Genomic DNA, 288,358 nt, shown 5'->3' on the forward strand with positions numbered 1-288,358 from the left:
CTGTTATATCATTAGTTTTAGTTAGAAGTATTTTCTGGTCAAATTTGTGCTTTTCAGAGCGCTAGAAGCACTATTTTGCCAGTTAAGGTCTACTAAGCTGTATTTCAGTCAAAAATGGTTTCTCAAGTGAAATTGTACTCAAATTGTGTGAATTCTACCTAATTATAGTATTGAAACATGGTTTCAGCTGTTATATCATTAGTTTTAGTTAGAAGTATTTTCTGGTCAAATTTGTGCTTTTCAGAGCGCTAGAAGCACTATTTTGCCAGTTAAGGTCTACTAAGCTGTATTTCAGTCAAAAATGGTTTCTCAAGTGAAATTGTACTCAAATTGTGTGAATTCTACCTAATTATAGTATTGAAACATGGTTTCAGCTGTTATATCATTAGTTTTAGTTAGAAGTATTTTCTGGTCAAATTTGTGCTTTTCAGAGCGAAAGACGCTGTTTTTTGCCAGTTAAGGTCTACTAAGCTGTATTTCAGTCAAAAATGGTTTCTCAAGTGAAATTGTACTCAAATTGTGTGAATTCTACCTAATTATAGTATTGAAACATGGTTTCAGCTGTTATATCATTAGTTTTAGTTAGAAGTATTTTCTGGTCAAATTTGTGCTTTTCAGAGCGCTAGAAGCACTATTTTTGCCAGTTAAGGTCTACTAAGCTGTATTTCAGTCAAAAATGGTTTCTCAAGTGAAATTGTACTCAAATTGTGTGAATTCTACCTAATTATAGTATTGAAACATGGTTTCAGCTGTTATATCATTAGTTTTAGTTAGAAGTATTTTCTGGTCAAATTTGTGCTTTTCAGAGCGCTAGAAGCACTATTTTGCCAGTTAAGGTCTACTAAGCTGTATTTCAGTCAAAATGGTTTCTCAAGTGAAATTGTACTCAAATTGTGTGAATTCTACCTAATTATAGTATTGAAACATGGTTTCAGCTGTTATATCATAGTTTTAGTTAGAAGTATTTTCTGGCCAAATATGTGCTTTTCAGAGCGCTAGAAGCACTATTTCGCCAGTTAAGGTCTACTAAGCTGTATTTCAGTCAAAAATGGTTTCTCAAGTGAAATTGTACTCAAATTGTGTGAATTCTACCTAATTATAGTATTGAAACATGGTTTCAGCTGTTATATCATTAGTTTTAGTTAGAAGTATTTTCTGGCCAAATATGTGCTTTTCAGAGCGCTAGAAGCACTATTTTGCCAGTTAAGGTCTACTAAGCTGTATTTCAGTCAAAAATGGTTTCTCAAGTGAAATTGTACTCAAATTGTGTGAATTCTACCTAATTATAGTATTGAAACATGGTTTCAGCTGTTATATCATTAGTTTTAGTTAGAAGTATTTTCTGGCCAAATATGTGCTTTTCAGAGCGCTAGAAGCACTATTTTGCCAGTTAAGGTCTACTAAGCTGTATTTCAGTCAAAAATGGTTTCTCAAGTGAAATTGTACTCAAATTTTGTGAATTCTACCTAATTATAGTATTGAAACATGGTTTCAGCTGTTATATCATTAGTTTTAGTTAGAAGTATTTTCTGGTCAAATTTGTGCTTTTCAGAGCGAAAGACGCTGTTTTTTGCACTGATGACAGACAAAGCTGTATTTCAGTCAAAAAGTGTTTCTCAAGTGAAATTGTACTCAAATTGTGTGAATTCTACCTAATTATAGTATTAAAACATGGTTTCAGCTGTTATATCATTAGTTTTAGTTAGAAGTATTTTCTGGCCAAATATGTGCTTTTCAGAGCGCTAGAAGCACTATTTTGCCAGTTTAGGTTTACTAAGCTGTATTTCAGTCAAAAATGATTTCTCAAGTGAAATTGTACTCAAATTGTGTGAATTCTACCTAGTTATAATATTGAAACATGGTTTCAGCTGTTATATCATCAGTTTTAGTTAGAAGTATTTTCTGGCCAAATATGTGCTGTTCAGAGCGCTAGGAGCACTATTTTGCCAGTTAAGGTCTACTAAGCTGTATTTCAGTCAAAAATGGTTTCTCAAGTGAAATTGTACTCAAATTGTGTGAATTCTACCTAATTACAGTATTGACACATGGTTTCAGCTGTTATATCATTAGTTTTAGCTAGAAGTATTTTCTGGTCAAATTTGTGCTTTTCAGAGCGAAAGACGCTGTTTTTTGCACTGATGATACCCAAAGCTGTATTTCATTCAAAAATGGTTTCTCAAGTGAAATTGTACTCAAATTGTGTGAATTCTACCTAGTTATAGTATTGAAACATGGTTTCAGCTGTTATATCATTAGTTTTAGTTAGAAGTATTTTCTGGCCAAATATGTGCTTTTCAGAGCGCTCGAAGCACTATTTTGCCAGTTAAGGTCTACTAAGCTGTATTTCAGTCAAAAATGGTTTCTCAAGTGAAATTGTACTCAAATTGTGTGAATTCAAGTATTGAAACATGGTTTCAGCTGTTATATCATCAGTTTTAGTTAGAAGTATTTTCTTGTCAAATGTGTGCTTTTCAGAGCGAAAGACGCAGTTTTTCACTGCGGTCAAGCCAGCCGTGGTTCGCGTTTGCTTGGTCAAATCAGCCGCACGTTGTTTTCTAGTGCGCGAATATACGAACATTTACGGTAATCGTAATGACACCGCTCTAAAGAGCTGCTGGTAGTGACAGTGGGGCAGACTGAAGTCATACAGTCAGACCCGTGAAAATTAAGATACTTTTACAGTAATTATTCCCGGTAATATAATGAAGGTATCACGGAGGTTTGCGTCCGGATTTCAAAGTAAAGGACGAAAGGAAAAACGTAAGGATATTTCACCCAACTTTGACGTGGAATAAAAAGCTTATTTTCCATAAGTAGTCCATGATTCATAAACTACTGAACTCAGTACTTCATAGACTACTTGCATGCATAATATGAAGTACTTTTACTGTGTACTTTTTGAGTAATCCTCTGTCAAATTCCATTACAGAGGACGAGAATAAGGACATTTCACCCAACTTTGACGAGGAATAAAAAGGTTATTTTCAATAAGTAGTCTATGATTCATAAACTGCTGAACTTAGTACTTCATAGACTACGTTCATGCTGAATATCAAGTACAATTACTGTGTACTTTTTGAGTAATCCTCTGTCAAAGTCCTTAACAGAGGACATGATTGAGTACATTTCACCCAACTTTGACGTTAAATAAAAAGGTTATTTTCCATAAGTAGTGTATGATTCATATACTGCTGAACTTAGTACCTCCCAGAATACCTTCATGCTGAATATCATGTACTTTTACTGTGTACCTTTTGAGTAATCCTCTGTCAAAGTCCTTAACAGAGGACACGATTAAGGACATTTCACCCAACTTTGATGTGGAATAAAAAGCTTATTTTCCAAAAGTAGTCTATGATTCATAAACTGCTGAACTCAGTACTTCCTAGACTACTTGCATGCATGATATGAAGTACTTTTACTGTGTACTTTTTGAGTAATTAGCCAGAAGTATTTTCTGCCAATATTGAGCTCCTCAGACGGCTAGAAGGTTGTTTTGTGCCTTCACAGTGGAATATGTAACATTTCGCTCCAAAATGCTTTTTCAAGTTTGATTCCTCTCCAAATGTATGAACTGTATCTAATTGCAGAATGGCAAGCATGATTTGAGTTGTTCTGTCATTTGTTTCAGTCAGGAACCTTTGTTTGTCAAAAATGAGGTTTTCAGAGCTGTCAAAGCCTTTCCTAGCCACATGCACCGCAGTGAGCTATAATTCAATGAGAGCTTCTTTTTCAAGTCAGATTGTGCTTAAAGTGTCTGAAATTCATACAATTATGGCATTGCAGACATGATTTCACTTGCTCTGTCATTTGTTTCAGTCAGAGCTCTTTGCCCGTCAGTATGAGCTTTCCAAAGCGAGGCGAGCCTGATTTGGGCCTTTACGATGGAATATGTAATATTTCGCTTCCAAACTGCTTTTGCAAGTCAGATTCTACTCCAAATGTAAGAACTTTATCTAATTGTAGCATGGCAAGCATAATTCGAGTTGTTCTGTCATTCGTTTCAGTCAGGAGCTTTTGTTTGTTGAATGTGAAGCGTCACATTTGACATGCAAACAAGCTACCTGAAATCTCACTTTAAAAAGCAGTAAGTGAAATATTACTTAATCTATGAAAACAGGCTTATATAGCCCTGAAAGCCTCAAAATGGAGAGGAAAGACTTCTGACTGAATCGAATGATGGAACAACTGAAAACATGTTTGCAATATTGTAATTAGGTGAAGTTGAGACATTTTGAACAAAATCTCACTTGAAAAGCATTTTTCAGTGAAGTATTACTTAATCTATCATAAAGGGCAAAACAAGCTTCTACCACTTTGAAAGCCTCAAAATTGAGAGGAAAGACTTCTGACTGAAATGAATGATGGAACAACTGAAAACACGTTTGCAACACTTTAAGTAGTCAAAGTCTTTACATCCTGCATGGAAATTCCTTTGAAATGACTTTTGAGAGAAATACCACTTTCTTTATTATCATGGGCAAAGAGAAGCTTCTATCCCCCTTAAAATTGAGAGGAAAGACTTGTGACCGAAACGAATGATGGAACAACTGAAAATATGTTTTCAATATTGTAATTAGGTAAAGATGATACATTTTGAGTAGAATCTCACTTGAAAAAGCATGTTTGAGTGAAATATTAGTTAGTCTATTATTGCGGGTCCTCCTCTTCACCAGCTTCAGTGTAGGTCTTAGATGTTTTCCTTTCACTCCAAGCATTCCAAAAACCCACTTCTTGCACCTCCAACTGTTAGATATTCTCCCACGACCATACTGTAAATATAACAAGTCAACTCTTTAACACTTCACCATTAGCATCATTCTGCAATAGTGATACAGCTTGGTGCCACAAGCTTACCATTTTTATTTACCACTTTGATCACTGGCCAGGTGAATTACTTAAAGGGTGTTCAGTCCAGTCAAAATAAGCAATATAAACGTCTTTGTACTGCACTTTATTAGTCTTTACCAGAATGCTGAGCAAATTTTTTTTTTGTTTTTGTTTTTTTAAAAACACACCTCCTATTAACAAGTATCACTCTTCACACGCACTACTACAACACATTCTAATTTGGACCAAAATCTAGATAGATTTCTTTTGAGTTTGCGTAAATGCTACTGTTCCAAGCAGGCACAGAGTTTGGTAATGGCTGGTCTGTGCTGCCAGGTGATGTGACCACAACTGTTTTACTTTGTAGACTCACCACTTTGTACTACACAGTTCAAATTTTTGTGCAAACTCAAAATTATAAACTCGATAACTTGAAATTATAATCTCTCACATAAATAACGCATCTTGTCAGTGTTGTGCCATGACATGTCAAAAATGCTGTTGTGGAAATTTTCTGCTCTTGGTGAAGAATGAAATAGAGACTTCTTGCCGGCCGACAAAGTTTTATTTTCTTTGCAAAGAAAAGGTCAATCAACATGCGAGCGGTTCAAAATGAAAAAAGACCCTGAACATCAGGAAACTTGAACATTTATGCCTGAGGAAAAACCCACCCCTTGGGTGTGTTTTACATCCTTTGTCTGTTGTGGGGTCGGCCCCCTACTCAGAATGTCTTTTCACACTCTTGTCTTTCACAGGTATCAGCACCGACATCCTGGAGTGTGATTGAGAGGTCTAATCAACACAATTTAAAATACAAAAGGGTTTGAGTATATCATGAGAAAGTGAGAGGTTGGGTGTCTCCGAAACTTGAAATGCAATTACAAGGTCTAGACATTAAAATACACAAATGGGTAGCAAACAAAGATATCTGATACCTTGGGGGAAAGCAGGGTGTGGAGGCATCTCAAGTAAAAAGGGAATATTAAAATTTACCACTACACTTCCCCCTTTTGATTATTCGTTAATCACAACATGCTTTTCTTTGCCCCAGGATTCTTTCATGTGACCCTGTAGCACAACATTTGCTGTAAGGGGTTTTGCTTGCCATCTGGCTGTTAGAGCCTGACAAACCCAACAGTCACCAGGAATTTTCAACTCTTTTTTGTGTAAAAGAGCTAGGGCACATGCGCTGTTGCCGTTGCATTGTCTGAGGGCTTGTTGCACTGTGTCATCTTTGGAGTCAGTGATGCTTAAATTATCCAGATGATAATTGTCTGTCTCAGAGGTCGCTGGAGTCATCTTAACATCTGACAGTATGTTAAGTGAGGTGTCATATGAGTGTGGTGGCTCATTGACTAGGACTCTGAGTTGTCTGTACATATCAGTGTTTGGATATTCAATTCCACACCAATATGTGCCCCCATCAGTGGTTTTGACATCAGAGATGGTGATTTGGACTCCGTTGGAGCGCGGTATTTTCGTTATTGTGAAGCGGGGGTCTCTGTTTGAAGCAAGGTTTTCATTGGTGGCAGTTACCACCAGATGCCAATCACGCGGGCTACAAGGGTCTCTGCATAAATATTTTTCATAATTGGCATAATATGCATGAACTTGTCCTGATCGCCAAATTTCAGGATAAGCAGTGCAGGTGAATGTTGTATTTTGTCCTTTGGTCAGAGTGACAGTCTTGGCGGGTTTGTAGGTGTAAGCTTCTGTCAGCATCACTGACCATGAAAGGAACAGGATCAGGTGGTGCATGATGTAGTTAGAAGAAAAGGGTTCTGTGTGTCTAATTGGTGTTTGTTGAATTCACGGAGTTATCCCTCGTGTTGTCCTCACATTGTTCGTTCTCGTGTCGTTTGGGTTGGCAGCTGAGTCCCTCTGTTGGGTCGGGGACCTTCCTGCAGTGGCTGGCGTGTATCCACGTTGTTCTTTCAGCAATCTTCACAGCGGTGTTGTCAGGAGTACTTGGAATGGACCTCGCCAGTGTTTGGAATGCCAATGTTTCCTTCTCAGGTCCTTTATCACCACCCAGTCAGCAGGCTGGAAGTCATGGAGCGATATGGAAGCTGGCGGTGGAAGGGCTGACTTCACCTGCTGAGAGACTTGAGAGAGAGTGAAAGATAAGTTTTTGCAATATTGTAACATATCATCTTCACATAGGCCAGTGAAGGGGAGTGGCCTGGATACAGGCTCCACTCCCAAAGATGGAGGTCTGCCGAAAAGAATTTCAAAAGGACTCATGTTTGCTCTGGATCTTTTCCTCATTCTCATGTGTGTTAGGACAATAGGCAGAGCTTTTGTTCATGGCAGTCCCGTTTCCTCACAACATTTTGCTAATTTGGATTTCAGAGTACCATTTTCTCGTTCAACAGCACCTCCACTGGCAGGATGGTATGCACAATGTTGTCTAAGGTCAATGGCAAGAAATTCACTGATTTGGGTGATTGCAGAATTGACAAAGTGTGTACCATTATCGCTACTCAGTTTGGTTGGCATTCCCCATCTAGGAATGATTTCTGTTAAGTGGTAGCAAAAGCTTTGTTGACTGTTTTGGTGTTTTGCTGGAAATACTTCAACCCATTTTGACCACATGTCAACCATCACTAAGCAGTACTTCTTCCCTTCTGCTGGTGACAGTTCTATGAAATCCATCATCAAATGTTCAAATGGTCTATTTGGTGGTGGATGAGCGGCGTGTGTGATTGTTTTGGTTTTACCTGTATTGTGTGTTGCACAAACCATACATGATTGACAAAACTTCTGCGCATAGGCTGAAAAACCTTTGGTGAACCAATGTCGGGTTATGGTATCCAACATCCCCCCTTTTGACAACTGGTCCAATCCATGTGTCAACTTTGCAAAGTGAGGAAAGAAATGTTTAGGTAGACATGGTTTGTTATCGGGCCCTTGCCACACTGCTTCTTTCTGTGTGGCACCGCATCGTTTCCACAGCGATTTTTCTTCTGGTGTGGCAAAGGTCTGTAATGCTTCGAGGGAGCTGGGTATGGAGGCTGGAGTTGAAACAAACAAAGGATTAAGGATAATGGGTTGGAGTGCTGCTCTTTTTGCAGCCACATCAGCTCTTGCGTTTCCTAGGGAGATAGGGTCAGAGTTGTTAGTATGAGCAAGACATTTACAAACAGCAATTGAGGTTGGGAGCAAAATGGCATCTAGAAGAGCTGCAACTTTGTCATGATTGAGAATGGGTTTTCCGTCAGATTTTAAGAATTGTCTGTGTTTCCACAGAGTGCCAAAATCGTGTACAACACCAAATGCATATCTGGAGTCAGTGTAAATAGCTACGTTTTTTTTGCTTGCCAGTTTGCATGCCTCTGTCAATGCTATCAGTTCTGCCGCTTGTGCAGAGTAGTGGGAAGGGAGTGAATCTGAGACAAGAGTTTCATGGTTAGTGACAACAGCAAATCCTACTCTGTTGCAACCGGTTTGTGGGTCACGTGAGGCAGATCCATCTACAAAAACAACCAAATCAGGGTTAATTAATGGAGTTTCTTGTAGATCTGGTCTTGGAGTGCAAACCTGTTGGAGGACAGCAACACAATTATGTTCCTGTCCGTCGTCGGGCGCAGGGAGGAGAGTGGCAGGGTTTAAAACATTGCATCTTTTAACAGTGATGTTAGACATTTCTAAAAGCACAGTGTTATATCTGAGCCATCTTGCTGTGGAGAGGTGTTTTTTGTTCAAGTAAAATCATGGACACAGCATGTGGGACCAGGAGGGTTACATCAGAGTAACCCACAATGTCTCTGGATGCCATAACTGCCTTTTCTGCAGCAGCAACAGCTCTGAGACATCTTGGGAGGCCTGCAGCCACAGGATCCAGTTTTGAAGAAAAATAAGCTACGGGACGTAGTTTATTTCCGTGATCCTGTAACAAAACAGAAGTCATGCATCCATTTTTTTCATCTACTGTTTGAGTAGACGGCCTGGTAGGGTCAGGTAGTCCCAAAGTTGGAGTGGTCTGTAAGGCAAGTTTTAGTTCGGTGAAAGATTGTTCTGCTTCAGGAGTCCATGTGAGCTTATCTTGTGACTGCAAACTATTGCCATGAATGAGGGAGGCGAGTGGAGCCTCAAGAATGTCATAGTTTAAAATGAACTGTCGACAATAAGAGCACATTCCAAGAAATGACATCATTTTTTTTTTTGTGAAGATTTTTTGGAAGATTCTGAATTGCATCTACTCTGTTTGGTGAAAGAGTTTTTCCTTCAGAAGTGATGACAACTAAGAAAAAAACTTTTTCCTGGACAAATTGTAGTTTCGACAAGCTGGCTTTGTGACCACTTTTAGCCAGATGTTTCAAGAGTTTGACTGTGTTGGCTTCGCATTGTTCCTTGGTTGGACTGCAGATCATAAGGTCGTCAACATACTGTAGTAAAGCATTATCTGGAGAGAGAACAAGAGATTCAAGACTTTGTTTGAGAGCTTCATTGTAGATGGTGGGACTCTCACAATATCCTTGACACAAGCGAGTGAATGTGTAGCATTGTCCATTGAAGTTGAAAGCAAACCAAAATTTACTTTCTGGGTGGACTGGAACACTGAAGAAAGCATTAGAAAGATCCACCACTGAAAAGAATTTCGCAGTTGGGGGAACTTGAGACAAGATGGTGTAAGGATTTGGAACATTTGGAGCTCTGGGTTGGACTGCTGCATTAACTGCTTGCAGATCTTGAACAAAACGCCATTCTGTTGGTTGATTCTTATCTCTGATTTTTTTGACAGGGAACAAAGGTGTGCGCACTGGAGAGTCATCACAGGGGATAATTACTCCTGCTGCTTTAAGGGACTCAAAAACTGGCGTTATGCCATCGATGGCTTCTTGTTTTAGTGGATATTGAGTCTTGCAAGGTCTAAAGTCAGATTTTGGAGTTATGACAACAGGTTCACAGTTTTTGATGAGGCCAACATCATACTTATTAACAGCCCACAGTGTCTTATGGACTTCCTGTAGGGCGGTGATAGCTGCAGCTTGTTCTTCAGACAAAAAAGAAAACGATTTAGAAGTGCTTTCAGGTACCAGCTGGATTGTTTTCGTAGTGTGCACAACAGATGTTAAACCTTTACAATAACACTGCAGTGTTGGTGAAAAAAAAATAGATCGATCACATGTCTTTTGCCAATCGGCTGCGCGCTGACATGATTTTATGAATGGGCCCAAATCTTCCCAGTTATCTGATGTGTGTTTTGCAAGTGTTATGTGTGGGACTGAATCAGTTATGGTGTACATGTTTGATTGAGCTGATGTGAGAGAGATTGATACAGCACATCTGTGTTGTGTCAAATATATGTGTGAGAGTTTAAGCTTGTCAAATCTCTCTCTCAGCCAGCTTTCCTCAAATGGCTCATCAGGTTCTGGTGACACATGAGAGGTACAATGCAGATCCTCTGGTGTCATGAAATCAGTTGCAGTTGTTAAAACTGTTTTTTTAGCTTCTGTGACTAATTCAGAAGAGACTGCAATTTCTATTGATATGCATAGAGCAAATTTGAATTTTGGTGAACAAGGGAGTGTGAAAGACTTGGTTCCAAATCGGATAGTCTGTGAACTTTCACACCTTCTGAGGTTGAGATTAGGCAAAGGCCTAATTTGCACATTAAATCTCTGCCCATGAGATTAATGGGACAGACTTCAGAGAGTAAAAATGCATGTTTGAAATTTGTATGTGGTCCGTCCTCACATTTAAGTGGGACAGTGATGTTCTCTGTGAATGTTTGACCTGATGAACCAACAGAATATACATGTTTTCCACTCAGTCTTGGTTTTGTAGTGAGTTCCAGAGCTCTTATCACAGAATGTGTGGCTCCTGAATCAACTAAGAATACAACATTTTGTTCAGCAATAGTCAATGTATGTTTGGGAAACCTTTTGAAATGATCAGATGTGTATTGAACATATGTTAAAGCAATTGTGTCTGAGCTCCCAATAGATTGTGTGTTAATCTGCTCAATATGTGTGTGTGAGTGTGGTGCGGTACCTCCTTCTGGTTTCACATGTTGGTTGAGCTCATCAGCAGGAGTCCATCGCTCGCCGACAACCCCCCACCACCGTCAGTCTGATGTCTGTGGGATTGATGATCTTGATATGGGACATTCACGTTTCCAATGTCCAGATTGTCCACAGTGGTAACAGACGTCATTGGGATGTTTTCTTGCAGATCTGTTAGCATCGTTTTTCCAGTTGTTGTCTTGGGTGTGTATTCTTTGTCTGCGTTCACGGTGTGGTTGCCTGTAGTCTCGGACTGTGTTATACATGGTCATTGCTGCCATGTGAAGTTCCTTTTGAGTTGTCTCTTCTTTTTTCTTTTTCTTATGGAGTAATTGGTCAGAGGCATGTGTGGCATGTCTGCGAAGTTCTGACAGGCGTGCATCATTCCAACCAATGCAGGAGTTTTTAACAGCTAAGGCAATGTCTGGTTTTAGTCCGTTTAAGAAACAGTTGCAGAGATGAATTTACCACACATCTGGAGTATTACTTGATTCATCACATGTAAGGCCACTATATGTGTTGAATACTTCCGTTAGGCGAGTGAGGTATTCGTCAGGATTTTCATCATCTTTTTGTTTGCATGCGGTGATCTTCTCCATGTTAATTTTTACAGGGAAGGCTTGAATGAATGTGTCACAGAGAAGTTGGACAATATTTCTATAATGGGCATTAGACTCATCTTCCCAGGTGATGTGTTTGCAGCGGATATCTGCATTTGGGAATTTTCCAGATATCTTTTGCCAATCCGTTGGTTTCATTTTGGTGATTAGGAGTCTTTTTAGCAAATACTTTACCGGATGCTGTAGGATTGAGCAGATGTTGAGAGGCTGCTGTGATGTCAGCAGAAGTCCATGCACGGAAAACCAATGTTGCACCTTCTGGTCCAGAAACTTCAACCATAGGCATGTTGAAGGCTGCATCTTGATTCGGATGACGTAGTCTATGTGCGATTGGAGAAGGTGGTTTGTCTGAAGAATTTTTTGTTTGAACAGGCACATCAGGATGAGCTGCTCCCGAACTTGTTTGTTGTGTCATGCTGAAGGGATCTGTTCCTCTTCTCTCGTCGGTTGTTGTAGAGCTGTATGGTGGTGGAGCTGAAGGATGGGAGGGTGGGTTGTTGTCGAGGTCTGGGTCCAGCTTCAAAGCCGCCAACTGTGGAAACAAAGAGGAAGAAACCTGCAAGTCTGATGTTCTTTGTGTGTGTAAATCTTGCTTTTCATTGGTTTCAGTTCTTTCGTGTGGCAAAGGAAGTTGTTTCTGCATTATTCTCCTATTTCTTGCATCTGCTTCCGTTTTCCAAATCTGTAAACATTCTCTTTGATCTTCTATAGTTTCCAATTTTTTTACAGATAATTTCTTTTTCCTTCTCATGTCTAGTTCTATTTTCTTTAGTTTTTCCTCTAATACTTATATAGTTTTTAAACTGAGAGATCCCCCTATTGGGAATCCAAACTCAGCTGTCCAGACATTTAAATATTTTAGAGTTTTATCCCCATATTTCTTTCTCATTATATCCACAATTGCACCCTCTGGAGGTCCCGTCTCAACAGAGCCTTTACTCCCCATCCAGCTGTGGAGGTCGTGCACGGCAATTTCAATACAGACGTCTCCGTAAGGACCACTTCGTTACATATATCAGTATAATAAAATATTAATATAACCCGCACAAGTGATAAAAGCGAAACCCAAAGTATATAAACTTTGATCCCTGAGTCATAGACTCAGACACAATTGTGGATAAAACTAAAATTAGAAATATTATGTCAAATTAAATCCAAAATTTTAAGAGAAAAGGAGTTAGAATGTCAATATTTCAATGCTCACCAGATAGATTTCGCTGACTTATTGTTCGCAGAATTCCAGCAGTGACAATCCGGGGCGTCTGCAGTCAGTCCTCCCTTCTCAGAAGAGATTATTGAGGTTGGAGGCTGGAAAGCTTTTCTCTTCCAGGAAGGCTTGTCACTGTCTGCGTTTCGTCCCAGACGATCACCTGAGGAATCCCACTTCTGACACCAAATTGTTGTGGAATAGAGACTTTTTCCCGGCCGACAAAGTTTTATTTTCTTTGCAAAGAAAAGGTCAATCAACATGCGAGCGGTTCAAAATGAAAAAAGACCCTGAACATCAGGAAACTTGAACATTTATGCCTGAGGAAAAACCCACCCCTTTGGTGTGTTTTACATCCTTTGTCTGCTGTGGGGTCGGCCCCCTACTCAGAATGTCTTTTCACACTCTTGTCTTTCACAGGTATCAGCACTGACATCCTGGAGTGTGATTGAGAGGTCTAATCAACACAATTTAAAATACAAAAGGATTTGAGTATATCATGAGAAAGGAGAGGTTGGGTGTCTCCGAAACTTGAAATGCAATTACAAGGTCTAGACATTAAAATACACAAATGGGTAGCAAACAAAGAGATCTGATACCTTGGGGGAAAGCAGGGTTTGGAGGCATCTCAAGTTAAAAGGGAATATTAAATACTAAGAACTCTAAACAAGATTGCATGTAAGAAGATGGGGCTGAGATCACATTTGTCGTAAGTAGTCTGCAGCACTGGAAAACCCAGATACTGTAGCCTTAACCTTGAGTCTAAACAAATGTACTTTGTTATTGTCACAATAACATTGATTTTGTATTTTAGGAGCTGCGAGGTCGAGGGGAGGCGAGGGGGGGGGGGGGGGGGGGGACGGAGGGACAGACAGACAGACACACACACACACAGTTTGCCTTGCCATGTAACCATTAACTTTAGCTAGTCCCCAACATTTTAATACAGCAACATTACAACACCATAAATACATTTTAAAAAACATACAAACATAGCAAACATAACACATTGTCACATCAAGGGTAAAGGGAGGGAAACTAAAAAGGCTTAAGAGATAGGAGTTGGAAAGCGAGCTTTATGTAAGGCTGAATGCAAAAACCAAGTGAGCCAGGTACAAAAACAGTCAAAAGAGGGACAAAAGGCAAAGTAGCAAAAAATAAGCAAGATAAAGTACAACTAAGAAGCAAAGTTCAAATCAAAAAAGCAAAACTCAAAACCAAGACATACCACAAGGGGACCGGAAACAGGCAGGAGCATGAACAGGAGCATGAACAAAGGCAAATGCAAACAGATGCAATGAACGGACAAGGAGTGCAGGGCAGTCACAGACTAAATACACAGACACCAACGACAAGACGAGGAACAGGTGAGGAGATACAGGAGGAAGGAGGCCAGTTGAGGTAACGAGGGGCAGGAGCACAGAGGAAAAAACATAGAGGGGAAAATACTACAGACAGAGGGAGACAGAGGGAAGAACATAGGAGACACTTACAGTACACAGTGGGGCATGGAAAATCAAAACATAAGACACGATACAAAGACATGGAAATCAAATACAAGAAACCACAAGACAAAACCAGGCACAAGAACACAACACGAAGAACATGAATGTGGAGTCATGACAGTACCCCCCCCAATACTGGCAGGTATCGGGCGGACCTCCGACGGAGGAGCAGGCACAGGACTCAGCCGGGCCTCCGACCAAGGAGCAGGCACAGAATAGCAGGGATAGGCGCCGTCTGGACCGCCGGCTCAGGACCACTGGCAGGTGTCGACCGGGCCGCCGACTGAGGACCACTGGCAGGTGTCAACCGGGCCGCCGACTGAGGACCACTGGCAGGTGTCGACTGGGCCGCTGACGAAGCAGCAGGAACAGTTGTCAGCCATGCCATTAAAGGGGATGAACCAGCAGGCGTTGGCTGGGCAGCCGACACTGGACCTGGGGCTCAAGCTGAGGCATGGGCTGGTAGCTGGGCTGTGGCTGAGACATGGGCTAAGGCCGGAGCTGAGGCATGGGTTTGGGCTGGTCCCTTGGCTGTGGCTGAGGCATGGGCTGGGGCTCCAGAGCCTGACTTCAGGGAGCCAGAACGCAGACGGGCTCGTCGCTTTCTTGGTGGGGGCACTTTGTAGGCAAGGCGGGTTCCCAAGAAAGGAAACATTTTAGATCGGGCAGGCTCTGAGGCAGACCAAAGGCTAACAGGCTGGTGGCTAGCCACTGACTGAGAGTCCAAGCTATAGAGGTTGGCAACCTGTGGCGCAAGTATCGGCGGTGCAACCGTGCAGCTGCACCAGGGCCCAGACGCCGTCAGGGGCCCATGAAGGAAGAAAAAACAAAAACAAAAAAAAACAGCTGTCCAGAATTGCCACAGGCCCTGTTTTTGTGAATGAGATATCTAGGGGCGGGTCGGTAAGGTAACGCTGAGTAGCCGTGATGCCTGTCAGTCATGATGAGTTGCGTCTCATCACCTCTCTGATGTGTCTGCAGCTGAGCACTGTGACGCATGTCTCTCTCCCTAGGCCGGGAGAGTCACATACCGTGAAATGCCACATAATAGTCGGGGCGTTTATTTGTTTCAATCACTTAACAGATCAGGCGTTTATTTGGGACCAGGTGGCAATGTGGGACAGGCATTTAATTCCTTTCTCTCAAAAATCTGGGATGAAAATGTCAGAAACTTTGCAAGTGAAGTTGTTGCGGCTGAGGAAACTCCTCATCTCGGCCGTCACTCATGGTGGCCTACATTTGTTTCGCCATCAATCATTTTGCGGGACACTCTCTCGTGGCGTGCTCGTTTGCTGATAACTCATCCCCGCATGTTTATCTCCAGCTCCTCACTAGCCTTCTTCCTTCCTCCAGCAGGCAGCCTGGCCCTGTTGCTGTCCTCCTCAGACAGACGCTGAAGCTCCATTTGACTTTTTCGCCAATCTCTCACTCTTTTGGGGTCGACAGAGAAACGTCTAGTCGAGCAGGAATAAATAAATAAAAATAAAATAAAAAACGGCCGTCCACCGGCCCATTATTGATCGGTCCGCCTGGAAAAATCGTGGTAATCCCGATAACCAGTCCACCCCTGCAATAGCAGTTGTCTCCAGTGGCTGTGGACCCAAATGCAGTTACTCACAGGACAAGGATATAGGGGAAACAAAAAGCGAGCTTTATTTAAAGTTGAATGCAAAAACCAAGGGAGCCAGGTACAAAAACAGTCAAAGGGGGACATAAGGCAATGTAGCAAAGAACCAGCAAGACAAAGTACAACCAAGAAGCAAAGTTCAAATCAAAAAAGCAAAACTCAAAACCAAGACATACCACGAGGGAGGAGCATGAACAAAGGCAAATGCAAACAGATGCAATGAACGGACAAGGAGTGCAGGGCAGACACAAGCTGTGTCTCAATTCAGGGTCTGCACACTTCGAGTGCGCATTTGAAGTGCAATTATGTCATTATACCGCGGCGAAGGGTGTCCCAATTCGAAGTGTTCTCATAATGCACCCCACAAATGCGCACTCCTTTTACCTGTTTTTCGAGTGTTCACCGCTACTACACTTCGTGGTCCGGCATATCCCAAGATTCATCGCGCGCCCGAAGAGAAGAAATAAATAAATAATGGCGATCTCAAGTGGCGCAGATCTCGTAAGTATTGGGTTTATACTTGGTTTTTACTCCTTTGAACATCCAACGCCAGATATGTTAAACTTCAAGGGACATTAAAACCTCCACATTTCAGTTAAAATACGTTGGTAATGCTCAGCTTGATCCCTTTGGAAGTAAAGCCTTAAAAGCCTTCACTTTCAAACGTAAGACGTTCAGAGGTTGACTTGTATTTTATATCTTATTGTGACTGTGGAGATGTTATAGACTATTTTTACTTCATGTACATAAATGGACCAAGATGAACAGATTTAGATCAGGCTGCTTTATTTCAGACCATAACACTGTAAAGTCTAGTTAAACGTTAGAACTGAATAAAGAGCTAAGTTTAGGATTATCCTCGATAATTAGGATATTATTATCCTCGATGATGATTATATATTTTTTGCTGTATTAGATCTCTTTTGTCTGTTGACGTAACACAAAACGTCTTTTACATTTCATTGTGTTTTAGGGAGCAAACAGAGAGGAGGAAGAGGAGGAGGGAGGATGAAGGAGGACATGAGGCTGCAGAGAGGATGGAGAGGCTCTTCTCTGCTCCAGAGGACAATCCTTACATTATAGCTGTTGTTATTTAGTTAATGTATGGGTTCTTTTTATATTATTTGTTCATAGTTGTTCATTTTATATAATTCATGAAATAAAATATTGTTCTATTGTTACATGTTGTCTATTCCATTCAGTATTTACAGCTTAAGTACAATTTATAACAGCAAACGGCATCAAGTGCTACTTTTAAGGGACAACAAGGGATTTAATGTTTCCTTTTATTATTAAGGTCTTAACATTTACAACTATTTACAAAATGACAGCATAAATAACTATTTACAGATTATTATTCACTATTAACAAAAACAATTATTATTGAAAACAATATTAAAACAGTTACAGATGATGGACAGTAACAGGCTGAGCAGGAGTCCCTGCAGTGCTGCTGGGCAGTGGATGGTGTCAGTGGGACATCATCTGGGTCGGTACTCAGGGTGTTTGGGGGTCCAGTCTCCTCTGTCCACCACATTGTCCATCAACTGGGTCTGCAGTTCTGACTTGATCGACAGCTGCCATGTCATTAAGAATGTTTTAAGAAAGAGGCAATTTCAATTATAATAACTAGAAACATTTGCAATTCCTACGAAAATACAGTGTGAATGCTAAAAGCTGAAGTGATTTCGGAAATCTGCTGAATATACTGCCGAAAATGCATAAAACTCTAAGGTTGAATGGGCGGGAATTTGCAGAAAATGTTGAATTTTTCAAAAGCTGAAAAGGCACAAAGGCTGAAAAGAAATAGGCTGAATGGGCTCACAAATTTGAACATTTTCATAGCTCAACAATCTCTCTAGTTGAACATAAAGATGAATATTTGAAAAAGCTGAAAAGTAAGAGGGCTGAAAGACCTTCAAAAGGTGAGGAGTTTGATAGCTGGACAGTTTCTCCAGCTGAATATAAAGCTGAATGTATGAACAAGCTGAAAAGGCAGAAAGATGACTATTTGAAAAAGCTGAAAAGACTTGAAAGCTGAATATCTGAAAAGCTGAAAAAGCTGAAAAGTAAGACCGCAGGAAAAGCTTTAAAAGGTGAACATTTTGATAGCTGAACAGTTTATCTAGCTGCACATAAAGCTGAACATTTGAAAAAGCTGAAAAGGCAGAAAGGCTGAAAAGTAATTGGCTGAATAGGCTTTAAAAGTTTAACATTTCTAGAGTTGAACATAAATCTGAATAATTGAAAGGGTAGAAAAGGCCTGAAACCGGGATATTAAATAAGCTGAAAAGGCTTAAAAGCTGAAAATTAAGATGGCAGGAAAGAGCTTAAAAAGGTTTACAGTTTCTCTGGCTGCAAATATGCTGGAGCAGTTGCAGACTTAAAGTTGAAAATGTCCCATAAGAATGGGGCAGAAGGATGAATGAAAAGGCAGAAGGATGAATATTGAAAACGTGAAGAGTTTGATATCTGAAGAGTTTCTCCAGGTAAACATGAAGCTGACTGTATGAGGAAGCTGAAACAGCAGAAAGATGATTATTTTGAAAAACTGAAAAGGCAGAAAAGCTGTAAAGTAAGAGGGCTGAAAGAGCTTAAAAGGGTGAAAAAAGGCTGAAAGGGGGCTGAATGATTTTAAAAAGTTGAACATTTTGATTGCTGAAGAGTTGAATGTTTGAAGGAGCTGAAAAGGCAGAAAGATGAATATCTAAAAAGGCTGAAAAGCTGTAGAGAAAGAGGGATGAAAGAGCCTGAAGAGGTGAAAAAAGGTTGAAAAGGAGAAAAGTTAAAGGCAGAAAAAGCTTAAAATGGCTGCACACATGGTGGAGCAGGAGCAGAACCAAAGATTAAAATGTCCACATTAGAATGAATGGGAAAATGCCTCCCAAACCCCAGCGATTTTTGAAAAAACTGTAACGTTATCACCAAAATATTTATATATTATAAAGTTGGAGGGGAAATTTAGGCAGGAGCAGAGCCAAAGATTAAAATGTCCCCATTAGAATGAATGGGAAAATGCCTCCCAAACCCCAGCGATTTTTGAAAAAACTGTAACGTTATCACCAAAATATTTATATATTATAAAGTTGGAGGGGAAATTTAGGCAGGAGCAGAGCCAAAGATTAAAATGTCCCCATTAGAATGAATGGGAAAATGCCTCCAAAATCCCTGCGATTTTTAAAAAAACTGTAACCGTTATCACCAAAATATTTATATATTAGAAAGTTGGAATGGTGTCTGTTGCTAAAAAGAAAGATGACCATTTTAAAAAGCTGAAAAGGCAGAAAAGCTTTGGAGGAATAAAAGAGTTCATAAAGTTTAACATTTTCATAGCTGAATATGAAGCGGAATGTTTGAAGGAGTTGAAAAGGCAGGAAGAAGAATATTTTAAAAAGCTGACAGGGCAGAAAAACTTAAGGGGGCTAAAAGAGTTGAAAAAGTTGAATATTTTAACTGCTGAACATGAAGTTGAATGTTTGAAGGAGCTGAAAATACAGAAAAATGAATGTCTGAAAAGGCTAGAAAGCTGTAGAGTAAGAGGGCGGAAAGATCTTAAAAAGGTGAAAAAAAAGACTGAAAAGGCCAAAAAGTTGTAGAGTAAGAGGGCAGAAAGAGGTTAAAAAGGTGAAAAAAGGCTGAAAGGAAAGAAGTTAAAGGCCGAAAGAGCTTAAAATGGCTGCAGACATGCTGCATCAGGAGCAGAAACAAAGACGAAAATGTCCCCATAAGGAATGAATGGGAAAATGCCTCCCAAACTCCTGCGATTTTTGGGAAAACTGTTATAGTTATTAATGCTTGCAGCATTCACACTAATAATAAGAAGAGACACGAGCAATAACAATAGTGGACACCTATAGCTCTGCTATAGAGGTGTCCATAGTGGGCTGGCAAGCACAGCTCACTAATAATGCTGACTCAGCATTCACACTAATAAATCATTACAACAAACAAAACTATCTACCAAACACTTTAAATAGTAATAACGCCTTTAAAATTTAAATAAAACCCTAAGTGGCGATCAGCAGTTTATATGTCAGCATTAACATAATGTATGTGTATGTTAATTACCCCAAATTGTTAGCTAGCGTATAATGATAATTTTGATAACATTACTGTGGGTTCAATAACAGGTTTACCTCTCCAGGGTCCTCTCAGCCGGAGATAAACCAGAGCCGCTTCTCCTCTTCCTCCACACGCAGGAGGATTGAAAAGGAAATCAGGAATTCCTGAGGTTCAAACAGATCTGACAGTCAAATTTTACTCTTCTTGTCACTTTCGAGGACCTGGGCTGCAGAAATAGTGACGTACGAGTAGAGGCGGGAACACCTGGTGACGCAACCAGGAAATGCTGCAAAGGGTAGACTGTCCCATTTCACAACAGGCTGACGCGGCCTGCAGGGCGCACCTAAGTACACTCTCTTGGTGAGACCGCAAAGGGCGGGTCCTTGAAGTGTGCAGACCCTGAATTGAGACACGTCTACAGACTAAATACACAGACACTAACGACAAGACGAGGAACAGGTGAGGAGATAGAGGAGGGAGGAGGCCAGGTGAGATAACGAGGGGGAGGAGCACAGAGGAAAAAACCTGGAGGGAAAAATACTACAGACAGAGGGAGACAGAGGGAAGAACATCGGAGACACTTAAAGGACACAGTGGGGCATGGAAAATCAAAACATAAGACACAACAAGACACAATACAAAGACATGGAAATCAAATACAAGAAGCCACAAGAAAAAACCAGGCACAAGAACACGACACAAAGAACATGAATCTGGAGTCATGACATACATATCAAAAATATTGAATATCGTAAACAAATAGCTGTATAAAGTCAGGAAGAAAACAATAACTGAGTGCAATGTATATTGGACACACAAACTGAAAATAATATTGTTTTTTTTGGTGTTCACATGGAAGTTAGTAGGGATGATACATACATACATACATATAAACATCTGATGAGTTGTGTTTCTTCTTCAGCTTTATCTTGTTTTGACATCACCTGCATCTAATTTTCTTTTTGAAAAGCTTTTTTTTTTTTCTGTAACCATTTAATTCACTTGGACGTCCTCCTTGTAGTTGGCTTTCCCGGACTTAAAAACAATATTTTACTTTCCAGAGTCGTGTCTAAATGTTGGGTTTGCTAATCTACTTCTGAACCTGTGCAAGTATCAGTAACAATACCTGCAATTTCAGAGTCATGTGTAAACCTAACCAATCAGAGGCACTCATGCCTAAACCTATTCAACCAGAGACAGAGTAGGGGCGAGGAGGAGGAGGAGGAGGATGAGCACGGCAGCCTACCATCAAGCATGGAATCCTTCCTTCTGCAAAGAGAGAAGAGAAACAAAGAGAAAGCTTCAGAGGCCTCAGTATGACGAAGATGAAAATATTGGTATGTAGAACACGTTAATTTTGCTAATTTGGTGACGGACAAGTACTTTATAAATTCATGTTAACACAAAATTCCTGTAACCTTAGCTAACAAGCAAGTATAAGCTAGCCAGGTTAACTAAGTAGTTAGAATGTTGTAATGGTTATTCTGCTTGTAAAGGCTAACGTTAGCTATAAAAGTTAATTGTCACTTCTCTTTTATAAGGGATAATGTTGTCACTGTACCTCAGCTTTGTAATGCCTGACAGGCATTGGTTATCGTGAATAAATTATTTAGGCTAAGTTTACATTATAATTATCGTATTCCCTAATGTTAGCTTATACATTTTAGTAGAAAACCCAGTAGACAAAGTTACTGAGGGATGTTACTAACTAACGTTATACTAACTTTAGGTTACAGTTCTGAAATATTTTTTCTAAAAAATGTACTCTTGAAGGTTACCACATTAATACCATAACCACATTCATGAACAGAACACCTATAATTATAAATCTAAAATGAATAGGTTTAACGTTAACTATCATTTGGATTTTAATTGGAAACTGTAAGTTTACGGATATTTTACAAGTATACTTAAGATAGAGATAGGTAAGAAACGTGTTGAGGTAAAGTGTAATTATATCTCAGATGAAATAACTTGAGACATATTGTAATTAGTTACAAATACATGTATATGTTGGTGGATGACGTGACATGGCAGTTTTGCTGTCTTCAGTGTCAAACGTATGAATAAAAAATATATTTGCCAAAAATCTTCTCAATATTGTGCAGAACATTATGCTTTGTGTGAACATACTTTAAAACAGTTCATCACTCAATTTTTTTTAGAATTTTCAACCAAACATAACAAAACTCATATGGTGTGACTGTCCGGCACTTGTTTCTCAAAGTGCGAACTTGAATAAAACTAAGAAAAATAAATGCAAGAATTCTCAAAAAAATACAGAAAACTAATACAGATGTCTATTCGTGAGCCTACTCAAAGAGAAATGTTATGCTGTGACATGTCTGCTTGTCATGCCATATGTTTTGATTGTCACACCATATGATATGAATTGTAATTTCCTGTATAACAACAAATAACAAAATCTAATGTATGTTTTGTCCTTTTAAACATTTATTTAGCTCCATCATTACATAAAAGCTGTAATTATCCACAATCGATTGTGTTTAGTTTAGCTTTATTCTGTGATACAGATTTCTAGTTAATCAGACAGACACAGCAGACCCCTTCACATAAACCTTAGAAGTTTTTTTCATTTATTTTCTATTATGTTTACGTTCACCACACTACTGGAAGCTTGGACGCAGTACAGTAGTTTTGAACTAGACGAGGTGCGTCTACGGATTGTCTCTCGACGAATGGACAGCTGTGTCACCGCTGTCACAGAAACCTGGCTGGACGACAATATCCCGGATGCAGCGGTGGAGTTAACGGGGCGCTCTCTGTTCCGGGGCGGACAGGACTGCGGCTTCAGGTAAGAGCAGAGGTGGTGGTGTGGCGCTGTATGTGCACAATGCCTGGTGTACAACCACACACACCGTCGGCACATTCTGCTCTCCTGATTTGGAATATCTGGCGGTAAAATGCAGACCCTTCAAGCTGGTGAAAGAACTCTCGTCTATTGTGATTGTAGCCGTCTACATAGTACATACCACCGCGGGCTAATGCTAAGTTAGCATTGGAGGAGGTATACTGCCTGACCAGCGGGCAGATGAACGCCAACCCGGAGGCGGCTGTGATTGTGGCGGGAGACTTCAACCATGTTGAACTGAAGGCTGTGTTTCCCAAATTCAACAAATACATAAACTTTCCAACTAGAGACAATAACACCCTGGACCAAGTGTACAGCAATATTCATGGAGCTTACAAGGCTGCAGCGGCTCCACACCTGGGCATGTCAGACCACATCTCTGTGGAGCTGATCCCTGCCTACAAGACTCTGGCCTGCAGAACCAAACCGAACATCAGGGCAGTACAGGTCTGGACTGAGGAGGCCTCCTCTGCTCTCTAGGACTGCTTCAAGCACACAGACTGGAGCGTGTTCGGGGAAGGGGCAGACCTGGAGGAGAACACGTCCTCTGTACTGCCCTACATCCAGTTCTGCACTGATGCTGTCCTCCCCGTGAAGACCATCAAAGAGTTTCCTAACCAGAAACCATGGTTTGACTGCTGAAAGCCTGTGATGCCGCCTACAGGTCTGGAGATAGGCTGACCTACAGCAGGGCTCAGTCAGAACTGCGACGTGGAATTAAGCAGGCCAAGCTCCGGTACAAGCAGCGCATTGAAGAACACTTCAATGACAACAACCCCCGGAACATGTGGAGAGGCATCAGGACCATGACGGACTACAAACACAGCAGTCAGCTGGCCAGCCGCGACCCCACCCTGCCTGACACCCTAAACAGCTTCTTTGCCCTCTTTGACACGTCGAGCAGCAGAGAGGCCACACATCTCCCCCGGCCAGAAGAGCAGCACCAGCCCCTCGTCCTGCAGCAACACCAGGTGAAGTCCACCCTGAGGAGGATCAACACCCGGAAAGCCACAGGCCCGTATAAGGTGTCAGGCCAGGCTCTGAGAACGTGTGCTGACCAGCTGGCAGGAGTGTTCCTGGACATTTTCAACCTGTCCCTGCAGCTGGCTATGGTTCCTGTGTGCCTCAAGTCCTCCATCATCACACTGGTACCCAAGAAGACATCCATCACCTGCCTGAATGATTACTGGCCGATCGCTCTGACCCCGGTAATCATGAAGTGCTTCGAGCGGATCCATCTGAGGCACATCAGAGACATCATCCCTGCCGACCTGGACAGCCTTCAGTTTGCATACAGAGGGAACCGGTCAACAGAGGATGCTGCCTCCATCACCCTGCACACAGCCCTGACTCACCTGCAGCATCCCAACACCTACGTCAGGATGCTATTCGTGGACTTCAGCTCAGCTTTTAACACCGTCATCCCAGACAAGCTGGCGCTGAAGCTACGTGAGGTGGGTCTGCCTGCGTCTCTTTGCCACTGGATCAGAGACTTCCTCACCAACAGGCCACAGGTGGTGAGAATAGGGGACATGACATCGTCCTCTCTGGTCCTCAACACAGAGAGCAGTTGTGTGCTCAGCCCAGCCCTCTTCACCCTGTTTACACACGACTGCACTGCCATCCACCCCACAAACTCAGTTGTGAAGTTCGCGGACGACACTACAGTAGAGGGTCTCATCTTGGACGACAACGAGACCCACTACAGAGAGGAGACCCAGCACCTCACTCAGTGGTGTTCAGCCAACAACCTGGTGCCGAACACAGGGAAGACCAAGGGGGTCATTGTGGACTTCAGGAGGTCCAGGAAGACTGATCACGCCCCCCTTCTCATAGAAGGAGAAGTGGTGGAGCATGTGGACAACATCAAGTTTCTGGGCCTCCACATCACATTTGACCCCTCTTGGTCCACAAACACCTCCCACCTGGTGAAGAAGGCACAACAAAGACTCTTCTTCCTCAGGAAGCTAAAACATGCTGGACTCTCCTCTCGGCTGCTCGTTAACTTCTACAGGGCCACCATTGAAAGCATCCTCTGCCTCAGTGTGACAGTGTGGTATGGCAGCTGCACAGCACTGGAGAGGAAACAACTGGCACGGGTGGTAAGAACTGCTCAGGGCATTGTGGGCTGCCCCCTTCCAGACCTGGACTCTGTATATGCAGGCCGGGTCACGAAGAGGGCCAGATCCATCGCCACGGACCCCAGCCACCCGGACCACAAACTGATTGTACCGCTACCATCAGGCAAGCGGTACAGAAAAGTACGGACTACAACAAACAGACTAAGGGACAGCTTCTTCCCCAGAGCTGTCAGAGCCATCACCCCCTGCAGCCTCCCTCACACACCTCACCACCCCTCAGACACTCACACACAGACACTTCCCCCGACAGCAATACACATACACCCATCTCCCCCTGCAGCCATACAAGGGCATACAAACACACACACCCCCCCACAGTCACACACACTTTCCCCCCCATGCTGCCACACCCAAGCATCCCCACCATGAACAAGAGACAATCACCTGCACTCGCACTTGCCACCTTCACCCTATACTGCTGCTCTGCTGTTTGCCATGTCACGTCACACCACCACCACACTCTTGCATGTCACGTCACACCACTACAATATGGCATGTCAAATCACACCACCACACTCTGGCATGTCATGTCACACCATCATACTCTGGCATGTCCCGTCAAACCAGCACATTCTGCCATGTCATGTCACACCACCACACTCTGGCATGTCACGTCACACCCCCAAACTCTGACATTTAAAATCACACCACCACACTCTGCCATGGCACGTCAAACCACCACATTCTTCCATGTCACATCACACCACATCACTCTGGCATGTCCCGTCAAACCACCACAGTCTGCCATGTCAAATCACACCTCCACATTCTGGCATGTCATGTCACACCACCACACCACACTCCGCCATGTCACATCACACCACCACACTCTGCCATGTCATGTCACACCACCAAACTCTGGTATGTCCTGTCAAACCATCACACCACCACAGTCTGCCATGTCACGTCACACCACCACCACACTCTTGCATGTCACATCACACCACTACAATCTGCCATGGCATGTCACACCACCGCACTCTGCCATGTCACGTCAAACCAATCTGCCATGTCACTTAATACCACCTTATTCTGCCATGTCATGTTACATCATCAAATGACACTCTGATATGTCATGTCACAACACCAAAATCTGCCATGGCACGTCACACCACCGCACTCTGGCATGTCATGTCAAACCACCACATTCTGAAATGTCATGTCACACCACCACACTCTGGCATGTCATGTAAAACCACCACACTCTGCCATGGCACGTCAAACCACCACACTCTGCTATGTCATATCACACCACATCACTCTGGCATGTCCCGTCAAACCACCACAGTCTGCCATGTCAAATCACACCTCCACATTCTGGCATGTCATGTCACACCACCACACCACACTCCGCCATGTCACATCACACCACCACACTCTGCCATGTCACGTCACACCACCAAACTCTGGTATGTCATGTCACACCACCACACCACCACAGTCTGCCATGTCACGTCACACCACCACCACACTCTTGCATGTCACATCACACCACCAAAATCTGCCGTGGCACAACACCAAAATCTGCAATGGCACGTCACACCACCACACTCTGGCATGTCATGTCAAACCACCACATTCTGAAATGTCATGTCACACCACCAAACTCTAACATGTCACGTCACACCACCACACTCTGGTATGTTCCGTCAAACCAGCACATTCTGCCATGTCATGTCACACCACCACACTCTGCTATGTCACGTCACACCCCCACACTCTGGCATTTTAATCACACCACCACATTCTGGCATGTCATGTCACACCACCACACCACCACAGTCTGCCATGTCACGTCACACCACCACCACACTCTTGCATGTCACATCACACCACTACAATCTGCCATGGCATGTCACACCACCGCACTCTGCCATGTCACGTCAAACCAATCTGCCATGTCACTTAATACCACCTTATTCTGCCATGTCATGTTACATCAACAAATGACACTCTGATATGTCATGTCACAACACCAAAATCTGCCATGGCACGTCACACCACCGCACTCTGGCATGTCATGTCAAACCACCACATTCTGAAATGTCATGTCACACCACCACACTCTGGCATGTCATGTAAAACCACCACACTCTGCCATGGCACGTCAAACCACCACACTCTGCTATGTCATATCACACCACATCACTCTGGCATGTCATGTCACACCACCACACCACACTCCGCCATGTCACATCACACCACCACACTCTGCCATGTCACGTCACACCACCAAACTCTGGTATGTCATGTCACACCACCACACCACCACAGTCTGCCATGTCACGTCACACCACCACCACACTCTTGCATGTCACATCACACCACCAAAATCTGCCGTGGCACAACACCAAAATCTGCAATGGCACGTCACACCACCACACTCTGGCATGTCATGTCAAACCACCACATTCTGAAATGTCATGTCACACCACCACACTCTAACATGTCACGTCACACCACCACACTCTGGTATGTTCCGTCAAACCAGCACATTCTGCCATGTCATGTCACACCACCACACTCTGCTATGTCACGTCACACCCCCACACTCTGGCATTTTAATCACACCACCATACTCTGGCATGTCAAGTCAAACCACCACACTCTGCCATGTCACGTCAAACCATCACACTCTGCCATGTCACATCATACCACATCACTCTGGCATGTCCCGTCAAACCACCACAGTCTGCCATGTCAAATCACACCTCCACATTCTGGCATGTCATGTCACACCACCACACCACACTCCGCCATATCACATCACACCACAACACTCTGCCATGTCAGGTCACACCACCAAACTCTGGTATGTCCTGTCAAACCATCACACTCTGCCATGTCACGTCACACCACCACATTCTGGCATGTCATGTCACACCACCACACCACACCACCACAGTCTGCCATGTCACGTCACACCACCACCACGCTCTTGCATGTCACATTACACCACTACAATCGGCCATGGCATGTCACACCACCGCACTCTGCCATGTCACGTCAAACCAATCTGGCATATCACTTAATACCACCTTATTCTGCCATGTCATGTAACACCAACAAATGACACTCTGATATGTCATGTCACAACACCAAAATCTGCCATATCATGTCAAACCACCACATTCTGAAATGTCATTTTACACCACCACACTCTGGCATGTCATGTCAAACCACCACACTCTGCCATGGCACGTCAAACCAGTACACTCTGCCATGTCACATCACACCACATCACTCTGGCATGTCCCGTCAAACCAGTACACTCTGCCATGTCACATCACACCACCACACTCTGCCATGTCACGTCACACCACCAAACTCTGGTATGTCGTGTCAAACCATCACACTCTGCCATGTCACGTCACAACACCACATTCTGGCATGTCATGTCACACCACCACACCACCACAGTCTGCCATGTCACGTCACACCACCACCACACTCTTGCATGTCACATCACACCACTACAATCTGCCATGGCATGTCACACCACCGCACTCTGCCATGTCACGTCAAACCAATCTGGCATGTCACTTAATACCACCTTATTCTGCCATGTCATGTTACACCAGGGGTGGGCAATTAATTTTTTTTATCGGGAACCGCATGAGCAACCCGAGCACTGCTGGAGGGCCACATCGACAATATTTCAATTAAATTTTGCTCAATATTATTTTTGATATACCGTAAGATAAATAATAATAATTATAATAATAATAATAATTTCATTTAACCTAACTTAACTTTATACAAAAGCAGATTGCTTTTGATGGTTTTATTTAAACTCCTAATCCTTAAATATTTATATTAGGCTATGTGAAATTGAAATAAGAAAACAATAACAATCATTGAATCACTGCAATTTATATTTAACTTGTTCACACTTTAACTTTGTTCCACAAACAAGGAAAAACAACAAACAACTTCACAAGTTTATAAAAATACAGCAATACAACAAGCAATAACTTGTTATGTTTTCCACCTCATTTTACCTCTTCAGTGCGAATAATCCAGTCTGTTCTGGGCTTGAACAAGGGCATTGAAATCTGGCTGAATGTCTGAGGTGGCTATGCGAAGGACAGCTGAGAGGTGCTCATCAGTGATAGAGGATCTGTGTTTGGATTTGTTGAACTTCATCACTGAAAATGTCTGTTCACAAACATAGGTGGATCCAAAGAGGACCAGAATCCTCTGAGCATGCCTCCTCAGGTGTGGAAAGTTCTCCTCTTTGAGGGAGGAGTAAAAGTCCAGCAGTGAGACTGACCTGAAGTGCTCTACCAGAAGTAGGTCAGACTGCAGGTCAATGAGCTCCATCTGAACATCGCTTGGTGCATTTTCACACTGCAGTTGAAGGGAGAAGAAACCATGTGCATTTCACTCTCAAGAGTTTTGAAATCTTGAAATCGCCTCGAAAACTCTCCATGCAGTGCTTCTAACTTGCTTGAGTACTTGTGGAGGTGATCAGCTGATCTTGTGGCTTCCTTTAGTGTTGGCAAGTGGGTCAGAATGTTGTCCTTCACTTGGCTTGAGAGAAGCTGTAACTTTCTCATGAAAGCCGTCACTGCACTGTACATCTCATGCACAAAAAGGCCCTTGCACTGCAGTTTGACATTCAGTTCGTTCATGAGTGCAGTCACATCCACAGCGAATCCGAGGTCTGCCACCCAGTCTTCATCTGAAAGTTCTGGGATGTCATGTCCTTTTTTCTCACAGAAATTCTGAATCTGGTCTCTCAGGTCCCAGACACTTTTCAGTACTTTGCCCAGGCTGAGCCACCTGATGTTGCTGTGGTAGCTTATGTCACCATGTTCACTCTCATTTTCCTCCAAAAGTGCAACAAATTGTCTATGATTTAACGCTCTCGCTCTGATAAAGTTAACTGTTTTAGTTACAGCATCAACAACATGGTTAATTTTTAACACTGTCTTACACAACACTTCCTGATGTATAATATAATGCAAAAATGTCAATTTCTGCACAGGGTTAATTTCTGTCACTTTATCCTGCATCCTCTTTAAAAGTCCAACATTTTTCCCCGTCAGATTTGGACAACCATCTGTTGTCACACCTGCCAGCTTGTCCCATTTCAGTCCTAACGTGTCCAAACACGCATTTACCTCTGTGAACAAGTCATTACCTGTGGTTGTCCCTTTAATTGACTGCATGGCTGCCAGCTCCTCCGTGATTTGAAAGTATGCAGTTATCCCACGTAAGAAGATGAGCAGCTGGGCGGTGTCACGTACATCGCAGCTCTCATCCAAAGCCAGAGAAAAACAGTCAAAGTCGGCCGCTCTGTTCTTCAGCTGAAGCTCCAAGTTTCCAGCGATGGCCTCAACCCGCCTCGTTACTGTGCGTCGGGAGAGTGACACGTTCTCAAATGCGGCCTTCTTCTCCGGGCATATCAGTGCAACAGAGTCCAATAAGCACTCCTTAATAAATTCTCCGTCAGAAAACGCCTTACTTTTTCTGGCGATTTTGTGAGAAATGACGAAACTTGTCCTGACGGCTGCATTTCTGGTGGTGTGAAGTTTAGTAAAAAGTCCTTGTTGGGTTTGCAGTTTTACCATTAACGCATCAGCCTCCCTAGCGTGCTCTTCATCAGACAGATTCCGGTATTTATCCTCGTGCTTCGTCATGTAGTGGCGATTCAAATTATAATCTTTAAACACAGCAACCTGTGTACCACAAATTAAGCACACGGCTTTACCTTTAATTTCTTTAAAGAAATACTTGGCAGTCCATGTCTTGTGAGAAGACGGCATTCGTCATCAACTTTTCTTTTTTTAGCATGCGGACATCTCGGGGGTAACCGGGCATCACTTGTCGCTGTGCACCTTCACTGACAATTACGCATGCGCATACGTCCACACGGAAGTAATACAAATAACACTTTTCAAAACAAAAGCAGCACCGTTGTATTGCACACTCGACATAGGTACTTTTTTAAATTTATTTTGTAATTTATGATTGGCCTCACGCGGGCCGGACAGGGACGCACAAAGGGCCGGATGTGGCCCGCGGGCCGTAAGATGCCCAGGTCTGTGTTACACCAACAAATGACACACTGATATGTCATGTCACAACACCAAAATCTGCCATAGCACGTCACACCACCACAATCTGGCATGTCATGTCAAACCACCACATTCTGAAATGTCATGTCACACCACCACACTCTTGCATGTCATGTCACATCACTACAATCTGGCATGTCAAATCACACCACCACACTCTTGCATGTCCCATCAAACCAGCACATTCTGCCATGTCATGTCACACCACCACACTCTGGCATGTCACATCACACCCCCACACTCTGGCATGTAAAATCACACCACCACACTCTGGCATGTCACGTCAAACCACCAGACTATACCATGGCACGTCAAACCACCACACTCTGCCATGGCACGTCAAACCACCACATTCTTCCATGTCACATCACACCACATCACTCTGGCATGTCCCGTCAAACCACCACAGTCTGCCATGTCAAATCACACCTCCACATTCTGGCATGTCATGTCACACCACCACACCACACTCCGCCATGTCATGTCACACCACACCACCACATTCTGGCATGTCATGTCACACCAACAAAATCTTCCAAGGTACGTCACACCACCACACTCTGCCATGTCACGTCAAACCACTACACCCTGGCATGTCAGTTCACACCACCACAATCTGGCATGTCACATAACACCACCACACTCTGCTATGTCTCGTCCCACCTCCACATTCTGGCATGTTACTTCAAACCACCTCACTCTGGCATGTCAAATCACACCACCTTATTCTGCCATGTCACGTTACACCAACAAATGGCACTCTGATATGTCATGTCACACCAACAAAATCTGCCAAGGCACGTCACACCACCACACTCTGCCGTGTCACGTCACACCACCACACTCTGGCATGTCCTGTCAAACCAGCACATTCTGAAATTTCATGTCACGCCTCCACACTCTGGCATGTCACGTCAAACCACTACACTCTGGCATGTCAGGTCACACCACCACACTCTGGCATGTCACATAACACCACCACACTCTGCTATGTCTTGTCCCACCTTCACATTCTGGCATGTTACTTCAAACCACCTCACTCTGGCATGTCAAATCACACCACCACATTCTGGCATGTCACGTCACACCACTGCACTCTGCCATGTCAATGTCACACCAATCTGGCATGTCACTTAGTCTCCTTATTCTGCCATGTCATGTTACACCAACACACGACACTCTGATATGTCATGTCACACCATCACACTCTGGAATGTCACGTCTAGGGCTGCTCGATTATGGCAAAAATCATAATCACGATTATTATTAATGAGTTTGACCTGAAAAACAAGAAAAATGCCAATAAATAACAGAAAAATATATCAATGAAATGAATTGAATAATATGTAAAAATAAAAAATAAACACTATCGCAGTGTGGCTCGACCATAGGTCCACTGTGGTGGCTAAATATAACGCTGTTGACACTTCTCTTGTAAACCTTTCCGCGACATTCGTCATAAAGGGCAGGCAGCGCAATTCTGCTTATATGGTGATGTGATGATAACACATACCGCTTGTCCAATGTGTTAATCAGTTTATTGAACCCCGGGTCGCTGACGGTGTTGATAGGGCACATGCCTTTGGCAATCATGTATGTGACGGCATCCGTTATTTCTTTATGCCTGTGGGAGCTGGGTGGATATGAGGTGGCATTGTAACGTGTGTCCTTAACTGAGGACTGTGTGGCGGTGGCAGGAGTCGAGGAGCTTTTCATTTTTGAGTTTTTTTGTTCCTTCACTACTTGGTCATGTATAACTGTGTGTGGAGTTTAAATGGTTAAATAAATTGGTCGTGTTCCCTTGAGGTGCAGACACGGTCGTGCGACATATCTTGCACAATATCTTCGTTTGTTCCGATTCAGACTCCTCGAAACTGAAGTGTTTCAACACCACAGAATTCGCTTTACCTTTCTTTCCGACCAAAGGCTGCATTTCTGCCATCTACTACCGTCTTCTTCTGCATGTTTTTTCAAAACACACATCGGCAACACGCACCGGCGGAGCTGACAGCGATCATTTTCAGGCGGGGGGCGGAGCTGAGTGCACAGGTGGAGATGGAAGGGTTCGCTGCATTTACCACGCAAGTCACGGCTTGCGGCAGAATGATCGTTTTATTACGATTATCTTGTTTTCATGATCGAGGGAAGCCAAAATCGAAATCGAAATTGAAATTCACACCACCATACTCTGGCATGTCACCTCACACAACCACTCTCAGGCTTGTCACGTTGTGATGTGACATGCTACACTCCGGCACACCCCCATACTCTGGCATGTCATGTAACACCACCACACCACACTCTGCCATGTCATGTCACACCACAACACTCTGCCATGTCATGTCACACCACCACACTTTGTCATGTCACGTTAGACCACCACACTCTGGCATGTCACCTCAAACAACCACACTCAGGCTTGTCACGTCACACCATCACACTCAGGCATGTCATGTCACACCACCACACTCTGACATGTCAGGTCATACCACCATACTCTGGAATGTCACATCAAACCACCACACTCTGCCATCTCACGTCAAACCAATCTGGCATGTCACTTAATCCCACCTTATTCTGCCATGTGATGTTACACCAACAAATGACACTCTTATATGTCATGTCACAACACCAAAATCGGCCATGGCAAGTCACACCACCACACTCTGGCGTGTCCTGTCAAACCACCATATTCGGAAATGTCAAGTCACACCACCGCATTCTACCATGTCTTGTCAAACCACCACACTCTGCCATGGCACGTCAAAACACCACACTCTGCCATGTCACATCACACCACATCACTCTGGCATGTCCCGTCAAACCACCACAGTCTGCCATGTCACATCACACCTCCACATTCTGGCATGTCATGTCACACCACACCACCACATTCTGGCAGGACACGTCACACCACCACAGTCTGCCATGTCACGTCACACCACCACCACACTCTTGCATGTCACATCACACCACTACAATCTGCCATGGCATGTCACACCACCACACTCTGGCATTTCACGTCACACCACCGCACTCTGCCATGTCACGTCAAACCAATCTGGTATGTCACTTAATACCACCTTATTCTGCCATGTCATGATACACCAACAAATGACACTCTGATATGTCTTGTTACAACACCAAAATCTGCCATGGCACGTCACACCACCACACTCTGGCATGTCAAATCACACCACCACACTCTGGCATGTCATGTCACACAACCACACTCTGCCATGGCACGTCACAACACCACACTCTGCCATGTCCCGACAAACAAACTCACTCTGGCATGTCAAATCACACTTCAATATTCTGGCATGTTACATCACACAACCACACTCTGCTATGTCACATCACACCACCACACTCTGTCATGTCATGTCACACCACCACACTGTGCCATGGCACGTCACACCACCACACTCTGCCATGTCACATCAGACCACCACACTCTGCCATGTCACGTCACACTTCAACATTGTGGCATGTCACGTCACACTTCAACATTGTGGCATGTCACGTCATACCACCTCACTCTGGCATGTCACTTAATACCACCTAATTCTGCCATGTCATGTCACACCACCACACTCTGGCATGTCACGTCACCCCACCACACCACATTCTTCCATGTCACGTCACACCAGCACACTCTGCCATGTCACATCAGACCACCACACTCTGCCATGTCACGTCACACTTCAACATTGTGGCATGTCACGTCACACTTCAACATTGTGGCATGTCATGTCATACCACCTCACTCTGGCATGTCACTTAATACCACCTAATTCTGCCATGTCATGTCACACCACCACACTCTGGCATGTCACGTCACCCCACCACACCACATTCTTCCATGTCACGTCACACCAGCACACTCTGCATGTCACATCACACCTACACACTCTACCATGTCACTTCACACCACCAAACTCTGTCATGTCCTGTCAAACCAGCACAGTCTGAAATGTGCTTTGTCATGTCACGTAACATCAGCACACTCTGGCATGTCACATTACACGACCACACTCTGGCATGTCATGTCACAACACCATACTCTGGCATTTCACGTAACACCACCGCTCTCTGCAATGTCAGGTCACACCAATCTGGCATGTCACTGAATACAACCTTATTCTGCCATGTCATGTTACACCAACACATGGCACTCTGATATGTCATGTCACACCACCAAAATCTGCCATGCTACATCACACCTCCACATTCTGGCATGTCATGTCACACCACCACACCACACTCTGCCATGTCACGTCACACCACCACACTCTGGCATGTTACGTCACACCACCTCACTCTGGCATGTCAAATCACACCACCACAGTGGCAAGTCACGTCACACCACCAATCTTTGCCATGGCACGTCAAACCACCAGACTCTGCCATGTCACATCACACCACTATACTCTGGTATGTCAAATAACACCACCACACTCTGGCATGTGACGTCACACCACCACACTCTGCCATGTCACGTTACACGACCACACTCTGGCATGTCATGTCACACCACCATACTCTGCCATGTCATGTCACACCAATCTGGCATGTCACTTAATACCACCTTATTCTGCCATGTCATGTTACACCAACACACCGCACTCTGCCATGTCACGTCACACCAATCTGGCATGTCACTGAATACCACCTTATTCTGCCATGTCATGTTACACCAACACATGGCACTCTGATATGTCATGTCACACCAACACTATCTGCCATGGCACGTCACACAACCACACTCTGCCATGTCACGTCACACCACCACACTCTGGCATGTTACGTCACACCACCTCACTCTGGCATGTCAAATCACACCACCACAGTGGCAAGTCACGTCACACCACCAATCTTTGCCATGGCACGTCAAACCACCAGACTCTGCCATGTCACATCACACCACTATACTCTGGTATGTCAAATAACACCACCACACTCTGGCATGTGACGTCACACCACCACACTCTGGCATGTGACGTCACACCACCACACTCTGCCATGTCACGTTACACCACCACACTCTGGCATGTCATGTCACACCACCATACTCTGCCATGTCATGTCACACCAATCTGGCATGTCACTTAATACCACCTTATTCTGCCATGTCATGTTACACCAACACACCACACTCTGATATGTCATGTCACACCACCAAAATCTGCCATGCTACATCACACCTCCACATTCTGGCATGTCATGTCACACCACCACACCACACTCTGCCATGTCACGTCACACCACCACACTCTGGCATGCTACGTCACACCACCTCACTCTGGCATGTCAAATCACACCACCACAGTGGCAAGTCACGTCACACCACCAATCTTTGCCATGGCACGTCAAACCACCAGACTCTGCCATGTCACATCACACCACTATACTCTGGTATGTCAAATAACACCACCACACTCTGGCATGTGACGTCACACCACCACGCTCTGCCATGTCACGTTACACGACCACACTCTGGCATGTCATGTCACACCACCATACTCTGCCATGTCATGTCACACCAATCTGGCATGTCACTTAATACCACCTTATTCTGCCATGTCATGTTACACCAACACACCGCACTCTGCCATGTCACGTCACACCAATCTGGCATGTCACTGAATACCACCTTATTCTGCCATGTCATGTTACACCAACACATGGCACTCTGATATGTCATGTCACACCAACACTATCTGCCATGGCACGTCACACAACCACACTCTGCCATGTCACGTCACACCACCACACTCTGGCATGTTACGTCACACCACCTCACTCTGGCATGTCAAATCACACCACCACAGTGGCAAGTCACGTCACACCACCAATCTTTGCCATGGCACGTCAAACCACCAGACTCTGCCATGTCACATCACACCACTATACTCTGGTATGTCAAATAACACCACCACACTCTGGCATGTGACGTCACACCACCACACTCTGCCATGTCACGTTACACGACCACACTCTGGCATGTCATGTCACACCACCATACTCTGCCATGTCATGTCACACCAATCTGGAATGTCACTTAATACCACCTTATTCTGCCATGTCATGTTACACCAACACACCGCACTCTGCCATGTCACGTCACACCAATCTGGCATGTCACTGAATACCACCTTATTCTGCCATGTCATGTTACACCAACACATGGCACTCTGATATGTCATGTCACACCAACACTATCTGCCATGGCACGTCACACAACCACACTCTGCCATGTCACGTCACACCACCACACTCTGGCATGTTACATTCACACCACCTCACTCTGGCATGTCAAATCACACCACCACAGTGGCAAGTCACGTCACACCACCAATCTTTGCCATGGCACGTCAAACCACCAGACTCTGCCATGTCACATCACACCACTATACTCTGGTATGTCAAATAACACCACCACACTCTGGCATGTGACGTCACACCACCACACTCTGGCATGTCACGTCACACCACCACACTCTGCCATGTCACGTCACACCACCACACTCTGGCATGTCATGTCACACCACCATACTCTGCCATGTCATGTCACACCAATCTGGCATGTCACTTAATACCACCTTATTCTGCCATGTCATGTTACACCAACACACCACACTCTGATATGTCATGTCACACCACCACACTCTGCCATGCTACATCACACCACCACATTCTGGCATGTCATGTCACACCACCACACCACACTCTGCCATGTCACGTCACACCACCACACTCTGGCATGCTACGTCACACCACCTCACTCTGGCATGTCAAATCACACCACCACAGTGGCAAGTCACGTCACACCACCAATCTTTGCCATGGCACGTCAAACCACCAGACTCTGCCATGTCACATCACACCACTATACTCTGGTATGTCAAATAACACCACCACACTCTGGCATGTGACGTCACACCACCACGCTCTGCCATGTCACGTTACACGACCACACTCTGGCATGTCATGTCACACCCACCATACTCTGCCATGTCATGTCACACCAATCTGGCATGTCACTTAATACCACCTTATTCTGCCATGTCATGTTACACCAACACACCGCACTCTGCCATGTCACGTCACACCAATCTGGCATGTCACTGAATACCACCTTATTCTGCCATGTCATGTTACACCAACACATGGCACTCTGATATGTCATGTCACACCAACACTATCTGCCATGGCACGTCACACAACCACACTCTGCCATGTCACGTCACACCACCACACTCTGGCATGTTACGTCACACCACCTCACTCTGGCATGTCAAATCACACCACCACAGTGGCAAGTCACGTCACACCACCAATCTTTGCCATGGCACGTCAAACCACCAGACTCTGCCATGTCACATCACACCACTATACTCTGGTATGTCAAATAACACCACCACACTCTGGCATGTGACGTCACACCACCACACTCTGCCATGTCACGTTACACGACCACACTCTGGCATGTCATGTCACACCACCATACTCTGCCATGTCATGTCACACCAATCTGGAATGTCACTTAATACCACCTTATTCTGCCATGTCATGTTACACCAACACACCGCACTCTGCCATGTCACGTCACACCAATCTGGCATGTCACTGAATACCACCTTATTCTGCCATGTCATGTTACACCAACACACCGCACTCTGCCATGTCACGTCACACCAATCTGGCATGTCACTGAATACCACCTTATTCTGCCATGTCATGTTACACCAACACATGGCACTCTGATATGTCATGTCACACCAACACTATCTGCCATGGCACGTCACACAACCACACTCTGCCATGTCACGTCACACCACCACACTCTGGCATGTTACGTCACACCACCTCACTCTGTCATGTCAAATCACACCACCACAGTGGCAAGTCACGTCACACCACCAATCTTTGCCATGGCACGTCAAACCACCAGACTCTGCCATGTCACATCACACCACTATACTCTGGTATGTCAAATAACACCACCACACTCTGGCATGTGACGTCACACCACCACACTCTGCCATGTCACGTTACACGACCACACTCTGGCATGTCATGTCACACCACCATACTCTGCCATGTCATGTCACACCAATCTGGCATGTCACTTAATACCACCTTATTCTGCCATGTCATGTTACACCAACACACCGCACTCTGCCATGTCACGTCACACCAATCTGGCATGTCACTGAATACCACCTTATTCTGCCATGTCATGTTACACCAACACATGGCACTCTGATATGTCATGTCACACCAACACTATCTGCCATGGCACGTCACACAACCACACTCTGCCATGTCACGTCACACCACCACACTCTGCCATGTTACGTCACACCACCTCACTCTGGCATGTCAAATCACACCACCACAGTGGCAAGTCACGTCACACCACCAATCTTTGCCATGGCACGTCAAACCACCAGACTCTGCCATGTCACATCACACCACTATACTCTGGTATGTCAAATAACACCACCACACTCTGGCATGTGACGTCACACCACCACACTCTGGCATGTCACGTCACACCACCACACTCTGCCATGTCACGTTACACGACCACACTCTGGCATGTCATGTCACACCACCATACTCTGCCATGTCATGTCACACCAATCTGGCATGTCACTTAATACCACCTTATTCTGCCATGTCATGTTACACCAACACACCGCACTCTGCCATGTCACGTCACACCAATCTGGCATGTCACTGAATACCACCTTATTCTGCCATGTCATGTTACACCAACACATGGCACTCTGATATGTCATGTCACACCAACACTATCTGCCATGGCACGTCACACAACCACACTCTGCCATGTCACGTCACACCACCACACTCTGGCATGTTACGTCACACCACCTCACTCTGGCATGTCAAATCACACCACCACAGTGGCAAGTCACGTCACACCACCAATCTTTGCCATGGCACGTCAAACCACCAGACTCTGCCATGTCACATCACACCACTATACACTGGTATGTCAAATAACACCACCACACTCTGGCATGTGACGTCACACCACCACACTCTGCCATGTCACGTTACACGACCATACTCTGCCATGTCATGTCACACCAATCTGGCATGTCACTTAATACCACCTTATTCTGCCATGTCATGTTACACCAACACACCACACTCTGATATGTCATGTCACACCACCAAAATCTGCCATGCTACATCACACCTCCACATTCTGGCATGTCATGTCACACCACCACACCACACTCTGCCATGTCACGTCACACCACCACAGTCTGGCATGCTACGTCACACCACCTCACTCTGGCATGTCAAATCACACCACCACAGTGGCAAGTCACGTCACACCACCAATCTTTGCCATGGCACGTCAAACCACCAGACTCTGCCATTTCACATCACACCACTATACTCTGGTATGTCAAATAACACCACCACACTCTGGCATGTGACGTCACACCTCCACACTCTGCCATGTCACGTTACACGACCACACTCTGGCATGTCATGTCACACCACCATACTCTGCCATGTCACGTCACACCAATCTGGCATGTCACTGAATACCACCTTATTCTGCCATGTCATGTTACACCACCACATTCTGGCATGTCCTGTCAAACCACCACACTCTGCCATGTCACGTCACACCTCCACATTCTGGCATGTCACGGAACACCACCACACTGGCATGTCAAATAACACTACCACACTCTGGCATGTGACGTCACACCACCACACTCTGCCATGTCACGTTACACCAACACACCACACTCTGATATGTCATGTCACACCACCAAAATCTGCCATGCTACATCACACCTCCACATTCTGGCATGTCACGTCACACCACTCCATTCTATGGCAGTAGAATCGTTTCAAAAAGCGTGCGCACCTATCAACTGATCGTGTGACTTGCGCCTGCTTTGACGCCTGTGCAGCAAGCCGCGCCTGACGTGTAATGTAGTTTCCTAATTGACTTATAAGGGGCCCCCGTTCACGCGCACGTTCACGCGTGATGACTGCTTCACGCCGGTAATCACACGACGCGTAGTGCCTACGCATAACATTCATGCGTCTTTATGCAAACGCACGTGTTAACGTTCGCATTAAGATGACTGAACATTTTTTTCACCGCTTACGCGTACGCGGAAATGACGTGCGCAAACTCTGTCACACGTAACAAGAAGCTGCGTACGTATGAAGCAGCGTGTGCACGTCTGTTTGTCACTGTTTGACAAATGTTGTTAGGCGCTCACACGTGCGTGCGGTCACAGACTGTGATGCTTCGCAGCCGGAAGTTGATCTGCACCGTGCGCACCAGTCCGCGTACATGAACGCCTCGCGTAGTTGTTCTGTGTTCCATTTTCATCCAGTAGATGGTGCAATCGATCCAATGCGAGATACAGACATATAGGCTTTTGCATGACATGATTCATTTAAACTCCAGAGTGAGGGGACAGCCCTCCATTCCGACACACCCTTCCATTGCAAAACAGCCCCACTCCGAAACACCGCTTATCCTAAATTGATTTTCAAGTTTACATTACTTCCTACATCAAACACTGCCGTCCGCTCACCGGCTGCACCCACACAACTCATTGTTTTTTTTATAGCTAATAGGCCTATGTCACTATCTTCATTTATTTATTAATGTGTTTAAATAATAAAAAAAAAATCTTCTTCTTCTTCTTCTTCTTCTTTTGAATTTGCGGCAGGAAAAGTATGGCTCACTGCTGCCTCCCCTGGTTGATTAAAATGAAAAGGCCAACTACGTGAGGCGTTCATGTACGCGAAGTGGTGTGCACGCTGCAGAACAACTTCCGGCTGCGAAGCATCAGAGTCGGCGAGCGCACGTACGTGTGAACGCCTAAAAACATTTGTCAAACAGTGACAGACAGACGTGCGCACGCTGCTTCATACGTACGCAGCTTTTTGGTACGCGTGAAATACAATATGCACGTAACAACGCACGAACGCACGCACACATAACAAAATAATCATGCGTGCGTGCGTGCGTTGCTGCGTGTCTCTCTAATTGTATTGACATCGATTTACCGCCATATACATTCTGCCATGTCATGTCACATCACCAGACTCTGGCATGTCAAGTCATACCACCACATCACATTCTGCCATGTGACGTCACACCACCACACTCTGGCATGTTACGTCACACCACCTCACTCTGGCATGTCAAATCACACCATCACACTGGCATGTCACGTCACACCACCAATCTTTGCCATGGCACGTCAAACCACCAGACTCTGCCATGTCACATCACACCACTATACTCTGGTATGTCAAATAACACCACCACACTCTGGCATGTGACGTCACACCACCACACTCTGCCATGTCACGTTTCACGACCACACTCTGGCATGTCATGTCACACCACCATACTCTGCCATGTCATGTCACACCAATCTGACATGTCACTTAATACCACCTTATTCTGCCATGTCATGTTACACCAACACACCACACTCTGATATGTCATGTCACACCACCAAAATCTGCCATGCTACATAACACCTCCACATTCTGGCATGTCATGTCACACCACCACCACACCACACTCTGCCATGTCACATCACACCACCACACTCTGGCATGTCCTGTCAAACCAGCACATTCTGAAATGTCATGTCACACCACCACACTCTGCCATGTCACATCACACCACCACACTCTGGCATGTCCTGTCAAACCAGCACATTCTGAAATGTCATGTCACACCACCACACTCTGGCATGTCACGTCAAACCCCCACACTCTGGCATGTCACGTCACACCACTACATTCTGCCATGTCAAGTCACACCACCAGACTCTGGCATGTAAAGTCACACCACCAGACTCTGGCATGTCACATCACACCACCACACTCTGCCATGGACATCACACCACCACACTCTGCCATGTCACGTCACACCACTACACTCTGGCATGTCAGGTCACACCACCACACTCTGGCATTTCATGTCACACCACCACCATTGAGGAGGACAACAGATGATACATTTTTTTTGGCAGGTGTGATGTATATTCCAAGTGTAAGGAGTTTTGGCGCATGTTTTAAATGGCTCCACATGAGTGGCAGCCTGTTGCAGCAACGACATGAACCTATTCTTCAATAGGTTTGACCAGACACCCACCCCTCCCCCAGCCCAGTCATCTCTGCGGCCCCCCACCACCTCTTTCATCCCCCCTCTTACTGCCCCATTCTCACCTCTACCTCCCTTTCCACAACCACAGAACTACTCAGTTACCTGCGAGTTTCCGTGCATTTCAAAAGTAATCATGAAGAGGTCACGGCGAAGTGTGGCATGGGACCATTTTGATTGAAAAAATGACTAAGTTCACTGCCAACACTGCAAAGCTGTGTATAAGTACAACTCGTCCATGACTCAAATGAAGTACCACTTGAACAACCCGCATCCAACCCTGGTTAGTGGTGGTGCATCTTGGTCTCAGTCTCAACCTAGCATCAACTCTGTGTTAGCCCGGACATGGAGGAGCTGTGATGCACAACAAGCAGAGAAAATTACCAAAAGGATCTGCAAGTTCATTGAGATGGATATGCTGCCCTTAAATACTGTTGAGGGCAAAGGTTTTCAAAAACTGATAAACTTATTGGAACCAGCATATCACATTCCGTCACGACATACCATCACCAGACTGATAGAAACTCACTTCGAAGAATGGAAGCAAGAGCAGTTAAAAGAATTGAGCACAGCTGAAAGAGTTGCTCTTACCACTGACTGCTGGACCACTTTAAAAGCTGAGAGCTACATCACATCGCCTGCCACTACATCACTGATGACTTTCAAATGAACTCAGCGGTCCTGCTAACAAAAAGCCTGCCAGGCTGACCACCTCACTGAGAAAATGAATGAAGCTGTAGAGCAATGGGGACTTGAAGACCGAGTTATTGCATGCGTTCATGACAACGCGGCCAATATTGCTGCTTCCAACAGTCCCACCAGAGTGAACTGGATTTCCATTGCCTGCTTTGCACACACACTCCAGTTAGCCATAAATTACGGATTTGCACTGTAGAGCGGCTATCCCACAGGCTGTGGGAGACGAGGAGCCTGCGTTGTCTGACACAGACGAGGGGAACGCAAACACTGGAGTCGCGGCCTCTCAGTCCCAGTAGGTCTCTGCTATGACACAACTCCTTGGGGAGTACCACTCAATGCAAGTCTGGCATCGAAGCAGAACTTCGAAACTTTCTAAGGGGGGGGGTTCCCCACCCCTGGTTTGCACCCCTACAGACTGGTGGAAAGTGAATGAAATAATTTTCCCCAGGCTTGCCAAGTTAGAACGGAGGTACCTGTGCATCACGGCAATGTTAGTCCCCTCAGAGCGGGTGTTTTCGGCGGCTGGACTGACGGTCACCAGGCTGCGGTTGCGTCTGACCCCAGAGCATGTTAACATGCTCATCTTTCTCAACAAAAATCAGTAGACTGGTGCTGAAGTTGTATGTAAGTTACTGGTTACTTTTTATGAAGCTTTGTTAATAAGCTTAATTTATTGTTAGCTACGCTAATCTCTCTGACCCTCTTTCTCGACTCGGTGCCTTTTTTGATAGTTTTGAGTTATTATATATTTTTGGTTAAGTCATTGTTTAACATGTTTTTTAAAATATTATTATCATTATTATTATTATTATTATTATTATTATTGTTGTTGTTTTTGAAAAAAAAAAAAAAACAAGGGTCAGTTGTGTTTATGAGCACTGGCTGCTAGCTGCAGGCTCCGCTGCTTTAGAGCACAGCAGCGCATATCTTCAAGTGTAAACACTGAACAGATCCTGTTTAACTGCCACAAGAGTTGTTTATCTTGTAATAAAGATCTCAATGAGGAAAACATGCCGTGTTTTTGTATTTTCATTGCATTTTGAATATAGCCTATGAATAGTGAATTTTAATATAAAAATATTAATGACTAATTGAAAATTGATCATTAATTCTCCCGACGATCGATTAAGACAATTTAATCGAAAGCCCATCCCTAGACCTGAAAGCTACTGAAATGACATGTCCCTATGCAAAGTGAATGGGATGGGTTGAATGTGAAAAAACAAAAAACTGGAACCTCAGGGGCACAAAGCCTGATCAGTTTCAAGGGTCCTCAAATCCACAGGTCCACAGCCATGGACAGAGGGTCAGCACAGACAACAGGAGAGGTTATGAAACAAAATATTGAGGACCAAGGTGCCTTCGGGCCTAGACAGACCCTGACTTGAAAGAGAAATTGTTTGGTTTGATAATGTTGCCTAAATAGAGCTGCAATAAAATCTTTATTTGACAACTATGTATGCTTCTATGTTTGCCTTTGACTTTGTGTATTGTTTCACCACAAAAAAAAAAAGGTTAACTACTCACCTGTCCTCAACACCAGGGCTGGAGTCAGGAGGTACTTACCAACTTCATCCAGTAGGAGTCCTCCTTTCACCACAATTGAGTTCTTTCACCTCCCATTTTCTTTCACCTCCCAGGCCTGCAAAGGCCTCACAGGCCAGTCTGCAGGCCTAAAAACAAAAAACAGAAACAGAAAAACAAATCATGTACATTAAATGTGGTCAGACAATGTTATTTCCGAAAACATAATTTTTTGTGTTCTATGGGCACTCAACTACACAGTTGCACTCATGCACAATCCGATGGCACTCGTTTGTACTATGGGAAGCGTAGGCACGCGAAAACTACTCCTCCAAACCTAAACTAGCCAGATGCCTGGGGCCTGCGTATCTTGCTGACTCCCCCTTCACAACAGGCAGATTTGATCCACTTCAGTTTTCAAATACTCCAGCACCTCCCATACGTCAATCCTGACCTCTGACCCTAACCCTAAAACCTCACATCTAACCCTAACCTGAACCTCACCCCGATCCTAACCTAACTCCCTAAATCCCTAACCCTAACGGGCTGAACGCTTTTAACCCACCAGAAGACACCCATTTGCAAAATACAACAGGTTCTCAGCCTCCAGAAGCGCAAGGGCGCACAGGGCTCTGCAACTTCCTCTCCCTCAACGTACGCACTACCACCTAAACCGCAACATCCCACACGTAACGCAACAAAGGTGATTATTTACCGGACTGCGTCGGATAACCCACTGCTCACAGACCCCCAGTCACACTGCCTGACCTGCCAGTCATAAACTTTGACCTAACATATGACGACAGCAGTACTCCAACGTAGTTAGCACCGAGAATGAGGTGATCCTCCCGGATCCTTCTCAAGAGGTAGGCTCGCGCGCACCAACATCCACAGGCAAAGTGGCACCTCAGCCTGCACGTTCCTTTCCAGCTAACGGGTAGCAAACCGCAGACAGTGCTAAATACGTCACCGCTACAGGTCTCATTAAATGAAAAAAACAAACAAAAAAACAATCAACCTTCCCCTCTACTGCTATCCTTACTCCTTATAAAATACAGCGCACCGAGCCCACAGTGCACCCACACACCCACCGCACGGTACAGGATTGGCAGTTACAAATTGAAAAAGCAAACATCATTATCGGTGACTCCAACCTGGCATGCATTCCAGTTTTCACTGACTCCAAATTCCAAATAGAGAGCTTCCCTGGAGCCACCTGGATGCACATAACTGCACTGCTGTGCAAGCTGAGTTTACAGCAACAGGTGGAAAGAATCATCCTCTCAGTGGGCTTAAATAACTGCCTGTGAGAACAAACACAATTAACCACGTTTAAACAAATGCAACAACTGGTGGCAACAGCCACAACAATTTTCCTGCTGGCAACAATTCTGGTCCCTCTCATTCACTTTTCAGAGCGACTACACGTCAACCAAGTAAATATAAAAAAACGAATAAAAGAACTTAATATAAAAAAACAGTTTAAATTTGAATACCTACAATGCATCGAGAGGACCAGTGGTGCTGCTAGCTGCCCCCCCCCCGAAGAAAAAAACAGGGTGGGGGTGGTTGATCAGGGCTTGGTACTGTTGTGGAGTCTACAGACCTGCTGGCTTGCTGGGGTTGATGTGTGCCTGAACTGCTTGTAGATGGTTGCTCATCGTCTCCTCTTGGCCACTTGCTCCTCCTTGTATGTGTCTTAGCATTGACCCTGCATTAATTTAGAAATACAAAGAAAAAGGATCAGAATAGAAAGAGACAAAATATTTAAACTAAGAATCTTATAGCAAAAAAATTATAATCATTTAAAACTGAAAGCATACAGCCAAGGAGCTCTCTTGGCTGCATGTGTGTTTGCGTGTGTCAGAGATTGATGTTCTTATGTGGGTGTGTGTGAGTGAGAATGCTTAACAGCTTGAAAATGTCAACTACTAGTCTTTAAACGATAGACCTAATATGAACTCTTTCATCATTTCAGAGGACAGAGAAGGTAAACAGTAATATACAGGTCCTGAAATAGATTTATCTGAAACACCTTAAATCTCATGTGTTTTGTTTATATCTATTACCAACTCAACATACATATCTGATGCATATGTATTCACAGGAAACAGCACCAGTGACTACAAAGAGAGCATTTTCTTTGCTTACTTTTGCACATAACGCATATCCTGCGTGTGTAGTGCATGACAGCTGTGTTGCTTGTGTATTCTTATTCTCTATGTCTATGACAAATTCTACAGAGAGCTCTCTTTATTACTTATTTATCAACTATGTGATAAATCTTATCTAATCTAATATTAAAGCATGATAGAATAAGTTGCAATATTGCACATAATTCAACAATAAAGTTTGCTTTGCTTATCATTCATATAGTAATAAGGAATAAGAGCAAAATGATACAACTTACACAAGACTACATTTCTGAATCTTAAACATTATTTTACCCAGATTTAATAGAACTTAAATATGGTTACGAGAGCATTTTGTCTACTACAAAAGTTTTTCTATTTCACTGCTAGATATCGTCCATGCCTTTGCATCCTGACATAAATGCTATCAAAACACCAGTTAATTTTGTCATGTAGCTTCTGTCACTGCATGAAAAGTGGGATTTAAACGCCCGGAAATCTCCCTAATTTTCGGCAGTTAACGACAATTTACAGCCTGCGAACGTCGCGTTCATCTGTGCCACATACTGACGGAAACAAGGGAGGGCGGCAAGATGGCGGACTGAGCGGTCGCATGTCACGAGCTCGCACACAAAACTCCTCCAAACTCATCTTATTGAAATTATATCCCCCCTGAATGTACTTTTTAAAGTCTGTAAGTAGTCTTTCAGTAAAAACGACCATAAAATGTCTCAGCAAGAGCCTAAAAAGAACTTTTCATAACGCTCCCAAATGAGGGACCACGTATGCCTCACAGGATTTGATGGACACCAACAACAGCGGGGACAAACGGTTGTTAGAGGAAGACGGTGAGTCCTGTCCTTCTACCCCGTCCAAAGGAGCTCATACTCGGAAAATATCAAAACCAAATGAAGACGAAGTCTCAAACTCCACAATACTTGCAGCAATTAACACACTGGTGGCGAGATTTGACACACAAGAACAAAGGTTTGAGGAATTTGGCATGCAGCTAAAACAGAACTGTGCGATGATGACTAGCTTGACCAGAGCATCTAACTTTAATGCCGCAGAGGTCAAAGATTGTAAGACAAGAGTCTCTGTGCTGGAAAACGAAGTGGAGCACCTGAGTGCAGTAAATGCTGAAATACAGGAAAAAGCAAGTGAACAAGACAGATATAAACGGAGATGGAACCTAAGAATCAGAGGGATGAAAGAAAAGATGAACGAAGACACCAGGAAAGACGTGATTCAACTACTGTGCAAGATAGCCCCTCAATGTGAGAAAAACATGGAGGACATTGTGGACACAGTTCATCGGATCGGCAGGAAGACGGAAAACAAAACACGACAAATCATCATCCAGTTTACAAGACGACAACACTGAGACGCGTTTTGGAAACTGACGAAGGAATCCAGGGTCTGTACTGAGGCAGGAATCAGGTTTATGGAGGATCTCACAAAGGAGGACAGAATGGCCAGAGAAGCTCTCTGGCCCCGCATCGACCAGGCGAGGAAGAATGGAGAAAAAGCCTACTTCCGCGGTCCCTTTGGATTTATAAACGGTCGCCGCATCCAAGCTGAAGATAAACACTAAACTTCTGACATACCTACAATGAACAGGTATACAGGGGGAATTTTTTAGACTGCTCCTTCTGGTCGAACCAGTGGGGAGACAAAATACTGTTTAGTCATGGATCAAACAAGGGCATGTGAGCGGAGTGGAGCATGGAGCGAAGCGTGCGAAATATAGTCGGAGCACAGAGCGGGTTTTAATCCAAAGGCCAGAGCGATGGTTCCGTTTTGCTCCAGTTCTGTTCCGATACCGCTCTCCATGAGTCTAGGGCACAAGTCCATACTCATGTGTGCCTTCAAGGGCTAGCCTACATCAGAGGTCATTCGTTGAGAGATGGAGTTTGTAAAATATTTCGAAAAGCATGCAGACAGGTCATATAGGTGCAGCGTCAGGAATTGCTCCCTCTCTTAAATTTGAGCGAGCGTGGAGCGATTTCACTGGAGCTGAATGAAATTTTAGGTGAGGGGAGAGCGGTCTTTGAGGGAGCTGTCTGTTATGACTTTGAGCGATGGAAGCGAAGGAGCAAACACCCACATAAGCGGGGAGCGGAAATTCTTGCCGCTCAGCTCCGCTCACATGCTCTGTCCGCAGGTGTTGCTATTTGCTTTAATAAATGTCCAGGAAATGTGATAACGCACAAAGCAGATGAGCAAGGCCATTGGTTGGCAGCTGTTCTAAATATTGAAGGCTGTTGTATTATTATAATGAACGTTTATGGCTATAATAACACTAGTCAGAATAGACTTTTACTATAAATCAATATAAAAACTGTTACAACACAAATTTAATTTTGCTCGGAGGTGACCTGATGATTGGCTGGACAGATGTCCCTCAAAATTTACAGATTATCATTTTAATACACTATTTCTTGAATTTTGCAATACACATTCTCTAATTGACGTATGGAGAAGCAAAAATGTAATGGTTAAACAGTTCTCATGGGTAAAACCCAATGGAAGTTATATGTCAAGAATTGATTTATGGTTATCTACACTGGATATTGCTGAATATGTTTCAGAGGTCTCTATGTCAAGTGCACCACTAACAGATCACTGCTCATTATATCTGGAACTGAAACCAAAATCAAGTCCTGATAAAAGAAATATTAATTGGAAATTTAATGCAGACTTACTAAAATCTGAACACTATTGTAAAAAAATCAAAGAATTACTATTAGTGATAAATTTGACACAACTATTGGGAGTTATATTAATAGATGGGAATCTTTCAAATATAAAGTTAGGCAATTCTCTATCAAATTTGGTAAACAAAGAAGCAAAGATATACAAGAACAAGAACTTTACTTAGTTCAAGAAATTGATAAATGCTGTAAAATGTCACCAATGTCAGATGCAGATATGTCTAACTTTATGATTCTCCAATCAAAATTGAATGATTTATACCTAAGAAGAGCCCACGGCGCATTCATAAGATCCAGGGCAAAACGGACGGAAGAGGGGGAAAAAAATACTACTTATTTCTGTGCACTAGAAAAAAGAAGACAAGAGAGGAATGCTATTAATGCTCTTATGATTAATAACTCAGAGTGTACAGATCATAAACTGATATCTGAGGAAGTACACAGATTGTATTCAGTTTTATATACCTCTTCAGATTCCAGAGAAAGTTCCATTGCTCTTTTTGAGAATATAAAAACCCACCTTCCTCCTCTTAATATTGACTTTGTTGAGATGTGTGATTCTGAAATTGAAATGTGGGAACTGGAAAAAGTAGATAAAAACATTTCAGTTGGAAAAGCTCCAGGACAGGATGGACTAACCACAAATTTTTACAAATTTTTCTGGCAAGATATCAAGAGCTGTTATTTTACGCCTTTCGGGAATATTTTATGAATAAGGTCATGATGCCTACTATGAAACAAGGATTAATAACACTCATCCCTAAACCCGGAAAGGACAAAAAACTTATAGATAATCTATAAACTATAAACTAACTATTCGCTCATATCTTTGCCAACAGGTTAAAAGAATGTTTGCCTCATGTCATTAGTGAATCCCAATCTGGTTTCCTTAGAGCACGTTCAATTCACAACAACATTAGATTAGTACTAGACTTATTAGACTATGCAGACAAGATTGAAGATGATGGTTTAATTCTGTTTTTAGACTTCTGTCAAGCATTCGATACAGTTGAACATGGCTTTATGATGGATAAATTGAAATATTTTGGTTTTGGTGAATGCAATGTTCTACAATGACATAAATAGTGCTGTAATACTACCAACATGTAAAAGATTTACAGTGAAAAGGGGAATCCGTCAAGGCTGTCCGATGACGATACGACTCTTCTTAAAAAATGCAACACAGATACCAGAGGTTCTAAAGGTAATCTAGGGATGTAACGGTATGAAAATTTCACACCGCGGTAATAGTGACCAAAATTATCACGGTTATCGGTATACCACGGTATTTTTTAAAATGTCTTCAAAATGTTGAAAAAACATTGATAAATTGAAATAATTTCATCAACATTTATATTTAAATATATTTATCATATATTAAAATTGTCCAAATCCAAAACCTTAACAAAACACTGCAAAATCAACATTAAATAATTATAAAAGAATGTATCAAAACTGTGCAAAATAGGTCATTGGCTTTTTATGATGAGGCAGCCTGTTTTTGAAACGTGTCCTTTAATGTATGCATTACAGAGGTAAAATGAGTTGTAGTGGCATTAGCACTCGATTGGCCAGCAGACCCTCAAAATGTCATTTTTAATTATTACTGTCACTGTTACTTAATATTAAGGGGGCAACCAACAGATCACAAAACTCACAATTTAGATCATATCACTTTTGTGAGGAACAGGTTGGATAATTTTTTTAGATCAAAACAAAAAGGATTATTGTTGTTAAATTAAGCAATATAATATCACTTCAGCGCTGCTTGCGGGTTAGGTGAAGTGGTAAAGTACTCAGAGCCTCTCCCTATGATTGCGGGTTAGGGTTAGTGCTGACCGCATCACTGTCGTGCTCAAATGACGTTAAAGCACACCCTCGAGGGTAATATTACGATTATACAACTAATATAGTTGTTAGTTATGACAAATATGATGTATAATCAAAAAATATCCATGTTGATGGACATTTTGCTCTCAAATTTTAAAGAGCCGTTTCTCAATATGCGTTCTTCTCCGTACTTCTCTGTACTTCTGTTCTTGTGGACTTCAGAAACATCATCAGCGTCGGACCAAGTACCGTTCCAATTCAAAGTCCGCATCGGGCCAAGTACGGTCAAATACCCCGGATACGTTCTTGCCCCGCCCATTTCATCGAGGATGCATCGGTGGAAACTTTTGTGGACCTTGGACAGTTACGTATCCCAGAAGGCACTTCGTCATAGCAATGGCAGAGGAGAGGACCAACAACTGTAAGTTACAAGTTTTACACGTTTACTGATTTAGGGTCACGAAATGTAAGCTTTATTTTTTTTGTAGGAGAATGTAATTGTTATAAGTGCAAATTAGTGCTGTGATCGATTCATTACTGCGGCACGTAGTTTTTGCTTCGACGTGGTAGCCCCGCTAACAGCTATTGTACTCCGCTAGCTGCTAGCAAATTGGCCCAAGTGCTTAGCATTAATTTTAATTTAATTTAATTATTTGTAGGATAGTCCCTTAAGATGAATCATCTTGTTTTCAAGGGAGTCCTTAACATGTATACAGACAATAACAAGACAAAAAATTCAGCATTACATTACATTACTGAACATACAGGAGTAGGACAGAACATTACAACAAAACAATACATTACAAGACGATAACATCCACATAATACACTCTTGACCCAAACCGTTCCCTGCCCCCCCAGTCCGTCTAGATTCACATTTATACATGGGTGGTATTATATACCACTCTTTTTATAAAACACCATCATCATATCCAGTACATTCGTATATACCGTGTCAATGAGATGTATTGTATCCACAATTAACCAAAGATCAAAAATTATCAGTAATTTGTTAGAAACAAGAACAGGGTTTTTGTAGATGAATAAAAAGGGATTTCCTAAAGAGATGAAAAGAAGTGATAGATTTTAGAAAATTAGGCAATGTATTCCAATCTGATGGAGCTTTAATTGAAAGGAAAATCGACCAATTTCCTTCTGAATTCTCGGAACAATAAAAAAAACAGCTGTCAGTATGGCGTAGATAGTGCTGTGACCTATAGGGTGTCAAATATTGTTTTAAGTATGGAGGGTATTTATAATAAATACATTTGAAAATGAACTACGGCTGTAATCAGCGGGGTAACATTACTGCTACCCCGCTGATTACAGCCGTGTCCCGGCGTGACCCTCTGAAATCAGCCGCCCGCTGGTTCTGTATCATTGTAGTGGTACAACGTGACCGTTCACTTTGCATTTAATGGGCAAGTGTCTGAAACGAAATACTTTAGGTTTTATGATACCGGATTAATTGGTCTGTCTGGGAGGCGAGGGTTTTATTTAAGTTTTATATTTTATTTAACCTAAAGCACTTGTTGCCGACCAAAACGTGTAACGTTTTTCGCTCATACTCCCTGTTGTTCCCTATTAGTTTGACGACTTAAACACATCAGGGGTGTAAAATAAACGGTATTGTGCATTAAATCTGTTGACTGTAATTTCGTTCAAGGGACAGCTGAGGAGACCCGGGCCCTCATAAGTGGCGCGGAGAGAATGAGGCCCTCTTCACGGGGCGTAAAAATTCAGCCAGGACGGGATGGGAGTGAGTATAATATTTTCATCATTGCCTGTGTATCTGGGGAAGGGTTCGAATTTGCCGGTCTTAAACCATATTATGGAGGGAGTATGCCATTAAATATATTTATGTATTTTCCAAGGGACTTTGTCACAGTCAGTGGCCTGGCAATAACCGCCAAACAGGCCAAGAAAAAGTGGAACAACTTGAAGGACAAGTACAAGGTACCAATTATATATTTGCGTTTAAAATGTGATGGATTCTGTTGGATTTTTCTGTTTTTTTTTTAAATTACTAGATTTTAATTTCTCAGGTCGTAAATTAAACCAAACAAAGACTTTCAGTGTCACATTGTAATGATGAATAACTGACTTATAGGAGTTAAAAGACCCGCCAACAGGCAAAGGGGTAGAGGCCGGGAGTGTGACCGCTGCCACCTGGCAGTGGTACAGCCTAATGAACGCTGCACTCCAGGGGCAGCATGCTGTCAATCTGCCCCTGGTTGTTGCCAGTGCCACACCAGGTGGCGTGGTCAGCACCCCGGCCTCCACCTCTACTGCAGAGGAAGAGGCAGGAGAGGACGTGATAGAGGAGAGGAGGCCAAGAAGAAAGAGGAAGAGAGAGAGTCAATTGATGGACTTTTTAAAAGAACGAGCAGAGAGAGAGGATGAGAGAGAGAGAGAGGCATTGGTGAGGGAGGAGGAGAGGGAGAGGGCAGCAGCGGACAGGGCTGAGAGATACCTCTCACTGTTTGAGAGACTTGTTAATAAGTTTTAATTGTAATACTTGTTATTCTGTTCTTGTTATTACATTTTGAAATGTTTAAAATGTGTTTAAGACAATTCATATTTTAAGAGATACTGTACATACTCACAACAAAAACAAAATATTAGTGTGTAATTATTTACATTTATCCAAAAAAGAACACTGGATAGACAACATATATATTATTATTTACAGTTGTGTTTAAATTAGAATGAACCAAACCAATACAAAAAAATGAAACAAAACCGATGACATTGAAAAGAATAAATACCAATAGTTATTTACAGTTATTTCATTGAATTTAAATTTGGGCAAACCAGAAAAAAAATATGTACATCATATTGACATAGTTTTTACATATTTACACCTATACAAATCCATATTAATCTGATTTACACAATATATACATTGATATCTGATCATATTTACATATTTACACACTCCCAGGTGAACATGACTACATCTAGAGAGAGAGAATGAATATTTACTCTCTAGATGTAGTCATGTTCACCCAGACATGCAGGCAGATCCTGAGGAGCAGAGAGCTGGGCTGCCAGATGCCTTCGGACCTCCCTCCCTGACAGGCCCCTTTCGTCCCCCTCTGCATTGCCCGGGCCATCTCCGCCATCTGGGACCTCCGCCATCTCTCCCTCATCCTGCTCCTGCTCCTCCTCCAGGATATCATGGGCTGCCACACAGATGTTGTGGAGGACGCAGCAGGCACCAACCACCTTTGGGGCGAACACAGGCCGGATCTCCAAGGCCCTCAGAAAAATTGAGCGCCATCTTGTCTTGAGGATGCCAAAGGTGCGCTCAATGACATTCCTTGCCCTTGCATGGTGCCTGTTGTAGCGGGCTTCAACTTGACCTGTTCAAATTCAGAAAGAAATTACTGTGTGTGTGTCTATGTGTGTTTTCTTACTTGCTACAGGCTGGCGATACGGGGTCATGATGGCAACAGGGCGCTGCAGGCATGGGTACCCTCCATCTCCCAGCAGGAAGTACCCAGTGGGTGGGTACAGGGCCTGGCTGTACATGGGTGACCTTCGGAGGACGAGTGCATCATGCACTGACCCTGGCTGTCCAATGAACACATCCAGGAAAGAGCCTTTGGCATCACACATTCCCTGGAGGATAATGGATGGGAACAGCTTCCTGTTTATGTAGCTTCTTTTCTGAGGCTCTGCAGGAGGAACAATCCTGATATGGCACCCGTCGATGGCACCAGCAGCAGCCCGCCGGCTTCACCTCAGCCCCAGAAAAGAATGTGGCCAGGATAGACCTCTGGTCATTCAGCTGTGTATACATACGCACAGGGCCTTGGTCCTGTATCAGAGGAAATATACATTTTAGAATTCATTATTATTTATTATTATGATATTGTATGACATTATCTATTATTATGAAGTCTCTTTTTAATCATGTATTTATTATGAATTCCCATTTTAATCTATTTATTATTATTATGGTTTTGTATTTCATATTTATTGAAAATGTATTTATTAAATTGTGTTCACAATGTCAAATGTCCCACCCTGTCAATCAAATGCCTTAAAGACATTTATATTAAGTTTGTTTCACTCCATATTCAGTTGCTTTATTTCCCGTTTGAAAACCATTACAAATGTTGTACAAGATCTTTCAGATTGAATATCAACATCTTCATGTTTGAGTGCTAAGACAGAGGGCAGGTAAGTGTGTAGGGCATAGGCTGAGGGTTATTATTGAACTAGTAAAAGTAGTTAATTATGGGTTAATGTGACAAGGACCACATACAATCAACAAACTGATAGACTTGAAACATTATATAGTGAAGTGAATAAACCTATATGGTGTTGTAGTTTAACATAATTAACACTAATTCTCAAAAGGCTTATGTAATTTTTTTAAAATTAGGACTAAATAGAGTATGGTGACTCAAACTAACCAATTCAGAGAGGCATGCCAGGATGGCACGCCTCCTCTCCGTCCTTCCCCGAATGGCGGCTCTCCTCTGGCGGATGCTCCTCCTCAAATGACCCGCTTCCTCTTCCGCTTCCTCGTACATCCCCCCGGCGATGATAGCAGTGACCAACTGCGCCATGTCGTCAATTGGACAACGTATGGTAATAGTAACAACAACAGTAACAATAACAACAATTAAATCTAAATATTTCGCTCTCTTTCTCTGCTGCGTCACTGCTCTCCACTACAACAATAAACCCCACAATATTTTCCCGCGTCTCGGCCTTTATATAGGCACTTTTCTGAAATTCTATATTCATATTCGTATAAAAAGAAAACACTATATCATATCCACATATAATATATAATAAAATATACAAATGAAACAGAGTTGTTCTTTATTGTTTTTTTTTTTATTTTAACCAGTGAAAATAACCGGAAGTTGAAATGCCGAAACCAGCGAAGAGTACGTACGTACGTCAAGTACGTTCCTGTTCCAATTGCAGAAAGACTGTCCTCCTGTTCTCCCGTCCTTCCGTCCCCCAGGAGTTCGCTCTTCCAACTGAACTCCACAAGTCCATACTCCCAGAGTTCACAAGTTCGAACTTGGCGTACTTGGTATTGAGAAACAGTCAAGGTTTTTGCGAGTGTGCGTCGCGTTTCCATGGAAACACATGGGGTCTGACTAATAACTGAAACAAAATCAGCCCCGTCAATAGACTCGTGTAATGGAACGTAGTTTACCACTCCAGCAAATAATCCAACCCTTAGTAACGACCTAGCAACAGAAGGATTTTCTAGTCCCAGATGAGCGAACTCTGAGCTGACGCTAATGTTTTATCGCGGTCTCGGAATTTCCCGAACTAAATCAATACTGCACAGATAAACAGAAAATGCTTATTTTTATCGGCCAAGTTATAACATCGCCCTGATCATTTGCGGGACACTCTCGTGGCGTGCCCGTTTGCTGATAACTCATCCCCGCATGTTTATCTCAGGCTCCTCGCTAGGCTTCTTCCTCCCTCCAGCAGGCAACCTGGCCCTGTTGCTGTCCTCCTCGGACAGCTCCGTTTTATTTTATCGCCAGTCTCTCACTCTCTTGGGGTCGACAGAGAAACGTCTAGCGGCTGCTTCTCCCGACTTTTCCTCTGCATATTTTACGGCAGAAAGAATTTCAAGCCGTACTTTTTATTTTTTTTGCTCCAGCTCTGACAGTTACTATGTTGCCATGGAGATGGATACACAGACTTGGTGGAGTAATATGTTGAGTAATGAGTCAGGCGTGCTGTCATGCTGATTTGAGCATGGTCAAAATGTCTTGTTGACCAATCAGATTGCTTGGTTGGAACTACTTGTTGTATAATGAATTAGGGTTGTCACGATACCAGAATTTCAGTAGTTGATACCAATACCTGTGAATTTCCACGATTCTCGACACTAATTTGATACCACGAATTTAATTCTCCAAACAAGTCGGAGTGCCTGTCTTTGAGGTGTTTGGCCAGGTTTGACCTGCTTCCTCCTTTCGTTTGAAAACTTCTGAGGCATTGTTTGCATGTCGGCTTATTTGAGTCTAGAATTGCTCCGTATTTATCCACTTCGAATGCAAAATATTTCCACACGCAACTCTTAGTACCTGTCTTGTCAACGAGCCGACGTGTTGTGCTTTCACTCTCACTTGCTGAAGCCATTTTTTTCTAAGACGGCAGGTTTTCTTCTTCAGCGCCGCTGACTGCTCTGTGCTGCTCATATGCGTATACTGCCCCCGTCAGTCCCGCCAAGAATCGACACAGCTCGCCAAGTGAAAAGTTGTATATTCGGTTCTGACGGTACCAGAAAAAAGCAAGTATCGAATTATTTTTTCCGTGTCGGCATCGAATTGGTATCGAAGTATCGGTTCTTGTGACAACCCTATAATGAATTATGAATACTCTATTTTGGCTCTTATCTCTATCTATATTCACCATTTTATATTATTCTTCATATACAGTCTATTCTACAAATAATCCACAAGTATTATATATTTCTGATATTACTTATATATTGGCTGGCTGTCTCTCTGTCTGCCTGCTCGTCTGTTGTCAATGGACTCGGTCAATCTGATTGGTCATATGGTTGCTGAGCCACAGGTAGACGCTGCTCCAGTGAACCGAGCTGAGATGAAAGTCAGTCATCTCAATCAGTTTGTGTTCACTAACTCAGTCCACCCAGTACGTGTTTGTGTCATAAACGCTAAGTTTAAAATGAGCTCAGGTACAACATGTGCCATTGTTGGTTGCCACAACAATTCATGAAAATTGAAGGTTATTTCAGAAACGTTTTGTGTAGAACATAAACAACTTAGACAAATTTGTCCGTGCCCTGCAACCAACACGCCATGCTGAGGAAGGAGGAATGGAGACTAGCGTGGCTCGCGGCTTTGACACTAAAATAAATATTTGGGTTTATGAATATCTTCCACAGAATAGCTGCTGCATGACTGCATGACCATGACCCAGCAATGCATGAGCAGCCACCTGTCTCCACCACTTCACTTTCCTTCAGCATTGCTGTATGTTTAGCTTGATTGACACTCTGGCTGGGCGCTACTGCTGCCTTCAGAAATATAAACTTGCTGTGTTTCTTCAAGAGTACTTTCCTTATTTTGTTACTGTGCAGGTAGTTGTATGCTTTTGTAACTACGTAATTCTCCAGCGCCAACACCTTCAGAAAATATAAGATAATTAACTATGTCGATGTAACGGAAAAGAAAACGGACGGGAACGGAACGGATGTAGCCAACGTCGGGCCGTTGCTTTATGTCATCTGCCCACTCCGTGAGAACTGACGGGTGAGGCACTGTCCTCAACTTTTTAAAACATCTGTACTGTGTATCCACCTCCGTTTTTTGTCCATTTTGTTGCTTTCATTGTGTTAAAAGCCAGTTTTTAGAGCAAGCATGACAGCTACATTAGCGTAAACACGAGTTCAACCGGAAGAGCATAGCCGACTACCGCTATGAACCATGGGTAAACTCCTAGATCCCTTGCACGCTGTAATGATGTCAGTTAAAAACCCCTCGTGGGGGGGGCACTCATGTGATTGGCTGTAAAGGAGTGAGACATTTGTGAATCGGAGTCGCGCTAGATGAGTCTCAAAAATCTGCACACAAATGCAGCGAGGTTTACAAATTAAAAGCACTGAGACAAATGCGCGTTTGACAATCTATATCACAATATATATGTATTTGATGAAAATTGCAAATAACTGACGATTTGTACATTTGTGAATTTTTATTGCACATATTTAAAACAAGAAATATTTGTGTGCGCATCACAAACATGTTTACAAATCTAATTTTTATACGTGAATTTTTTTTTTACTTACATATGGATTGAAGCATATTTGTGTGTGCATTGAAAATGCATTTGTGTATTGAGTCATATACACAACTCCCCAAATACATTTGTGAGTCCTTTTTTGTGCATTTATTCCTTTATGTGTGCATTTATCCATTATGAGACTGTTCTGGCTCCATATTCAACTTCTTTTAAAACATTCAGAACCCATGAAATTATAGAAATACTTATACATTTTAATATCTTAGTTATTTCAAAATATTTCATGCAAATTTTAACTTCTTAACAACTAGCATTTTATCTTTAACTTGTTCCCAGGAGAGAGAGAGAGAGAGAGAAAAAAGGATAAATAATCTTTTTTACATAACATTGGCCATTGCTAAATGACATACACAGTAATTAATCTAGCATACTTTCATTAAATAACTCAGTTCAAGCTAAAATTTAAGGGTCTATAATTGGGCTATACTGAGGCCCCGTCCAGACGACGCTCTTCGGCAAAAACGCACACGTATTGCATCGTTTTGGCCGATCGTCCATACGGATCCTGAAAACGCAGTGCCTGAAAATGCACTTTTTTGAAAACGGGGGCCCGTTGCACAAAAGTAGGATTAAGACATCCAGGATAAGTGACTGAGCTGAGCTCAATGAATCCAAAACAAGAGCGTCCAGGCTTAATTGGTTGCACAAAGACCAAGCCAGGATGAGCAGACACAGATTCATCAAGCCAGGTGAAACCAATCCTGGATAAGTGCGCGCTCACAGCTCCCTCAAATAGACCCCGCCACCGATCACAGATTCACTTTCTTGCAACTTACAAGCCTTGTAGTTGAGTGTGAGTCGCAGCAGCAGTTCGACCTCATTAACGGTCCACACAAACGATTCTGGTTTCCTTCCACTAGCCATTTTCATCTTCCTGTTGTGTTTCGGTTTCTCCTTCTGTTTACAGCGCGGAAGCTTATTGCGCATGCTCCGTGTCTTCTTCCCCATTTTTGGTGAATGTCAAGTGCCACCTAGAGGCCTGGAATATTAACTACAGCGTTTTCGGTCGTTTTCAGTGGATCCGTGTGGACGCAAATATTCTTGAAACGATGCTGAGGAAGACGGAGGGAAAAAAGATCGTTTTCGCCGGTCTGGACGGCCCCTGAGCCTCATCTATTCATATCAGATATTTTCTTAAAATGAAACCTTTTTAGAAAAAGGTCACCTGGGGTAAAACTCCCCCTGCTACCCTGATTTGCATTTGTATAGCTCACAGCCTTTTCATTTACATGCTAAAGCCTCCCCTAGAATCAGGGGGAGGGGGGTCATGGGGGGACAACTGCCAAGCAAGGCCCACGTCAATTTCCAAAAATTCACGGCAGTTTTCGGTGTTGCCTGCAAATTGCCGTGTGCAGTCGCAAACCTGAAATTCCACGTCAATCTACAGTGCTGCATACTGACGAAAATCCCACTTTTCATGCAGTGTGTCACATTCAGATGTAGCTAAGCTAGCTGTAGCAGTAACACTAAAAGTCTGAGTTCTTCAGACTTAAGATTATCAAGCCATTTTCTGTCCCACTGCACATCCGACACCTCACCTAATTTGTGTGAGAGACTGTAGCCTGCATTCTGCTGAATTCTACTGAATGACAATCCTAAAGATGGTTGTGGGTTTATTATGCATTGCAAACGCCATAATATGCATTCTCAAATTACACTATGCTAGGTAAACTTTGCTAAATGCCTGGGTAAAGACTATTAATCGCACGTTACACAGTAATAAATAGTCTGAAGCAAGAAGAATTGTTAGCTTACCTTGTGCACTGACTGTTAACTGTTACTGAGAAAGTATTGACCACCGTCACGGCAAATCCTACTCACTGCAGCTCTGCATCAATATTTGGGGAATTATTAGGTCGACTTTAAAAAGTGAAATCTACAGTTAATAAGCGGTTCAGATGACGTGCCAAATCACGGATCAACTTCGTTCCGTTATACCACTATGGTCAGTTTACATTAGTGACAACAGCAAATTAGACAGAGCAAACTCGACATGCACCCAGCGGGCACCTTGAGGTCAATCTGACGTTGAAAATTGGTCTAGATTTTGACTACCATCATAAATAGCCTACAGGAGCTTTGACATCCTTATGGTTGTAAAGAGGTTCAACAAAGGGATCGATCCCACATCGGGTTACTGCGTTATATATTGTAAGTCAAAATATTTGACATCAAACCAACGTTGCTGCTCAATACCTGACATCAAATTGGCGTTGATTTGATATCTAGAAATATGGCATTGAATAGATGTCAAATTGATGTCCCAATAAAAATGCTGTGAATTTGGGTGTGGGTTTTTTTTATGATTTAGGGATGACAGACAAAAGACTGTCAATCTGCAACTATTAAACTTTCAATCTAAATATTCAATGGACAAAATACATCTAAACTGACATCAGCTGAAGTCACTCACATTTGCCCCATGGGACGGGAAAAAAAATGAATGGGTGTCAATTTTCTGGTCCGAGTCATTGGAGTCCAGATATGTTGTTTGTGGATTTATTTTTTTCTTTGCACAAAAAAACTGCACTTTAAGGGTATTAATCTTATTAATAATATTAATTCATAATAACATTTTGATTAATGTATTATATTATGATCCATTAATTAAATAAATAATTATAAAATATTAAATACAAATAATATATTGATATAAGAAAAAATAAACAAAACATTTATTGTTTTATGTTATTTATCTAATAATATATAATATAATAGTTCAATATTAATCAATTGATATTGTTAATTAAGTGTTCTAATTAACATCATTTTTTTTTTAAATGTATTATATTTTAATACATTCATAAAAAATATATATAAATCATGAAATGCAGGGATCGTCCGGAGTCGAATGTGCGAACAGCACTATGTGTCTGTGTCAAGTGCACAGTGCACAGATATCAGCCATCTCATTTGACAAATCACCTCGGATACAGATGACAGGCACACAGGAGGACTCTGATTGGACAGTTGTGATTGCATCTATTTTTGGCCTTGATATAAACCACTGGTCCGGCCCGGCGCTGCTGTTCGATACCCTTTGACCTCATCGTAGGTAAGTACGTGTCATATCTGACATTAGCATACTGAACTAGTTAATAAAAGTTGATTTTATTGCAGCTAGGTATTACTATCTCTCTCATGATCACAATTACTCGGAAAAATAAATGTAATTGTTTATGGTCGGTCTGTTTAAGCAATATTAATCCGGAGGTACTCTGCTGTGGATTACCGAGTAACGTTAGTGGAGCTGTTAGCTCAGCTCCGAGTAGCCATAACGGCCGTTAGCTCCCGGTGTGAGCTAACGGCGCTACTCGGCTCTGCTATATAAAACATTAGGCCGCACTCTAAGCTAACAGCGGTGACTTTGCTTTTTGGCCTTTGTTGTGTCGCGGCGCGAACGATAGCCATTTTCTCTCCCGGTGCGAGCTAGCAGCGCTACTCGGCTGGTAACTGTTATCTAAAACATTAGGCCGCGCTCTAAGCTAACAGTGGTGACTTTGCTTTTTGGCCTTTGTTCTGTCGCGGCGCGAACGATAGCCATTTTCTCTCCCGGCGCAAGCTACCGGTGCTACTCGGCTCTGGTAACTGTTGTCAAAAACATTAGGCTGCGCTCCAAGCTAACAGCAGTGACTGTTTTTTTTGGCCTTTTGTTCTGTCGCGGCGCGAACGGTAGCCATTTTGTCTCCCGGTGCGAACTGTACTGTCATGCATAGATCCTTTACACAGGTCCTATTTTTAATAGGAGACATTACACACTCAATTTTGGGATTTAAAAAAAATGAATTCTTTTTTTTTTGTTTTTTCATTAGTACATTAACACAAGCTGAAAGCTTTATTTCTTATCTATCTACTTATTCAGTTAGTGGCTAGTATTTAATACTCCCTTCTGTCCGCCAACACGTTTCTCCTTGTGTTTGTTTGTCTGTGATAAAATCTGATTACCTGTGGGGTTTACAGCCTGCCTTGATTAAATAGAAAAGGAAGCATTTTCATACATGACTATTTTTGCTTTTGGTAGCCTAATAAATGTGCATTCAGATGTTAAAATCCTGTACATTTGATGCAGTTAATGTCATTTTTACTTGTGTGGTATATATATTGTCATAGTATGCTATTATTTAGTTTATCAGAATATTAATTTTTCGCGTCATAAGATTTCTTGGTCAATTGGGTCATTCATGTGAATCACTAGAACCAGAGTTTTTTGGGGGGTGGGGGGGGGGCCTAGGCTTTTTTTTTGTTGTAGCTTTCCATTGTTTTTCGTCACGGGGCAAAGCACACAGCCCACTCTTGCTATTTCCTGTTGGGGAATTGTCTAGTTATTCATCCTCCCGCTCTTTTTTCGGCACTTTACTCGTGCTGCGCCGTTGAGCAAAAAATATATCAAATATGCGGCTTGATCGGACTCGGTATGCTATTATTTTTCTCTCAAATATTAATTCTTCGTTGTAAGACTATAAATAGATAGATCTTTATTGTCATTCAAAATGCACACCGCACAGGTGCACATATGAATGAAATTTCATTGCAAATGGCTCAAAATAGCAACACTTTTTGCACACATGCATAAAATGGTAATGGGTCAAAGGTGGAAACAGTGTTTGCTGCAAAAGACATTATGAGCTTGTAGATCTGCTATTTTCAAAACAATTTTGAAACTGTTCAGTTTTGATTTTTATATCTCCTGCAGCTCCTGGTCTGGCCACCAGCCCATCACGGTCGAGTTCCACAACTTTATGAGACCCCGCCTACATTATTCCTGGTGAGCCTACTGGTATGATCATCTATCTATCTGTCATCTATCAGCTATCTATCATCATCGATCTATTATCTATCAGCTATCTATCATCTGTCATCTATCTATTTATCTATCATCAGCTATCTATCATCATATATCTATCCAAAGTTGTCCCTTTCAAATAACGCACGTGTGTGCATATTTAAATATAATGTATGGATAATTATTTCCTCAGACAACTCAAATGATGAAGATGGTGGAGCCGGCGTTCGTGAAAATGTTAGTCCTGTTCTTTATCTGTTAATCCTGGAAGACTGGTCAACAGCCAATAGTGTGCCACCCCCCAAGTCCCAAAAGAACAATCACAGCCCTTGATTTTAAATGATTTAGGCATTCCCAATGTTTACCTTGTTTCTGTTTGTCTGTGGAGTTTATATTTCATCATTGGATGTAGTTTAATGTGGTTTAATGTGTGAAAATGTCTTTCTGGTATGGTGTTGGTTCATTTGTGAAAGTTACAAGTATCACAGTGAAGAGTTTTGCTTCCTTGTTTTTGACACTCCACTCACAGCAACAGAAACATATTGTATGAATAAGTAAAAAGTTGGTATACTTCCACGTAACCTGGCCTGACATTTACGTTTTTTTGTTTTGTTTTTTCTTTTCTATGTTTTTGTAAAACTTTTATATAATCAGACTCCAGGAATAATGGCAGCAGTGGAACTGAGGTTAATGGGGATCACAATAAAGTAATAACCTCGATTTAATAGCATTTATGTGTATGTGTTTGACAGAGTCCTTACAAATAAGATCATGGCAGGACTGGACGGTGGTGGGGGCAAGGGTGCCTTTAGAAGAATGATCCTTTGGAAGGTCATGATTGGTAAGTAGAATTTCTTTTTTTGCACGACCTAGGATTTTGACATACCGTATTGACCCGAATATAGGACGACCCTGATTATAAGACGACCCCTCTTTTCAAGACTTCAGAAAAAGACTCTGATAACCAAAATTTGTTTCTCAATAACAAACTCACATACCCTCCTGTCAATCTCTTGGAAGCGGCCGCTTAGAGGACCACGATAAGCTTTTCTCTTACTGTTAGCGTTTTCAGACGATCTTTTTGGACCCGCCATCTTCGGACGTTACACTCCGTAACTCCATATTTCTTGGCTGGCTGACAATTGTTTGGCACCTCCGCTGCATTGATCCCCATTATCTTAAAATTAGCATCATAGCTCCGCCTCAGATGTCTGTAAACTTGCCCCACTTTTGATCCACTTTGCTCCGTAAAATCACAGCGTCTCTCCATTTTTCATCTCCTGTCACTTCTTCTCCGCTGTGATTGACAGATAACCGCAGCCACAGTGTCAGTGACGTCTCTACAATAAGCTGGCGCCCTCTGCTGTTGCGGTCGTGTAGCGATCCAGACAACTATCAGCATGTGTCAACGGTTAGACCCCGATTATAAGACGACCCCACTTTTTTACATAATTTTCATGGAAAAAAAAAAAACCTCGTCTTATATTCGGGTCAATACGGTACTTGCCATATGTTGCTGAAATAAGTTATTTTGATAAATGTTTGATCCTCAAACAAAAAACTGACTTTACTCAACACTTGTAAAATGTCCTTTTTTCAGATGCCATTCAGAAGTCGCAGCCTGGAGCCAGTGAGGCTGCCATTGAGTTATGGATGGGGACCCATCTGCGGTCAGCGCCTGATCGAAAAGGTGGTGGTGGCCGCAAGACCACTGAACCTGATGCATAGGCGCACTGATTTGTTGGTATTGTTTTGATATTGTTATTTGTTGAAGTTATTTGCAAAAGTATACAATAAAATGTTTTGTTCATACATGTACGCTTGATCATTGAGAGAGAATCCCATGTGGGAAACTATTGTAGTTCAGTTTTTAATCCTGATGAAGATCCTGTGAGACCAAGTCTAGATTAAGCCAATTCTGTTTGCAATACAAGATGGTGTGTGTGGGATCTTTCCATCTGTGCATTTTAATTTTCTTTTTTTTCCACAAAAGCTTGACATTGAAACGATGTCAAAATAACATCAATATCATTATTTGGCTGAAAGTTTAAAGAACTTTAACATTGAAACGATGTCAAAATAACATCAATATCATTATTTGGCTGAAAGTTTAAAGAACTTTAACATTGAAACGATGTCAAAATAACATCAATATCATTATTTGGCTGAAAGTTTAAAGAACTTTAACATTGAAACGATGTCAAAATAACATCAATATCATGATTTGGCTGAAGGTTTAAAGAACTTTAACATTGAAACAATGTCAAAATAACATCAATATCATTATTTGGCTGAAAGTTTAAAGAACTTTAACATTGAAACAATGTCAAAATAACATCAATATCATTATTTGGCTGAAAGTTTAAAGAACTTTAACATTGAAACAATGTCAAAATAACATCAATTTCATCATTATTTGACATCAATCAAATTGATGTCAAAGTTTGACATCATGTTGATTTACGTTTTTGACCAAATCAGGATGTAATTTTGATATCAATGTTTGATGTCATCTTGATGTTATATTTACATCAGATGCCCGCTGGGCACATACATCATGCAACCGAGCTTAAGGTAAACTTACCTTGCATTTGCTGAACAGTTGCGGGTGATGATCGTAAAGTCAAAGTGAGTAAATTGGAAGTGTTGCCGCCCCTCGCATCAACTTTGTTCTCGAAGCTTCTGCAGCTGTCCCTGAGCATTCTTATAATAACCAAAAGACGCCCAGACTGCAGATTTGGTTCTCTTTGAAGGTGGAAAAATGCTGTGAGGGCCGCTACTATCATGTCCTCCCTCCGCCATGTCTTCTTCACTACATAACAAACGTACCTTGTACGTTGCGCATGCGCCTCGAGTTTTCCACACCGTGTTTACCGACCGCGGCGGTTACCATGGTAATTAAAACTTAAACGGTAACCTTCACCGTCGAGAATTTTACCATGGTTTACCATGCCACTGCATGACTGACTGCTGCCGCTAAGCTAGCCCTAAACAACTAGCGTTATGTCATAAACGCTAAGTTGTTTTTTAAAATGAGCTCAGGTACCTCACGTCCCTCAAATAGACCCCGCCACCGATCACAGATTCACTTTCTTGCAACTTACAAGCCTTGTAGTTGAGTGTGAGTCGCAGCAGCAGTTCGACCTCATTAATGGTCCACACAAACGATTCTGGTTTCCTTGCACTAGCCATTTTCATCTTCCTGTTGTGTTTCGGTTTCTCCTTCTGTTTACAGCGCGGAAGCTTATTGCGCATGCTTCGTGTCTTCTTCCCGTTTTTGGTGAATGTCAAGCGCCACCTAGAGGCCTGGAATATGAACTACAGCGTTTTCGGTCGTTTTCAGTGGATCCGTGTGGACGCAAATATTCTTGAAACGATGCTGAGGAAGACGGAGGGAAAAAAGATCGTTTTCGCCCGTCTGGACGGCCCCTGAGCCTCATCTATTCATATCAGATATTTTCTTAAAATGAAACCTTTTTAGAAAAAGGTCACCTGGGGTAAAACTCCCCCTGCTACCCTGATTTGCATTTGTATAGCTCACAGCCTTTTCATTTACATGCTAAAGCCTCCCCTAGAATCAGGGGGAGGGGGGTCATGGGGGGACAACTGCCAAGCAAGGCCCACGTCAATTTTCCAAAAATTCACGGCAGTTTTCGGTGTTGCCTGCAAATTGCCGTGTGCAGTCGCAAACCTGAAATTCCACGTCAATCTACAGTGCTGCATACTGACGAAAATCCCACTTTTCATGCAGTGTGTCACATTCAGATGTAGCTAAGCTAGCTGTAGCAGTAACACTAAAAGTCTGAGTTCTTCAGACTTAAGATTATCAAGCCATTTTCTGTCCCACTGCACATCCGACACCTCACCTAATTTGTGTGAGAGACTGTAGCCTACATTCTGCTGAATTCTACTGAATGACAATCCTAAAGATGGTTGTGGGTTTATTATGCATTGCAAACACCATAATATGCATTCTCAAATTACACTATGCTAGGTAAACTTTGCTAAATGCCTGGGTAAAGACTATTAATCGCACGTTACACAGTAATAAATAGTCTGAAGCAAGAGGAATTGTTAGCTTACCTTGTGCACTGACTGTTACTGAGAAAGTATTGACCACCGTCTAGGCAAAAAAAAATTAGAATTAAAAATAAAAAATAAACTACTGCTCTGCTCAATATCTAAAAGACAGGTGGAACTCGAAAAATTAGAATATCGTGCAAAAGTTAATTTATGTCACACCGCGGTGAGGGATGTCCTGTCTTGGTTTTTTTTGTCTTGTGAATTTCATGTTTTATTTTGAAAAGTAACTCTCCTCTCGTTTCAGGTCACTTGCCCTTCCTCTTGTGTCACCGGTCTGGCGTCTTCCCTGATCCCTGATTGTTTCCACCTGTGCTCCCTCCCCTCATGTGTATATAGTCTTTGTCTTTCCCTGTCTTCGTTGCCAGAGTATTTCGTTCGTTTTCGTCGAGTACGTCCAGCCCATCTCACAGCCTTGATCATAGCCTTGTATTTTGAGAAAGTTAAGTATTGTCAAGTTTTGTTTTTTGCATATAGTTTTCCTCTGTGGTAGAGTGATTTTGAGTTGGATATCATTTGGTCAGAATTTTGGTTCGTTGTTAGTTAAGTTTCATAGCGTTTGCTTTTCCTCCTGTTGGAGTGTTTTCCGTTCTTTAAAATTTCTCAGCCTTATTTAGAGTAGACTAATTTTCATAGCCTGTGTGCCTTCCTCCTTCGGGAGCGACTTTTAGTTTGAGTAATTTTTATAAACTTCTAGTTTCTTAAGATCAGTGTAGTTATCTCCTTTTTCTCCTACGGGAGCTTCTTTTGTTCTTGTTGTGTTTTTTTAGTGTGGTCCGTTGGACCTATAGTGTTCACAGCCTGTTCTGTTATCACTCTGTCTACAGAGGAACTGTATTAAAAAATAAAGCCTGTCTGTACTACTGCCTTCCTGCATCTGAGTCCTCAGTTTCTGCCAAGCCTGACAATTTATTTTAGTAATTCAACTTAAAAAGTGAAACTAAAATATAGACTCATTACATTCAAAGTGAGATATTTCAAGCCTTTATTTGTTATAATTTTGATGATTACGGCTTACAGCTTATAAAAAAAAACAAATTCAAAATCTCAGAAAATTAGAATTTTGCATGAAATCAATGGAAAAAAAATAAATACAGAAATGTCGGCCCTCTGAAAAGTATAGTCATGTATATGTACTCAGTTCTTGGTTTGGGCCTTTTGCATGAATTACTGCCTAAATGCCGCGTGGCATGGATGCTATCAGCCTGTGGCACTGCTGAGGTGTTATGGAAGACCAGGACGCTTCAATAGCGGCCTTCAGCTCTTCTGCATTGTTCGGTCTCATATCTCTAATCTTTCTCTTGGCAATGCCCCATAGATTCTCTATGGGGTTCAGGTCAGGCAAGTTTGCTGGCCACTCAAGCACAGCAATCCCATGGTCATTGAACCAGGTTTTGGTACTTTTAGCAGTGGGAGCAGGTGCCAAGTCCTGCTGGAAAATGAAGTCAGCATCTCCATAAAGCTTGTCTGCTGAAGGAAGCATGAAGTGCTCTAAAATGTCCTGGTAGATGGCTGCATTGACTCTGGACTTAATAAAGCACAATGGACCAACACCAGCATGATGACATGGCTCCCCAGATCAACACAGACTGTGGAAACTTCACACTGGACTTCAAGCATCTTGGATTGTGTGCCTCTCCACTCTTCCTCCAGACTCTGGGACCATGGTTTCCAAATGAGATGCAAAATTGCTCTCATCAGAAAAGAGGACTTTGGACCACTGAGCAATAGACCAGTTTTGTTTTTTCTTTAGCCCAGGTAAGACGCTTCTGACGTTGTTTGTTGTTCAGGAGCGGCTTGACAAGAGGAATACGACATTTGAAGTCCATGTCCAGGATCTGTCTGTGTGTGGTGTCTCTTGATGCAGTAACTCCTTTCCAGGCTGCAGTCATCCCTGCTGCTTGTACACCTTTTTTTCCACACTTTTCCCTTCCACTTAACTTTCTATTAATGTGCTTTGATACAGCACTTTGAGAGCATCCAATTACTTTTGCAATTACCTTTTGAGGCTTTCCCTCCTTGTAAAGGGTGTCAATGATGGTTTTCTGCACAACTGTCAGGTCAGCAGTCTTCCCCCATGATTGTGAATTCTACTGAGACCATTTAAAGGCTCAGGAACCCTTTGCAGGTGTTTTGGATTAATTAGCTGATTAGAGTGTGACACTTTGAGCTTACAATATTTAACCTTTTCACAATATTAAATTTTTTTTTTAATTTTTAATTTGGGGTTTTCATAAACTGTAAACCGCAATCATCAAAATTATAACAAATAAAGGCTTGAAATATCTCACTTTGCATGTAATGAGTCTATATATTTCACTTTTTAAGTTGAATTACTAAAATAAATTAACTTTTGCACGATATTCTAATTTTTCGCGTTTCACCTGTAAAGTAACAGCTAGCTGGCGTCAGTTACTTGTAAAACGCATAGATAATGTTTAACAGTAAAATCTCAGTTTAGCTTGCACCTAACTTATCACATATTTGAGTTTGCTAACATTAGCATTCCACAATAACGTCAGCTAGTTCGAGGTGTATGCTGGGCTAACCGTCACATTAGCAGCACATTTCCCTTATTTAAGAATGATTAAACATGGATTTACCTGCAAGTGATGCACGGGCATCATCTCGCAGTTTCTTCCTCTCTCTTTTCTCTGCTCCTGACTCCTGCTGTCTTTTCGCTGTCAAACTTTGTCAGGCACAATCCAACAGACCACTGGGGGTCTTGGGAAGTTGAGTGTGTGTGTGTGTGTTGGGGGTGGGGGGCACCATCATTACTTGCTTGAGCAATTAAATATATCTCTTGTTCTGCCTGTTTTGTGATATACATGCCTAAAAAGTGCCTAATATTTCTATACTGAAAATAAAATCGGCATTATGATTATTATGAATATGATGATTTTTAATTAGGCTATTTTTGGTGGCCCCTCAGCACTTGGTGCCCTACGCACAGCACGTAATGCGCGTGGTGGGAGCGGCGATGCTGAGTATAACATCTGTTTTATAAAGCATAGCCAAATTTACTTTGGCCCATCCAAAACTTTATTTGAATCTTCTGAACTCTTAAATCTTAATTTATAGTTTCACTTAAAAAAAAAAAAAAAAGGGTTTAGTGATTTACTAAAACAGCTGGCCACTGTGGTGGATTAATCCACATTTTTTACTTTGGTGAGTTTTTGGACCAGCGTGAAAGTGAAAGCAGGATTGATTCAAATCAAACTACAGTGTGTGAGTTCATGTTAATGAAGAAACATGTCATCCAGTACAACAATGTGGCTCCCTGATGTGTTATATAACCGTTTTGGCTCAACAATGGAGCACTGTGGAACAAAGACAGAGAATGTATCAGGCTTTGAATACACACACAATACCAGTTAGTATGAAACTTTCATTGATGATTTTGATCCGCACATGGGATTTGTTGACACTCTCCCTACCAGCAATGTTTGTCCTCCTGGGTGCTACTCAGCACGTGCAGTTTTAACCCTACCCCTGATCTCTTGCAGTGCTGACTGGATCCTGACCTGTTAATCAACTGTTTCAGACTAAGGAGAAGAGGACAATATTACACAAAAAAATTATAGTTGACAATATATTCTTTTAATTTCCTCTCTGGTACGCTATGGGTTAATTCTTAGTGCCCAGAGTAAATACTTGGTATTTCTTGTGTGTTTTAATTAGCGATGAGTGCTGCTTCTGCCTGCAGCGTCAAAATCAATAGTTCTCTACCAACGCATTATGACTGAAGCCCAAAATGATTATGGGGTGTGTGTGTGTGTGCACGCGCGTACACATGTGTGTTTGTGTGTGTCAGAGATTGATGTTCTTATGTGGGTGTGTGTGAGTGAGAATGCTTAACAGCTTGAAAATGTCAACTACTAGTCTTTAAACGACAGACCTAATATGAACTCTTAAATCATTTCAGAGGACAGAGGAGGTATACAGTAATTTACAGGTCGTGAAATAGATTTATCTGAAATAATGTGTTTTGTTTGTATCTATTACCAACTCAACATACATATCTGATGCATATGTATTCACAGGAAACAGCACCAGTGACTACAAAGAGAGCATTTTCTTTGCTCACTTATGCACATATAACACATATCCTGCATGTGTAGTGCATGACAGCTGTGTTGCTTAACTGCTACGGTTCGAATGTGAATCTGTTCACACAGGCAGCACAGCGCCTGCCTGCCCTATCTGTTTTCATGTAGTTTGCCTTTGATAATTATTAATAAAAATTATGACATGAAACTGCTCTTCTGTTGTGTGTATTCTTATCATGTCTATGACATTTTCTACAGATACAGACATTAAAACTGTATTGAAACACTGGTATGATGTTGATATGGGCTGTGTTTCCCCAGTTAGAGAGGCAGCAGCACAACTTGAAACCAAGTCCCTCCAGGAATTTGCAACGGTGACAATTAAAGCAAATTCAACCATTCAGCAATCCTGCAATTTAGTCCAGTCACTTTTCCACGAATCTGAACAATTATCATAGTTTCCTGTAAGTTCACCAATCATTACAGTCCCCAAAGTAAAATGTTGAGCTTTAGATGTATGTTACCAAACTCACTTCCTTGTTTCTGGTTAAAAAGATTCAGACATGTACCACACAAAAGTGTTTGGTCATGCCAGGAAGCTCCCAATAAACTGTTTGCAGCATATGCAGTGTTGTGGTGGAACACAAACAAAATTCATTGATTGACAAACATGTCCTATGACTCTTAAAATAACCTGCTGGGGGTGATCATCTTGTCCTGGGCATGTACAAGACTGAAGGTGCCAAAGCATCAGTTATTTATCGGAAAAGTGCTGGAAAAGATTATACTAAAGAGTCTTGTTGTTTCGCAGAGGATGTCAGTTGAGCAGCTGACCCTTCTGTGTGGCCCGGCACATGTCTGTAAAGACCGCCAAAAGAATGTGGTTACATGCGGCCCAGACCACCTACTCATGTAGTCGGATGAGTGAGCTGTCCAACTGTGATCACATCACTCAGGATGGATGTTGATACCAGGTCTGAGCAGGGCCAATGTCACTTTGTACGGCACAAAAAAAAAAGGTGAAGATTTACAGTATTACCCAAATTGTTCACATCACAAAGCATTCTACAACAGGTCACTTGAATGTACAAAAAAATTAGCTCAAGGAGCTTTAATCTACATAACACATTGGTCCATGATAAAGTATCTAAAATCTAATTGTAGATTTACCTATGGATGTGCATGGTCCCAGAAGATCCAAAAGTAATATCATGTTTTACATTACATTTTTTTACTTTTATATCAGATTTTCTGATCTGTCATCTAGCACCAGCAAGAGACCTAAATATGCACATTTAATTCCCCAGAGGATAAGCCATTGCTGATACAGCAATTGTCCTATAGTTCCAATCTCTGGCTTAAATGTAATCATTGTACACCTATCACTTTCAGAGCAAGTGCATGTATCCAAACAAATAAAGCTAGTAGACATTCTTTGTATACATCTTTTATTGTTGCACACACCAATCTCTTCAATACTTGCATGAAGAACACAAAAGGAAAAGCCCCTCATATTTACTCATAATGAGCCAAATAAGCACCAAAACATCATGGCAGACAGGGGCTTTTCACAGATGTTTAAACATAGGCAAGCAATCCTTGAGATTTGTAAGCAATACTTTAACATTCAAGCATACAAACATGAAATGTAAAACAATGTTGTTTGTTAGTTGAATCTAAGTTCAAGAAAGTACCAAGCTCTTAGAGGATGATTTTCAGAGAAGCTTGAAATGTCAAGGCTTTGTAGATAATGATAAACATTTTTTTTATTAAAATCTGATACCAAGGTTAAAATTTAGGAAATGTTTCGTATGTGGTCATGAAATTCACAATAAAGGGAACAACAAAGAAAAGAAGCTTTAAGATAAATACTAGCCTACCTGTCCCTGTTACCTAAACATTGAAAGAACTGGTAAATGCTGGGGACAGAAATCAGAATTTGATTGAACATCAACAGGATGTTAATGTTCGTACACTGTAGCTTCACTTGAAGTGAACATTCATTTATAATATTGTATAAAGACTAAAATACTTTACATTATTTTATTATTTGGAATTTCCAAAGCACTGATGTGAGATTTCAGACATCCATGTCCACTTTCTACATAGTGTGATTGGTCCTGAAGTTTGGTCACTCTTATAATATAACAACATTTTTCATTGGATTGTCTTACTGTAGCTTAAACAGAATAATGAGGATGAGATTCTGCATCCCGAAGTTTCCCTTAGGGAGTGACAAAATAAAAGCCATCCATCAGCAGAACAAGCTGAAGGATCCACCCAGAGACAACCCACCAGGCACAGGAGCCCATGCAATCTCCACACAGAAAGGCCCCAGCCAGTCGGCAGGTTCCAATCTGCAACTGTTCTCGCTGTTAGGTGACAGTGCTGACGGCTTCACCACCGTGCAAAAACAATATTTACATTTATTCTCAGTAAAATCTTTACATCCACTATGTGAGTTGTCTGAGTGAACTATATTTTCAGAGTAAAATGTATGGGCATAATATATTTTGTGTATTGTGCTGTTTTATCCCCACCCAGTTCACCCTGAAATATCATTTGCAGCATGAACGCATAGTATGAAAATACAATTAATATACACTGAGCAATGTACCATTTGCTTTATCAAGACATACAATAACATCAAAATATATTTTAAAGGCATCTCAGCAAAAAGACCTGTCTCACATATACTTTCAGTTTACTGTCAGTACATTATTAGCTTTTATATAATATAGATTTTGCAAGTCTATCCACTTGTCATATGTGTGTTGAAAGATTATTGGTCACTCTCTCTTCCAATCTGAAGAACCTTCTTGCTACACTGCAAAGGATGAGATGCAAAACAACCCAGTCCTTGTGTGTAAAGATGCATTGAAATATTCAGCTGAAGCAAATATGAGGTTAGCTTCCTCCAGTCAGTGATCCTTGCTGAGCCACAGAAAAGGATATTTCTGATGTTCATTGTTGCTGCTGTTTTTTTGTTGGTATTGTCAAAGTCTGTTTCCCCATCAATTTGTGGTTCCCCCGGCAAAAATCATTATTTTAATAATTACAATTGATCAAGAAACTACGAGTAATATGAAAGGTGTCGGTCAGAGTGATAAATAAACCCTTTTGCCAGAATAAATGTTGGCAAAGTACGTTTCTGCAAAACCGCCGAGAAGTTTAAACTTTATACTTCTTTATGTTGCAACTTTACATTACTGTACGTTAGTTTGAAGAAATTTTCTTGGTTTACAAAAACATCACAAACACAGCTGGAGATGTCACGTGGTTTCAATGAAAACAACTGGTTTTGTCGCTCATCAACAATGTCTCCTTACAAATATCGAGTAGTTCCATACTTACAAATGTTGAAACGCAGGCATGTACTATGGTCACTGACTTAGTAGGCTTGTCGCCTGTAACTCCACCGTTATCACTTTCACATTGAAAGTGATGAAAGTCAAGTAATAAACTTGTAATAAGCACATATTGTAGACGTGTATGTAGACATGTACAAATTTGAACCCTTCTGTGGCTTTCATAAATGTTAACTGCCTATAATTTATCCCAGCAGTTTCCATCAGCAGTATATGACATTTTAAGATCTATAAGCTCATGGTTTGGTTTTATGTTAAACTTTGTTTTGGTTAAGTTTCACTACATGGCTTGTTTCTGCTGTCCCCAAGTGATAAAAAAGCCCTTCTATTAATGCATCTTTTCTCTACCCAACCTAACCCAACAAGACAGTACCCTCAACGCACACTCGGCTCACATTAGTATCAGCTGAACTGAACTTTTTCAATCTACATACAGCGTATGAGTAGTTTATTATAGTATGATATATTATAGTATATTATAGTATGAGTATTATATAGATAAGGCCAAAACAGTAATAAAATAAGTTTAAAATTCATTATTCCTCCACTGGCAGTTTTTTAAGCTTCTGTGCTTCTAGATTGGACCTTTTGAAATAGTTCTTCAGTAGGCAAGGGATTATCAAGTATGAGGCATGCAGTTGTAATAAATTACTGCATGACGCATAAACTAATAACCTGGGTTTGCTCCTGTAAAGTGCGTTTTTTGTGATACCCGCAACAATCAGAAATGGTTTGTCCATTTATACCACCACTACTTGCCATAGTTCAAAATACTGGTATTGTTTATTCATATGTTGGTTTAAATAGAAAGTGAGCATTGGTACTATCTTTGTCAACCTTGAAATAAACATTACTACTCCAACAAGTAGTAGAAGTAGTAGAAGTTGTAGCCTTATGTGAGCTGAAACCAGCAATATTCCAGCTATTAGCCTTGTTTCACAAGTGAAAGGGCATTTCAAATTTGATATTTTTAAATAATGCCATCTAGCCAGAATCAAGTGTTATCTATGTTTATGGTACAGTATGCAGAATCCATAAAGAACTAATACACACAGTAGTGTGTATTAGTTCTTTATGGATTTTGTCTAAACTAGTGAGGCAAAACAAACATTCTCATCACCTTGCTGGTTTCGCCAAAAGCATCACAAAAGCAGAGAATTTAGGTAATTTCACAACATGAAATGCACAATTGCAACACTGCATCTAACTTGAATGAGTATAGCATTGACAATTTATGTCCATATATGGCAAACCATTGACTAGTTCCTCTTCATTCGTTTTTTGTGAACTCGCCTGCCTCCCAGCGCACAGCCATGGCACTCTTGCGTCTTCCTCCTGTGTAGACCTCTGGAAACTGAGAAAGACAGTTGATTGTTTATCTGCTTTCAAAGCTCTTCCTCCACCTCCTCATCCACCTCCTCCTTTTTCACTTTCACCTTCTTTGTCAGGTTATTAGACTGAAGGTTGGAAAAGCACAGATTTCATGGTAATATTGGTGTTCAGAATTAGCAAGCTGCATTTTGCAACAATACTTAAAATCGAATAGATGCATGAAATTCAAATGAAAAATACATGTGATGGTCATATTTTCATCAAGCATATTAAAAGATGTATGCAACATTTTTTTAAATTGATGATTGTTTCTGTAAAATAGGATTTTTAAAAATGCTTGAGCTGGAGCTTACTCTGTGATCACAGGATAAAGCAGAGCGATCCATCCTGTAGACTGTTTTCATTGGGGATGATGGAGAGGACTTGCACTTCACTGGGACATCAACTAACAGAAAAGACAAAAGATCAACATTAGATTATAGATATACAAATGAAGTGAACTTAATGTTGTAAATAATGTATTGGTCAGTATTTTGCTGACATACCTGAATTGTCAAATGCCAAAGTGTCCATGTGATCTGACAGCATCCTTTCTGTATTGAGCCTGTCTTTGCCATACAGATTTGCCCTCTCTTTCCTCAGTTCTTCCTCCCTCTGCTTAACTATCTTGATCTCTTCATCCACCAGTGATATTGAGCTTCTTGAACGCAACTTGAAAAAGGGGTTGTTTAGGAACATTTTTTCCTGGGGCTGCTCACAGGACTTGTTGAGGGAAAACTCTGAGGCACTGCGAATAATCAGATTGGATGTCTCTAAGATGATGACATTTGAGCTGTTGTCCTCAGAGTGCCAGTCGCCAGCCAGAGCTGCAACGTTGTCCTTGCCATGTCGGGGGCTGGAGCTGAAATCAGTGCTGGGGTCGAGAATGATAACGTTGTTTGCTGACACTTCATCTTTCAGTGGTTCCTTAGTGGGTGAGGAGGTGATAATGAATGATGGTGTGAGTGGAGAGCTTATGGACCTGGGGATACTTCGTGATGGAGCACAATCAGTTGATTTGCCCATCCTGGAGAAGCCCCTCTCTCTTCTAAAATTTTCCTCCCTCTCCATTGATAAGCGAATTTCCCTGTCAACTGGTGTTTCTGGGTCATCGCAAGGAGACCTGTAATTGGAATCATCCAGGCCAGAATCCTCTGAGCAAGGGCTGAATTGGGTTTGAGGATAATCCCCAACTAGATTCAAGTTGTCAAAAACATGGGTCTTTTTCTGGGGTCTTTCAATATTCCGGACTGGTGTGTACATGAAGCTATGGCTGCCATGGAAGCTAGGCTGCTTGGTTGTAGGTAAAACAATCTTATTCATGGTTTGCGCCTCCATTTCCTTCCACTGCTTACGAGCCAGTTGGAAATCAACATGTTCTGTGCTAACATTCTCGCTCCTGGTTTCCTGTATCACACAGAAGTCTTTAGGTAGCTTCTTGTTTTGATCGACATTGATGTGCTGTTGGTGGGAGGTATGGTTGTGATTTGAATCTTTGCTATTTTCACCCTCATCTTCAGAGATTTTAGACAAACCTTGAAGGCCTAAAGGGTTATATTTAACCTCTTGTGGAGCAGTAGGACAGGAAATTATATCCTCTGGTTGCCCCAGAACTTCTTCCACTGGAACCTGAAAACAGACTTCTTCTAAATTGTTGTCTGATTTTTCAAGGTCTGTTGCCTCAACTTTCTGCACAAAGAGCTCCTGGGCACTCAGTTGAAGACTGTCTAAATATGAGTCATCATCTTCTTTATTTATAGATGAGGAGAATATTGTTCGCCATTTTTCATCTGCCTCACTATCTGAGGAAGTCGCTGCAATCTCAACTCTCAGGCACTCTTCAATTTCATCAGGGTCGAGATCATGGTAGGACTCATTGGACGCATCTGACATTGCCTCTTCTCTAATAAGCTGCTCTAATATCGTCTCCTCTGTAATGTGTGATTCAAATAGGATGGCATGAGCTTCTGGCTCTTCCTCTGTGGCTATAACAAGATTTTGATAGCCATAATTTTCAGGATTTAGTTCATTATCCTCAGCATCAGGCTCTGGCTCAGGGTATAACTCCAGCTCAGGGTTGTGGTCCAGCTCAGGGTTCAGGTCGGCTTCAGGGTCTTGTTCTGGCTCAGGGTAGTTATCCAGCTCAGGGTCTCTCTCTGGATCAGGGTATTGGTCTCGTTCACCATCTTGTTCTGGCTCAAGGTATTTCTCTGGTTCAGCGTCCTGCTCTGGCTCAGGATACTGCTCTGGCTCTGGGACTAGCTCTTGCTCAGGATCTTGTTCTGGCGTGTCCTGCCTCTTACGTTGTGCCTCATTCTCATAAACACTGTCAGCACTGGAGAGTGTGTCAGACACAGATGAGGTGATTGATTCATTCCTATTGAGCTCCTCGTGCCCTTGTTCTAATATCAAAGCTTCCCTCTGATCCTGACATGGCATTTCAGTGCTTAAACTGGTCTCAGCACAGTCAGGCTTGTCATTCACAATTGTGTCAGTTGGCGGGGCATTGAATAATTTGTCAAGCACTGTTTTTTCCCCTGGGGATTCTGATGTGTATGTTTCTGTACAAACTTGCGCTTCATCTGCACTGAAATCCTTCCCCTGCTCAGGTGAATCAGCCACAGCGACCTCCACTTCATAGTCCATTGGCAGCTCTGATTGTTCAGTGGTTTCCATGGTGACGGAGAAAGAGTTGTGATTCTCAGTTGTGCTGCAGCCTTCGTTCAGTTCTTTTCCATCTGCCTCTGAGGTAGCTTTCTGAGAAAAGACAGAATAAGAAAAATAAAGGGTTAGTTTGGACCTTTGCTGAACATATAGCTGAGCAGAGCACTACTGTGCATAGGAACAGCTTTTGACAGTGTCCTTTCTTCCCCTTGGAATATTTTGCACCATTTAATCTAGTCTTTCTCCAGTGTCACCCTTCATTTACAACGTATTTTCATTTCCCCAGTGACGAGCGTATTCATTGAATCAGCCTGTGTGACCCCTCCAAACCTGCCCAAAAAAACAGAAAAAAAAACCCAGCAACATAAGTCGATACAACTGTGAATGATTAGACTGGGGATTTTATCTGTTGAGATAATTTGCTTCAATACAGAACTCATCACACTAATTCTTTCAAACTGGACTAGCTCAATAACACTTCATGATATTATTGTGAATGTAATCACACCAATGTGACTTTGGCAAATCCTCCTGTACAAGCCTTGAAGTGCAATAAGCACACTGACGTTGTCCATGAACAGCACTTAAATGTGTGCCAGGCGAGAAAACACTTTCAGATGTATCAGATCTGTGGAAGGACTAGGGTGATGAAGAAGATCGTTGTGGCATGTGTGAGTGTGTGTGTGTGTGTGTGTGTATTGTTGGGAGGGTTGTTTGTTCGTTGCTGTGACGAGTGAATGTTATCTAAGTGGGTTATGTGCAGAACGAGAGGAGGCACATCAAAAGGAAGCTGAATTAGATAGCATTATAGCTGTACTTATGTAAGATTGCAGAGCTGGGTCTGCCTCCCACACACTGCTCGAGTGTCCCTGCACGATGAATAGCTGAACCCCACAATTGCTGTGTTCACACATGCACACACATACATCTCGATTACTATTACAATTCACTGCAGGATCCATCACTAACTATATACATTCCTTGACTTTTTAAGACACAATCCCTTAATGCCACTTACTGTTGCCACCTCTCTGTGGGTAACTGTGACTACAAAAATGCTTCATCAACATCTATTTTAGTTAAACATTTGATCCAAGTACACCTTCAGTTGTACTCCCCACTTTAGCCCTATAAACCATCTGCAAATCATCAACAGTGAGATAGGTTGAAATTTACAGGTGCTGCTGCTATAATAGCATCAGGAACTGTGTCTTTATTAAAGGAGGAGTTGTATTTGTAATTTGTCCCAGCTCCAACAAAGCAGTGTCACAGTTTCACTAAATTTATGGTGTCTGAAGGCAGCTTTGACAGAGTGATACTTCTCATAAAAGCCAGCTTTTTGTGTGTTTTAGTTTTGGCTGAATATACTTTTAGGCTTCTTCATCCCACAATAACCACTCAAGAAGGTATGGGGGTATGGAGTAACACAGGTAAGTGAAAAAAAAGAAGTAGTGGACACCTGCTGTTCTTTCTTATAAATCAAACTCTGGAAAAATAAATGAACATGCAAATGGTCAAACAGGCATTTTGTCAAAGTGGTTATCTCTTTGATATTTTTAATATCATTTTGTGGATGTCAGCTCCAAACATATTGGGTTTTACTGAAGATGAAACCTTTTTTTCTTTCATTTTCTAAGTGTGTTAGTGGTAGTGATGGAACATGTCACTAGGGTTGCCCCATTGATTACATTTTCCCATTGACCGATAAGCTTGTGACACTGGTATTTGTTTTGTTTTGTCTTGTTTTTTTACAAGACAAGACAATCACTATCGGTAGAGGGCTGTGTTTATGGGCATAGAATACTGCTATAAATCGCGCGCAAGCAATAAAACATCCGCGTTCCCAGGCGTTCCCAGGCCAGCCGAGTGACAAAGTCACGTGTCCTGGGTCTTCCTTGGGGTCTCTTCCCGGTGGGGCATGCCAGGAACACCTCCCGAGCAAGGTGTCGAGGGGGCATCTGATACAGATGCCCGAGCCACCTCAGCTGGCTCCTCCCAATGTGGAGGAGCAGCGGCTCTACTCCGAGCTCCTCCCGGGTGGCAGAGCTCCTCGCCCTATCTCTAAGGGAGCGCCCTGCCACCCTGCGGAGGAAACTCATTTAGGCCACTTGTATCCGGGATCTTATTCTTTCGGTCACAACCCAAAGTTCATGACCATAGGTGAGGGTAGTAACCTCGATTGACCGGTAAATCGAGAGCTTCGCCTTCCGGCTCAGCTCTCTCTTCACCAGATCGATACAATGACCACATTACTGCGGCCGCTGCACCGATCCGCCTGTAAATCTCGCGCTCCATCCTTCCCTCACTCGTGAACAAGACCCCAAGATACTTGAACTCCTCCACTTGAGGCAAGAACTCTCCTCCAACCCGCAGGGAGCAAGCCACCTTTCTCAAGTCGAGAACCATGGCCTCAGACTTGGAGGTGCTGATTTTCATCCCAGCTGCTTCACACTCGGCTGCAAACCGCCCCAGGACATGCTGTCCACACTTGGCCTGCCGGTACCCATCAGCTGCCTTAGGAGTCCCCCGGGCCAACCAGGCTCGGTAGGACTCCTCCTTCTGCTTGACAGCTTCCCTTTCTTCCGGTGTCCACCACCGGGTTCGGGGATTGCCGCCACGACAGGCACCGGAGACCTTATGGCCACAGCTTCGAACAGCCGCGTCAGCAATGGAAGCAGAGAATATGGTCCATTCTCAATGTCCCCAGTCTCCCTCGGGATCTGGTCAAAGCTCTCCTGGAGGTGGGATTTGAAGACCTCCCTGACAGAGGGTTCCGGCAGACGTTCCCAGCAGACCCTCACAATACGTTTGGGTCTGCCAAGTCTGTCCAGCTTCCTCCCCTGCCAGCGGATCCAACTCACCACCAGGTGGTGGTCAGTTGACAGCTCAGCCCCTCTCTTCACTCGAGTGTCCAAGACATACGGCCGAAGGTCAGTTGACACAACCACAAAGTCTACCATTGACCTCTGGCCTAGGGTGTCCTGGTGCCACGTGCACTGATGGACACCCTTATGCTTGAACATAGTGTTTGTTATGGACAAACTGTGACTAGCACAGAAGTCCAACAACAAAACACTACTCGGGTTCAGATAGGGGATGCAGTTCCTCCCAATCACACCCTCCAGAAGTCACCGTCTGGGGATTGGGTCGTCGGGGCCACCGCCCATGACCGCCACCCAAATCACATAGCACCGGCCCCTTCTGAACCCTCCTGCAGGTGATGAACCTACTGGAGGGCGGGCCCACGTCACTCTTTCGGGCTGAGCCCGGCTGGGTCCCGCGGGCAAAGACCCGGCCACCAGGCGCTCGCCTGCGAGCCCCAACCCCAGGCCTGTCTCCAGGGTGGGGCCCTGGTAATGCCATTCCGGGCGACGTGAATGACCTTGTTTTTATATCTGTCATCAGGGGCATTGGAACTGCTCTGACCTGTCACATCTTAATTAAAACATAGCAAATGTATCTAAATATAGCCTATTCATCCAACCACTCTGTCTCCTAGAAATCAGGTTAATATTTGACTTTTATTACAAGAGACTAAAAAGACTTTTTTTTCACATTTCACATTTTGTTCGAGGCAACAGGTTTTTGAGCAACTATTTTACTATAAAAAACTGCCTCAAAATAATTTTAATGTTACGTGACTTGTAAAAGAGTCTAAGATGTTTGGGCTTCTCTGCCCCTCTATTGCTTCTCTCTTCACTATGTAACCTCGGTGAGCCGGTATGATCACATTGTGTAACACTGTGCATAACACAGCACCAATTATCAGTGATTATAGTGAAAACGGATCATATTTGACTGAAAAATGATTTCTGGTTTTCCCTCCGATGTTCTCCGACTGCTTCGCCTCAACCCTCTGTGATTTACAGAGATTCCTGAAAGCAACCTGATGCTACAAGTTAGGTTTGCTAGCTGACTCTGCCTCGAGCTCTGCCGGGGAGTGTTTACACCGCTATCACAGCAACTGTGTACCACAGAGAAGGGGGTTTTCAGGTCCGTTCAGCCCCAGGTTCCAAAATGGGCACCAGAACCGACTGGGTGAGCGGCTTATGAAACTGGTCTCAGTAGCCTCTATGGACACAATAAGAAAGGTCAAAAGACCAAAGTGGATGTTGACAGAGGAAAAGAGAGAGAAAAAGGAACACTGACCAAGTGAGTGGTTCTGGTAACGTCACCTTTTTGGCTGCCACATGGCAAAAATACCTGAGCATGCATGTTTAATATGTATGATTTCCAGACATAACATCATTATGACTTTCTGGGTTTTCTTCATAGTTAGCGCGTAACACTATCTTACATTTGACAAATTGTTACAGCGTGTCACTATAGCCACAGAAATGTTTAAAAATGCTATAGCCACTACTAGTGCATATCATATTATGAGATCTTGATATTTTGGAAGAAAACAGAAGAACATTTTAAGTATCATTATTTTTGAGGGATGTGTTGTTAAAGTGTCCGACAAAAATTAAGCCAGCATTATGTTTCCTTCAAAAAGTATCTTGAGTTAAAAATGTTATGTATGTGATCATAATTTCTAGGAAACAGGTTTTGCAGCCAGGGGACCTAAAGTAGGTCAGTAACGAGGTGACAGTAAAGGGTTAAGAAATTGTCCTCCAGGTCTGCTTACATCATTGTTCATTATGAAAGTGTAATCCATATGCATCTGCTCTAATCTGTTTCTACACAATTATCATCTTTTCTAGAAATTCTATAAACATATGAGTAATTGCATCTGCTAAATTGTTTTATAGAGAGCCCAGACAGTTTCTTTGTTGTCTTTTTCTTACTTAAAAACATTTGTTTTTGTCTTTTGGCACTGATCATTCTCTTGGTATTTTTTTGGGGAGATGGTATAGTTTGATTATCCTTTCTTATTTGGTAAAGAGGGGATTGTTTTATCTGATACTGTATTCAACCTAATATTAAATGGTGATGTTTGTGGGATTGTCTATATTGATACATGCTTTGGTTTTGCTGAAAACAGCAACAGCCCCTGTGGTCAAAAACAAAAAACACACGTGCCCATAATGTGCAAAACTGACACAATAGGGGTAGGTAGCAACATTGTTTGAACCTCAAGGCTACTGACCATGCTGCTGTATTCCATGAGTTTGTTAGAATCAAATATCAAAACACCTTAATGGAGAAAGATATGTTCATTATTATGATTTGCATTGTAAATACTACAGTGCACTCTGATGTCTATACCCACAATTAGGTGTTGGTATTTTGATCGAATGTAACTACCCCATAGTTAGGGGAAAGCAGGTCTTTTCAGTGTACTGTATCACAAAAATGTGCAGCAAGCACATGTTTGTTACAATTATTTAATCAAATATTTGGTACTACTTCTGGGAGAACAAGAGGTCCAGGCCTGGGCAACTCAGCGTCAGTCTCACTTAGGGCTCACTGTAGCCCCATTTTTTTTTTCCTCATATAAATTGCCAAAGACAGTTAGAATCACTATGTTACTTTTGTTTGGTCGTGTAACGTTGCTTTGTGGGAAATTTCTCTGTATTAAGTTGAGTAAGGGACCTGTGTAGTTAACGACGGACCGATCGACACGCCCCCGATACGCGAAGCTGGTTTATCAGTTCACACTGGTTCGGTTCTCCAAAAATACGGCCCTGACACTACCTCCAGAGGCGTATCAGGGCCGAAGTGAAATTCCAACCCTCGCTGCCTCCGAGAGATTCAGACTGAAGACGGAGGCGGGGAATTGGCATACTAAATAGCCCAATAGCCAGTGTGAATGGGGCTTGTGTCAACATTCGGTGAACACACTGAACATGCAGTGCTCTCACAGTGAACGGAGAAAGGATCTGAGAAGGTCTCAGTATCAACCATTGCTGTACAGCTGATCAGTGACTAAGTGCTCAAATAAAGTGACAGATGAATGGATTTTTTTCAGTTCAATTCCTTCCCCCAGAAGTTTCTCTCTTTTAAACAAAATGTTCACAGGCACTACATGACATTGGTGCCCAACTCTGTGGAAGGCTCTGATTTAATCAACCTCACCCTGCATCTGATGTCATGTGCTCCTGCTGCCAAGTGTCAGTCCAGCAGCTCACCAGGGCCTGTGGGCTCTTTTCACTCACAAGCTCAGAGTATTTAAAAGGATACCCAAACGTCAAATACTGGCAGGGCCGGTCGACAGACAGACAAAGTTTCTAATCCTCTTTCTCCTCATCTCTCTTTGGAACAGTCACAGTAGGCACATTCCTTTCAGGAAGTCTGCTCCTGCATAATGTGACCAAGCAGAGTTGCACCAGTGACTGGCATCAGTGTTTTAGCTGCAGTGTCTGTTGTGACAATGGTTTAATCACCTGCAAATCAACATAGTCATCTTAGTGTGTGAACTATTACAGCAGAATGAAACAGTAACAGTACGGAAACAGACTTAAACTTCATTGTTACCTAATTACGTTGACTGGCAACCTGTCTTGTGTGGTACACATAGAAGCTGCAGGGCAGTATTTCAAGAGCGAAACTACTCACATTTTTCTTTTTCACGTAATCCATTTGTCAAAAACAGGTCTTGAACCAGTGGTTCCTAAACAGAGGGGCACATAACCAGGGGGCAAATTTTTTATTACATCGTTTTGGTTTTGGGGAGTGGTTTATCCATTGGATCAAAACACTATACACCTCACCAAAAGCTACTGTCACCACAAACAGGATCACGTCACACAGCTTCACACTCCACCGGGGCACCAGACAAGGATGCCCACTCTCTCCATTTTTATTTGCTATCTTCATAGAACCACTTACTGCCGCTATACATCAAAACAACATCATCAAAGGAGTTGACACCACAAACCACCACCACAAAATAAGCCTTTTTGGAGATGATGTTTTATTGTACTTACAGGACCCATTACCGTCACTAACAGAAACCTTTAATCTTATTAACATATTTTGAAAAATCTCCAACTACACAATAAACTGGATGAAATCCACTATACTTCGACAATTAGAAGATGCTTGGGATTCTGCAGGACCAAACTTATCACTTCCTCTTCACACTGGCAAAAAAAGGTATCACACATCTCTGCCATCTTTTTAATAATAATCAGCTTATAGATTTAAAGGACCTCATACAGATTTACGGGATTGATATACATCAATTTTTAAATTACTCACAACTCAAATCCATACTCAAATCAAAAATTAAAATAAATGACAACCAACTTAAACCCCCGGAAATAATTGGCAACATAATTCTATTTAGGAATTTAAATAAATTAACCTCCAAACTCTACAAACTTATATTAGTATCAGATGATTCAATAACACTCCCTCACTCCCTCACTGGAATGCTGACTTGAACATCTCATCTCTCCCAGATTTTTGGACTGATATGAATAAAAATACATTTTCTATGACATCCAATACAAACTTTCAGTTAATCCAATACAAAACCATCCACCGAACACATATCACACAATATAAAATGCACCAAATGGGACTAGCAACCACAGACATCTGCTCACAATGCACAACAGGAACAATAGAAAATTACTTTCACGCGCTTTTGGCTTGCCAACCGGTTCACTCTTTCTGGAACTCTGTCACAAAAAACCTCTCCACCATACTGGACTGCAGAATCCCTTCATCCCCACAGCTCTGCCTACTAGGAGACACTTTAACAATCACCATACCAAACAAATACAAAAACAGCTTGCTCATCTCTTTCACTGTCGAGAAAACAATTCTCCTAAATTAGAAATCAAAAAACCCAATAAACATCTTCTCTTGGAACACATCTCTATGGAAAAAAATCACTGCTTACAATAACAACAAAATAACAACTTTTACAGAAAGATGGTCCCCATTCCTCTCCTCGATGGGCCTATAACTGCACCGGTACTGCACACATTCCTGACACCCCAAAACACATCACAATTTAACACACACACACACACACACACACACACACACACACACACACACACTCATATTTATCCATTTATCCGTGTGCCATATATCTCTTTTGCTCTTCCTCTATTATTAATACGGTTACTACTACTATATTATCAATATTTAGATATTTATATGAATAAGACTGTGGTAATTATTACTATTATTATGCTCATTTTGTTGATTGTGTTTATTAATATTATTAGTATGACTGAATACTATAATTGTGATTGTTGTTACTGACTTTACTGTCATTGCTATTATTACCATGTCATGTATATCATATCTCTTAATTTTTTTGGATGTATTTATTATTATTATTATTATTATTATTATTATTATTTTACTCCTCAGCGGGCAGACCTCCTCCCAGGGGTCTGGAAGTTGCCCAGACCAGGAAGTGGCACAGGAGGTTAGATTTGCAACGGGCCAGCCGCTATCTTCGGGTTTGGCTGTGGACCAAGGCACAATCAAAAAAATTATAAATAAATAAACAATAAAAAAAAACAACAACAAAAACAAAAAAGGGGGGGGGGCTTTCACTGCCACCTTGCCTGTCTCCCGCTGCGGCTACCGACTGGGCTACTTGGGACTGGCTGGGGGGCCCCCTCGCTTGCCTTCCTGATCCCCTGGACCGACCTCACCCCTCACTGCAATATATTATCATCAACTTAATATAAATTATTAATTATAATCCCATCAATTAATCCTATGAGAGTCATTGTCATGATATATTGCTTGCATTAGGTTTTATTCACATATATTATGTTCACATATATATTATGTTAATATCCTGTTCTATATTACATCATGATATATTATATTATAATTTTGCCCTGTATTACATTATCATACCTCACATTATCTCTTCAGACTAGATTAGGTTAAATCATACTGCATTCCTTATTATAATATCTCGTATTAGACTATACCGACTTATCTTATCTCAGATTATCTAATTACATTATATTAGGTTAAATTATATGACAATGTACTATGTTAATATATCTCAGATCATGTTGCATACTATTACTACTTATTTAACTTATTTTTTTTCTTTCACTTTTTCTTTCCTCCTCCTTCTCTTTCTTATTTATACACTTTACTATATTTACTTATTTATTTTTATTGAATCATCTATCTATGCCATATAACATATGTTTATAATACCTTACTATCTGCCTCTCAGCCACTTGCACGCATGCACACACACACTCACTCACACACACACACACACACACGCACACACACACACACCTATACTACCTATATACATATCATCATAACATGTTGTTTTCTGTTGTTATCTGTACTGTATGTCCACTGTCTGTATTCGTTGATCCTCGTGGTGTGATGTACTTGTCCCCTTATGTCACCTTGTCTTTCACATAATTTCACCAATAAAGAAAAAAAAAAAAAAGGAGCATGTTAAAGAAGGAAGGGACATGATGTGAACAAATGCTGCAATGGTGGTTTCAGTTATGGTATATGCACTGGAATATATTTTCAGCCAACTTTAACTGATCAACAAATGAGTGAATGCTTTTATCATAACAAGTCTAGCTGCCACAGCATCTCCATGCCATTTACTTTCACATCAAGTGTGTTCAGAAACTGATTTTGCTTGATAAATGAACATGACATTCATTCTGTACTGTAAACGCATTCATCCATCTTAGGTTTCATGACAAAATTATCAATCTAATTTGTTCAGACCACAGTATGGTGTGTTCCTTGCTCACATTACAGAAAGAGTTAAATACATTTGTCCACCTCACTCACACACATGCGCACACAGACAGACAGACAGACACACACACACACACACACGAACATGTAGCAAACAGTGCTATGGTAACCATTAACAGTCCTGGCACTTACTGAACTGCTCAGCTGAAAAGGCTGAATACAAACTTCTTACCAAACCATCTTGTCATTTTTTGGAAAAATCAGTCAACTCTTTGTCACATGTGTAATGACTGGAATGTCACTGGAATGACTTTGGAATTTACTTTGCAAGCAGATGCAACTGTGGTTGTGAAGATAAAGATCACATCACAAGATTCTGTATGAAATTATTCCCACATATCCCTTTTGGTATTATCACAAGGACACTGACAAGTTTTTCACAAAAAATGTATTTGCCTGTTACTATCTATCACGGAATGAGGTAATAGGATGATTGAGCCTATGGCCCACTGATGAAAAATGTACACTTGGTGTCGGTGGCGACTTTCCAGAAAATATCACGAGGCGCACAGTTAGTGGCGCGTTAAGCCAGCAGTGATTGGTCAGCCAGAGAGAGCAGGTAGTTTGCATTCTATAACTTGAACAAGTTAGCCTACATACAGGAGTGGTCACACAGTTAATCAGAGAGGCAAGGTAAAACCGAGGAGATTTGTCAGTCATCTGGCTTGACCTGGCAAACGCCTATGGATCCATCCCTCATAAACTGGTGACAAAAGCCTTGACGACCCACCAAGTTCCACAGAAAATCCCAGAACTTAAACAGGACTAATACAGCAGTTTTAGCATGAGATTCACCTCTGGAGCAATAACATCTGCATTGGCACCGCCTAGAGAAAGGCATCATCACTGGTTGTACCACATCAATGACGCTGTTTGCTCTGGCGATGACTATGCTCGTCAACGCAACGGAAGTGGAATGTAGGCCAGATCTGGCATTCGCCAACCGCCGATTCGAGCTTTCATGGATGATCTGATGGTCACAGCAACATCAGTGTCAGGATGCTGCTGGCTCATGGGTGAGAATGACATTCAAGCCAGCCAAATGCAGGTCCTTGGTCCTGAGGAAGGAGAGAGAGGAGGGCAAGCACCACTTCCACTTAGATGGACTCTCAATTCCATCGATGTCAGGGAAGCCTGTGAAGAGCCTAAGGAAGATCTTCAAACGCCAGTCTGAGAGAGACAGCAGTGATCCAGTCAACGCATGCAGAGCTGAAAACCTGGCAATCAATATATACAAGGCATGGATATATCAACATGGCATCCAGCCAAGACTTCTGTGGCCAGTATGATGTACCAAGTCCCAATAACAACAGTGGAGGGCTTTGAGTGAAACATCAGCCAGTTCCTGTGCAGGTAGCTTGGTCTGCCAAAGACTCTGAGCTGTATTGTTCTGTATGGGCATACTAACAACCTGCAGCTTCCTTTCTCTGGCCTGACAGAGGAATTCAAAGTCACAAGAGCCAGGGAGGTGCTACTTTACAGCGACACACCTGACACCAGAGTCTTCTCTGCAGGCATAGGGTTGGTTGGTTAGGGTGGTTAGAACTAGAAGGAAGGACCAACTGGAACCATGCATCGACTTGGAAGATCACCTGGTCAGAGCTTTGGAAGTCAGAACCAGGAAGACTCAAGTTCCTGATTCAGTCAGTGTATGATGTCCTCCCGACTCCATCAAACTTGCATTGCTGGGGGCTTGCAGAAACACCAGCATGTCCACTGTGCCCTGCAAGAGGCGCACATCTTAAGCTGCTGCCCAAAAGCCCTGGGAGAGGGGAGGTACAGATGGTGCCATGACCAGATGCTGAAGGCAGTAGCTGACGTCATCTGCGCTGGAATCCAGCAGAGTAGATACCAGCCCCCAGGAAGGCCAGCAAAACGTCCCAACTGGGCTGTTATCACCAGCGTGTGACTGGCAGCTGAAGGTGGACCTTGGGAGGCAGTTGAAGGAAGTTCCCAGAGCACATCACAAGCACAACACTCAGGCCAGATATGGTCCTAACATCCGAGAGTTCAAAACAAGTGGTGCTGGTGGAACTAACAGTCCCTTGGGAAGACCAGATTGAGGTGGCCTACAAGCGGAAGAAGGCAAAGTATTTTGAGCTGGTAGAGGCCTGTGGGCTAAATGATTGGAGGGCCCGCTGTGAGCCAATCGAGGTTGGTTGTAGGGGATTTCCAGGGCAGAGCCTGCACCGGACACTCAGGCTCCTTGGCATCAGGGTGTTACAGAAGAGGAAAGCCACCAAATACATCAACGAGGCAGCAGAGAATGCCTTTAGGTGGCTGTGGATCAAGAGGGGCGATACATGGTGTAGTGCGCTACTTGGACAGAAGTCAGGGACTGATCAACCCTGGCTGGGTCGCCCAGGCGAGGGTGTCTGATGATCCAAGACCCGAAACACCCTGTGACCCTGGGTTCATCACTGAGGATGTGTCCAAGCTGCACCATTCAAGGTTTCTAGTCTAATGTTAGATAATGAAAAAGTATGTATAAGTATGTTACTTATATAGCAACCATATTTATTTAGTTTAATAGTAAGTGTTATAATTACTGTCTCAGAAGACATCACTCCCTTTTTGCTTTCATATGATGTTGTTATGGAGGCTTGGCAAAGCTGCCAACAGCCAACTGACTGTCACACAGGCGACACTGGATTTCTAGGAAGCAGTGAGGCCCAAAAATACACCTGCAAATCCAGCAGTGCAATACTTTTTTATGACTAAACTTAATGAAATCACAACCATTTCACAACAGTAATGACAATCCAAAAGTCTAATGTGTCATAGTATGACCAAGCTGCTGCAATTTGTGATGTTGGCAGTGAGGTGTTGTTGCAATCTTGTGCATGGGTGAAATACAATTTCAAAAACGTTTTGCCAAACACAAAATAGTCCTGTGAGGTCTGATTAATGAAACTTATCAATAATTTATCTGCATTAAGACTTGAAACTTCTTGATGGCCAACAAACAGAGCCACACCCCCTTCTCCCAGAAAAGTGTTGCAATTACAAATGTTTTGGTACACACATGTTTATTTCTTTTCAGTCCATTGGGACAAAAGCAGTAGAAAAAAGCCAAATTTGACATCACTTTACACAAAACTCCAAAAATTGACTGGACAAAAGTATAACGTATACATACATATGTAAAGTGGCATCACAGTTAAAGTTAAACTTTTAAATAAAATATTTATAATATTAAATAATCTTAATTTCCTAGCTGTAGATAAATTCCAAAGCAAAACTGATATATCCTTTTCTCTTCTACCCAAATGAGCATAGCTATACCTATACATGTAGATCATCCACACAGAAATCATATCAAGACAGCATCCAATTAAAACAGACAGATGGAACAAACTTCATACACACGACTACACAGACCATACAGTGACGCTTTGTTAGAGTGGTAACTGAGTGAAATCCAACTCTGCTGGTGTTGTGTGTGAACAGTGTTAAACTGACACAAACACACGCACGCACGCATGCGCGCGCGCACACACACACACACACACGCACACACTGGACTACTGGCAGAACTGTCATTGAGATGAGGCTGAGAGTGGAGATGAAGCCTCCTCAGGCCATTTGCTAATGACAGACACAGTATGTGTCAGTTCCCTTCAAAAGTGTGTGTCCCGTCTATGCAGTGAAACCATAACATAGCCTGTATAAAATCATGAAAACTACTGTTTAGACACTTTTGTAATCTAGTAAATGCCTGCACATGTAATGATATTCACATTGACAGGCTACAATGCCAGTTTTCATGATAATATAACAGTCAAAAGTAAAAGTAAAGGGCTTACATGTTGTTTGTCATTACGCCATGAAACTGTTTCATGATTCATATGTATCATTTTCTTATCTGCTACCTGTAAACATAGCTTTAGCTAGGTTTAGGAAGTGAAATTACTTGGTAAAGGTTACAGGAAGAGATTGTGAACAATTGCAATTGTTATAGATTTTTCAATTGTTTTATAGGGTGCTGCTGTCTGTATTGGAAGATGTTCATATATTTTTCCTACTCCCAGTCCAGAGGACAATTCTCATCCTCATGAGGCTGTCCTCTGTGCAACAGGCAAACAGCAGGGCAGCTTTTACAGCCAGCGCACAGACACAGAGACCCTGCTCTGATTCCAAGGACCTCAGAAGTCTGGTTAAACTTCACTTCCATAGATGTGGACAATGCTTTTTACAAGTGCAAACAGTCTTTTGCAATTTGAGGGCAAAAACACAAGCAATCCACAGACTGCACCACATACAGATATAGGAATGAAGCTCAGAGTTTATCTCCCACTTCCCCATCCACCTCAGGTGTGTTGACTGCACAAACATGTAAATGATTGAAAGTAATCATTAACTCCTGATTTTTTTATCTATCCACCTGTTTCCTCGGAAGCCTATGGGGGCTGCCATGACAGATAACTACTTCAGCCGACGGTTTTCTGTTTCCGGTTGCCTTGCAACTGCATGACTGACCGCTGCCGCTAAGCTAGCCCTTAACTACTAGCGTTAGGTCATAAGTGCTAAATTGTTTTTAAAATGAGCTCAGGTACAACATGTGCCATTGTTGGTTGCCACAACAATTCATAAAAATTGAAGTTTTTTTCAGAAATGTCTCGTGTAGTACATCAACAACTCAGACAAACTTGTCCGTGCCCGGTGCCCTACACGCCATGCTGAGGAAGGAGGAACAGAGACTAGCGCGGCTCGCGGCTTTGACACTAAAATAAATATTTGGGTTTCTGAATATCTTCCACAGTATAGCTGCTGCATGACTGCATGACTTCCCTAACCCGGCAATGCACGAGCAGCCGCCTGTCTCCACGACTCCACTTTCCTTCAGCATTATCCACGCTGTATGTTTAGCTTGATTGACATTCTGGCTGGGTGCTACTGCTAGCTTCAGAAATATAAACTCGCTGTGTTTCTTCAACGGTTCGTTTTCTTTTTCCCCGCTTTTTCCATGAGGGTCGGGGATGTTGCCGCTTTTTATCCCCCTGAGGGGTTGCGGGGCTTAATGGGGCCAAATCCAGTTCTACTCACACCCTGAATGAGTCGCCAGCTCATTGCAGGACCCTTACTGATGGCAGTGGCTGCCACACAAGGTGCCATCTGCACATCAGGAGCAATTCTGGGGTTCAGTATCTTGCTCAAGGATACTTCGGCATGTAGCTCAGTCCCACCGCCCCAACGGTACTTTCCCTATTTTGTTACTGTGCAAGTAGTTGTATGCTTCTGTGCATTTGTAACTGCGTAATTCTCCGCCGTCAACACTTTCAGTAAATATAAGATAAGCATTAGCCCGACGTTAGCTACATCGACATATGCTAACGTCGGGCTAATGCCGGGCTAATGCTTCATGTCATCTGCCCACTCCGTGAGAACTGACGGGTGAGACACTGTGAGAACTGTCCTCACGACTTATCAAAACATCTGTACTGTGTATCCACCTCCGATTTTTATCCATTCTGTCGCTCTCTTTGTGTTAAAAGCCATGAACCATGGGTGAACTCACGAAGTCAGGAATAAGGTGGATAAGTATGGGTGCATTCAAGCCAGGCAGATCAAGCCAGACAGAAAGTCAGGCAGCTGAATGGCATCCGGTCAATTTTCAAAATAAAACACTCCATACCAACTCAGGATTTAAAGTACAACAAAGTTTTGTAACATTAACAATAAACACATTTAAAACAGACAAATAACCAAACAATTTAATGTAACGGTGTAATGGTTGCCGGTGTCACGGTAAACCATGGTAAAATTCCCGACGGTGAAGGTTACCGTTTAAGTTTTAATTACCATGGTAACCGCCGCGGTCGGTAACCATTGTAAAAACTCAAGGCTCATGTGCAGCGTGCAACGTGCGTTTGTTATTGTCATTAATGTAAACTGACCAGATAATGGTATAAAAGAACGATGTTGATCCGTGATTTGGCACGGTATCTGAACCGCTTATTAACTGTAGATTTCACTTTTTAAAGTCGACCTAATAATTCCCCAAATATTATTGCAGAGCTGCAGTGAGTAGGATTTGACACAAACACGTACTGGGTGGACTGAGTTAGTGAACACAAACTGACTGAGATGACTGACTTTCATCTCAGCTCCGTTCACTGGAGCAGCGTCTACCTGTGGCTCAGCAACCATCTGACCAATCAGACTGACCGAGTCCATTGACAACAGACGAGCAGATTTAAATATAAATCTTGATGAAATTATTTCAATTTATCAATGTTTTTTCAACATTTTGAAGACATTTTAAAAAATACCGTGGTATATCGATAACCGTGATAATTTTGGTCACTATTACCGCGGTGTGAAATTTTCATACCGTTACATCCCTACTACAAACCCTACTTTATCACAGTACAAGCTAAAAAATGACAATGATAAAATGAGCACATGGAGGACGGAACAAAACATCAGGTAACAAAAAGGTGCACAGTGGAACCAAGGGGTAAGTCGCCTAATAAGACTGCTAACACTGGCTGGCGAGACTAAACAAGCAAGGAGTAACTTAGCAGCTGAACTCTTGCAAGAGTTAGTGTTTGCTGTCCTGACACCGGCCATCATCACTTGGAGCCTGGTACAGTTATCTGCTGTCAGAGGTTACTTTGGCAACAAGGAAAGCCTTCTGTTCATCAGGACACCCTATAAATCACAGAGGCTTCAGAAAGAGCAGCTGAAGGATATAAGAGGGAGAACCAGAAAAATGACTGTCTGCATAAAATATGATCCAGCTCCATCCGAAAAATCATTGAATAAAACTAGAAAAATTGCAATTCCTGTGAAAATACAGTGTGAATGCTAATGGCTGAAGCGATTTCGGGAATCTGCTGAATGTACTGGAAAATGCATATAATTATGAGAACGGTCAAGAATTTGCAGAAAAAGCTGAATTTTTAAAAAGCTGAATAGGCAAAAAAGCTGAAAGGTTTTAGGCTGATGGAGCTTGAAAAGGTGAAAAAAAGCTGTAGAGTAAGAGGGCTGGAAGAGGTTAAAAAGGTGAAAAAGGGCTAAAAAGGTGAAAAGTTGTAAAGTAAGCGGGCTGCAAGAGGTTAAAATGGTGAAACAAGGCTAAAAAGGTGAAAAGTTAAAGGCGGAAAGAGCTTAAAAAGGTGAAAAAAGGATGAAAAGATGTAGAGTAAGTGCGACGAAAAAACTTAAAAAGGTGAAAAAGGATGAAAAGCTGTAGAGTAAGAGGGCCGAAAAAGCTTAAAAAGGTGAAAAAAGGATGAAAAAGTAAAAAAGTTAAAGGGTGAAAGAGATTCAAATGGCTGCACATACGCTGGAGCAGGAGCAACCATGGAGCAAGCCAACAAGATTTCCTACATTTCTGTGTATATATTGTCTATGTAAATAAAAGGTGTGGGATCCAAATCCAGCTGAAGAGAATTCTTTCTCCTGATTTTACAGCTGCTCTCCACTCTAGCGATGATGTCACGCACTCTAGCTCACGCACTACACACGCATTCTTCAGATACACATGCTGCAGAAGTAGCAGAGACAGAGATGAAAATGTCCCCATAAGAATGAATGGGAAAACGCCTCCCAAACCCCTGCGATTTTTGAAAAAACTGTAATGGTTATTGTCAAAATATTTAAATGTAGATTAACAGGAGACATTGCTGAACGCACTCATGTTGTTCATATTTCTGTAGAGTGTATAATTAGGGCAAAAAAGCGAGAGACAAAACAGGTACGTCTGCTCTCCTCCAGAAATGTAGCATCAAAATTAACGTTGCGGCTTATGGGGGAGCTGCTGGAGTGCTTGTCGCTCTCGGGCTTCTAAATCCAAAACTGTAAGTCCTACATCTGAAATAAGACCATCAGCTGAAAGCCAACAAGATTTCCTACATTTGCATGCATATATTGTCTATGTGAAGTAAAAGATGTGGGATCCAAATCAAGCTGAATAGAATTTTTCTTCTGTTTTTCCAGCTGCTCTACACTCTGAGGTGCGGCAGTTGATGATGTCACGCACTCTGGCTGACGCAATACACACCCATTATAAAATCAGAAGACGGGTTAAAAATCCTTAAAACTAAAACTGTGATTATTTCAAAACCATAAAAGATTTTTAGAAACGGAATACATCGCCAATAGTTCAAGATCTTGTGACTCTTCTGAAGTTGGAATGGTGTCTCCACAGAGGAAAATTTTACTGCTCAAAGCTTGCTCCTTTATGGCTATGGAGCCGTAAAGGAGCTCAATGAGAGTTCTCATTTCAGTCTCGTTGTAGTCTTTTTTTGGTCTCAAACATTTCTCATTTGTTTCTCCTAAAATTCCTTAGGAGCAATAGTTGAGACTTGTGACTTTTACTGCTCAAAGCTTGCTCCTTTCCAGCAGTGGGGAGACAAAACTGAGATTTCTCGTTTGTTTCTCCTAAAATTCCTTAGGAGCAACAGGTGAGACTTGACAGCTAGCAACAGGAGCCTTGCTTGAGACATGACGGAGCTTTATTTGAGGCTTCCTTTGGAGACAAAAATAAGCAATACTGGAGCTATTTAAACAACAATAACAAACCCACCTGGAGGAAAATTTTACTGCTCAAAGCTTGCTCCTTTCCAGCATGGGGGAGAATAAACTGAGATTTATCGTTTATTTCTCCTAAAATTCAGTAGGTGCAATAGGTGAGACATGACAGCTAACAACAGGAGCCTTACTTGAGTCATGGCAGAGCTTTATTTGAGACCTCCTTTGAAAACAAAACAGAGCAATACTGGAGCTATTCTGGAGCATATTTATCGACACTTTTGAAAACGTTGAAAAAAGGCCTTTATTCAAATCACCATCTTTAGTATACAACACAGCAACACTTTATAAAGCACAGTTTGCACAGAATCATGATAACATTTAACAATTCTGACAAAAGTGATCTCTTCAGAAAAAAATGCAGATTGCCTTAACCAACCTGTAACAACTGAGTATTTCAGCTGGTAGTGTAAAGACAGTTTATTAATGTGTCTCTTCTCAGTGAAACTTCTTAAAAGAAGTGTCTAACAGTGTTCCACACAGCTGCACAACAATGCAGAGCATTTCATTACTTTAGTCTTTCAGCAGTATTTGTGTATGAGGACTTATTTAACCATGATCACCTCACCAAATGCCTTCTCAACCGATGCCCATCCATCCCATGTGCCATAGTGCATGATATACCTGCAAGAATGACAGAAAGCCCAGACTACAAATAAATTCCCTTAACATACCATAATAGCAAACTATCAAATATAAACTAATTACTGCATTATGGGGAGGACAGTCCATGACCACTCTTTGCATTGCACTTATTTAACCATCATGTGGTATTTTATAAGGTAAGTGCGCTGGATTCAGAAATTAATAACAAAATAACATTTATTTTTGCAATTTTGGACTCATTACTGAATATGAAAAGAATGAATAAAACACAGATTGAGAGGAGCATGGCAGATCTGCCACCTGCTGACCCAGATCTGAATAGTTGTGTGTATGGGTGAATAATTAATGATACAGCATTTTAAAACAAAACATGATAAAGTCCTGTGGGGTGAATACACACATGAAAAATAAACATACAACAAAATAAGCAATGTACTTACTTGGCCAAGTTGTCATATTATTTTGAATTTCTGTTTAATGTACCACAATTCAAATAGCTTGGTTGCTGTCCACATTAGTTGCATTTGTGTTTGTATTGAGTAATGGTACATGTTGCTCAGGTGAATGACATGAGGAAAGAAGTATGTGGTGAAGGGATGATGAAATCCATGAAGGTTGGGCCTAAATATCTATGTTTTTAAACCCACCCAACCTGAATCTCTTCACAGCGGCAAGCTAGAAAGCTAGCTGCTGATGGCTCTAAGTCAGAGCACTGGCAGCCAAGATAGGTCAAACGACTGCAACCCTGTTGCTAGACAGGAATTATCATTCAAAAGGTAGAGGAGACGTATTTGCCAAACCACAAAATGAAACACAAGGAAAAGAGTGGTTGACACTGAAAGCACTACCGACCCACCACCACCCCAAAACAGTCAAACTAGGGGAAACACTGGTTTTAAAAATGTAAAACTGTGCATTACCATTTTGGTCATCCTTGGGTGAGCCAGGGTCTGGCTGATATCATCTTCAGTGGGTAGTGCAGTCTTTTGGCTCTTTTTTTTTGTTCCTGCTGAACATTTCTTTCTGTGAAATACATCAAAGTACATTCTTTTTTTTTTTTTTAATGTGGCTCTAAGTAAACTTAAACTTTACATTATATTTACTAAGTACTTGCAGCAAATCCTACATTAATATCATGTAGTGCACAGAAACGTTGCCCAGCCACAAAAAAATTTAAATAACTGTTTTAAAAAAAGGAAAAAAGAAAAAAAGACTTGTTTATTTATTAAAATTGTTCCCATTTAATTGTTTAGAGAGTCTGTCCCTGCTAAATCAGTATGATCTGGCAATGATGGCAAAAAGTATTAGGGGTTTGCGTAATAACAAGCATTAAAATTTCAAAATTGAAATTACAACATATTTAATATTTTGAGATGTATCATTTCTCTCACTCCTATAAGTCTGTTATCATTTTTCAGGTAAATGATGTTCTGAAAGCACTGTACAAACAGTACCATTATTTCTCCCGAAGTGGAGGGATCAGTATACCTGGCTGAACCATCGCAACGGCGTATGTAACGCTGTTACTGTGATGATAAATGACACTTAAATATTGAATCTGTGTCTATAATAACCACACCCTGACATGTAAATGTGACATCTGTCTTGATTCATTTAATTTAACTTAAAATATGGACAACTGACTGCATAATACATGAATCAGAAACAGAAATGCTTTACAGCAGCTCCCAAGTCAAGAATATGCAGAAAAATTGTAGTAGTAATAATAATAATAATAATAAACTATATATATGCTGCATATTCATAGAAGCCTACTGCAACTGTACTTTTTTTTTTACCATTAAATGTTATTTTATACATTATCATATTCTATAATGTTCTGTCATGGAGTACATCACTTCACTGCTAACAGAAAAGAAAGCAACTCACTGCCAGTTGCAGCTTCTTATCGTGATCTGCAGTCTTTCAGTGCGTTTACATGCACAGCTTAGTCAGATTAGAGCCATAGTTCGACTATGCTGCTCAATCGGACAACTGCAATTATTCGAGTATACATGCCGGTGAGAAAATCGAATTACTGCCGAAAGCATGTCATACCCCGGTACGCTAGGTGGCGCTGTGCCCATTTCAATTAGTGGTAACGGCCTCTTTACGTCACCAGCTGCCTCGGCATTCAAGAAAGATGGCGTACGAAGAGCGAGACGAAGCTACATCTTTGTACACTTCGTATATGGTGTACATGATAATTACACAAACTAGATGCACAATGGCGCTCTTTCTTGCGGTGATTTCGGAGGAAATACGCCGCCGCCGCCGCCGTCCATCTACTTCCGGCTCACGGCCTCGGGGAAAAATCTCGCACCTGCGCAGAACGCAAAATCCGATCCGATCCGCTGGAAACTTATACATGCAGGAGTTAATGCGACTTTCAATCGAATAATCTACGTGGTGCAATTCGACTATGAGAAATCCGATCCGGTCCGATTTTAGTCAGACTAAGGTGTATACATGCATCTTAAAAATCCGATCATAGTCAGACTAACGCAGTAATTCGGTTTTCTTGAGTGTCATGTAAACACACTGTTTGTTAATTTTTTGTCTCCGTGATTGTTATTATTAGTACCCATCAAAAATCACAGTTACATGTCAGGATGTGGTTATTATAGACATATTCAATATCTAACTGTCATGTATCATCACAGTAACAGCGTTACATACATTAGCAGCTGTAAACACATAAAAACATTATAAAACACATCATGTGGTCCCCTTTAACAGCTGGGTGGAGGTGTATATTTTGGTAAATAACCGCCGGTTCCAAATAAATGCCGAGTCTAATTTATTTTGAAAAAACATCAAGGAAGAAGACGTGACCACTGACACTGCACGTTTTTCTTCTTCGCCTTTTTCACGTGTTGTGCCCAGAAGGATGCCAGAGAATTCACAGAGAAGCTGGCGAAGTTTGTGACATTTTCATCCCGGATTTTTGTGAGGAGGGAATTAAATGCCTGTCCCAAATAAACGCCTGGTATGTTAAGTGATTGAAACAAATAAACGCCTGGCTATTATTTGGTATCTTACGTTTGTTCCCGCATCATCAGCACGAGCTGAACAATAAATCTAACACAGCAAGAGAGGCGGGACTTAAGGCAGAACAGCCAATCATCAGCTGGTCAGTCCCAAAGCCGGTGTCATGTTTGAAGCAGCAACAGGAGAAGGAGGGGAGGGGAGGCAGCTGTAGCGAGCTCAAACTAGAGCGGCCAGAGACACTGAGCGACTGTAGTGAGGCGTTTGTGCAAAACTGTGGATAAACGGCAGTAAAAGTGTGGGTGTTGAACCCTCTCACCGGGAAAAGTGTGGTAAAACACCCACATCCTCCACAGCCTTTGCCTGAAACTGCCGACATACTTCACAATACATTACGCCATCGCGGTGGTTCAGCCAGGTATACTGATCCCTCCATCTCGGGAGAAATCCCCTTTTCCTCCTCTCGGACTCGTAGCACTCCTTCGCCGTCATTTCTCCGAATAACTTTCCCGCTGTCACTCTAAGCATTTCCCGCATGCATTCTAGTGAATCACGATTGTCGTACGGGCAGTGACTGGCCAATCGGGCCAGTGACTGACCAATCGACATGCCCTGCACCTACTTTTACTGGCCCCGGGCCAGCGGGCCATGGGTTATGTCGAACCCTGGGTGAAAAGAGCGATTGGACTGTGTTACCTCATCTATTCAGCTCAACCTCAGCAGACTGAAGAGACCACTCAACGACTTTTCCTTGGGTTCACAGCACAGCAGATTGTTTAGCAGCGCAGCACATCTGTTGAATAATTAAAAAAACACCACAACGTTACTGGTGGTGATCTGCTGTACAGCTCCTTGCCCTACACATTAAAAATGAATTAGCTGAAAATTGAAAAAGCTGGGGTTGTTTAGCGCGCTAGCTACCTACACATAGGTACTGAGCTGTGTCAGTCAAAATCTAACTAGCCAATGGGGACGCTCTGCTGAAAAGGCCCGCCTACCCAAGAGGTTTGTGCCAAAACTGCAAACAAAAAGTCAGGGAGCACAAACGAGAAAGAGCTGCAGAGAGAGCGCAAAGCTGAGAGTCAGCGCAAAAGTCTGAGTGGAGAGAGACCAGCAGAGGGAACCGTAAACAAAATAATGCATTATTAGAAGAGTAAAAGACCAGTTTAACAATTATTTGATTGCAAGTTCTAAGTTTTATGCTCTCTCAAATTCCTGTTTTTGTTTGACATTTAAGAAGTTTTGTTTGTTTCTTTTGGCAAAAATCTAATTCCATATAATTCCCCCCTATAACCGGACTACTATAGCTAATGTTGCTGATGCTAACAAGTTCATAGTCATAAGATTGTTTGATGCTAACATTAGCTAACGCGCTAACGTTATGATATGCAGACACGTTTTTGCCGAGGGAATCATAACCAGCATGAACACTTGCCCTCTAAATGTTCAATTCACTCAAATTACATTAATAATGTAGCTTACCTTCTTTTTCCAGGTCCATATGTGTGTTTTGTTTTCGCTCCCAGCTGTCTTTCTGTATAGCGAGTCTTCAAAATCAACCAGCCAGTCACAATGCAGACTGTGTGATGGACAACGCTGCTGTCCCATGAGATAGTGTGCACATCATCCAGGGTTCACAGGTCACATCTTGTTGCCATGTCTGTTGTGATGAGGAACTATATACATTGAGGAATAGTGTTTACAGCTGCCAATGTATGTAACGCTGTTATTGTGATGATACACAACAGTTAAATATTTGATATGTATCTATAATAACCACATCCTGACATGTAAATGTGACATCTGTCTACCATACTGACAACTTGGTTAACTTTAAAGATATATATAAAGTACAACTGACTGAATAATATATGATTCAGAATCAGAAATACTTTATTGATCCCTGACAGGAAATTGCTTGTGTTACAGCTGCTCTCATTCAAAGTCAAGAATATGCAGAAAATAAATTAAAAAATCCCCAAATGATAAATAAATAAAACAAATAATAATAATAATAATAATAGCAATAATAAAAACTATATATGCTGCATATTTATAAGAGTAGCCTACTGCAAATTTAGTTGTTTTGTAACCATGAAATGTTACTATTAGTAAATCTATTAGTATGTGTGTGAATGTGTAAATGAGTAGAAGGTGGCTTTATAAAGTTCAATCCATTGACTTGTCATAGTTCACAGGGCTGAGCTGCCGCCTCCAATATGGCGGCAAAGTTGACGTATTGCAGCAGCCGGCCAACCGACTCAATGAGGCGTCTATGTATATATGTCTATGGTGATGAGTGTCAGACACAAAAGTGAAAGTCATCAGGAGATGAAAATATACAAGGGTTTTATGTTGATATTATACTGTGTTGAGATAGTATCTTTATTGTGCTCCAGCCACCAATAGTTTGATTTGACAGTATAAAATAGACCTAATACATGACATTTAAAGGGTTTGTTTTGTGGTCTGTGAAACAAAGTTGCAATGATACAAAAATAGGCTATTGCAGACCTGAATAATGCACCCATAGAGTGGGAATCCACTGGTATGCATGTTAGGAAAATGGCTAACATTTTAAGTCTGGATGAAACTTCAGTGAGCACTTGCAGAGAGTTGTTTATTTGCTCTAAGGTGAGGTCAACCTGAGATACATGAATTGAGGAGACTGGGATGAGAGTAGATCGATTTCATAAAGAGACCTCCCTGATGTCATTGCGTGAGATCAAAAAGAGACACAAGACTTGAGACAATCTGAGACTTCATTGGGAGCTTGATGAGATCTCCTTTGAAACTTACAGGGAGCCCAAGTTGAGATTTTGTGCACCTGTTTGATCAACCTGAGATACATGAATTGAGGAGACTGGGACGAGAATAGATCAATTTCATAAAAAGACCTCTCTGATGTCTCTGCCTGAGACCAAACAGAGACACAAGAGTTGAGACATATTGGAACTTCATTGAGAATTTGATGAGATCTCCTTTGAAACTTACAGGAGCCCAAGTGGAAGTTTTGTGCACTTGTTTGATCAACCTGAGACACATGAATTGAGGAGACTGGGATAAGAGTAGATAGAGTTCATAAAGAGACCTCTCTGATGTCTCTGCTTGAGATCAAAAAGAGACACAAGAGTTTAGTCAATCTGAGACTTCATTGGGAGCTTGATGAGATCTCCTTTGAAACTTACAGGGAGCCTAAGTTGAAATTTTGTGCACCTGTTTGATCAACCTGAGATACATGAATTGAGGAGACTGGGACGAGAATAGATCGATTTCATAAAGAGACCTCTCTGATGTCTCTGCCTGAGATCAAACAGAGACACAAGAGTTGAGAAATCCTGAAACTTCATTGAGCTTGATGAGATCTCTTTTGAAACTTACATGGAGCCCAAGTTGAGATTTTGTGCACCTGTTTGATCAACCTGAGATACATGAATTGAGGAGACTGGGATGAGAGTAGATCGATTTCATAAAGAGACCTCTCTGATGTCTCTGCCTGTGATCAAATAGAGATACAAGAGTTGACATAATTTGAGACTTCATTGAGAGCTTGATGAGATCTCCTTTGAAACTTGTAGGGAGCCCACGTTGAGATTTTGTGCACCTGTTTCTCAGGAGAAAATACTGAGAAACAGGAGAAATCAGCCACAGCCTCACTTTGGTCTCACATAGATCTCATAGTTGTCTAGGAGAAATGAATGAGACAATACTGAGATCTCTTTTCCAATTTTCGTTTCCTCTTGGTCTAGCTCAAGGTATGAAGGACAAGAAAAGGTTGAAAGTCGATGAGTTTTGCAGAGGATTTGAAGATTTTCTCATTTACTTCAATGATAAAGTTTTGTTGGAAAAAGCTGAATTTCTGAAAAAGTTGAAAGGTTAAAAAGCTGGAAAGTGCAAGGTTAAAGAGCTTGAAAAGCTGAACATTTTAATAGTTGAACAGTTTCTATAGCTGAAGGTATGCTGAAGTTGTAGCAGAATGAAATTTGAAAAAAATCCCCATAAAGATGAATGAGAAATTTTTGCAGAAAAAGCTGAATATTTCCAAAAGTATAAAAGATAGAAACGAGAAAAATACACGCCATCATGTCCTTAACAGGCTGAACATTTTGATATTCAAATTGTTTCAATAGCTCAAGATTTGTAGGAGAAGAAGCGTGCTGAATAACTTATGGAAGCAGGAATAATAAACTAGAAAAAATCGTATTTCCTACGAAATTACAGTGTGAATGCTAAAAGCTGAAGTGATTTCGAAAATCTGCTGAATGTACTGCTGAAAATGCATAAAACTATAGGTTGAATGGCTGAGAATTTGCAGAAAAAGACGAATTTTCAAAAGCTGAAAAGGCAGAAAGGCTTAAAAGTAATAGGTTGAATGGGCTAACAAAGGTGAACATTTTCATAGCTGAACAGTTTATCTAGCTGAATGTGAAGCTGAATGTATGAAAAAGCTGAAAATGCAGAAAGATGAATATTTGAAAAAGCTGAAAAGGCAGAAAGGCTGAAAAGTGATGGGCTGAATAGGCTTTAAATGTTGAACATTTCTAGAGTTGAACATAAATCTGAATATTTGAAAGGGTTGAAAAGGCCTGAAAGCGGAATATTGAATAAGCTGAAAAGGCTTAAAAGCTGGAAAGTAAGAGAGCTGAAAGAGCTTAAAAAGGTGAACAGTTTGATAGCTGAATAGTTTCTCTAGCTGAATATAAAGCTGAATGATTGAAGGAGCTGAAAAGGCAGAAAGATGAATATCTGAAAAGGCTGAAAAGACTGAAAAAAATTAACATCTTGGTAGCTGAACATCAAGCTGAATGTTTGAAGGAGCTGAAATGGCAGAAAGATGAATATCTGAAAAGGCTGGAGAGTATGAGGGCTGGGAGAGCATAAAAAGTTAAAGATAAACATTTTGATAGCTGAACAGTTTCTTTAGCTGCTCATATAACTGAATGTATGGAAAAAGCTGAAAAGCCAGAAGGATGAATATTTTAAAAAGTTAAAAAGAGGGCTGAAAGAGTTCCAAAAGTTGAACATTTTGATTGCTGAACATGAAGTTGAATGTTTGAAGGAGTTGAAAAGGCAGAGAGATGAATATCTAAAAAGGCTGAAAAGCTGTAGAGTAAGGGGGCTGAAAGAGCTTAAAAAGGTGAATAAATAATAATAATAATGATAATAATAGATTTAATTTATATAGCGCCTTTCAGGTTACCCAAGGACACTTAACAAAGCGGAACAAACATATATGAAAACAAACAAAGCAAAGAATAAATGGAGCGCCTGTCAGTCAGTACGGAGGGAACAGCCGCACAGCAGTCAATACCGCTGTCTGCACCGCAGGGAACAGCACCCTCGGTCTAGATGTGAACTTGCGTCTGGAGGCTCCATGCACACAGCGGGGTGCGACGCAGGAGACCCAGAGATCCAGTCCCAGCGACGGAGACCAGGGCGAGGCGACAGCAGAAGTTCAGGAGCTCCTGCGCTGAACACCCGCAGACCCCACCAGCAACGGCGGAGCAGCGACCATCCAACATCGCCGCGAGCCGGGAGAGACCACAGCAGCAGAGGAGAGTGACAACGGAGCCAGGTGGTGAATAACCCCATGGTTGTGGTGGAGGGAGGACCAGCGGAGCAGTGATGGACAACCCACAGAACATCAAGTACATCTGCTTATAAGTTAGCGCCAGTGACGGACTGGGAACAAAAAACGGCCCTGGCATTTTCACCCACCAGCGGCCCACCAGCAGCGGGGGGGGGGAGGGGGGGCGTATGCGCAACTTTTGACGCATGTAAATAACACAAACTTTTGATAGCCCCAGTGATGGTGAACGTAAATTCCCATGCTATAAACAACTCAATAATAATAATAAAACAAATCAATAAATCATCAGAGCCAACCACTCCATAATAAAAACGTGTCTTACCATCACGAGGTTATCCATGTCTACCTCTTCATCCTCCTCCTGCTCATAATCCTGTCCTGTCTTGTTCCCTGGTGTGCTGGCTCAGCTGTGTCGCTAACATTAGTGCTAGCATTATAAGCGCTAGTGCTAGTTGAAGCTGCACTTGATCTTAAAAACAAATCAGTCAGTTTGCAGCATTTTTCACCGTCAGCCAACAGTGCCCTCTGAGATTTCTCTCTTTTTCTCCGCTCCCCCCTTGTGTCGCTTGATACCTCAATTCATTTTTTTGTTAGCATAATCTCAGTCAACTTCCAACTTCCAACAACAACCACGCAGACGGTCTACTCGATTCAATCTTGAAATTCCCAGATTTTCATTTTAACTTTTGCAAACAAATAATCAAATAAAAAAATACAGGTAGATTTGTTTTATTTCAAACCATGCATGTTTTTGAACATCTGAATAAGACATTTTGTTACAAAACAATGCAGACTGATATAAAAGTTTGTGAATGTAGAAGGCAACCATGACTGTGATATAGAGACTCGTATGTGGCATATGAATAGCTGTAGTGATAGCTGTAGTGTTAGGTACGAAGGAATTGGAGAATTTGGCTTTCATTTAGCATATGAACTTTATTGACACATGAAAGGGGGCTGGGAGAAACGATCTTGGGGCTGCTCTCTGATTGGTCGGCTAGCCGGCCCAAACGGCCCACGAGGACCAACGGCTCCTCTGGCATCTGCCCTAATTCCAGATTACCAGTCCGTCACTGGTTAGTGCTGTTATGCTGATCGTGAGGCTAACAGCTGATCAGCAGAGAAAGTGAGTCCATGGAGCCAATTCTTCAGGTGTGCAGGCTTCAAAGGTAGTAGCACAGCCTCAGAGCTTGTAAAGACAACTTGGCTTTCTTCTTTTAACAGAAAAAAGCCGTTTTGTCACGGATCGAGAAGTGGCGATATTCATGCCAGCGTCCTCTCGCATCCGGGTTGCCATCAATAAAGGCTGAAAAGGCTAAAAAGCTGTAGAGAAAGAGGGATGAAAGAGCTTGAAGAGGCGAAAAAAAGGTTGAAAAGGAGAAGTTAAAGGCAGAAAGAGCTTAAAATGGCTGCACACATAGTGGAGCAGGAGCAGAGCCAAAGATGAAAATGTCCCCATTAAAATGAATGGGAAAATGCCTCCCAAACCCCTGCCATTTTTGAAAAAAACTGTAATGGTTATCACCAAAGTATTTTTATAGTATAAAGTTGGAATGGTGTCTGTAGCTCAAAAGGAAGATGAATATTTTAAAAAGCTGAAAAGGCAGAAAAGCTTAGGAGGGATAAAAGAGTTCATAAAGTTTAACATTTTCATAGCTGAATATGAAGCGGAATGTTTGAAGGAGTTGAAAAGGCAGGAAGAAGAATATTTTAAAAAGCTGACAGGGCAGAAAAACTTAAGGGGGCTAAAAGAGGTGAAAAAGTTGAATATTTTAATTGCTGAACATGAAGTTGAATGTTTGAAGGAGCTGAAAATACAGAAAAGTGAATGTCTGAAAAGGCTAGAAAGCTGTAGAGTAAGAGGGTGCAAAGATCTTAAAAAGGTGGAAAAAAAGACTGAAAAGGCCAAAAAGTTGTAGAGTAAGAGGGCAGAAAGAGCTGAAAAAGGTGAAAAAAGGCTGGAAGGTGAAAAGTTAAGCCTGGTTTATGCTTCTGCGTCGCGGCGACGGCGTAGCTACGTCGTCGACCCTACGCCGTCATTGAGCATTCATAGTTCTGCGTCGAGGGGACGCGTTGTTCCGCCAAGCGGCTAGGGGGGTGTGGCTGTGTCTTTGTTTGGTTTCGGGGGGTTCATATCGGATTCCTTGGTTTTCTTCCGGTCAGACAGTAAACAATGGCAACTAAGATGGAGTGGGTGTTTTTGGAGATAGAGCTCGTGGATATTGAACAACAAATGCGGTGGCGGTGTTGTTATACTGTTGACCGGAAAAGCAACTGCCGGAAATCACGTTCTGAGCGGACCAATCACAGTCCTTACCGTTCGCGTCTCGACGCGTCGATGTGACGCGTAGTCAGGATTTTTTGGAGGTGCACGTCAGGCTACGGCGTAGGGTCCGCGTAGGGGTCTGCGTCGACGACGTAGCTACGCCGTCGCATTGACACAGAAGCATAAATCAGGCTTTAGTCAGAAAGACCTTAAAATGGCTGTAGACATGCTGCAGCAGGAGCAGAGACAAAGACGAAAATGTCCCCATTAGGAATGAATGGGAAAACGCCTCCCAAACTCCTGCGATTTTTGAAAAAACTATGATGGTTATCACCAAAATATTTGTATGTTGAGTTAGAGGAGGAGTTGCTGAACGCGGTCATGTCGTTTATATTTCTGGAGAGTGTAAAATGAGGGCAGGAGAGCGATAGACAAAACAGGTACCTTCTGCTCTTCTCCAGAAAATTAGGCTCAAAATTAACATTGCAGCTTATGGACAAGCAGCTGGAGTGCTTGATGCTCTCGGGCTTCTCAATCCAAAACCGTAAGTCCCACATCTGAAATGTGACCATCAGCTGAAAGCCAAAATTTCCTACATTTCTATGCATATATTGTCTATGTCAAGTAAAAGATGCAGGATCCAAATCAAGCTGAAGATATTTTTTTCCCATTTTTGGAGCTGCTATACACTCTGGGGTGTGGCAGTTGATGATGTCACGCACTCTAGCTGACACAATACACACCCATTATAAACTCAGAAGACAGGCTAAAAATCCGTACTAAATACTAACTACTAAAACTGCGACATTTTTAACAAGATTTTTAAAAACTGAATACATCGCCAATAGTTCAAGGTTTTGTGGCTCATTTAAAGTTGGAATGGTGTCTCTAGCTCAAGGTATAAGGGAGACAAGAAAAAAAAGCTGAAAAGTACAAGACTGAAAGAGCTAAACATTTTAATAGTGGAATGGTTTCAATAGCTGAATGTACGCTGAAGTTATAGCAGAATTGAATTTGAAAAATTCCCCATAAGGATGAATGGGAAAAATGCATTAAAAGCTTAATATTTCCAAAAGTATAATAGATAGAAAACAATACACACCATCATGTCCTTAAAAAGAACGTGCTGCCGAAAATGCACAAAACTATAAGAATGTTGAAAAAAGGCGAAAAGCTGTAGATTAAGAGGGCAGGAAGATGTTAAAATGGTGAAAGAAGCCAAAAAAGGTGAAAAGTTATGGGCTGAAAGAGCTTAAATAGGTGAAAAAAGGATGAAAGGGATGAAAAGCTGTAGGGTAAGAGGGCTGGAAGAGGTTAAAAAGGGGAAAAGAATATGAAAATCTGTAGATTAAAAGGGCTGGAAGATGTTAAAATGGTGAAAAAAAGGTGAAAAGCTGTAGAGTAAGCAGGCTAGAAGAGGTAAAAATTGTGAAGAAGGCAAAAAATTTGAAAAGTGAAAGGCTGACGAGGCTTAAAAAGGTTAAAAAAGGATGAAAAGCTGTAGAGTAAGAGGACCGAAAAAGTTAAAAAAAGGTGAAAAAGGATGAAAAGCTGTAGAGTAAGAGGGCTGGAAGAGGTTAAATAGGTGAAAATATGTGAAAAGCTGTAGAGCTAGAGGGCTGGAAATGGTTAAAAGGTGAAAAAATATGAAAAGCTGTAGAGTAAGAGGGCTGGAAGAGGTTAAAAAGGTGAAAAAAGGATGAAAATGTAAAAAAGTCAAAGGGTGAAAGAGCTTAAAATGGCTGCACATACGCTGGAGCAGGAGCAACCATGGAGCAAGCCAACAAGATTTCCTACATTTCTATGTATATATTGTCTATGTCAAGTAAAAGATGTGGAATCCAAATCCAGCTGAAGAGAATTCTTTCTCCAGATTTTCCAGCTGCTCTACACTGTAGAAATGATGTCACGCATTCTGGCTCACGCAATACACACGTATTCTTCGGATACACACGCTGGAGAAATAGCAGAGACAGAGATCAATGAATGAGTGTGAAAACGCCTCCCAAACCCCTGCGATTTTTGAGAAAACCGTAATGGTTATGGCCGAAATATTTGTATGTTGAGTGAGAGGAGACATGGCTGAACTCGGTCATGTTGTTTTTATTTCGGTCGAGTGAGAAATGAGGGCACAGGAACGAGAGACAAATCAGGTACCGTCTGCTCTCGGCCAGAAATTTAGCCTCAAAATTAACATTGTGGCTTATGGGCCAGGTTCTTCAGTTCGTGTCGCTCTCGGGCTTCTAAATCCAAAACCGTAAGTCCCACAACTGAAATAAGACCACCAGCTGACACCCAACAAGATTTCCTACATTTTTATGCATATATTGTCTATGTCAAGTAAAAGGTGTGGGATCAAAATCAAGCTGAAGACAATTTCTTCTCCCATTCTTTGAGCGGCTCCACACTCTAGCGATGATGTCACGCACTCTAGCTGACGTAATACACACCCATTATAAAATCAGAAGAGGAGCTAAAATTTCTTAAAACTAAAACTGCGACTATTTCAAAACCGTACAAGATTTTAAAAAACTGAATACATCGCCAATAGTTCAAGGTCTTGAGACTGTTTTAAAGTCAACGTATGAGGAACAAGATGAGGTTGAAAGTCGATGAGTTTTGAAGAGGATTTGAAGCTTTTCCCATTTGATTCAATGTTAAAATTTTTGGGGAAAAAGCTGAATTTCTGAAAAAGTTGAAAAGTTAAAAAATTGAGAAGTGCAAGTTTAAAAGAGCTTGAAAAGCTGACTCAGCATTCACACTAATAACTTTAATAAATTCCGGAAGAACAATGAAGGCATTCACACTAATTACAGAAGAACAATAAATTCCAAAAGAACAATAGTGTGAATGCCTTTAGCATTCACACTGATAATAATAAATTCCAGAAGAACAACAATTTTTAATTATTATCTCTGGTTTGTTCAAGCTTACATAAGCACATGTGAGATTTTGTTTTTACGGTGTGGAGACATCAGATACGTATAAATAGCATATATTTGGAATTGTAGTCAGACAGGTGCACAATGTGACCGTGGATGTGATCTAAAAAGGTTAAAAAAGGGATTTTTTTTAGCTCAATTTCTTTTAAAATTCTCTTTCTATCAAACTTTTATTTGGCTGTCACAAGTCTGTATACATTAAATTTGGTTTAGCATTTTTTTGTTGATTTAAAACTGAGAGTGATATAGGGTTATCAAGTTTGATATTAGATTAGGCTTGATTAAATTCAAGGGGACTGCTGGGCCTTGGCAGAGCGTTCTATGGAGCTTTCTGGTGAATTAACACTCGGATTGAGTGTCCACTTCTCTGGAAATGATGAGTCTCTAAGTTCAGTGAGGAGCAGTTGCGATGTTTTGCTCTTTATAAAATGTCACGTTGAGGTTGTGGGTTTGTGCCTGCATCATCGTTTTTCATCTTCCAAATGCAAGGCCTGATAACTTAATGAAAAAGGGAATAATTAGTTCAAATCCCAGAGAAAGAGGGACATTGAAATTAAGTGCCTCTTGAATTAGCGGTATGGAGTCAATGTAACATCAGTGGAAGCTTGAAATGTGGAAAGGTTTCTTACAGCCTTTGTGAAAGTCTTTCTCCAGTGATGTACAGAGGAAATAATACTATCCAGCATGTTATCAATGTTAGGGCTGCACGATATTGGAAAAAACTGACATTGCAACATTGCGATTTTTTTTTTTACCTTGCGATATAAAAAAATATGATATCCCAGGGAGGTGGGATTTGAACCAGCGACCTTCCAATCACTGGTCCACCAGCTCTACCCACTGAGCTGTTTAAAAACTGTGAAAGACACTGTTGCATTGGGTTTAATTACCATAAAAACACACACTGCACTTTATTATGACTCGATCTCAAAATACACTGACCTGCTGCCTAACCCTAACCCTAACTCTATTTTGCAGTGAGCTGTTTTAATGATTTACTACTCAACAAGAACTAATGGGCTTGGCACTTTGTACCACAGGCAGAGAGGGAAGTCAGAGTAGTGCTTTGATTCCAGTCGGCAGGTCTCTATGAGCTTGGGCGTGTTGTGGCTTGAACCACAAACATTGTCTAAAATTGTCTTGACCAGTTTTAGCGTCCATGTCGGGGCCATAATGACACAATGTGTCTAGTGGAGATGGGAAACAGACCAGCAAATTGTTGGTTTGGGCTCTTCCAATAGGATTTAATGTCATAGATCCTATTGATGCTTTTAATGACAAAAACTTACATTACTTTAGCCTTTATAACTAGATACAATTGATTGCCATGTTGTGGTGCCTAAGTGCCGATTATCAGGATTGTGGTTCTTATGGAGGCCTCTACAGTGCCCATAAAATCCAGATTAGGGACACCCCAAAGAGCATTATCCTGCTTATACTATGGTCACTTACCAAAGGAACAAGACTTGCTAGCTATCCAGCTATCTGTTCATCACCAAATCAATATCGAGATTTCCATGAAATCACAAATCACAGCCACAAGCTTTAAGTATTTGAATAGCAAATGGAATATGAGATGATAACTTTTGTTCAGAAGGATGGTCTTGGGTAATTCTTGGAGCATACATGTTACAAGCACCATACTGTGGTGCTCACAGGATGGGGCACTAAAGGAATACAGTGCATCATCCTAAATAAAATATTCAGATTACATATCAGAGTCTGAAGATTCACAAGAAAGTGAAGATTCACTTTCTTGTGAAACTTCAAATAATCAGGATTCTTTAACTTGTCTCTTTTTTTTCCAATATAGTGGAGGCCTTCAGTCGCTGAACGTTATTAACATTAATGATCATGATACACATTTATGCTGCTCTTCCTGAAAACCCTTGAATCTGGAAACGTCAATTGTTGAACTTCATGGGATATATTGGAAATATACTGGAGGTGGCATTGTGTTGGGTGCATAATAATGTATACATGCATAATAAAAATGTAACAAACCCAAAGGGCGCATTTCACAAATTACCAAAAGAAAAAAACAGACAGATATCCCCTGACCTGGACAAATGCAGCTATAGCTATCTGTATGGCTAGATACTCATAAGGAAATAAAATGTTGTCATTCAGATCAGCCGACCCTTTTTAAATATTACAAAATTAGTAACTAGCTCATCAGTATCTTGATAAATTGAAGATATTATTTCATCAACACGTAAATATCTACTCCATACAAGGACAGTTTATCCTCACCGTTTATTCACACACTGTAAGCACATCTCTCCCCCAAACACACACACCCACACACACACACACACACACACACACACACACACGGACGGACTACTGCAGCTAGTCTATACACAACATATCATCAACCCAATAACTGTGCTCTGCTGGGAGGCTTGCCACATCCCTCCATCCACATCAATACCAACACATGATGTGATTTCCATTTTAGCAGCCTCAGTAGATAATGCAGTGTGGATCTATACTCTAAAACAAAGGACAATCGTTGTAAACTTTTGTTTGCGTGTGTGTGTTTTAGTAGACCTACCTGAGACAGTGTAGCGGGCTAATGCAGAGGGCTCTGCTCTGTTTCTGTGTGCAGCCTCACACTGGCAGCTCTGCTAGCTTCTGCTGCTTCTGATTGGACAGCTGGTGGAAGGGGGGTGTACTGAGGACAGCCAATACTTGAGCTCTCTCTGATGAACAGACACTCAGGCAGAGAGGAGCTCATCTAGTGCTCATGCAGGGATTTTATCCCACAGCGGGACTGATTTGAACCACCTGCTTATTTCTCTGCCTGCAGGAAGAACTTTAAAAGCCTGAATGTATTTATTTTTTTTTAAATAACACCTTCATTCACATATTTCATCAAAGAGGGTCCGTGTATCTTTTGGTCATTCGATTTTCCTTTCAGAAACGGGTATTAAAAAACAAAAAAATAGTGGTTATTTGATTTTCGTTTTAGAATATAAAAATTGAAATTGAAATACAAGGCGTTTTTCTTTTTCATGGTCAAAAAAGGATGAGCGAAATTATAAAAATGATTCGATTTTCATTTTCTATTTCATATAACAAAAAATAACATTAGTAGAAAACAGAAACGGAAAAAAGGCCTGTTTATTCATATTCTGAGACCAGATGTTGTCATTTACAGGACGGTGCTGTGTAGAAGAAACAGTAAGCTAGAAGGCTACTGCGGGGTAATCTACCGTGGCAGTATGGAACTGCGGTCAAGCCAGCCGTCACCCCGATCTCAGTGGTCAAATCAGCCGCACTTAAATTTCGAGTGTACAAGTATTCTCAGCATTATGGTAAATACGGAGAAACAGCGTATTTACTTTCGGTTTTCAAAATAAAGGTATTAAGAACAGTAAGCTATAATTCGAACCTACATTTAAAATAAAATATGTTACATTATAGTGTTTTATGAGCCCATGATGAAAAAAAACCCAGTTAATATCAAGTATCTTTACTGCACTAGTGTAGAGACATGCCAAAATAAAAGTCCCATATTTATGCCTCCAGTTTGCATATTTGACCATATTTGAGGTGATGTAAAAACAAATTGCTCAATATTTCTTGGCTACTGATGGTACATTTGACATCTACGCATCTAAGACTACCACTATACTTGATATCAAGCATTTTTACTGCACCAATGTGGAGAAATTCAACAATCAAATTCCCCATTTGTACCTCCAAGTGGCATATTTTCATATATTTGACGTACTGTAAAAACGCTTTGCTCAAAAATTCCTGGCTATGGGTGATATATCTGACTAATACACAAGTGTTCTTACAGTAGCTCAAATATGGTCAAATATGCAATCTCCAGGCATAAAAGGCGCCTATAAATAAAATGCATTATTATTTATTATTTTTATAAATATGGGACTTTTATTTTTGAATTTCTCCTTGATAAAGTATAGTTGTAGTCTTATATGTGTAGATGTCAAATATCAAGGAAATATTGAGCAAAGTGTTTTTACAGTAGCTCAAATATATGAAAATATGGAATCTGCAGGTATAAATATGGGACATTTATTGTTGAATTTAACCACATTGGTGCAGTAAAAATGCTTGATATCAAGTATGTGTGTAGTCTTATATGTGTAAAAGTCAAGTATACCATCCATAGCCAGGAATTATTGAGCAAAGTGTTTTTACAGCACCTCAAATATGGTCAAATATGCAAACTGGAGGCATAAATATGGGACTTTTATTTTGGCATTTTTCACACGGGTGCAGTAAAGATACCTGATATTAAGTGTTTTTTATTCATCATGGGGTCATGAAACACCTTAATGTAACACATTTTATTAAATGTAGGTTCGAATTATAGCTTACTGTTCTTAATAGCTTTATTTTGAAAACCGAAAGTCCGCATTTACCATAATGCTGAGAATACTTGTACACTCAAAATTTAAGTGCGGCTGATTTGGCCACGGAGATCGGGGTGACGGCTGGCTTGACAGCAGTTCCATGTCCATGTGTCACGGTAGATTGCCCCGCCGTAGCCTACTAGTCTACTGTTTCTTCTACACAGCACCGTCCTGTAAATGACGACATCCGGTCTCAGAATATGAATAAACAGACCTTTTTTCCGTTTCTGTTTTCTAGTGATTTTTTTTTTTTGTTATATGAAATAGAAAATGAAAATCGAATCATTTTTATAATTTCGCTAATCCCTTTTTGACCATGAAAAAGAAAAACGCCTTGTATTTCAATTTTAATTTTTATATTCTAAAACGAAAATCAAATAACCACTAGTTTTTTGTTTTTTAATATCCGTTTCTTGAAAGGAAAACTGAATGACCAAACCCAGATAGCATACGGATGTGGGCCACTTCAGGCAATGACCCGGCACCATAGGCATTCTTCTGGCCCAGACAAAGCAGATGTGAACCTAAACTGGCCCACATAGTTAATGCTACATTTGGCCCAAATATCACAAAACAAATATGGCCCATCTTCGGCAAATATGTGGCAGAGTAGGCAATGGTTATTCTGTAAGTGAACCAAGGCTGGTCCACATGTGGTTCAGCACACGTGGCCCACCTTTGTTGAAATGTATTTGGGCCGGTTTTGCCCGAAATATGGCTGGTTGGCATCCACTGATCTGGATGTGAGCCTAAAGTGGCCCACATATAAGGTAGCACACGTGGCCCACCTCTGTTGAAACATATTTGAGCCAGTTTTGGCCGAAATATGGCAAGTTGGCATCCACTGATCTGGATGTGAGCCTAAAGTGGCCCACATATAAGGTAGCACACGTGGCCCACCTCTGTTGAAACATATTTGGGCCAGTTTTGGCCCAAATATGGCAAGTTGGCATCAACTGATCTGGATGTAAACCTAAAGTGGCCCACATATAAGGTAGCACACGTGGCCCACCTTTGTTGAAACATATTTGGGCCAGTTTTGGCCGAAATATGCCAAGTTGGCATCGACTGATCTGGATGTAAGCCTAAAGTGGCCCACATATAAGGTAGCACACGTGGCCCAGCTACGTTAAAACATATTTGTGCCAGTTTTGGCCAAAATATGGCACAATCAACATTAGATGATCTGGACCTGAGCCTAAAGTGGCCCGCATATATGTTGCTATACTGACGTTAGGTAATGTCAGTATGTAAATATATAGGTGCCAGGAGCTGGCTATGGAGGTGGGTGAGAGGAGAATTTTAGCTAAGCCAATGTCTATCATGTACAACACCCTTCATCCCCATGTGCAGGACAAGCCGTCTGTTGCACCCATGATACAAGGAAAAACACCACTGTTCATAAAATATAGTACATCTGAGAGAAAAAAAGATATTACAACACAACAAGCGGATAGATAATTCTGGGAGTCGTTACAGAGTCTGATTAGTCGGACAAGTCTGACACTCTTTAATACCAGCAGGAATTAGCCAACATATAGTAGGCCTAGTCAAGTTTAACTTTTTTCTCTTAGTGCAATATATTTATATATCATCTCTCATATCTAAGAGTATAAATCATGTGCCTTGTTTGATGAATTTGTTGTTTGTTAATGAAACTTTCTCTGATATGGGATCAATAAAATCTTTTTTTGTCTGAGATGTTGAATCTTACAGGTCGTCATTGCAAAAGAGAACTAGTTCTCAGTTGACTCACCTGGATAAACGAAGGTTAAATAAATTAAATAATTCATAAAAAAATAAATGTTAAGTCTTACAATAACGTAATGACCAACAATGTCTTTCAGTGTTTTCTCTGATTTGAGTATATGCACTAAATGCACAACATGAATGCACATAAAAAAATAAGCTTCAGCTCATAAACAACTGTAAACCCGAACGTTCAAAGTAATTAAACATATTAAGTACTGTATACTCGAAGCTTTAGAAAAAGTTCTACTAACTTAATTATGTCAAGTTGGTGTAAAGTGTTTTTGGATTAAATGGAGCTATTTTGTGGATAAGTATGCATAACTTAAAAACATCACTTATGCAAAACGTAATAGAATTAAGTAAAAACATGCTAAGAATGATAAAGTCCTGTTATTTATATTGTTTTAAATAGGGGTGATTTAAAAATAAACTCAATTTATATAGCACATGCTAAAACACAATAAAATCGATCATAACAAATAAATTGCAATCATAGCCTATTAAAACAGTAACAATTTGATTGGGGCAAATGGTCTGAAATGCATTTGACATTAGTGGGAGACAAAAAATGTATTTTATTGAATTTTCTGTATTTTTATTGGCATCAGTTTGATGTAGCCTATATATATTTTTTATTTCTACTTAAGTGTTGTGCAGCTGCATCGATAATTTTTTATTCCGAGTTAATTTCTGATTCACCCTCCGAAGCAGAAGGCGGCGCTGATGCGCACACTACGCTGATTCCTTACCGCTCTTTGAAAAAACACAGAAGAAGAAAAGTTTGACTGTTGCAGAGACGGTTGGCGCCGGCTGGAAGCGACAGGAGGCAGAAAGCTCGACCTACTCGGCAGCAGTCAGGACTTACTGTAAGTGTTGAATGTTAATATTTATTCACTTTTACTTATTTAACTCCATGGATTGTAATAAAGTAATTTTACAGCAGAGGCAAAACTCCGCTAGCCACCATGGTGCTAACTAGCGAACCAATTACAATGAATGTAATGGTTAGCTGCTAGAACAAGCTAGCACATTACATTAACATTAACTTTAACACAGCTAACATTAGCTAATCTAGGTTACAACCTGATCTCTCAGAGGATCCAAGCTCACAAACAGTATATTTTGATATGTGATGAATGTATTTCCCATCATTGTATCTCTCTGTTCCAGTTTCAAGAAGTTAAGACAGAGTTAAGGAAGATAACTGGAGATATGATAAAGATACCAGGTAATCCAATGAATGAATTCTTATATCAACCACAACTCCCCCCTCTCTAAATAACAATAACTTTATTTTTTTTTTCTCAGACAATGTTTTAATGTGGTAACCCTAAATCATACGCACTCCCGCATACACATATCATCGTTTATTCTTCTTGCCAATTTGGTCAAAATAAAACTTTTTGCCGTCTTCAATTCAACAAGCCATCAATGTGTTCTGTTCATACATACCATCTTCCTAATTGATATTTAACCTTTTGCACTGCACAGATATTATTTTACTTAACAAAAAGAAAGATGATTGGTCTAAAGAGTCAAAAATTTAAATCAAGATTTGTCTTAAAAACTTGTTAAAAACTAAAAGTTTACTTGAGCTATTTTCCATCTATAGATGTTATATAAAACAAATTGTTTTGAGGAAAACATGTTGTCATTTTAAAGCAGTGATAGCTGTAGTCCGTGATAATATTTTGATAAGCTAATAGTAATTAACTTGTTATATTAAGTAGTAAGTGTAAGCAATTCTGTTTTAAAAGTTTTAGATGGTGGTCTAAACTTTATCATCTCTTTCTTTGCCTTTTAGGTTGCTGGTTCCAAAATGATCTGGACGTGTAAGTTGTGCGCAGCTTCTTTCACCTCCAAAATACAGTTATTTAGATACTACAGGCTGCAGCACAGCCATTATTACAGAATCAGCCCTCTTCCACATCTCTATACTGATTGCATTTGTACATTTCCCCCTCATTAGAAAGATGATGGAGACCACATTTTCCCTACGCCTACAGACCATAGTGATGTCCTGTCCAGCAGTGACCAAGCTCATGGACCTCTGGCCTGCTCTCAAAATAGAATCTGAGGTAATATGGATCAGCTCTCTTTTTTAAAGTGAAAATTGTGGTTCTTACTCATTTGGCCGCTATTTTCTGCTTCATAAATGTGTGCTAGATTCTTCAAATTGAACTGTTTTTTTTAAGTGACGTTGCTGTATTCTCCTGCTGTTATTTCGATGTAGTTGTATGCAGAGGGTGTGTTTGATGAAGCTGCTTTACTCCAGCTCACTTTGCTTGTTATCAATCCCATCTTTCATTTTTGTCTGAACAGAATGAGGTTGAGCAAGCAGATATTGGGTCAGTGATCAGACATCATATCAACTATAGCTTCAGATTAATTGTAAATAAAAACAGACTATGGATTTAAGTTTTGAAAGACATCAACACAATACTGTATAACTTTTATATCATTTTACAGGGCCATTTTTGTTTGGTCTCCTGATAACGTTTTGTGTTTTGTACTTCACTGCCACCATATTCAGTAACCACAGTACTGCTTTACTGAGTCAACAAAATATGTTTTTTTGTGTGTATTTCTTCAAGGGCCACAAGAAGATGAGCCATGATGTTGGACCCAGGCAAGATTTTTTTAGAGCTTCTCCACTGTTCCACCTTTTTCAGTGGTTCCACTGATTTGGCCTGAATTTTGTTTTGTTGTGTCACAGGTTAAAAAAAAATTAAAAAATCATAGTCCTCTTCTGTTCACCAGTTGTTTCTCATGTCTGCTCATTTCTTCAATTCTTCAGTAGGTTTCTTCATCTTAGACCCCCCGATGAGTCCCAACAAGGCTGGACTTGTCACCATTCAACACAGTATCTGGGGGTACCAGAATGGCATGTAGCCACAAATTCAGACCAGTTCTGGTTTATTGTATTTGTTCATATTTGACATAAAACTTTATTATGGTTTGGTTGTGACTCCTTATGTGTGCAGGCTAGACAAGTTCATAGACTGTAAACCAGTTCTGGTTAAGTCTGAGAGCCCATTTGAGTGAGTTCTAATGTATATGGTCAGCTCTTGGTTGATATAGCAAAATTCTTCTGGTCCATATCTGGCCCACACCTGACATGTTCATCCGGCCCACATACCACATGGAATGATCGCACTTGGGCGCTCTGCTTCTGTTTGCCAAAAGTGGGCAACAACCAAACCAACACACTGCCAGATGTCAGCCAAGAAGAGACCCAATAAACCAGCACTCACCCAAATGTGGGCCACTGTGCATTTTTACTCTGGCCCACCTACCACATGGAATCATGACACTTGAGTGGTCAGCCTAGTCATAACGCTACATAGCATTATGACTAGGCTGTGGGTCATATCTGGGAAACAAGTGTGGACCACTCAAGTGTCATGATTCCATGTGGTAGGTGGGCCAGAATAAAAATGCACAGTGGCCCACATTCGGTTGAGTGCTAGGTTATATGGTCTGTTTTTGGTTGACATCTGGCATTGTGATGGCTTGGTTGTGGCCCATTTTTGGCAAACATAAGCGGAGCGCCCAAGTGCCATCATTCCATGCGGTATGTGGGCCGGATGAACATGTCAGGTGTGGGCCAGATATGGGCCTTAACAATTTTGCTATCTGGCCCACATTTGGTTGAGTGCTGGTTTATATGGTCTGTTTTTGGCTGACATCTGGCATTGTGATGGCTCGGTTGTGGCCCACTTTTGGCAAACAGAAGCGGAGCGCCCAAGTGCCATCATTCCATGCGGTATGTGGGCCGAATGAACATGTCAGGTGTGGGCCAGATACGGGCCAGAAGAATTTTGCTATCTGGGAAAGATACACGGACCAAAGAGTTGGGGTTACAGATTCAATCAGTGTGTGTTTTTACCTGCTGCTTGAAACAGAAAAAATTGATTTCATTTATGTCTCATAAAATAACCTGTATGTAAACACCTGTTAATTTGGCAATGGCTTTATGTTACTGTCATGTGTTTTGAATTGTCAACACACACTTCTCTTTAATGACACTGAGGCTCAGCACAACAACAAATCTCACAACAAGAACACTTGATATGCATCTAAAATTTTGGCTGTGTTACAAGAGATGATGTACCCCCAACGCTGACATTGACATTTTTTTTACTCTTTGTCACTCATTTTATTACGGCCTGAAACAAAAAAAAAAAACACACGTAGAATAACAGCATGTATCACTGTTAATAAACAGAGTTTTAGAGGTGGTTGAGTTTGAGGTAGAAAGCAGCTCATACATTTTAAGACATGTAGTCGACTAATGCCTTTTACGTCTAATCAAAGACAAGTGATCAACAGTTTAGTCCAAGTTGACTTATGCTGCTCTGACCTGGTCGACAATACAGCAGTGAAGTGAACTCACTTACAAGAAATGGGTTAGAAAAATTGTAAATGTTTCAATGCTTTCACTGGGAGAATTTTAAACTTAAAATTTTTGTTCATTTGGGGGCAGTATTAACATCAACATAAAGCATTAATATACAACTTTTCAATTTCCCCTTCTTCTCATGTTTCGCTGTGGTATTACTGTTGGTGCAGATGTCACAAACACATCATTAGAATGGCTACTGCTAGCAGCCGGCTGTTGACCTAAGGAAAAAACAACTGTAAGATCACCAATTTGACCAAGGAACCCTGATCTCAGTACTATGAAAAGGCAGAGGCATGGCAAGGTTTTCCTCACTTGAAATGAGGGTCTAAGGACAGAAAATCACTGTATAGAAGGTAAAGTACATTTTTTTTAATTTATTTATTTATTTATTTTTATTGGTGAAATTAGGTGAAAGACAAGGTGACATGGGGGACAGGTACATCACACCACGAGGATCAACAAATACAGATAGCGGACATACAGTACAGATAACAACAAAAAGCAACATAAAGTTATTATGATATGTATAGAGGAAATATAGGTGTGCGTGTGCGTGTGTGTGAGTGTGCATGCATGCAAGTGGCTGAGAGGCAGATAGTATGGTATTATAAACATATGTAGGTATAGACAGATGATACAATAAGAATAAGTAAGTAAATAAAGTACAAATAAGAAAAGAGAAGGAGGAGGAAAGTAAAATTGAAGGAACAAAAAAATAGATAAATGATAAATGAGTTAAATAAGTAGTAATAGTATGCAACATGATATGAGATATATTGACATAGTGCAGTGTCATATAATTTAACCTTATATAATGTAATTAGATAATTTGAGATAAGATAAGACAGTATAATGTAATATGAGATATTATAACAAGAAATGCAGTATATTATAACCTAATATAGTCTGAAGAGATAATGTGAGGTATGATAATGTAATACAGGGCAAGTAATGTAATATATCATGCTGTAATACAGGATTACATAATATATATGTGAACATAACATATGTGAACATACCCTAATGCAAGCAATATATCATGACAATGACTATCATAAGATTAATTGTTGGGATTATAATAAATAAATTATATTATGTCGATGATAATATATTGCAGTGAGGGGTGAATTTGGACCAGGGTATCAGGGAGGCAAGCCCCTAGCTGGTCCCCAGTAGCCCAGTTGGTAGCCCAAGCGGGAGACAGGCGAGGCGGTAGTGAAAAGGCTCCCCCCCCCTTTTTGTATCGTCTTATCTGTTGTTGTTGTTGTTGTTGTTGTTGTTCTTTTTTATTTATTGATTTATTTGTTTAGACTGTACCTTGGGCCGCTGCCGAACCCAAAGGTAGCCGCTGACCCGTTGCAAATCTAAACTCCTTTGCCAATTCCTGGTCTGGGCAACTTCCAGACCCTTGGGAGGAAGTCTGCCCGCTGAGGAGTGGGTTGTTTGTTTGTTTTGTTTGATTATTTGTTTTGAACGGGGGGGGGGGATGTGAGGTAGGACCCAACCACCCAGCCCCACCTGCCCTCACCGAGGTACCGCCCTGCCTCAAGAGAACCAGACAAGAAGCCCCCGCCCACCTCCACCTTCAACCAATGCAGTCCGGCCCCGCCCTTTCTCTTTGATTTATTATACAAATGTCATTGTCATGATTATTGTTAAAAAAGAAACCACAATAATAATAATAAATAATAATAATAATAATAATAATGATAATAAATAAGTACAACACAATCAACAAAGTGAGCATAATATTAGTAATAGTTAGCACAGTCATATTCATGTTAATAATGAAAATATTGACAATGTAGTAATAATAATAGTATTAATAATAGAGGAAGAGCAAAAGAGATTTATGGCACACACGAATAAATGGATAAATAGTAGTGTGTTTGTTTGTGTGTGTGTGTGCGTGTGTGCGTGTGTGTGCGTGTGTGTGTGTGTGTGTGTGTGTGTTAAATTGTGATGTGTTTTGAGGTGTCAGGAATGTGCGCGGTACTGGTGCAGCTATAGGCCCATCGAGGAGAGGAATGGGGACCATCTGTCTGTAAAAGCTGTTATTTTGTTGTTATTGTAAGCAGTTATTTTTTCCATGGAGATGTGTTCCAAGAGAAGATTGATCCAGTGATTGATGTTTATTGAGTTTTTTGATTTCCAATTTAGGAGAATTGTTTTCTTAGCGACAGTAAAAGAGATGAGCAAGCTATTCTTGTATTTGTTTGGTATGGTGATTGTTGAAGTGTCTCCTAGTAGGTAGAGTTGTGGGGATGAAGGGATTCTGCAGTCCAGTATGGTGGAAAGTTTTTTTGTGACAGAGTTCCAGAAAGAGTGAACCGGTTGGCAAGCCCAGAGTGCATGAAAGTAGTTATCTATTGTTCCTGTTGTGCATTGTGAACAGATGTCTGTGGTTGCTAGTCCCATTTTGTGCATTTTATATTGTGTGATATGTGTTCGGTGGATGGTTTTGTATTGGATTAACTGAAGGTTTGTATTAGATGTCATCGAAAATGTATTTTTATTCATATCTGTCCAACAATCTGATGAGGGAGAGATGTTCAAGTCCGCGTTCCAGTGAGCTATTGGGAGTGTTAAGGAATCATCTGATGCTAATAATAGTTTGTAGAGTTTGGAGGTTAGTTTATTTAAATTCCTAAATAGAATTATGTTGTCAATTATTTCCAGGGGTTCAAGTTGGTTGTCAATTATATTAATTTTGGATTTGAGTATGGATTTGAGTTGTGAGTAATTTAAAAATTGATGTCTGTCAATCCCGCAGTTCTCTATGAGGTCCTTGAAATCTATAAGCCGATTGTTGTTAAAAAGGTGGCGGAGATGTGTGATACCTTTTAGTGCCCATGTGTGATAGTGAAGAGGATTGTTGAGGAGTTGAAAATCAGGGTTGTGCCACATTGATGTGTACTTACACGGTGCTGTAGTGGATTTGAAGATCTTGATGACTTTCCACCAGGCTGTCAGAGTTGTGGAGATTACTGTGTTTTTGAAGCAGGGGTGTCGTTTGATGGTTGTATTTAGAAATGGTAGATCTGAGAGTGCAATGTTTTGGCAATAGTGCTGTTCTAGGTCTGACCATGAGGTATTGTGGTTGGTTTGGTGGATCCATTTTGCAATATATTGTGTTTGATTTGCGAGGTAGTCAAAGTAAAAGTTTGGTGCATCTAGTCCGCCTTGGGATTTGTTTTGTTTTGTAAAGTGGATAATTTAATTTTTGCTTTTTTATTTTTCCAGTAGAAATGAGTGGTGATAGAGTCAATAGATTTGAACTATTTGTCTGTCGGTATGATGGGTAGCATTGAGAAGAAGTAATTGATGTGGGGGAGGATTTTCATTTTGACTGTGGCTATTCGTCCGAATAGAGATAGTGGTAGATTCATCCAGCGCTGGAGATCATCTTCTATTGTTTTTAATAATGGATTGTAGTTGAGATGAAACAACTCTGACAGCCTGGGGGAAATGTCAATACCTAGATATCTAATATTCCCAGTGTGAAGGTAAAGTACATTACGGCAATGTGATTGGGATTTTTGGTGATATGAATAAATTGATTAGATAGTGCTTGAGTTAAACACCCGGTTTTATTAACAGGTAGGCAGGTCTTTGGGGTTATAGTAGAAACGGTATCCTTTTTTTAATCATCTCGACTCCCACTCGTATGGGGAAACACAGAACAATGAAGGAACAGACTTTGACACAACACCAGAGCAGACACTTTTCATTCGTGCTTTATAGATGAGCTCACACTTTCCAGGTACTCTGCCCTTGTGTTATGCCCTGATGCCCCAAAACAGCCCCTCTATATGGACTGCCGCTAAATGCAAAGTCCAACAGCTTTGCCAAAGTAATAGCATAAAATAGACAGACAGGCAAGCAATTATATTACGTTGTTGTTGATCTATGATCGGCATTATTAAAGAATAGGGGTTGATGAGTGTCCAGGCAGTTCCAGTCTCTATCAAAGTGGACTAAACTGACCCACACAACTACCTTTTTAAATGTCTTGGTCATTTTCTGTCAATGAGATACTTTATTCAGTAGTTTTCTAATCCGTTGTTTTACACTGTTTCCAAAGTTCATTATCAAAAGGTAGGTCAGCTCAATTTATGTGAATCACTCCATTCTAAAAGCAGGTGTTGGGCCGTATTCCTTTTCACAATAAAAACAGTAATAACAACTTTGAAATGGCACTTTTTTGATTCACTTTGAACTACAGGCATTATCAGCTTATGTTCAGTAACATCATTAAATAACCAGTGATGGACACAGAAGTACCAGTATTGACTGGCCGGCTCTCACGGCTTACCATTTTTATCCTCTCTGTGGACGGCCTAAAGCCACAGATGTCTTCTTTGTCTGTCCTTTATTCTTAAATCAAAATCATAAATCAAATCATAACTTTTAGGATTTATTTTTTTTTTTTTCACGTTAATGCATCAAAGCAGGGTTGTTACTGGCTGTTTTCTGTTAAGCTCAGGCACCTTTACAGCATCTGTCTTCACCCAAAGGGAGGCTGGGTTGTTCTTGTTACACTAAAATGATGTATGGCTGATCTCATCTATGCTGCCTTCATTCAAGTTTTGAGTTTCAAGCAACACGCCACAATGAGATCAGCCCGAACAAGTCTGTGGCCTAACTGTGTGCATAGTTACTCTTCACTATTACAGAATGGGCACATCAGGCCATTATACAGTAAGGTTGACACTGGCATAAAATTAACAGTCGTACCCCTTCTTCTGGCCTATGTTGGTTCACAGGTTAAACCATGCAAAAAAGGTACAAAACTGCAGTAACATAAGTTGACATTATGGGTTGTGGTTTTAGCGATGAAACACACTTAGCATACACAAACATAAATTCCTTTTGCATCTACCTCAATTGCATAAAACCACTTATTTGGTGCGCTTCTGGGCAAGAAAACTAAATACTGTATTTCAGATGAAACATGCCAAAACCTGTTGGTCAAAACATGTGACATGTGAACAACAGGTGGATGCTGGGTTTGGATTAAAGGCTAGTGGTCGTCCTTCTGCCTTCACTTAGAACCTCTACATCCAGTGAGGTGTACAGTCTTTCTGCCCTTTTTGACAATCTGTGTCACAGCTTGGACTGCTAATCCTAGCATAGAACAATTTTGCAAAAAAAGTCTGAACCTCAGGCAGATTTTTGCAGAATACCCTTCAACTAGGCAAGTATAGCAATTCTATCATGCTAAACTTGTTTCTTACTGATAGTCAGCGTGGGTTTCTTTTAATTGTGACCACCTTAACCTTAACCAAGTAGTGATTTTAACAGAGACCAATTTTGATTGTCAGCCATGGTAATCCTTTCACTTGTTTGAATGTTATGATAAGTGTCTGTTTGATTTATGTAGCCTAATAATGTATGTTGTCGGCAGACCTTTTTATTCATTCTTAGCCATATTTATGAATAGCATAAGTTGTGTCCTGTTTTCTTAGTACTGATAGAAGACAGCTGTATATTTGTAATTTCCTTTCAGATGGATAGCCCCGTGTTGTGGAGTATTATTTGCATATTTGAAAGGCAACACAAAGTTGAATCTGCATATACTATATGTAAAATTTGTGTGTCAGCCAAAATCTGTTATATCTTGATATAAAAAGCATAAAACACTCTGCCCACTTTTGTAGCTTCTGTCTGGCAACAATGACAAATTTAGATTGAGGGTTTTTCCAAATAAACAGCAAAAAGACAGGTTTTACTTTTTTAAACAGAAAATAGACAAGTTTTACTTTATTTGACCTGAACATATTTGTTGCTGACATTTTTCTTTTCTTTTGCGCTGTTGCTTCAGCAAAGCGTCTTCTCTCCAAATGTCAGGCTCCCCCGCCCGTGCTGGACACGCAAATGCTCTCCCTCCCACACACCAAACACACACACACACACACACACACACATACTCTGATCAAAAGCCCCACAAATGTAGGACCATGTGCCAGTAATCTATGCAACTGAAGTTTAACTTTTTCATGTTGTGTATTCAGCTACAGCCATGGTAATAATATTAACAAAACACAACTTTGTAAACATATTCACCTTTTTTGGTGAAACTATCTCAACTCTCAGTTGTTTATGGAATATTATTAATATCATTGTTATTATTGTTGTTATTAATATTATTTGTTGCTCAGGTAAGTTAATCAGCTAATTGCTGCTATAAGTATAGTTGCCGTTAGTTATATGCTCTACTAAACATGGCCAATAAAAGTATTATAAAAGTCTAAACTCTGCATTTCTTACTGACGTTCTGAAGTGTAAATTCAGGTAACACTTGAAATCACAGATGGTTTTGATTTAAATGGCTGTGACCAATTTGACCTGAAACATAAAATATGTTTATTTAATACAACATAATATATTTTTTTAAATGTTGACCTAGGATGCAATAAACAGCTAAGGGTCTTCCAGTTAGATTTACCCCATCTTAAGTTTTTAATAAATTGTTAACAGTGTAATAAATACATTTCATTAAGGCATCATAAACATTTAAAAGAATAAGCATCTGAAAGATTTGTTGAATTTACTTCTATTTCCAAACTTTAATAATCTGTAAATCACAAAAATGTTTAAAATAATTGACTTTTGAAAGACTTATTGATTTTCTTGCCCATTTTACATTTTTGTATGAATTACAAACTTTTCAATTTCAAATATCTGTATAAATTGTAAACTTCTCCATGTAGAATTCTGTATGCGTCTCTTAAGAGAGTCTGTTAACATTTGAAATAAATGAGAAAAGTTAACTTTCATAAATTTCTTTTCAAATATGTTTTGACACCATACTGGAAAAAATAAGTTACGAAGAAGATGAACTTCTGTTGCTGAGATTCCCTCATGTGCATGTGCTTACAGAGGTCCGTCTGTCTGCAGCTAGGTGCTCTGATGAGATGGAGTTAAGATGGTACTCATGCTCACAGACTGTTTTAAACAAGACAGTGCTTATCTAGCCTCTCAATCAAGGGTTGGCTACAAACTATAGACTAATACAAAATTGAAAACAATGGATTTATATTAACTATTGACTATAGCTTATAGGTTTGTGTTAACATTGTGTAGCCAAAGCTGTGAAATATAGTTTATTGAGAGGACTGGACTAATCAGGCAACAGAGGCAAAAATCGGTGTTCTATTTCACTATTCTCTCCAATTTATATATTATACAATTTCTCTGTTATGTCCATCTCATTTTTGAGATAGCCTCTTAACTTTGCTCTTCAAGTGCACCAAATTGATGTATTTACCTTTGAAAAAAATCATCAACAATGAATTGTGTTATTTCTCAATGATGGACTTGCATGCAGTTAACAGTGCATGTGCATTCCTGTCTCCTGTCCTGTCAGAAAAGTAATTTCACACAGTGGTTATGTACTCTCTTTGGGAAAATGGAAAAAGACAAACACACTGAATTGAATTTTAGTGACAGTAATAACAATAGATGGCCGTGAGTTTCTCACTTTTCAGGTTTTTGTCTTGCATAAGAAATTGCTGTTATATAACTGTATCCTTTAAGCATGACGTCTAAGGTGCCACCTTGTTTTTTCCACCCTCCTCCATGTTCCCATAATGCCACAGAGAGAAGCACAGAGGGAGAGAAAGCAACCAAGGACAACTGTTTTACATGAGGAACAGAACAACACTGAGTCCACTCAGCTGTCAGTCCTTGTGTCCAAGCTGATAAAAAGATTCAAAGCAAATCCTGTTGTCCTGGCTTTATACAGAACAGCTTAGACATACTTGCATACATCTCTTTATAAGAATATTCATCTGCCCTAGAGGTGTTATTTAATCATTCATTAATTTTACAAGACATACATTAAACAAATGTTATGCTCATATTTAATGACTATCAAATTGATCTCAGTTTAAATGACAGTCAGCGCTCAGTTATGTTATGGACCATTCCAAAACTGGAGGACATTTTACATCCCACCCATGAAATTTCAACTAATACATTTACAAAATACAAAATCAAGCACTTGCTGTGTAACTTTTACTTGTCCAGAGACCAACTCTAAATAAACTGGGAGAAAAAATAATTTAAAAATATTTTTTAAAATACCAAATAAGTCTGGAGCACCCCCTAATATGCTATTTTTCTCTTGTCCCACACCCTTGGTGACCAAATTGAACTCAAATATAAACTGTCAGAATGACATTTTAATCTACTTTCTTTTAGTGTTGCACGGTTAACCGATACTAGAAGGGTACCGCGCTACCCAGCCGTTAAAAACAATACTTTTTCACGTTTTATTAGTATCCGTACTTTGTGCGACAGCGTGTCTGTGTGCAGCTTCTCTCTGCTTCCTCCTCACTGCCTGCTAGAGTTCTTAACGGGCCTGAAAATTACGACCCGACCCGGCCCGGCCCGCGGGTGTTTAAGCCCGAATCCCGACGCAGCCAGACACACCAGCATGATTTGTCTGCCCAAACCCGGCCCGAACCCGACCCCCCGCGCGCCTGTATTGTTTTCCTCATACACTTGTTATCGTAACTTTACGCAGCTGCGTCAGGTCTGCATCTGCCCCTCCCTGTGAAGCAGGCAGCCAGACTTACTCTTCACCACACGTGAACAGCGATGATTCACAGAACTAACAATATATAATTTACAACCTGCAAGAAATGTGTTTTATGAAATGTGTTTTATAGAAAAGAAAGCCCGAGGCCCAACCCGACCCGGCTCATCTGCATATTTTTCCGGCCCGAACCCGGCCCGAACCTGCGGGTCCGGTCGGGTTTGTCGGGCCGGCCCGACCCGTTGAGAACTCTACTGCCTGCAGCCAGAGTGGGCGTGGTTTCCCGATGACAGACAGTCACAGAGCAGAGCGAGACAGACGTGTTGGCTCCCTTGGTCATTGCGGATTTAAAGCATCGTTTACAGACGGGCTTTGTGGGGTCCGTGGGCTTGCCCTTACTGTCGGCAACGTAAGCCGTGCGTCTGCTTTTTCAACAAGCCTAGGACGGTCGGCAGGAGCACTCATGCCACTTTCAGCTGACAGACATGCGGACTTGTTCGAAGAGTTCAAAGAGCTGCAGGTTAGCGATAGATAACATAACGTTAAATATCCCCTGGATGTAAGTCAAGCGAACTTTTTTTGTGACAAGTGAACTTTTTTTACCATCAGAGTTGCACGAGGCAGTCAGGGGTAAAGTTAACTGTTTAGCAGTCGATGTGGTTCCACACATCTCTGTATGCAAATGCAACGTTCACACTGGTAACATGAACGTTGCGCTGGTGTTCACAAGTATGCTGATCAACAACACCACTTCTGAATTATCTATTTTAAGTCAATAAGTACTAGTAATATAATCATAGCATGTACATTTTTGTCAGTAATTTATATTATATATTCTAATTTATATTATTAGAAAATGGTCTGATTAGAGCATAGACCTTCAACAGGTCTTGGTCATTTGTGTTTTTTTCTACGACAAGCACTGACCTTTCATTGGAAAATCAGATTATTTAATAATCTCTGAGAGCAAACAAGACAAATGACCAAAACAAGAAGACACTTGTCTTCTTGGATACAGAAGCTATAAAGCTCAGCAGCTTTTACAATAATATATATTCTTATTTTGACTTTTGAAGTGTTTTAATTAATAAAAAGAAATAAATCATTTTAACTTCCATATTCTGTCATCTGATCTTTTATTTACAGTATTGACCCGAATGTAGGACGACCCTGATTATAAGATGACCCCTCTTTTCAAGACTAATCTTCAGAAAAAGACTCTGACAACCAAAAATATGTTTCCCAATAACAAACTCACAATACCCTCCTGTCAATCTCTTGGAAGCGGCCGCTTAGAGGACCACGATAAGCTTTTCTCTTACTGTTAGCGTTTTCAGATGGTCTTTTTGGACCCGCCATCTTCGGACATTACACTCCATAACTCCATATTTCTTGGCTGGCTGACAGTTGTTTGGCGCCTCCGCTGCATTGATCACCATTATCTTAAAATTAGCATCATAGCTCTGCCTCAGATGTCTGTTAACTTGCCCCACTTTTGATCCACTTTGCTCCGTAAAATCACAGCGTCTCTCCATTTTTCATCTCCTGTCACTTCTTCTCCGCTGTGATTGACAGATAACCCCAGCCACAGTGTCAGTGACGTCTCTACAATAAGCTGGCGCCCTCTGCCATTGCGGTCGTGTAGCGACCCAGACAACTATCAGCATGTGTCAACGGTTAGACCCCGATTATAAGACGACCCCACTTTTTCCACATAATTTTCACTGAAAAAAAAACCTTGTCCTATATTCGGGTCAATACAGTAATTACTTTTGATGATGTTTTAGTTTTCCTCCGTGGTATCATTTCAGTATCGGTATCGAGATATTTTAGGCAGGTATCGTACCGAAGTCATAATTTTGGTATCGTGACAATACTACTTTCATTTGTATTGTTTTGTTCATAGATGTCTCTTGTGGATGAGGAAACATCTTTTTAATAAAACATAATGTTTTAAATAAGTATTATTATGCAAGAAACCCGTGTCCCACAACTTGCATGCAACCCTGTTACCTTAATCATCAAACAGTTTCCCCAACAGCATGGGTAGAGCAAAGGAATGTCCTCTCTTATTTTCATATGTTTATAACACTGTCGGCCTTGCTTGAATGTCTCACTTTACCTCATGCAACCCTGTTATGCATAATTCCAGAATAATATAAATACTGAATATAAATACATGTAGTACAAAAAAAAATCATGTTATGCCTGAGATGAGCTAATAAAGCTTTTTATAGTTTAATGCCTATTATTGATGAATATGTAACAGAAAATTGTCAAATAGAAGGTTAATTTTTGGAAAATTCCAAAGCCCAAATGTCCTCCAATACTGGAATGACCCTTATAGTCTTAACATGTACAAAAACACTCACCACTTGTTGATGAGAAAATCTTTTTAATCAGAGGGGAGCTAATAGCACACAGGTCGGTTAGTTTACACTGTTACAGCAGAAACCCCAAGCCTTCAATACAGCTTTATTTAAAAGCCCTAAAAACCTTTGAACCATTTGAAATTTAAGGCACAACTTTAAAAAAGTCACAATTCAAGAATGTTTCTCAGTTGTAACAAATGGCTTTATAAATGGTAAATGCATTATTTACTTATTATGTGGGCAACATTCCTCTTACTGACATGACATTCTGACCAAAGCGCTGCTCGGGTGGTATGTTTTTCCTGTTTTCTGTTTTTATTTCCAAATTTGACTTGAGCCTCACAGTTAATGTAACCTGCAGCACTTTGTGTTAGACAGTTGTTATCATGGTTACAACTTGCCTGTGTAACCTGAGTAGAGACATGTATGGTTTTGATGACCGTGAAAAGGCATTGTTCTACACATAGATATACACTAATAATAATAATACTAGAAAATACATGCATTTATTTTTTATTTTGATTATGCATGCATTCATACGAAACTGGAGTTATATGCATAATGACATGACTGAACCCATTTTTCTAAATTAAATTTTAGCCCCGTTGTGACAGTATGGTAATGGTTTCATCTATCCACCATACTGACTCGTGGGATTTTCCCCCTTTTAGCCACAAAGCATTGGTGAGGCCAGACAATGATATTGGGTGAAAAGAACTGGCTCACATTTGGTGCTCCAGTTAAACCCACAGGTGTCGGATGGTCTTGACTTTGCACAGTGGCCATTGTCATGTTGAAACAGGAAAGAACAAAAACTGTTGACACAAAGTTAGAAGAACACAAGGTAACTATAATCATCATTTATCATTGGTAAATGTATAGCTAAATACATTTTAATTAACAGTTAATTCATACTTAATAATGATTAAATGCTTTAGTTAATAATGGCCACCAAATAATGTTTATAGATAACCTAACACAGTTTTATTGAACATTTACAAAGGATTTTTCACATCAGTTGCAACTTTGCAATAAACAGTTGCTCAATAAATGGTTTCTAAAACATGTCATTAGCCCCATTCACACTGGCTTTTGGGTGCGGCTTTAGTACGCTAATTCCCTGCCTCAGTCTCAGTGTGAATCTCTCGGAGGCGGCGAGGGGTGAAATTTCACTCCGGCCCTGATGAGCCTCTGGAGCTAGTATCAGGGCCGTATTATTGGAGAACCGAACCAGTGTGAACAGATAAGCCGGCTTCGCGGAGCGAGGGCGTGTCGAACGGACGGTCAGTTAACTACACAGGTCCTTCACTCAAAGCAGCGTTACATGACCAAACAAAAGTAACGTAGTAACTGTAACTGTCTTTGGCAAATTATATGAGGGAAAAAAATGTTGGGAAACTAGCAGAGGTGAGCTGCAGCAATGGTGAGTCTGGAGGGAAAGTTAACGTTTTCAAAGTGGAAGTACAAACACTACTTTAATCTCTTTTGTCTAAGTTCGCTGTAAGCAACTCTAATCTAATGAAGCATCTCTGAACGGAACACGCTTCTACAAAACTAGGGGCCAAAAACACGTTGACACTGTTGATGATGACAGCAGGCCAGGTGTGGCTAACGTGAGCTCCGCTAACAAAGAAGGACACGGAGCTGTCCAAGCAGCTACAGCTGGATTTTTCTGCTCCAGCTTCACAAAAACTTGACACAGACTGAACTGAATGCAATGATAGGCAGGTATGTTGTTGAGAACATGCTCCTGTTATCAACAGCTGACTCAGACTCCTTCAGAGCACTCACTGGCAAAAATATCGGGGAGAAAAAGGTGCCGGTCCACCATGCAGAAAGACATTTTCTAAATACATGGATGCCGAGTACGCTAAAATGAATGCAGAGCTCAAAAGGGGGAATAATTAAAAGTAATGCAATGGTTACTTTTCCTGGTAACTAGTTACTTTTATAGTGGAGTAATTCCGTTACTAACTCAGTTACTTTTTGAAAGAAGTAACTGGTAACTATAACTAATTACTTTTTTTAAAGTAACGTGCCCAACACTGCTCCCGAGAGTAAGGGAGTTAGATAGACAGGGAGGACACGGGGGGACACCTTGAACGTCATCATCATGACGTGTACCGCCACGCCTCTTTAGGAGCCGCAGCGCTGGCTTTCTGTGTGAATTCACTCAGTTCGTCTATAAGGCGGAGCTGCTTCGCTCTGTGTGAATCACGATCGGCGGAAAATTGGCGAACGGTGGCAGCAGGTTTCATGCGTTTTCTCCTGTGTGAATGGGGCTAGTATCAGGGCCGTATTATTGGAGAACCGAACCAGTGTGAACTGATAAGCCAGCTTCACGTATTGGGGGCGTGTCGATCGAACCGTCGTTAACTACACTCTCGGAGGCATCAAGGACTGAAATTTCTTTCCGGACCTGATACGCCTCTGGAGGTAGTATCAGGGCCGTATTGTTGGAGAACCAAACCAGTAGCCCCATTCACACTGACCAGTAGCCCCATTCACACTGACCCATTCACACAGGCTTTAGTACGTCTAGTTTAGTGCGTCTTCTCCTGTGTGAATGGGGCATTGTTTGTCAACATTAAAAAAACGACTTACTCAATTAATTGAATATAAACCTAATACTATTTTTTATTGTGGTTTTTATTAGTATACACATATTACAAGTGTGAGTGAATACTGTTTTATAAAATATTTTTTAAAAAGTGATACATTTCTTTCTTTCTTTGACTAAACTAGGAGAAGCAGACCCAGACCAAAATCAAAAGTATAGTTCAGTGATGAGGAATTAATAAAGATGACGTTTGGTTTGCAAGGTCGGTTGATTTACGGTATATCACCTTAAAGCATAACTATCTGCTGCAGTGGCACCAAAAGCAATTTATTAACATTGACAGTATCAGACTTGAGGACTGAGTATAGAGTGAGTCATTATTGATTGTAAGTTTAGCTACAAGGTTTACATTTTAAAGGTTGTGAGTCAGTCATTTGATTCAATGAGCCATCAGGCATGTTATATACTTCAGTAAGGCATTGATAAATGCTTAGTCAACCACAATCATATATTAATGTATGTATGTGGTCTAGCTGTTTTTCCAAGGGGTCTTCCTTAAGTATTAAAAAAATAAAACAATTATACTGGAGGAGGTCAGATGGTAGCAAAAAGGGACTCGATTTCTGGCAACCTGCAAAGTCTTCAAAATGGCTTAATACTAGCCTATAAAGCATACAGGAAGTTTCATTTACCATTAATACATCTATTTTGCATTACATTTTACAGTGGCTTTAGAGCATTACAACTACACTGGTCAGGCTTTGACCATCTCAGTGTCAATGTTAATATGTGTGTAATGAAACTAAATTGCCAGGAGGTGGCATTAAAGCCTTCTGAATCACCAATGTTTGTGGCTGGGACCTGTTTCCATCAATCAGGGCAAGGCACGGAAATGTCAAGCTAAGGCTTTTTGCAACAAAAAGGAAAAAGCTGTTGTCTTCTTGTTGCATAAGAACTGCATGTGGAGTAAGCCTGAGAAGCACTATAGGTTGGATTAGCAGAAGGTTATGCATTTACACACACAAGAGTCCATACCTATGAACCATGGAAATACATAAAAGAAGTAGGAAGAAAGGAAGCAGAGGGACAAAAACAGCTGATTAATTACCTAAATTCTGTTCAAACATCTATTCAAACAACTTCTTCAATGACCCAGTTTCTCAGCAACAGGTGAGGTTCGCTCTTATCTTCCTATTGAGCAGAGCTTCATCTTTTCCAATTGATGCTGCCTGTGTTTTCAGACTCATCCATCCCCTGTCCCTGGAGTCAGGGACTGTGCTTTCCAGGCTTGTGGATGAATGTTGGCTTGTGGAGCCCTAACTCATTACAGTTTGTGTAGGCGTCTTCAATAATGTCTCTGCATCCTGTTACCTTGGCGATACCAGCTTTGGGTTGGAAGACTTTGCTCTTGTATCCCTCAGGGTGGTATGAGAGACACTCCCCCATGTCACTTTCCTTTGTAACATACAGGGCCTCATCGTCATCATTGTCATCGCTGTTGCCTATGATTACCAGCTCAGCCTGGATGTCTTCTTCCTCCTCATCACCAGTGTTTTCATAGCCCATGAATATCATGGTGACAGGTTCTGATTGTAGCTCCTCTGGCAGAGTGTTGACAAGGTTCATACTGTCTGTTAAGGCATCAGGATCAACTTCAGACTTGTGGCTAGCTAGTGAAATACTCTGGCTTTCTACAGCCCTGTGGATTGGTTGTATGGGTGCTGGCATTCCTTCTGACTGAGCTTTGACTGATACAAGAGCTGCTGGTTTTGGAGTGTTTACATCAGTCTTGCTGTTGGTGAGTCCATGTGGAGTTTTGGTACCAAAGAGGGGCTGTGGAATTAGATGCCTGTCACTGTTGAATTGTCCCGGAATGTGGGAGTAATTCCGCTTGGTTTCCTCTCCAGGTGTTTGGACTCTTGACGTGGAGTCTTGTTGGTTTAAATTAGGACTAGGTGTTTTGCTTTGGTTTTTCCATCCCTCAAGATAGTGGCTTCTTTGGTTTTCTTCTCTGCAAAATTGATTCCCGAGTGAAATATCTCCCAGGAAGGGGCTGGAGCCTGGTGTTGGGGTTTGCCACTGTGTTTTATTTGGTGTCCTGGGTGTTGAAGACCTACTGCTCCCTGTGTAGGGTATAGAGTAGACAGGCTGATGGTACTGCACCTCAGTGGGAAAGTTCTTATCTGTGGCCTGAAGCAGCAGCTCCTCTAACTCTGTGGGTGTCATCTCACCAACTGCACCATTCAGCATTTTGCCTCCATCTGGGTTCAGTGCATACACAGACTTGTGGCCATCATCATACACCTTCAGCCCCTTATCCTGGATGGTTTCTGGGGTGATGGTTGCTGTAGAGACCACCTGACTTTTGCCTGTTCTTTTATCATGTTCAACGCTAATCTCCATTGCAAACGTAGCTGGAATGAAGAAAAGACTTAGATGAAGGCTTTTTTACAACGATGAGGAAATAACTGCGCTTCAATTATGTTTCTTTTCCGTGAACATTTCTTGATGTTCTCATTTTATATAAGGTAGAAATACAGCCTGCTTGGTAAACTGTCATAATGCTGTCTTACTTAATGATTTGCTTATACACTGTGTTTTAATTAATATCCTGGACATACTTTAGTTTGCTCTTTTAAGACAAATGCACAACTATTCCTGGTTGTGTAAATGTGTACGTATCAGCCTCACCTTTACTGCGTTGACTCAGATGAAGATAATACTGTCAAAATGGAAATCTGTTTGCACCACTGAAGGCTAGAAATCACTCCAGTGCTCTAGCTTTTTTCCCTCTGATGAAAACATTTCTTTCTCTGATGTATGATTTCAACAAAGTTCCAAAATGGCAGGCAGGGTAATGTTCTGTTCTCACAGTGGAATCTAATTGCTACATAATTTGTGTCATGGTGAAATCTGAAATTCCAGCCTTTTAAGTAGCATAATGGAACCGTCAGAACAGCTGGTCTTAAACAGACAGCTTTGCCTCAGAAACACAAAATGGAAGTCTGCATAACAGAAACAGAATGAGCTGTGAAATTGCTGGGGAGCATCCAGAAGTCACCCACCATTTTGAAATAACCTTATTTTCTATTCTGGTTTCTTTCATATTTTCAACAGATTGTCCAGACAGTTCTATGATCAGTCAGCAAAGCAGGCACTTTTTAAATGCTCTAGTTATATGATGTACCTTTCTTTGGTTCTTCACTACCAGGGTCACATATAGGTGGGGTTTTTGCTGGTGAAAGTGGGATGAATGACACCATATCTGGCAAAGGTTGGGTCACATGATGTGTCAAATCTGAGGAGAAAATACACCATTTACTGTTTAAGGATCTTGTTATACCATGAGGTCAAACCATCATTATATTAGTGGTTATGATCAGTTATAGTTTAATAACAAGATAACAAATTTTGCGAATGGTGTGTTTTTTAAGCCCTCTATTCCAAGACAATATTGTAATATAATTTAAGATTTTATTATAAATAAGGCTTTTTGTGACGTGACGTGACGTGACGTGACGTGACGTTACGTGATGTACACGATGCAAGTAAAGTTACGTATATAATGCAGGTTTGTCGCAACTGAAAATTTAAAAAAAAGTTTTTCTAAACTTAACCAAACTGTAAGTGTACAAGAATGCTGCAACAGTCATGTTGTTTTTGGAATGGTGCTATATGTCATTTGGGGGGTCGTTAGCCCTCAACCTATTTAGCCATTTAGGAATTAGGATGTGTTGTCTATACTGTGTGTTTAGCAAAGAGCTGGAGACAGGACATGGTTAGCCTAGCTTAGCATAAATTCTAGAAGCAGAGGGAACCAGCTGGGCTGGCTCTTTCAAAAGTTCAAAATTACACCTACAGAACCTCTAAAGCTCACTGAGGTACATGTATTTTGTCCATGAATAGAGACATAAAACTGACAATTTGTGCTGGCAAATGTAATTAAGTTTTGCTTTGTATATGAATTAAACAAACATATTAGTGAGCTGTAGAGATGTTGGATGTGTTATTCATTTTAAACAGAACCAAACTAACCATTCCCCTTGCTTACATACTTTGTCTCGCCTAAGCAAATCCTGACTCCAGCTACTTAACACACAGATATGAGGTTGATATCAGAGCTAAAGAAATACGGCTCCGAAATGAAAAAGATGCTTGATATGGAAATTGACAATCTATATTCAGAAATGCAAATCTTGGAAGACAGGATCAAGGCAAGCTCAGAGAGTGCAGCTGTAAGGCCTAATACTCTTTCTTTAGATAGTTTCAAATGCCTTTTGTTCAATGTTCTGCAGTCTGAATGTGATCGTAATTTATGATCATGTAATGTATGTTTATTCATGTGTTTTGTTATCAGGGCGTCATTGGAAAAAAGAGCTTGCTCTCAATTGACCTTCCCTGAATAAATAAGGGTTCAATCAATCAAAAGAATAATTGTGGCTGGATTACCAGTGGAAGATGGTCAAAATATTCTTGCTAGAGCTGAGCAGCTATTGAGGGAAGGCCTAGGTAATGGGGCTCACATTGCAGATGCAGTGTGACTAACCGGGAGAGGTCAACCAGTGCAGGTGAAGGTCGAATGTGCATCCGCAGAGGTGAATTTTTTTTTTTTGCCAAACACATTAATTAAAAGAGCACTCTAGTTACTGAAAAGTATACAGTACCTAGGTTCGTCCAAATCACACAATGATCAGCTGTTAAACTTGACACAGTCAAGGACTCAGCAACCCGGCTAAGAGAAGTCCCCACCTATAGAGATAACTTCGTCACAGGAAGTGGTTAGCTTTACAAGATTGGAGAATATGGAAAAATGGACTGAGCTGAGATATGATTGAGGCAACTGTGAAAGACAGAGTGCATGGAACAGGAGAGATGATCCTGAACACCAGGAGAGACTGAAAGGACGGACTAGGAGAAAGGACCAAGACAGGTGCGAAAGGCAAGACAAGTGCTCTGGGAATGCGAGATGAATGACTGCTTTTGGAGAGAGGCTCAGGTGAGCTGTAACAGAAGAAATGAGAGACCTGGGAGAGATTACTATGAGGCGGAGAGCGCACGAATAACCCTCACAGCCTACAGTTAAGAGTTCAGTCTTTTCAGTCTTTTACAATCGATCTTGGATCTTTAGGCCTCTGGAGACTTGGCTTATGTTGGATGAGCTTTTTTTTTTTTTAATAAAGAGGGTAGATAATGAATTGAATTTTTGAGCAACTTATTTCTGAATGCAATCATAACATATTGGATCTGAATTATATTAAGACAACTGCATTTATTTTGGCATAAGAGGCATAAAAAACTTGTAACCACCAGATACTCATAATTTGATATTTCAAGAAAACTGGATCTAGTAGAGAAAATGGCCTGCAGAAAATTGCTACCATACGGTATATCATGATCTCAAAATAATGGCCTATAAAACAAGTTTTAATTCAAGCCATAAAGGTTAAAAAGGTTATAAAAACAATAGATTAAACTGACTATTTAAATCAGTAACGGTAATGGTTTAAAATATTGTGTTAGTTTTCCTTACAGACAACAAACAAACAAAATGCTACAAAAGTGATTACCTGACTGGAACGCCGCATTTATCTCCTACATGTGAAGACAGAGTAGTTGAATGTCAAAGTGGTGGGAGAGGCAGGAAGACAACATCACAGCTCTGATAATGTTGTTAACATCTGCAGTCACAGTTATTTCATTGTATCTTTGCGTTTTAATACAGGGAGCAACCAGAAAGCATATTAATGCATATTAGTCCTTGTACACTGCACACCCACCATGTGAGCAATCCATTTACCTGCCACCTTATTCACTCAAAGCAGCCCATTGTGAACCAAAGCACACCCACACAGTCCTTACTGAGTGCATCTTGTTAGATACAAGCAGAGATTAAAGGAAGAGCCAAAGGCAGCATGAAGTAAGTAAAGAACAATTATTTAAATTCAATATTGCTTTCATCGAAAGCACTTGAACCTATTTACTATGTTAAAATTATACCTCTTATTACTCACACCTTGGGCAATGATAACTTTCGATAACCCTGTAGAACACTGAAAAACTACAATGTCCAGTATGTAGTGCTTTGGCTATACATGAGGATGGTTATGGCTTAAGGTTATACACACAGTTTTTATTTCGTCAACTTTTTGACATTTCTTCATAAAGCATAGTGCAGAATAATCAGAGCAGTAATGCTTGGAGCACTTGCACGTGTGTAAAAGCAGTAAGCACAATGTCTTATATTTCCTTAATGTATACATCAGAATCAGAATCAGAAATCCTTTAATGTCCCTCAAATGGGGACATTTGTTTATCCCAGCAGCCAAACGACAGAATATTACAAAGACAAAACCAATAGCAAAAATAGACAATATACTTAAAAAGGTAAGAAATAGAATAGATGTATATACATATAAACATGATATAGTACAAAATTAACAGCAGTGAATTCTTATCCACAAATACAAAAAATATGGGTGTTTATCTAATTACCAGAACAGAAATTAGTTTTGTACAGTCTAATTGCACAGTGCAGGGTTAGGTCTATAGGGAGTAGTGCTGGGTGTACAGTCTAACAGTAGAAGGAAGGAAGGACCTTCGATACCTCTCCTTCACACACTTAGGGGCCATCCACATGGAAACGCTTTTGTGTGTAAATGCGCATGTTTTTCATCGTTTTGGCCTATGGTCCAAATAGATCCTGTAAACACTGTGCAGATTGTGGAGGACAAGGAGGCCATACCAGTTTTACTTCTTGGTGACCCTGCCTACCCTCGGCTGCCTTACTTGCAACTTCAATGTTCCAGTGGTGGCTCCACACCTCAAGAACAATACTTGGGTCTAGGTTTGTGTAGGGCACACATGGTCATCGAGTGTGCTTTTGGTCGCCTCAAAGCCAGATTTGCTGCACTGAAAAGGCCTATGGACATCAATCTGCAGGATCTGCCCCATGTCATTTACACTTGCTTTTTTCTCCACAACTTTTGTGAAGACAGTAAGGAGACTGTGCCTGGTCACTCTGTGTTGGGAAAAATACAATGTGATAACGACTTGCAGCTGTCTATACAACGCAACAACTACATCACAGACTGTAATGAGGGAGAGGAAAAGAGAGTGAGAAGAGTGCTCACAAAGTACCTTGGCCCTTAACATAAGACTGGCCAAGACTGTGAATAGTTTAATGATTGTCATTTTTAAAGTGTTAATAATTCATAAGTATTAATAATGTGTGCCTAGTGAAAATAAACAAATGACTGTAATCACTTTCATAAAAAACTTTTGTTTTAATTAAAATGCAAAGTTTTTTAAAATGTGCAAATGTAACAAATAAAGGTCCTTGTGCAAATGTAACAAATAACCCTGTCAGGACACACACACACACACACACACACACACACACACGTGAACTATATACAAAGACACCATAAATGTCCGCAAAGTGCAACAGGGCAGCAAAGTTTAGCACAGTGCAGTCACTCCATGTCGTTTTGCAGCAGTGCTCTTCTGAATGAACAGTTGGTTTCATTCTCTGGGCTGCGTGTTGGTGTAGGTGTGTATCGTCCAGGTTGGTATGCAGGCTGATTGGGTGTAGGTGTGTGCAGAAAGGCTGGTGTAGTGGGGTGTGGTGTTGTATGAATGTATGATGGTGGGTACCCATGGAACTGTCCGCTGCTGCTGTGGAGGTGTACAAACTGGGGTCTGAGCAGCAATTCCCTCATCAGGGAAAAGCCATCCTGTATGGTGCTGGTTATATATGCAATGTTTGTGTTGATCTGTGCCATGTTCTCTGAGTTAATTCTTGCTGACTTCTCAGTCAACTCCAACATCCTCCTCTTGATTTTGAGATCCTCCTCTGCTGGGTCAGCCTGAGCTTTCCTCTTTAGTAGGTCCCCTCTGTGGCTGTCCAGCTTGGCCTAGAATAAAGCAGAGCAGAATTACATTATTATTGGGCAAAACAAGTTCAGGCCAAAACTATGTTGTGAATTAGGTACTAAAGCAACACACCTACACACAAATATATATCCGTCCTAATGCCCACAACAAACAGCACTGTAGCATACTGTAGCATATAGCTAGCTAAGCTTAAAATCATGAGCCTACCTGGAGCAAATCCCAGCGCTGCTTCACAACTGCGGGAGGAAGACAGTCAAGAGATTCTGTTGAATTTGGTGATGCAGGCATCTCCTCTGTTGGTGTCGAGGGCTGTGACGACGACTCCACCAGGTCACCTGTCTCGATGCTTGAATCCATGGAGCACGTAGTGGGCGACCCACCCCAGATCTCCTGGTAAAGCTCATAAAATAGCATAACCACCTGTCCTTGGCTACTTCAAAGTCCTGTGTCCATGGCTGTCTGTATTTGCCACAAATATCTTTTAACTTTGTGGCGACCTGGGTTTTCGAAATGTCCATGGAATCGTGAGGGAAGTCCTCTGTTGACTCCCTCGGATACTGTGCCTGAAATGCATTGATCAAGTCCATATATTTAGACTGGCAAGACTCCCAGTCAACTTACTCGCCTTGTAGTCGAGTGTGAGTAGCAGCAGCAGTTTGACCACATTACCGGTCCACACAAACAATTCTGGCTTCCTTGCACTAGCCATTTTCGTCTTCTTCTTGTTGTGTTTGGTTTCTCCTTCTGTTTTCTTCCTTTCTTCCGTCTGTTTGTATAGTGCACAAGCTTTATGTGCATGCTTCGTCTCTTCTTCTTAAGCGCGAACCCGACGCAGCCCGACACACCAACATGAATTGTCTGCCCGAACTGGGCCCGAACCTGACCCCCCGCGTGCCTGCATTGTTTTCCTCATACACTTGTTATCGCAACTTTACGCAGCGGCGTCAGGTCTGCATCTGCCCCTCCCCATGAAGCAGGCAGCCAGACTTACTCTTCATCACACGTGAACAGCGATGATTCACAGAACAATATATAATTTACAACCTGCAAGAAATGTGTTTTATGAAATGTGTTTTATAAAAAAGGAAGCCCGAGGCCCGACCCGACCCGGCTCGGCTCATTTGCGTATTTTTTTGGCCCGAACCTGGCCCGAACCTGCGGGTCCGGTCGGGTTTGTCGGGCCGGGCCGACCCGTTGAGAATTCTATTGGGACCAATGCAACACTTCCTGTTTGGAACCAAATCTGCAGGAAGTTGTTATTTAATAACTTGCCTATTCGTTGGACTATCAAAATTCTTTGAATACCTTTTTGTCAGGAGGGTCCACAAGTTTTGTGCAAATCAGTAAAATCGCCTGGGAGGAGTTTGACAAAGTAGGTTTTCAACATTTTGCAAATTTGGAATTTGGAAATTCAGAACGACATTAGATTATAAAATTTTTCGCCAGGTGTGACTTATATTCCAAGTTTGGTGAGTTTTGGGGTATGTTCTGGCAGTGAAAAATGCGATCATTTTGGACAAAGAAAAAAAATAACAATGACGAGAAAAACAATAGGGACCTCGCAGGTCGTTACCTGCTCGGGCCCTTAATAATAAAGAATCATTCGAAAAACAATAGGGACCTTGCAGGTTCCCTGCTCGAGCCCTAACATTAAAGAATCATTTGAAAAACAATAGGGACCTTGCAGTCTCCCTGCTTGGGCTCTAAAAATGCTATAACTAAATAGGCAACACACCGCAGATAAGAGACAAGTATGCATGTAATTAGGCCTACTCCAATTGGCTATTTATTATGGAAATAATTTAAACAAAGATAAAAAAGTTTAGTTTACATTTATTCACTTGATGAGGGAGGACAGCACTTTTGCTTTGAATTCGATGAGTCTGGGCCCTGGCATCTTGAAGCTTAGTCATGGTTCGGTCTGACAGCACAGCAGCAACAGCCCACCGCTGCCCCACCAGTCGATCAAACATCTCGCACACAGAGTTCCACCGTGTTTTACACGACTGGAAAAGCCGGTGAGTTGCGAGGCCCATTTGTTTCTGTTTCTTTTGCAGTGCATTGGTTGCTGCGGTGCTGTGATTGAAAAGGCTAACAAGTTTACTAGCGGCTGATATTACCCGATATACAGCGCAAATCCGTCATTTATGGTCAACTGGAGTGTCTGTGCAAAACAGGCAACGGTTGTTGGCATCAACAATATTGGCCGCGTTGTCATGAACGCATGCAATAACTCGGTCTTCAAGTCCCCATTGCTCTACCTCTTGATTTATTTTCTCAGCGAGGTGGTCAGCTGTATACCGGCCTGGCAGGCTTTCTGTGAGCAGGACCACTGAGTTCACTCATCACTGAGTTGGTGATGGTACGTCGTGATGGAATGTGACATGCTGGTTCCAATAAGTTTATCATTTTCGTAAACCTTCGCCTCAACAATACTTAAGGGCAGCATATCAATCTCAATGAACTTGCAGATCCTTTGGGTAATTTTCTCTGCTCCTTGTGCATCGCAGCTCCTTCGTGTCCGTGCTAACACCAAGTTGATGCTAGGTTGAGACTGAGAGCAGGAGAGCAGGATGCACCACCACTAACCAGGGTCGGATGTGCGTTGTTCAAGTGGTACATCATTTGAGTTGTGGATGAGTTGTACTTATACACAGCTTCGCAGTGTTGGCAGTGAACTAAGTCATTTTTCAAATCAAAATGGTGATTAGTTTTGAAATACATGGAAACTCACAGGTAACTGAGTAGGCCTGTGGTGTTTTTTTCAAATATTGCCCTGTGTGGTAAAATGTTAAATGCTGCCACATAGTGAAATTCATTTCATTCCTCAAGACTCACACTACTCAACAGAACCTGCATTAGTTTTATTAATAAAAAATTAATGTCATCGACGACATTCTTAAAGATCAGTTAATCGAGAGTTGATGAATCATGCCCATCCCTAGTGAGGACGAAGGCTGTTTTCTGAACTCTCGGTCAGGAGGGCTGACCGTCGTGGTGATTTTTTTTCATCACAAACACTCGGTGAGTTAAAGTTTTTTGCTGGTGACAGACACAATTTTTCGGGCAGAAATGTGAGAGGAGCTGGTAGGACAGGCGGGAGGACAGACGCTTCTCCAGGTACACCTGCAGATTTTTTTTCCTCATTGCCAAAGACAGTTATAACGTTACCTTTGTTTGCTTCTGTAATGTTGCTTTGTGGGACATTTCTCTTTATTAAGTTGAGTGAGGGACCTGTGCAGTTAACAGACCATCCGATAGACACGCCCTCCATACGCACAGCCTGCTCATCCATTAACACTGGTTCAGTTTGCCAATACTGTGTCTCTGATACTATAAGATGAGTATCACATACAGAAGTTATTGAAATGTTACATAAATAAAATGTTTAATAAAAAAAAAAAAAATCAAGGTTTGTATCAAATCGTGGGTCAAAAATCATGATACAAACTGAATCGTGAGTTTGGTGTATCGTTACAGCCCTAATTAACATGCACACATATTACCAGAATATGCAAGTGGTCATGTAAAAAGTACTATGCAATATGTTTTATCTGATAAAAGCTATTATTCGGATTATGAAAAATCCAATAAATACACCTAGCCCAGTATTCAATTTTATTGGCGCAAATATACAGTTAATCTGGTTTCTTTTGTTCTTTTACATCTGCGCATGTGTAAAAACATAAAAGAAACCGGATGTTGTTAAAACCCAAATTCAGAGTGGATGCAGATGAGATCTGCCTATATTTTCAGCAGCTACTGAGATTGTACAACGCTACTGCTACTTGCAATTTTAGAGGTAGCAGCCTGCATTGTCATCTTGCAGGGGGGCCGGGTTCATGACATCCCTCATCAGGTCACACAGTTTGAAAAATGCTCTTCGCGACATTCTGAAATTCTTCTTCATTTGTGATCTGAAAATTCCTTTAACACCACTGTCTCCCAACAGTGCCTGATCCAACACGCATCCAGCCAGTGAAAAAACTGTTTTACATCATGTTCTTGAAAAGAAATTCAACTAATTGACTGAATCATGTAAACCCATTTTTTGCATTATCGCATTACTAAAGTGCATGTAAACAGGACAAATCACATTATCATTATCACCTGATCAAGTTATCAGATTATTGTGAACATGTAAACGGGCTCAATGCAAAGTGGAAAGTTAAATCATGGGTGGTCAACAAAAATCTGATTTTCAGAATCTGCTAAAGGTTCAATACTAATGAGATTCAGAACATTAATGTAGCAGCAAACAACTATTTGATATGTAGAGATATGAGTACTGAACAGAAAATGAGGTCACACTCCCTCTGTTTGTGTTGAAGTTTCTGCTTCTTTTATTCTGATCATGGTCAAATTTGATCAGAACTGCCTTGTTTTGCAATTTGATCTAAGTTCTGTGAGCAGTGTGTCTTCAGATGCCTTCTTCTTTTGTCCACTTTATTGAGTTTTATTACATGCACATTTATTTTTTCATATGTTGGTTCCTTTTTCACGATATCTCATGTCTCAAGGTTTTACATTTTACATTAAAGTTACCATCAGATTTTATGTTTTGGTGATTGAATCAGCTTCTACAGAGACATGTGTTCTACAGAGCATGAGTGAGGCTGCACATTAAACTTAGAATTATATTGTAACAATGTGACTGAAGAACAAATGTGATAGCTGAAAGAAGTGATGTGACCTTGATCAGCAAGAGAGAGCATGTGTTTTCTGCCTCTGTATGTATGCGAAGGGCAAGCGTCAGTACTTCATCAACACAGCTGTCAGGAGTATTATTTCAAAAATACAGACTCGTGTCTTGTTGGGCACTATTCTCACATCAGGAATCAGCCAATGATGTTTGTTAAAAGACAAGGATTATTAGATCTCATCATGCTTCACTGGCTTGAGGTGAAAAGTTGCATGTTGTATCAGCATTAGTCAGTTAGCAACAAAGTGAAAGAGCCAGCAAAGTAAACACCATTTTCAGCCAGCCAGTTTCCGGAGCCTACCTTGATAATGTCCTCAGCTGTCCTCTCCACCTCTTTTAACCGCTTCAGAACTACTTCTTCATTGGCAGAGATGTTGAGCTCTTCTGTTTCCAATGCCTCAATCTCCTTCTCTATTCTGTACAAGACAGTAATGAACAGTGTTAATTAGTGGGATAAGCACTGAGCTGCAGTGTTTTCAGCATTTCATAACTTTATCTGCCTGCCTTGACTATGTCTGTCATTGTCTTTTATTTTCATCATGTGAAGTGCCTTTGGGTACCTTTAAAGGCAGAACAATTAAAATTATAATTAGTATCATTATTTGCAGCAGCAGCTAGAGAGTCCTTGAATAATAAAGCAAGCACAACACATGTACTCCAGGGCTTTTTTTTTTTTTTTCCCCCAACCATGGTAGGCTGGGTAATTCTGCTGTGTTTGCTTAAATGATATTTCCAATTTCTGGATGAGCTAGGGAGTCTTAAAGTGATAGCTTGGGTCTTTGGATGTGGTGTTTTTGTATGAGTTTCCTTTTCCTGCACTAGATGACGTCATCTCGCTACCGGTGGGGAATATCTGTGTATGCTATATTTTGAACATTTTGACGTTTAAGGTAGCCATTTAACAGACTTTTCCTTTTTACGATAGAACGATAGATAGACAATAGATAGAACGATAGAACGATAGATAGATAGATAGATAGATAGATAGAATTACTTTAATGAGTCCAGACAGGGAAATTATTTTGTTACAGCTGTAGTGGGTCCGCAAATAAAACACTTTGTACATAACATAAATAGAAGGCAATATATACATAGTGTATATATACACAATGCACAGTGTGCTATAAACAATAACAATATATACAACAAAACAAAATATGCATAATATATTATAAACATTAATAATTTATACAAACAGTAGAGAGACCAGAGTTTTCTGTCAGGCATAGGTGAGAGAGTTAATTGTATAAAGTGATGGCTTGTGACAGGAAAGATTTCCTGTATTTATTGCTACGACAGCGAAGCAGAAGCAGCCTTCCGAAGAAGGTGCTCCACTGTCTGACCAGTGTGAGTTGGAGAGGGTGGAGAGGATTATCCATGATGGATAACAGTTTTTTCAGTGTCCTCCTCTCCACCACAGCCTCCAGAGTGTCCTGTTTGCAGCCAATCACAGAGCCAGCCTTCCTGATCAGTTTGTTGAGTCTGTTGGTGTCCCTGGCTCCGATGCTGCACATCAGGTACAACAGGTACACAGGTATTCCACCTGTGCATAGAAATACAATGTTGTATTTTTTAAGGGAATATAGTGCCACAGGAAAAGGCTGTTTATGGGCAACGTTAAGTACCAAAAATGTTAAAAATATAGTGTACACTTAAATGGCTTTATGTATTTTAGGAAGGACCTAATTCAGGTTGCTAAAACACATTTTGTTGCTGGTATGGTTTCAGCAATACAAAGCCCTTCTTCCTGCCAGAGCTGCCTCTCCACGAGTGAGCTGAGTACAACCTCTCATCTAAAGACCCAAATCCCATTACGCCTCTATGCTGATCATTTATGATCATCTGATAGATTGACATTGCTAAATTTGTCATTCCAACTCGTATCTTCAATTAAATCAGTGTAATTTACTTGACATCATACAACACAGCGATGCATTGTGAAATGAAAGTGTAAACTCCTTTTTGCTGCACAAACATAAGACATATATACAGTTACTTACATATATACATTGTTATGTTATGTAAGTGTGAATGTAAACAGCAGCAACATGATGTTGATGATAATATGGTCAGCATCTTCATATCAAAAGTTAAAAATCAGGGACTCTCCATCCACTGTGACTGCATGTGAGCACCATGCACCAATGATGAAAACACAGAGTCCACCTCTCCTCATCCCACTGTAGTGTAACGCTCTGTCAGCTCAGAACACATAACGCCTGTCAAGAACAGCAGCTTGATCCACGATGCTGTGCTGGAGACATGTCTCTGTAATGATGTGGAAACAACAGTCTCTAATTGTTTGAACATCCTGGGTCCCATTTATTTCATTTTCCTGTGACTTTGCATTAGCCAGGAGCAGCATGACTTTTTAAGACCTTTTTAAGACCACTTTGAACAAAATTGAAGACCTACACGAAGCACAAAAAGGAAGGAAAAATAAAGTCCCCAAATTACTTTTAAAAATAGCTTAATGTATTGCCATTCACAGAGCAACTCAAACAATTAAGAATGGAGTGAGCGTGTCAGGGTTATTATAGTTTTTACATTTTATTAGTTTTTATTTTAATTTGTTTTTTTCTGTTTGCTTTTTATTTCAGTTTAGTTATAATTTGCTAACAAGTGATTAAGTAGCTTTAGTTTTTATCTGGGAATTTAATTTAGTTAACTATACTAACTGTGGTTGTTTGCGTGTGTGTGTATATATGTATAAATATATTTATTATGTACACACACACACGCACAAGTGTTACTAAATGACACACACTTTTCTTTAAAAAACTGTCCACACACACGTGCGCGCGGTGTTCAAAATCCAAAGCACCTCCGCTTTCAGCGTCAGAGTTGAGCCGAAGAAGGTCTGAATGTCCCTTGACTGTGAGACGGCAGAGGCAGTGCAGAGTTTGGGTTGAGCAGGACTGGACAACTTGGACCGGAAACTGGTGACAAAGGCGTACAGAAGTGTGTGATAGCGTGACTTCGCTGGAGACTTCTAGAAGCTAACTGGTCCGATTTTGTGAGTGACACCAGCGCTTTCACACCAAATGTGCCCAAGTTGAGGGTCCTCTTGCAGAGCGTACACTGCACTTCAGATTAATTATTTTACGGCTTTTAACCAACTGAATTCTGGTTTATCAAGCCAACACTTGTTAAATATATACTTTCACATAATTGTGGCAGGTTCCGCAGTCGAAGTCTTTCCAGAACTGGTGAAGTGGGCGGCAATAAATTCCGACCGGGCTGTTGACAAAATGCTGCTTACGTTCCTGGATACTTCAGACAGAAGCACAACACATGGCGCTAACTGTGAATCTCACCAACACATTTCCCCGAAACAAAAACAGAAAAACAGAAAAGGCGACGACGGGAGCTGTAAATGAACGTACATATCGTCGCTGTCGGGCGGAAACCTCCTATGTCCACATTTGGTCAATTTCATTTTTTTTCACAGAACGATATTATTGGTCATTCCCACGTGGGCCTGTTATTTTCACAAATTATTAACCAATCTAAAGTGTTGAAAATAGCAGGAGAGCAAATCTCTTAACTCCATTGGACACTTCAACTGTCGGAAAAGTCTCGTAACTCCACCCACCTCTTCCTCTACTCTTATACCACTCCGTGGGAGCTTTGCGGCATTATGTATTATTTTCTCAAGATGGAAAGTCGCAACGCTCAGCAACAGGGCTATAAACTAGCAGTCACCACTCGCCAAATGCATCTAAAATACTCCCCAGGCAACTTAATTTTGGAGGGATACATGCCACGGGGTGGGTAAATGTTCGTTTAAATGTTGGTCGTGCTCTTGCAATAAATTATGCATGATATAGCAAAACATTGTAGTAGCTGTAAAGTGATCAATTATGACGATAGCAAACGTTAGTGCTAAACCGGTGATTTGTTGTGTGTTGCACTGAAATAGCCCCCCCCGACGTCACCGCTGTAGAAAATAGTTCCCCTCAGAAGCAACGTAGCGTGCACGTCACCGCTCTTTAAAAGTTTGGCGCAGTGACCGTGATTCAAGCACAGCACTGTGGCGGCACATTCCCGGTGTGACTGAACCAAAGAGGAAAAACACAGAGGAGTTAGGTGGAAAGGAAGGTGACAAAGAAGGCGAAACATCGACGAAAAAAGTGAGGAAGTTCAGTGAGAAGTGGAAGACTGACAGGGAATGGCTTCAGTACGACGACTCGACGGGTGTCATGTTTTGCTCCTTTAAACACTTTCTCTGCAGATTCCTGGAGGGACTAGTTAGCCAACTTGTTGATTGAAATCTTCCCATGGTTTTGTTTCTGACAAGGATGATGATTCTAAGCACAAAAAATGCCTGCTGTTGACCTCGTTAGCCACTAGGTTTTGTCATCATTTTTGGTGAGATAGCTAATGTGATTTTCATGGGGCAAAACACTAGAGCGTCCAAGACGGTCATTTTGACCATTTTCAAATTCATATGTGCAATAACTTTGCTGAATGAAAAAATGCAGTACTGCTGTTACATGACTTTTTCTAAAAGTGTCTGTATTTTAATTTAGAATAGTTTTTATAAAAATTACACAAAAGACAAAGAAAGCATGATAATATTTGACCTATTTCAGCCAAAAGCGGATCCTGCCCGACACACATCCTTTTGAAGGGTTTCATTGTTGCATTTTAGCGGGGTTTGTCTCTATTGTCTCTAACTTTGTTAGCGGTCTCAAGCCGTGCTACTTTGCGAATTAACTTGTAAGTTAATTATTCTGTAGTTGTATTATATAGCTTGGTCGGCTCCATGGGCAAATAACAACGGGAGTTCTCCCTCCTCCGTGAAACAGCGAGTGGAGCTGTTGAACAAGCAGGTGCTGAAATGATGCGACTCTGACTATGTAACAGTGAAAGCGGAGGAAGAATGTCTGCATCCTCAGCACCGTACAGATATGACACCAACTGTCAAAAACAACATGATAATTTAATGTACTATGTCAGGATTGTAGTTTACAATGTCAAGGCATACCGTCATGTTCATCACTCACCTATTTCGGCCAAAAGCGGATCCTGCCAGACACACATCCTTTCGCAGGGTGTCATTGTTCGTAGGGTTTGCTGCTTTCTTTGTCTCCATTGTCTATTAAGCAAGCTATGGCTTCCTGCCTCGTTATCATACGTAAACATGCCATATAACCTAGGGAAAGAATTGTTTGACCTTCATTCATTTTATTTTTTGCAGAAACCATTTCTGTGTCCTTAAAGGAACTCTGTAAGAAGGCCAATGTGCCATATGACCAGGCAAGGGCCCTAATAGAGAGTGAGAGCTCTGATGGAGAGAGTGTAGAGAGAGAGAGAGGAAGCAACAGTGGTGGAGGCTACAGTGATGCATGCTGGTAGAGTGAATTTCTGAGAGATAACCATGATTTCACATGCCAGAATGGATGAGTTTTATGTAGATGGATTTCACAACAATTTGTTAAAAGAATTATTCAAACTAACTATACCATGTGTTTGAAAAGATTTCTCTGTTGGTCTGGAGGGAGAGGAAAGCTCATTGCTGGATCCAGAGCAGGTGCTGTTTGACACGGGTAGGTTAGATGATTTTCTACAATTTCTCATTAAATTGGATAAGTTACTTCAACTATACAGTAGGGGTGTCAACATCTACACATGTTAACGGGTACACGGATATCAAATCATAACCGTTTCGAAAAATCAATAACCGTTTACACGTCTTTTTTTTTTTCCTCCTCCTCGTTCATTTCTCACCAATATATATAGTATTTTTAGGGGTGATAATGTTGCCTGAAAGCTTCAGATAATAACATTAACTAACTATACACTTAAATGTTCCCACTAGTGCAGTTATCCTAATAGATGAATAATAGATACATAATAGATGAATGGGGCACATAATAGATGAATGGGGCACAATGTTACGTTGATATGAAAAAAAAAAAACCCACAGCCACAGCCAGTGTCGAGTCACTTCAAGTTGACTCGGGAACGCGATGGCGGCCGTCAACAAGCGGAGCACTGTGTGGCAGTTTTTTGAACAAACTGCCAGTGGAAATCAAGTTGAGTGTGGGCTATGTGGGATCCATGCGAAACCACCTGCGATGGAAACACATGAACAAGTTGGAGGGAGAGACTGCTGCTGGCATCGGTGCTACCGCTAGCGGTTCACAGGCTAGCATGAGGGATTATACATACAACAAGTCGAAGAAATGTGACAAGGCACAGAGTGAACATATCAGCAACTTAATAGCTGAAATGGTAACTCATTTTACTTTCTGTCATAAGTAGGCCTAAGCCTTAAAATGTTAAATGAAGTTCTGTGATTTATCTGTTATGTTGGCTATAATTTAGTACCTATTTGAAGTGGGTATACAAGAATACGTTTTTGTCTGATGACTACTGGAATGGCTTGGATTTAATGGGATTAGGAGGTGTTTGAATGGAGACAGAACCCTCTATTGGTTATATAGCGCAACTGCGATAGAAAGAGATCATAAATCTTCGACATGTAACCGGGTACACGTTGGTTAGAAGTAGGGCTGAGCGATATGGACAAAATTTCATATCTCAATATTCATGCCAGATATCTCGATATAGATACGATATGACTACGGGTTCGGTGAAAACCAAGCATTTTCCAGAAAAATAAAGAGATTATTTTAAGCCATATACAAATGGTTGATAGAGAAATCTTTACCAAATAATCACAAACTCACTACAGAGACAAATATATTTGAAGTAACAACAGTAAAGGGAGGGAGAAGATCAAACGAACTATGTGCATTTTTACAAGATGAACGATGACATCCTAATCTGGAGAGAAAGAGTGAGAGTGAAGATCGAGACTCAGCAGCTTCAGGTTATCGCTGGTAAAGTACCAGTGGAATTTAGAATGACTAAGAAGTCAGAGAATTAATGGATCAAAACAGAGTAGACGGCAGCTATACGGTCTCAAATCCACAGAGCGAGCAACGGCAGCGTCCGCTCCTGCTGCCCCAGCCAGCCCCCACACATACACACCTGCCGCCTGCAGCCGTGTGAGAGGACACAGAGCCGGCTCTGCTGCAGGGGAGCCGCAGACTGATGACTCTGAGCAGCAGGAGAATTACAATGTAATATATTTCTCGCCTTTCCTCTGATGATCTGAATAAGTAGTTAAATTTGTTGCTAGTCGCTTTTCAGAAATAAAGTCGCTAAGATGTCTGAAAAGTCGCTAAACTAGCTAGAAAGTCGCCAAGTTGTGTGTGCGTCTCAGTCTCCGTCTCCCTCACGCCCGCCCTCGTATGTTTGTCATTGGTTGGCTTCAGCTGTCGATCCACAGCAAGCATGAAATAAGGTTTGTGGTTGGCTGGCCTTAGCGGTGCATTCAAGGGCAATCGTAAAAAAGATGTTTGTTGTGACTGCCAGAGCTGTACGTGCAGGGCGAGCGGGGTAATCTATATCGTTTATATCGTTGCTTTTTCGATATTAATATCTTGAATGTTCATATCTAGATATAGATACGATAACGATATATCATTCAGCCCTAGTTAGAAGACCCGTTTATATGGCGGACTAAACCTGACATAAGCATAAATAAATAAATGCATAAATTGATAAATAAATACATAAATAAATAAATGTTGAAATAAATGAATGAATAAATAAATGCATGAATAAATATATAAATAAATACAGGAATAAATAAATAAATAAATAAATAAATAAATGTATAAATAAATAAATGCATAAATAAATGAATAAATAAATAAATGCCTAAATAAATGTATAAATAAATAAAAGTTTAAATAAAAGAATTAATGCTTTTTATTTATTTCTACATTTCTGTTCACTTACATTTATTTATTTCTATATTTCTGTGTCCATATGTTAATGAGGAGGTAGGAGGTCCTAACCTCAGTCAAGAGCATGATTGGTCAAATCGGAGAGCCAGACAAAAGCAAACGATTCCTGATCCCAAGCCTTGCTCTCTGTAACGTTGTAAACCAGCTCCAGTTAGCTTAATGGCCTCGACCGGTGTGACAGGTTAACTGGCGTTCATTTTAACTTGCGAGGGTCCCAGATGTGCTGGTGGTGTGGTTTGAGAATCCTGTCTGGAGAGGGGTCCTCAGCCATGTCCGCTAACCAACTTTTGGATGATTTATGCTCTGTAGCGCTCGTCTAGCAGTGGTTTGCAGGTCGCAGCCCCGGCATCTCCGTGTGGATAGATGTGTTCAAGCCACGTCAAAATGAATACACATATACATGACTAAGAGCGATGAGCAGAATGTTTTTCCTGGTTAGCGGACATGGCTGAGGACCCCTCTCCAGACGGGATTCTCAAACCACACCACCAGCACACCTGGGACCCTCGCAAGTTAAAATGAACACCAGTAAAATTCATTACTAAACCAGAGCTACATGACCAAACGTCAACAACTGCAGCTAACAGTTAGCTGAGTGGGCTTGCTGATAGCCAGCAACATTTCTGTACAGTGTACAGGAATCACCGCCGCTAGTAAGGCAGAAGTAGTAGACCCTCATCGAGCACACTCCTGTAACCAATCATGCTCTTGACTGAGGTTAGGACCTCCTACTTCATTAACATAAGGACACAGAAATACAGAAATAAATACATGTAGGTGAACAGAAATGTAGAAATAAATAAAAAGCATTAATTCTTTTATTTATACTTTTATTTATTTATTTATGCATTTATTTATGCATTTATTTATGTATTCATTTATGTATGCATTTATTTATTTATTTACGCATTTATTTATTTATACATTTATTTATTTATTTCAGCATTTATTTATTTATTCGTTTATTTCAGCATTTATTTATTCATACATTTATTTATTTATTTCAGCATTTATTCATTCATTCATTTATTTCAGCATTTATTTATTTATTTATTTATGTATTTATTTATTTATTTATGCATTTATTCATTTATGTATACTTATGTCAGGTTTAGTCCTCCATACATTTACACGTGTAGAAAAAGTTGTAAACATTCACACCCCTACTATACAGTAGCACGGGAGAAGGGGGGCTGAAAATTCCCGAAGATCAAATTCCTTTTTTTACGGGTCAGCGGGCAGAGAAGACGTGTCTGCAAAGGTATGTTTTTGTCTACCCTAGGCATAGGCGAGTGGTCTGCCCTTAACTGGGCAAAGGAGGGACACACACAATCAGACATGGAAGGACAGACACACAGCAATGCACGTCCGAGTCACCAACTCCGAAACACAACCTCAGACAGCCACACAGTCACCCCACTCCATTCAGACCGCCTGAAGATCAAAGAGCTGAAATTCAAACACCTCCAAGACCTGAAGGAAGTCATCCCAAAGGATTTTCACAATTTGCTTCACTAGCTTAATGTAGGATGATAATGATTTAATCTGTGTTAAACTATGATCAGTTATATCAGTTATCAGTTGTCAGTTATTGATGTATTTTAAATATCTGCTGTTAATATTAGTCGGCTTATTATTACTATTATAATTGTTAAACTATGATCAGTTATATCAGTTGTCAGTTATTGATGTATTTTAAATATCTGCTGTTACTATTAGTAGGCCTATTATTACTATTATTATTGTTAAACTATGATCAGTTATATCAGTTATTGATGCATTTTAAATATCTGCTGTTACTATTAGTAGTCTTATTATTACTATTATTATTATTATACATGTTCATTTAAGTTTTAAAATGTATCTAATATAATACTTGAATTTAATGTTTTGGGGACCGCCATTAAATTGTATTTATTATTGTTTTACTGTCTCAAAGTTCAGCTGTTAGGCCTACTTCTAGACTATGCCTCTCTTGGCAATGCGCATGTAAAATATTTTTTATTTATGGGCCATCTACTGTCTACTTTGGATAACTCTGTTTTTCAGACAATAGTGAGTGAAAATAGTTAGGTAAGATGCATTTGAGTAGGTCTGTTTTGTTAAAAATTGATAGCTGTAATGCGTGGGGCAGAAGGAAGCCCGTGAGCCACGGAGGTAAGTTTACGTGCAGATTAATTTCCGCCTATTAAACAGGCTGGTCAGCTCATTGTTTTTTGTATTGCATTACTCATAGCTCTTAAACATTTAAAATAGCAGTAAGGAAGATGTATGTAACCGCAGTTGTTAGCTTTGGTTAACCAATAAAGCCTTTTCTGTTGTCAAAAGGCCCAACGCGACCGCCGACTTAGTTTGCATGCAGATTAATTTCCACCTATTAGACAGCCTAGTCAGCGTATCATTTTATTGTGGTATTGCATCACTCATAGTTCTTAAACCTTTAAAACAGCGTTTAGGAAGATGTATGTAACCACAATCATTAGCTTTGATTAGTTCTTGAAGCCCACTCTCTTGTCAAAAGGCCCAACGCGACCGCAGACTTTGATGAACACCGCTGGCAGCAGCGACGTCTGTGTCCATACCATTCTTATCAATGATAGCATTACCTCCTATCTCCCTGCGCCCAAGTCATAAACCTCGTATATCCGATTAAACATGATTTGGGGGAGATGTTGTGTTAATGTTGATACACAACAGTATATGATAGCAATATAAGGTATAATACGTACGGAAGCCCTAAACGGCCATGCATTCATATATTTTATTTCCTCCGTTTTCCCGTGATAACAAGTTAATTTCCTCCGTTTTCCCGAGATAACGGGATAATTTTCTCGAGATCTCGTGATAACGAAACTTTGTTTTACCCAGATAACGAGTTAATTTTCTCAGATTTCCCGAGATAACGGGATAATTTTCTCGAGATCTCGTGATAACAAAACTTTGTTTTCCTGAGATAACACACCTTCGGACACACCGTAAGAGCTTGTACCCTTTATCAGCCAGGTGCACAGTAAATCATTTCATCACGTTCAGCAAAAATCATGCAGTCACATCTCAAACACGCACACACACGATTCACAGGAACACAGATGTTCTCGGTTCACAGCGACACGCTTTCAAAATAAAAGTTCCGCATTTAGTGTCAAAAATAATAAATCAAATAATAACCTGGTTTCAAAGAATATCAGTTAACTAAATGAAAACAAGATGTTCTTATTAACAATTATCACATTAAAGGTCATTAACAGTCGTTACACTAACTGACTGACTCATTCACACACACACACGCACATACACACACACCTTTTTATATCGTTATCTCGGGAAAACAAAGTTTGGTTATCTCGAGATCTCGACAAAAATTATCCTGTTATCTCGGGAAAACAAATCAAATTATCTTGTTATCACGAGAAAAAAAGTTTCGTTATCTCGAGATCTCGAGAAAATTATCTCGTTATCTCGGGGAAACGGAGGAAATTAAATCGTCATCACGGGAAAACGGAGGAAATAAAATGTATGAATGAATGGCCGTTTAGGGCTTCCGTAAATAAGAACTTTAACGATAGAATGTTTACTAACTCAAAAAATATGCTGTTTTTTAAATTTCCTGAAAAACAATGGCTATGGAGATGCAAGGATTCTGCCCAACAGCGACGATATTTAAGACCTGACTAAATGTAATTTAAGACCCATGTGCAAAATATGGACGTATTTAAGACTTTTTAAGGCCTTAATTTTAGATATACGAATTTAAGACTTTTAAAGACTTTTTAAGAATGCGAGGACACCCTAACCCAACACTCTATGGAAGCAAATTTGTACCATAATTCAAATTAAAATGCATTTACAGAAATGCTTTTTCGTTTTCAGAATGTAGCTGCATTTTTTGACTCATAAATAAAATTAGTAATAAATCATCCAAATTGCATTTTCATTTTCTTCTTCAAGACTGCTCATTTTGTACCTTAATTCAAATGATAAAGAAAAGGACATTTAAGATTTAATATTCAAAAGATGGCCAAGCAAATAGGTACCAAAATTCAATTCGAAATGTCAAATTTGAAAATTAAAATGCATTAGCAGAAATGCTTTTTCATTTCAAAGTCAGAGCTGCATTTTTTGACTCATAAATAAAATTAGTAATAAATTATCCAGATTGCATTTTCATTTTTCTTCTTCAAAACTGCTCATTTTGTTACACAAAGACAAAGAAATCTGCTTTTTCGTTTTGAAGCCCTCCCCCCGCAAAAAAAGGTCCAAAATTCAATTTAAATTCGCATCCCAAGCAGCGCAGGAGAGTGACGTCAGCGGCCTCTCTTCTTCTTCAGCCCCCAGTCTGACCAACCGTGCTACGCTACGGGGTGGCGGTGTGCTTATTCGACACTGGAGCAAGAAAAGGGGCAAGAGGAGAGTGTGAAGGCTGTGTTAGTAGCATAGACTGTGATACATGTTTTCATAAACAGCGGGGAAATCACCACCATGTCCAGTTCTGTACTGCGGTCAAGCCAGCCATGGTTCGCGTTTGCTTGGTTAAATCAGCCCCACATTTTTTTTCCAGTGCGAAATTCTCTTATCATTTACGGTGATCGTAATGAAGCCGCTCTGAAGAGCTGCTGGCAGTGACGGTGGGTCAGACTGCAGACTCGCAGTCAGACCCATGAAACACACACGGTACTTTACAGTCAGTATTCCCGGTAATAAACTGAAGGTATCAGCGCTGGACCGTACGTCGACGTCGCCCCCATATTGGATGTGGCAGCTCAGCCCCGTGAACTAATACAAGTCAATGGAGTGAACTTTATAAAGCTTCTTCTACAAAGTGCTATAAGCCAGACAATTGGACTCGAGTCATAGAGACTCAAATTTGACGACTTGCAACTGGACTCGGACTTAAGGGTAAAAACTTGAGACTCGACTTGACTCGGAAGACATGACTTCAGACTCGACTCGACTTGAGACAAGCTGACTCGGACGACTTGTAGCATGTTGTTCTTTCAGGCTATGTTTTTTTTTCCATGGGATATCATTCTGAAATGACCGGCAGGGCGGTCGTGAGCGTCAACATTATGCCACTCACCAGAGCAGTCATGAACGCCACGCTATAGGTTCACACTTTTATTGATTGATTGATTGGAGACAGGCATGTGAAGCGAGAGCACAAGCACGCAAGCAGCCAAACACTCTGATCAGTATGCACGCACAGTGCGGTTGTTTCTAGCTAGCTAGCTAATAATGGCGACTGCCCCCGACCCTGATGTAGCCAGTTCTGCTGCAGTTCGCATATAAAAACTTCCACTCCGATGGAAAAAGGAGGAACGCTCAATGCAAGATATGCGACGCTAAAATCAACGACAAAGAGCGAACGACGTCAAACTTTATCCGCCACTTAAAGACAGCGCATGAAGCCAAGTAAGTGAAACCAAGCTAACACTATTCGAAGTGTGTGCGCGTGCATGTGTGTGTGTGTTGGTGATATGTCGGTCGATGGTGTTTTGAACATTGTTGCTAATAAGACAAACAATTTCACTCACCACTGTCGCGAACGTTGATATGGGCTACTGTGACTTGACTTGACAACCTTGTGACTCGACTCGACTTGACATAACCTTGTGACTCGACTTGACTTGACTTGCCCACAACAGAAAAACTTGAGACTTGCACCAAATGACTTGCTACTTGCTTCGGACTCGGATCGGAGGGACTCGTACAGTTGTCTGCTATAAGCTAATGTCTCTCTCTCTCCCACACCCACGCACCTGCAGCGGGTCACAAAATCACCGGCCGCTTTATAGCCTGGAGCCCCGCCTTTCCGAAACGCCGCTGTTCCGAACATAGACTTCAATTCATCGTAATGGCGGGGTTTCCCTTTTTTTCAAAGACCCCGCTATTCCGAAAAGTCTATGTGGCTGATTAACCGCAAAACAAGCCTACTTCATATTAATGAGACAACGCTCATTATGCTTCAGCTGGACAAATGGCTATGTTGAATTGAAATTACTTTATCATGCTAAATATCCGAAGTTGTATGAAAATTGCTCCAATGCGTTATACCGATCTTCGAGCATATTCAGACACAGCCTGATATGGGTTCTGAGCAAAGGAATGTCTGTTTTCTCTCCCGGTCTGTTGTCAGCAGGAGCGGGGGCTGCAGGCTCGCGCCTGGGTGAAGTGGGCTCAAGCCAGAGTTCAGCCGAGAGAGAAAACATGTGTATTTCTTTTGCTCTGTGGGAGATCTCCCACAACAGAGTGGATGAGAAACCAAGGAGGACAGATCTGCCCAGCAAACATCAGAACGTAGAGTGCAGCTTACTTTGTCTGTCACCTGGTTCAGCACCCTGGACAGCTGCCTGCGTAATTGGATGTGGGAATTTGATGCATTTGAAGCCGCGTCATTTGACTGTTTAGAAACATCATATATAGCCTAATAACATTGTTTCGAGTCGTAAACAGTTCTGTAAGTGGAAGAAATAAGAATCAATTAGGCTATTAGTGTTAGTCCTTTTTAAAGTTGTGTTACAGTCGCACAGCTGGAGACCGCCAACAAAGTTAGAGACAAGAGAGACAATGAATGATATCCCGCGAAATGATGTGCAGTCAATATGACCGCTTATGGCTGAAATAGGTAAAACAAATCATATTTTCCTTTCCTTTTGTGTAATTTATATAAAAACTTTTCTCAATTAAAATACAAACACTTTTAGAAAAATGGTTAGAAGTCTGTAATGTTTGCATTTCTTTACATCGCAGATTGATAACTTAATTGTGATAATGTTCAAAGTTATTATTATTATTATTATTATTTCACATAAACACACACACAGCAAGTATAATGGTACTGTGCTAGTTATTCTTTTCGTGGTTCTTGGTACTTGGAGCAATATTGTTGTTGTGGCATTCATGGCAATAAAGCGAATTTGAAATGAATTGAATTAATAAACCTTTAGATTCTTGCCTATAGACTGATAAGTGTTGTGTTTACAAATGAGCAATACATCCAGATTTCTTGAGATTTGTATTGTCAATGGGAATTTAAATTTAAATGTCAGGCGATGTTTTCTTCATGGAAATTATTTTTCGGGCAAACAATTATAAGAGAGAGAGGGAGCGCGGACGGGGGATCCGTTGTGTGACAGCGGAGCGGAGGGTCAGCAGCTGGATTTTGCACGCACGGTCAGTAGTATTAGTAGGTGTTTGAGGTTTATTACGTTTGCGGACATTATTACATTCAATGTAATAATGTAACAGCCTTTGCGTGCCCACAGTTTGCGTGTGTAGGCCCGTGGTCATGATAATCCGTCTATGGCTATAAGAGATGGATACACAATCAATTTCATGTAGTTTTTATTGAATCAAAAATACATAGGTAGCCTATTGTCTTCTCTTCTGCTTTTTTTTTTTTTTTTTTTTTTCCAAAGACAAACTGAGCAGCACTGCTCAATCCACTCAATCCGCTCCAGCTCCACCCGCCCGGCGCTCCTCCGAGTGCCGACAGGACTGCCAGCTCTCCGGCGCCCCGGAGCGTGGCTTCCCCGTGCACACCCCCTCCTGATCTGACTTTGTCCGTGTTACAATAAACACTCCATGCATCCAGCTACAGCCTCCTGTCCGCTTCTGGGTCTCACCTTTGCTAAAGACACCTAACATTAACAGATCAAAACAGAGTAAACGGCAGCTATCCGATATCAGATCCACGCTCCTGCCTGCCCCAGCCAGCCCCCACACACCGGCCTGTCGCCTGCGCAGCCGCGCGGGAGGGGACAGGAGAGACCTCGGCGCTGCTGCAGAGGAGCCGTGGACTGCGATGACTCTGAGCAGCATGTGAATTACAACAGAATCTATTTCTCGCCTTTCCCCCGATGATCTGAATAAGTCGCTAAATTTGTCGCTAGTCGCTTTTTCGAAATAATGTCGCTTAGAGGGTCTGAAAAGTCGCTAAGTCCAGCGAGACAGTTGGCAACACTGAAGAAGAGCGGCCGCTGACGTCACTCTCCTGCGCCGCTTGGGATTGCGAATTCAAATTGAATTTTGGACCTTTTTTGCGGGGGGAGGGCTTCAAAACGAAAAGCAGTTTTCTTTGTCTTTGTGTAACAAAATGAGCAGTTTTGAAGAAGAAAATGAAAATGCAATTTGGATGATTTATTACTAATTTTATTTATGAGTCAAAAAATGCAGCTCTGACTTTGAAATGAAAAAGCATTTCTGCTGATGCATTTTAATTTTCAAATTTGACATTTCGAATTGAATTTTGGTACCTATTTGCTTGGCCATCTTTTGAATATTAAATCTTAAATGTCCTTTTCTTTATCATTTGAATTAAGTTACAAAATGAGCAGTCTTGAAGAAGAAAATGAAAACGCATTTTGGATGATTTATTACTAATTTTATTTATGAGTCAAAAAATGCAGCTACATTCTGAAAATGAAAAAGCATTTCTGTAAATGCATTTTAATTTGAATTATGGTACAAATTTGCTTCCATAACACTCTTCCCTCCTGTGGCCGGTCAGGTTGAGTGGTTGAAAAATACCATAGATAGACAGAATTACTTTAATGATCCCAGACTGGGAAATTATTTATTGTCCATGTCCACTGCTCTTAATTCAAAACCAGCCCTTACATCTTCACTGCTGATTAATATATTTTTTTCATTAGTAAATACTTTGTAGAAAGCCTACCTCAGCTGGATTGCTTTCTACAACCATTTTAGTACATTCAAACAAATGGGCTCTCTGTTATCATTTATGATGCGATCCAGACAGGAGAGGTTTTCCCACTCCCAAGGAGAAACAGTTTTTAACAATACAAGCTAATGGTAGTTTATACTCTGGTAGTATTACTAAGGCCAAAAGGACAATTGACACACCAGTGTATATCCTTCTCTTGGAAAAATAGTCTCTAAAAATTATAAGTGTCTAAAGAAATCAATATCTGATGAATTAAATAGATGGTCTGCATTATCAATTCCCCTCTCTACACGTATATCAGTGGTTAAGTCCTATATACTTCCCAAGGTTAATTTCTATGCAAATATGCTACATTTACCCCCACCAGCTGGATTTTGGGAGAAGATACAGGGGCTGACATTTAAATTCATATGGCAAAATCAGCACCCAAGAATTAGTGGGTCTATGCTTCAGAAGAGTAGGTCCTCCGGAGGGCTCTCAGTACCTAATTTTGAAATGTATTTTCTATCCTTTGTGCTGAGATCTGTATCAAGGTGGTTTGACAAAAATGCAGACATACCTTGGGTGAACATAGAGAATCACACTGTATCCCCATATACGCTTAAAGATGTTCTATTCTCGGGCTTCTCCACAAAATTCTGTCAGAACAAATTTGGATCAATTATTGCAAACTCAATTCTAGTTTGGAATAACATAGCCAAATCAGTTAAATGGCACTTAGATTTTTAGAAATGATTTATTACTTATAGGTTGTAAACCAATCATTTTCTCCCCCTGAGTTCATAGTTTGTCGGATATGTATAATGAAGATTGTCTTAGGTCATTTCATGAACTTAGACAAATCTATAATTTGCCTGGCACCTCTTTCTTTTTCTATCTACAGTTGCGCACTGCAATGCGTACATACGGTGTCCAATGGAATCAAACCCTATCAATTCATCCCCTAATGCATCTCCTGAACACTTCAAAAGTTAAAAAAGGTTTTGTGTCTCGAATATATAATGAGTTACAAGGAAGACTATCTGGACCCACAGGCAATGTTCTTGTCTGGAATATAGATACTAAAGATTTTGGGCTCAGTATCAACAGGCAGAGAGTGTGGAGTAATATTCCACTAACATCCTGTAACTGTAATCATCAGTTAGGGAGGGGAGGGAGGAGGGAGAGGAGAGAAGGAGGAAAAAGAAAAGAAAATATATAAACAAACAAAAAAAACCTCATGAATGTGTCTATGTACTGCTGATGTTGTGTGTTTTGTTTTGTTTTGTTTATTTATCATTTCTTGTAACCGCCCATAACCAATGTCACCCCCCGAGATAAGGGTGCGGGTAATGGGTCTGGATGAATGGAGATGTAATGAAATAAAATGAAATTTAAAAACTGATCACAAAAAAAATTCTATCTGCACCAGCTCTGACTCAAGCAAATCGGACTTTGAGTCTGAGTTGTTCACTCAACATGTTACCGTCTCAAACAATGAAATGAGTAGACTGCTGAAGGAGGAGACTCATCATTGGTTGACCAACCGTAGCCACGCATGTCTCCTCTTTTCATAAAACCAACAGTAAACAACTCTTTCTTTGCTTCTTCAGCCGCGGGCTTTCCAGTTTCTATTTTAATTTGACAACCAAGTTTCGACGCCAACTGAGTTTATAACTTTGCTATTAGTTTTATATAACCTTGCGTATTTTCTCGAATGAAGAAGTAGAACAATAGAACTGAAGTAATATTTTCCCATCAACCAGCTCAGATCAAAATTGACAGTCTGTCTATACTACAATTAATGGGCTGCTTCCAGTGAGACATCTGCTGTCGGACCTCCACCGCCATGAAGAGACTTGGCAGAGCACTTAAATTGAACCACACTTCGGCTGTGTCCCAATTCAGGGGCAGCATCCTTCGGAGTGCGCATTTGAAATGCAATAACGTCACAACAACGCGCAAAGGCTGTCCCAAATCAACACTTCCCACAAATGCTGCCTGCTTTTCCCTCTTCCTGGAGGACACACGGCTACTATCCTTTAGGCTATAAATTGCCCAAGATTCATTGCGTGCCCAAAGAGAAGAAAGAAAGAAATAATGGCGACCTCAAGTGGCGCAAATCTTGCATTTAAATATAAGTATTGGGTCTATACTCGTTTTTTCTCATTTGATCATCAAACGCGATGTGTTAAATGTCAAGGGACGCGTTCAGAGGTTGACATATCTTATATCTTATTGTGACTGTGGAGATGTTCTAGACTCGTTTTACTTCATACACATAAATGGACCAAGATGAACAGATTTAGATCAGGCTGTGATCCCCATAAAGTTTAGTTAAACGTTTGTAATAACAGCTAAGTTTATGATTATCCTTATGATGATCATATATTTTTTTGCTGGATTAGAACCCTTTTGTCTGTTGATGTAACACAAAACATCTTTTACATTTCATTGTGTTTTTTTTAGGGAGCAAACAGAGAACTTCATCACTGTCCGAGGTCAGAACCAACATTTGTTCACAGGGCAAAACATTCCGCCGCGGCTGGATGGAAGTAAGGCAATAATAAATCCTGATGTCACTTTTTGAAAATCTTCGCATCTCTGTGTTAATGTGGACTTGTGTTTACTTTTCCTTTTGCTTCTCTCTGTGTTCAGAACAGTTCTGGAAACAATGGGCCTGCAGGAGAAGGTCGAGCCCAGCAGGCCAGAAACAAGTGGGACCATTTAAAGAACAAGTACAAAGTAGCTGCAGGTCTGAATGATGATGTGGAAACTAAATTATCTTTGTTTTACCCATGCAAGTTAATACATAATTTGCTGAAAATTGCTGACGTGATTGATTTCCACAGCCTTAGGATTGCTAATATCCAGGGACAGGAGAGAGGGTCAGGGGGAGGCCCAGCGCTGCTACTGGGTCCTGGTTTGTCCGCATGGATGAGGTCTTAGGACAGAGGCCTTCCACTGCCTCCATCCCTGAGGACACACCAGGGCCAAGTGACCAGGAGGAGGAAGATGACGACAATGATGAGGAGGAGAGCCAGCCAAGACCAAGGAGGAAGAGGAGGAGGGAAGATGAAGGATGACATGAGGCTGCTGAGCGGATGGAGTGGCTCTTCTCTGCTCCAGAGGACAATCATTACATTATTTCTGTTGGTATTTAGTTGTGTATGTATGAGTTCTTTTTGAATTATTTGTTCGTAAGTGTTCATTTGATATAATTCATGAAATAAAATATTGTTCTATTGTTACACGGTATCCATTTCATTCTGTATTTACAGCTTAAGTACAATTTATAACAGCAAACAGCATCAGGTGCTACTTTTCAGGGACAACAAGGGATTGAATGTTTTCTTTTATAATGAAGGTCTTAACATTTACAACTATTTACAAAATTACAGCATAAATAACTATATGCAGAGTATTATTAACTATTAACAAAAACAATAATTATTAAAAACAATATTAAAAGAGTTTCAGATGATGTACAGTAACAGGCTGAGCAGGACTCCCTGGCAGTGCTGCTGGGCTGGATATGATGCCACAATAAAGACCCTGGTGTCAGTAGGACATCAACTGGGTTGGCAGTTCTGACTCGATCAACGGCTGCAATGTCATTAAGAATTTCTTGAGAAAGAGGTCATTTCATAACACAATTATAATTATAATAAATCATTACAACAAACGAACCTATCTACCAAACACTTTAAATAGGAATAAAGCCTTTAAAATCCAAATAAAACCATATGTGGCGATCAACAGTTTATATGCCAGCATTAACGTAATGTATCGGTATGTTAATTACCCCAAACTGTTAGCTAGCTAATAATGATAATAATGAAAACGTTACTGTGGGTTCAATAACAGATTTACCTCTCCACGGTCATACCTGAGATTAACCAGCTGGTTCTCCTCTTCCTCCACATGGAGGAGGCTTAATAAGAAAATCAGGAATTCCAGTAGCTCAAACATATTTGACAGTCAAACTTTACTCTTCTTGTCACTTTCACAGACCTGGGCTGCATAAATCGTGACGTACGGGTAAGGACGGGAACATCTGATGACCGAACCAGGAAATGCTCCGAAGGCTAGACCGTCCCATTTAACAACGGCTGACGCGGCCTGCTGGTCTCTCCGAAGGACCCATCCTTTGCGGGCAGCGAAGGTTGGGTCCTTGAAGGATGCTGCCCCTGAATAGAGCTGAACAGTGAGGTTCCAGAAGTGAAAATGCCATTCATATTCTGCATAGAGATTTTGATTATTGGCCATAATGTCGTAACCACCCAAAGTAGAGTTACCAGGAGCTATCAGATTGTGAAACGGTGGTATATGATCCTGTAGAAGCCACAAGTCCGTATGATATCAATCTTGTTTTAAGAAAAACACGTTTTATTCGCGATGTCATGGAAAAGTACTACACTACCCACAATCCCATAGAGTAACAGCGACGTCTCTGATTGGTGGAGCTCGCTGTTACCATGGAAATGTTAACCAAACCCGCAAATTTCATGTTCGCTAGCTACCACTGAACTCTACTATCATTTACCACAGAGCTACCATGATTTCATTTTCTGAATTACTGCGTTTTTTTAGAGATGAGAAGAAAAGTGTTGAAAGGGGTGAAAATCACTACAAGTCAGGGCTTGTACTGGAGTGTAGTGTTTGTGAAGGCCAGCTTGTGGGTTCTGTCAGGGCCAATATGAAAGACAAGAGGTACAGGGTTGTGGTGAGTTTTGCAGGCTGTCTTGTTAGCTAAAGTAGCTAACATGAGTCTACATGAAACTACATGAGTCGTACTAATCATGTTGTTATCATGCAGCTGTGAATAAAAGAAAAAAATACAATTATATAGTATGGCAAATTACATGTCTAGCTACCAAGTTAATGCTGATAACAAAAACTTATGGAAAGTTAGAAAAGGGAGAGAAAAATAATAAGAAAAGTACACTTAATATAAAAACTAGTATAGTATGCTTTTATAATATAAACAATAAGAGAAGTAATTAGGAAGAACAGTATGCCCCCTTCTCAATATTCATGTTCACACTACATACACTTTATTGCCCTTTCTATCAAGAGGTAACTGTGGGTATGCACATTTTATTGATTATGTATTAATTATTGTATTCTTTTGTAAGTCAAATCACATCAAATGCTACTCATTGTGTTGAAGTAGCTGTGAGTGGGATTTTTTAAAAAGCCTTTCTCTTCCTCTTTACAGGTGTGCACCAGTGACTCTGGAGTCATCAACTCAACCTCCTGTGATTTTCCCCGTGGGATGTACAAGTGCAGCCACTCTGCTGCTTGCAGTAACCCCGGATGACTGCAAGTGGCTGCTCAGTCAATTCCAGGGCCGTTTCACTGGGATTTCCTGGCTGCTCACTCCTGAGCCTGAAATCCCGCAGGAACCTCTGCTCCACTTCTCCTCTGACTACATCATAGCCACCCACAAAACCTGGGTAATGATGGCATCATTGCAGCTATGAAGATGTCAGTGGAGCAGCTAATGGCCATCCAGACAGCAACAGTGGGGCAGAAGGACAACCACCTCTGGCACGCTCTAAGGAAAGGTCGGCTATCAGCTAGCAACTTTGGAAGTGTGCTGATGGCAAAGCGTGTCACCCCTTCCCTCATTTCCAAGCTGTGTGTGAATCAGGACCTGCATGGAGTACAGGCTGTACAGTGGGGTATAGCCAATGAGCAGGAAGAAGCCACAGGCATGAAGGTCAGAGGGTCTGGTTTGTGGCTGGCTGACTCTGGGATCCTGGGTGCCTCCCCTGATGGTCTGGTGGGTGACACAGACATCATTGAGGTGAAGTGCCCATTCCAGTGGAGGGACCATACTGTCGAGGAAGCTGTGCAGGAGAAGTCCTTCTACCTTTATCTGGAGGAAGGTGGCGCCTACCGCCTGAAGGAAGATCACCACTACTGGCACCAAGTGCAGGGGCAGCTTCACCTCTCTGGGAAGACCACCTGCTACTTCACCATCTGGACACCCAAGCAGTGTGTTATCATACCCATCTCCCGTGATGACTTATGGCAGCCTAATTTGGGGATCTTGGAGCCGTTCTACAGGGATCACATGCTTCCACAGCTTGTGTAGGACTGTGAATGGACTAAACCATTGTTTGTAAATAGTTTATAATAGTTAATCATATCTGAGATCAGTTCACCTTTGTTCCTCCTTGAGGCTTTTCTACATTGTTCAATTTTTATTTTTTCTACAGCTCAATCTATGATCATCCTGCAGTTGCAATACATCTGGAACGAAGAGGGTAAGCTTGAAAGGTTTTTCTCCCGATTTGGCACAGCGGTCATGATGTCCTTGAACCACAACTCATGGAGAACATAGATGAATGTAAGTACAACATTTGTCACACAAGTGGAGCTACACTGGAAGAGCTGAGCCAGATGCAAGTTGGTGTAGTTATGACGGAGCTTCCTGAGAGTCTATTTTTCTACCTTCCAGCCAGCATAATAAACAATGGACTCTTTAAATCTCCTTGTATAACCAACGAAGATGTTGAAGATGCTTCTGTCTGGGAGGCCAGTTTCCATTCTAGGGACCTTCTCATCACGTGTTGATGCAGAGTACCTGAATCGTTGACATTTGGGTGTCGGCACACTCTCCTCCGCAGGCAGACTGCCCTCCACGGGCAGACTCTCCTCCATGGGCAGACTGCCCTCCACGAACAGACTCTCCTCCACTGGCGGACTCTCCTCCATGGGCAGACTGCCCTCCACGAGCAGACTCTCCTCCACTGGCGGACTGCCCACCACGAACAGACTCTCCTCCACTGGCGGACTCTCCTCCACGGGCAGACTACCCTCCACGAGCAGACTCTCCTCCACTGGCGGACTGCCCACCATGAACAGACTCTCCTCCACTGGTGGACTGCCCACCATGAACAGACTCTCCTCCACTGGTGGACTCTCCTCCACGGGCAGACTGCCCTCCACGAGCAGACTCTCCTCCACTGGCGGACTGCCCACCACGAACAGACTCTCCTCCACTGGCGGACTGCCCACCACGAACAGACTCTCCTCCACTGGCGGACTGCCCACCACGAACAGACTCTCCTCCACTGGCAGACTGCCCTCCATGAGCAGACTCTCCTCCACTGGCAGACTCCCATCCACAGGTGGTCTGATAGAAGAAAATAATAATTTTACATCTGGTGTTATATACAGGGGGTAGGCATGATATAGTTAACATATATTTTTATAAATACAATTATATAGTATAGCAAATTACTTATCTAGCTACCAAGTTAATGTTGATAACAGCAGACTTGTGGAAAGTTAGCGAGTTGTTAGAGCTATAGATGAAATGTCCATGATGAAAAATATGACTAATTGTTATCAGTGCTTATAGTAATTTGGGTAGTATAAGGGCTAAGAATAAATAATGTTTAATGAATATGTAACTGGCAAATGTTTTTATGGCAACCTTAATAACACGAATAGGACAATAAATATACTGTAACTTAACGTTAATTAAATTACGAAATAACGGTACTAGCTAACGTACCTAGCTAGCTGCTTATCCTATGCAGCTGTGACTAACTCATGTAAAATTAGCATAACGTTAACTACGTAAATGTAACTGGATCAAGAATTCACATTTATTAAAAATGAATAACGCTAACGTTGTTACCTTATATATCTGATCCAATGCTTCCTCGCCGACACACTGGTGGGGAAACGGTGGAACCGGCATTGATGGCGCTGACTGCAGTCAGGAACACTGTACCATGTCGATGAAAAACTATGCACTAAACTAACGTTATACTATACTATACACTAACAGTTATATGAAACACTATATATACACACACAAACAACTACAATATATTACAACACTATTATTAACAATATAAACACTATAATAATGACAAAGGTTAAGCTAAAGAAGAAGCGCACTAAACTATCGTTGGGTTGGAAGTCGTTGGAAGGGATGAGCAGAAGAGTGTTGAAAGGGTTCACCCGCGGGTTCGGTAAACATTTCTATGGTAACAGCGAGCTCCACCAATCAGAGATGTCGCTGTTACATTCGCGATGGTTTATGGGATGAGTAGCTCCTTTACTCTTAAGACAAATATGTACACAGTCTTGTACCTTTGCTTTTTTCTCAGTTTTCCAAAAAAGTTTTTGCGCCAAATTAAATGTTTTATGGTCACGATTCATCTCCTAGCTGATTGGCTTGGTTCCAGGCCTAAAACTCTTCATATAAGGATTTTATGAAACGTCAATGGAGTAAATGAATGGCAAATTCACTTCCGGAACCGCAGCCGTTAAAAAAGTGGGCGGTCACTGTTGAGCTCTATTGGGACACAGCTAGCGTTTCTGGGACCAGAACACCCAGAGTTCACCGTGAGGGGGTTCCATCCATCGCATCCAGTGCTTTGGTTATGACCAAGTTCTCAGCTCCGGACTGGCTAATCCACCCTCATAGCGGCTCATGACTTGGTTGATGTCAAAATAATATAATAATAATTATTTATATTATTTATGTTCAATTATCTATTGTTATTATAACTTATTTTCCTTCAGTATTAGTTATTAGAATCCATAGTGGACAGATTATTTCCTTCACCATTCCCCTTTTCGCCATTCAATTCATTATCATAATTTTGACTGCTCTTATACGGTTAATATTCATGTCTGGTAACCATTTCATTTACTCATTTGTGTTGATATTAAGTTCCATCCATCCATCCATTATCGTCCGCTTATCCGGGGCCGGGTCACGGGGGCAGCTGCCTGAGCAGGGACGCCCAGACTTCCCTCTCCCCGGACACTGCCTCCAGCTCTTCCGGGAGGATCCCAAGGCGTTCCCAGGCCAGCTGAGTGATATAGTCACACCAGCGTGTCCTGGGTCTTCCCCAGGGTCTCCTCCCGGCGGGACATGCCAGGAACACCTCCCGAGGGAGGCGTCCTGTGGGCATCCGAAACAGATGCCCGAGCCACCTCAGCTGGCTCCTCTCGATGTGGAGGAGCAGTGGCTCTACTCCGAGCTCCTCCCGGGTGACAGAGCTCTTCACTCTATCTCTAAGGGAGCGCCCTGCCACCCTGCGGAGGAAACTCATTTCGGCCGCTTGTATCTGGGATCTTATTCTTTCGGTCATGACCCAAAGTTCATGGCCATAGGTGAGGGTCGGAACGTAGATTGACTGGTAAATCGAGAGCTTCGCCTTTCGGCTCAGCTCTCTCTTTACCACGACAGACCGATACAACGACCGCATTACTGCGGCCGCTGCACCGATCCGCCTGTAAATCTCACGCTCCATCCTTCCCTCACTCGTGAACAAGACCCCAAGATACTTAAACTCCTCCACTTGAGGCAGGAACTCTCCTCCCACCTGGAGGGAGCAAGCCACCTTTTTCCGGTCGAGAACCATGGCCTCGGATTTGGAGGTGCTGATTCTCATCCCAGCCGCTTCACACTCGGCTGCAAACCGCCCCAGGACATGCTGGAGGTCCTGGCTCGAAGGAGCCAACAAGACCACATCATCCGCGAAAAGCAGAGATGAGATCCAGTGGCTCCCGAACCAGATCCCCTCCGGCCCGTGGCTGCGCCTAGAAATTCTGTCCATAAAAATAATGAACAGAACCGGTGACAAAGGGCAGCCCTGCCGGAGTCCAACATGCACTGGGAGCAGGTCTGACTTACTGCCGGCAATGCGAACCAAGCTCCTGCTCCGGTCGTACAGGGACCGTATTGATATTAAGTTAATAAACAGATTTATTTTGACCCAGTCATTGTTCTGGGTACAGAACGGAGATCTATTTTATCAAGAATTCACACTTAGGATGTTTTACTGATAACTTGAGAAATTATTGATTTGATTTAAATTTACCTCTTCGGAGGTGGTGCCCATAAAGCAAGTGCAGTAGTATTGAAATTCTGCTACATGTTTCAGCGATAAAGTAAAAAAAAATAAATCAATTAACAAATAAAAATTTAGTGAAAGTTGAATGCTTTACTGCCTGACATTATCCTTTTGGACACAGTGTTAATACTTTCACTAGCTGTGGGATGGAGCCAGGTCTCTGTCAAGATGTGGGCACAACAGTCTCTGACTTCCATTTTAGGAGTTAGCATCCATTTTATTATTCTGTAACTGGACAGCCAGGAGTAGGCTGGGTAGTGAGAAAGCTTTAGGTCCAAACCTATCCTGGCTTTCTTCCTGGGGCTGGGCAGGTGTTGTGGACAGTGATTGTCTCAAGGTGTGCTTTGATTTCAAACAAAAATTTTAATGTAAAAATGTAAAAGATTGAGGTTTTATAGAGGCTTTTGTCCATGGTTATGCAATTTTTGTTTATTTGAATTGCTTATTTAGTTATATTTTACTCTGTTCATATGTTTTTAAAACCTGTCACGAAAAAAATAGGATTTTAAAAATCTTTCTGTGGTTTATCTTCCGATTTTTGTCTGAGACTGTAGGTAGTATTTTACTGTCAGTCACAGAGGGGTCAAGGTTCAGAGTCCATCCTGTGTGATTATGGGTTGTTTGAGGTAGGGTTTTTGTCCACAGATTGCCTGTGTGACTCGAGTCGGACAGAGACAGACCCTGGTCCAGCTCAGCAGACAGAACTCCCAGAAGCAGCACTAAAGGGATGGCCAAACAGGGTAAGTTTAGTCTAATCATGCTCATCAACACATATTAGAAGACCATTTTCTCCCCTTCAGAGAGCAGGTAGAGTCTGGGGAGTAATTCTAAGCAGATGAGTAACCTAAATATATATCTGATATACTGTATGTGCTCTGAATGTGTATGCTCTGTAAATTAGATTATGTCTATGTTAGTGACTGTTTATTCAAGCTTCACAATACCTGACAACAATGAAAGTTGAATTCGGGTTCAATTTACAAGATTTTTCATCAGTACATAGAATTGTCATCAGTGATCGAAGCATGGAACTCCTGTTATATGATACCATTTGGTCATTACGGGTTATATATGGGATACTGGTAAAGTTCCACACTTTGATGACAAAGAGAGCTCACCAGGCAAAGCTAGAGGTAACAGAGGTAATGTCATGCTAATTTTCAGGTTCATACTTTTATTTGGGGGTAGGGTTAGTAGTAGAATAGGCTTACATACTTGAATTTTCTAAGAACACATTCTTTTTCTCATATGGTGTATTGCTGCAGCATTTTCTTATTTCTTTTCATACAACAGTATTGTGTTAAACTGGGACAAAGTGGGAGTTTGAAATTATAACCAGGTGTTGAATGTTAGTTATTATTCCTAAAGGGGTGGGTAGAGCCTCTTAGTTTGAAGATTAAGGGCCACTGACCTAGCTGCTGTATTTGACAAGATGTAGGCCTTTCAGACAGAAAACAACAATGGAATCCTATTTACTGCACAAAGTTGCTTTGATTGTACAGAGTGGGAGGTATCTGAATGTCCAAAATATAGACAGATGTATGGAAGTAGTCACATCCTATATTAATATCTGCGTAGAGAGCAATTCCCACAAAACAAACACAAATACATGCATCTAATAAACCTTGTGCTCCAGCCAATATAATAAAGCTTCTGATTGTAAAAGAACTGGCATTAACTATAAATGAACGACAGTTGTAGGGGTGGGAAAAATAATCGATTCTTAGATGAATCGCGATTCGGACGTGGAAGATTCCGAATCGATTCACAAAGGTCAAAAATTGATTTACACGTTAATTGACAATGTAATGTTGACAGAATGCAAGAGGCGGAACTCGGAAGTGCGAAAGTGCAGTGCCTGGACAGTCGACGGCGTGCACACAACAAAAAACATGGGATGTGTCGTGAATGTCTGTACACACAAACAACTCATGGATGGAACAGTCTGAGGCATTTGTTCATGCCGAGTGGCTTTGAGAACAGCGTGGAGACCGCTGTTAGCTGTTGGCTGTTGGCTGTTAGCTGTGGCTTTGAGTGCACAGCGTCCAGGTTAACTTGTGACAGCTGTAACTATCAGGTATTTCTGTCATCCCGCACTGCGTGCAAATGGTTACTTAAAGCCACCGTTCCCAGCCGCATACATCGTTATTAAGCTGAATCCAAGTCGATGTGAAATTGTACACTGTCATTCAGCCCGCACAGTATGTTGAAATCCAGCCCGAATGCAGCGTGAGGTCAGTCTGCTTTGGCAATGTGTGAGATGTCCAGATCAACCTGTGATACAAACACCTGTATCGACCGTAGACCAGCTGCAGCTGTATTAATGTACTACCTGTATGCTGCTACAGGAACACTTTTCTTTTCCTTTTGGTTCTTTGCAAAGCTGGATGTTTGCTAGCAAATGTAACCTTCCAGTTGACTGGCCACATTTCTTTCATTTGTTTTAATAATTAAATATATTGGAAGTAAATGAAGTATGGATCATTATAAATTCTTTGCTTTGAAAGTACCAAGTAGTCACACAGTGAGAAAAAAGTAGGAAGTGATTAGCAAACTCAGATTTAATTATTATTATTTTTTTTAAATCATGCATGGAAATAATAAATAAAAAGATTGCTGCATCAAGATGCATCAAGAATCGGTTTAGAATCGAAACGTTGACCTCTGAATCGGAATCGAATCGAATCATCAGGTGCCAAGTGATTCCCACCCCTAGACAGTTGCACAAAAAAAGGAATTCTAAGAGAAATACAATCGTGAATAAACCAAGTAAAGATGGACAATGAAGCTAAAGAAGAAAGAGATAAAGAAAATTGACCTGAAGTCACCATCTCTGCACAAATGGTAGATTTTCCACGTTTGATTGGAACACTGGAGGAAGTACGATGCACCCTCTCCAAAGGGAATTTTAGAAAATCCATTATAATGCAGTGTGTGGCAGAGGAGCATTCTGTTTATATACTTCATTCTTCACATCTGAGTTAAACCTGAGTGTCTTCAAAGTATGTTATTAATTGCTTTTGCAGCAACCTATTTTCTCCACTGGGTTGACTAGTATCACTCTCTCACACTTTGTCTTTACATGCTTCAATGCACATGAACTATACTTTCACCCTCGTGCTTCTGTAGTTCTGTCAGCTCTCTGTTGTCAGCCTGTTGTGTCCAGTGTGGGATGTACTTTAGGATTTATTGCAGCTTCAAGGTACTTTCAGGTTACCTGACAATGTTGCTCTGCAGCTGATCACTCTGCTGCTGTTCGTCATGAGCCTGAAGCCTTAAGGCCTCCTGTTCCTCCTCTGACTGCTGACTCAGACCATCCATTAGCCACTGCTCCCTCAGGGATTTCTTCTGTCAAAAAAACACCCCAACATACAGGAACCACAGTTTCAGCTTTCAACAGTGTTTAGAGTTCTATACATGTATTTTGAGTCATGTTTATGTTATGTCTTTCCTGTTACCCCTCAGCCTCAATGCCAATCTGTTTCCAAAAACTCTGCACAATTCCTGACTACATCATTCCCCACCTCTCCCCAGATTACTCAAATTTCTATCCTTCATTAAGAATAACACTTCAGTACACTGTAAGGGCAGAGTTCCACAGTTTGAATGATCATATTAATTTATAAAGGTTAAAAACTTTAATCATGTGTCACCATATAAATGGTGATACATCTCCCTTAGTTCTTCTTTCAGCGTGTTTTAATGACATTTCTCTAAACTCAGACTTCTTACCTTTCCAGTTCTACCCTTTAATTGGCAGAGGTTCGAACTGCAGCTGTAGGAAGGCTGCAATCTCTATCAGGGGCTATAAATAACTGAAAATGTTCCTTTAACCCTAGCCTTTAAAAATGTACATCAATCTAACTTAAAGCTGTAAAGGACAGAACACTTTGTCACAAGTGCTTTGATACTCATATTATAGTTATATGTATCTATAATAAAGAGTATGGAGTCACTTCAATTGGACTGCAAGCACACACTCTCCCTCTTATTCACACACACACACAAACCCACACACAGACACATGCGCGCGCGCACACACACGCACACACACACACACACACACACACACACACACACACACACACACACACACACACACACACACACACACACACACACACAAATACCCTACATCTACCCTACATCATAATGTGTATGATTTAAAAAGAACATGTCAGACATCCACAGACATGGATAGAATTTCTCTAGAGGTCACCTTAAAAACATAAATGGAGCTCTATTCTGTTGGTTCTGCTTATTTTGTTGGTAACTGTTGTGTGATCTAATGCACTGCAATACACACCACCAGTAACTGCAACATCAGTAACACATGCAGAAACACATGCTTGTTGGATCAACACCTCCTTGCTGTCAGTTAATATTGGATTCTTTCTGCTCCCTGCTGGTCATTTAACTGCTTAATACAGCTTTAAAGACTTAGGTTGAAACATTGTAGTTCCTGTGGGCAATTTGGAGCATTTTACTGTCCCCCTTGCTCTTCTTTTACTGAAAATATTCAGTCCACATGTCTGTTTATACTCAGAAACAAGGATTGTGGGCCAGAAGAGATTGCTTTAGAGTGAATAAAGCTGTTTGTAGAATTAGAAAAATATTAGATATTATATATCACTCCTGCAGGGGGATTCAAGTTATTATTTTTGATATTGAGATCTGACATTGTTCATGGATTGTGTTTGAGTTTGTACAGAAGTGAAACAGGGATTGCTGCAGGGTTGTAAGTTCTGAGAAAGTAAATTAAATCGCAAAACTCTCATCCATGAGTTCAACCAGGGAGACTTTCTTCACACATGTCTACTCTATTATGTTCTTCATCAGATGGAACAACTGCACTTTGACACTTTTTCTCCTTGATGTTAGTTTTCTGTTATAACAGTAAATATTACCTTTATATACTGGAGTTTTAGTTTCTCCTCTTCTATCTGTCTCCTTTTCGTGGCGATGTTCTCCTGGATTCTTCTTTTGTCCTGAGGGGGGAAAACAAACACACATTTGCAATCATGTGCACATTTGACAGCATGGAAACTATTCCATCTGTTGTCTCCATTTGCTGACACTTCAACCTTGAGCTGACAGCTGGACACCAAGAGCTAAAATAGCTATCTAAAAAGCAAGTCAACTTTCATGACCTCACCCAACCTACCTGTTGTTTGTTTGTGTTTGTGTTTGTGTGTGTGTGTGTGTGTGTGTGCGTGTGTGCGCTAATAGGCACTTCTTGTGGGAAAGAAAAGTTATCTTAAATAGAATTAGAATTAGATTATTAATCAGTGGGACATTTCAAGTGATTTCCTAATGGACACACACTGTGTAAATGTTCTGCCACAGGCAAACACACTGCTCAGCTTTAACCTCAGCATCAAAACACAAGTGTGTTGGTTCCTCAATGTCTCCCTGACAGGGGTCACTATAAACTAAAATAGCCACTGGATCTTGGATCAGTGTGGCACTAAATCCCAGTGAAAGGGGATCGCCTGCTGACGTCTGCTGATATTTATAGTCCTGTCTCTGTCTGCCTTTGACTTAAAGCCAGTGATATCACTGGCCTGAAATGTCCAAACCATTAAAACCATTTCACAGAGACAAGTTGCACCATGATAATTAGAGGCTTACCAATCAAATGACAATGTTACCTATCACCTTTTTCACCCACTTATGAGATAGGTGCAATTTCATGGGGTGGGGTGTGTTTGTGTGTGTGTGTATTTGTGTGTGTGTGTGCGTGTGCGTGTGTTGGGGGGGGGGGCATAAGCTGGCACAGGCTATTAGGACAATATAAACACACTTGCAAAGCTTACTGTATAACAAGCCAAGAGCAGACAACGGTTTGCAGAGCTGTTGAAAAATAAGAGCAATGCAATTTAACATGTGTACTGTCAAATGATGAATTTGGGAGGTACGTTTTTAAGCAGTGCTTTAATGCTGACTTGCTAATTAGCTAGCCTACACTTTTCCCTAAACGGATTCTTATTTGGTTTCTCATTCAGCATTAAGGTGATGTCGGACATTATCCTAAAACACCTATCCCAGTCTGAAAGTAAATTCAAAGCTGTTTTTGAACCATTTGTACAGGTACAGGCATGGTTTTTGGCTCTTTTGAAAGGTTACAGCCAAAAACTGTGTCAGTGCTTCTGTTATTAATCTCAAGGAGTTTTGAACACACTGAATTTGTATTTATTTTACTCACCTGAATTTTTTAATGCTAAAATGAGCCTGCAGATGAGCTGTAACTGCCCCTCCTTTTGGCTGGAACCATTGGTCCACAATATATAGCCTTTAAATTCAAGTAATTCCAATTTAATAACAATATCACTGAAAATGAAATTTTTTCTCAGATAGCCTGTTTGCTTGTTTTTTTTTTGTTTGTTTTTTTTGTACCTTGCTAACTGTTGACCTATTTCTCTCTAAAAATGATTTTGGTAACATATTATGGAATACTGTTTAGCTGTAAAATAAGAGTTTGTAAACAGGAAGCAGCCACCATATTGTTGATATACTGTGAAACCCAACACTGAAACATCTCTGATCAAACTATATGTTCATTGTCTATTTCAGTCCTAAAATGTTTTTAGAAATATATAAAAAATATTTTAGTGTACTGTTTAGATGTAATACTGTGAAAATACTGTTTCCGCTTGTAAAATGGACAGCCAAAACCAAGCACAGCCTAATTTACAGTACATTACATCAACTCGAGTGTTTATGGGTCCAATGCTGCACAGTGCATTCTGATTGTTGCAGATTTTACCCCTTGAGCAAAAGTGAACAACACCAGAGATGGCCCTTTGCATTGCATCTTATTACTGCAGAGACAGTCCACTTCTAAGAAAAGTGGTGAAATACTTATTTAAATGACCACCATTTTTTCTTTATGTTCTTTTTTATTGGTATTAACGTCGTTATACTACCGATAACCTGCACATCTACTGCCAGAACTCTGAAGGTTTTCTTCCACAGCTCTGTCATCCTTCAACTACACACCCCCACTTTTTATTTGCAGACTCTCCTTGGAAATGGCTCCTGTGCTGCACCATGGGATGTTACTCAGACTTAACATCATAATACTGTGAAAGGCATCTTCTGCAGAAGAAATTGCATGTTCCTCTGTGTCTTTCTGCACTGGAACCACATTTGAGTTGGCTTTGTTCACTGCTTTTTGAAGGGTTTTCTAATGGTTCATACAGTTTATTTATTTTATTTATTTCATTATTTTACAATTTGATAATTTAAATTTCAATACACCAAGTTCATTATTAAAATACCCTTCACACAGCTCTCTTTACCGACATGCAGCTCAGCACATTCAACATAAAATGATGTGACCAAAACACTTGATACACATCCCAGATTGACATGACTTCATCCTGGTGAGCTGAAAACCTCTCTCACTCTAATTTTTCCATACAATTACAAAACAGTGTCAGAATTTCATGAAAGGTTTTGAATGTTTTGAACACCCTCAGCTGCTCTGATGCCTCTCTCATTGGTTGCTGTGATCCAACTCAGAAAGTATGGATGTAATCATCCAGATTTTACATTGTAAATATCAAACATGTTTGATATTATCGGGGCAGTTCTGATGAGTCAGTGAGCAGTTCAGGAGGCTTAAGACTGGATCTGTAAACCCATCACATTACCAGTTAATCTGTGCTAAACAGCACTGCACCCATTGAATGTTGATTTGAAAATGTTTAAGTGAAGAAGACCCTCCACCTAATAAGAGACACAATGATAGAAATAACACATCAAAAAGAGTAGTTCATGTCAGAAAAGCAGCTCTCAACATGTGAAACAGTAATTATTTGTTAATAAATTAAATTATTTGTCTCCTAGCTTTCTCCATTTTACTCCCAAAAGCACCACGATGGTCCTTACCGTGATGGCCTGGAGCCTCTCCTTCAGCAGGTCAGCCTCCTCCATGATGGCCTACAAGACACACAGAGTGCATGACAGTGAATCATCTAGAGCAGGAAGTGAGAGGGAAAGACAAAATCGAAATAGTGTTTCAATAAAGATTAAATCTTCAACCTCAGTAACAGAAGTCTATATTTTTTACGACCTTTCGTGCACAGCTGTGTAAATACAGAGACAAGTGAAAAATAACAAATAAAAGAATAGCACCATAATACATGCCAATAATAACACACTATTCCCATTTGTAATTGTTAATAGTGACCAAATTAATTAATACTAAATAAAAAGTGTATTTTCTATGTAAACCAAGGACACTTTAAATAAATGTAGGGGGTCTAGAAAAAAAACATTATATTCAAGTATGCAGAGGGCAGGTATTGCATCAGTGGTATCAGCTTGAACTATTTTGTGTGTATAATGTACATCTGCGTATATGTTTGTGTTTGTGTGCGTGTGAGTGCCAATGTACGGAGCCCTGGAGGTGACATGGATGGGTTTTTTTTTTTTATCTCGTGAGTGCGACTTACTATCTCGCACGCGCGTCTTACTGTACCTTGCGCGCCTGACTTACTATCTCGCGTGCGCGACTTACTGTATCTCACACGTGCAAGATATTAATTCAAGCGCATTTTGACATAATCAAACAGTGCAGTTGGTTAAATGCAGGCTTATTATCATGGATCGAGACCATCTCAGAATTTTAATTGATTAATCAATTAATTAAAGTTAATAAAGTGTCTTATTGTTGTTGTGTAACGGTAAGAGGTACATGTAACAGGTATTTTGATAATCCACGATGAGTGTCCAGGTGTTTTAATAGCTATTTCAATGGCTATTAGGCTAGCCATGATGGAGGAGTTGTAAAGGTAATAGTAGTTTGGTTTTGCTTTGTTTTTGGTATTGCTCTTTATACCACAAGGGGGCGCTGTTGTGTAAGACAGGTCATAATTAACACGCTGCATGTAGAGAGGTCAGAGTGCAACAACATGGCGACTCTGTACGATACAATGCTGCTACTGAGAACAATGTTACAGTATAAGTTGTTGAAGTAAACGGCACTTGTTCATGATTCCAGCGTCCCATCATTGTTGAGTTAACACCACAACGTTCACTTCATTCAATCTTATTCTGTCAATCAACAGAATAAGAAATAGCATGTCTGTGTCAGATATCTGATGAGGAATGGTACAGTGACTGTAGGGAATGTACCATGGCTATGTTGGGGCTACAGTATTTGTCACATATATTGCACAGCAGTAAATCCGGAGTCAGAGTGCCACTGCATCTTACTTACTATCTCGCGAGTGCAAGTTATTATCTCGCATGCGCCAGTTACCATCTCGCGTGCACGAGATACAGCAAGTCGCACGTGCGTGATAGTAACTGGCGCGTGCGAGATAGTAAATCGCACGCGTGAGATAGTAACTGGCGCGTGCGAGATAATAAGTCGCACTCGCGAGATAAAAAAAACCCTATCCATGTCACCTACAGAGCTCCGTACAATTGTCTTGAAATAAGGCTGAAATTATAGAGCTGGATTATGAAATGGAATATGCTTTAAGGATGTAGGCCTTTGTCTTGTAGAAGTTTAAGAAATTTAAAGTCATTATTATTAAACTGTGTTTGCCTTTAAAGTGACATTCACTATTGTGACTGGAAATATACATATGAAATGTCCTGTAAAGGGTCAACTGCATAATGGGTGAAAGTTGAACTTGGGACAGTTTCTGTCAACAGTGTTTTACTGCTGTACATTTTAACCCACAACATGGAATTACATATATTAGCCTTGATAGGGAGAGAGACAGAATAAGAAATAGCATGTCTGTGTCAGATATCTGATGAGGAATGGCACAGTGACTGTAGGGAATGTACCATGGCTATGTTGGGGCTACAGTATTTGTCACATATATTGCACAGCAGTAAATCCGAAGAGAACAGAATGATCACTGAAGGTTAAGATGCACCTGGCCCTCTACAGAGAAAGGACAGTAATATCTCACAGTGTTATTTGAAAATAGTCCACGTGGCTCAAATCCACAGCAACGTGAGGGAGGAATCAGCAAGACACACTGTCTGCAGTAATGTACTGTAAGATAAAGAGACGCAGAAAGGCAAAACCCTGACTTACTTTGAGCTACTATGAAGAAAGAATGAGTGAGAAAAGGAAGGAATGTGGAAAGATTTAAAAGACTAAATGGAATGAAACAGGAAATGGAAACAACTGAAGAAAGTGGTTGAGTGGGAAAGATAGCGAACAAAACAACCTGACTAGTAATAAACTGTTAAACATGTTTAAAGAACAGAAAAATCTAATGTGACACTGAAGAGAGTTCTATTATTTCATGTGACATTCTCCTGCAGCCAGTCTCCCATGAATTCATAGCTTGTTGATTAAGATGTGATTGAATGTTTCTGAATTATTAATATTCTCCAGAGGGCTGACCATTTTCACTGGCCTGTTAACACATCAACAGCTAGCATACAGTTTAGCTCCAGCGCAATTAGTAGGGTGTATAGGTACACTTCTTCAGTTTCAAGGCTGGTCAAATAGGAAACTGGTGTATGAAACCAGAACAGTGACACTGAACCATTGCATCAAAAATAAAAACTGTAGTTGAAAACAAAACCTGAATTGTACCAAAAGACACATTACGTTGAAAAAAAAACAAAAAAAACATATATTAAATGTTATTTTTTAATATTTTGATATCTTTTTAATGTGAGTCGTTTTTTTGCTCATAGATAGCTGACTTTAGCTAACATCAGAACTTTTTCTAGCAGAGCTCTGTAATGGAAATTCGGTCGCACTTTACAGTACGTTAATAAGACGTAATGGGCCGTACTTTGTATCAAATTAGACAAAACAAGACGCCAATAAGACGTAAAAAGCTTTACTTTGCATCAAATTATACAAAACAAGACGCTAATAAGACGTAACAAGCTTTACTTTGTAATACAAAGTACAAAGTACGGCCCGTTACGTCTTATTAACGTACTGTAAAATTAAGTGCGATTGGAAATTCTAACTAAGCTTGGCTCTTTTGTTCACATTCTAATAAGTAGCATTGTCTTTAAGATCACATGTCTGGTAGGCAGACCAGAATAAGCAGAAAGAACAGAACAATGGTAGATTCAAGTACACTCATGTAAGTGATTCCTATATGCCAGGGTCAGAGAGACATTTCCTCATTAGTATGCTGATATGCAAATCGCACTCTACTTGCCCCTCCCCTCCACGCCAAAACAGTGACAGAAAGTTGACACTGAAAATCAGTCACGTTGAAAAAATACTGATATCATAAAAATCCTGTCACTAAAAAAAAAAAAAAAACCATAAAGGAAAAATCTGAAGATTGTCATTGAAAAACACATTGAAGTCAATACCAATACCTGTGTTTTATTTTTAAATGTAAACCCAAGGAGCTGCTTGTTGATTTTGAAAAATGGAGGTAAATAACGCTGAATAACAGGGAATTATTAAAACTATATTGGATGGACCATGAAGGGCTTGAAGTTGTGGTTGAGTTGGTGAGGGAAGCAATAACGTCCCCAACCAACTGAAACAATCCAATAACGCCAGAGTTAAAATGTTTGGCAACACTCCGGTATTTGGCTACGGGGAAAATGCAGCTCTTCGCACGGGACTAGTATTACCTGGGGACCTCAAGTGATTTAGAAATTACCCCACCACGTCCGTGTTTCGTGCGGCACATTCGCACAGGATAATCAAAGTCTGTGTTTTAACTCTAATTTACATTATCCTCCGGGTCGATCACACCGGAGCCCTTGCTGGAGCAGCACAACGGTTAGATATGGATATTCTTAATATAATAACTGGTGAGCCTGTTGAAAGATGGAAAAATGTTCCTTACCGCATGCTGCCATGCGTGTAATCCATCTAATCATCTTTCGAGATTTCGCTCTTCTGATGAGCCTCCTGAACTTGCACCCAAAATGCTGTCAAAACTTTAATTTATAATTCCCAACGCAGCCTCCATAATTCTCGACCGGGAAAAAGGCAGAAAAAAGGTGTGGAAAACACAAAAAACCTTAAGAAAAACAAAAAACGACCCCAAATCACAGAGAAGCCGATTCGCACAGGACTAATATTATCAAATGACCTCTGTGTTTGGTGAAATATGGTAGGTAATTCACGGTGGAATTTTTACTTTACAAATTACGGACATGGCAGATTCGCACGGGATTAGACGACACCATCAGACCTCAATGACTATCGACCAGTGGCCCTCACATCTTACGTCATGAAGGTGCTGGAGAGACTGGTTTTGGCCAACCTGAGGCCGCAGGTGAGAGCCCTGCTAGACCCTCTGCAATTTGCTTACCAGCCCCACTTGGGAGTTGATGACGCTGTCATCTTCCTGCTGCAACGAGCCCATTCGCACCTGGATGGTGGAGGAGGCACTGTGAGAATCACATTCTTTGATTTCTCTAGTGCTTTTAACACCATTCAGCCACTGCTACTGGGGGAGAAGCTGCGGGTGATGGGTGTAGACGACACAATGATCTCCTGGATTACTGACTACCTGACAGGCAGGCCACAGTTTGTCCGTATGGGCAGTGTTCTGTCTGATGCGGTGGTTAGTGATACAGGAGCTCCACAGGGGACTGTACTGTCTCCTTTCCTGTTCACCTTATACACCACTGACTTTCAGTACAACACCGGGTCGTGTCACCTGCAAAAGTATTCTGACGACTCGGCTGTTGTTGGGTGTATAAGTGAGGGACAGGAGGAGGAGTACAGAGCACTGGTAGACAACTTTGTGGAGTGGACTGGACAGAATCACCTGCGGCTGAACATCAGCAAGACCAGAGAGATGGTGATAGATTTCAGGAAGAAGAGGAAGACGGCTTTCCAACCTCTGTGCATTCTGGGAAAGGATGTGGAGGCGGTGGAGGATTACAAGTACCTGGGTGTTACCATCAACCACAGACTGGACTGGAGATCTAACACTGAAGCTGTTTACAAGAAGGGGATGAGCAGACTTTACTTCCTGAGGAAGCTGAGATCCTTCAACGTGTGCAGCAAGATGTTGGAGATCTTTTATCAGTCTGTGGTGGCCAGTGTACTTTTCTTTGCTGTGGTTTGTTGGGGAAGCAGCATTGGAGCCAGCGACACCAACAGACTCAACAAACTGATCAGGAAGGCTGGCTCTGTGATTGGCTGCAAACAGGACACTCTGGAGGCTGTGGTGGAGAGGAGGACACTGAAAAAACTGTTATCCATCATGGATAATCCTCTCCACCCTCTCCAACTCACACTGGTCAGACAGCGGAGCACCTTCTCCGGAAGACTGCTTCAGCTTCGCTGTCGAAGCAACAGATACAGGAAATCTTTCCTGCCACAATCCATCACTTTATATAATAACTCTCTCACCTCTGCCTGACAGAGAACTCTGGTCTCTCTACTGTTTTGTTGTATATATTATTATTGTTATAGTATATTTTGCATATTTTGTGTTATTGTATATATTATTATTGTTTATAGCACACTGTGCACTGTATATATACACTATGTATATATTGGATTCTATTTATGTGTTTTAAGTGTTTTATTTGCTGACCCACTACTGCTGTAACAAAATAATTTCCCAGTCTGGGATCATTAAAGTAATTCTATTCTATTCTATTCTATTCTATTAAGATCACAGACGACCTCCGCAATTATTACAAATTATTGGAGGTCCCCACGTTTTACTAGTCCCGTGCGAATAGGGCTTTTGTCAATCGGAAAAAGTTGCATTCCATCAATACACAAATTGTCTTTGACACACGTTACAATATACTGGACATTGTTGCGAAATGGCCCGGATCAACACACGATTCCCGAATTTTAATGGAGAGTGGTTTGACGCAGCTTTTCGAGGGGGGGGGGGGGGGGGCAATTAATTCTCCTCATAAATAAATTTCTTTATCCAATATCTTTTCATAGGCTTTGTCATGGGCTTGTAGGCAACTTCCTTATTTTCACTTCATGCACTGCGTAGCCTAAATGACTTTTCAATGGGCTGCCCTGTCACTCAACAACCAATCACCGTTGTCACCGCTTCTAAGTGCGTCCTTATAAAATGACGTCATCCATAGCAACAGAGAGTTACTTTTAGTTTAGGAGTTCACTGTTTTCATAACTAAAAGTAGGTCTCAGCGGCTTTGTGAATTACTTTTAAGAAACGACTCCTACATAAAAACTTTTAGTCCGATTTAGGAGTACTCCTAACGTTAAGATAAAAGTCTTTGTGAATACGGGCCCAGATCATCATCAGTGGAGCTGAGGTGGAGCAGGTGACATGTATAGATTTCCTTGGGTTTACCATCACTGAGACCCTATGTTGGTCATGATGGATGAGGGTACACTGAATTAAAGAGGCCTTGTGGACTATTCTAGTTTGGTATGCATTAATATGCACACCATTGTCAAGACAAAAAAATTCTGTACCTTGCCATGCCCTTGAATGGAAAAACATCTGTGCCTTGTCTCTATGGCCTGAGTGGTTTCTCACGGCTCAGCTTGGCTATAGTTTCCCCACTTGTGTCTTTTAAAGGCCTGTATACCCAGTACAGCAATGTCCAAACTCAGAAAGCTGGAGGAAAGCTTTTACTCCAAATAGTGAGGGATACTACAGTCAGGCTACATGCTGTGGAGTGGAAACGGTATGGATTAATGTAACCTTAACTTCTGCTCTCACAATAAGTGGCTGTCCTTACAATCCCTCCATCCATCCCTCCATTGATCCATACTGTGATCTGTTTCAACTATTTCATCCTGTATAATTCTGATGTCTTTCATTGGATCCACCACACATAACTCCACTTTAATATATTCTGCTATAAAAAGGTCATTACTTACAGGAGCTTTAGCTCTGTAAAGCCCGAAGGCTGGATCAGCTGACTCTGGCAGGCATACTGTAGGAGGTAAAATGATCCTCAGTGATAAATAACAAGGACATGTTTATTTATGTAGTGCTTGTGTTCACACTGCTAGTAGCACCTGAGCTGGCCAAATGTCATCTTGTCCATGTTCACCACTGCTTGGATAAAGGATAAAACTTTGTGTTCTACTTTAACTAGGGGGCCAAGCCCGAGGGGCCGAGGAAACGCCTATGCAAGCAGACGCGTTTGCTAAGACCAGCGGTGCTAGGAACCCTATTGTAATTGTAAAGATTCTTAGGGCCCGAGCGGGGAACCTGCAAGGACCCTATTGTTTTTCAAATGATTATTATTCTTATTAGGGCCCGAGCAGGTCTCCACCTGAGAGGTCCCTATTGTTTTTCTAAGGATTATTTATTAGGGCCCGAGCAGGTCTTGACCTGCGAGGACCCTATTGTTTTTCGAATGATTCTTATTATTAGGGCCCGAGCAGGGAACCTGCAAGGACCCCATTGTTTTTTCAAATTATTCTTTATTTATTAGGGCCCGAGCAGGGAACCTGCAAGGACCCTATTGTTTTTCAAATAATCATTAGGGCCTGAGCAGGGCCCTAATATGAAATTCATAGAGGTGCTATAGAATGGCCCCTGTGACTCACACAGCAAAAATGACCAGCAGGTGGCGCTATTTTCAATGCAAAAGCATTTTTCGCTCATAACGCCCACTTAATATGTTGCAAATTATTAAACCTCATATCTTTGTGTTCCCTGAATTCAGCTGAATTGTTTGGTGTAGGCCACACCCACTTTGTGCTAACTTTCCATTCGCAAAATCGCGACAAATGAAAAACGTACTTTTTCGAACTCTTCCTAGGCAATTTGAGCTATTTGCACCAAACTTTGCGTGAAGCATCTGTGGACCCTCCTGACAAAAAGCTATCAAAAGAATTGTGATAGACACCGAAAATATAAAACAACAAATTCTTGCACATTGTGTTCAAAACAGACATCTTTCATATTTTCACCAAATACATTCTGATTACCACAACATTTTTGCCAATTGTGTTCCATGGCCCATGAGGGTTTGTGCAAAATTTGGTGCTAATCGGCCAATAGGTGGCGCTCTGGTGGCAGTCTCATTAGGGTCAATGGAAATAAATGGGGAAATCTTCAAATCCTCTTCAAAACTCATCTTCAACCTCTTCTTGTCCCTCATACTTTGAGTTAGACACACCATTCAAACTTTTAAAGAGTCAGAGGACTTTGAACTAATGGGCATGTATTCAGTTTTTAAAAATCTTCAGTTTTTTAAAATCATAATGGGTGTGTATTGCGTGAGCTAGAATGCGTGACATCATTGCTACAGTGGAGAGCAGCTGGAAGAACTGGAGAAAAAGTTCTCTTCAGCTTGATTTGGATCCCACATCTTATTTATTCTTATAGGGACATTTTCAGCTTTGGTCTGTTAATGTTCCAGCATATGTGCAGCCAGAGAAAGTGTTCACCTTTTTTGAGCTCTTTCAGCCCTCTTACTTTTCAGCTTTTATCATGCAGCACATCCCATTAGTTAATCAGTTCTTCTCTGAACTGGCTGGATTCTCTGGATTGTTTTCAAGATCTTCCAAGAGAACCAGTGTGCTTGATAGAGTGGTAGCACACAGACTCCCAAGAGCAAGCACAGTAAGATGGAACTTCCATATCCATGCCGTGAACACTGTGTTTGAGTACAAAGGTGACATCATCCAGTGTTTTGAAACCATCAGGGGAGTTTGAGCCTATCACTATGCGGGAAGCTAGAGGGTTTGTGAGGCTACTGGAGGATGATACTTTCAGCTTCTTCCTGAAACTATTTCATTGCATCATGCCTCGTGTGGACATTTACAGCTAAATGACTAAAGGACAGCTGAACTTCCTTCACTTTTGAGTAGACAGGCTTTCTCCATCAGAGGGCAGTGCTGCCTTGCTAATGGATACAAACCTCGATACAACAGTCTGTAGGGTCACACAGTGCACTCCTGTCATTATTTGTTCTTTATATAGATTGCAGGGACTTCTTCTGTCTTTAGCCTACAGCATTTAATACCAGCGGGAGCAGGCCACCAAATTATGAAGGAACGGCTTCCTGACGGAAGATGTTGCCTGAGCAGGCCCCAATGGCAGCACGCCCCGACGCGTGTGGACTGCGAGCGCCTGTTTATCGCTGCTTGCAGCTTTTATCATTTTTATTTTTATCCCGCTAAAAGTGGTGCTGCAGGCTAAACCGTGCTGGGGAGGATGGTGCAATTTGGAGGGTTGGTCCAGACACCTGTACTATGGAAGCGAATCTGTACCATAATTCAAATTAATATGCATTAACAGAAATGCTTTTTCATTTTCAGAATGTAGCTGCATTTTTTGACTCATGAATAAAATTAGTAATAAATCATCCAAATTGCATTTTCATTTTCTTCTTCAAAACTGCTCATTATGTAACTTAATTCAAATGATAAAGAAAAGGACATTTAAGATTTAATTTTCAAAAGATGGCCCAGCAAATAGGTACCAAAATTCAATTTGAAATGTCAAATTTGAAAATTAAAATGCATTAGCAGAAAGGTTTTTTCATTTCAAAGTCAGAGCTGCCCCCTAACGTAGATGCGTAGCACGTTTGGTCAGACTGGGGGCTGAAGAAGAAAAGAGGCCACTGACGTCACTCTCCTGTGCCGCTTGGGATTGCGAATTCAAATTGAATTTTGGACCTTTTTTGCGGGGGGTGGGCTTGAAAACGAAAAAGCAGTTTTCTTTTTATTTGTGTAACAAAATGAGCAGTCTTGAAGAAGAAAATGAAAATGCAATCTGGATGATTTATTACCCATTTTATTTATGAGTCACATAATGCAGCGATGACCTTAAAATGAAAAAGCCTTTCTGTTAATGCATTTTAATTTGAATTATGGTACAGATTCGCTTCCATACTGCACATACCTCAGACACAAAAAACTACATATATCTGCCGGCAGGGGGTTCTATAACCTAGGTCAACGTGTTTTTGTCTATAACTCCCAAACCATATGTTGCGCTTTCAAAAACCTTGTATCCCCAGATTCCCTGAATGGAGTTGAATGACTTTGCAATCGGCCGTTAGAAAGTTTTTTCACAATATCGCAAAAACTGGAAAAACCTACTTTTTCGAACTCCTCCTTGGGATTTTGTCCGATCTGCGTGAAACTTTGCGAATGTTGGCCACTAGGGGGCGCTAAAATACGGGAAGTCTATATCTCTTGAAGGGCTACACCGATTTTTAAGCAGTTTGGTCGGTATGATGTAGGGCAAATCCTGAGCCCATATCTTGAAGGTGGTCATGACTGGTCAACGTGGACATGGCTTATTACAAGATAAAGAACAAACATTAATTTCAGCCAAACTATTATGCTGAGAGCTTTGAAATGTATCCGGTCCATATAGAATAAGACACACTTCTTCCATACCAAAAACTGCACATGTTCTCCACTAGGTGGTGCTATAATGGATGCAATCGCATTTTTGCCTGTTACTTCCACATTTTAAAGCCCCTGTACGGAGTTTTTAACTGGATATGCAAAAGTCTCTGGTTTCTGCTGATGTGTCTGTGTTACCTACAACAGCAAATGAGCCCATCAGTGTGAAGATACGCTTTTTCTAAGTAGTCTAATTCTATACCTCTGAAAGGCCTTGGTCGGGTCAGACCACTGACGAAACGATTTACGGCAGTCAGACCGGAACTGACGACACTCAGCATATCTGTTTTGTTGCTACGCTAGCCAGTGCTAACCGAGCTAAAACTTTTATCATGGCTGATAATGAGACAATGAAAAGAAAAATAATTCGAACCGAAGACCAACGAAAGGCCGAGAGGGAATCCGATCGAGCTAGGGCTAAACACGGATAAACATTGGCGATTCCTTCGAGAGATGGAGAGAGTTGCGGGGCTTGAAGGGATTCAAGTCGGATCCAGAATTTGCCCTATTCCTCCTAGAAAGGTATGTAAATTTTATTTAATTTATGAAATGTATTGCGGGACGTAGTTTACAGCAATACATGAATTTATACTGTTACAACAAAGCTGGCTAACGTTACCACTAGATTAGCTCTTGATACTACACTCGTAAAAACGACAACAAACGTCTTAGATCACGCATCCATTTCAGCTGTGTGTATCAGCCCAACCGACCTGCAACGATGCATTGGTAATATCCTCTGTCATTATAAATGATTCAGTTTCTTACTTAGAACAAAACATCCATCACAATCACTGTGACTTTGCTGTAATGCTAGCTCTGTAGCACCGTGGGTAATATTTATAGCTGGGAAATTGCAGTGCAACAGCAGCATTACACACAGTGACAAAAGTGCAGTCTTTGCATGTTTAGCCTATGTCACAGACATCACGGTAATACAGTTAGCTTACAACGTAAGATATTATGTTGGCAATGCTACTGCAGTTTTTTCCAATGCTGGGTTATTGCACTGACAATAAAATATTACTAAGGTAAGTTGACAACTAAACTAAACAGTTCTACTACCGAGTTATCTAAACTGTTGGTTGTAGGCTTACTGAACTTAGATGTATGTCTGTGTAAATTCTCATTTGTCCAGGTCAAGGCATGATTCAATTACTTAGAGAGAACTTAGATACAAGTTTTAACATTACTTTGTTTCACCGGCGGCATATTATATTACATAGAAATACAAATAGACACATTACCTCATCCATATGCACGCTGTAGATAGCTGCTAAAAAAAAAAGTTTTCAAAGCAAGTCCCGTCTTCTTCCCGACGTTTCCAAAACAAATCTACACGCGCCGGCCAGACAAACGTCTTCACGACAGTGGGCACTAGGGCTCGTGGGAAATGCGGTCTTCATTCCGTCAAAACACCACCGCTTTCGTCCACCGGGGCCGCCAAAATCAACACTAAATGAAAAGTCTGTACAGGGGCTTTAAATAACACATTCGCAAACCTCATATCCATATGTTCCCTGAATAGAGTGGGGTTTTCTGACATAGGACACACCCACTTCTGCTGCATATTTTGTTCGCTAAATCGGCACATATGCAAAACCTACTTTTTTGAACTCCTCCTACAATTTTAGCGCCATATGCCTGAAACTAGCTGGCTAAAAAACACATATTGTTTCATATTTCGGTCAAACTAAATGCTTTCAACATCAAGCTTAAGTCGATTGTTCCTGAAGTCATCCAGAGGCTCTCTGCCAATAGGTGGCACTATAACGGATATAAATGCATTTTTGCCTTTAACTTCCACATTTTAAAGAACACATTCATGAACTTCATATTCATGAATTTCCTGAATAGAGCTAGGTTTTCTGACATAGGCCCCGCCCACTTCTGCTGCACTTTTTCTTTGTTAAATGTACAATATGTAAGAAATCTAAAGCAACTGGCCGTAAAACCATCCTAATATGTCACAGAGACTCAGGAATAATGTTCATATAATATACTGAACTCACCAACAGTACAGCCAAAATATTCGCATTAAAAATCTTTTGCAGGACTGCAAATCATGTTGATGTTTTGAAATCATGTTTTGGCATGTGGCGCCACCCACCGCCGTCTACAAATCATTGCGGTCAGTAGAGTCTCAGCTGCCGAGCAACCACAGGTTGCCAGTTACGACTGAGCTACAATGGCGGAGGCAACAAAATCTAAAAAAGACCTCATTATGAATCACAAAAACGCCAAGATAAAATTCGAGGCAAAGCGAGGGTCTATATAGGAGATGCATTTGAATGGTGGAGTTAAAAGCTGAGAGGAATTTGAAAACGGATGCAGAATTGGCTACACTTCTCCTAGACAGGTGCCAGCAGCTGCTGGACAATACAAAATCTTACATTTGATACTTAGCCAAATTCGAGTCCTCTTTAGGTCTTTGCATGTATATCGCATGACGTTATTCTATCTGATATGTCCATCCCCAGTCAACAGCTAACGTAACCATAAATAACAATACATCCTGATCTTTACTGAGAGAACAGAATTGTGTGTCTGCTCTGGCAACCTCGAGTATGGAGGGGAGGGGGTCGAGGGGGAGGCAGATACGACTCACCGCAGTATTTTAAATTTGAGTGTAGTAACCGTTTTTGGCCACATTCTTACATATGGCGTCTTTAAGTCACCACATGTCCAAAACCTACTTTTTCCAACTCCTCCTACGATTTAAGTGCCATCTGCATGAAACTTTGCACATAAAATCTTCAGATGTGTCTGATGATGAGTTATGAAAATAATTTTGGCACTCCAAAAAATGCACTAGCACTTCTTGCTTAGGATGTACATGAACATCAACATGAACATACATAAACATAACTATGATATAAGAAACATTCAATTACAAAGATCAGGGACAGTAAAGAGAGAACAATAAGTTAAAGAATGGTATAAAAATGAATAAGTAAAGTGTTCAGAGGTTCAATTTATTGTAAATATATGTTTAATTATATATTATTTACAGTGAGGATTTTATGTTGTTCAATTATGTACAGGCAGTATACTGAGCATGGTAAGACATGACAAGAAGACAGTGTGTTAAGTTTGTGCCTTATAAGGATTACTGTATCTTTGTGTGTATCTTTCATGACAGCCAGTTTTAGATTCCTTCACGAGTCCAGCAGCTGACAAAAAACCCTTTTATACCTTTTTTCCCCAACAAGAAAGCTGATGACACAACCTCAGGGGAAATAATTCATATTGTTCATGTAGTGATATATATGAGCTGTGAAAGCCACTTACAGTAGTTGACACCAACTAAAGTCTGTCTCTATTATGTTTTCAGTGTACTAGTGCAGTGCCCGTAAGAAAAGTGTATTCCTGTAAAAAAGTGGGAGGTTAAGTAGCTTTTTCATGGATGGCCAAATGAGGCTGTGTCTTAAAAACTATTTACTTGGTGTCATTGTTTTCAGCACAACCTCACATCTGTTACTGTACAGTTTTTTATTTTTTATTTTGACATACTGTATTAACAAATTGGACCTAAAATCACACAAAAAAAAACATAAAATCCGAGTTGAAAAAGTTAGATTTTTTTACTGTGAAAACCACAAATATGTTTAACCTTTTTTTTTTTTTTTTTTTTTTACTTATAATGCAAATATAAATTGTTGTTTGCTAAATTTGTGCATACATTTTAAAAATTTACAAAGATATATGTAACTATTTACATTTAAATGCAGGCAATGCTCAGGTCTGCCTGTGCTCCTTCCAGCTGAATTAAGAGCTGCACTGCCTGCTCCACATTCAGCTTCTCCTCATTGTTCTGACTCATTAAACAAAAAACGGACTCCACTACACACTAAACACACTACACCAAACACTACATAACACACTAACTATACACTCCAAACATGCTAAATGTCACAAATCTCTCAACTCTCAATATCGCTGTCTATACACCGACCGTCGTTGCCTGTCATTCATCCGCCTCCGCCCCTCCCACAACTTCCTGTTCCTCAACAACCAAACTTGCTGTTTGGACACTTTCGTGACAAAAGCCTGTTTTTACCGTTTCTTCCTGCACCAGACACAAAGCAAACGTGATGGCAATGTTCGCAAAAAAGCGTGGCAGACATTATTTACCCTAAATCTGGTTTTGGACGTGCCGGTGCATCCGGTCCGTCACCTCGGGAGGTGGGCTGTGCTAGCTACACACGAACATCCACAGATTCCAATTCCACTTTGTTGTCCACGCGTCTCCGGATCTCATCAGACTCGAACAGACTTGGTCCGGACTCGTTTAATCTCATTAATCCACAACAGTCAGTTCAGATGCACAGAACAGAACAGAACGGGACCGAACCGCCGGCAAAATCCCGGTCCAGCTCGCGCCGCTGCAGGTATAAATCTGCTTGTTTCTTCAGGTATGTCGTGGGCTTGAGCTCTGCAGTGATTGGCTCTGGTGCGCACATGGCTAAGGTGTGCAGTGATTGGCTCTGGTGCGCACATGGCTAAGGTGTGCAGTGATTGCTTCTGGTGCGCACGTGACTGTGGTGGCTCCGGCATTTATGAAATAATTTATTCACCGTATCATTGCGGTCCAAACAAATGCGAAGTCGCACACCCTTGAACCACGCAGCAGCCATGTTGAAACTCTCAGGTCAGTCTGATCCTGATCCGCAGAGATATTTGAGGAATACACACACACACACAGACAGACAGACAGACAGACAGAGATTCCTTGCTTTTATAGAGAGATTACAGCCAAGTATTGACTTGCTCGTGTTATATATGTATGTACCACCAGGTGGCGTTGCTGTGAAAAGAAATGCATTTTTCGTTGTCACTCTCATTTTTTGTTGCAATAATAGAAATGTAATGAAACAGTACTGATGTGGGGTCACTCCAAGGCCAGCCATGTAGTTAAGTAAGGATTGGTCAAAGTGGGCGAGATTTAGTACAACAAATCCAAATTGGCACACATTCAGCCTTTTGCACTTCTGGTGCACTTCCCATTACAGCGAATACCATGGCTCAGACGTTGACCTGTGTCCTCACTTTTGCACCGAGCCCGTCATCCTTTGGGCCAACTTCCGTGCGCTCTGCGGTGCGCAGGGTCCGAGTCGCGCGGGGGGCTATGCTCCCATTCATAACTGCTTGCATATATTTTCCAAATATGAAACATAATTTTAGATGTTTACAGCATGATACAATGTGCATAATTGTAATAAAAAGTGCAAAAAAAAAATTATCATGAGTATATATATTCCTGTACATATATATTTTACCACAGCGATAAGGTGCCGGAAAATTTTGAAAATGACCCTTAAAGGTGCTTGAAAAGTGCTTGAATTTGACCTTGAAAAATATGTACAAACCCTGTACATGGGTCCAGTACAGCTAAAAGGCAATGGGGTTCATACTTGCTCAAATGTGTTATGTATCGTCTTTTCAACATCCCGTTAAGGTAATTGGAATTTATGGTTAGAAGATGGCAGCCTGTATAGCCACACCTGTGGTGTAGTTGGTGGGGATGTATACACAGAGAAGAGATTTGTATTTGGACAAAACAAGATGAGGGAAGTTGTTGTACAATCAACTGTTAAAATATTGACACATATCATAATAGTAAAAGCAACTACTGAACCAAAGTTTTACTGTGTTATGTTTGCTTTTTTTTTTTTTTTGCCTTCGATCCGACTGAACTGACATACAAACTTCTGGCCATTATCAAAACTCGGTCTCAGTTACTCTTATCGAAGGATCTATAAAAGAATTGTCTTCTCACAAGTTGTCTCTTGTTTAGAGCCCAACATTTAGAAAAAATTCAAACTGAGTTTCAGTACTGAATATGACAATACATATTGACTCAAATCATGCCATTTACATTTATCAACCGAACTGCTTCTTCTGATAACATCATTCTATGCTCTTGGATCATCATAAGAATTTAGTAAACATGTGGGATATAAAGGCATTTGTGTACCAAGGGTATTTTTTTGTAGTTTTTTCTTTAATCCATCATCTGATCCCGTAAAATTACGCACAGAACCCTTGCATACTGAGTCCAGTGACTTTATTATTGTATTCTTTCTGAAAAATCACAATACTATACAAAATGGAGTCGCAAAGCAGTGAACATGATTTTGTGGTCCCCCCAAAAAGAAAATACTGGGTCCATCCAGTCCCAAGTGCCAGGAACAGTCACCTGCTGCAGCACGAAGGTACGGTGGCTGGCACTGTTGCCTCACAGCAAGAAGGTCCATGGTTATAAGAGCCTTTCTGTGTGGGGTTTGCATGTTCTCTCTCTGCTGGCGTGGATTTGCCCCACCATCAAGACTGACACTGGCTGAGATTTGGAGCTAGCACTGTGTTGCCCTGGCTCCTCTGGGAAGGGTTAAATGCAGAAAACTGGTTTCACTACATTGTTCATTGTATGATTATATGTGATTAAATTAAGATTCTTCTGAATCCTCTAAAAGACCTGTGGAACGAATTATCTCTGGAGGGAAAGTCCACTATATGATGCATCCAACCACCCTAACCACTCCCTGACTTAGACTTTTATCTCTCTTTAAACTACTGCTCTACATGGGCACTTCAAGAAGTGATGCTAAAGGAGTAAGTAAAGCATCAAACCTGGAAGCGTGTGACCCGTTAGGAGTCAGAGCGGGCGGTACAAACAACGCTTTCTTGTTTTAATATCACATACTTTGTACATCCATCTGCCAAGACTTTTGGAATTACAACTGCTTAATTAAAAATACATGCAGTTCCCCAAATGCAAAGTATATACAAAACACTCACTTATTCAAATGTCAAATATATTGAGTAAGTTTGTTAACTGATTACATGGAAATGGGAAAATAATAGAACTACACACACTGTCAGATAAGTTCAATGCACATTTCACACTCTCCTTACTTTGTGAGCTGAGACGGAAGAGATCACCTGCCCACTGTCATGTCAATACAAGTCTGTTATAAATACTATATTGTACGTGAGTAGGTGCATATGGCTCTACACATTCATGCTCAGCCCTCTTAGACACCCACACACAAACTGACTAAATCTAGATTTTCATCCAAACATGGCTAACCCAGCTAGGCCTGGGCGATAAACCGAAAATTTACCGATACCGAAATTTACAACGATAACTGACGTCATTTTGCCCATGTCGGTATATTCGGTGTCATAGGCCTAACATCCACTAGGGACAGGAGGACATGTCCCCCCCCCCCCCCCCCCCCCCCCCCACTTTTATTTAATCCAGCGGAGCAGTAGCTCTCAAGCATCTGATACTCAAACATTAGGTCTACTTGATTAATATACCCAGCTTATGTGCTTATTTTACGTTAATTTGATGGCAAACTCCGCCCGCTGATGCAACACCAGCTATGCCAGGTTAGTAATCAAGTGAACCCACTCTCACTGTGAGACGCGGACAGTTTGTGTAATGATGCTGCGTTCAAAGGCTGCAACAGGCCACTGTCTTCGGCCGGCCGGTCCATTGATCAAACATTTGTGTTTTGTTTTTTATTCACTCAAAATAATGACTGTATTTCCAGCTAGAAAACGCGCATCTCTCTCCTCCCTCCATTGTTGTTTGCATTTGTGTCTCTGCGTGGTCTGACACGTGAGTGTCCTTATGCTGGAAAACGTGACTTCTCGCGTACGTGACGTCACTCCCCGAGACGCAAGAAGAAAGCAAAATATATATTTTTACTAAGGAAAATGACAAAACTAGTAACGCGTTACCGGCATCACTGATTGTGTAGCTTAAGTGCAACATGGAGCATGAAGATGTAAAGAAAAAAATAAAAACAGTAGAATTATCTTTGAGCAAGTTTGGAGGAAAGTCGGAGGTGTGGACCCATTTTAAACAAGTCGTGGGCCGTGATAATAACATTTGTCGGCTTTGTCGAGTGCATTAAGTGCGGCACTTGTTGCATTATTCATTAAGATTTCTGTAGTTCAAACAACTCGCAATTGTAGTCGAGAACGTCAGTTATAACAGCCCACGTATTAAACAGTTGTCGGGTTTAAATCGGTCTCGGGCTCATAATTACATTCAATGTGTCGGGTCGGCCTCGGACACAACGTGCACGGGCTCGGGTCGGGCTTGATTCTAAGCTCTAGTCGGGTCCAGCCGCGACTTTACTGAGGTTCACCCAGTGTGAGCAGCAGGAGGACGGTCAGCTCACCTCCCAGAACATGGCACTGAATCGCTGGAAACTGATTTAAGGACTGTCATCAAATTACTTAGCATAAATATATTAATACAAAATAATTGCAGTTCTTTCAATATCTTCCATGTCATGGGGCCCAGTGACTCCAGCAGCAGATTGTATTAGTAAACTGGACGAATGAGACCCAGCTATGTTTATTGTACTTTAGTGCTTCCTCTATTTTATATGAATATTAATATGCAGAAATCTAAAATAAAAAAATGTCAAATGTAAACTGTGCCAAAAGACTGTTGCGACAAGTCAAGATAACACATCCAACCTCTTCCACCACCTGCAGTACAACCACGTGATTCAATTCGAAGAAATAAAAAAAGCGAGAAGCGATCAGGACCAGCTAAAAGTGTTAGAATTTGTTTATAAGAGACTGTATTTTTAATACTTTGTGTTTGAAGGAAATTTAAGTTATTTTATACTTTTAAAATTGTTCAGCTGTCATTTCAAGTAATCTGTGCTTTTCAGCTGTTCAATCGTGTGCTTATCAGTTGTTTTTAATTACTAAATAAATAATATAAATCTTAACTACAGTGTAGTTCTACAGTCCTTCAAAGTGGAGAGGGGGGGTTACTTATTTATCGTTCATTTATCGTTATCGAGGTGAGTTGCTCAATATATCGTGATATTGATTTGAGGCCATATCGCCCAGCCCTAAACCCAGCACACCATTCATGTCACACATTCATGTGGAGACAGTCGATATTCATTGCTCAGCTCGTAGATACTTCTCAGGTATAACTGTAAGGAATTATGTAGTTAGTACCCTTTTTAAATGAATCATTAAATAAAATAATTAAGTTATTTTCGGTCACAGCTGCTAAAACACTAGTACCACTGATGTTCATAACTGTAAGACTTATCAGTTTGAGATACTTTGCTGAACCAACAATGCACCCTGACCTCCTTGATGGGAAGTTGATAGTGTAAAGTGAGGAGCTATAAAAACCTCTCAGAACAGTGTCAGCCTTCAGTCCTGACACACAAGACTCATCATTCAAAGGCCACTAAAGGTCCTTTAAAAAAGAAAAAATGTAAACAGACATCGGAACAATCAGTGCTGTTTAAACCCACTTGTAGTTCAGTGTCAGCAGGCTCAAACACTATGTGTTGCTTGTGTTACAGTGTTGAATAAATTAGCCTTGCTGTTTGGAAAATACACAGTGTGGGAGGAGGATGGGAACTGGAGGAATGATAGATAGATAGATAGATAGATAGATAGATAGACAGATAGACAGATAGATAGATAGATAGATAGATAGATAGATAGATAGATGGATAGATGGATAGATAGATAAAATTACTTTAATGATCCCAGACTTGGAAATTATTTTGTTACAGCAGCAGTGGGTCCGCAAATAAAACACTTCGTACATAACATAAATAGAATCCAATATATACATAGTGTATTTATACAGTGCACAGTGTGCTATAAACAATAAACAGTAATAACATATACAACAAAACAAAATATGCAAAATATACTATAACAATAATAATATATACAACAAAACAGTAGAGACCAGAGTTCTCTGTCAGGCAGAGGTGAGAGAGTTGTTGTATGAAGTGATGGCTTGTGGCAGGAAAGATTTCCTGTATCTGTTGCTACGACAGCGAAGCTGAAGCAGCCTTCCGGAGAAGGTGCTCCGCTGTCTGCCCAGTGTGAGTTGGAGAGGGTGGAGAGGATTATCCATGATGGATAACAGTTTTTTCAGTGTCCTCCTCTCCACCACAGCCTCCAGAGTGTCCTGTTTGCAGCCAATCACAGAGCCAGCCTTCCTGATCAGTTTGTTGAGTTTGTTGGCTCCGATGCTGCTTCCCCAACAAACCACAGCAAAGAAAAGTACACTGGCCACCACAGACTGATAAAAGATCTCCAACATCTTGCTGCACACATTGAAGGATCTCAGCTTCCTCAGGAAGTAAAGTCTGCTCATCCCCTTCTTGTACACAGCTTCAGTGTTAGATCTCCAGTCCAGTCTGTGGTTGATGGTAACACCCAGGTACTTGTAATTAGAGATGCACCGATCAGGATTTTTGGGGCCGATCACCGATCACCGATTACCGAAAGCAGTATCTGCCGATCCCGATATTGCCGATCACCGATCACAGTGTCAAATCCATAAATTCTTCTATATTGTTGTCTTGTGTAACTTTAATATATTTAATTAATGATACTTCTTACACAACATTGACATTGTATTATTAAGTATAAAAATTAGGAGATGAGAAAGTATCATGAATTGACCACCGTTTTATTGCAGGCTGAGGCAATGTGCAATATCTCACATTTTAGAGACTCTCTTAGAGACAACTTGGACTCAGCTTACATAGAGTAACTGTAGCTTACTAGTGGGAATGCATGCAGTCAGGGTGGGAATTTTGTCATTTTAGGGGCAAGTCCATGTGGCCTTCAGTTTTTTTTTCAGGGGCACCAAGGCCACATGACAGGGCACAAAGGCCACTGGGTAAAATGTGTTGATTTACCTTTCAGACTGATACCATAACATCCTAATTTATAATAAGACATGGATTGTGTATTAAAACATTTTTTTTTATACCAAAATCAAGTTAAAGTTACATTAGAAAGTAGTTTTTGTTAAGTAGGGTTAGGGCGAGGTGATTTTTGTGACACCACACTGAATATTAGTGTTATTGAATAATACTCCCGATAGAAATTCCCCCAAATTATGGCAAAGCACATTTTTTCCAAACAAAAAATTGTAGAATAACCAGCAGGAGACCACTGATGTGTGGAGTGATTTTGGTGACACTACACTCTGAATAATAGTGAAGTTATTGAATTTTTTGTAGTTTCTCTTTTCGGTGTTGCACTTTGTAGACGGTCCCTGCGCCCTCGTCTCACAGCTGGCTGACCATACAGACCAGAGTTAATGTCCAGACGCTCGTTTTGATTAACATACGGTTGTAGCTCGTTGTCTACCTTACTACGGTAGAAAAGAGCCATCGTTTGTGTTTTAACAAGGTTTCACTTATGAGTTATTGATCCGGGAAGTTCGAATCTGTAAATATATTTCCGACTTTACCAGACTAAATCCTACCACATACGTCAGTTACGTATCATGTCAAAACCGGCTGCGCTCGCTCGCTGTGCTGTAAGTTTCGTACTTCTGTTTTGAGACGCTGCTGCTGTTTGAGAGGCTTTCACGTGAGATCATCGTGATGATGAGACTCCACCTGTGCGAACTGCGGACTCACTGAAGTTACTGTAAGTGACTACTGTGCACTCAGGTGGCTGTAATTAAAGGCAAGGTCGCTACGCTGACCGGGCCAGGGGCACAAGAGGCCACTGTGGCCGTACGATGAGTTTGTCTTTTCACGCTGCATCAAGGCCAAAGTGCGGGGCAACGGCGGCCATGAAATTCCCTCCCTGCATGCAGTTAATGCACTGTCTTTATACTTAAACGTCATCTGATCGGCCTGATGTGATCTATTTTGAGAACTCCGATCAAAACCGATAGGGGCATTATCGGCCGATTGCGATCGGTTGCCGATCGATCGGTGCATCTCTACTTGTAATCCTCCACTGCCTCCACATCCCTTCCCAGAATGCACAGAGGTTGGAAAGCCGTCTTCCTCTTCTTCCTGAAATCTATCACCATCTCTCTGGTCTTGCTGATGTTCAGCCGCAGGTGATTCTGTCCAGTCCACTCCACAAAGTTGTCTACCAGTGCCCTGTACTCCTCCTCCTGTCCCTCACTTATACACCCAACAACAGCCGAGTCGTCAGAAAACTTTTGCAGGTGACACGACCCGGTGTTGTACTGAAAGTCAGTGGTGTATAAGGTGAACAGGAAAGGAGACAGTACAGTCCCCTGTGGAGCTCCTGTATCACTAACCACCGCATCAGACAGAACACTGCCCATACGGACAAACTGTGGCCTGCCTGTCAGGTAGTCAGTAATCCAGGAGATCATTGTGTCGTCTACACCCATCACCCGCAGCTTCTCCCCCAGTAGCAGTGGCTGAATGGTGTTAAAAGCACTAGAGAAATCAAAGAATGTGATTCTCACAGTGCCTCCTCCACCATCCAGGTGCGAATGGGCTCATTGCAGCAGGTAGATGACAGCGTCATCAACTCCCAAGTCGGGCTGGTAAGCAAACTGCAGAGGGTCTAGCAGGGCTCTCACCTGCGGTCTCAGGTTGGCCAAAACCAGTCTCTCCAGCACCTTCATGACGTAAGATGTGAGGGCCACTGGTCAATAGTCATTGAGGTCTGATGGTGTTGACTTCTGTGGAACAGGAACCAGGCAGGAAGTCTTCCAAAGCACTGGTATTCTCTCCTGACCCAGGCTCAGGTTGTAGAGGTGTTGTTGGACAGGAGACAGCTGGCTGGCACATGTCTTCAGGATCCTGGTGCTGATACCGTCAGGGCCTGCAGCCTTCTGCTGGTGGAGTCTCTCCAGCTGTCTCCTAACCTAGCCTGCAGTCACAGTCATGCGGGGGAGGCTGCCGGTGTCTTCAGTGGAGGACGAGGAGGTGGAGGAGGAGGTGAAGGTGGAGGAGGAGGAGGAGGTGGAGGAGGAGAGGTGCTGCACAGGAGAGCTCACAGCAGGGGAGTGAGGGGGGAGGGGAGGAAGCATTTGGGGCAGTGAGGGTGTGTGGGGGTCTGGAGGCATACTTGCCAACATTGGGTTGTGAAAAATAGGGAGATTTTTTTCATCGGTGTATCGGCCCAAGTAACAAGGTTCCTTCGCCAGGTGTGCGATTTATTTGTCATAATTTCTTGCCTTGTATTTTAAACCACACATGTCCAAAATTCTTAGAACAGTGTTTCCCCTATTTTTTTTTATAGCAGCTGTGCTCTGAGTTGATAACCTAGCAACACTAGGGGGGTCTGGGGGCATGCCCCCCCGGAAAAAAATTTGAAAAATGACCCTTTAAATCTCACCTACTCGTGAGATTTTTTAAAAGAAAAATATTTTCAGAATTTCAGAATCAGAATCTAAGACATGAGACAAAATAGTGTAGAAGCTGACATTGCTGTTTGGAAAATATGTTAACATCCTGAGCATTTCAGAAGTCAGTGAGCCACATGCCATGGAAGCTATTGAGAAATAATTCATAATATTTATCATCATAATTCATCATAATTTCTGCATATTAATATTCATATTAAATAGAGGAAGCACTAAAATACAATAACAATAGGTGTCTTACTCGTCCAGTTTACTGATACAATCTGCAGCTGGTTTGGAGTCACTGGGTCACATGACATGAAAGATATTCTAAAAAACAGCAGTTATTTTGTATTAATTTATTTATGCTAAGTAATTTAATGACGGTCCCTAGATCAGTCTCAGTGATTCAGCGCGAGGCTCTGAGAGGTGAGCTGACCGTCCTCCTGCTGCTGACACTGGGAGAACCTCAGTAAAGTCTCAGCTGGACCCGATTTCCACAGAATATCCAAACTGAAACTAACTTCACCCCGGTTCGATGAGTCGCCTGTTGCAGCCTTTGAATAGGATGACGAGGATTTCAGTCACTCAACTTCAACGGTACAAATAGCAGTAATGACAATAATAATCGATTTCAAGATAACTTGGGGTGTGGTGCTTTCACTGTGTGCAACTTAAATTCCCCATTCGCTCGTGATATTAAACCGACAAAAATCACGTCATCATCAAAATCAAATGTCATTATGTCTATCAATACCCGACCGACCGTGCCTTGCGCAACGCCCCCCCCCCCCAAAAAAAAAAGAAAAACTGATTTGCATGACTCACGAGAGCCTCATTTTCAGGTCGGAAAAGCCGGATTGCGGGATTTATCAGGAACAATCACACACCTTCTCATCCACACAGGCAGGCCAGGGTTGCCAGATACTGCAACAAATATAGGGACACAATCTTACTTGTTTCCTTTACTGTAAACAAGTAAGATTGTGACCGGGAGCATCGAGGGAGATAGGGTTAAAAATCGGGAGTCTCCCGCGTGAATCGGGAGAGTTGGCAACTATGTGGAGGTGTCATGGAGACGACAGAAGGCTGTGAGCTGAACCTATTGAAGAATCTGTTCAGCTCGTTTGCCCTCTCCAGGCTGCCCGATGACTGTCTGCCGCTCACCTTACACCCAGTGATCTGCTTCATACCAGTCCACACATCCCTCACATTGTTCTGCTGGAGTTTGGCCTCCAGCTTCCTCCTGTAGGCATCTTTACAGGCCCTCAGCATATCCCTGAGTTCATGCTGCACTCTCCTCAGTTCTTCCCTGTCTCCAGACCTGAACGCCCTCTTCTTCTTGTTAAGAAGGGCTTTCAGGTCATTGGTGATCCACGGCTTATTATTAGGGAAGCAGCGTACAGTCCGGGTTGGCATGGTGGTGTGTTCACAGAACCTGATGTATTCTGTGATGCAGTCGGTCATGCTGTCGAGATCCTCTCCATGTGGCTCAACAAGTGCATCCCAGTCTGTCGACTCAAAGCAGTCCTGTAGTGCGTCAGCAGCCTCCTGAGTCCACCTCCTCACGCTCATAGTGTGGACAGGCTGCCGCTGAACAAGAGGCATATACTTAGGGGTCAGCAGGACCAGGTTGTGGTCAGATCTTCCAAGCGGGGGGAGGGCTGTGGGACTGTATGCATCCTTAGCATTTGCATACAACAGATCCAGTGTGTTACAGTCTCTGGTGGGGCAGTACTGGTGAAATGTTGGGAGGGTTTTGTCCAGTGAGACGTGATTAAAATCCCCAGTGATTACAATAAATGCGTTAGGATGCTGCGTCTTCATCTGGGCAACAGAGGAGTGGATGACGTCACAGGCCAGCGCTGCATCAGCTGAAGGAGGAACGTACACACCGATAATGATGGCGGATGTGAACTCCCGGGGCAAATAATAAGGCCTCATCCCCACAGTCAACAGTTCAATGTCCGGGGTACAGAGACGTTTGTTCACGTGAACATGTCCGGGATTACACCACCTCTCACTCACATACAGTGCAATCCCTCCTCCTTTCTTCTTTCCGCTGCTTATCACGTCCCTGTCCGCCCGAACAGCGCTGAAGCCGGGAATCGCCACGCTGTGGTCCGGGATGTTTGAGTGAAGCCATGTCTCCGTGAAACACAACACACTGCACTCACGATATTCCCTCTGAGCCTTTATCAGCGCGGCGAGCTCGTCCGTCTTGTTCCCCAGAGACCTCACGTTCCCCATGACGATCGCCGGTACAGCCGGTCTGTGTCTCCTTTTCTTCACCCTCCATTTCACTCCGGCTCTGCAGCCACGGCGTCTCCGCAGCAGCTCCTTCAGGACCTCAGGCCTGGCTCCGGGTAGCAGTGCAGGTTCACACAGCGCAATCAGCTGGTCGCGTGTGTAAACAATGCACTCAATGATGCGCTCCTGACCCTCCGTTGCTAGGGTTAGCAAAAACATCACAAAAAGTGCCCCAAAAAAGAAAGGTGTTCGTCCTCTCTCAGTCTCCGGAGAAGAGCCGCCAAAGTTCAGCGAGAATCAGAACAGAGATACAACAAAAACTACGAAAAAACTTGAAAACCTATGGGAGCTGCTGTTACAGGCTGCCACCTTATACGGCGCCATAGCAACCAAAGCATGCTGAGATTAAAAGAAAACAACAACTGTCAACTGTCTATGTCAAATACCAACTAGCCAAATTCATGACTGCAAGATTGTTGTTATTTATTTCAATTGCACCAACACAACCTGTGTGTATATTTAAAAAAGGGTGCAGCAGGCAATTATGGAGATGATAGATGAGAGTAGTTTTGCCAGATAGTCAAATACTGGCACTGAATTAACCATAAGAGAGTCAACAGGTTTCTGTAAAGGGGTTCTCACAGAATGCAAAGTGAATCATTTGCACAAATTGTACTCTTTGCAATGTACCAACTGCAAATGAACTGTGAGCTAACTAACAAAGCACAAAGTGTGTCTGTATTTAACACAGCCTCTGACTGGACTTCAACTCACCAGAAACGAAGGTTCTCTCTGCTATTTCCAATTAGTTTCTCTCCTTTTCCTCTGATGAGATTCATGTAGCCCTCAGAAATGCACAGATTTATCACTCATGTTAGCAGTTTATTAACATCATTGTTGTATTTACACTGGTTACTTAGCAGCACAGAGCCTGCAGTGAATCCAGAACTATATATTTTACATTGTTCCCTCTGTTCTAGACACACAAGTAAGATGATTTACATTTTCTGATCTAAGAGAGCAAACATGCTTCACTGTGTGTTATTGTATGCTCCCATACACTTCCACAAGCCTTCATTCCTCAATGTATGTTTAAGAAAAGGCTTTGTGTTACATGATCTTTTTAATATCAACATTGAGACTAACCACAATAAAGGGATGTCTATGTGGCTAAAATTAATATGATATTGCTTATGCCACTGAATTCCACCATTATTCTAAATCTTACCGATGCACTGACATGTTCTTTTGCAATCGGCATTCCAAGAGATGTAATTTTTGCTCTGCGTGTGTACATTTTGGGCTGAACAGTGAGATAATTTAAGTGTAGCACTTGTGTTGGCATAACCCAGTTCCGGGATAAATAAAGGTTGAATTTGAGTGACGAGGAACAACGAAGGAGAAAGGGCTTCTGAAGGTCAAGCTGCTGGTTTGCTCATCCACCTGTTGACACTATGTAGGCCTGAACCAGCACAGCTGAAAATAGAGACAGTGTCTGGCTCACAGCTGGACCAACCTGGCACTGTGTGCATGAGAGAGTCTGCCTGTGTATTTACAGCATAACATGATAACTGATGTTGGGAAGAAAATCCTCAACACCTGTCAGTCACGTTGGATAAATACTCCGTCGTACATGCACAGCTTGAATATGGCTGAACAATGCCTGGTGTCAAGTAGAGTCAAACACAACCAGATTTAGACAATCCGGATGGTTTTGGTGGTTTGTTCTAAGTCAAAGCCAACTGATAGGGGTGAAAGAAAGTTGCATATTCAAATGTATCTATTAGCAGTAAAAGTGAGAACTCCCTCTGGACAAATGTAATGACTGAAGTCAACAGGAATATCAGATGAGGAGGAGGTTCATTAATAAATGCTGTGGGCACATGCAAATGCAGGACAAAGCAAATGGAGCCAAACAGTCTGTTGGTGCTGTTACAGAAGGTATTTAAAGCCCCTGTACAGACTTTTCATTTAGTGTTGATTTTGGCGGCCCCGGTGGACGAAAGCGGTGGTGTTTTGACGGAATGAAGACCTCATTTCCCACGAGCCCTAGCGCCCACTGTTGTGAAGACGTTTGTCTGGCCGGCGCGTGTAGATTTGTTTTGGAAACGTCGGGAAGAAGACGGGACTTGCTTTGAAAACTTTTTTTTTTTAGCAGCTATCTACAGCGTGCATATGGATGAGGTAATGTGTCTATTTGTATTTCTATGTAATATAATATGCCGCCGTTGAAACAAAGTAATGTTAAAACTTGTATCTAAGTTCTCTCTAAGTAATTGAATCATGCCTTGACCTGGACAAATGAGAATTTACACAGACATACATCTAAGTTCAGTAAGCCTACAACCAACAGTTTAGATAACTCGGTAGTAGAACTGTTTAGTTTAGTTGTCAACTTACCTTAGTAATATTTTATTGTCAGTGCAATAACCCAGCATTGGAAAAAACTGCAGTAGCATTGCCAACATAATATCTTACGTTGTAAGCTAACTGTTTTACCGTGATGTCTGGGACATAGGCTAAACATGCAAAGACTGCACTATTGTCACTGTGTGTAATGCTGCTGTTGCACTGCAATTTCCCAGCTATAAATATTACCCACGGTGCTACAGAGCTAGCGTTACAGCAAAGTCACAGTGATTGTGATGGATGTTTTGTTCTAAGTAAGAAACTGAATCATTTATAATGACAGAGGATATTACCAATGCATCGTTGCAGGTCGGTTGGGCTGATACACACAGCTGAAATGGATGCGTGATCTAAGACGTTTGTTGTCGTTTTTACGAGTGTAGTATCAAGAGCTAATCTAGTGGTAACGTTAGCCAGCTTTGTTGTAACAGTATAAATTCATGTATTGCTGTAAACTACGTCCCGCAAAACATTTCATAAATGAAATAAAATGTACATACCTGTCTAGGAGGAATAGGGCAAATTCTGGATCTGACTTGAATCCCTTCAAGCCCCGCAACTCTCTCCATCTCTCGAAGGAATCGCCAGTGTTTATCCGAGTTTAGCCCTAGCTTGATCAGATTCCCTCTCAGCCTTTCGTTGGTCTTCGGTTCGAATTATTTTTCTTTTCATTGTCTCATTATCAGCCATGACAAAAGTTTTAGCTCGTTTAGCAATGGCTAGCGTAGCAACAAAACAGATATGCTGAGTGTCATCAGTTCCGGTTTGACTGCCGTAAATCGTTTCGTCAGTGGTCCGACCCGACCAAGGCCTTTCAGAGGTATAGAATTAGACTACTTAGAAAAAGCGTATCTTCACACTGATGGGCTCATTTGCTGTTGTAGGTAACACAGACACATCAGCAGAAACCAGAGACTTTTGCATATCCAGTTAAAAACTCCATACAGGGGCTTTAATGTAATTACAATGCTCTAGTTAGCCAAATATATCATATGTGAAATTTGGACCTGTGTGTTTAACTGAAGAAAAGAAAAAAAGACAACAGAGTGAAAAAAAATGCCTGAAATTATTATTAAATAATAATCATTAAATTGTTTATCGTGTGGTTTGTTCAAGTATGCTTTCGATGGGAAGTCAGGACATCTCCAGCTGTGTTTGAGGTGACAAAACCAGGTGTTTTCTGTTTAGTCTCACCTCAGATACTTGAATGCTCCAATTGGAAATTGGAAGTTTAGGCAACAAAAACTCCCAGCTATGTTTGAGAGAAAAACATCATGGCTTTGGTTTGAATAGAAACTTTCACAATGTTAACAACATGTTAGAAATGATAACTTTTCCCTTGTGTAAATATTACCAGGCTTTTCCCCAAGTCACAAGCTATGACATTATAAAAATGTGATTGATCAGTAGTAATGATTGCCCTGGAGCAACATTAATGATAATGTTCCAGGAACAACACCAACACAGTGATGTCAGATTGTGTGGCCTGTTGAAGCCAAAAAATTCTTCCAGTCTGTGCTCAGAATCTTGACTTCATAGTTTCATCCACTAAGTCAGTTTATTTTTTCCTATGAAAAGAGGTTGTAAGGAACCTCCATAAAGAGCTAGACATGTTTATATCTGTGTTACCTTGTGTTTGATTACAGGTAGTAATTGTCAGGTTGTCAGGTTAATTGTCAGGTCTTGCCAAGTTTCTCTCACCAACCATGAACAAAACAAAAATAGGAGCAGGCTTAAGAGTTCCTATAAACAGCTCTTAAGATGAGTTGTCATGTTGGAAACAATGTAACACACATTTATACCAAACAGTTGGGATTTATGGATTTTTCACATTTGAAGGCTTTCCCATTCATAGTGCTGCTAACACTTTAGAGGGTAAAATCCATTCCCTTATCTGTTTCTATGATCCATGCCAGACTCTAGTTCCAGTGACATGACCCCGATACCTTCCTGTCTGTCTGGCCATTAAACAAAGGTCCTCCTGATTTCTAATCCCTGCTTCTCCATCCTTAATCTGATCCCTGATGGATTAACAGAACACAGCGTAACAGCACATGCCTTTACCAGTCTACAGCATGGTCTGCTTAACACCAATTTATCGAGGTGATATTGGCCTTTAATAAACAATTATCTTGTTATTGGCTTCAGAGGGATAAAATACAGATTATTACTTCATTCCAACCTGGAAAGATTTAATAATACAGTAACTTTAATATAGCACGTCTTCTCCCATACCACAGGTGTCCTGAATTCAGCAATTTCAAGGCAATTAAAAACTCTGTGAACCAAAACGGAATTTTTCAAATATATCTGAATGTCCTTTTTGTGCTTGCTCAAGAATTTAAAGAAATTTTTTGACGTGTGCATATTCACTTTCTTAAAGGAGGAAATTACAGCCCAGTAAGAAAGGATAAAATATTTCTGCAAAAATTCACGGGCTAAACTATACTATATTCACATTTCCACAAAACATGTCGTATCATGTTCGCATTACATGTTTACAACCTGACTTTCTCACAATTTCCGCCTAAACTGTATGCTTTCTTTTATCCCTGTGGCATGAAAGAACACCAGGGAGCCAAAACTCAACAACTTAAATACTCAAGGCACTCTGATGATTCAGAAAATGTACAATATACCCATACTATTTATTTGTGAGAGCCTTAAATTAGACTTGTGCAGCCAGCACAAGTCTTCAAAATAGAATGGAGCCAATAGAATGGAAAAATAGAATACCCTGTTAGTCCAGGGCCAAATGGCCTATTTATGCATGTACAGTTGTAATAAAAAGTAATTGCTTCAATAGTGTTGTCAACATAACACTTGTAAGTGGTTTAAAAAAATGTTTTTATCATGTATTTTGATATTCACCCATTTTTATTTCTGGTTTAAATAAGTCATGTGACCTCTGTGTTTGTCAGACAGATTCAGTACTGGGCTTAAATGAAAGCCTAAAAGGTCCCCTTTAAAACGATACCAAGCACCATATTATATAATATTGGCAATATCCCTACCATTAGCCTAAACCAGATATACACCAGATTTCAAAAACGGAATTTATCTTAGGGTAGTAACTTCATGAGCTGAAAAAGGTGATTTCGCAACCACCCCTGCACTGCTATCATGATTTTTCTAGTACTGGGAGTGTATAACTTGCCTAAAATCACTATGAGACTTTGTTTCCCCAGATGATACCGATGGCCCAAATTTGGGGCCCTGGCTCATGGACTACCTGTTATTAACTGAAGGCACATGGAAACACTCTGCCTGGCGCTGTCCAATGTTGATGCCAAGATTAGACCCTCCCCCAAATCCAAAAAGTGCTATTTTTGCATTTGTTTGTGTAGAGATTACACAAACACATATGCCTCATTAGTGACGTAAAGAGATGTTGGTAGGTGTACCTTTTATCTTTGGACAGAGTCAAGAGATTGATATTCGCCAGAATATCTAACTTATAGAAACAACAACCAACAAGCATATTTCCCAAAAAACTGAGCTACTCCCTTAAAGGAACTGTGGGTGCAGTTTGATTTCAGGTCCTTATAGGTGTGAAAAATGAGCTCTCTACTTCATAAGCATCTTCCCTCCCTTGCTCCACATGTGCCGATATATTGTTCTCATTGGGAAGAGTAGGAGGGAGAGGGCGCAGGTTGACTGGTTTCCGTAGGCAGCCCAGAATTATAGCATGTATGTGGGAGCGCACATGCGTACAAATGTATGCATGTGTACATACATTTATAAGATGCAAATACATGCAGGTTTTAGCTGATGAGATGTTCAGCTCTTCAGTTTTTAATGAAATTTCAGAGTGGTATGACTCTATGGTGAGATATCTTGAAGTGATTTCGTAGGCTTCTCAGCTGATGTTTTGCATGTGTGTTCATCTGTGACTAAAAGTATTTGTTGGTTGAAGCTAGACCCCTGCTGGAAGGCTGCAAGCAGCCAACAGCTTTAAGGAATTAAAAGATTATAGAGTCAAAAGACCCTCGTGGCTCATTGGAGATTATGTAACACGATTACAGTGGGTAACTGACTTATAGTAGAAGTAGTTGACAACTCCGTTATAATCTCACCATTGTGCTCTCTAAGATTTGATGAGAATATTTACCCTTTGAAAGGGTAAGCTTCACGCAAGAAGCAGAGGTAACAGTAACTGATACAGAGGTCTACTCACCAAGTGTGTGCTGTGTGTGTCCTCGAGCAGGTGATAGCAGATTGCTTGTGGAAGGTAGAGATCACTCTCGCAGCGTATCCAACATTACTGAGCCCGAGGTTGAGTCAGGAGATTGTGTAGGCTGAGAGAGATTCAGACTGACTAGGAAGACTCCCTCCCTCCCTCCCTCCTTCACTCTCTCTCTCTCTCTCTCTGGCTCTCTCTGTCTTTATCTGTTCCCTGTGTCTGTCAGAGAGCCAAACCATGTGCCTAAAATACCTCTGTCAAACAAATGCTTCACAAATGCGCGCGCACACACACACACACACACACACACACACACACACACACACAATACAGGTGCATGCTGCATGAATGCTGCAATAAACAGCAATACACTGTCCTACTTTTCTCATCCATTTCTCATTCAGAGATATTTGATATTTTACTCACTCACCATCTTCAAGGAGCAAAGTGCAAGATAGGCCAGAATTTTAGTTTAAATCATTAAAAAAATTAAAATTATCAGCAGAGTGTGAAACGTCAGTGGAGTCTGGAAAAGCCTTAAAACCATCTCAGGGCAGAGGAAACTAGACTCCCAGGCTGTGGGGGATCAGACGTGGGTGAACGATATGAACCTATTCTTCAAAAGGTTTGGCCAGACATCCACCCCTCCCCCGGCCCAGTCATCTCTGCTGCCGTCCACCTCTCCCCTGCTTACTGCCCCATTCTCACCTCTACCTCCCTTTCCACTGCTTTCATGTCGCAGACACCCCCCACTGCCCCCCCCGACATTTTTGAATATCAACCTGGCATCGGAGTGGACGACACCATCATCTTCCTCCTGGACAAATTACTGTCTCATCTGGAGAAGCCTGGAAGCACTGTGAAGATCATGTTCTTTGATTTCTCCAGTTCTTTTAACACTATACATCCTGCACTTTTGGAGGACAAGCTGGAGCTCACGGGGGGGGACCAACACTTCACATCCCGGATCCTTGACTACCTCACCAACCGGCCATAGTATGTGAGGACTCGGGAATACGTGCCGGACACAACAATCTGCAGTACAGTGGCCCCACAGGGAACAGTCCTGGCCCCTTTCCTGTTCACCCTGTACACCACAGACTTCTACCACTAATCACCTCACTGGCATCTACAAAAGATCTTTAACGACTCTGCTACCGTCGGCCTCAGGACGACTGGTGCAGGGGGCACTCCTGACTTCTTTCAATTACTCTGTGGTGGCATCAGCCATTTTCTATGGAGTAGTCTGCTGGAGCAGCAGCATCTGGGGAGCAGACAGGAGGAGACTTGATAAACTTATCAAGCAGGCCAGCTCCATCCTGGGATGCCCTCTTGACCCAGTGCAGGTGGTGGGAGAGAGCAGGATGATGGACAAGCTGTCATTGCTGCTGGAATCCCACCCCCTGCAGGTCACTTTCACAGCACTGGGCAGCTCCTTCAGCAACAGATTGATACACCCTAAGTGTGTGAAGGAGAGGTATCGAAGGTCCTTCCTCCTGCTGCTGTCAGACTTTTGTATTAACAAATACAACCAGCACTGCTCCTTATAGACCTCACTCTGCACTGTGCAATAAGACTGTACAAAACTCATTTCTGTTTTTGAACTATCTGGTCAATTTTCTTAACACCATTTATTATTTGTATTTGTTAGTACAAATTCACTGCTGTTAATGGTGTGCGATATCATGTTAGTACATGCAAATCTATTGCTATTCCTATTTCTTACCGTTTTATTTATATTGTTTATTTTTGCTATTGGTTTTGTCTTTTGTAATATTCTGTCCTTTGACTGCTGGGACAAACAAATATCCCCGTTTGTGGGACATTAAAGGATTACTGATTGTGATTCTGATTCTGAAAATGAACATTATCAGCAGAGTGTAAAGAAACAACAGTGTGGTATGTCCTCGTTTGGTTTTGGTTTAGTTATTGTTTTCTCTTTTATTTTGTAAAGTTCATCCTCATGTGTGTTGGAACATTGATAGGCTCAATTTTGGTTAATATCAATAAATAATTACTGATAGTAATTGTTAAAAATAATAATACTTGTAATAAATATAAAATAGTTTGAGCACCACCATTGAATAAGGGGGGTAGAGGGAGAGGAAAAGGCAAAATGGATCATGACATGCAAGAGTTAATGAAGTCAGTGGGTACATCACACCTGGCCAGTGAGGGTGGCCGCAAGACTTGAACAAGAAAATGGTTGACGAGCCTGCAGACCTAACACATGCCTTTAATGATGTGATTTTGGACACAGCTCATGGAATACATTCTAACAATATCTAGCAGCTGCCCAGAGACTACAGCTTCTTACTTGGGATTGAACTGGTGGCGTCTGGTGGGTACCGATTTGAAGGCCAGCTAATACTAGTAAGCTGGGCTGACCCTTGTGGTCCACAAACTGTTGACCAAGTTTACAGTTAAAGAAAAAGTCCCTCTCCTGCTGACCGGTTAATGATCATAAGTGGATCATAAGCCACAGGGAAAATGGGACCTATGTTTTCAAGGAAGGGGCAGATGCTTAGTTGTCATCTTTGGTTTATGATCAGGGCAGCTCTATGGTGACAGGCACTGTCACTTTAAAATCAAGGAGACAGTGGTCGTCCAGTGTCTTTAGCTCTTGCTGCGCTGTCATCTGAGCTGTTACATGTGTCATGGTCTGGACAAGCAAATAGACTAAATGAGTGTTCAGCTCAAGAAAAGGGCAAATGAAAGACTTCTGGTCATTAAAGGAGTTCCAGGGTTTCCGCAGGGTTTCCACAGGTATGAAGTCAAATTTAACACTTTTTAAGACCTTTTTAAGACCACTCTGAACAAAATTTAAGACGTACACGAAGTACGAAAAAGTAAGGAATAATAAAGTCCCGAATGACTTTAAAAAATAACTACATTTATTGCCATTGACAGAGCAGCTCAAACAATTAAGAATGGAGTAAGTGAGTGTGTCAGGGTTATAAGTTTTTATTTTAGTTTGTTTTTTCAATTTGCTTTTTATTTCAGTTTAGTTTTAATTAGTTAAACAAGGGATTAAGTAGTTTAGTTTTTATCTGGGAATTTAATTTAGTTAACTATAATAAGCCAGGGTGTGTGTGTGTGTATGTATGTATGTATGTATGTAGGGCCCTATGATTTCCGCGATCACGGAATCGTGGACGTAATCGCAGAATTGCCCGATTAAAACGGAATCTACTTTTTAACACGGAATATCGCGGAATTTGACATAATTTCACTGACATGCTGTTTTCGTGTGGAAGAGGAACGTATGTCTGGGGAAAACTGCTCTGAGGGAAGCAAATCTGGGTGGCACAACAAGCCCCCTCCACAAACTAGTGATGGGATACTCGACTCCTTTTACTGACTCGAGTTTGTATGAGTCACTCACTAAAGTGAATCAGGTTTTCGAGTCACTTGAGTCAGTCACTCAGACTGTGCAGCACACTATCATTTTCTAAATAAATCAGTAACTTGATTGGGCGGAACTGCATGAGAGGGACAGCAACACAGCTGTGGTTTATTTTCAGTTTTTATTTACATACATACATTTGCAAGACATGATTTTGTATAGGGAATAATTTCTGTGACTCAGAGACTTCCCGTAAATGGAGCGGAGCAGCACACTGCTCAGGTGAGGGAGCGGCTCTCTGAGAGCACGGGAGCAGGAAGGGGGGAGAGAGCGAGTGAGCTGAGCTGCCTGTGAACTGTGAGTCTGAGATGCTGAGTCCTGAACGGCGCGGAGCAGCGAGTTTCTCGGGTAAGGGAGGGGCTCTACGAGCTGGAGGGAGAGCGAGTGAGCTGCTGTGAGCTGCTGTGAGCTACGAGTTCCAGCCAATGAGTCCTGAACCGTGCAAAGCAGCGAGTTTCTCGGGTAAGGGAGGGGCTCTGTAAGCTGGAGGGAGAGCGAGTGAGCTGTGAGCTGCGAATTGCAGCCACTGAGTCCTGAACGGCTTGGAGCAGCGAGTTGGCGAGTTTCTAGGATAAGGGAGGGGCTCTATGAGCTGGAGGGAGAGCGAGTGAGCTGCGTAGGCATTAGAGGTCGAATTCTTTGTTCGATGTCGAGATTCAGTTCCCGTCGGTCAGTTCGGCAGGATGAATCGTTCATCTAGTTTGTTTGTTCGTTCGTTCAGTCGTGCTGCCTGTACAATGTCGTTCAGCGGTAAATCACGTAATGCACAGTTCTCAGCTCCTCGTTCTCAAACGATCGTGCCAACGGTCAACATAACACTGTAGTTAATGGCAAATACATAGCTGCAACTTCATGATTATGTATACTTTTAGACAACACAACAGCTAACAGCTATAGCCGGCTAGCCAAGAACGAGTGACTGACTGAACAAGAATGACAGGAGAGGAATCAGTGAAGGAACGAGAACGAGCGGTGAATCACGTAATGCACAGTTCTCAGCTCCTCGTTCTCAAACGATTGTGCTAACAGTCAACATAACACTGTAGTTCAAGGCAAATACATAGCTGCAACTCATGATTATGTGTACTTTTAGACAACACAACAGCTAACAGCTAAAGCCGCCTAGCCAAGAACGAGTGACTGACTGAACGAGAATGACAGGAGAGGAATCAGTGAAGGAATGAGAACGAGCGGTGAATCATGTCATGCACAGTTCTCAGCTCCTCATTCTCAAACGGTCTTGCTAATGGTCAACTTTACACTGCAGTTTAATGCAAATACATGCCTGCAACTTCATGATTATGTGTACTTTTAGATAACACAACAGTTAGCAGCTAACAGCTAAAGCCGGCTAGCCAAGGACGAGTGACTGACTGAACGAGAACTACAGAAAAGGAATCAGTGACCAAACGAGAATGATGAGCTTCGAATGAAATGAAATGTTGTTTTTTTTTCTTGGAAACGGTTGCTATGCTTTCCTGTTTCTCATTGGCTAAAATTCGACGACAGTGTCCCAGACTCACTCGCATACGATTGGCTGGCTCTCAGTCCTCCTCACCACTCTGATAACTTAACAGCGACTGGTCTGTGAGAACGAATGAGAGAGAACTGAAATGGGGAATCAGTTCAGTTCGTTCGCGTTTAAGAGTTGTTCATTCGAACTGATTTGTTCATGACCGAGCCATCACTAGTAGGCATGCAAACTGTGAGTCTGAGATGCTGAATCCTGAACGGTGTGGAGCAGCGAGTTTTTCAGGTAAGGGAGGGGCTCTACGAGCTGGGAGGGAGAGCGAGTGAGCTGTGAGCTAGAGCTACTGGGTCTATGGAAGCGAATTTGTACCATAATTCAAATTAAAATGCATTAACAGAAATGCTTTTTCATTTTCAGAATGTAGCTGCATTTTTTGACTCATAAATAAAATTTGTAATAAATAATCCAAATGGCATTTTCATTTTCTTCTTCAAGACTGCTCATTTTGTAACTTAATTCAAATGAGAAAGAAAAGGACATTTAAGGTTTATTTTTCAAAAGATGGCCCAGCAAATAGGTACCAAAATTAAATTTGAAATGTCAAATTTGAAAATTAAAATGCATTAGCAGAAATGCTTTTTCATTTCAAAGTCAGAGCTGCATTTTCTGACTCATAAATAAAATGAGTAATAAATCATCCAGATTGCATTTTCATTTTCTTCTTCAAGACTGCTCATTATGTTACATAAATAAAAAGAAAACTGCTTTTTCTTTTTGAAGCCCCCCCCCCCCCGCAAAAAAAGGTCCAAAATTCAATTTGAATTTGCAATCCCAAGCGGCCTCTCTTCTTCAGTGTTGCCAACTTGGCGACTTTCTCGCTAGACTTAGCGACTTTTCAGACCCTCTTAGCGACATTATTTCTAAAAAGCGACTAGCGACAAACTTAGCGACTTATTCAGATCATCGGGGGAAAGGCGAGAAATAGATTATATTGTAATTCACCAGCTGTTCAGTCATCGCCGTCCACGGCTCCTCTGCAGCAGCGCCGGGGTCTCTTCTGTCCCCTCCCACACAGCTGCACAGGCGACAGGCCGGTGTGTGGGGGCTGGCTGGGGCTGGCTGGGGCAGGCAGGAGCGGACACCGCGGCCGCTCGCTCTGTGGATTTGATACCAGATAGCTGCCATTTACTCTGTTTTGATCTGTTAATGTTAGGCATCTTTAGCCCAGGTGAGACCCAGAAGCGGACAGGAGGCTGTAGCTGGATGCAAGGAGTGTTTATTGTAACACGGACAAAGTCAGAGTAGTAGGGGGTGTGCACAGGGAAGCCACGCTCCGGGCGCCGGAGAACTGGAAGTCGTGTCCTCACTCGGAGGAGCGCAGGGCAGGTGGAGCGTGCAGAGGTGCTGGGAGCTGGAGCGGGGTCTCGGCTCGGTCGCGGCACGGGAGGTCGTTGGAGGCAGAATAAAGCAGAGTTAGGGGGGAAACACTGGTAGACGTTAATGCACAAAAGCTTTAGTCTAGGCAAAACTATGACTTGACCAAATACCGCGTGTAGTACACGAAATCATCTGGCAACGGGGCGGCGCGAGGCTCCAGGCTATAAAGCGGCCGGTGATTTTGTAACCCGCTGCAGGTGCGTGGGTGTGGGAGAGAGAGAGACATTAGCTTATAGCACTTTGTAGAAGGAGCCTTATAAAGTTCACTCCATTAACTTGTATTAGTTCACAGGGCTGAGCTGCCACATCCAATATGGGGGCGACATCGAGGTACGGTCCAGCGCTGATACCTTCAGTTTATTACCGGCAATACTGACTGTAAAGTACCGTGTGTGTTTCATGTGTCTGACTGTGAGACTGCAGTCTGACTCACAGTCACTGCCAGCAGCTCTTCAGAGTGGCTTCATTACAATCACCATAAATTTTAGAGCATTTGTGCACTGGAAAAAAAATGTGCGGCTGATTTAACCAAGCAAACGCGAACCATGGCTGGCTTGACCGCAGTACAGAACTGGACATGGTGGTGATTTCCCCGCTGTTTCTGAAAACATGGACCACAGTCTATGCTACCAACACAGCCTTCACACTCTCCTCTTGTCCCTTCTCTTGCTCCAGTGTCGAATAAGCACACCGCTGCCCCCTAACGTAGATGCGTAGCACGGTCGATCAGACTGGGGGCTGAAGAAGAAGAGAGGCCGCGGACGTCACTCTCCTGCGCTGCTTGGGATTGCGAATTCAAATTGAATTTTGGACCTTTTTTTGCGGGGGGTGGGCTTCAAAACGAAAAAGCAGTTTTCTTTTTATTTATGTAACATAATGAGCAGTCTTGAAGGAGAAAATGAAAATGCAATCTGGATGATTTATTACTCATTTTATTTATGAGTCAGAAAATGCAGCTCTGACTTTGAGATGAAAAAGCATTTCGGCTAATGCATTTTAATTTTCAAATTTGACATTTCAAATTGAATTTTGGTACCTATTTGCTGGGACATCTTTTAAAAATTTAATCTTAAATGTCCTTTTCTTTATTATTTGAATGAAGTCACAAAATGAGCAGTCTTGAAGAAGAAAATGAAAATGCAATTTGGATGATTTATTACTAATTCTATTTATGAGTCAAAAAATGCAGCTACATTCTGAAAATGAAAAAGCATTTCTGTTAATGCATTTTAATTTGAATTATGGTACAAATTCGCTTCCATACTGGGTCAGTCAATCATTCTTATTCTGTATCAGCCTGTAATACAGCTCAGCTCGGGGCAGAAAGGAGAGGAGACAGGTGGGTTGAGTTGAAATAATGATCGGAGCTAATACAGCAATTAGCTTGATACATCTAAGCAAGTGCAGTTAGAATAACAGTTGTGTGGCATGTCTCCTCTTTGCTGTCAGCTGGCGGTAGCAGCAGTGAGTCAGTGAACGAGTTAATGGAGACAATGACTCGTAACTCCAGAGTCAGTAAAACGAATCTCGAGTTTTGAACGATTCATTCATGACTCGCACATCACTACAACAAACTGAGCTCCCCTGTCAAAACAAGATTAAGCATGGCAAAGCGGCTGCCCACGGCCCCGTCTTCCTCTGCGAAAAAACTGAGAAACTTGACATTAACCCCTCAGTACAGAGCAGAGCAGTTCCCGAACAACTTGTATGCGTCAGGTGAACTGTTGTTCTGCAAAGAAGCAGACCTAAGAAATCATAATTAAAGGTGTAATGCGTGAGAGTTAGCCACCTGTTAGATTCATATTATCGGCATATCACCAGAGTGACTGTTAACTGCTGCCAACAGTAGCTGCTGTTAGGTAGCTAGCCCCGTTAGCCACAGCCCTCTTAGTTGACTCTGCCTGGGCTGGGAGCTCAGAGGACAGGGGTAGGGTTGGTGTTTTCACTGCTAGCTGGTTAGTATGCTAACTTGACATAACGCCACAAGTATAATTTCTCATTTTGTTGGTCATCTTTGCCACCTTTTTAATATTTACAACTTAAATCATAAAGGAATTATGCTTAGGGCACCAAAATGGCGAGCAGTGGTACTGGTCTCTACACATGAACATGAGCATTGAGAACATTGTTTGTGTACACAGCCCAGACATGTCGATCCCCGAGTACGTCTGGGCTGTCATGACAATGGCTAGCGGAACAAGCTACTGCTAAGGTGAGTTGTTCAAAAACGTTCTTTTTAACAAACTCTGTGCACACAAACAATGTTCTCAATGCTCGTGTTCATGTGTAGAGGCCCTGCTGATTCTACGAGCAAAGTCTCATGTTGCGTTGAGCCTTCTTAGTGTTTTAAAAATAGCAATTTTGAAGCTAGCGTAAAAGTGTCCCATGCATTCCCATTGAAATTGAGTTTGAGCCGAAAACGAAAATACGGTCAATCTTAAAAGTGCCTCTTTCATCGTAATTATGTTTTTACACAAAAGTTTGACTCGTATATATTCACAAAAAAAGCCTAGGTTGCATTTTGGCGAGAGTTTCAATTTAAGCAGCCATTCCCCAACTTAATAATGGCCTGGCCCTCTCATAAACTGGAAAATCCATGTTCCAATGTTGTGTCAAAACTCTGTTCTCCAGTCAATAATGTTCCCTTCAGTTAGAGTTGAGTTTTCTGCAATGAAATACAGTGGTGCAGATAAAGGTCAGTAGATGGCACACTTATCAAATGGGAAACAGGCTTAAACAAAACACCACATACAAACAGGTCAGATAAATAAAGAAAACATTTAATTTATTGCCCTTTTTGTATTAGTTCTGATTAAATTTTCACATTTAAAACGGTAACAATATATATTTTATGATAATTTCAAACTTCACAAGTTAATGAGTACAAGTATCAGTATATAAGCAATGCTTTGTGTCTTTTAAACCTAAAAGTACAGCTTGGTCTGCACGGTTTGTATCTTACGGTGTGTGTGTGAATATGTGGGTGTGTGTGTGTGTGTGTGTGTGTGTCTGTGTGTATGTGTGTGTGTTCAGCTGTCCATGTCCATGATGGACATGCACAGCCATTAATCCTGACGCGTAATTAGTGTACCACTCCTCTCCATATTTAGCTCCAAAGAGTGAGAGAAGTGTGGATGGGCATGTATCTATATATCTGCGTGCTTTTCTCTTTGTGACTCAATTTGAAAACAGGGACAGTGCACATTAATAACATTACTGTAAATGCGCCAGAATTAGCCAAGAGGCTATTTTTCATCTGCCTTTTTCAATTGCAGTTATCCTGAACCCATAAAGATCAAACATTCCTGCTTTAAGAATATGATGCACACTAATTCTGAGAATTCAGGCTGTCAAACAATCAAAGATGTTATAATGCAGAAGACATCAGTCCATCTCATACATCATTGTTAGAAAAATATGACTCATTCTTGAGTTCTCTTTGAAATACTGCTCTAGCTAAAAGCTTTAATTGGAGAGGTTGCTGTTGCCATAGCAACATAACCCACTCCAAATGTGTACACCGTTGGTAGAAAGACCAGAGAGAAGGAATGCCTCCAACGCTTTTCAGGCAGTGCGTCTTGATAATAGCAGGATGTCCATAAAGGTTTGATGGCACTAGTTGGTCCCCTTCTGGAGTTTTTCTGGCTGAAGCTTTATTGCATCATTCACATAATTATCTAAAATGGTTCCCACATACGTCATATAACCCTTTTTTTATTTGTAATTAGAAAACAGTATTCAGCTCTAGGATACCAGGTGCAAGACACCTTTTGTTATATGTATATGTAGTGAACCACAGTGAGGTGTTGTGAACGCAACCCAGGTAGTCCAGCAAAACTCCTCCCTAAGCTCCTCCCCCTTATCCAGGTGCAGTATAAAAGGCCTCGGCTGGCTCACTCCAGCTTCTTACTGGTCCCTGATGGTAGTTGCCTGCTGAAGGTGGTGAGTAGGGCCCCCATTTTTTTGTTTCCTGGTGGTTTAAAGTTGTCCCCCTCACTAACGTGCCTTTTTGTGTTTTAGACTCACCTGCTGGTGTTCTGTTTTGCTTTGTTAGGTTTGCCTTTTCTTTTCCCTAGTTTTCCTTTTAAACCAGCTTTTTCCACTGTTTTGGACTTATTTGCCGATTTTGTATGGTTTTGATTTGTCCTCTTGGTCCAGATGTAAGATTACTTTGAATACATTTCTGTTATCTTTGAATGTGTATGTTTTTTAAATTGTTTAATTATCAATTGGGTTGTTTTTCTTATCTTTTGATTCTCTTTGTTTCAGGAAGTGTTTTTTTTTTTTTTGTTCCCTTGATTTTCAGTGCAGCCTGGGTGTCCTCAGGTGGGAGGCTAGGCATCGTAGTGAAACCTCACTCCTGTTGCATGCAAGTAGGCACAGGGGTGCTTTTAGTGTATGTTTTGTGGTAGTGTTGCCCCCCCAGACTAGTGAGACATGGTACTTTTCTTACTTTACTTGACCTAGCCCACTGATTTTAGTTTATTATACTTCTTTCATTAGCATTTTAGTATTGTTATAGTTGGCTTCTTTTAGATTGTTTCTGCTAATAAAATATATTCTTGTACTCGCCTTGTTTGAAATCTCTTCAGCAGTTCCAGTTTCCTTTTTAGGTTTCCTTTAAAGCATTATAAATGAAAACAATTGTTTTATCTAAGGCCTCTGCCTCATCAGTCTTGACACTGTGCCATTTATAGACTTTGATTTTTATATCCTGGGGTGCAAGTCCCCAGGTGGCGTTGTTTGTCCCGAAGTTGGTTCCTTCCCTCCTTATCTCCATCCCCCTCCATCTTTTCTTTTAAAAGTACAATGTACTTGGATATGTCCATCGTCATCCAAAGGGTGCGCAGATTGTAGCCCAGGCTCTTATCTCATGTCGACACTCCTGCAACTAACTCCTGGCTGGTGTGCCTGCATGTGCCATTTGATTCCTGTAGCTTATCCTGACTGCAGCAGCTCGGTGGATCTTGATCCTTCCCAAGTTCTCCCACACTACACTCACTGCTCCTTCACAACCTGCTAAGGTACCGTTGGCTGCTCAAAATGGATTCAAGCCACTGATTTATGTGGACTATGCTGTGAATGCTGATCCATCCATACACTCCAACCCATCAACACTTTGCCACTGCCAATTGCCATGTTACTCCCTCACTACAAGGGAGGGCAATCTACCACTCAATGTCATGACTGCTTGCTGTCCTGTTCACATTGGTGGAATGAGCTCCCTACTGACAGCAGGACAGCAGAAACTGTACACATCAATGATCATCCATCTCAGACTAAAAACAAATCTTTTCAGGTCGTACCTTGGCTAATAAAAACACCCTCTCCTCAGTCTTGTATTCTCTTATTGTTGTAAATGTAGCAGTTGAAGAAATTGAGCATAATTGATAAAGTTTGATGGACATATCCACATAAAAAACACTTATTGTATGTTGCATTGGACAAAAGCATTTTATTTTAATTTCATAGAGACAATGTTATTTAACATACTTTAAGTACAGAGCATGAAACTGACACGCTGCACAGTTTATAGCTCTTGCTAATTATCTTGTCCGTATTGTGCTTTTTACATGTACATCGTAATTCAAATGCTCAGCGTAATTAAAATATATGTGATTAAAATGTTTGTCATGATCAGCACAACCATATCTAATGACACCATCAAAGCACTAGCAATGCAAAGAGCCAATGACCCTGCTTTACTCATTCATAGCATAGTAATTATCATTATTTCAACATTATCCTCATTCTCAGTGTAATGGTACTACTCTAGTGCAGTTAGGCTGGCACTCCTGTCTCCATGGCAACCGCTGAAGTGAATTTTAGCAGCTCCAGTCTAAAGATAGAGCCCTTGCAAACACACCAGTTGGGCAGCCAAACCACGGTAATCATTTTCAACAAAGACAGATGAAGAGTGGCTATGGTAGAGAATGGACAGCACTGACTGTTATGGGGCACATGCTGAGAATCAACTTGAAACACAAAAGGTCTGTTTGTTTCACTCCTACATGATCTCTGTGGGCTGTAAGGCTGATGGGAGAGTGGTTACCTAGGATTCCCCATTCAACTGTCCAAATCATGATGTACGTGATGATCTACTTTTAGCCACTACCTCACTCTTCAAAATATGATGCATAGCAAACTGAGTCACAAAGTGTAATTGATATGAGATACAATACTATCTGGCCCATTTCTTCTATGTACTGATTAAACATTATATATAAAGGAATATGCAACAGAAACTGAAATAAAGGTATTCAAATTGTATTTAATACACAATTGAGGCGCAATCAAGATTGAGGAATAATGCAGGACCAACCTTGAGGTCGTCATTATTTGATTTGTTATGCTTCAAACCAACATCAATTGTTTTTACTAGCCAGTAGGGAGAAGCAGAACAAGCTGAAAAGTTGCTACTCATAGGAAACTCTATTTACACATTTAGCTGACACAGAGCAACATCAGTATTCATTTACAGTTGTGTTTGTGTGGCAATAGCTCAGTCCGTAGTGACTTGGCTTGAAGGTTGCTGGTTCAAGTCCCATTTGGACCAAAAAAGAATGATATGGACTGGCAGTTGGAGAATGCTGGCTCACATCCTGGGTATTGCTGAGGTGCCTTGCTCAAAGGCAACGATTAAGTTTGGGGGCACAACTTCCAAAGAGGAAAATTAATCATATCAATAACTTGTGAGGTTTTCTGTCAAATATCCAAAGGTGTTCCACTTCAAAGAAATACACAGAACAACGACTGGGTCTTAAAATATGTATTAATTGACTTAATACAAATATTTAAGGAACACAAACAAACAGATGATGATAGTGAATTGGAATGATGAATGAGGAATTATGGAAGAAACCTGTCCAATACAGACACCAATAACTCATGCTGAATGAGGATACAAAATTTTGACTTTGAATTACAATCAATATCACTACCAATATTATCATTATTATTATAAAAATAATTATTATTTTCATTTAAAAATAAACCCAGTCAGGGGCAGTTATAAAAGATGGTCTCTGCCTACTTTGAGCTGCGAAGACTGTTGCAGGAGATGATTTCAGTTGGAATCTGCAGCGGTGGTCAGAATCTCTTCACAACCAACTATGGGTGGCGTTTTCACCTGGATGACAGAAAACCTTCATCAACATTAAATTAATGTGTTGCTTAGATATATCATTGTGTCATATATTACATTTTTTACTTTTTGTTTCAGCCGCAACCTATGCAGGAGTGAATTAAACAAGAGCCTTCAGATAATATATCATGTATAAGGCTTTATTGTTTCAATCAGTGACTGTTCGGTGTCCTACAGTATATAAAGAAAAGAAGCACTGGTAGTTGCTGTTTCAAGGAAAGCACTGAACCACTGCTAAACTACAGTTAAACCAGATCAGTCCACTTTATTCACATACGCAGTAGTACTTCCCAAGGCCTGTAAACACACTTAAATGTGTAACATTGGTAGAGTTAACCAACACACAAGCTTCCATTTTTTGTAGTGGGAAAGAAAATGAATGCTTTCATTTGATTTGATTCTGAAATTATTACACTGTTCTGTAAGTATTCAGTAAGACACAAGAGTAATATAGAAAACCTTAACATCTCCTGAAATGTAGATAAACAGGAAGAGATGATTAAACGAGCCAACCACATGCCTCCCCTGCCACATAACCACTCCACATTCTCCACTGTGTCTCTAATGAATGGAAATGTATGGAGCATCAGCACTGGCGTCTGTGGAACTGATGTAAGGCTGTCTGTCTCTCTGATGAGGACTTCATAACACATCCACAGCCTCCCACCCACTCACATTCTGTCCTGGAGAGGGCTTATGTGTGCGCTATGAGCCACAACAAAGCAGAGTGATCAAGATATTACAAGGGAGAAAAACACAGAGCATGGCTTTAAGCCATCAGACATTAAAATAATAGTTTATTGAAAATATAACAGTAAAATAACAGTTACTAAGGAACGCTAGGAGCAATTAATCAGCAAATTAATCAATCATGCACACTAAAAAATGCTGGGTTATTTTCATAACCCATCTGCTGGGTAGCTGTGGATTTTGAGCTGATTGGGTTGTTTTTATCCAAGGTTGGGTTAAATACTTTGACCCAACAGATTGGGTTGAAGACATCTGCGGGCTTCAGATTTGGGCGGGCTTTAGATTTGAACGGGCTGAGGCGAACGTTCATCACTCTCCAGCTTGAGACCAGAGAAAACTATGTAAATGGTAAATAAAACTTAACTTATTATCTTACAACATCTAGTTTTGATAGCTTAACGTGGTAGCCAAATAGTTGTGTCTTAGTCTGCAGCAGGTGCCGGTTTTTTTTCGTGTTGCTGGCAAGCGAGTTTTTTTTTTTTTCGCTAACTAGTTATTTTCACCACATAAAATACTTGGTTCCGTTCATTCAGTTTACTAATATTCTTTGAAGCCAGGTTATTATTTAATTAATTATATGAGACGCGAAACGCGGGACTTTTATTTTGAAACCGTCTGGTTGTGAACAAAAAGCATCTGGTGTGTGTGCTGGCAGGGGCGCTGCCAGGGATTTTGGGCCCCATGAAAAGAAATATTACTGGGCCCCTGTATAGCCGGCCATAAGGTCGGGGAAAATTTGTTATGCTGTTTACATCAAACTGTGCATTTTAATTATATTTTTGACTATAATTTCCTATATGTGTGAAAAGAACAACATGACAGCTACTTGGTAGGGGAAGCACTGAACACTCAGAATACAATGGAATTTAGATTCATTGTCTGCAAGTCTGCAACTTTAATGGTTAAAATATAAAATTCTCTTTAATTAAATTACCTGAAAAATACAAATGCATGACATACATGAATTATATAGAATTTCCTGTAATACCATTTGAAATCGCATCACCAGATTCAGGTTTCCTCCCACCATTCTGTTTTACTGTCAGTGATTTGTCAGTATCCCACTGCTCACTGTCTCCCTCTTGTAGCCCTGCATTTAGGTGTAATTTATCTCCAAAATTACTATTATAGCAATACCACACAATTTCTCTTTCAAACATGCACATCACAACCCCCCCCCCCCACACACACACACACACACACACAAACACACACACACACACACACACACACACACACTTAGACCAGCCACTGCACTCAATGTAAACTATATGCTGTCTTACATTATGTTTTTGTTGTTGTTTTTATTAAGTTTGTTATATACGTTTATATTTTGTTAAAAAAAAATCTATTAAAACTAATAATAATAATACTAATTTATCTCTAAAACTATACGTGGTGGAATTAGAGTTGGGGTGGAAAAACATAAATGAGGCTCTATGGTCGTTGCGATTTAATATTGTTAACGTTTCTCTGATTGGATTGAGAGCAGTCACTTAGTCTGCAAGCACCAGCAAATTTCTCCTCTTTTCCTACTGCAAAGCAAGGGGTGAGAGTCCCAAACTACTGACCAAACATAGTATTTCAGTGAGTTTATAGTTCAGTTTCAGTGATAGCTAAATTTCAACAAAACAAAATAAAGTTATAGGCTAAATGCTTTTTAAACCATTTAAATCATTCTGAAATAAATACAGACTATGTGTTTTTATTTCAGAATGATCTTTATTCATTAATTTCAATTTATCTTTTTTCCATAATAACAGATTAATTCAACACAGAGCTGCTCACCTCCTTCCTCAGTTGTGGGTAGGCCTACTGGGGCTGGTTCAGGGGTAGGTGGGGGTACTGTGGCTGGTTCAGGGGTAGGTGGCTCACGGGGCTCACAGACAGCTGCGGCGGCTGCTGTTGCACTTGACGTGTCTGTTCAAACATGCATCATTTTTGACAGGAGGGGTGGTCAACTGATTAAATATGGGCAGCTTGCTAAACGTGAACAGTGAAATCTAAAAATCCAGAGTTTTCTTCCAAAATATGAGCTAATATGGGGAGAAAAGTGAGCTAGCTTAAAAACCACAAGGTTAAGATAAACAGCAGACCACCACATGAACAAAACCCACCTTGTTTTTGGAAAAACTGGGTGACATACTGACACCCCTTTGCTTCTCTCTCCTGCCTAATCTTTTTGTCTTTCCTTTTTTGGCTACCCGACTTCTGGGGCATTTTCCCTTCTCTCCGTCTCCTTACTGACTGAATACACGCACCCGCGCAGCAGTTCAGTTGATTGATGAAAGGACCGAACCATTTTACGTAAGGGGGCGGGGGGGGGGGGGGGGGGCCTAGAGAAATATTTCCAAAATAAACTTATCAGTGCATTAAGTGATGCACATTTATGATTATAAACTAACAAATTAGTGTCATATTATTTTTGTCAGTATTCCAATTTTATTAGGGGCCTTTCTGGGCCCCTGTAAATGATGGGCCCCTAGAATCCTTCCCCTTATCCCCCCCTTTTCGGCGCCCAAGTGTGCTGGTGAATCGTGTGTGTCTCCATGTTGAAAATCTGCCTGCAAGGTTTTGCTGAACATAATGAAAATGAGTTACTTAGCACCTGGCTGATAAAGGGCACAAGGTTTGTTGTTGTCATTTGTTGTCGCTTCATGACATGTTTAGTATTTGATTTAGACCGTAACTTTTACAGTTTTGAACAGTTTTGATATAGCGTGTTTAAGCTAGTGGAACGCTAATTAGCATTAGCCCAACCGTCCTGTCGGTACAGAGGAGCAGAGATGAGGCTGGTCATTTCATTCATTTCATTTGTATGTTTGTGAATATAAAAAAAGGCATTTTGTGTGGTTTTAAGTGACTTTAATATATAAAGTTAATGGTTAATATTTAATACAAATGTCCTGGTTAAAAGTTTAATTATAAGTTAAAAACAATTCATACAGCTCTCTAATAGAGGTTGTCATTTAAGTTAAAACAGATTAAAATATGATTTTTCTGTGAATGTAACAATGATTGAAGAAGCTAAGAGAAGAATGCATGATTACCCTTAGCAAAAAGTAGTTTATTCAAGTGTACTACAAGTATACTTATTTTATACTAAAACTGAGGCAGTATACTTGAAGTGTACTTTTTATGTACTATATTTTATATACTTAAGAAAAGTATAGTGAAGTATACTTGGCTTACACTGAAAAGTATAAAGAATAGTCTAAGACCAAGTACATTAATACTTAGACTTACACTTATACTTTAATACTAAAGCTTATACTTGTACTTTAGTATACTTTTTTGCTTCTTTCGGCCACAAAGTACTTATACTTAGTATATCTTGATCCAAGTACAGAATAAGGTCAAGTCATTGACTTGTGCTTACATTTAATTTAGCAGAATAAAAATGTTTTTCACTACACACATTTGCTTTGAGGTATTACCCATGTTATAAACTTACATGTTCAAGATCATATAGTGCTGGAGTTTAAAAGTTTACAGTAAATAGTATGTGTGCTCAATTGCATTATCTTTATGTACCTTAAAAACATACACAAAAACAGAGAAACATTTGACTTGACTTTATTGATCAAGTTCTAGTCCCTTTCATAAGGGTTTGGCAATGGTGTTATGTACACAGCATCATCTGTTTCAACAATAACACATTTTGTTTTAATCATGTTGGGCCAGACAGCATGAACAGTTTCAGTTCTTTTAACCTCATGAAAGTACTTTGTACATTGATCTGTGAATCTTTACATACAGGCCTGTCTGATTTAGCAAGTACCTCAACTAAAACACAACATAGTTTGGCACATGAACAAAATACAGAAATTTGATGTGAACACATTTGTCTAAAAATAACCAAGTCATTAATTAAACAAAATGTACCATCTTTCAAGCATACAGCACTGTTGTATCTCTTCTTCAGTCTGTCATAGTTTTGACTGTGATACAGAACTCCATCAACCAAAAAACGGTTGAAAGACCAGAAGCAGTTGCTTAGATTTCCACACAATTTTGCAATGGCAAGCCTATATGACATTTTAATGCTTTTTTGCACCGGGGGATGACCAAAACCTCTGACACTTTCATTTAGTATTTCACAATTTTCTGTTTTTCTTTTACTGAAGTAAAGTTCTTCAACAAAAGATTGAACCTTTTCATGTTCTAGGTGGATAGTGTTCTTGGCCCTTTCTGGCAATTCTCTCCAGAACAGAAATGTTCTGACTACTTGTGAGGGGACATACTGTGTTCCATGAAAATACTTCATGAGAGTGCCCATATTGGATTCAAATGAAAAGGTTGATGTAGCCCATAATGGCCCCCAGTGTTTGACACTTTGAGCAGTGTGTGTTAGCAAGTGCATATTAAAGGTCATGTTGTTTTTTTCATACAGTCTTTGGAACAGAATGACACATTTCTTTAGAGCTAGCTCTGCTATCAGGATGCTTTCGGTCTTTATAGTATCCTGCAATAATGTATATATGCCAAACACCAGTAGGAACAAATGGTTCCAAAATCTTGCAGGGAGTATGCCTTTCAATACAGGTAGAGAATAGAAAAGGAGAAATGCTCGCCACTCTGAAGCTTTCCAGAACTTCCTTTCAGTCAGTGACCTTGGTGTCCTAGTAATCTCAACAGGTGGTTTGATTTTTACAAGTCACCTATCAACTTCATCAATCTCTTTACCCATGTACCAGGGGGAATCACTGTTTGATGTATCAAACCACAGTGTAGACAGTTGCCGAGTGACTCCGAGGCACACATTGTGTTGACATTCAGGAATGAAGCCATTTATCATTTGGAAGTGTTGAAGTTGCATTAAAGGAGATGACCCTTTGACTCCATACACTGGCTCATCAGTTGTACCTGACATTGCATGACTGAAATGATCCCTCTCATTTCTAAGTGGGGGTTCAGGTTGTTCGTATGGATATGATTTACCACCTCTGTGCAAGCAAAAATTGCAGCCATAAAAACCATTGAACTGTTTAGTGTTGCGAAGCAATGGACGAGCCACAGAATCAGAGCTACAAATCAGCACAAATACTTTGGAAACATGACCGTGTCCTTGTCTGTCTTGCAAGTCAATACCTTCAGTCTCCAATAATGAAGCTTCTTTCACAAATGGTGTCAGCAATGTAAACATGGATGGTTTAGTTGGCCCAAACCATAATGCTGACATCAAAATGTGCCTTTTTCTCATTTCTGGTTCCAGTTCAATTATCTGGCACTGAATCGGCCAAATGCTGCATTTGGAGCTTTTAAACACTGGTGCACCGTCACAATTCCAAATCAGAGTCAAATCATCTTTTCCAAGAACTCCACTGTCACACAATGTTTGATACTCTCCACCAGACTGTATGTCAGTTAAAACACCAGAGGATCTACGTTTTTCAGTAAGACTGACATCATGTTCCTGCAGAAGTTGTTTAATCTGTGCATGAAGTGGAATTACAAGAAAGTAGAAGCCCTTTTTTAAACTTGTGTTGGCATCAAATACTGTGTTGCAAAGGGTACAATGAGAGGGACAGTCTGCACTAATGCCAAGGTATGCTAAACATTTTTCACAATAAAAGTGAACTTCAGACTGTGAAGAACCTCCGAATTCTTTGTGGAAAAGGTAATGTGAGGGTGGAATTAGACCTGGAAACATCAGGTTGAACAGTTCCAGTAAATGAGTAAGTGCTTTGCCCGTTAAATTGTTCCGCAGCACATAAGACATCAGCATCAATACACTTTCTCGCTTTGAAACAGGTGCACCAGGATACAGGGGCTTGTCACCATCTGCTTGGTCTTCACTACCCTATAGAAAAAGATAGAAAAAGCATGTATCAATTGAGAATGAGTAGCAACAAAATTCACAACAATTGGTTCATAGCCTAGAAAGTAACTTTCCTAAGGGTTACACTAGAAATTGTAATTTACAAAAAATGCAATTTAACCCATGATACTTGAAGCATTTAACCCATTTAGACTTATAACCCAGGCTGCCTCACTATGTGCTTCCTCAACTCCACATCATGCAATTGTATTGTAACATTGTTAGGCAACAAACTGCAGCTTCCCCAGGTGATCTAGGCACAGTAGAAATATATCTGCAGACTGGATGGGAACAACAGCTACAGTTAGCACATATGTATAACTATAATGTGGAATTGCCTCTAAATGCTTTAATTTTATGTAATGAGCTTACAGTAACTACTAGCAATGTGTTCTTGAACCACTGTCTACATACCACTAGAAATTCAGGTGTCTTTTCTCGAGTACTATTCCCCTCCATCACGTCTTCATCGTCAGCATGGTTTTCACCTTCACAGGGTTCGTACACATTTTTCAAGGTCAAATTCAAGCACTTTTCAAGCACTTTTAAGGGTCATTTTCACATTTTTCCAGCACCTTCTCGCTGGGGTAAAATACATATCTACAGGAATATACACTCATTTTCATTTTTTTTCCACTTTTTTATCACAATTATGTACATTGTTTTATGCTGTAAATTATGTTTTATGATAGCAAAAAGTTTAGAAATTAAAGGAGAACACAAATTTTTATACAAAAAAATGGAAGCCACTTGGCGTTCTTCAGGCACAGTTGCACCGAGACAAAGAGAGACCTGAGAGCACCCTGTAATTTTCTTTTTTACATACATTTTTATGTTTCAAAATGCAGTGTTGGGAGTAACGCGTTAGAAAAGTAATGCAATTACTGTAATGCATTACTTTTTGCTGTAACGCAGTAATGTAAGGCATTACAAAAAAAACTATTTTACTCGGTACAAATCCCATAATGCGCGTTACAATGCATTTTAAACCCGAAATTAAGTGGTGTGTTGTTTTTATACAAATTCGCCAACAACTTCCTGTTAGTGCTAGAGAACTATTGATTGAGGAGAAGACGACTGCAGCAGCAGACAAGTTGGACTCTACGTTCGCGAGATGGACATACGCTCATTATTTTCAGTTCCTCAGAGACAAGGATGTGAAGAACATTATAGTTAAGTGCACTTAATGTGCAAAACCAAAAGATCTCTCTACCTTGCGAAATAGCACAAGTAATTTAACAAAACATCTAGAGCGGTGCCACACTAACATTAAGCTTATAACCAAAAGAAAGCAAACTGAGGATGAGAGCGGAGAAAAAAATAAACAGCAAAAACTAACATTCTCCCGTTCTGCGAAGCTTGAACCTTGAGAAGTGAGGAGACTGTGGCAGAGTATGTTGTCAAAGATACGCTGCCACTTTCAACAGTGGATTCTCCGTCTTTTAGAAAAATTGTGTGCAAGATCCCTGTCCAGGCTAGCAATAACAAGGTAAGCTATCATTGCCTCAACAGGTTAGTGCTGCTGGGCTACTGACTATAATATAAACAGCCAACAGAACAGCGACATAACGTCAATCTGTTTCATGTCAGTCTGTATCCAGAAAAAAAAAAAAAAAAATCATAAACTTTAGCTAAAGGGCCTTACAATGTAGGCTACACACACACACACAACCAGCTGCTTTTGAAAGGTCTGCCCAAACTGAATTTGAGTGTTAACATTGAACATTTTGGGATGCATGACCAGCTTCTGCCCCATGAATAGATTCAGGCTACATTGAAAATCTATGTGTGTGTTTCAAAAATGTTCAATACAATGTAGATGCATTATAGGAATCTGTACTGTCCCTGATATATAGAGGAAGGTGGGACATGTCCATGCATCATGCATGTTTAATCAAATCTAGAGGACATAAGCTTTTAGAAAATGTATGGTACAATCAGCTTTCCCTTATATTAATAGATACCAGGGTGTTGACATACAAAAAGTTTTGACACATATTGATGATGTAAATCTTCTCATGGGACTGAAACAGGTAGTGCACCCCAAATGTTTCAATTTTAACACTGAAATTCATGTTCAGCATGGCCAACCCTTCACAGACTGTTGTTTTCAGTGGTGGTGGTTATGAATTTTGGTGAAAGTAACTTAGTAAGTAAGTAGTGTAATGCCTTTCTATTCAAAGACAGTAATATTATAATGTAATAAAGTTACTGAAATGACAGTAACAAGTTAAAATTAAAGCTGCAAGCAGCGTTGAACGGGCCCTCGCAGTCCATGCGCGTCCAACCAGTCCACCAGCAGGGGGCAGCACCACACACACACACACATACTGCAGTAAACCCGTCCACCAGCAGGGGGTGGCACCACACACACACACACTGCAGTAAACCCGTCCACCAGCAGGGGGCGGCAGCACACACACACACTGCAGTAAACCCGTCCACCAGCAGGGGGCGGCACCACACACACACACACACTGCAGTAAACCCGTCCACCAGCAGGGGGCGCCACCACACACACACACACTGCAGTAAACCCGTCCACCAGCAGAGGGCGGCACCACACACACACACACACACACACACACACACACTGCAGTAAACCCATCCAGCAGCAGGGGGCGGCACCACACACACACACTGCAGTAAACCCGTCCACCAGCAGAGGGCGGCACCACACACACACACACACACACACACACTGCAGTAAACCCGTCCAACAGCAGGGGGCGGCACCACACACACACATTGCAGTAAACCCGTCCACCAGCAGGGGGCGACAGCACACACACACTGCAGTAAACCCGTCCACCAGCAGGGGACGCCACCACACACACACTGCAGTAAACCCGTCCACCAGCAGAGGGCGGCACCACACACACACACACACTGCAGTAAACCCGTCCACCAGCAGGGGGCGGCACCACACACACAAACATTGCAGTAAACCCGTCCACCAGCAGGGGGCGGCACCACACACACACACACACACAGCAGTAAACCCGTCCACCAGCAGGGGGCGGCACCACACTCACAAACATTGCAGTAAACCCGTCCACCAGCAGGGGGCGGCACCACACACACACACAGCAGTAAACCCGTCCACCAGCAGAGGGCGGCACCACACACACACACACACACTGCAGTAAACCCGTCCATCAGCAGGGGGCGGCACCACACACACACACACACACACACACACACACACACACAAACTTGCAGTAAACACTTTCACCAGCAGGGGGCAGCACCACACACACACACTGCAGTAAAGTGAGTTGATGGTCCGCCTCTGGAGCTGGCTGAAGAGAATGTGCACACTAGACATGATGCAATGAAATAGTTTCAGGAAGAAGCTGAGTATCATCCTCCAGTAGCCTCACAAACCTTCTAGCTTCTTGCACAGTGGTAGGCTCAACCTCCCCTAATGCTTTTAAAACACTGGATGATGTCACCTTTGTGTTAAAACAGTGTTCACTGCACAGATATGGATGTTCCATCTCACTCTGTTTGCTCTTGGGAGTCTGTGTGCCACCACTGTGTCACGCACACTGGTTCTCTCTGGAGATCTTGAAAAAAATCCAGAAAAGCCAGCCAGGTCAGAGAAGAACTGATTAACTGATGGGATGTGAGATGTCACCTGCTGCATGATGAAATCTGAAGAAGAGGAAGAAATTGCAGCTCATGGGGGAGTTGCTGTTGTGCTTGTCCCTCTGGGGCTTTTACAGCCAAAAGTGTAAGTCCTACATCTAAAATAAGACCATCAGCCGAAAGCCAACAAGATTTCCTACATGTCTATGTATATATTGTCTATGTGAAGTAAAAGATGTGGGATCCAAATCAAGCTGAAGAGAATTTTTTCTCCAGTTCTTCCAGCTGCTCTCCATTCTTGCGATGATGTCACACACTGTAGCTCACGCAATACACACCCATTATAAAATGAGAAAATGGCCTAAAAATCCTTAAAACTAAAACTGTGATGATTTGAAAACCGTAAAAGATTTTTAAAAATTGAATACATGCCCAATAGTTTGAGGTCTTCTGACTCTTTAAAAGTTAGAATGATGTGTTTAGCTCAAAGCATGAGGGACAAGGAGAGGTTGAAAGTTGATGAGTTTTGAAGAGGACTTGAAGATTTCCCCATTTACTTTCCATTCAAAATGATTAGACTGCAACCAGAGCACCATCTATGGGCCGATTTGCACCAAATTTTACACAGTGCATCATTAGGCAATACCACACAATCATGAACATTTATGTGATCATCGGACAGTATTTTGTAAAGATATGCAAGATTGACTGTTTTCAACACAATATGGAGGAATTTGTCATTTTATATTTCAGGCGTTTTAAGGACTATCAAAATTCTTTTGATAACTTTTTGTCAGGAGGGTCTACAGATGATACATGCAAAGTTTGGTGCAAATTTGTCAAATTCTCTAGGAGGAGTTCGAAAAAGTAGGTTTTTCATTTGTCGCGATTTTGCAAACGGAAAGTTAGCGCGAAAGTGGGCGTGGCCTACACCAAACAATTCAGCTGCATGCAGGGAACACATAGGGATGAGGTTTAATAATATGCAACATATTAAGTGGGAGTTATGAGCCAAAAACGCGTTTGCATTGAAAATAGCGCCACCTGGTGGTCATTTTCGGTGAGTGAGTCACAGGGGCCATTCTATAGCACCTCTAGGAAAAAATGGTTTCCACCGCACCGCCCACTAAAGTTTGGCGCAGCTGAATGATTTCAATAACTTTTGTTCTTCAAGGCATGAAGAAAATTACTGAGTTAATTTGAAGACTGTTGTGTTTAAGCTCTAGGACAAGATAATTTTCAAAGTAGGCATGAATTGGACAAAAACGCCGCCACACATCTAAATAGCTGACTTCCTGTTGGAGTGACAGTATGGTCCCCCCAGACTTTTTTGTGCGTCTGCTCATGAGGAATCTGCGTATTGAATTTCGTTCTTCTACGCACTTGTGGGAGGCGGGGATGAACATTAGGGGGCGCTACAGAGCCCGCAGGTCACGACCACGCTCAATGACAATGCAGGATCGCAATTTTCGCCAGATGTAACATATATTCCAAATTTGGTGAGTTTTTGGGTATGTTCAGGCATCCAAAACTGCATTCAAACTTGGAGAAGAAAATTTCTGTCCTTCCAATAACAATAGGGACCTCGCAGGTCTACCTGCTCGGGCCCTAATTAAAACTGCAAGCAGTGATGAACGGGCCCTCGCAGTCCGCGCGCGCGTCGGGGCATGCCGCCGTCCAAACGCGCCGCGGCTTAAGCCCCGTTCCTCGATCGTTGTTCACGGAGGCGGCAACCGCCTGCGTTTTGGACGGTGCACGCCGGGGGTGAATATCAGCCTCTTCTCCCAACATGTGTTTGTAACGCGGTGGGTTGCCCCTGCCAGTATCAAGCGCTTTCAGGTGAAGTCAGAACAACTTCGTGCAATCCACAGAATCCTAATGGGCTGCAGGTGAATGATTTCTAAAACATTTAACAATCGGGTACGTTTTGACAATCGATTCTGCACCGTTACGTTGTGTGAAGTGTTACGGCCTTCTCTAGATTGGAAGTGGGACAGAGAAGGGGGGGTTGTGGCTTGCAGTAAACTTCCTCCGCCCTAAATTCAAACCTGGGTCCACTGCGTATGTGGCATGCACTCCAACCACTCGACCACCGGCGCAGATAAGACACTGCCTTCTGTTGTCACCGTGAAGGCAGGAAGGCAGCGCATCATAGGGGAGGATGGAAGTGGAATGCCACAGATTTAGATAGGTAGTGGAGTGCAGCCAGATGTGATTCTTCCTTTTGGAAAGGGACAGCGGTCAAGTGACCAGGTTTGACGAGCGTCCTGCAGTAGCGGTGTTTAACCAAAGAACTCACTCAGTTGTTTCATATCGAAGTGGAATTCACTTCGATATGAAACATCGTGGAAGAGTTGGGCAGAATCACAACTACACACATCTTGTTGTGTGCCACATTGACAGGGCAGACACAACACGCAAATGGCATTCTTAGCAAATTGGCTTATTTGAAAATTGTGTGCTGTGGCTCACTACCACTCACTTATCCATTATGTGGCTCAACCCATTACCATTCAAATATGCCCTGTTGTAACGTGCAATTCAGACAAAACTACCTGCAAATGCCATGTACATCTGACTATGTTTGTCATCACTGCACATAAATATGTGCAGAATAATGCTTCACTTGCCCTCTTTCAAAAATGTATTTATGGCTGTCTATCGGTGTCAAGCTTTTGATCTAAGTTCTGCTTTGTTTACCAGTTTTTATTCCAAGAAGTGCATGCTGCCACCTTTTGAAGTTTCAATAAAATCTGATGAATATGCGGCTGACTTACTGGAATTGAATGGAATCATTCAGAGGTTATCTAGATAGGATACATGTGCCTTGAAAGACAACAGTGCCATCTAGTGGCGACTTGTATCACATACACCATACATTCATGTGCTTCTAAGCTAAATAGACCACTTCCTGTTGGACTGAGAGTGTGGGTGTAAATGAGTCATTTGTGCGTCTTGTCATAACACACATGCATGCCAAATTTCATTCATGTACATGCATGTAGGGCGCCAAAATTGACTGCGATAAAACTTACTTCATGTTTCCAGTGGGTTTCCAGTGGGTGGCGCTATGGATATGACACAGTATTGATGCACAGATCTATTCAGGGCGACTCCCTCTAGATTCCCTCTAGATTTGGCCGAGCCAGGAAATAGTATGAAGGAGATATCAGGACTTGATGCTTCATGGCGAAGGATTGTTATGGCGGGCTCCGCAACTGCCAGCAGGAATGACGTAGGATAAAGATTTTAATAACTTTTCATCTTCAAGGTCAGAGGATGCTACTGAGTGACTTTGAAGTCGGTGGTGTTACATCTGTAGGAGGAGATAATTTAAGTACGAAGATTGGCAATATTTCAAAATGGCGTCCAAAATCAAAATGGCCGACTTAGTATTGATGCTGAGATTTATTTGGGGAGACAGCCTCTACACTAAATAGAAGTTTGGTGTGGATAGGTAATTGTATGTTAAAGTTATAAAGCCTTGATGTTTGACCGCAAGGGGAAAAAATGGTTTCCACCGCCCCGCCCACTAAAGCATGTCGCAGCTGAAAGATTTTAATAACTTTTGTTCTCCAAGGCATGAAGAAAATTACTGAGTTAATATGAAGACTGTGGTGTTTAAGCTCTAGGACAAGATAATTTTCTAAGTCGGCATGAATTTGTCAAAAATTCCGCCACACATCTAAATAACTGACTTCCTGTTGTAGTGAGAGTAAGCATCCAAATGGGTTTTTTGTGCGTCTGGTCATGATGAAGGTGCGTACCAATTTGCGTCCTTCTATGTACAAGTAGGAGGCGGGGCATCACAATAGGGGGCACTACAGAGCCCACGCGTCACCGCCACGCCCCATGACCACACAGATCTCATCAGGGCGACTCCCTCTGCATTCCTGAGAGATTTGGCCGAGATAGGAAATTGTATGAAGAAGTTATGAGGACACGATGCTTTACGGCGAAGGATTCGAATATCCCGCTCCACTGTGGCCAGCAGGTATGACGTAGGATAAAGATTTTAATAACGTTTCATCTTCAAGGTCAGAGGATGCTACTGAGTGACTTTGAAGTCGGTGGCGTTACGTCTGTAGGAGGAGATAATTTAAGTACGAAGATTGTCAATATTTCAACATGACGGCCAAAAGCAAAATGGCAGACTAAGTATTGATGCTGAGATGTGTTCGGGGAGACACCCTCTACACTTACGAGCAGTTTGGTGTGGATAGGAAATTGTATGTTGAAGTTATAAAGCCTCGATGCTTGACCGCGAGGGAAAAAAATTGTTTCCACTGCCCCGCCCACTAAAGTATGTCGCAGCTGAAAGATTTTAATAACTTTTGTTCTCCAGGGCATGAATAAAATTACTGAGTTAATGTGAAGACTGTGGTGTTTAAGCTCTAGGACAAGATAGTTTTCAAAGTAGGCATGAATTGGACAAAAACGCCGCCACACATCTAAATAGCAGACTTCCTGTTGGAGTGACAGTATGGTCCCACCAGACTTTTTTGTGCGTCTGCTCATGAGGAATCTACGTATAGAATTTCGTTCTTCTACGCACTTGTGGGAGGCGGGGATGAACATTAGGGGGCGCTACAGAGCCCGCAGGTCACGACCTCGCCCAACGACATTAAATTATCAAATTTTTCGCCAGATGTGATGTATATTCCAAATGTGGTGAGTTTTTGAATATGTTCAGGCGTCCAAAACTGCAGTCAAAGCCCAGAAGAATAATAATTTCTGTCCTTCCAATAACAATAGGGACCTCACAGGTCGATGACCTGCTCGGGCCCTAATAAGAAGAATAACTCTTCCAATTACAATAGGGACCTCACAGGTCGATGACCTGCTCGGGCCCTAATAACGAAGAATAATTCTTCCAATTACAATAGGGACCTCACAGGTCGATGACCTGCTCGGGCCCTAATTAAAACTGCAAGCAGTGATGAACGGGCCCTCGCAGTCCGCGCACGCGTCGGGGCGTGCCGCCGTCCAAACGCGCCGCGGATTAAGCCCCGTTGCTCGGTCGTTGTTCACGGCTGGCTTGACCGCAGTCACTGCACTGGGCTGTGTGAGAAGATAGACTCAGGCTCTGCATGATCTGTTGCTGCTAAACAGACAGCGCTGCGGGCAACAGTTGGCCTGTGGACTGTTGTTTGACCGCTAATGACGTTACTTATTATAACATAGCATTGCACTAGCACATAGCAAGCCTCTGTACTTAGGTCATTCAGTGTGCAGGGCCATCGGCTAACGTTATTAGCTAGCCTGCCTAACAATCTGACGGCGTTAGATATCTAACACCATCACACAAATTAGTCAACGTGAACTAAGTTAGCAAGCTTCATGTTTAATTGAAATATCAAACAGAGTAGGCAAATAACATGACACCAATCATTTTAATGCTGTAGTTAACAACTCCAGCACCACTGCTACCTGGCTTGCTGGCGGCCATGACTTCCTTGTCAGAAAGACGTCGTTGGTGTAGCCACTTGTCACTCAAACATGTCTGACCAATGGGGAAGCACCCGCCCACTGCGGGATGTTTGTGTCAAAATAATTCAATTTAAAAAACACGACTTCAAAACTTTTTTCACTTCATTCAAAGAAAAAATCACTTCAAATCGAAAAAAATATTTTCAATAAAAAACAACACTTCAAATTACTTTATAAATTTTTTTAGGGGGGGGATTCAATTTTATTTTTGCATTTGAACAGTTTTTTCTTTGATTGAAAATATTTTTTTTGATTGAATCAACTTTTTGGGGATTGAATAATTAAGACACAAATGTCCTACCCATAATATGGCCCAAACACAAAAGAGATTACTTCAATCAAAGAAAACATTTTCAATCAAAAAAAGTGTTCAAATGCTATTTTTTGAGTCTCAAATATTTTTTGCATTTAAAAACTTTTTATCTATGATTGAAAAAGTTTTTTTTGTTGATTGAAGTGATTTATTTTATGGGAATGTTTTTGTTGTTGTTTGAAGCCACTTCTTTTTTGATTGAATTATAAAGACACAAATGTCCTACCCATAATAACACAAAACAGTATTACTTAAATCAAAAAAGTTGCTTCAAACATGAAAAACATTTTCAGTCAAAGTCAGTGTTCAAATGCATTTTTTTGAATCTCAACTATATTTTTGCATTCAAACACTTTTTTTCTTTGATTGAAAAGGGTTTTTTTGATTGAAGTGAAGGCTTTTTTCATTGAAAATATATATTTTGATTGAAGCAAACTTTTTTTTGATTGAATAATAAAGACACAAATCTACCTTCATAGGAATGCAGGACCACGGATGTGTTTGGGGTAATAACAAATACAGAGTTGTTGGACCTCTGACAGCTGTGTGACATTGATGAAAAACAATATAATATGGGACTTTTATCCAAAGAAATCACTCAGTTGTTTAAAATGGCAGGGGAAGCCACTTTGTTCATCTTGGAAACGTTGGTCGGAAACACAACTACACACATCTTGTTGTGTGCCACACTGAGAGGGCAGACACAACACACAAATGGCATTCTTAGCAAATTGGCTTGATTGAAAATTGTGTGCTGTAGTTTACTACCACTAACTTATCCATTATGTGGCTCTAAACATTACCGTCCAATTATGCCATTTTGTAATGTGCAAGTCAGACAAAACTGCCTGCAAATGCCATGTACATCTGACTATGTTTGTCATCACTGCAGATAAATGAGTGTCAAATGATGCTTCACTTGCCTCCTTACCAAAATGTATGTATGGCTGTCTATGAATGTCAAGCTTTTGATCTAATGTCTCCTTTGTTTGCTAGTTTTTATTCCATAAAGTGCATGCAGCCACATTATGAAGTTTCGATAAAATCTGATACATTTGAGGCTGAATTCCTGCCATGGAATGGAATAATTTAGAGGTTATCCAGAGGTTGCAAAGCACAAAGGACACCTGTGACTTGAAAGACAACACTGCCATCTAGTGGCGACTTGTGTCACTCACAGCTTGTAGGAGCCCTGATGGAATGAGATTAAAACTAATTTATGTTTCCAGTGGGTAGGGCTATGGATATGACACAGCATTGATGCAAAGATCTATTCAGGGCGACTCCCTCGAGATTCCCTCTAGATTTGGCCGAGCTAGGAAATAGTATGAAGGAGATATCAGGACTTGATGCTTCATGGCGAAGGATTGTTATGGCGGGCTCCGCAACTGCCAGCAGGTATGACGTAGGATAAAGATTTCCATAACTTTTCATCTTCAAGGTCAGAGGATGCTACTGAGTGACTTTGAAGTCGGTGGTGTTACATCTGTAGGAGTAGATAATTTAAGTACGAAGATTGGCGTAATTCAACATGGCGGCCAAACGCAAAATGGCAGACTAAGTATTGATGCTGAGATTTGTTCGGGGAGACAGCATCTACAGTTACAAGCAGTTTGGTGTGGATAGGAAATTGCATGTTGAAGTTATAAAGCCTCGATGCTTGACGGCTTGAGGACAAAATGGTTTCCACCGAACGGCCAACATAACCATCGCGCATTTGAATGATTTCCACAAATTTTGTTCTTCGAGGCATGAAGAAAATTACTGAGTTAATTTGAAGACTGTGGTGTTTAAGCTCTAGGACAAGATAATTTTCAAAGTTGGCATGATTTGGACAAAAACGCCGCCACACATCTAAATGGCTGCCTTCCTGTTGGACTGACACTAGGAGTCCAAATGGGTTTTTTGTGCGTCCGGTCATGAGGAATATGCGTACCATTTTTTCGTCCTTCTATGTTACATGTAGGAGGCGGGGCATCACAATAGGGGGCGCTACAGAGCCCACGCGTCACGGCCACGCCCCATGACTACACAGATCTCATCAGGGCGACTCCCTCTGCATTCCTGAGAGATTTGGCCGAGATAAGACATTGTATGAAGAAGTTATGAGGACACGATGCTTTACGGCGAATGATTCGAATTGCCCGCTCCACTGTGGCCAGCAGGTATGACGTAGGATAAAGATTTCCATAACTTTTCATCTTCAACGTCAGAGGATGCTACTGAGTGACTTTGAAGTCGGTGGCGTTACATCTGTAGGAGGAGCTAATTTAAGTACGAAGATTGGCAATATTTCAACATGGCGGCCAAAATCAAAATGGCCGACTTAGTGTTGATGCTGAGATTTGTTCGGGGAGACAGCCTCTACAGTTACAAGCAGTTTGGTGTGGATAGGAAATTGTATGTTGAAGTTATAAAGTCTCGATGCTTGACGGCGTGAGGAAAAAATGGTTTCCATGGCCCCGCCCACTAAAGTTTGGCGCAGCTGAATGAATTCCATAACTTTTGTTCTCCAAGGCATGAAGAAAATTACTGAGTTAATTTGAAGACTGTGGTGTTTAAGCTCTAGGACAAGATAATTTTCAAAGTAGGCATGAATTGGACAAAAACGCCGCCACACATCTAAATAGCTGACTTCCTGTTGGAGTGACACTAGGGGTCCCACTGGGTTTTTTGTGCGTCTGGTCATGAGGAATCTGCAAATTGAATTTCGTTCTTCTACGCACTTGTGGGAGGTGGAGATAAACATTAGGGGGCGCTACAGTGCCCGCAGGTCACGACCACGCCCAACGACATTAAATTATCAAATTTTTCGCTTAACGTGATGAATGTTCCAAATTTGGTGAGGTATGTACAGGCTTCCAAAACTGCAGTTAAAGCGCAACGGAAAAATAATAACCAAGAATAATCCTTCCAATTACAATAGGGACCTCACAGGTCGATGACCTGCTCGGGCCCTAATTACAATAGGGACCTCACAGGTTGATGACCTGCTCGGGCCCTTATTACGATTACAATAGGGACCTCGCAGGTTCCCTGCTCAGACCCTAATTAAAGTGACACCAGAGGGCCACCTAGTGGCGGATCGGTAAACCCTTCGTCAGATGTCCTCAGGAGGGGACTGACAATAAATGTACCAAGTTTCGTCTTATTCCGATAAACCGTTGTGGAGATATAAAATACATCAATTTAAAGAGCGCCACCTTGTGGACATCGTCTAAAATTTTGCACAGGGCCTCAGGGGCTCATGGGGAAGTAGTATCCTGAGTTTCATTTCATTAGACCACACCAATGTGGAGATATGCAACACTTCCTGTTTGTAACCAAATCTGCAGGAAGTTGTTATTTATTAACTTGAGTATTGTGTGGCCTATCAAAATTCTTTTAATAACTTTTTGTCAGGAGGGTCCACAGATGCTGTGTGCCAAGTTTCGTGCAAATCGGTGAAATCGCCTGGGAGGAGTTCGAAAAAGTAGGTTTTCAACATTTCGCGACGTAGCGAAAAAAAACGGTAGGCGGAAATGGGCGTGGCCTATACCACGAGATTCAGCACAATTCACTGAACGCGTGGATATATGGTTTTTGAATGTGCGACAAAGTATATGGGAGTTATTAGCGAGCGCCACCTAGTGATGGAAATTCAGGACGACAACAGATTATAAAATTTTTCGCCAGGTGTGACTTATATTCCAAGTTTGGTGAGTTTTGGGGTATGTTCAGGCAGTGAAAAATGCGATCATTTTGGACAAAGGAAAAAAAAAAGAAGAATCAGAATAATCATTACGATTACAATAGGGACCTCGCAGGTTCCCTGCTCGGGCCCTAATGTAATCGTAATGATTATTCTGTCGCACAATTCACTGAACGCGTGGATATATGGTTTTTGAATGTGCGACAAAGTATATGGGAGTTATTAGCGAAAACGCGCTTTCCTTAATAACAGCGCCACCTAGTGGTGGAAATTCAGGACGACAACAGATTATAACATTTTTGCCAGGTGTGACTTATATTCCAAGTTTGGTGAGTTTTGGGGTATGTTCAGGCAGTGAAAAATGCGATCATTTTGGACAAAGGAAAAAAAAAAGAAGAATCAGAATAATCATTACGATTACAATAGGGACCTCGCAGGTTCCCTGCTCGGGCCCTAATAATAAAAATCATTTGAAAAACAATAGGGTCCTTGCAGGTTCCCTGCTCGGGCCCTAAAAATAATGCATTACATGTTTGGAGTAACTTGCCCAACACTGTCAAAATGTGTCACCTATCTGTAAGAAATCTCGGCTTGCCATCTAATCTTACTTTATTAGAAGTAAGTCATGAAAAGTGGAGAAAAGTGAACATTTCCTTTTCACACGTGACTAGTGTGACGTTACAGAGACAAACTGAACAGTCCCGTTTCTGACGCTGGCACTTTCAGCTCTGGTGTTACTGTGCTGCACAGAGCATCTCTCCTGCTGCTGACACAGAGCGCTGGTCGCTTATTCATCAAAGTTTGTTAATATTGAACGTGTCATCAGTCCAAATTGCATCAAATTTGACCTTCTCCTCAGCCATCTTTCTACCAGGCTGCATGTGTAACGACACACAGACATTCAGGCGCTAACTTAACGAGGTCACTTAACGTGATTAATGGTGCATCAATTACTCTTTAGCGTGTTATGGTTTAGCTAACGTTAGCGGTTAACATAAAGTGTTAAAGTGCAGCGTTGGCCTAAGTTACTCAAAGAGTCTTAACTTACATTTTATGTGACTGGAGAGCGCAGACTCTCCCATTGCACAAATCTGCAAATCTTTTTTGCAGACCTTGCATGATGCCACTCTTTGATTCAGTCCTTATCTTAACCATTGTTTGTAGTTATCATTTTCAAGCCAACGCTCATTAAAACGGCAGCCCCCCGGCATTTTGTCATCTCCTGCTGTCTGTTTTCGAAGGGGGCGGGGTCACACACAGACTCAGCTCAGCGGAGCCCAGGAGAAAACATCTCCACATATAATACGGTTCTCTTACTGATTTTATTTTTCCTTGTAATAAGCAAGCTATCCAATCTGATCCCAATTTTGTGAAAGACAGAATTATAATGTAAAGCACTTTCAAGCACTTAAACTTAAATCCAAGCACTTTTCAGACCTTGAAAACACAACATTAAAATTCAAGCACTTTCACGGATTTCAAGCACCCGTACGAACCCTGTCCATGGCAACATAGTAACTGTCAGAGCTGGAGCAAAAAATAAATACATAAAAAAGTACGGTTTGAAATTCAAACTTTCTGCCGTACAATATGCAGAGGAAAAGTCGGAAGAAGCAGCCGCTAGACATTTCTCTGTCGACCCCAAGAGAGTGAGAGATTGGCGATAAAAAAAAAAAACGGAGCTGTCCGAGGAGGACAGCAACAGGGCCAGGCTGCCTGCTGGAGGGAGGAAGAAGGCTAGTGAGAAGCCTGAGATAAACATGCGGGAATTAGTCATCAGCAAACGGGCACGCCACGAGAGAGTGTCCCACAAAATGATCAGGGCGATGGAGAAACTAATGTACGCCACCGTGAGTGACAGCACAGATGAGGAATTATCTGCGAGTGCTGGTCAGCTGAATCGTTTCCTCCGCCGTAACAACTTCAGTTGCAGAAGACAACTATTGCCCAGCAGGATGCCGGAGAATTCTCTGAGAAGCTGGCGAAGTTTGTAACATTTTCATCCCGGATTTTTGAGAGGAAGGAATTAAACGCCTGTCCCAAATTGCCCCCTGGTCCCAAATAAACGCCTTGTCTGTTAAGTGATTGAAACACATAAATGCCCCGGCTATTATTTATTTTCCCTTCAGTGTGAGAGACACTATTGTGGCCGCGGTGAAAACGTTTTATAAAAAATATTTTTAAAAAAATAATCAACATCTTTGTCATAACTTGGGCGATAAAAATAAGCCATTTCTGTTTATCTGTGCAGTATTGATTCAGTTTGGGAAATTCCGAGATCGCGATAAAACATGAACGTCAGCTCAGACTTCACTCTTCTGGGACTAGAAAATCCTTTCTGTTGCTAGGTCGTTACTAAGGGTTGGATTATTTGATGGAGTGGTAAACTACGTTCCATTACACATATGAGTCAACTGACGACTGATTTTGTTTCAGTTATTAGTCAGACCCCATGTGTTTCCATGGAAACGCGACGCACACTTGCAAAAACCTTTAAAATTTGAGAGCAAATTGTCCATCAACATGGATATATTTTGATTATACATTTTATTTGTGTTGGTATTAGTTGTATAATCGCAATATTACCCTCGAGGGTGTGCTTTAACGTAATTTGAGCACTTAAGTGCTGCTTGCGGGTTAGATCAATGGACCAGATGTGCTGCAGCAGTGCATAAAATATTTTAATGGGGGACACTCGTACGCTGTAATCGTGGACATGATGTCATGTTTACACGGTGTTCACATCAGCTTGAGGTCTCTGAAAAGCAAACTGAATGGAGCCGGGTTATATCGCAGAAAGGATTACTCCTCTACTCATGATGTGAACACCGTGTAAACATTACATCATGTCCACGATTACAACGTACGAGTGTCCCTCATTAAAATATTTTATGCACTGCTGCAGCATATCTGGTCCGTCGATCTCTTCCATGCCCCTTAAAAACTCTAAAGACCGACCACACGAAGAACAAAACCGCGTTAAACGGCTCATATGTTGTCCATAAAACAGGCAAAACCTCACTCGATGGCTGTCCATCTTGAGCTCACCATGAACTCCATCAACAACAACAACAACTCGAATTGGCCGCTGCTGGGTTATCACTTCCGGTTCAACCCCGGAGTTGGTACATTCCCTTTCCGGTTGATGTTATTTGTAAATTTGTTTTGGGACTTGTAAAAGTGTTTCACCACTTGTAAATTTGTCTTGGCGTTTGTAAAAGTGTTTTGTTGTTTTCTGAAATGTAAATTTGTTTTCTGAAATGTAAATTTGTCTCAGCGTTGGTAAAAGTGTTTTGTATCATGTTAATTTGTTTTCTGAAATGTAAATTTGCTTTCTGAAATGTAAATTTGTTTCAGCGTTTTTAAAAGTGTTTTCTATCATGTAAATTTGTTTTCTGAAATGTTAATTTGTTTTCTGAAATGTAAATTTGTTTTCTGAAATGTAAATTTGTTTCGGTAATGTAATTTTGTTTTATGATTAGACAAAATGTAAATTTGTCTCAAGCTTCGTAAAAGTGTTTCACATTTTGTAATTTTGGTTTGCACCTCCCGGCCACCGTACTCAAATAGACCCCGCCACCGATCACAGATTCACTGATTCACCATGGCAAGTACAGCCACTTACTTTTCCCCGCCGGAGGCAGAAACAATTAAAAAGAAAGGCAACACCGCCACAGTGATAAAGCAAAGAGAAAAAGCGTGGCAAAGTATTGCTGACCGCCTGAATGCGTAAGTAGTGCACAATTACACACTCACCGCTCCGCTGAAACATCACAATTACAATCCAAATAGTTAATTCACATCTCCAAAAACGCAGTTGTACTCTGATTATGAATCAGCTGAATTTTTAATTGAAATGGACTGCAGATATGAGTGAAACTGTATAAATATAACTCCATCAGACTGTATAACTCTGATAAATAGATGAGCTAATAATAATAATAACCACCTCCGGTGTCAAATACAACTGGCAGATATAGATATACAGTACAAGAAGAAAAAGATGGAAAACCTTGCACTGGAGTCCAAAATAAAAAAGAGGACAATTGGACCTTGAAATAAAAAAACTTGAGCGGGAGGTGAGTTATGCCTTCAATGCACACTGTATGCTGACTGTAACACAAATGTATTAATCATTATTCTCCTTTCCTCCCCCAGCTCCAAGAAGATGACACATCTTAAATAAAAAAATAAAAGGTCAATCCTCGTAAAGTCAAGTGAGCCAATAGCCTATATGAAGGCCCAAAATGGTGTGTTCCTTTCTGCTCTGACAATGGCGAGTGAGGGACCAATATGTGTTAAATCATTTTAGTTAATATGCATGCTTTATATGTCCTGCATGCTGTGAATTTCAGTTAAATGTGTTTTTTTAATTTTTTTAATTTAATTTAAATTGATTCGGCCTTATATGATGTTTGTGCTGTATACTGTGTAAGCTTGCAGGGAGGCTACTGCATCCATTCATTTGTCTGTTCATTTGATGTGTATGGATTTGTCCTGCATTTATTTCAGTGTGCAGACATGCGGGGTGTATTATATACAGACCTTTGAATGTGTATTTATCCTTGTGTTGTATAATATGCTTTGATTCTGTGCTTTCCATCTTGTAGAGTCACTGTGTGACTTCAGTTTTGAAAGGAGCTGATGGTTTACCTGTTTTGCTTTGTCCTTACTCAATAAAGGAACATAATGTTACACTTTGATGTGTATTTATAATTATATGGGATGTGTATTTTATACAACGGAGTATTAGGGCCACACTGAGGAAGAAAGAAAAAAAAGACTGGTTCTTTCTGCGTAAAAGATGCATTTTCTTGCATAATCTTTTTAAAGTCATGATACTTATGACAATGTGATGCTGATGTGATTAAGTATCTCCTTGTTTGTGAAACCTATACTGAAGTACAATTCCACGAAATGCTCCAAAGCCCTCATTTTAACAACTCTCCACCTCTAATACAACGGGTTACAATATTATGACTTTATTCTCGAAGTCTGTGAATTTTTTTTTTCTTTCTCTGTGGCCCTAATATTCCGTAATTTTATATATAGCCTTATATTCTATGGGAAACTGTAAATTATCTAATGATAGCAACATCATCTAAAATCATAATTTATCCAAAATGATTGAAATTAATTATCACAAATGTTTAAATAACGACAGTGGGTCTAGTTATGTGTGATAACAATGTGTAGTGGGCAGTGGAATAACTATTGGTTTCCATTTGTGGTGACTGCTGACTGAGATAAGGGATGAGATTAAATAAATCCTGGAACTTAGCCTGGTCTGGAGCAGGCTAGCTCCACTGAATAAATCTCCATGGTAACTTATACCATAACATATCCTACTGCCCCCTATCCTGCTTTTGTGCAACCGGATCACGGATAAATTGAGCTAGGATTACCAAGATATCCCGGCTTAATCCCTTATCCTAGTTTTTGTGCAACAGGCCCCAGGTGTGTGTGTGTGTGTGTGTGTGTGTGTGTGTGAGTGAGTGAGTGAGTAGGAGAGAGACAGAGAGAGAGGGGGTGGGACGAATGTGTTCTATGGATCAAATAGTCCGACGCTGTTTTTCAGATCGGCATTGACTTTAATGAAGACCAGTTGTTCCACATGGCTAGGGGCTAAGTTTTCACGCTGTGGACTGACAACATTTCCAGCTGTGCTAAAAACACGCTCAGACTGGACACTTGTAGGTGGACAACTGAGATGCTGCAGCGCAGAGCGTGTAAGATTGGGCCAGCACTGAAGCTTGCCTGACCAGTATTTCACTGGGTCATCGGTAAGGCTGATGTCCCCATCTGCCAGGTAGGCCTCCACATCACCTGATGGTTATGTGTCCTCATTGGAATAGCCGATTTCTTTTTCTGCAGGAAAGACAAGACTTAAGTGCTGCTGGTGGCAGGTGTTAGAGCCAGCTGACGGTTTAAAAATAAAAAAAATAAAAAAAAACTCTGACGACCGGCAGAGAGAGGGAGAGAGAGAGAGAGAGAGAGTGTGTGTGTCATTTGAGTTTATGTCTGTATCTGTCTCTGAGGTACATAATGCACTAAAGAAACTGGACAGAAGTAAAGCAGCAGGACCTGATCAAATTGAGCCGTTTTTCCTAAAGTTGGCCGCAGATTTTATTGCTGAGCCTCTCTCACAAATTTTTAACCTGAGTCTTATCAGCAAAAACATCCCTAAAATCTGGAAGTCGGCCTTTGTTACCCCCCTGTTAAAAGGGGGTGAACCCACAAATGTAAACAACTACAGACCAATCTCTAAATTGTGTATTTGAGCTAAATTGTTCGAGAGGATCGTCAGTAACCAACTAAAAGAATTTTTAGAATCAAATAATATTTTATCTCCACTCCAATCTGGTTTTAGAAAACAGCACAGCACTATTACAGCTACGCTGAAGGTTCTAAATGATTTAATTGAGGCAATGGATAGCAAAAAATACTGTGTTGCTCTGTTTATTGATTTGTCCAAAGCATTCGACACGGTAGACCACAACCTGCTGATACAAACCCTACATCACATTGGTTTATCTAAACATGCAGCTGCCTGGTTTGCCAACTACTTATCAAATAGAACACAATGTGTTCAGGTGGCTGGATCTACCTCATCTTTTCTGGACATCACCAAAGGGGTGCCCCAAGGTTCAGTGCTGGGACCCATTTTATTTACAATTTATATCAACAATCTTTGTAATAACTTGTCAAATTCAATGTATCACCTCTATGCAGACGACACTATTGTTTATTGCTGTTCAACCTCTCTCACTCAGGCTCTTGAGTTTTTGCAAGTTGCTTTTAGTGTTATCCAGTCTCGTTTAGATGATCTTAAACTGGTTTTAAACACAGATAAAACCAAACTCATGGTTTTCTCTCATGCAAAGGTGCTACCACAGAACATTACAAATATTTTAACAACCAAAGGAAAATCTATAGAGCGGGTTTTGAACTACAAGTATCTGGGCTTTACCCTAGATCAGGAGCTTTCATTTAAAGCCCATATAAACAAGCTGGTCACTAAACTTCGGGCAAAACTTGGGTTCTTTTTCAGAAATAGAACCTGCTTCTCTCTTAGGGTCAGAAAGAAAATAGTTACAGCTACCTTCTTGCCTATTCTTGATTATGGGGACGTGCTTTATTTAAATGTGTCATCCAAATGTCTCCAGTCTTTGGATACTGTTTTTCATATGGCACTGAGATTTGTCACAGGGTGTAGTCGCCTCACCCACCATTGTGAATTGTACTTGAAATCGAACTTGCCATCTCTGAGTGCACGCAGATATGCACATTGGCTGACCTTAATTTATAAGGCTCTCTGAGGCTTGATACCTTCTTATTTGTGTGTCTTATTGCAGAAAACAAGCAGTTGTTATGCTTTGCATTCCTGTTCAACCCTCGTTTTATCTGTTCCCCGGGTAAGGACCGAATTTGGGAAAAGAGCATTCAGCTTTGCCGCCCCTTTGGCATGGAGTACTTTACCGACTGAGCTGAAACTCTCTAAACTAATTTCACTTGGAGCCTTCCGCTCTATCCTGAAAGACAGGCAGCGGAAACTTATTGAACAGTGCCTGTGTTTAAAATCCTAAATTATTTGTTTGTTGTGCTACTGTTGCATCTCTAAAATTGTATGTTTTATTCTATCTGTTACTCTTTGTAATCTGCGTTGACGTGTACTGCTGTTATGTCTCGTGCTGCTGACCTTTTTGGCCAGGTCACCCTTGCGAAAGAGATCCTGATCTCAATGGGCTTTTATCTGGTTAAATAAAGGTTAAATAAAATCTATTTAGTTTCTGTGTACAGGATGGGACAGTGATCTTTCCTCCATTATCATCCTCCTCCACCTGATTCCTCCTTCAGCTCAAGGCCGGAAAAGACCAGGCAAGATGTCTTCTTAAGCTGAGAAGCATCTTGTTGTGTTCAAGAAGGTTTGTATTGTAGCTTATACGCATGTAAAAAAATGTTTTTTCCTTTTGTGCAAGCCCAGTGTTTTCACCTTATTTTTAATGTATAAAATTGATTCTGGTGTAAACATATTTTACACATTCTTCTATCCTCAGAATGGAACAAGCATCCAGGAACATGTTAATGCCATCAACAGCACTGTTCAACCCTATCTGCTTGCCGTTTGGATAAAGAGGAATGCCATCAACGAGTTCTGCATCGTTCTGGACAAGCAGGTCATACCATGCAAGTCGACCAGTTCTCTTGGAGCTTTTGATGAACTCTTTAAAGCACACTTTGTATTTGGTACCATTTACAATCTGGTGCTCCACAACATGTACACCTTCATACAATCAACTGTGTACAATAGGGATGTCACGATTACTTGATTTCACAATTAATTGCGGTGTTAAGCGCTACGATTAATTGATTGTAACGTTTCCTGAATACCATCAGAAAATATTATGCCAGAACCATAGTTAAGGGCAACTCAAACGGAACAAAAACAAAGTTACGCAACACCCACGTGTTGCCGCGCCCACGTGTGTTGCTTTGTTTTGGTGCCTGCAAGTTGCAAAAGAGAGGCGTGCCTGTGGGGAAAATGGCAGAAGAGTTATTCCCCCCGACCAAACGTGTTAAATCAGCCGTGTGGGAATATTTTGGATACAGGAAGAACGACCAGGGTGTCGTTTTAGAGAATGGCTTGCCAGCATGTAAATCATGTTATAAAAAAATTGCAGTCAAAGGAGGAAACACATCTAATATGTTTCACCACCTGCGGGACAACCACCCGACTTTGTATGCCAAAATAAAGGTAAATACACAGTAACATTAAAATATGTCAATGTTTTCCTAACGTTGCATTGAATTAGTAGGAAATTAAATGTTAACGTGTCATTTGCAATTAATTGTGTACGAGTACGACACAGGTTTGCCTTTCAGTGCAGCGTGGGGTTGATCGCTTTTTTTTTTTTTTTTTGGTCGTCGGACAGTCTCACTGTCAGTGTGCAGTGACGTGTAGAAGAAAACGCCATGTAGTCAAGGTCCTCACTCAGTCAGTGAACATTTAGCCAACCTCCTTTTGCTTTCTCCCATCTGTGCATAAACGTTGGGCTTGTGCTTCCTACTCGATCCAGTGCTTGTACACTTGTGCTTCCAGTCCGTTTCATGTTTTACTAATTTGTTTATGTCATTGTAATTTAAACATAAAATAAATTAACCAAAATAATAGATAAGTTTTATATGTGGCCACATAAATATATATATATATATATATATATATATATATGTATATATATATACATATATATACATGTATATGTATATATATACATATACACACACATACATAAAAGATCAAATATACAGTTAAATAATGCGCAAGAAGTACAAAAAAGAAATGACTGTCCATGTTTGAGTCAGGTTACAGAAGGAGGGGTCTCTGACTCTCTTAGGGAGGCGTTATAAAGTTTAATGACCACAGGCAGGAATGATTTCCTGTGGCGCTCGGTGGTGCATCTGGGTGAGAGGAGTCTACCGCTGAATGTGCTCACCTGCTGGGCCAGTGTGTCGTGAAGAGGGTGTGTGACATTATCCAAGATGGACTGAAGCTTGTACAGCATCCTCCTCTCTGCCATGGTCGTCATGGTGTCCAGCTCCTCCCCCACAACATCACAAGCCCTTCTGATCAGTTTGTTCAGTCTGTTGTTATCTATGACCTTCAGCCCACTGCCCCAGCATGTGACAGCGAAGAAGATCGCACTGGCCACAACAGACTCGTAGAACATCCTCAGCATCGTCCTGCAGATGTTAAAGGACCTCAGCCTCCTGAGGAAAAAGAGTCGACTTTGGCCCTTTTTGTAGACCACCTCAGTATTTCTTGTCCAGTCCAGCTTATTATTAAAGTACACCCCCAGATATTTATATTCCTCAACAGTGTCCACAGGGACTCCCTGGATGGAAACAGGGGTCACTGTTGTTTTCGCCCTCCTCAGATCCACTATGAGCTCCTTTGTCTTTGTCACGTTGAGCTGCAGATGATTCCGTTCACTCCAAGTGACAAAGTTGTCCACAACAGTCCTGTATTCATTCTCATCACCCTTCTCGATGCAGCCAACTATTGCTGAATCATCAGAAAACTTCTGAAGGTGGCAGGACTGCAATAGTTGAAGTCAGAGGTGAATAGGGTGAAGAGGAAGGGAGAGAGGACAGTCCCCTGTGGGGCCCCAGTGTTGCAGACCACCCTGTCTGACACACAGTTCTGTAGGTGTACGTACTGTCGTCTGCCCATCAGGTAATCAACAATCCAGGACATGATGGGGGCCTCAACCTCAACCTGCATGGCAGCCATCTTCTCACCCAGTAGAGCTGGACGGATGGTATTGAAGGCACTGGAGAAGTCAAAGAACATGACTCTCACAGTGCTCGCAGGCTTGTCCAGATGAGTGTAGACTCTGTTCAGCAGGTAGATGATGCCGTCCTCAACTCCCAGGCGGGGCTGGTAGGCGAACTGTAGTGGATCAGTGAAGGGCCTGACCATAGGCCTTAGCTGCTCCAGGACGAGCCTCTCCAGGGTCTTCATGATGTGAGATGTCAGAGCCACAGGTCTGTAGTCCTGAGGGCCGCTAGGACGCGGCATCTTTGGCACAGGAACGAAGCAGGACGTCTTCCACAACACAGGGACCCTCTGGAGGTGCAGGCTCAGCTTGAATACTTGACTAAGTACTCCACACAGCTGGAGGGCACAGGCTTTAAGCACCCTGGGAAGAACACCGTCGGGACCTGCAGCTTTGCCGGAGTGGAGTCTCATCAGCTGTCTTCTCACCAGGTCAGGCGTGAAGAACACTGTAGAGGTGACAGTTGGGAGAGAGGTGAGGTCCTCAGGTTGTGGAGGACATGATGCAGAGCAGAGGGGAGGGGTGGAGTAGGTGGGTATGAATTGAGGTGGAGGGGGGCAGACAAGGGGTCTGTAAGGAGGAGGAGGGGGAGTTCAAGTGGCAGTTGTTGTTGGGCAGCCAGCAGCAGAGTCTTGTGGGAGAGGGGCCGCAGTATCAAACCTATTGAAAAGAGGTTCAGTTCATTGGCCTGGTCCATACAGCCATCCAACCCCATATTACCAGTCTTTTGGAACCCCGTAATGGTTCTCATGCCACTCCACACATCCCTCATGTTGTTTCGCTTGAGTTTATTCTCCAGCTTTCTCTTGTAATTGTCTTTAGCCTCCCTGATGTTAAGTTTGAGTACCCCCTGCACTCTCCTCACCTCATCATGGTTGCCATCTCTGAACGCCCACTTCTTCTCATTCAAGATGACCTTGATGTCCTAAGTGATCCAAGGTTTATTATTAGCGTAACAGGTGACAGTCCGAGCAGGGACATTGCAGTCCACACAGAAGTTTATGTAATCCGTGATGCACTCTGTGAGCCCATCAATGTCCTCCCTGTGGGGCTCAGAGAGTGCAGGCCAGTCAGTTATTTCAGAGCAGCCCTGCAGTGCCTCATGAGCCTCCTCCGACCACCTCCTCACAGTCCTTGTGGTCGTAGGCTTCCTCTTCACCAGAGGCACATAGCAGGGTTTGAGGTGAACCAGGTTGTGATCTGACCTGCCCAGAGGGGGGAGAGAAGAGGAGGTGTATGCATCCCTGATGTTAGCATACATGAGTTCCAGGGTCCTCTCCTCTCTGGTAGGACAGCTGACATATTGTTTGAATGTCGGCAGAACTGTATCCATGGTGACATGGTTGAAGTCTCCCGACATGATGATGAGGGCACTGGGGTGTTTAGTTTGAAGCTTGGAGATGCTGGTGTATATGGTGCTGCAGGTAGATGTTGGGTTTGCAGAGGGAGGGATGTACAGGACAACAATGATGACATGTGGGATCTCTCTAGGCAGAGTCCAACGGCAAGCAGTTCAACATCCGGGCAACAGAGCTGTTCTTTAATTGTGATGGGACCAGGATTACACCATCTTCTATTCACTAGAACTGCAAGCCCCCCTCCTTTCCGCTTACCGCTCTCGGTACAATCCCGGTCGGCCCGGACGGTGTGGAAACCATCAGCAGAGACGTTCTGGTCTGTAATGTCCCTGTGCAACCATGTCTCAGTGAAACACATCAGACTGCACCCCTGGTACTCCGTGTGGCTCCGCATTAGCACCGTTAGCTCGTCCATTTTGTTGCTAAGAGACCGTACATTTCCCATAACAACAGAGGGGAGACAGGAATTAAATCTTCTCCTTTCCATAAGCCCGACCTGTCTCGACCTTCCTCTCATCCCCCGACGTTTCTTCCCTCCTCTGCATCCCCGGTGTGTTTTTCTCCAGAGTTCAGGTGGTATGTCAGCTGGTCTGTCCACAATGCAGGCCGGCATTAGCGCGATCAGCTGTTCTCCTGAGTAAACAAAAACAGCATGTCCCGGTGGAAGCGGCATTTTATAAAAAACAACACGAAAAAAGCACAAAAACTCTCTAAAAACAACCTCGTTAGTATGGAAGCGAATCTGTTCCATAATTCAAATTAAAATGCATTAACAGAAATGCTTTTTTATTTTCAGAATGTAGCTGCATTTTTTGACTCATAAATAAAATTAGTAATAAATCATCCAAAAATCATCCAAATCATTGCTGGCCCAGCAAATAGGTACCAAAATTCAATTTGAAATGTCAAATTTGAAAATTAAAATGTATTAGCAGAGATGCTTTTTCATTTCAATGTCAGAGCTGCATTTTTTGACTCATAAATAAAATTAGTAATAAATCATCCAAATTGCATTTTCATTTTCTTCTTCAAGACTGCTCATTATGTAACTTAATTCAAATGATAAAGAAAAGGACATTTAAGATTTAATTTTCAAAAGATGGGCCAGCAAATAGGTACCAAAATTCAATTTGAAATGTCAAATTTGAAAATTAAAATGTATTAGCAGAAATGCTTTTTCATTTCAATGTCAGAGCTGCATTTTTTGACTCATATTAAAATGTGTAATAAATCATCCAAATTGCATTTTCATTCTCTTCTTCAAGACTGCTCATTATGTAACTTAATTCAAATGATAAAGAAAAGGACATTTAAGATTTAATTTTCAAAAAATGGCCCAGCAAATAGGTACCAAAATTCAATTTGAAATGTCAGATTTGAAAATTAAAATGCATTAGCAGAAATGCTTTTTAATTTCAAAGTCAGAGCTGCATTTTTTGACTCATAAATAAAATGAGTAATAAATCATCCAGATTGCATTTTCATTTTCTTCTTCAAGACTGCTCATTATGTTACACAAAGAAAAAGAAAACTGCTTTTTCATTTTGAAGCCCACCCCTGCAAAAAAAGGTCCAAAATTCAATTTGAATTCGCAATCCCAAGCGGCACCGGAGAGTGACGTCAGTGGCTGTTTTTCAAAAACAGCGGGGAAATCACCCCCATGTCCAGTTCTGTACTGCGGTCAAGCCAGCCATGGTTCGCGTTTGCTTGATAAAATCAGCCGCATTTTTTTCCCAGTGCGCAAATGCACTAACATTTTTATTTATTTTTTTTTATATGGTTTATTTGATAGGGACAGATACAGATCATGTGGGTTGTACAACAATCCAACAGAAAGCAACATAGCATTTATAGCCTTAGCTAATTTCCAATGCCCGTCCCTAGAGGGGCCTTTAAAATAACATACAAAAAACCTGTTTTTTTTTTTGTTTTTTTTAAAAAAAACATCTTATCCATTCATCCAACCCTCCACTCAACCATCTATCCATCAATTCATAAACAATATCTTCCTATCCATTCATCCATCCCTCCGTTCATCCATAGAATATATTAAATAACATGATAACATATTGGCCTATCTTTCCCTGAATCTTGGCCTAGAAATTAACTAACATGATGCAGGTACATACACGTACACACATTCACGCACACACATACAATTCACAGTCCCCCCCCCCCCCCCCCCCCCCCCCCACACGGTGATCGTAATGAAGCCGCTCTGAAGAGCTGTTGGCAGTGACTGTGGGTCAGACTGCAGTCTCATAGTCAGACCCATGAAACACACACGGTACTTTACAGTCAGTATTCCCGGTAATAAACTGAAGGTATCAGCGCTGGACCGTACGTCGACGTCACCCCCATATTGGATGTGGCAGCTCAGCTCCGTGAACTAATACAAGGCAATGGAGTGAACTTTATAAAGCTCCTTCTACAAAGCGCTATAAGCTAATGTCTCTCTCTCTCTCCCACACCCACGCACCTACAGCGGGTCACAAAATCACCGGCCGCTTTATAGCCTGGAGCCTCGCGCCGCCCCGTTGCCAGATGATTTCGTGTACTACACGTGGTGATTGGCTAAGTCATAGTTTTGCCTAGACTAAAGCTTTTGTGCATTCACTTCTACCAGTGTTTCCCCCCCTAACTCTGCTTTATTCTGCCTCAAATGACCTCCCGTGCCGCGACCGAGTCGAGACCCCGCTCCAGCTCCCAGCACCTCTGCGCGCTCCACCCGTCCGGCGCTCCCCTGTGTGCCGACACGACACCCAGCTCTCCGGCGCCCCGGAGCGTGGCTTCCCTGTGCACACCCCCTCCTACTCTGACTTTGTCTGTGTTACAATAAACACTTGCATCCAGCTACAGCCTCCTGTCCACTTCTGGGTTTCAAGAGACACCTAAAGACACCTAACATTAACAGATCCAATCAGAGTAAACGGCAGCTATCCGGTATCAAATCCACAGAGCGAGCGGTTGCGGTGTCTGCTCCAGCCTGCCCCAGCCAGCCCCCACACACCGGCCCGTTGCCTGCGCAGCCACGCGGGAGGGGACAGGAGAGACCCTGGCGCTGCTGCAGAGGGGCCGTGGACTGCGATGACTCTGAGCAGCATGTGAATTACAATAAAATCAATTTCTCGCCTTTCCCCTGATCATCTGAATAAGATGCTAAATTTGTCGCTAGTTGCTTTTTAGAAATAATGTCGCTAAGAGGGTCTGGACAGTCGCCAAGTTGGCAACACTGAAGCTGACGTCACTCTCCTGCGCCGCTTGGGATTGCGAATTCAAATTGAATTTTGGACCTTTTTTTGCGGGGGGCAGGCTTCAAAACGAAAAAGCAGTTTTCTTTTTCTTTGTGTAATAAAATTAGCAGCCATGAAGAAGAAAATGAAAATGCAATCTGGATGATGTATTACAAATTTTATCTATGAGTCAAAAAATGCAGCTCTGACTTTGAAATGAAAAAGCATTTCTGCTAATGCATTTTAATTTTCAAATTTGACATTTCAAATAAAATTTTGGTACCTATTTGCTGGGCCATCTTTTGAAAATTAAATGTTAAATGTCCTTTTCTTTATCATTTGAATTAAGTTACATAATGAGCGGTCTTGAAGAAGAAAATGAAAATGCAATTTGGATGATTTATTACTAGGGTTAATTACGTTAATTACGATTAATTAATTACACAAAAATTAACGCGTTAAAAAAATTAACGCATTTTAATCGCACTAATTTTTGCACCGCGGAACGTTTCTCAATGGAAGAGTTTCAGGGGTACCGATTATACTGGAGCACCAAGTTACTTTTTTCAGTACCGGTAATCTAACTAATTGCTATTTCCATCGTTACAACGCCGTTACCGTTACCGACTATTAATTGTGGTGCGTTACAAACTGAGGCTGCTGTCATCCGACTCTGCTCTCAGCCACTGGAGCTGCAGAGCTGTTTTATTTTTCCTCCGGTGAGGCAGGAGGGAGGGGCAAGGCAACCGCATAGGTGATGGTGATTGGCTTTCTAACGTTGAGTGAGAGTTCTTAAGCCAATCAGTGTCAATGTTCGGTTTACACACAAGCCACACATGCACGCAGCAGCCTCACACACAAACTAGCAGAGGTGAACTGCAGCAAGGCGAGTCCGGAGGGAAAGTTAACGTTTTCAAAGTGGAAGTACAGACACGACTTTAACCTCCTTTGTCCACGTCCGTTGTAAGCAACTCTGATCTAATGCAGGATCTCTCAGCAGCACAGGCTTCTATAAAACTAACACTGGCCAAAAACTCTGTTGCCGACGGTGTTGATGATGACAGCAGGCCAGGTGTGGCTAACGTGAGCTCCGCTAACAGCTTCACGGAAACTTGTGACACAGACTGAACTGAATGCAATGATACACAGGTATGTTGTTGAGCACATGCTCATGTTATCAACAGCTGACTCAGACTCCTTCAGAGCACTCATTGGCAAAATATTGGGGAGAGCAGGAGCCGGTCCGCCATGCAGAGAGACATTTTGTAAATACATGGATGCTGAGTAGCTAAAATGAATGCCGAGCTCAAAGGGGGGAATAATTAAAAGTAACGCAATAGTTACTTTTCCTGGTAACTAATTACTTTTATAGTGGAGTAATTCCTTTACTTTTTGGGAGAAGTAACTAGTAACTATAACTAATTACTTTTTAAAAGTAACGTGCCCAACACTGCCAACTAACGTTCATGACTTTAGACAACAACAATGAACGAAGAAGCAGATGAGACTGCTTTGGTTGGCCCCGTGGATGGGAAATTTTGTTTTAAAAAGCGGACGGATGGCAGCGTAGATACGAGCATGCTATTGCTGCACTTTATGGCAAAAATTGCACTGGTCGGGGCAGCGTTTAGCTCAGTGGGTATAGCGCGCGTCTCATGTGCCGAGGCACTGCAGCCCTTTGCTGCGTGTCACTCCCCCTCTCTCTCTCCCTGTTTCCTGTCACATCTTCAGCTGTATTATCAATAAAGCCATAAAAGGCCAAAAAAATATTAAAAAATTGCACTGGTCTGTTGGTCTTGAAAAAACAAAAACAATGTTTTGTTGCTTAAGCTTCTGTATTCAGTCATTATTCAATGGTACACTAAAATCCAAGTGAAAAAAATTGCTTCTCACTGTTCTCAGGTCAAATATTTATATGCGATTAAAATGCGATTAATTTCGATTAATTACAAAGCCTGTGATTAATTTTTTTAATCGAGTCCCGGCCCTATTTATTACTAATTTTATTTATGCGTCAAAAAATGCAGCTACATTCTGAAAATGAAAAAGCATTTCTGTTAATGCATTTTAATTTGAATTATGGAACAGATTCGCTTCCATACGTTAGAGAGGGCAGGACTTCACAGATTAACAGTGAAGAAACAAGACCGAACAAAAAGGGAAAAAAAGTTAAAAAAGCAAACTCAAAGGCTGGAGCAACGTAACAGGAAGCCTGCAGCTTTTCGCGCATGCGCACTATATATGTGTATATGTATATATATATATATATATATATATATATATATATATATATATATGTATATAGATATATAAAAATCTCCTTCTCACCTTGGTAGGGTGGTATCTTTGTCATCCTCAAGCTCGGGTCCTCTACCAGAGGCCTGGGAGTTTGAGGGTTCTGCGCAGTATCTTGGCTGTTCCTAGGACTGCGCTCTTCTGGACTGAGGCTTCAGATGTTGTTCCTGGGATCTGTTGGAGCCACTCTCCCAGTTTGGGGGTTACTGCCCCAAGTGCCCCCACTACCACGGGGACCACGCTAGCCTTGACCTTCCGCATCCGTTCCAGCTGCTCTTTCAACCCTTGGTACTTCTCAAGTTTCTCGTGTTCCTTCTTCCTGATGTTGGCGTCAGCTGGGATTGCCACATCTATCACCACCACCCTCTTCTGCTCTTTGTCCACCACCACTATGTCCGGTTGGTTAGCCAGGAGCTGTTTGTCAGTCTGGAAGCTGAAGTCCCACAGAACCTTGGCCCTGTTGTTCTCAGCCACCTTCTGTTGTATGGCCCATTGGGATTTGGGTACTTCTATTCCATACTGGTTGCAGATGTTCCTGTATACTATCCCAGCCACTTGGTTGTGCCTCTCCATGTACGCTGATCCAGCTAGCATCTTACACCCTGCTACTATGTGCTGGACTGTCTCAGGGGCTTCTTTGCACAGGTCACAATGACGTGACGTGCAATTTTGTTGTCCAAAGCACATTTATGGAGTAAAAACACAAAAAATCTTAATAAAAAACACAATCATTCAATCTGTTAATCTCTGCTTATCTAATGATAGGAACATGTATTGAGGGTTTTACAAAGTTTAAGAGTTATTAGACACAATGGTCACAAAATGTCATACCGGATAACTGTCCGGACCTTATGGTGAAATGCAAAAAAGCTACAAAATAGTTGAAAAGAAAATAAATAAAAAAATCTCTGCCCCAGGCATTATTGTATGAGTGTTGACTTCGATATATGAAAATGTTACAAAAAATTTGACATCCAGTGGATTGTTATGCTTTTGAGCAGCTCGTCCCAAAACTGGTATGTCAGCCAATGTCATCTGGGATAACAAGCAATCTGGAGCAAATTTATGGGGCATTATGGGGCACACATTATCAGACAGGAAGTTAGGCCATCAGGAAGACCCGAAAGGACCCTTAAACAATGGTGAAAGGTTAATAAGTGGTTTATATAATGTGCTTTATTTACTCTTTTCAGTCACTGGTACACTATGTTGTAAAATCCTGTGTCATATGGGATAACGCTAAAAAACATATATAATGTTGATTTTATGCAAATTTGTTTGTTTTATGTGAAATTATATACTTTAATGTTGAGGGTCAAGTTTGCAGATTTCTATAGGTAGACAAAACAACTGCCTGATTGAGTTTCAAACAGAGTTTCGTCATACTGGATAACAATTTTGTCATATAGGATAACAGTTATTTTCTGTTACCCCACAGTGTCATCTGTTATACAGAATGACACATATTTGACAGTAGTACTGTTTTATGCTTTTATTTATATTATTTCCATTCTTATTGTGATATTAACACATTATTATGCACATTTAAATTTATTGCTGGCATATTATATTTTAATAATGGTATTTTTAAGCACTTTTTAGTATTTGAACACTTTAAATTGCTTAAAGTTTTTAAAATATGTTATGTGTCCCTGAGTCGACTGTCCCGCTGTTACTCTGATGTAAGCATGGATTATTGATGAATATCAATAATATTTAGGTTGTGTAAAGATGACATTTCAAGTGGAAACATTAGGTGTCATACCGAGTAACAATTTCAGTCAGGTGGGATAACACTGATTAAAATGTCTTAAAATGCATAATTTCATTTTATGGAGTTGAGAAAACAATAATAGTATGATGCCAAGTACTGTTAAGGATTTTCAGACATTTTGCAGATTGAATCACTTTGCAGCATTAAAATGTAGGTGAGAACTTGAGCAAGTAGGGTCATGTCTATAGAAAACACATTATAATGAAATAAAGGAATTGTCTAAGTTTCATTTTCTGAGCTTTAAAAATTGGCAACTGTCTTACTTTACATAATTATGAAGCATTACTGACTTTAAAAGTTGTAATATAATAATATTTTGAAAATTCATTAATGTTATCCGGTATGACATTTTTGACTGGTGTCATCAAATAACTCTAAATTAAAACACATAAAATACATTTTTTGAAAATGAAATTTTAAAAATGAGTACATAACATCCTCATAAAAGGTAAAAACTACATTGATCTCAGTTTAACCTATTTATATTTTTGGTCAACTTAAAGTCTGATCTACTCTGGTAGATCCTGGCCTCTTTGGCTCTTGTGCTTATGGCCTGTTCTTGTGCTGCCACAATTAGTGCCTCTGTGCTGTCTGTCAGTCCTGCATTTTCCAGCCACTGGTAGGATTTCTTGATATCAGCCACTTCCTCTATCTGACGGTGGTACATGCCATGCCATGGCTTATCCCTCCAGCTTGTCTGCTCCTCCTCCTCCTCTGCACTCTCATCAGGGTTCTGCTGCCTGAGACATTCACTTAGCAGTTTGTCCTTCGGGGCAATTTTTTCGATTTATTCTCGAATTTTCGATGTTTCATCCTGGACTGTGGCCTTGACGCTCACTAGCCCTCGGCCTCCCTCTTTCCGCTTAGTGTATAGCCTCAGGGTGCTGTAACCCTCCGTGCATGGTGAGGAGCTTTCTAGTCTTGATATCTGTGGCTTCTATCTCCTCCTTTGGCCAGCTTATGATACCAGCGGGGTATCTGATGACTGGTAGTACGTACATGTTGATGGCTCGGATCTTGTTCTTACCATTCAGCTGACTTTTCAGGACCTGCCTTACTCTCTGGAGGTATTTGGCTGTGGTTGACTTCCTTGTGGCCTCTTCGTGGTTTCCATTAGCCTGTGGGATGCCCAGGTACTTGTAGCTGTCTGGGATATCACCTATGTTGCCCTCTGGTAGGTCATTCCCCTCAGTCCTGATCATCTTGCCTCTCTTTGAGACCATCCGGCCACACTTGTCCAATCATAATGACATCCCTATGTCATCGCTGTAGATCCTGGTGGTGTGGATCAGTGAGTCTATTTCTCGCTTGCTCCTGGCATACAGCTTGATGTCATCCATGTAGAGCAGGTGGCTGATTGTTGCCCGTAGCCGCTCTTCGTGATGATCTGACTGAGGGGGTTGAGGCCTATGCAGAACAGCAGTGGTGATAGCGCATCCCCTTGGTATATGCCACAGTTGATGTTGACTTGGGCAATCGGCTTTGAATTGGCCTCTAGGGTTGTCTTCCACATTTCCATCGAGTTCTGGATGAAGGCCCTTAGGTTCCTGTTGATCTTATACAGTTCCAGACATTCCAGTATCCATGTGTGCGACATTGAGTCGTAGGCTTTCTTGTAGTCAATCCAGGCAGTGCACAGGTTGGTCTGTCTCTTCTTACAGTCTCGGGTGACTGTTCTATCAACCAGTAGCTGGTGCTTGGCTCCTCTGGTGTTACTGCCAATTCCTTTCTGTGCCTCGCTCATGTATTGAGCCACATGCTTAGTCATTTTTGCCGAAATGATGCCTGACAGGGCCTTCCGTGTTGTGCAGAGGCAGGTAATTGGCCGGTAGTTGGATGGGATGGGTCCTTCATGATTAGGACTGTCCTGCCCTGGGTTAGCCACTCTGGGTGGGTCCCATCCCTCAGCAGCTGGTTCATCTGTGCTGCTAGGCGTTCATGGAGTGCAGTTAGCTTCTTCAGCCAGTACGTATGGATCATATCAGGGCCTGGTGCTGTCCAGCTCTTCATCTTTGACACTCTTTCACTCTTTCTGCCATTGAGATGGTTACTGGTTCTTGTTCTGGGATGTTGTTGTGGTCAGCTCTCAGGTCCACTAACCATTGGGCATCAGTGTTGTGTGATGCCTTTCTTTCCCATATTTTTCCACCTCAGCTCTTGGTGGGTCTGACTGGTTGTTGTTTCCCTGCCACTGAGAGTACACCTTGGCTGGTTCAGTGGAGAACAGCTTGTTTATTCTCCTGGCCTCTCCCTCCTTCGTGTATCTCTTCAACCGGGTGGCCAGAGCTGTTAGTCGTTGTTTGGCAGTTTTGAGTGCTTCTGGCATGGAGACCGAGTTGCACTTCCTGGGTGCCCCTTTATTCACCATGTTTCCTTTCTGCAGTTCAGCTAGCTGGCTAACTTCTCTCCGTGTTACCTTTATCTTGGCCTCTAACCGTCTCTTCCATGGTGGGCACTGTTTGTTATGTCCCGAGCCCACCTTACTGTTGCTGTACTGTGTATCAGCTTGTTGGTCTCAGTGATGGTTCCTGTGGGGATTGTCTTCAGAGCAGCATTCACATCCTCTAGTAGACCTTCTGAAGGTACTTGGCAACTCAGCTTCGGTATTCGTCGGGGGCTCCAGGTTTCTAGTTGGGTCACGATCTTCCTTCTCAGGTCAGCAGCTCTTGTGTTGAGGCTGTTGGTATCTGTTGGGGCTTGGTACCCAATCTCTGGTTGTGGGGATGACCTGTCGTCCTGGCTCCCCCTTGCCGTAGCATCGTTGTTGTATTTCATTGATCTCTAGTTGTGATAGTAGATTTCGATTACGGATGTTGGAACACTGGGCTAACAGCTGTTTCTTTGTTAGCCTTGATTGTTTCGTTGGAATTATGCTGTCAAGCCGCCCCACTGAAATAGTATATACTATTTCAGTGGGGCGGCTTGACAGCATAATTCCAACGAATCGTGCACTTTGTGATAAAAGCGTGAAATTTGGTACACTCATAGCCAAACACAGCACAAAAAAAATTAGATATTGGGCCATCTCAAATTTTCAATATGGCGGCCGGGCAGCCATTTTTCAAAAATTGACTACTATTTCCATGTGAATTTTCTTTTGTGTGTTGATTATAATATGATATTGATCATACAGTTAGCTACATTTATTTACCTCTTTGGAGTTTGTAAATGAATGATACAAATAAATTTCAAGATGGCTGTTATTTTTCAAGATGGCCACCTTGGCTATTTTGAAAATCGTTACTGCTTCAAAGTTGCATGGATTCCTGTGATATGAATGATATTAAGATCTATCACACATTGTTATGATTAGGAATTCAGGTAGCAACTTTAGTATTTAGCCTATTTGGAAGCTCACAATGCAAGATAGGCCTAACTGACAATAGTAACTGTCCAAACAGGAGTCAATCGTGGAAGACTATCAGTGTTTCAAAGGCCTGCTAAAGTCGGGTGCGCCAAGAACAGGAGCACTAGCCAACAGTGCTTTCAGGCTCTTAAAGTCGAACTGACACATCTCTGTCCAAACAAAAGGAACCTTAGGGCTAAGCAGATTAGTCAAAGGGTCAAAGGGGGACGCAACAGTGGCAAAATTCTTGCAGAAACTCGGTAATAACCTGCCATGCCAAGAAAATGTTTTAAGTCACGCCTGGAACTGGGCACACCAAAATTCACAATGGCCTCCACTTTGGCCTCAATGGGACAAACCTTTCCATGACCAACCACTTTTCCCAAATATGTTACGGTGGCCTGTCCAATTTCACACTTGGCTAAGTTCAAGGTCAAATTGGCAACAGCTAGCCTGTCGAACACCTCTTCCAGCTGAGCTACATGCCGAGACCAGGAAGAACTGTAAATCAGCACATCATCAAGATAGGATTCACAATCTGCAACTCCCTTCAATACTTTATTTACCAGACGCTGAAACGTAGCTGGTGCATTCCGCATCCCAAAAGGCATGACAGTATATTCACAGAAATCGTCTGGTGTCACAAAAGCAGAGATTTCATGAGCTCTGTCAGTTAGAGGGACTTGCCAGTAACCTTTTAGAAGGTCTAGCTTGGTAACAAAAACTGCAGATCCCACCCTGTCAATACAATCATCCAGTCAGGGAAGAGGGTAACAATCAGGCTTGGTAACAGAATTAACCTTGCGAAGGTCAGTGCAGAAACGGAGTGTATGATCTGACTTCTCAACAAGCAGGCAGGGGGAGCTCCATGAGCTAGCACTAGGTTCAGCAGTACATATAATCTAATTCCTTACGCAAAAGCTGTTGCTTAACAGGATTTGCTCTGTAAGGATGCTGCTTAATAAAAGCAGCATCACCTACATCGATGCTGAAGAACATTTGTGCCTGTCGGCACATCAGAGAACAGGGCAGGATGCTTATCAATCAACTCAGCGCTGTCAGCGTTTTGGAGAATCCAAATAAGAAAGATGGACATCCAAGTAAGTCAAAATTTTAGAATTTGGCAACCTATCCAGAGAAAATTCTGGACTAACAGTAACATCAAGATCCACTGGAACAACATCACTGTCCTCCGAAACATCGCCAGTGTCTTCACCTACATGAATTGAAGTGTTCAACAACAATTTTCACATCCAAGAGCATGGGCTTGTTCCTCTTGCAGTAAGGTTTCAACAGGTTCACATGGCATAAGCGCGCCTTTCGTTTACAATCTGGAGTCTTAACCAAGTAGTCACACTCACCAACCTGGTGGTCAATCACATATGGTCCACTATATTGATCCCCTTCACAGTAACAGAGAGGTGCAGTCTAAGGTAGCTTTTTTTGCACTTACACTGCTTAACACAACCCTTCTTACATTTGAAGGAGACAAGTTCATAGCTGGACTGGCCTGCATCAGGCAGGCATGTCCAAAATGGTTCATAATGACCCTCAGATGCCTTTGACCAGCCCCATCTACAAGTAGAAGGAAGCTCTGGTGCTGACACCAGCATCTGACCCCATACATGGCCTCCTTGATAGACTGCCCTCTTAACATGCTCCTTTAGGGCAGCCTTTGTTGGAAGGATTGACTGCACATTGTGCCTCTTTGCAAAACACTTCCTCCTAGCTTGGTCTATGTCTGTGGATGTGCTGGTTCGATCATAGAACAGGATTATACATCTTTCAATAGTTGCCATTACCTCCTGTAGAATGTCATGTGGGGCAGAGGAAAATTCTAATAGGGCATTTGTAAGCTATGGAAAGACAGCTCACACAGCCCATGCAGTCTTTTCCCCATGACCAGCAAAGCTTGATACTGTGTCACAGCCAGTCAACGCATGAAACACTGGAGGAGCATGTGCCTTCTCAGGCCCAGGTGCAGCTAAGATTTCATTATTTCATTATTGTTGTTAAACACCCCTTAACTGGGCCTTGTGTAATGCAAACATAAATGGACCCCCGTGGGAGGCAGTGTACTATTGGCAATCATTCATAAATGTTCGATATTAATTTCAGCATAGTTTGAACAGTACTAAAATAAAAGATTCACATCTTGAACCATTTAGCCAAAGGTCTTCACATTTAACCCCACTAATCTACTACAGGGGTAGAAGTTGATTTGTACTTACAAACAATTGCAGTGTGATGAGAATTGATTTATCAATCAAATTATAACCCATTTGATTAACCAAATCTTTTAGGTCATAACTGCCGCTTTGAGCCATTTGCTAATGCCGCTATTGATTCAAGTTGAAAGTGCTCTGTAGAAATTCTGAGAATTTCAGTTCAGCATTTGAATATCCCGTATTCAAGGCATTGTAGCCAAGCTGTTGATGAAAATTTAAGTGTTCCTCCTGTTAATCACAGCGTGCCACCGGCCCTGTGATACAAAGAAGTTTATATCTGGCTGTTACTGCCTTGCATTTCAGCCTGAGTAAGAAGTTGAACTATAGAAAGAGCCACAGCGTGCTACCAGCCCTGTGAAACAGAAGTTTTGTACTTCAGCTGTTTCTACCACGTATTTCAGCCAAGTCAACTTCAAGAGACAATCGTCTGATTTGTAACTGCCCTGCATTAGTGAGTGCATGTTTAAGGTTTGGTAAACAAAGTTACGCTGTAAACTGTGTACCTTTACTGGCCACAATCTGTATGCCCAGAGCCACTAGATTGTGCCATAGCCACCCCTCCTCCACAGGAAGCTGCCCCTATGGTGTAGGCCAGCATACAATTTGGTTAGGCTACACTACAGAGTGTTTGCCAAAGCAACACATTAGCCAACCAAACTGATCGTTGTTTAGACAACTTGCTTAACAATGGAGAACCCCTGTGTAGAGCGATTCATTTCTTCCTTGGCACAGAGTGTAAAACCTGGCTGCCCTGAAGTCATTAGCAGGTTAAATCTCATTGAGTGCAATGAAGAGATAGAGTCCCTACTTAAGGACAGTTGTGATGCCCAGACAGCATCCACAGGCCAGTTGTTAAGATGTTTGCTTCTGATCTTTCACAGGCAAACCAGCCTTGCTGTTCAGAGCAAAACAACCCTAGAACAGGAGTTAGAACTCCTTAGAGCGCATAATTCTAGTCTCCTCAATGAAGGTCAGATGGCTAATAAGAAAGCAATGCGCTATTTAGATGACCTGCACTCAGCAGAGTTAGATCTTTATTCACACAAGGAGGAGCTGTTAAGACTTAGGTCAGGATGTCTCTCCCCACCACCGTCGTTGTGATTCGGGTTACTCCGATTCACACTCCTCCCTTGATGGAAGGTCAACTCCCTCCCCACTCAGAAGATGTGAACAATTCTCAACTGACCCCAAGTCGCTGGGAAAGAAGTCAGTTCCTCAACCTCCACTGAGAGACAGAGAAAACAGTAACATGACTTCCCATCCTCCTGGAACAGACATTGAGGTCACAGGTAGTTTATCCTCCAGAAGATATTCTACCCACTACCCCCAGTCTCTGATGCATACTATGACCAGCCAGCTTATCACTCAGATGATGACCACAGCTTCTCTGACCATGGTTCAGTGCACAGTCATAATTCCTTAGACAGTGACAGTGGCTCAGAATTCCTTCCTCCATCCAGCTACTCAGAGCATTACAGACCTGAGCCACGGTTTAAGCCAAACTTAAACTCCAAGAGCCACAGAGTTAGCATCTGGTAACTGACAACTCAATCCATCCCTGTAGTGACCGTTGACAATAAGTAACTTACTTTCTTACAGTTACAACAGGAAACCTTGGATTTGTTAGCAACAGCAGCAAGCTCAAGTCTTCTGAATTTAGTAATAGCCAAAACCATGCTAATGAGACTAAATTCTGATTGGACAGACATCCCTGTAAACTTTTGTGTGTGAATTAACTGTTGTAAACCTTAGCTCTAGACACTGCATTCTGACCTCACAGAACAAGACGCACACATGTCCTCGTCCAACGCTGCTTTACAACATTACCACACTGTCAAACAAGAACCATGATACAGTCATTGGGACTTATTTGTGGCACCCTTCCGCAGAAAAACCTGCATGAAGAAGCAAATTCTAAGTCTACCAAAATAAGTCTGATTACTTAAAGTAATCAGCATCAAGATCCAACGAGTAAACACAAACACTCTTGGACACTCCAGAATGACTATATCATTGTAGGTGCCACACTCTGCATCTCACCCTAACACATTGACATCACTAACATTCCTGTTCTCACTAACCCAGAGATTAACTGAGAAATACAGGTATTACATGAATTCAATGTCATAATCATAGTGTTTATCTGGATTTTCTTTTCTTTGTGTAACTTCTGTTCTTGATGTTATGTTCATGATCCTTGCTTAGCCAGGATAGAGAGTGAGCCAATGCCCAGCTGGTAAATGAACTGCCCAGATGTTACCAATAGTAATGAACTGACAGATGAACTCCTTCAAACTATGGATTATACATGTGGATCTGTGCTCTCAGGATCCCACATCAAGCGACATCCTGAGACCAAAGGAGGGATGTTGGGACCCACAGATGAAGTCATTCATTGTGGATTTCATAATGGACTCTGAACTGAACTCAGTGTCCCAGAATTCCCAGTTCTTCACACCTAGGTGCAGAATTCAGGTTTGAGCTACTATTGGTCAGGGTGACAGACCCCCTGCTGATCAGGTAGTCAAAAGCCCAGAGCATTCATTGTTCTCCTTCTCTCACTCAACGCCCTCTACTCCTTCAACTTCGGATCTTCAAGGGCTCCTCTCCACCTCCGCCCCACAGGGCTGCCTGCCTTCAAGATCCCTTTCTCTGGGCCCAACAAGCTGTGGAGAGCTGCAAGCTGCATTGGCAGCAGGCCCAAAGAATTCTCTTTGAGGTCCTGGCAACCCGAGGATCTGAGGAACTCCAAGCAGGTTAGCACCGAGCTGCTATCCTTACAAAGAAAAGGAGCGACCAGTGCCCTCCTCTGCCAACCTTTCATCAAACCTTGCACAGCAAGACCAGCTTGTTCAACATTGGAGCCCGAACTTTCTCCTGCAACCACCAGCACCTTCTCTTCAAAGACTGGTAACGTTGAACTGGGCTTAGACAGCAAACCATAGCACGGCTGAGCAAATGACTTTAAACTCTGGTTGATGTAATGTGTTCAATGTATGTGTTTGTTCAATGTTTTGGTGTTATTGTGACCTCAAGTCAAGTTATTGGTAGTTTGCTTTCCAAGACGGCTAACTCCAACATTAGTCGAATTATGCTTAACACAGACTCAGGGTCTCTGCATTCAACTAACCATCTTCTATAACCTGGCACCACGTCACACACACACACATACTCACAGGCACACACATTCCTTGAGGCTAGAGCATATCACACCCACATGTGATATCATTGACCGCCATTGTTTCTTTGTTCTGCCAGGCACACACACACACACACACACACACACACACTTGTATATAGTACATGTTAGTTAGATTGTGTGTTTCCATCTTTGTGTTGAATAAAAGACCTTGAAATTTCTTGCTGTCTATTTAATACTGTACAAGAGTGAGTGTTGCCAACCTCTACACTGTCAAGAACTCCAAAATCCTTCAACCATTACTAGCTGTTATGGTAAATTTGGTTGTAGTTATTAAGTTAATTATTAACCAGAGTTATAAACAGTTCAGTACATTTTTATGAGACTGATTTAGTAAAATTGCTATCTTTTCCCTTCTTCAAGGGCGGTGCCCCGAGGTGATCTAATGCAAATTGGATCATGTTATTTATCATAATTAATAATTGTCCCAAATAATCATTAATTATTATTGATAGCCAAATTTAGCCTTAATCCCCCTTTTATTGTTGTTTAACACTCGTTAACCAGGCCTTGTGTAATGTGAGGCGCAACACTGGTGTAGGCCAATCTACTTTAAATAGATTTGTATCATCCATGGAGGAAATAGTACTAGAGATACAAAATCAAGCTAAAGATGCAGCTTTGAAATGTTTATCTTCTGAGGATACTGGTACACAAACTAAAATTGAACAAAGTTTTGAAAAAATTGAAAATCCTTTTAGTTCATTGAATTCTGAATCAAAACAAAATGCATATTTTGAACAGAAATGGAGAACTGTGGAACCTGTCGAAAAGGTACTTGGTGTCAGATTTAAAAAAAGAAGAAACAGAGGTACTGGAACCTACGATCAGGTAGTTGTAACAGACAAATTTGCCTATGTTCCAATTCTAGAAACATTGCAGTCTATTCTCAGAAATCCAAACCTCAGTGATATGTTTATGTCAAGTCACACTCCCAAGGACGGTGTATATTTCGATTTAAAAGATGGGTTGTATATGAAGACACATCCTCCTTTTTGAAATGAAAATTATGCATTGCAAATTCAATTATTTTATGATGACTTTGAGACTGCTAATCCTCTGGGGTCCAAAAAAAGTTGTGCATAAATTGGGGGGCATGTATTTTACATTGAGAAATTTTCCACCAAAGTTAAATTCATCGTTAGTTAATATTCATTTGTGTGCACTTTTTTATGTCAAAGATATAAAAACATGCTCAAGTCCTAACGGATGGTATGACCACCTTTCTGAAACACATTATTGTTGAGCATCATCAGCTTTTTAAGCGTTTCCTGCTAGAAATCTCTTGCCTAAGCACCATTTCATCACACATTATCCTCGCTGTATAAGAAATATTGGATCAATTCTGCACACATGGTGTATGCGATACAAGGCAAAGCGTAACTTTTTCAAGACCCAACTTAAGAGTTTCAAAGGCTTCCGGTTTCCAGTTAAGTGGAGACGCATGGCGGACTAAGCTCTCCACGCCATCAATTATGGGTGAATTAATCTTAGAGAACAAACTAAAAAAAAAAAAAAAAAAAGCCGACCCAGAAGCCAACAGCGAGAAAAAAAGAAGAACATGAGCTCGGACACACCTGCTCTTGATGAAATCAAGTAAGTGCTTGCTGAACTTAAAACAGACATTAAGTCGGATCTTAGGTCTGAAATGAGATCACTACGGGATGAGATGAAAAACGGATTTGGGCGACTGGAAGAGAAAGTGACAACCCTGAATGAAGAAGTTAAAAATCTGGATGGCAGACTTGAAGTGGCGGAAAGTCGGATGAGTACCTCGGAGGACCGCAACGCCGCCTCGGAGAGATTGATATCTTTCCTCATGCAAAGTAATCAATATTTGCAAGAAAAATGCCAAGATTTGGAAAACCAAGAGCGACACAGCAATTTGAGGATTTACGGAGTACTGGAGGGCACGGAGGCTGGAGATATGCTGAAGTTTATAGACCCGTTCATTAAAGGTCTCATAGATTTACCACCCGATCACAATCTGGGGGTAGAAAGAGCCCACAGGTCACTCCAGAGGAAACCAACCAACCCGATGGATCCCCCGAGATCAATTGTTGTGAAATTCTCAAGCTTTCAAATTAAAGAAAGTGTTCTACATGGGGCATGGAAAAAAAAGAAACTGGAGTTCAAGGGGAAGAGGATTTTTCTCGATCATGATCACTCTAACTCTCTGCAGAACAAAAAGAGAGAATATATCGAGATTAAGAAACAATTAAAACAGCAAGAAATTCGATTCCAATCACGCTATCCCAATAAGCTTAAAGTTTTCCTGGAGACGGGAGCGGTGGTGTTCAACTCAGCCTGGGAAGCAGCAGACGGTTTGCGTGGTCATGGGATTCACTGCAAGGTGTCCGAAGCAGAACTTGGTCGGAAGGAACTGCATCAACTGGGCTGGTCAGCTTGTTATGTAGTGAAGAAGACATGCCGGAGGGAGGACGTGATAGTAGCGGCCCTCACAGCATTTTTTCGCCTTCAAAGAGAACCAAATCTGCAGTCTGGGCGTATTGTGGTTGTAATAAGAATGCTCAGGACAGCTGGTCAAGGATGGCAGCCCTATCTGCAGGAGCTGCGAGAAGAAAGTTGTTGCCAGGGGCGGCAACACATCCAATTTACTTACTTTCACTTTACGACCATCACCCGCAACTGTTCAGCAAATGCAAGGTAAATTAACCTCAAGCTTGTGTGCATGATGTATGTGTATGTCGAGTTTTCTCTGTCTAATTTGCTGTTGTCACTAATGTAAATTGACCAGATAGTGGTATAACTGAATGAAGTTGATCCGTGATTTAGCACGTTATCTGAACCGCTTATTAATAGTAGATTTCACTTTTTAAAGTTTAAAATTATCCAACGTGTTCCTCACAAAAGTGATGTGATCTAAATTGTAAGTTTTGTGATATGTTGGTCGCACCCTTAGTATTAAGTAACAATGACAGTAATAATTAATAATGACATTTTCTATTCATTTTTTTCACAGAGAGGGTCTGCTGGCCAATCGAGTGCTAATGCCACTACAACTCATTCTACCACTGTAACGCAGACATTAAAGGACACTTTTCAAAAACAGGCTGCTTATGTGCCCTCATCACAAAAAGCCAATGACCTATTTTGCACAGTTTTGATACATTCTTTTACAATTATTTAGTGTGGATTTTGCAGTGTTTTGTTAAGCTTTTGGATTTGGACTATTTCAATATATAATAAATATATTTAAATATAAATCTTGATGAAATTATTTCAGTTTATCAGTGTTTTTTCAACATTTTGAAGACATTTTAAAAAATACCGCGGTATGCCGATAACCGTGATAATTTTGGTCACTATTACCACGGTGTGAAATTTTCATACCGTTACATCCCTAATAGGATGCTTGTTTCAGTTTAGATGGAGGGGAAGGTGTATGGATCTCAAGGTGTATGGATTTAATTCTTATTTAGTAGTGCTGGTTTTAAGTTGATTTAAGGCTATTGCAATGGGCTGGCTCTATTATTATTATTATTACTATTATTTTTGCACATTTACTGATTGAATTGTACAATGAATGACATTAAAAGGAACTTATATTCTAAATATTTACTGTAATCGCAGCACTCATTTTGTCTGTATTGTTTTGTTTGCCGATGGCAGTTTTGATGTCACGGCCACTTTTCCCGAAACCACAAAAGCGTCTATTTATTACCTAGATGCAAATATTCTTTGGAGCTGTTTTTAAAATCTTGCAGCTCTGGGTCTTTATTAAATACCCTAGCATCCGTGCATTGACACAAGCATGGAAGACTACGAATCGCTACCTTAAATATGGTAGCTCACGTGGAAGTCATATTTTGTCGTTTGTTTTTTCTTTTTATATTTTTATATGTATTTTTGGGTCTCAAAATGTTTTTTGAGGATGGTTTAAATATTTTTTATATAAATAAGGCACTTAGGTTTACAGGATATAGGTTGAATGAACTTGGTAGACTTAATACAAGTAATAGAAAACAAGACATGTTATGTGTTAGTGTATGAATATTAATTTCATCTCATTTAATGTGAATGGCCTGAACAAGCCAATTAAGCGGAGTAAAGTGCTTGCACAAATGAAGTCCCCAGGGGGAGACAATGTATTTATGCAGGAAACACGTCCGTCCAAAATGGAACATGAGAAATTAGCTAAACTGTTTAAAGCCCAAGGCTTTTATTCGTCATATCACACATCCAGAAGAGGTGTTATAACAATGATAAGGAACCATCTTCCATTTGAAGTAGAGAATACAGTATGCGATAAAGAGGGCAGATATGTGTTTGATGGCGAAAATATTACATTATTAAACATATACAACCCTCCCGAAGAAGGGACAAGTTTAATTGAGAAGATTATCGAGTTAACTACAGTGCCAAGTAAAGGGATAATTGTGTTAGGGGGAGACTTTAATCTACTCATGAATGAAAAGATGGATTCACAAAGTAGCAAAAACATAAGGCCCAAAAAGATGCTAATGATAAAATTTTCTAAGGACCTAGGATTATTTGATGTATGGCGAACTTTAAATCCAACTCAAAGGGAATATACATATTACTCCCCAGTTACAGGAAATTACTAAAGGCTTGATTATTTTTTCATGTTCTCTTAAGATTTACCAATAGTTAAAAACATTAAAATTGGACATATATGTCCGATTATGCACCCTTATGGCAGTAAAGAGCAGCATGGAGAAAAGTGCAGGTATCTTGAGGTTTAATAACGCTCTTATTTTAGAAAAGGAATTTAAAATAAAGATAAGAAGTGTATTACAAGAATATATAAGGCACAATGACACAGAGGATGTAAATACATTAATATTATGGGAAGGGGCAAAAGCCGGTCTACGGGGGAAAATAATAGCATATGCCTCATTTAGGAAGAAACAAAAAGAAAAGGCAAGGACTTCACTTGAAAAGACAATTGAGGAATTAGAAAAAACACATAAAGCCTATGGGGAATCATCAGTATTGGAGAAACTTAAAGAGGCTAAAGTAGCAATGAATGATTTTCTAAATATGGAGATAGAAAAATCATTGTCCTTCTTAAGACAGAGCAGCTAAGGTGTTTGCTTATAAACTTAAAAAACAGCAAAAGAGAGTATCAGTAATGCAACTTAATGATAAAAACACAAAGGCAGAAATTAGAGGCCGAAATGAGATAGGAAATCAATTTGCAAAATATTATCAAGAATTGTATGATGCTGCCCAAAATCCTGTGCATAAAAAAAAAAATTAATACATTTTTTTCAAAAGTTGAATTTGCCTACACTGACTGAAGAGCAGAATATTACACTTACAAAACCAATAACAGAGGAAGAAATCCATAATCATATTAAAAAAATTAAACTACATAAGTCACCTGGGAGTGATGGATATACAAATGAGTTTAATGAATTTCAGCTGGAACTCGTTCCACTTTTGTGTAAAGCATATAATTGGGCATTGGATAAGGAGCCATGGGCAGCAACATGGAATTCTGCTTTTATAACAGTGTTGCATAAGCCAGGTAAAAATCCGGCAGATTGTTCATTTTATAGGCCAATTAGTCTTTTAAATACAGATTATAAACTTCTATCCTCAATACTAGCTACTAGATTAACACAAATTATACCTCATCTCATAAATCCAGATCAAACTGGCTTTATTAGTCAAAAGAGTCAAAATTATACAGATGAATATTAGGGGTGGTTAATCTGCCCAATTTCCCGATTCGATTCGATTCGGATTATTGAAGTCTCGATTCGATAACAAATCGATTTTCGATTATTAACGATTATCGATTCGATTTTCAATCATTAACGATGATTGATCTTCCATTTAACATCAGTCAGCTGCTGAATTATTTTACTTATCTTTTGAGCAACACCTCACAGCACCTTCAATATTGTATAGTGTAACTGTAATATCAAAATGATTATTTTTTAATTTGTTTCAAATGTAGTGTTTCACTGTTGGAAGAAAGCTGCCAAGCTCAGCAGCCGGACTCATGTAAGAAGCATTGTTGGTGACGAGAACCAGGGCGTGTTTCTCTATTCCCCACTCGTCTGCCATTGCTTTGAGAAACTCACACATATTTGCGCTTGTCTAGCTATCATCCATAGCATTCGCCTGAAGTACATAGGACGTTAGCTTCCATTAACTGCTGACATAATGAGCTGTAATGGCAGTGGCGGTTCTAGACCAGTTTTAATAGAGGAGCCAGGTTGGGACCGCCTTTTTTGTTAGGGGGCACATACAACCTGGAAAAACAGATAAATCCCTCATTCAGACAAAACAGTGTTTACAATTTCAGCAATTTTGATTGGGTAGTAAACTGCTGAGACACTTTATTTCTGCCTTTCCCTTCAAAACAAAATCTTCACAAGAAATCTGTCATTGTATTATTGATGCAGACTCCCTGTCGGGGGGGCCACAGGGGGGTCCAGACTCAGAGTTACGGGGGCACTGGCCCCTGTTGCCCCCCACCACCCCAGAACCGCCCCTCTGTGTAATGGTCACTTTTGAGACTGTAGTTTTGGATGTCCAGGCATTGCAGGTTATTGCTACCCTGTGAGCAGAGTTGAGGGACACTTGCATGGAAAGCTTTGTGTCCTTGTAAAGATTTGGAATCAATTTAAGTGTGAAAAAGCTCCGGGATGGAATAACATATCTTGGCTCCAGACTGTGGACCATGTAGCGGAAGCCAGTAAGAGGAGGACTCCAGTTTGTATTACTATTTAAAAAAAAACAAAAAAATCTTCTTTTTTTTTTTTTTCTTAAATCGATTTTTGGAAATGTAATAATCGAATCATTATCGTCAATATTATAATCGCGATTAATCAATAATCTATTTTTTTCACCACCCCTAATGAATATATTACCAAGATTTTTGTTTCTTTTTAAAGCACTACCCATATATATTGTCTCTAACATTTTCAAACAGTGGGATTTTATTATAAGGAAGTTTATATGGAATGGCAGGAACCCAAGAATTCAAATGAATTATCTTAAATTGCCAAAAGAAATGGGTGGCCTAGACCTTGTAAACCTGCAAGCTTATTATCAAGCAGCACAAGTAAGAAATGTTAAAATTTGGATGGGAGAATGTTCACAAACACAATGGAGAGAGATGGAATTGAACGGTGGAGATATACCATTAACTGTTCTCCCTTTTTCAAAATACAAAAAATCATACTTTGAGAATGTAGACAATAGATGGGTAGTTGCTACACTTAAGGTTTGGAGGGAAGTCTGCCACAACTTAAAATTAAATGAAGATGTCATTTTCTTGAAAGAAATGGGGAGTGATCCAGACTTCTCTCCTAATAGAATGGACCAAACGTTTAACATATGGGCATCCAAAGGTTTATGTAAATTTGGACAAATGTTTGGGGATAAAGAAATGATATCATTTGAACAGCTATCGTTACAATATGGTTTACCCAAGTCTCATTTATTTTCGATTCTTCCAAGTGAGAAGTTATCTTTTTGATGTTGTAAAAAAGAAATCTACTCAAGAAATAAACCCCTGCATAAAATGCATGCTTAAGCTGTATGACTGTGATACTGAAACAAAACTCGTAACTAAATTAGTTAAAATAATACAAGATAATTATCAAGATAAACAAATGGATCTTAATGTAAAAAACAAATGGGAAAATGAAATACCCTGCAATATCTCACCAGTAGAACAAATGCGTAAAAACATACATAAACAACTAATTCAAACTGCTGGAAAGAATTTGCATGGAAGAATATAAATCGATATTTTAGGACACCCCAAATCCAAAGTAAATATAAAAGCAATGTAACCTCAAGCTGTTGGAGGAAATGTGGGGAGCAAATAGCCCACCACAGTCATGTCTTCTGGTCATGTACAGTTTTACTTGGTTTTTGGGAAGAATTTTGAGAGAATTGTCAAATATTTTTTGCATCTCTGTAAATAAAAATCCATTAGTTTTATTACTTGGAAACTTCCAGAAAACATTAGGAAGAATGATATATATTTATTTTTAATAATAAGAGTAGCATTAATTAAACAAATTCCAAGAAATTGGTTAAAAGATGATAACTTAAGTAATCCCAAATGGAAGGATCTTGTAAATGAGATATACGTAATGGAAAAAATAACAATGAGAATTAGAAATCAAGTGCATATTTTTGAAAAAAGATGGAAAAAATGGGTAAGATATATAACAAATAATATCTCTAATGATTTGTAAAATGTTGTTCTCATAGATATTATATATATTTCGTCTCACCTGTCTTGTATACAGGTAATGAACTACACATTGCTTTTGTTATTGAATACAGGCATATGCAATTGTAAGTAAGTACTCATGTGTTTGTTGTTATGGTACCCAGTGCATATATTTCTGAAGTTGTATCCTCTGACTGAAACCTTATGTAATTATTTAATTAGTATTATTATTATTATTATTACTATTACTTATTTTTTTATTATTTTTGTTTACTTTACTACAATGTCTGATTATTTTTGTAATATGTTTTTCGTTGTCTGTCTGTTAACTGAAAGAAAAATATAATAATAAAAAAAATAAATAAATAAGAGTTTCAAAAATATCACTAAGACATTAGCCAAAAATACATGGCCTTGTATTAGGAATCTTTCAGCCAGGAAAGATGGTGCAGCTTGGAAAATTGAAAGAAGGTCCTGACATTGCTGCCAAAGTTAACACTGCAATATCTACTAATGTTCTGTCGGTGAGGTGGGTGAAGCACCATGGCACTAAATATCGCCCTGGCTTAATAGTATGTGTTGAGGTAGTTGATGAGATGCCAGTATTTTGTAAGATCAGGGCCCGTATTCACAAAGACTTTTATCTTAACGTTAGGAGTACTCCTAAATCGGACTAAAAGTTTTTATGTAGGAGTTGTTTCTTAAGAGTAATTCACAAAGCCGCTGAGACCTACTTTTAGTTATGAAAACAGTGAACTCCTAAACTAGAAGTAACTCTCTGTTGCTATGGATGACGTCATTTTATAAGGACGCACTTAGAAGCGGTGACAACGGTGATTGGTTGTCGAGTGACAGGGCAGCCCATTGAAAAGTCATTTAGGCAACGCAATGCATGAAGTGAAAATAAGGAAGTTGCCTACAAGCCCATGACAAAGCCTATGAAAAGATATTGGATAAAGAAATTTATTTATGAGGAGAATTAAGTGGAGTCCTAAAGTTACGACTGACACGCCCATTATTTTTAGGAGTTGCTCCTAAATTCGCCTGTTAGGAGCTACTTTTAGCCTTAAGATTCTTTGTGAATACGGGCCCAGGACTATTATTGTGAAAGATAAGCAAGTTATTCTTACTGGCTCAGGTGTAGAGACCATTTGTTTTGATGAACATTACCATGCATTTAAAATTTTGTTCAAGCCATTCCAGGCACTTAGAGTGTTTGATGCTGAAGAGTTGCTGTACTTAAAACCAGTGGATGTTCAAATGGCATATGGACCAACAGAGTCCTCCCTTTTTAAAGTTCCATATTGCCATCTAATGCAGCATTAAACACTGAGTGTTAAAGCAATGTTTACAGTTTTGCACATGGATGGATTTCCAAAGTAGAGTAAATTTTAAGATGTCGACTTTTGCAAATGTTTCCTCTGGGGGGTAATCAGGTAGCAGGATGAAAAGGTGCAAGATAAACAAGGAATTTGTCTGTTTGTGTCAAATCTAATTCTAACACACAACTTGAATATTTGATAAGAAAACAAAATAAATCAAATGCCAGTCATTTATTGATGATCACCAAAAGTTGTTGATTATGTGGCTACAGTAATACTGCTTCCATATCCTCCTATTGAAAATTCCCTTTGTCAGTTGTGTCTTCCTGAGGGTGGTTTGTTGCATTCATTCATGTTGAAAAAGAATAGTTATTGTTATTCATTCTAAAGACAGTTTTATCATCTGACACTGTACTGATTGATTCCAGACAAGATCTCAGCAGTTGAGCCACTATGGCTGTCACTATTTTCAACCTTGTCTCAATCTATCCACATTAGTGATACAATGTGGAAAGAAATGCCTACAGTTGTTGCCAATGTGCTCTGTGTCTCTGGGGTACAGCATCATGCAGCTGCAAAATCTGTTCTTCCACTACCAGTGACATCATTTGAAGTGTACATTACCCCAAAGATACAGAGAGCATCAGCAGCAACTGCAGGAATTTTTCACACTTTATCCCTAATGTGGATGGATCAAATGAGGTTGCAAATTGGCAAATCTTTCCTGATTGTGGCTAAGTAAGTTCTAAGTTGAAAAAGGCTAGAATTATCCCCTGATGTTTGTATCCTCTGAAATGCACTTAACACATATTTTCAGTGTTTGAGAAATGGTTAAAAATGTTCAATTTTAAATGTACCATGTCTTTTTTTAAGAGATCTGTTTTTCAGGAATAGACACCTCTATTGACAGTGGATAGATCGGAAAGGGGAGAGAGATGGGGGGTGTGACATGCAGTACAGGTCCTCCAGCCGGATTCGAACCAGGGTCCCCGGCGTTCGTGGCATGCGCTCTAACCACCTGACAACCTGCACGCCCCATGTACCATGTCTTTTAAGGGCAATGGTTTTGTTTTGTTTTTCATCTTTTAAACTGAAAGTGAAGTTTAACTGTTAGGAAGCAGGTGATAAGGGAGCTGCCTGTCACACTTGGATCTCAAAACTTAAAGAAAATGTAAACTGAACCTGGAGGGTTTAGGATTTAATTTTTTTATTACATTTGTATTAAGACATGGATTTAATGGTGTTTGGTGTTTTTTCACCCTGTAAATATTTTAAGTTTTACTTGTTTAAGTGTTAGCTGGATATGGTAAAGTATAAAAAGTAATTATTATTTAAGAACACATGATATTAAAAAGGAGTAATCATGAAGATGTTTGGTAAGAACAACACTTATAGGGTGTAAGTACATGAGTAAATTATGTTTAAAATTAGCATGAGTCAATATAAAATCAACACTTTGTTGGGAGTAATTTCTTAATGATCACTTAGTGTTAAATAGGTTTGACACGTATGACGAGTGAATTAATAAAAGTAAATCCTGATTAACACTTAAACTCTAAAGAGTCAAATGTAAATAACACTATGGGTGTTATGTCCCTGTTCAGTGTTACTTTTACACTGTGTAGATTAGGAACATGTTACGGGACAGGACCCAAAACGCAGGACGCAGAACTCAGAGAAGGGTTTTTAATCAAAGGAGGTCAGTACACAGGTGATCAGTCCAGACAGGCAAACAATTTCCAAGAGGGTCAGGCAGAGGCAGAGTCGGAGAAAACAGGCTAAAGTCCAAAAAAACAGGAAAATACAATAGAAGCTTCAGGGAACAAAAGGCTGGAACGCTAGACAAACTAAGACGAACTGGCAGCGGAGGTGGGGGAGACAGGCT

At 41.2% G+C, this 288,358-nt stretch overlaps 5 protein-coding genes and 3 long non-coding RNA genes across 15 annotated transcripts in view; 3 read left to right on the plus strand and 5 right to left on the minus strand.

Moving 5' to 3' along the window:
• Positions 1-5,376: 5,376 nt before the first annotated feature.
• On the minus strand, positions 5,377-67,988 carry LOC115570046 (uncharacterized). Its single transcript, XM_030398297.1, has 8 exons — positions 67,245-67,988; positions 56,481-56,627; positions 55,476-55,879; positions 46,987-47,091; positions 46,535-46,684; positions 45,423-45,529; positions 21,106-21,128; positions 5,377-13,102 (listed from the first exon to the last, which is right to left on the minus strand). The coding sequence occupies exon 8, from the start codon at positions 8,473-8,475 to the stop codon at positions 7,135-7,137; it is 1,341 nt and encodes a 446-aa protein (XP_030254157.1). The 5' UTR covers positions 8,476-13,102; positions 21,106-21,128; positions 45,423-45,529; positions 46,535-46,684; positions 46,987-47,091; positions 55,476-55,879; positions 56,481-56,627; positions 67,245-67,988; the 3' UTR covers positions 5,377-7,134.
• On the plus strand, positions 62,757-66,474 carry LOC115570054 (uncharacterized). Its single transcript, XR_003981690.1, has 4 exons — positions 62,757-62,932; positions 64,571-64,642; positions 65,413-65,501; positions 66,261-66,474. It is a non-coding gene; the product is annotated as an uncharacterized LOC115570054 (long non-coding RNA).
• Positions 67,989-74,220: 6,232 nt separating the features above from the next.
• Positions 74,221-216,244, minus strand: palmdb (palmdelphin b). 6 transcript variants are annotated; one of them, XM_030398288.1, is made up of 8 exons: positions 216,074-216,236; positions 183,686-183,736; positions 180,700-180,780; positions 179,010-179,140; positions 149,713-149,827; positions 78,035-80,285; positions 77,843-77,934; positions 74,221-77,511 (listed from the first exon to the last, which is right to left on the minus strand). In XM_030398288.1, the coding sequence occupies exons 2-8, from the start codon at positions 183,728-183,730 to the stop codon at positions 77,428-77,430; spliced, it is 2,799 nt and encodes a 932-aa protein (XP_030254148.1). In that variant the 5' UTR covers positions 183,731-183,736; positions 216,074-216,236; the 3' UTR covers positions 74,221-77,427. The 6 variants fall into 6 exon arrangements, with proteins under 6 accessions (XP_030254148.1, XP_030254149.1, XP_030254150.1 ...); XM_030398289.1 differs by having other exon boundaries at positions 183,686-183,771; XM_030398294.1 differs by lacking the exons at positions 74,221-77,511; positions 77,843-77,934; positions 78,035-80,285 and adding exons at positions 136,992-139,230; positions 140,004-140,114; positions 142,384-142,408 and having other exon boundaries at positions 216,074-216,244.
• Positions 119,717-121,693, plus strand: LOC115570053 (uncharacterized). 3 transcript variants are annotated; one of them, XR_003981689.1, is made up of 6 exons: positions 119,717-119,803; positions 120,108-120,165; positions 120,742-120,769; positions 120,907-121,015; positions 121,260-121,285; positions 121,532-121,693. It is a non-coding gene; the product is annotated as an uncharacterized LOC115570053 (long non-coding RNA). The 3 variants fall into 3 exon arrangements; XR_003981688.1 differs by having other exon boundaries at positions 120,907-121,285; XR_003981687.1 differs by having other exon boundaries at positions 120,907-121,693.
• On the minus strand, positions 142,416-146,225 carry LOC115570051 (uncharacterized). The gene is made up of 2 exons (XM_030398302.1): positions 144,917-146,225; positions 142,416-144,729 (listed from the first exon to the last, which is right to left on the minus strand). The coding sequence occupies exons 1-2, from the start codon at positions 145,121-145,123 to the stop codon at positions 144,289-144,291; spliced, it is 648 nt and encodes a 215-aa protein (XP_030254162.1). The 5' UTR covers positions 145,124-146,225; the 3' UTR covers positions 142,416-144,288.
• On the plus strand, positions 168,358-169,027 carry LOC115570057 (uncharacterized). The gene is made up of 3 exons (XR_003981693.1): positions 168,358-168,454; positions 168,563-168,654; positions 168,758-169,027. It is a non-coding gene; the product is annotated as an uncharacterized LOC115570057 (long non-coding RNA).
• Positions 171,201-173,975, minus strand: LOC115570050 (fibrous sheath CABYR-binding protein-like). Its single transcript, XM_030398301.1, has one exon. The coding sequence runs from the start codon at positions 173,001-173,003 to the stop codon at positions 172,350-172,352; it is 654 nt and encodes a 217-aa protein (XP_030254161.1). The 5' UTR covers positions 173,004-173,975; the 3' UTR covers positions 171,201-172,349.
• Positions 216,245-233,802: 17,558 nt separating the features above from the next.
• Positions 233,803-288,358, minus strand: part of LOC115570048 (uncharacterized) — an 85,568-nt gene continuing 31,012 nt past the window's right edge. Inside the window, exons 5-6 of the mRNA XM_030398299.1 lie at positions 236,523-236,596; positions 233,803-236,090 (exon numbers count right to left, since the gene is read on the minus strand). Coding sequence (XP_030254159.1) covers positions 234,945-236,090; positions 236,523-236,567 — 1,191 coding nt within the window. The 5' untranslated portion in view covers positions 236,568-236,596 and the 3' untranslated portion in view covers positions 233,803-234,944. The remainder of the gene's footprint in view (positions 236,091-236,522; positions 236,597-288,358) is intronic.

Source organism: Sparus aurata, chromosome 19, assembly GCF_900880675.1.
Source record: "Sparus aurata chromosome 19, fSpaAur1.1, whole genome shotgun sequence".
Lineage (NCBI taxonomy): Eukaryota > Metazoa > Chordata > Actinopteri > Spariformes > Sparidae > Sparus > Sparus aurata.

Excerpts from the sequence above, each read along its gene's own strand:
- LOC115570046 (XM_030398297.1), bottom strand. The coding sequence starts at position 8,475 with ATGTCTAACATCACTGTTAAAAGATGCAATGTTTTAAACCCTGCCACT.
- palmdb (XM_030398288.1), bottom strand. The coding sequence starts at position 183,730 with ATGGAGGAGGCTGACCTGCTGAAGGAGAGGCTCCAGGCCATCACG. Across the intron at positions 180,781-183,685 it reads AGAGGCTCCAGGCCATCACG|GACAAAAGAAGAATCCAGGA; the intron begins GTAAGGACCATC and ends TTCCCCCCTCAG. Across the intron at positions 77,512-77,842 it reads CTTTATCCTGTGATCACAGA|TTTCCAGAGGTCTACACAGG; the intron begins GTAAGCTCCAGC and ends TGTCTTTCTCAG.
- LOC115570050 (XM_030398301.1), bottom strand. The coding sequence starts at position 173,003 with ATGGAGGGCAGTCTGCCAGTGGAGGAGAGTCTGTTCGTGGTGGGCAGT.
- LOC115570051 (XM_030398302.1), bottom strand. The coding sequence starts at position 145,123 with ATGCTATTTTATGAGCTTTACCAGGAGATCTGGGGTGGGTCGCCCACT. Across the intron at positions 144,730-144,916 it reads AGCGCTGGGATTTGCTCCAG|GCCAAGCTGGACAGCCACAG; the intron begins GTAGGCTCATGA and ends GCTTTATTCTAG.